General features: G+C 35.7%; 10 protein-coding genes across 13 annotated transcripts; 6 read left to right on the top strand and 4 right to left on the bottom strand.

Moving 5' to 3' along the window:
• Positions 1–364: 364 nt before the first annotated feature.
• LOC111502032 (putative nuclease HARBI1) lies at positions 365–1843 on the top strand. The gene is made up of 2 exons (XM_023155994.2): positions 365–830; positions 889–1843. Exons 1-2 carry the CDS (start codon positions 628–630, stop codon positions 1739–1741), a joined length of 1056 nt encoding a protein of 351 aa, XP_023011762.1. The 5' UTR covers positions 365–627; the 3' UTR covers positions 1742–1843.
• LOC141479844 (nuclear apoptosis-inducing factor 1-like) lies at positions 1766–4186 on the bottom strand. 2 transcript variants are annotated; one of them, XM_074173397.1, is made up of 6 exons: positions 3747–4186; positions 3295–3558; positions 3073–3144; positions 2873–2941; positions 2120–2215; positions 1766–2055 (listed from the first exon to the last, which is right to left on the bottom strand). In XM_074173397.1, the coding sequence occupies exons 1-6, from the start codon at positions 3885–3887 to the stop codon at positions 1768–1770; spliced, it is 930 nt and encodes a 309-aa protein (XP_074029498.1). In that variant the 5' UTR covers positions 3888–4186; the 3' UTR covers positions 1766–1767. The 2 variants fall into 2 exon arrangements, with proteins under 2 accessions (XP_074029498.1, XP_074029504.1); XM_074173403.1 differs by lacking the exon at positions 1766–2055 and having other exon boundaries at positions 2134–2792.
• A 494-nt stretch (positions 4187–4680) lies between these two features.
• Positions 4681–31584, bottom strand: LOC111513615 (constitutive coactivator of PPAR-gamma-like protein 1 homolog). 3 transcript variants are annotated; one of them, XM_074173415.1, is made up of 16 exons: positions 31376–31500; positions 31035–31138; positions 30712–30980; positions 29336–29622; positions 24849–24995; positions 24608–24778; positions 23956–24145; positions 23706–23833; positions 23545–23647; positions 23298–23489; positions 20436–20693; positions 18516–18904; positions 14769–15072; positions 12392–12708; positions 8072–8148; positions 4681–7969 (listed from the first exon to the last, which is right to left on the bottom strand). In XM_074173415.1, exons 3-16 carry the CDS (start codon positions 30920–30922, stop codon positions 7804–7806), a joined length of 2940 nt encoding a protein of 979 aa, XP_074029516.1. In that variant the 5' UTR covers positions 30923–30980; positions 31035–31138; positions 31376–31500; the 3' UTR covers positions 4681–7803. The 3 variants fall into 3 exon arrangements, with proteins under 3 accessions (XP_074029516.1, XP_074029521.1, XP_074029508.1); XM_074173420.1 differs by lacking the exon at positions 31035–31138 and having other exon boundaries at positions 31453–31584; XM_074173407.1 differs by lacking the exon at positions 31035–31138 and having other exon boundaries at positions 31376–31525.
• A 2120-nt stretch (positions 31585–33704) lies between these two features.
• Positions 33705–50653, top strand: LOC111513616 (deubiquitinase MYSM1). The gene is made up of 10 exons (XM_074173423.1): positions 33705–33912; positions 33968–34382; positions 34789–35166; positions 35280–35660; positions 41547–41703; positions 41766–41902; positions 42010–42165; positions 46533–46936; positions 50190–50400; positions 50485–50653. Exons 1-10 carry the CDS (start codon positions 33836–33838, stop codon positions 50584–50586), a joined length of 2418 nt encoding a protein of 805 aa, XP_074029524.1. The 5' UTR covers positions 33705–33835; the 3' UTR covers positions 50587–50653.
• Positions 50654–55234: 4581 nt separating this feature from the next.
• On the bottom strand, positions 55235–91387 carry LOC111513250 (uncharacterized). The gene is made up of 13 exons (XM_074174908.1): positions 91142–91387; positions 88111–88401; positions 85449–85713; positions 79392–79544; positions 76525–76699; positions 75935–76073; positions 72212–72385; positions 68299–68425; positions 66705–66865; positions 65258–65522; positions 58708–58860; positions 57617–57791; positions 55235–55439 (listed from the first exon to the last, which is right to left on the bottom strand). Exons 1-13 carry the CDS (start codon positions 91301–91303, stop codon positions 55271–55273), a joined length of 2409 nt encoding a protein of 802 aa, XP_074031009.1. The 5' UTR covers positions 91304–91387; the 3' UTR covers positions 55235–55270.
• Positions 91388–95486: 4099 nt separating this feature from the next.
• Positions 95487–109250, top strand: LOC111513248 (putative cystathionine gamma-lyase 2). The gene is made up of 7 exons (XM_023169421.2): positions 95487–95712; positions 101196–101415; positions 104682–104969; positions 105024–105288; positions 105343–105495; positions 107506–107680; positions 109021–109250. Exons 2-7 carry the CDS (start codon positions 101215–101217, stop codon positions 109163–109165), a joined length of 1227 nt encoding a protein of 408 aa, XP_023025189.2. The 5' UTR covers positions 95487–95712; positions 101196–101214; the 3' UTR covers positions 109166–109250.
• Positions 109251–109799: 549 nt separating this feature from the next.
• On the top strand, positions 109800–112729 carry LOC111513251 (uncharacterized). Its single transcript, XM_023169424.2, has 4 exons — positions 109800–110066; positions 110118–110382; positions 112255–112369; positions 112421–112729. Exons 1-4 carry the CDS (start codon positions 109940–109942, stop codon positions 112640–112642), a joined length of 729 nt encoding a protein of 242 aa, XP_023025192.2. The 5' UTR covers positions 109800–109939; the 3' UTR covers positions 112643–112729.
• A 9986-nt stretch (positions 112730–122715) lies between these two features.
• Positions 122716–142061, top strand: LOC111513249 (mitochondrial enolase superfamily member 1). Its single transcript, XM_074173447.1, has 7 exons — positions 122716–122926; positions 126469–126687; positions 133002–133275; positions 133376–133533; positions 135576–135882; positions 141326–141507; positions 141830–142061. The coding sequence occupies exons 1-7, from the start codon at positions 122831–122833 to the stop codon at positions 141953–141955; spliced, it is 1362 nt and encodes a 453-aa protein (XP_074029548.1). The 5' UTR covers positions 122716–122830; the 3' UTR covers positions 141956–142061.
• A 1795-nt stretch (positions 142062–143856) lies between these two features.
• On the bottom strand, positions 143857–154046 carry Ctf4 (Chromosome transmission fidelity 4). Its single transcript, XM_074173442.1, has 14 exons — positions 153855–154046; positions 153559–153802; positions 153088–153337; positions 151561–151845; positions 151253–151507; positions 150460–150742; positions 148664–149126; positions 146575–146832; positions 146271–146450; positions 146113–146217; positions 146012–146053; positions 145889–145954; positions 145676–145834; positions 143857–144002 (listed from the first exon to the last, which is right to left on the bottom strand). The coding sequence occupies exons 1-14, from the start codon at positions 153929–153931 to the stop codon at positions 143907–143909; spliced, it is 2763 nt and encodes a 920-aa protein (XP_074029543.1). The 5' UTR covers positions 153932–154046; the 3' UTR covers positions 143857–143906.
• A 987-nt stretch (positions 154047–155033) lies between these two features.
• On the top strand, positions 155034–226707 carry mbc (dedicator of cytokinesis protein myoblast city). The gene is given in 25 exon segments (XM_074173454.1): positions 155034–155214; positions 159550–159818; positions 162560–162832; positions 163544–163774; positions 164679–164920; positions 165010–165068; positions 165071–165126; positions 165214–165420; positions 166314–166761; positions 172115–172406; positions 172462–172785; positions 175833–176007; positions 186361–186474; positions 194356–194511; positions 194589–195015; positions 198078–198523; positions 199585–199836; positions 200161–200497; positions 203671–204063; positions 206630–206892; positions 207320–207414; positions 209693–209800; positions 216564–216813; positions 219311–219461; positions 225912–226707. Coding segments are annotated over 25 exon segments (5856 nt in total). The 5' UTR covers positions 155034–155165; the 3' UTR covers positions 226151–226707.
• The last annotated feature ends 737 nt before the right edge of the window (positions 226708–227444 follow it).

Genomic DNA, 227444 nt, shown 5'->3' on the forward strand with positions numbered 1-227444 from the left:
AAAATATATCAATCAATCTGAAATTTTGATGTTTGCTGATCTTAAAATATTCAGGACTATTGATTCCAAAGAGGACTGCGAGAAACTTCAAATTGATATTGAATCTTTCATAGATTGGTGTACTGATAACTGCACGGATGTCAATGCAACTAAATGCAAAAGTATGTCTTTCTCTCGATCAAGTAATCACTTCATCACTGAATACACAATTGAAGGTAAACCATTGGAATCTGTAAAATCTATACGTGATCTAGGTATTGTAGTCGATGCCAAAATGGATTTCCATCTCCATTATGAACATATCACTAGTAGAGCGATGAAAATGTTAGGCTTTATATGCAGATTAACAAAGGATTTCACAAATGTTACGGCCGATTTCATAAAGAAACATAAAGGTTACTTTAACTTTAAATGATACTTTAATAAATATTTTTGATTTCATAACCAAGTTAAAGTGTCCTTTAAGCCAAAAACGTCCTTCAAAGTTAAAGTGTCGATTTCTCTACTTCAACTCGCTAAAGTGTCATTTAACTACAACATAACCTCAATTTTAATAATTGTTATTTGTTGTGCTACTCGCTACGTTTGCTAGTTTTGTGTTCGTTTAGCCATAATAATCATAAAAATATGAATAATTTTGAAACGTCTAGCTCAAGTTCATCTGATGAAGAATTTATTTATACTAGAAGACCAAAAGTGTATAGGAAAAGAACAGACTGCTTCGAAAAATATGATGAGCTTGACTTTTACCAACGTTTTCGCTTAAAAAAACAAACTGTTTTGTATCTACTAGATGAAATAAAAGAACAAATTCAGTTACCTACTAATAAGTAAGTTGTAAAATTTGTATTATTAACAGAATTATAAAAAAATTTATTTATTTTTTAGAGGTGGGTGCATTACACCATTACAACAATTATTGTTGACTTTAAGATTCTACGCATCAGGAAATATGCAAATAATCGTATCAGATTTTATGGGAGTGTCTAGAAGTTCAGCTAGCAGGATTATCAAAAAGGTGTCTATTGCTATTGCCTCACTAGCCCGACAACACATTCGCATGTATGAAAATAAAAGGGAATTGGAAGAAGCAGTTGAAAAATTTTATGAAATAGCTTCATTTCCCAAGACCATTGGAGCAATTGATTGCACATTAGTTAAAATTGATTCTCCCGGTGGAAATGATGCAGAAATATTCAGATGTAGAAAATCTTATTTTGCATTAAATGTTCAGACAGTAAGCGATGCTAAATTGAAAATAAGAGATATTGTTGTGAGATGGCCAGGATCGGTGCATGACCAAACAATTTTTAATAATAGCAGTTTAAAGCAAAAATTTGAAAATGGTGTATTTGGTCAGTATATGCTAATTGGTGACAGTGGATATTCTCTAAAGCCATATCTTATGACTAAGTTACAACAAACTAGAACACCTGCTGAAAATTTATACAATGAGTCTATAATAAGGACTCGAAATGTAGTAGAGCGTCAATACGGTTTATGGAAAAGACGATTTCCCGTTTTGAGGTTTGGCATGAGACTAAAACTAGAAACCACAATGGCAGTAATAGTCGCAACTGCAGTTCTTCATAACATTGCCATTGATATGAATGATAACTTTACTGAAGAAGATGAAATAGAGGAAGACGATGAGGATGTATTACCCCCCATGGAAAATAATCCAAATATAGCAGAAAATATAAGGAATTTGATAATTAATGAACATTTTGCTAGATTGTAAATACTATTAATAATTAAAAATCAGTTTTATGAAACATTTAATTTATTTAATTGTTTTTCTTTTAATTTGATTTCTAAATCCAATAAAGTCATTTTTTTTAAATGTTCTTCTTCTTCTCTCTCCCTTCTCCTTGATCTCTCCTTCTCCTCTGCTTCTACCGTTTTTTCAAGAAGCTCCTTTTTCTTTTTATAATAATCTTCTTTTGCATTATATAACGGGTTTATTTTGGTTGGGTGTAGTTTTCCGTTGGCTTTTCTTTTTAAATTATTAGGTGCATAACTACTCCAATCGATTTTTTTCTTAATATGCGTTTGCTGGGAACAGACAAGAGTTATATAATAAAAATTACAACTGTACCACACACAATTCAAAACTCACTTTTTTACTAGACATGCTCCCTGAGGGTGTCACTGATGTAGGAGGTGATATCTGGTTCTCCTCCAATACAATTTCTTCAGTAAATTCAGGTACTATCTAAAAGCAAATGTACTATTACATTTTTTGAGGTCCTAACTTAAATATTAGCTTTAATCAGCATAACAAATTAAAAGGTTTGGGAAAAAAAGTTTTTGGCTTTCTACTTCTCCATCTTGATACAAAAAAAAATGTAGGTATCTTCGAAAGAAAGGAAGGAAGTAATCAATTTGAAAATAAGTAACTCTATACATAGATGTGTAGATCATGCGAAGAAACAATTTTCAGACACATACTGGAAGGAAGCCCTCCTGAAACAGCTACTTTCATATGAACATTGAATTACACGACAGAAAAAAATTCTTTCGAAACAATACTGAACAATGAATACTGAATTATACAGAAGATACTTTGTAATGTAATTCAATGTTTATATGAAAATAGCTGTTTCAGGAGGACTTCCTTCCAGTTATTATCTGAAAGATGTTTCTTTGCATGATGTACACATCCATGTATAGAGTTACTTATTTTCAAATTGATTACTTCTTTCCTTTCTTTGGAAGATTCCCACATAATTTTTGTATCAAGAAGAAGTAGTAGAAAGCCAAAAAGTTTCTTTCCCAAAAATTAATCACTCCTAAAAATATAAACCCTTCAATTCAAAATAAAAGGTCTTTCCGAACTATGGATTAGTAGTGAAAAAAATCTATAACTTACTGATTGCGTAGAAATCTCTGACATTTCATCTTTGGCTTCTCCTGCTGCAATTATTGTCATTTCTGAATCCTGTAACAATATATTCAGAATAATTAATATTATACAAGTATGTTCCCAAGACAAAAAATAACAAATTTATCTTGACAACTATTAACAGGTTGCTAATACATTATCATTTAAAAAACGGTTTATTTACTTACAACATATTGTTGAGGATATTCTTTTAGAAGTTCTTCCTTTAAAACTGAAGATGATGCATCCATTCCAAGATCCTATAATACCACATACAATTAATATTTAATTTTATTGCCCTAACCAATACAGATAAAATCATGAAAGAAATAATGTTTTTAACCATTAACCAAATTTTAGTTTGGTAACTGTTAAAACAAAATGATTTGGTTATAAAAAAATGTAATTACATTTATGAAATCGCTATCCAAGCTGTTATTCAAACCCACCACCGTTTTCATATTTATTATATTTAGGGTTGCTTCTGTTACAGGATCTAAATCAATTTTTATTGCGGGACCACCCCCTGTTCCCGTCATATATGATTTTTGTTTCGCCACATCCTTTCTAGCTTTTGTTTTCAGATTATCAAATTTTGCTTTAATCTGAGATATACTTCTCACTTGTATATTTCTGGAGTTGAAGCTGGAAAGTACTTTGCGCCATGCCTCTTCCTAAAATCATATTTAAATTTATTAATATTGAGGTATCTAACTACATAGATATATATAGTTTTAATTTATTATTTCAAGCTCACACCCTTCACCCTTGATGAAGTAAAATTAGGGTTATGATTACATTAACATGTATTCTACAATAAATAAAATACACACAAAAAATTGCTTGTACTTGTAATACATACCTTTTCTGCATTCGTTACTTTATTAGTAGTTTTGCATTCTAAAATATGCTTGAATTTTTCAATTTCTTGTATTAAATTCATTTCTTCCTCCCGAGAAAAATTTGACGAGCGAACTTTCTTATTATTATTTACCATTTCCATTTCAGTCCAAATCAATCGTCCTCACAAATACAAATAACAAAAACATCAAACACCACAACTCTTAACCTTACTTATTCAAACACTGAACTTAAATACTCGTCAAATATGACAAATCTTGTCAAAATCCATGAATTCCAGGTTGACCAACATCTTAAAAATTACTTAAAAGATACTTTATGGAAAGGGCACTTTAATATTAATTATGAAACCAAATGACGGCAACAGCTACTTTAAAGGGGACTTTAGTGTAAAGTCTCCTTTCGGTAAAGTGGACTTTAGATATTGATTATGAAATCGGCCGTTAACTCCATAAAGGCATTGTACTTTTCATTGGTAAGATCAATTTTGGAAGGACACGGAACAATCAAATGTTTGCAATCGACTTCCACAGGTGTAATTATGGTAAAAATTCTCCACTTTCTAGAATAGTTTCTAATGGCAATAAGGTTGATCTTGACTTACTTTATATTCCTAAATGTTCTCTAAGAAATAGATTGAAAAATATTCAACTGTAAATCACAGGAATAAGTGCTCAAATATTGAAATATTTCCATTTTTAGGTTATTAGTATAATTAAAGTTAGATTAGTATTAGTGTTTACTTCCTAAAATGTATTGAATTCGTGTATACAAATTGGGGTTACCTGTAGAAAAATAAATAAATAAATAAATGTCTGACGTTGCATTTTATGTTTTTATGTTGCTAAACAATGTAAAGCATACCCTGTATATTATTAATGATTACTGAATGATATGGAAAGAGAATAGGAAAAGGCATTTATAAAAACAACAAAAATGGTTCAATTGTATATTATATATCAAACAAACTCTTTCAACTGCACAGATAACTTTCTTTACCTTTCCAGCGTATTATCGGCTTACATATACAAAATTCAATTATTTATTTTGCCCATTATGAAAACGGCCTAACAGTTGAACGGTTGTTTTTTCCATCGAAAATTGGGATACAAGAAAAAGTGAACATGGATTCACAGTGATTTCAGAATAAACATCAAGACAACAGCGTATCAATAAGCAAGAAAATTTTCAGAATATCTTCATCAAATCAAGAAATGTTCAGAGGAGCAATATTGTCCCAAGTTTTCCAAAACCACGAAAACTATTTCTAAAATATACCTTTGAAATATTCAATTATGGATGCCCTTTCACCCACAGAGCCAATATACACATATTATATATCAGAAATTACAATGTTAAATACCTCAGTTACAGAGAATAATATTAAAAGAAAAACTTTTTATGCTACGCTTCCAAATATTTCTAAATATGTTTAAGCATTAGATTATACTATTATATATCGTAAATGTTATTTTTAAAGAACTCGAGGGTTCGCATCAAAAACGGTAAACGGAAATAAACCCCCGAAAAAATACATTCGCTTATAAACTAGCAAAAAAAGAAAAAGCCACCTTGAAAGCAAAGTATTTCAAGAAGAATTATTGCGAATGTACAAAATACCATGAACATGTGGAGCAATAATTTTACAACATAATCAATACAACAAATATTACAAATAACCTCTAGAATTCCATCCGGTTCTGGAGAAATTTCTAAGACAAATTCTATATTGGTGAGCTAAATTGAATGTATTCCGTAAACTACAAAGTGAACAAGCATAAACAGCTAATAAAAATGGTAAAAATGTTCCATTTCATTTTTAAATTGATAAACAATACATTGTGTTCACAAATTGCGAATCTGAGCGATTCGCAGAGTTGAGATTTTCAGTTTAGCGGCAAAAATTACCTTTGTGTTTCATCAGTTCAGTTATCCGAAAGCTATATTGTCTCCTATGAGCAACAGCGCAATTCTGAACTTGGGGAAATTCGTCCAAGAAATCTACTATTTTCTTCAACTCTTGGATTAGTGACGTTCATTTAAAATTCATTATTTTAAAGTTCACGGGAGCAGGTAAACTGCGCAAATCGCAGATACCTTATATTGGGCAAATTCATTACTAGCAATGTGATACAAGCTGTTGTATCTTGCAGGATCAATGTCCAGCATTTATGTCAAATTTCAATGTTGCCGAGTCTTAAAAGAAAACCCAAAAGCGTTTCTCGATTCACTCAAAGACGATGACAAACAGCTCTCCACCTGTCAATAACTTATCATTTAGTATTAGGAATTATAAAGATATAAATATGGCCCCGCGTTGGACGCCATAATACTAATCACTTATTTCTTCACAATCATGAGAAAATGCACAGAAGAATCGCTTTCCGTTCCCATCCAAGCTCGGCCCAGAGATTACAAAAAGACTCGTAAATTCGGTTTTATTGAAAAATTTTCAAATCTTACACCGAAAGGTCATCGAATATATATACTATACGAACCATCCTTAACCATCGGCACATCTTTCTAGCGCAATGCAGGTCGTTTCGAAACGGACAGAGTTTCGAGCACGGCCTGCTTTGGTCCAATCAACAGATCTAACGTATATATATATATATATATATAAATACCATAAATATAATCACAGTGGCGCTCAAAGCGCTTTCTCTCAGTCAATATACAATTATAACAGCTGTAACAAACATAGAAAAATATACATATGCTCTCAAACAATCAGTCAGCATCGCGGACTGTCTTAACACAGAAGCAGTGTCAACTCACTTAACCGAAGTCGAACCGATCGAGTTGACGAGCGAGAGTAGATTTAGGTATATTCAAATCACATAAAAATGTAGTTGGTGTCCCTAAAACCGGCTAGGAAATGGCGGTTTTTCAGAATCTCTATGAATAAGTTCATAAAGATCAGAACCTCATTCACACTTTAAAATGCTTTGCTGTTTTAAGAGAAACAAGGTTCATGATCTGTCAAATTCATTCATTTTGAGGTTATGTTAAAAATATTACCAACTTTCAAGTCCGAAATAGTTCAGATGTAGGTCTCACCCCAAAACATTCCGCATTCTACAAATAGCCAACAGTAAATATTCAAAGAGATGTTTCAAGTCCTGAAGATGTACAAGATGATCCTGGAAGTTAGTATTCTGGTAATGACTTGATACATTTTCATATGACATCCCGAGAAACCAAACAAGGTTTCGAAGGTTAGTTTCTTCAAAAAGAAAATTTCTTGAGATAATCGAGAGGATAATGACGATGAATTCACAATTCTAATTCCCACAGAGGTGTTATTTAGAATCTCAAAAAAAAATAAAAATATTAAGCAACATTGTTTACAATTTATATAATACTATAACATTTTTGACAAGGTTTCCAGGGTTAGTTTCTTCAAAAAGAAAATTTCTTGAGATAATTGACAAATAGATTTTCAAGGAATAGCAGTGCAGGTTAATTTTGCGAAACACCAAAAAAAATAAGAATTAAGTTATGGCTTAATCTCCAATTTATTATTGATTTGAGGTTATTTATAACCCCATCAAGCATTGAAATAAAGTCAGTTGTCATTCAAAAGTGGCACTGAATTGTGACGAACAAAATTCCACTTCAACTTAACAAACCGCAATAAATAACTGAATTCACAAAAAGTCGCTTACAGAAAAACACATAAAACTCCGATCACCCAGTACATCTCCAAGGTTGAACCAGAGTATGTTTGTTACCTCTCGTAATAAATCCTAGCTAATAATAGCTCGGGAATCCCCCGAAACGGCAACTCGATCGACCCCGTCGGAACCCTCCAGATAAAACGCTCTCACCGCATCGCCGACACTGCCCTCGAAGATTATCGTTGTCGAGCTAACGCGAATTAAAAAGAGTCCATACCTAGCGTTCAAGTCCGTGAAAATACTCGCAAAAAGTTTGTCGAACACCGCCTTACCCTTACGCATCGAAAACAAAAACAAAACAAAAAAAATAGGTGGTAAAACTCAAGAGTTGCACTTGTGTCCGGTAGATGGCGCAACGTTCGATCCAAAACGCCAAATCTAATTGGACGAGACGACGACGCTGGGAGGAGCAGTAGCAGCCTGAGCGTTACACGGAGCATCCCCTTGTCCTTTATGCTCGATACTTTTGGTACAGTCTTGTTTCATCCCTCCTGAGCTTGTGGTGCCGTCCTCTGATATGATCACGTCGTTGACCGGCACATCGCTGAAAGAGAAAAGGATTCTACAACTCGATGAAATAGAAATTTTGCAATATAATTTCCAAAGGCCCCAAGTTCAGTTAGAGCGAGATTGAAAAATAACCTACCCGCTATCGGTTCTCACTGTAAGAGAAACGCCGCCCTGCTGTCCCTTCTTTGATTTGTTATTCCGCTTTTTATTTGCCTGCAAAAAAGAATGAATATGAACTTTTGCATAAATAAACGTAAAGTGATCTGTTGACATAGTTACACAAATAATTCATAGATAAAATGGAGCAAAAGTACTGTTACGATTTGGCAAGCAACTATTCATTTCCTTATTTATACATTCAACTTCAGATAGATATAGCCACATACTGTTGAGAAATCTGATCACTATTAATTATTATTAATAATAATAATATAATAATAGTTATTTCATTTCATTGAAACTTCAAGATACAACGTTCACAAAAAAAGTGGCAAACGCAATAAAATTAAACACGCATTTGAAAAAACACCAGCCGCACACTTATTAGGTTTTTTCCAAAATTTTCTTAGTTTCAATTTCATGTGTTTTTGTACCTCCACATATCGATAAATATTTATTTTTCTGTGTAGTAGTATATACTGATCGATAGAGAATTCTGTAGTCTAAACATTGAAGCTGTTCATTTTTTCCAAATTTTCATATAATGCAGTTCAGCGATTTTCAGTCAATTTTCCTCTTCTAATTCATATTGAACCAAAGCACTGCCAGAACAGCCCGAAAAATTGACCATACATATGGCAATAATAGTCTGAATAAACGCACTGTTCGACGTTGGTTTTTGAAATTTCGTTCCGGATGTTTTGGCCTCGAAGATGAGCCTCGCCGAGATCGACCTACAGTAATCCAGGACGAGGATTTGAGAATCTTCAAACTCCTCTTCAAGTTTCCTTTCAACCCCATCAAACTTCTCATCGATTTTTTGTTCCAGTCCCTCTTTTGTTTCCAGAATATCTAGTAGTAATTCTCGATCTTCGTTTTGGCGTAATCGCTCTTCCTCTTTTTTGCGTTTATCTTCCTGTATTCTGCGTTCATCTTCCTCTCTTCTGCGATTTTCATTCTACGTCAGGCTCGAACATTTTCTTAAGCTATTACATCTCGTCTTAATTGACACTCCTTGCTTTCACCATAAAACAGTTTATCCCACTTCTGACACCAAATGTTACGTTTTTACCCGTGGGTTGACCAATAATTGACTACACTGAATAATCAAACTCAACTTTATTTCACTTTCAATACAACAAACACTTCAACTAAAACTGCAACTATTTTTTTTCTTTCTTGGTGTTATCAGCATCGACTACATTGGTCATTAGCCTCATGTCCTGGGTAGGCAATGTTAATAACTCCCAGAGCCACCCGTGGAGAGCATCATGGTTATTCACAATCCGTCAGTCATGTAACGTTGCAGAATCATCCCAACTTCAACTAGATAAATTCTCCCGAGAAAAATATCTGGTCGAGGTTGGGATCGAACTCACGACCTTCCAGTCGTGAGTCGGACGCACTACCGCTGCACCAATTCACCGCTAACTGCAACCACTATTTGAATGTCTATCGCCTTACTAAATCACTTCGCGTACCGCACTGTAACGTCCACTTGACTGTGTCGATATTCTCGTGGCTAGTCTCTAAATATCGTAATCGAATGCCGTAGAAATTTCGCCGAAGTTCCGTTGAAATCGGTAGCATTATTCTGGTTGCTTCTAGAGTGGCGGGGAATCATCGTACATTAGCGCGCTCTTAGCTACGTCACGTTTGGTTTATGGTTACCAGCGGCGGCTGGCGTTATTTTCTTTAGGGCATGATTTACCACAGTATAATGGCTAGTGACTGGCGTCCAAGTTCTGCCTCACCCATCATATTACCCAGATCTTTCCCAAAGGAATACCACTCCATGCACTTGGATAACTTTCTCACCGGTAGAACCTTCGTCAATCAGGACCAGGGAAAACGGCCTACGTCGACTTCGTCGAATCCCGAGCACATAAATTATATGCTGACGAAATTAAATGACGTGTGCAACGTTGGCAAAGGTGCACTTATTCAAATGGCGCTTAGTTCGTTAAATTGAATAAGTATTCTAAGAAATATTACAGTAGACTCAACAAAAAGGAAAAAACTTTTGAAACAACCTAATATTAAAAGGAAAAATAAATGAAGTACACGTAATGGAATCGGCCATTACTCGATGAAAATCCATAACTTAGTCTAGAAAAACTTCATTGCAAGATTTTCACGCTAAACAGTTTCACAAAAGCGCAACATGTACTCTGCTATACAATAGCTTTTCATTTATTCATTTACAGGCAAGCCAATTTAAAATATAAATTACAATGTTAAATTATAAGTCAAATAAAATCAAATAAGGTACAGAATTAGAAATTGCAACTAAGAATAGCTTAAAAGGAGTAAATTTAAAATTTAAAAGGGAATAATTTTAGAGTATAAAACGACAAAAAACAATAAGCGACAATAAAACATATAACACATATACTACCTTAAACTATACACTAAAACATTAAAGCACAGTATTCCGTAATTGAGTTTCAAAATGATGCAAAGAGATGTTCAACATCTCAAGATCAACGTTACTATTAGCTAATCGTAAGATTCTTGGAATACAGTTTTTGAATGTGTGGTTCAAATTATAAAATGGTACATAAAATGTTTGTTGCTGTTGAGTTGAGCGGTTTTGAACGTGTAGATAAATTTTTTCTAGTAGTTCAGCACAAATGAACACCCGATTTATATGCTATGTATCCGAGGAAGTTGTGTTGGACATTTTCGCTGTTCTAAATATAAGTTACACAATGAGGGGACCAGACAAAGGAACAATACTCCAGGTGTGGACGGACCAGTGAACAATAAAGAGCTTCAATAGCAGTTGGATCAATAAATTTGTGGATTAGCCGTTTGATAAACCCTAGCATTTTCATGGCTTTATGGATAGCCGTGGGTATATGTAGATTGAAGCTCGAAGAACAACCCCAAGGTCTTTCATTTGATCAACAGACTCCAAGACATGACTATTTAAAGTATAATCAAAAGTGGTAAATGGTACTTGGTATTGATAAAAGCGCATGACATGGCACTTTGTGGCATTCAAGTCCATGCTATTTAAGGGGCGCAAGTTTGATAGATTGTCAAGGTCACACTGAATCTTATGGGCATCCAATAAGGTTTTAATAATAAGTAAAAGTTTTCAATCATCTGCAAATGAAAGCACTATATTATAAACTACATAAATACATTTATCTACTGAAGTATTTGTATGCATCAATTTACACAGCTCATTGAAACTCAAAAAAGACTGCACCTGTTATGCAACTTTCAATTTTTGCTTCAACATTCACACAAACCAATTTGGAAGATTCGAGTTCTAGAGCTGAAGCAAGTCATATTAAAACAAAAGAAAAAACAATTGACGCCTTTTCCTTTTTGTCAAACTTAATAATATTGCTTAAATGTTATTTGGAGGGGTCCCCATGTTATCCTGGACAATTATAAATGAAATATGAGATATTTTGAGAAAAATTCAAAAAATTTTTCCCAAGTTGCATATTTTTCTAGACTAAATATTTCACGTGTGCACTAAAAGTCTTAGAACGGTCACATAAATTGATTCTATGAATTTTTTTAAAGCTTATCAAGTGTGTAATAATGATGAACAAAAAACTTATCGATCATAATACTAATTTTTCTTATTTCCTGATATATATATCGAAAAGCTATCAATAAACAAATCGCTTGGTAGATGAAAGAAATGTTTGATGTTTCCCAACTTTTAGAGTACCTGTAAATTATTTTTTGTTGTGATATATCAAAGCAAATTTTTCATTAAAAGTTTTACCGACAAGTTTTAATACATTATTTAGGCAAATCTTATTCAAATGTGATTTTTTATGGCAAATTCACTGTTTTCTCAATCTTTTATTCAATTTTCAAGTCTTTTGATTAATTTCTGAAGGCTTTATGATTTTAGAGAAGTGGCAACCTTCATAAATATCGAGCAAAAATTTCATATACTGTTCATTGAATACCACTTGATCTTTTATCAACTTTGACTTTCTATTTGTTATAAAAATAAACGAGAATTTTGTCACATCATTTGTTAATTTGTGAAGATTCCACCTTGATAGAAAACTATATTAACCAATCAAGCAACAGAAAAATAAAAAGTTTTCTAATGAGTAACATAGAAATTAAAAGGCACCTGATCAGTTTAAACTGGTCTTCCCAGGAAGAATCAATCATCGATTGAATTAGTTATTTTTAGCAAAAAACAACTGAAGACTCCCTATTCTACTTTAAACTTTTGAAGACATGAACAAAAACTGCAATCAACGTAACCGCAGCGCAGTAAAACAAGAGTCAATTACAAACCACAATCACTTACCTGATTTTTCTTGTTGTTATGAACGGGGAACGTAGGGGCTCCTCCAGGCCTTCGATTCTGACCCCTACCGCGACCGTAACCGCCCGCTCCGCGTCCTCTGTTGCTGGGCGGAAAACCTCCGCCAGGCATCATACTCTGCCTCATGCTGTTCTGGTAACCGTAGTTTGCACCCCAGGATCCTACGACAACTCCAGCCACTTGCAGTTGACCGCCTCTGGACGGAATCGGTCGTCCACGCAATGAGCCGCCGCGATTCGATGACATATTCATCGGGGGCAGGCAGTGGGGAGGCGGCAGGTTTTGACGGAACATGGGTGCTGGAATTGTATTCAAGCAAAATTAGAGTCTAGTTTTGATGAATCCGGCTCGAAAGACCGGTATCTTCAAAGAAAGGTAAAAAATCGACATTGGTTGACTGGTGTTTAAATCATATCAAGAAACTCAAGTTTATACTATATTAATATACAGTACAATGGTGAGAAAAGAGTTATTTGGGAAAGAAAGTTTTTGGCCTTCTACTTCTCCATCTTGATACAAAAAATGTGGGAATCTTCCAAAGGACATATCAAAAAGTGTATATCAGAACCGCTTTGGAGATTGGAAAAAACTTTGGCACAAGTGTATTATATCTGAGGGGAACCACTATGAAAGGAACGAAATAGAAATTGATAAATAAATATTTTTTGATAAAAATGAAAATTTTCCATATTTTTTTAACAGACCTGGTATAAACAAGAAATAAATTGAAATGTCACTGATACAAAAGAAAATAAAAAGACAAGATTATGTGGACATGACAGCTGCTTAAAAATAAGATAAGCCGACAAAAATATTTTGCTAGACTTACAAAAAAAAATGATTACAGAGAAAGATATGGACATAAAAACACGAAAATATGATGAACTCTACTCAGTCTCATACTGCATATTTAGTAACAACATTATAGCAAAACAATGAATGATTCGAAAAACTTTGTAAAAATATGAATTGACTAAATGTTTGTATGTAATCTGTGTTTCTTAAAAAACAGGCGATTAGATAATACTATTTCTTTTGCATCACAGATACGTTAATATACTTCCAAATCACACCACCGATACAAATAAAAATGTACAGAGGTACTTGTTGGAAGATCATATCTAATAAATCCAGTAACTATTGTTCATCGTTGAAATTGTTACATCACAGAAATCATGATAATTTTGAAAGAAAATGTTTAACTGTGAGGGGCCATCAAGTATTGCGTAAGCTTATTTATTATAATTATTTACCCCTCCAACCCCATTGTCAGCAAAAGCAAGCAAATATCTTACCCCCCTCCTACACTTACGTAAACATTGTTAGTCCTTGTCGAACTTACGTTAACTTACTTCTGTACATTGTGTAATTTCGTATTTCTACGAGATTTTTCAAAACTTTTGAACAATTTTGGTATAACTTGGATTTGTCTATTTGAAACGACATCTTGATTGTACAATTCAACTTTGGCGAAAGTGGATTAACGGTAACATAAAAATTAACGTGCTTTGCTTTGCTTATAATACTTCAAATCGTCAATCGTGTCAAAACGAAACAATAGATTGACGGAAGAAATTTAGATAAGTGACTTTAACATTATTTGTAGGAATCCCAAAAATGCGTTTCGTTTTCAAACATAGACAATGTGTGGGTTGCCATATCTGAAAAAAGTAAATAACTACTACGGACGTAATCACCATCTAGACACCCCGCTCCCTATGTCTAAAAAAAAATAGAAAAGCAAAGTCCCCTCGCCATCCTATAATGCTTATGTAATACTTGAACAGCCACTAATTACAATTTGTCCAGTTGTGAATAGTTTCCAAGTAGTTTGTTTTGCAGATCTAGAGAAGTCTTTAATCATTCAATTTGAAGTTCAACTTCTGTCATTTGCCTGTTAGTTAAAAGCATGTTTTCATAAGATATCTTAAATACAGAAATTAATCAATAAGTGTGCCACAAATTTTTCAACTGGGACAACAATATCATCATAATAATAAAGTGAGGCTTCAATCACTGTTTTTTTTTTCAGATAAGAGGATCTCGAGAAGAAAAACCAATTATCGTACTATTGAAGATGCCACCCTGTTGTGTCAAGGATATGTTGAGAAACTTGCTCAAAACAAACAATAAACAACATTATTTTGTAATTCCACATTTTTTTACAAAAACAAGTACTGTTCTAAATACCAAAACTTAAACCAAGTTGACGTCTTCAGGAGATGAAGTACAGTACTTATTTTAGATTGATTCTACTATTCTACCTAACCTGTTAGGAACTCTGTATAATGAAAAAACCTACTAGCCGAAATGTTTGATGATTTTTAGTTGTGAAAGCAAAGTTAATGCAAAAACTCACCTCCAGCGAAAGGCGGTAAAGGTACCTTGGCGAACTTCACGTCCAACCCTTCCAATATGGCCTTTCTCATCCTCTCCACTTTGACGACTCTCTCGATGTAATTCTCGCAAACCTCAAGAATGTTTTTGGCGTGGGAGGACCTCGTTAGAGTATAATGGAATAGTTTCCCATCAAAATACAACCAAGGGCAACACATGAGCCACGGTAACGGAGCTCCGCAGGCATCGTTGGCCAACAGAGCCATGTCCACGCCCTTCATGAAGAGAGCAGCCAATTGCACGCCTCGACTAGTTACAACATTCAACTGGAAAATAAAATATATATATTTCGTAAGTGATAAAAATAAAGTGAAAAAAAAATTACAAAATGGATATGATGAAAAAATAGACCAATTCAACTTAACAGAATATTGATATTGATCAAAACAGCCAAAGTTATTCCTATTCATAAAAAGGGTTTACATAAAGATATATATAACTATCGCCAAATATCATTACTGAGTATTCCATCTAAAGTTATTGAAAAAATAGTAGCAAATAGAATTATTGCGTTTCTCGAAAAATACAAGATTCTAACCGATCATCAACATGGTTTTAGAAAAGCTAGATCAGTTGAGACTGCTATTGCTAGAAAATTCGAGTTTATTTACAATAAAATTGATAAGCGGAAGTACGTAGTTTCAATATTATTTGACTTGGCTAAGGCGTTTGATTCAGTAAATAGTGACATAATGGTTAGTAAGTTATATAACATTGGCACTAGAGGGTTCCTTCTGGAATGGATAAAATCTTTTATGGAAGATAGAAAAATGGTAGTGACTGTAAATAATGCAGTATCTGGTATTCAAGATATTATCCTTGGGGTACCACAGGGGTCCATTTTAGGCCCACTGTTTTTCTCTATCTATATAAATGATCTTCCGAAGTATATAAAACAAGGTTTCATTATCCTATTCGCAGATGACACTACCATAACAGTTTCCGGAAATACTGTGGAGGAGCTAGAAAACAACATTAATTCAGTCATGGATGACATGATTTCTTGGTGTGATAGAAATCAACTAAAACTAAAAGAAAGTAAAACAGTACATTTAAGCTTCGCGTTAAGGAAAACAGTGAAACTCAACAGCATCCAACTCTCGGAAACAGTCAAACTCTTTGGTATGTTTATAGATAAAACCTTGTCTTGGGAGCCCCATATGATTATGTCTGCAAAAAATTGAATCAAGCGTTATTTGCAATACGACAGATCAAAGACGTGCTTAGTTTAGATGGTATCAGGACTGTTTACTATTCATTGGCGTACTCACATATGGCTCAAAATGTATTAATGTGGGGTTCTTCTGTAGCGGTAAAACGTGTTTTTATTGTTCAAAAAAAAATAAATAGAACTATCTTTAATATTGCACCCAGGGATAGCTGTAGACCTGCTTTCTGCAAGAACAAGATGCTAACGTTACCTTGTATCTATATATATAAAGCTCTGCTCCATGTGAAAAATAACGTACCCAATCTGAGAGATGAATCAATAGTTCATAACTATGCAACACGAAATAGACATTTATCAACTATCTCAAAACATCAAACATCGACATTCAAGGAATCACTTGCATGAAATGGCATAACATTATTTAATACGTTGCTTCAAGATATTAAAGATTTGCATATTATACCATTTAAAAAACAAATAAAGGAGCTATTAACTGATAAGGGATATTATAGCGTAGAAGAATTCTTAGAACGGGATACACTGTTATCATGATTATTGCTTTCACTGCATTTTTTTCATCCTAGTTAAAGATAAATTTACTTTATGTATATTTATGTCTGTGTATACATATATGTGTGTATGTGTGTTTGTGTTATTTTTTATATATGTATATGAAGAGAGCATTTATTAATATAGGAATCCTAATATACATAATACTGTTATAACAATCACATTTTGAAAATACAAGCAAAAGTATAATAAGAATAATAAAAATAAATAAAATCAGAGGAGTGTACAACTCCCGATAGACCAATGAACTGAAAAGCTGATATAAATGTGGAAGATATGTTAAACTCAAACATATTTTTCTTTCAGATATTTAGTTAGACGGTTTTTAAAAATTAAAATGGAGTCACTACATTTAATATCATTGGGAAGTTTATTGTAGTCCAAGAGACCCTTGTGGAAAAGGGTAACATATAAGTTCTCATTCCCTCGTGTAGGGTAATAATGGATTTCATTTTGATAAGTTATGAACTGGTTGAAATAGGTAGGAAATTTTCCAGTAATAATTTTAAAAATAAATATCATGGAAAAATAGGAAAGCCTGTCTTTTACAGATAGCCAATCAAAAACCTGAAGCATGGTCATTATCGGGGTGTATCTATTACATTTTAGGAGTATACGCATACATCTATTTTCTAGTTCTCGCAAAGAGGATATAGAGTTTGCATCAAAAAGGTTGATAAGTTATGAACTGGTTGAAATAGGTAGGAAATTTTCCAGTAATAATTTTGAAAATAAATATCATGGAAAAATAGGAAAGCCTGTCTTTTACAGATAGCCAATCAAAAACCTGAAGCATGGTCATTATCGGGGTGTATCTATTACATTTTAGGAGTATACGCATACATCTATTTTCTAGTTCTCGCAAAGAGGATATAGAGTTTGCATCAAAAAGGTTGAGAAATGTTGGACAGTAATCAAAATGAGGTCGAATTACCGTATTATATACTGTTGGTGATGTTTCAAATGTCAACGTGTTACTAATTTTTGTAAAGAAGAATATTTTTTTAATAATTTTGTTATGAATGTAATTAAAATGTTTTTTTTAAACTCAGAGTTTTGTCTATCATGAATCCGAGGTATTTGAATTCCTCAACCAATTCAATTGTTTCACTATATATTTGTATGTTTATGGATTTTTTGTCGATTAGATTATATTTATATTGAGTGGTTATGATCATTGATTTGGTTTTGTTTATATTGAGTTTCATTTTATTGATATTGAGGAATTCGGATATTATAATGAGCATATTATTAATTTGTTTGACAGCATTCGTTAAGCTGATATCGCTTGCTGTCAGCAAAGTGTCATCTGCAAAGAGGTTTATAAATTCACAGTCCTGAATATGATTGATGTCATTTAGATATAAAATAAACAGTAACGGACCTAATACACTACCTTGTGGAACACCAGTATGGATGGCTTTTTTTGTTGAAATGTAGTTGTTTACTTTAGTACACTGTGACTTCTCTTGTAAATAACTAGAGAACCAGTTAAAGAGAATATAGTTAAAGTACCTGTTTCAAGTGTCCGATCTATGTTATACTGTGGACCGTTATTATTGTTTTATATAATTTTCATATTTTTATTTATGACATGTCTTATATCATGTATATGATATAAGATATGTCATATTGAAAATAAGCCAGATGGTGAAACAAAGACAAGTCTGCTGTTTTCAATGAAAGTAACTTTTTCACCTATTCATTAGTTTCTCATGTTTATAATAAGCACACTAAAAACATTACTCTCACAAATTCACAACGGTAGAAATGTTTCCCTATACTCTGGCAGTAGAATTAATAAACTATATTACTACCACGAATAACCATAAACATATTCATCTAATATATTCCACACCATCATAATGATATAAACCATAGAACTACTTTATACCACTTAATGGGATCAATTTCAAATAATTGTAAATAGAAAAATATATACAAAGGTTCTGAAAAAACATCTCTCACCGTCAAGTCCTGCAAATACTGCGGATTCATGAGGTTAGGGTTGAAAGCGTGGCACAGGAACGCGTCGAGTTCGTGCCTCCTCATTATCGGCCTCTCCTGCGACATTATGTACCTCAGGACGCAAGCCATCACGAGCATGTGTTGAGGCACATAAGCCGTATTCAATATAAGAGGAGTATCGGAATTGAGGCAAGACAACAAGGCGCGCATCCTGCGTCTCTTGTCGTCGACGGACGGTCCGAACCAGAGGCGTTGCAAAGTCGGTACTGCCCAAGGTAGGGGTTCCGCTTTCACCTCTTCGGGGTACTGGTACGGGTTCGATCGACTGTAGATCCATTCCTTTACGACGATGTCGGGTTGAGGATCGTTTTCGGACAATCCCTCGGATTCTGAAAGTATTTAAAAAATTGGACCTCTGCTTTTCATTTTCTTTTAAGAACAGTAGATTCATTTCACGATGTATCACATCAACAGCATTTTTTCAGAATTGAAACAACAAGTACAATTCATGTATCGAATAATGAACTTGCAGTTCGGATATCAACAACATTTCTTGGTATATATGTAAACAAACACTTACATTGGTATAATCATTTTACAAATTTGGAAAAAAATTGAATCAAATATGTTACAGTATCAGTTATATAAGTTCCTTCCTCAATGAAAAATCACTATAAATTGTATATTCTAGGAATTTTGAATCTTCACTAAAATTTGGTATAATATTCTGCGGAAGCAGCAGTAATACCTCTGCAAGAGCAATTAATAACGATTTATCATTATAAAAATTGAACTTCGCCTTTTGTTTCCAACTATTTCATATTTTTGTCCATACTGTTCATTAACTATTGAACCTTATTAGTTGTAAACAATAAAGAGATTTATTATTATTATATATTCATTATCCAGAAAAGAATATTGAGAGTTACTGAATTTATACTTCTTTTGGCGCGTTAAAGAAAAATGATGAGTAAATTTTTACGATGCGTGCGCACGCCGTCACGAAAAACCGACACCCTGAAGTTAGCTTCTTCTTCTTCAATTTATATGGCCGTTACTTTCAGTCGAGCGCATTTGACCAGACTCCTCCTGTTCATAGTAAACAGAAGCTACGTCCGGGAGGTGCAACTGTTTTCATTCACAACTTACCAACAGAGTGAAAGTAAAGACTCTACATATGCTTGCGTGAGAACTGGCAACTGTATTCACGATATTTATTCAAGTGAACCTACAAAGCGTGTTTGTTATCAGTCTGAATAAAAAATATATAAATATATATTTTTTTCAAATAATATATCGTGGTGACTGATATTTATTGATTTAATGATGATTTACTGTGATGATAAGTGATAAAAGTGGTTTTTACATATTACTTTGAGTACATTTGTAGAATTTGAGGTTAGTTGACGGAATAAATTAATACATTAATAATAGATACAAATTATTATTATTAAAGCCCGGAAAAATGATTTCATTCCAAATATTATATTAAATGTTTAATCCTTAAAATAACGCGAAATGTTGAATATTTATATTTTTACTTATACTTTACAATTTTTATAATAATTGACCTGGATCACAAATACATTGGAAATAATTATAGTATAACAAGAAAAGTTGTTGTTTCGGTTTGTGTAAACTGTGTTTCTTTAGAAGTAGCACTTTGTTGTTGCTATTTCTATTGCATCACAGATACGTTTATATACTTCCGAATCACACCACAAAAACAACTGAAAATGAAATGTGGTACTTGTTGGAAGATTGTTCAAGACTAAAAGATATAAGAGTATATGCTAAATCATCATGCTATCAACTGTTTTTCCACACACGAAATGTATCGACAATAGACGTGAAAATATGATGGAAACAATGATGATACAATATTGGAGGCAACTGTGTAGTTTGAAACAAAATTCTTACCCTTCTTCTTGGAGTGGACATAACGCAAGTGATGTAAATTAAAGAGAACAGCATAAATCCTCTGCCTCAGAGTTCGGTAGATATCGTGAATCCGAGGAAACTCTCTGTTACCCTCGTCTTCCATCAAACATGGCAGGCGAACTTCTTGGGTACTCAACACGTGCAGGATGATAGGAGCCATCAACCCCTTCTGATGACGGAGAGAAGCGGTTCTCAAAACGTCGGGCGATACCACGGGAGTGACTGTATTTGCATGTACTGTAATTTAAATGATTTTCTACAACAGGTAAATTTGGTAGATTTACAGAAATATTCGAAAATTAGAATAATTACATAACTATGTATCATTTTGAGATATTTATATTCACTTAGGGATCATGACATTGCCGTTCCTCTCAAAGTGAAAAAAAAACAAAATTTCTCTTGAGACCGCAGTTTTTTCATGCACCTAAGCAAATCATGCCCCACGTTCATCGAGAAAAATATTTATTTTATTTATTTATATACACGGGCAAGCCCAATTCAGATATAAGTAGTACAGTGCTATGTAGTACTTGATGCAATCTGGATTAGAAGCAGTACTTGATGCAATACAGTGGATTAAGGGTAAGTTTATTATAACTGTAAACCAAATCCACACATATAATACTAGAGGCAGAATCATTTATATGTAAACAGGCAGAGTACCTCATATAGTGTAAAAAATTTATTTTTTAAAGGAATCACTCAGTACAATAGTTTACCACAATATGTTAAAGAGTCAAGAAGTATACCAGAATTCAAACAAAATTTGATTTTGTATTATAATTGAAAAAAAACTTCCACCATTATCCTATACTGTATTTAACTTTATAGGTATGTATATATGTATATATATATATATATATATATATATATATATATGTGTGTGTGTATATGTATATTTATACTCAAATTTATTATATATCTTTATACCTACATTTATTATAAGTTATATTTAGTGTAAAATAAGTATGTTAACTATTTTATTTTTTGTAAATTAGGATTGTCCTACTTAAATGAATAAATAAAAAAAAAGTAAATTATAAGAATAATACAATTCCGAAGTGAGATAACAAGTAGATTATTCAAGAAAAAATTAAAATGTATAACAATATGAACTAATATAATTCTTACAGGCAAGTAACACTAGACAATACAACAACACAAGCAGAGAGTATATGCGATCTATATCTATGAGAGTGTAGTATACCTTTTCAAAAATAAAAGTAGATTTTTGGAAGCTAGGCCAAGTCATAATTATCCTAAGCGCAATATGAATATATCTTTTCCGATTCACCAATTGACAGTGTCAGAGAGGCATCCATCCTATGCGTCTATAAGGTTTTTCAAAAAAATACCACAAAAACTTAAAACCAGTGTCAAAAAGCTTTTGATCAAGTTAAAACCTTATTCACTTCAGGAATATCTAGATAAGTTAACCCTCAATGTAAAAATTGTGTGACGTTTCATTTTATGTTTTCATTATGAAATGTAGAGCATTCTCTGAAATATATTAATATTATTATTATTTTAAAGCAGGAAACTGGTATATTAAAGATTTGAAGGTTATTTAAAGAGTTAGCCAAACTAGTTTGAGTAGAGTCTTGATGATGATAGCAAGACCAGCTGTCGAAAGCGCTTGCATATAATAAATAGGAGTAAAAAGCTTCAAATTAAAACATAAATGAATAAATATCAGAAAGTCTGAACTAGTAAAATTAAAAATAAGATTGCGGACGGCCGCGAATTGGGAGTCATTTTTCAGTCGCGCGCAAACTCAAAGCCGCCATATCCACACCCGCTATTCTGACCAGATCAATGGGGAATGTTCCTCAATTTGGGTTATTACAGCATATGCAAGTTAGAACAAAATAAAGTTGAGTTTAATTCATGAGTTTTTCAAATTCACTTCGAAAAGTATTCAAATTGATGTTTCAAATGTTGGGTTTTAATTTTTAAAGGGATTTGTTTCTAATTCACATATTGGCAACAGCGCCTATCAAGTTGAAATAATTTATACGTACCTAGATATTCTACTTCAAAAAGAAAAATTATCTTTATAAATCAACAATTGAGGCAAAATATAAATTATAGTTCAATATCACCTTCACAAACCACATAAACAACAGTTTTGTTATTTATTTATAGAGAGAAAGATAAGTTAGGTGCACAAAATGTCATATGTTACAGAATGTCTCGGAACTCGGAACATAAGTAAACAGAACAGCACGCCTCTGAAATATGTCATCTTTGTTTGTCTCATACAGGTAACAGATTCCTTGTCCTTTACTAGCTATAACCGATGTTGCCAAATGGTGAAATAGAAACGAATCCCTTTAAATGTTGAATGCATTATTAGATAGATAGATAGATCTTTATTTAAATAGGATATCCTAATAATATACAAATCAACTAGAATGGTAGAAATAAAAAAAAAGGTATGTGTTACATCTAGAAATGACTTAAATGTATGACAAACATAAGTTCAATAAAATATTTTTAAAGACAGTACTACAAAAACAGCAACATTATACATTCGAAAAATTTCAATGCAACATGTAGAAAGATAAATTACATAATTATTTGAAATATATAACGAACATTAGATGAATGGAATTATACAAATTACAGCTATAGGTAACAAAGACATAATACATATCATATTTGTTCATTTAAAACAAATTTCATTATTTGCATAAATTTTTAAAGAAAAAAGTTGAAATGATAAGTTTAAAATGCGTTGTTTTAGAGCTGTTTTATAAAAACTACTTGATTTTCGTCAGGAGGAACATTCCCCATTGTATTTACTGAACCACAGAAAAATTATCAATTGGAATATACCTGGGGCTTTCTTTCCTTTTTGAGCTTTGGGCAGTTTGGGAGTAGAAGGAATACTGTTGCTTGAATCACTGGTGCTAGCCAGATTGTTAACCTTATTTCCCGATGAAGGTCCGGCTGCGCTCTTGGCAGAAGATACTGACCCATTTGAAATTCCGTTTAACCTCGAAGAATCCGATGAAACAGGAGAATCGTCTGCAAAACAGAAAATTACAAGACACGAAGAGAAGACAGTTTCCTTTATTCGTACCATTGTGGTTACTCATATTGTTCAATAAATTCACGTCCAAACCTTCGAAGTCTGTAATAACTGAATGAGCTGTTGCCTCTTTGTAAATTTGCAAAGTTTCTCGCTGTAAAATGTAAAAAATAAATGAGTATTGTTGAAAAACGTGAAAATGCAATAAAAACCTCTTGCTCTGTCGTTTCTGAGGCGAAGCCTGAAGTATCCAGGTCATGCTCTTCGCTTCTAGTTGCATTATTAACGGAATTATTATTATGGGTGGTCGCAGGAGGATTCTTCTTTGGTTTCGATTTAACTAAAATAAGAAAATGTCAATGAATGATCTTCACATGTGACAAAACTGCAAATGATCACATTTAACATTGCTTAATGATCTATCTGCATTAGTTGAGGCAAAATAAATAGTATCTTACTCACCAGGCGGAGTACAATACTTCAAAAATCCATTCGCAGTTCCATTCAAGTAGTACTGAATGGACTGTCTGAATTTGTTAGCCCTTTTGTCTTCCAAAGAACCAAAAACGGTCAAGACCAAGCTATCCATATTGGAAGGCAGAGGCAGTGTACGAACATAATCAGCCAGTTTTTTTATATTGCTCTCCGTGCTCTGAAAATCATCACAAAAAAACTTGTTTAATCACTGACGAGTCGACGGTTTACAAAAAAGTGCGTTTCGACTGACTCAGAACGCTGGGAAATTGTCTTCAGTTGAAAAACTCAGACCCGAAAGATGATTATCATCATGACATGGACAGACTTTCATTTTTGCATCTAGTTACCTAAACCACATAAAAGCAGGAATTCATTCATCAAGATATTCACAACAAAGTCATTTTACATCAAAATGAAATTTCAATGATGGTTTTTCAGAAATTATTCGGCAAAGATGCCGATGGCATTGAGAGTAATTATCTATTAATACATTCAATGTGCTCAACGCAAAATTAGCATAGTTTGACAACTACCAAATGGACTGGAAACAACCAAATTCGTTTTTTGCCTAATAAAATTGACACAAAGTCTTGAAGAAAAAATAAAGTGTAACTACTGTTCAATTGGATAAACTCACATTGTCAGCTGTATTTTTGGACATCCCCAGCTTCTTATACAAATCTTGAAGCTCAATTTTGGGAAGTAAAAAATTTCCCAGTAGAGCTGCCATAATACAAACTTGTTCTTGAGTTAAATTCAAAGTCTTCGTGAGCTCACTGATCATGTACTCTTTGGTTTCTATGGAGCCCTAAAAAAATACTTTCAGTAAAATACAAGAAACATATTGCACTAGTACATCTTCAGTATGCGATTCGTACCTTATATGTTAGCTTGAGATTTTCTGAGGAAAAGTAACGTGGTGGATCAAAAACTGCATACTCAGCATCGTCAGCTAATAATCCATGGAACCCATATTCACGGCAGTACGCTATAACTTCTTGATGATGGTCATCCATTGTGCACATCTGCAAATATGATTTTCTCAAATATTCGACAAGAAAAAATAATTCTTATTCAAATTGAAAGAGGTATATTTTTAAGAGAGATTAATTTTTGAGAAAGGTTTTGGCTTTCTACTAATCCATCTTTGTTGATTGCTTTCTTCCTTTCTTTGGAAGATTCACACATTTTTTTGTATCAAGATGGAAAAGCAGAAAGCCAAAAAAGGTTTTTTCCAAAAAAGAAATGGATACTATTAGTATAAACAGCAGATCAAAATGTCCAATCAACTTTCATAAATGATAGATTAAGTTATTTATCAGTTTAGGATCAAATCAGGATCAAATATATACCAGTCCACTAATTTAGGCAAAAATAATTAAAGTAAAAAATATGCTAAAATTTAAATAATCTCTTTTTTACCATGTATCCGATTGTAGAAAGTGAAAATACAAAAAAGTCAAAAAAACTACTGTAATGGAGAAAATAATCTAAATTGGAATTTTTTCGGAAATTGGATAAATAATGTTGACCTCAAATGAATAATTACTCGATTCAATAACAAAATGCTAAGAATCTCAGCATGAATAATTTCGAGGTCAAATCATACCACAATTAATTCATGCTTGTCTTAAATTATTAAAACTTCTCACGAAAGTTTCAACAATTTTGAGCTGATACACTTAGAATGAACTCAATCAATTTACTTTATTGTCTAAGAGGAAAGACTCTTGTTGACAAAGCATGGTTTACATGTACAATACAATAGTATATGCCTATTAATTTGTCAGTGATTTATATAAAATGGTTAAAATTTGCAGATATAAACAATAGATAATACATATATCTTTAGTCTAGTTGTAAAAAGAACAAAACATAAAAATAATATATAAGTAAAAACATATAAAATTTTTTTCATCTCTCGATGAATTCACACATAAATATAGAATACAGATAATTTAATTTTATAGATAAAATGCAAAAAGGTACAGTTAGCCCAAGATACTGTCACTATAATACTCCTGCAGGCTGTAGTATCCTTTAGTTAAAAATATGCTTTTGACGGTTTTCCGAAAGATTCTCGGGCATGATATATTTTTTACTTGCCTCGGCGGATGATTGAAAAGTTTTTTACTCTCAAATATGAGAGAGTGTTTGGTTAATGTCGTTTTTGGTAGCGGTAGGGGTAAGTCGTCTTTTTGACGAGTATTATATGGTCTTACAATTGTCATATTGGATTTTTTCTTATGCATCAAGCATACTGTCTCAAGGATAAAAATACGGTATAGGGTCAGAATTCCATGTTTTATAAAAAGTGGTTTACAGTGATCCCTGGACTTAGCTTTTGATAAATATCTGAGAGCTCTTTTTTGTAAGACAAATACTGAGCTCATTAGCTGATAACAGCAAAAACCCCAGAACGAAATGCCATACATTAAGTGTGATTCAATGAGAGAAAAGTAAGTCATTCTGCCTGCTGAGTTCCATAGTGGTAACTCTGCTTGCATAGCAGCCCGAGGCTAGGTTTTTGTTTATGGTCTTTACATGGTCATCAAATCGTAATTTATCATCAATGTATATACCTAAGAATTTTATGCTGGTATTGTTATTTATGATTTGTTCATTCAAGGTCAGATTTTCATAATTGAACTTGAATGTCAGGATTTTGGTTTTATTTCCGTTGAAGCAAAGATAGTTTGAGTCACACCAGGTTTCAACTTTCTGTAAGTCTAGAAAGATACGCTCTTTCAGAATTTCTATATCACTTCCATGCCATAGTATGGTGGTATCGTCTGCAAACATGGTAAAGGTTCCATGTATATCAATCTTACTAAGGTCATTAATGTAAATAAGGAAAAGAATTGAATCAAGAACGGATCCTTGGGGAACTCACCAGTTTATTTTTGAGATATCAGAGGAACAATTCGGCAATTTGACAATCTGATTTCGGTTCGAAAGGTAGCTTGCAAACCAATCGACGGTCACTCCTCTGAATCCATAGCAATATAATTATTTGAGCAGTACTCTGTGATTAACACAGTCGAATGCTTTTGAAAAATCGCAGAATACTGCTCCAATAGCTCTTCCATCGTTTAGGCCAACATACAGTTCATTTAAAAAGTTGAAAATTGCATCACTTGTGCGTTTAGAAGTTTGAAAACCGAATTGTACTGTGGATAATATGTTATGTTGGTTAAAGAATGCCAATAATCTCTTTTTTACAATTTTTTCTATAACTTTTGAAATGGTAGATAGTAAAGCTATTGGTCTGAAATTTGAAGGAGTCTCCAGCTCTCCTCCTTTATGGATTGGCACTATAATGGCGGTTTTCAAACATGGCGGAAAAACACCACTAGCAAAGGATTTATCTATTTCTTCTGCTAGAGTATGTAATGCTTCGTCTGGTAGATTTTCTAATATTCTTACAGATATTTCGTCGATACCAGAAGAATTTTTGTTTTTGATTTCCTTAAAAGTGTTTTTGAGCTCATCAATATCTGTGTTGAATAAATAAAAGCTATCAGGAATGAACATGCCTTCTAAGTAGTCTAGTGGATCCATTTGCGCTTGTATATTTGAGGTTAATTTTTCAGCTATAGTGCAAAAGAAGTTATTGAGTATGTTTGTGTTTATTATTGGTTGTTTGGGGAGTTTTGCAGCTTTACCTCTTAAGTTATTTATAATGGACCAGTTTTCCCGAGTTTTATTTTTTGCCTTGTCAATTTTATTCCGATAGAACTTTTCTTTAGCAGATTCAATGATAGATCTGTAAATACGCTTATATTTGGTTATATATGATGAGAAGAGTTCATCGGACATGTATTTATTGATATATTGCAATGATCGCAATATATGATGAAGAAGCAGTCAAAGGGGCAGTTGAAACTTAAACTAAATTTTCAAAAACTGTTACATCCTCAAATCCATTTTGGGAAAAGATAGAGAGTGACACGGGAGGGTAAGCATATTGATGTTACGAAGGTTTCTAGAGTGGTACTGGTGACGTGGAGTAATTTTGGAGTAGAGGTAACCTCAATAACTTATGAACAAAGCATACAAGGTGATGTTTCCTTCTATTTAACATTTTCAGCCACCCAAGATTGTTTAAAAATTTTGTTAAATGATCTCTTCGTTTCAGCAAAAAATATTAATCGGACACAGGCATTCTGAACTTTTTGTATCCTGGAAGAAGTTTCTTGATCAAGACACAAGCCATAAACAATATCACCGTAGTTGAAAATTGATAAAATAAGTGTATCACATAGTTGAATTTTCAGATGTTTCGTCAAGTAGTGTCTGTGTGGGTATAGATGTTTTAGTAAACCATATGCTCTCGGAATCAAAGAGGTAATATGGCTAATGAATCTCAGATTGCAATCTAATGTCAACCCCAAGCATTTTATTTCATCACTATATTCCAATTTGTGATAATTGATAAAAATTGAGGAATTATCTACGGCCCTACTCCGGTCCCTCTTATTACCAAAAATTATGTCTGATGATTTATTTGGGTTGATGTTCAAACAGTGATTTCTTGTTAGTTTCAATAGGTCATCTATATATTATTCAAAAAGTGTTCAACGGATAAAAAGTTATCAATTTTCACAGAAAAAATTAGATTGATATCATCAGCATTGGTATGCATTTGAAAATTCTTCAGTATTTTGCAAAATTCAGAAGTGTAAATAATAAATAGGAGAGGTGCAAGTAAAGAGCCCTGAGGTGTCCCATGTATTACGTTCAGTTCTGAAGTGAGTTATTATTGAGTTATTACTGAGGAAAGATTTGAAAAAAGATTGACTTTTCTCATCGAATCCGTAATAACAAAGTTTTACACATAGTAAAGCATGGTTCATAGTATCAAATGGTTTCTTATAATCAAGTGAAACTAAAAGATCTTTATTTGCTCCGGTTACATACAATGTACATATATAAACTCCAAGGAGTGTGGAACATGTCAGTAATAAATAACAACTAAATAACAAATCAAAGCTTTACATACATAATCAATATTATCACACAAGTATTTTAAGACAAAAAAATATATAAAATCGGGCATATATAAATAAAATTCATATGACATTTCATTGTTAACATTGGAAGATTTCTTAGAGTGAATGGAAATTCATTGTAAATGTTTATAATGCTATATTTGACATTTCTCTGTATGTAAGTATTGTAGTATTTCTCATTTGTAAGATCTTGAAATAATTTAAACAATTATAGGTATTTTGATCAGCATTCTGAATAAACTAGTCATTCAGAATAAACTAGTCATTCAGAAAGCAAAAAATTTACCTAATCTATCTATGGGTCACCTACCAGACATTTCCTTGAAAAAAATAGATAAACCTTTCAAACTCACCACTGTGACTCCCAAATGTCTAAGAGCCATGCGAAGAGCAGAGTTGAGGCAGGTTGGGGCCGTCCACCAAATTTTGGGAGGCGGTGTAGCTTTTGTATTGATATGTTTCAGAACCATCCCGACTCGCTGACGAATGTTTGCTTGTTCCGCTATCCATTCGTTCATGCGACACTGCTCTATTGTACCGTTGAACACGACTGCCAATTCGATACTCCCATGTTCTATGGCAGTAGTCAGAAGGGAAAGAAACTGTACCATCCGATTCCACTGGCCACCGCATGCCCAGTCTAAAATTTCAAAATGAGTAGGGGACAAGAATAGGAGGAAATTTTAAAGGCTTGCCCTAGTTTTTGAAAATTATTCAGATGAAAGGCTTGCATTTATTTCAAAAATTATTCTATCTTTCAACAAAAAAGTGTAGAAATCTTTCAAAAAAAGGAAGGAAGTAATCAATTTCAAAATGAACTCTTTACAAAAATGTTGAAATATACAAAAAAACACTGTTTCCTATTCAGTTGGTACTCCGAACGTTCATTTTGGAATTGTATTTGTAATTGAAGACTATTCTATTAGATTAATTGAGTTGAGAATTCTAAAAGTTGTAATTTGGGAACTTACAAGGTCTAAAATCAAGTGCAAAGACTGGAGGCAGTTTCATGAATCAAATTCTTACTTTTTATTTATGTTATACTTCAAGTTGTTGCAATGTAAATAAATAGGAGCATTCATCCTCATACTCCACTATTTTTATGAATGCTGCAATTCATTTTCATTTTTTACTTTTTCAAAGTAAAAGATAAAGTTAATTTCGTGAAACAGCCATTAGACAAGGATATAAATGTACAAATGTTTTTATGTGAACATACACACTGAATTTTTTTAATCAAGATTGAAATTGAGACAGACAAGGACTAGCATGTATGAACCTTATATGCTTCACTGACTTTGTCGACGAGAATTGTTATTCTTCAGACAATAAAGAACTGTCGATTGATTGTTTATAACAATATAATTGAGGAAATTAAATGTTTTGTATGAAAGAAGTGCCCCAAGGGAATAAAGGTCAACAATTTTCATCATGCTGAAAATATCTAGGTAATTGAGGAAATTAAATATTTTGTATGAAAGAAGTGCCAAGGGAATCAAGGTCAGCAAATTTTCATCATAAATAGGCATTATTTTTATTTGTTTCTACTATGAAATACTTTTTTGAGAGACCACCTTTCCAAAAGTTGACAGGAATGCCAAGTTTAGATTTCAGATTTGTGATTGGCAGACAAGTCTAATAATTTTCTTTTTCAAAAACTAGCGCGAGCCATTGAAAATGAGTAGTACCCACCAATAATTCTATCCAGCGTGACAAAATTGAAACTTACCTGAGAAATATCCACCATACAACCTATCTAAACAATTTTCCGCATCTATAATTAGTTTCAACTTATTTCCTATGGGTCTAATTTTACGGTTGGCGTTGTGGGGCTGTTGTCTTTGAGTAACATTTCTGGCTATCTTCAAAAGATCAACAGAAACAGCTCCTCCTTCCAAAGTGGGGCTTTCCAAAAAAGTTTGCAAATCACTGATACCCATAATGAATTTTTTTTTTCTCAGCTTGAATGATCAATTAGTCCAGGTGAGTGTTCCCCATCTACAAAAAAACACAACTTTCGAAAAAGTAAGTTTCCCCCGCATGAATCAGTACAAGTTAATTATGAAACAGCCGCCATTGTTGAGATCAATCCTTTATTTGCCTATACTTTGGAATGTTCATTCAATCCGATCGTTTTGTATCATTTCCTTAGTAAACTGAAACGATATCGAAAGGAAAAACATTACCCAAATATGTCAAAAAATGTATTTCAAACTCAAATAAACATGAGTACTCTTGACGCCTTTCATTTCCATGTTTGCAAACTACCGGCGAATACAGTGCCTACGATTATTCTGTTACCCTATACCATTATAGTTAGAGGATATTACTCCATGAAATACCACAGATTTTTATTAGCTTAATAAAATTATAATATAATGGTTTTTACTCACTGAACACAATTAAAAAAACAGAAATTAGGAATTAAAGACATGAAAGAAAAAGATTTACACGACCGGAAACTACGTACATTTCAGATTTGAGGATTTGTGAACACGCCAATACTGCCAATAGTATGAACGAAAATCATTAGCCGGATGTCATTCTGTATTTTGAGATTTGCCCCACCCATGTGGACTTGACAAAGAGAAGGTATTCTGTGTTGAGTGATTGGCAACCCTATTTCAATGACAAGTGTCATAAATAGACAAAGATAGTAGATTTTTCTCAGAATGATCTCAGAGTAATAATAAGACATAGAGTTGCCATGCCTATACCAATACAATAAATACATTTATTTTGAAATGGGTATCGTACTATCCTTTTCTGTGTATTATTGTCGAGGGTGATGGCGGGTAATGAGGGGTTATGGGGAGTTTGTTTACATTTGAAGTACGTTGGACCATAAAACAGTGGCGGTTGGTTTAGTTGATTAACGGAAGGATATTATATATTTATAAAATAAAATCATTTCAGGTGAAAAGGTATTCTGTTTAAATAGTTCCTACAGAAAATCTGATTCATTATTAATGATTATGGAAATGAGGCCAGTTTTTCTACCACCTACTAGATTTTTATTTATGTATGGCTTTATAATAAAGCGCATGGTTTACTGGGTTGAAATTAAATTATTTCAAATGAAATAATTCACAACGATGATGAATATTAATTTCAAAAGTAATGAACTTTGCTTCATATAATCAGATGAAGAAATTTGTGATTTATTTTCAGATTTGATGAACAAGCGGTACGGTTTGTGAGGTCCGATATAAAGAATTTTCGATTAGAAATCATGAATATTTATAATCACGATTGAGGTTTGATATTATTGTGATTTCATTCAAACTTGGTATCTTGGGGTTTTTGCGTGGACCGACATTATGTTTTTTTTTTCAATAATTCATGCTGGAATTCTATAATTACAAAAAGTCATTAATGTAAATGAAAAAAAAAACTGTATTCAAAAATGAAAAATATGTTTTTCATATGTGTGCTATATATAGGTCATATTCATTCTGTGATCAACACATTTAAAATCTTTCTGCTCAATGTTCAGTTTGTATACTAAATAGTTATTCTTATCGGTCGGTCGGTCGGTAGCCAAGCGGTTCGGCGTGGGTGCTTTGTTCACTCACTCGAATTGACTGCTGTGTTGGTCGGTGGTTCAAGCCCTAGTCTGAACGATCGATCTTCAATTGCTATCGTCCAACCCGTGTTAGGAATCACACGTTGAAAGGTAAGACCTCGTTAATCCTTAGCTCGCACAAGTTTTGACTTTTGAGGGTTGTCGTTCGTAGGGGTGCGACAGCTGGTTAACGGAAAAACAGATTTCAAAAACAGATTGTACAATCGGTGTTAAATCTGTTATTGTTCACTTAACAACTAACTTACGTCACATAAAAAATATGATTTCCGTTTTTGTTTTTTTCTTTGCACGAGGCTTGCGCGTTGCATACAGACAATATTCAATAAGAAATGACGGTTGTCATTTTTTCAACCTCTTCCTGGTTGGGATATGTCAAATAATGAAATAATATAAACCTAGTTTCAAAAACGTTATTTATAAGAATAAGATCAAAACAATGATCATTAAAAACATCAAAAATATCCTCTTTCATGTTGTCGGTCTACAAAGATCTCTAGATACCAATTTTGAATGAAATCATGATTTCTAATCGAAAATTCTTCATATCGGACCTCACAAACCGTACCGCTTGTTTATCAAATCTGAAAATTAATCAGAAATTTCTTCACCTGATTTTTATGAAGCAAATTTCACTACTTCTGAAATTAACATTTATCATTGTTATGAATTAGTTCATATGAAATAATTTAATTTTAACCCAAAACCAGGCGTTTTATTATAAAGCCATAAAAATCTAGTAAGTGACCTCATTTGCATAATCATTAATAATAAACCAGATTTTCTGTAGGAAATATTCAAACAGAATACATTTTCACCTGAAATGATTTATTTTATAAATATATAATATCCCTCCGATTATTAACTTAACCAACCGCCACTGTTTTATGGTCCAACTTACTTCCCGTAAACAAACAAAGTTATGCTGCCTTCAATGTAAGGATGGAAAAGGCATCTCTATTGTCTTTTGTTACTCTGAGGTCGATACATTTGACGTTTGAAGTTTAGGGTATTTTTTCTAGCACGCTGAGGACATGTAGGATTATGAAGTGATCTAACCTAACCGGGTTTAAATCTATACGCTATATACGAACCCTGCACTGAATCACCCTGAAAAAAATTACTGTCCTTGAATAACTGTCAAAAACACAGAATTATTTTTTGTCCTGTACAAATTTTCAGTGAATGAACAATAATTTTGAAATAAGTATCAAATGATGAAAACATTCCAAATTGTTAATGATCAAAACCTGATTTTTTTAATAATATAATGAACGATGAAGATGAAATTGATATTTTAGGTGATTTCAAATTAGATACATTATTATCCAAAGGAGATTCTAACTTGTGAGATATGGAGTATTGTTGAGATTTTTGAGTTGTTCAATAATTTTTGTTATAGATATGATGGATCGTCATTAATTTCGCAAACCTCCGATTTATTAAATTGTGATTACACCATACATCCTCAATGGCTCTTGGATCGCCCTAGTGCCAACCCAGAAAATTGGTACCCAAATACTAGTAATGGTTTACCTGATAAGGAAGATGAAGCCTCAGGTCATTTTGTATCTACAGAAAATAGCATAACTGATGAAAGTGGCTGGACTGAAAAGGAAAAAAATCTTCTTAAGAGAGGAATTGAGATATTTGGGAAAAGTTATGAACGTTTGGCTCAGTTCATAGGATCGAAACACGGTTCCGAAGTGAAGTATTATCTAAAAAACTTTCACTCAGACAGTCATAACAGCCGAATATCTATTGAAGTACTGCGGGATAATGAGAACTCTGTGGATGGTATTTTTGATGATAATCAGGTAATTTGTATAGTTAATAGGAGGAAAGAACCTATTATTATCCTAATGAAAACTATTTTTTCCACAACATAACTATTGCACTGTATCCAGACATGAGTGTTGCCAACCAGGTTGAGCATCATCAGGAGAGCTTTACCATCTCCTGATGATGGTAATTTAGTTTATAAAACACTCATCGTGAGTCAGTGTTATAGTTCTAAAGAGAGACAGTTGAAATGAATATTTATTTTGTCATTTGGCTGAGTTTATTTCACTTTTGATTGCACCAGTCTTGAAATTATAATGCATATTTATTGAATTTTTCCAGTTAATAAATTTGCAGGATTATGATGGAATTGTCTGATACTTGATTTTTGAATCCTAAAGTTTCTGAAATATGTTTACTCACATTATCTGTCTTCATTAGATACCAACAAGCATTGAAGAAGTGATTGAAGCTGTTAGCACGGCAAAGCCTACCATTCAGACGTTTGCTAAAAAAACCCAAAACACTGCTAGTTTGAGCAGAATTATAACAGGCAGACAGTTTCCAAAATCGAATACTCCGTTCAAGATGTCAGATAAGGATAAACTTATACAGAGAAAGAAAAATGAATATGCAAACATAAAAGGGGCAAATGCAAAGATGAAAAATAAGATATCCATCAAAACTGGGGGAAAAAATGCAATCAAACAGAAAATGATTCAGGTTCTGAATGAGCAAAGTAATGAAAATGAAATAAAAACTGTTGAGATTACTACTGGTCAAGGACTTGCCTTACCTATTTATGAAGGCGAGGAAATTGTAAGTGGCTTCTGTACATTCAATTACATTATTTCAAATATATCAAAAACTTCAAAATTTCTGCTGATTTTTTTATAAAACCAAAATCGAAATGTCCGGAGTACTATTTTCAGGTGAAAATCAAAAGAGATGCAGAAGAATGTGATACCGACACAGAAATTGACGTTGAATTATCTGATGATGATGTTCCTTGCAGCAAACCAAAAATAGTAAAAATGGAAAGTGGACCTCAAGAAGTAGTATTCAAAAGTTTTCAAGAGCCAAAAAAAACTGAAACTAATGCAAACAGTACTAAAGATCCGAGCTTAGGATTATCACAACTGAGTAATACTTCCATGTCTTTAAATGAAGAGTTGCAAAAAGAATTAATGAGTATGGAAGAACCCAAGAGTGAAGTTTTACTTGACATTGAAACTGTTACCGATTTAGAAAAAGTTATTCATCATGATTATTTTGAAGGGAGTATCACCAAAACCCCAGAAAGATATTTGAAGGTAATGTCATCTCCTCTATTCTGAATAGAAACTGTAATGTCATTGCTGATCAAATAATATAGTTTTTAGAAATAGAAATGTGATGAATTCATTTCATTATTTATTTATTCAAATGGGAAGATCTGATACAACACATATTTATGTATAGAAGAAATAAATCTACAGTTGGTGCAATTGATCAACTCATTAAACATGCGCTGGAAATCTTGGGAAACAATGGCAGACTTTAGTTTGATTTGAGCAAATTGCAGTTTTATGGTATACGTGGCTCTGCATTGAATTGGGTTGGATTTTACTTGACTGATCGTAGTCAGATGGTCTGTGTGAATGGATTGAATCCCGAATGAAAAATGTATATCAAGAGGGGTACCTCAAGGCTCTGTTTTGGGTCCCTTCTATTTTTTGTTTTTATAAATGATCTTCCGAAATTTTGTTCAAAAGCTTCCATTACTGTCATTTTTGCGGACGATACTAACATCTTAATATCTGCAGGAACTCTGTCCGAAGTAATTGTCAAAGCTAATGAAGTAACTAATTAAATTTCTGAGTGGTGTTCTATAAATGGCCTGCTGCTAAATTCTGCTAAATCTCAAATGCTCAACTCTGTTACTAAAAATACAACAATTGATGAAAACTATTTGGTTAGATTAAATAATGAAACTTCACATCAAGTTAATTGTACTAAATTCTTAGGTGTTGATATTGATAATAAACTTACCTGGAAGTTTCATGTTGATAGTGTCAAACTGAAGCTCAGTAAACATATATATTTACTTTGCTGTTAAAACAAACAGTCTCTCTTGATGTTCTGAAGCTTTTATACCAAAATTTAATTCAGTCAGTAATTTCCTATGGTCTTGAAAAGTGGGGCTTGTCAGCTACAGCTGATGAAGTTTTTGTTATTCAGAAAAAGGTAATCAGAATTCTGGCTGGTGCATCTTCAAGTGGACACTGCAGGCCATTATTCATTCGTTATAGTTTATTAACAATGCCTAGTTTATATATCTACCAAACACTGATATATATAAAAAACAATATTTCAATTATTCCTAGAAATGAGCAAATCCATGAACATTTTACTAGAAATAACTCTCAACTACATCAACCTTATGGTGGATTGACAGTATCAAAGAATCACCCCATGTGCATTGGGGTTAAGCTATATAACCTCAATGCTTAGTGAGGTCATTAAATCTTCAAATATCAATGTCTTCAAAAGGCGACTCAAGAATTTTCTATTGCAAAAAGCATACTACTCTGTGGATAATTTCTCCTTGAATCCTAATTTGATTCTAATTTATTAATTTTTTTATGTATGTTTTATATTGACTTTTTTATGTTTGTTTGCCCTGTTGAATCAGCCAGTATTTTATGATATGTTTTTTTTGTCTAATGTGATTGTGAAGGAAAACTGATTCAATAAATGTTTGATTGATTGATATATACAAAATGTCCATAAAACATTCACAAGTACTTTACTAGGCATAACTTGAACCTCGTTCTTCCTAAACGTAGACTAAGAAATACAGAAAGAGGTCCACGCTATAAGGCCATCAAATCATACAATCATTTATCACTAACAATCAGAAAAGAAGGCAGATGGCATACATTCAAGAATCTAGTGTTCGATTTGTGTAACATTGAACCATATTCAATGCAAGCATTTTGATGGCAATTTCATGATTATTTTAGAAAACAGTAGAAGTTAGGATAGAAACTAGTATTAGTAAAATTTTCATAATTTTTACAGTTATAGACATGATATATGTGAAAGTATGTTTCACTGTATTTTAATATTTATATCTCATAGACAAATGAGTTTACGTCTTACACGTTTCTTTTTTTACATGCTCAGTTATACAAACACGTACCCCCCCACGAATCGATAAACCTATGACTCTTTTGTTATATTTTGCAGTTATATATTAATATCTTACTGACTTAAGTTTTCATATGTTTAATTCGAAAACTTCATTATATTTATCTCTTTATTTAACATAATGTGACAAATCTACAGTAGATGAATGTTCAATTTAAGTTTGAGGTTAAGGTTAAGTGGAAGAACAGTTTATGAGCTGATTTTATATTATCTTATAAACTTCGCCTTTTGCTTTCAGACAAATTCACATTATATACAGTGCATTTCTTTAATGCCCCCCCTTTAATTTTTTGAACAGGTCAACTCAAAAAATGGAAATTTGGTATAATGAAATTGATGCGTGAAATTGACAGATGAAACTTTCAAGATGGCGACTGGGCGAAATCTGGAAAAAAACAATTAAATGGAAAGGGGGAGGGTCATGTGACACATTATTTTGAAACTCCTGACGAATACTTTACAACCTTAGAATATGAAGTCAATACCTTCACCTACTACAAATGGCGGAAGACAAACACATTAATATTGATACTTCTAGAAATAATAACTGCATCACAATCAAAACAGAAAACAACACGATGATATCAAACCCAAAGGAAGTTGCTACGATGTTTAATAACCAATTTACAACCCAAACATGCAGTAAGAACTCAGGTAGTACAGGATTAGCAAAGAACAAAGTCACAATATTTTTAGAACCGACTAATCATACAGAAATATACAATATTTTGAATGACTTACAACCGAAATTTGCTAGTGGACTTGACTCCATTACACCATTAATTCTAAAAAAAGCTGGGAGATACATTTGTGATCCTCTAGTAGATGCAATAAATGAAAGTCTGGTATCTTCCCAGATAAGTTGAAAATAGCAAGACTAATACCGATCCACAAAAAAGGATTGGAAGCGGATATAAATAGCTATAGACCGATATCCATTCTACCTTCGCCCTCAAAGGTCTTTGAGAGAGTAATCTACAAGCAATTGCAAACATTCTTGAATCTAAATAAGATACTTGCTCTACAACAATACGGATTTAGACAAAGGATGTCAACTGAACTTGCAATTCATAATGTGATAACAGAAATTATGAATAATATTGAAGAAAAAAATATGGTAGGAAGCTTATACTTTGATCTATCAAAGACCTTTGACATGGTCAGTCACTCTAAAATCATATTTGTCTGGAAGATACCAAGTCGTAGACATTCAAAATGACCAACAAACTTGTTCTGATAGAAATCTAATTACTCAAAGAGTTCCACAGGGGTCTATCCTAGGACCAATATTGTTCTTGATATACGTGAATGGCCTTCCACAATCACTTGGTACAGGTCTAGTCTGTCAATTCGCAGATGATACGTCGGTAACAATGTCTGGGTCTGATTCAAGAGCTTCAGAACTTTCCAAAATAGACAGGAATCTATCTATGTCAAATTGGACCATAAATCTATTCCAGAAATGAGCGATTTCAAATTTTTGGGGGTCACAGTTGATAGTAGTATCAGATGGGATACACACGTGAATAAACTGAATTCAAGGCTCTGTTCTGTATCAGGAGTAATTCGAGCAACAAGGGACCAAGTCTCGTTGAACAGCATGAAGGTATATTGCTATGCACATGTTCAATCTATTATTTAATATGGCATTATATTTTGGGGCACTATTATGGCAAACAAAATATTCAGAACTCAAAAGTATATAATTCGCTCTATGTTTAAATCACCTTATAGGTCAACATGTAGACCATACTTCAAAGAACTAGCTATATTAACCGTTCCTTCCTTGTACTTTCTTCAATTAGTAACTTTTGCAAAAAAACACTACCACATCTTTACAAGGAACTGTGATCATTATTCTGATCTAATGGCAATAAATACTAGAGGAAGAACCGACCTCAGTATATCAAAACACACAACATCATTTTATGAGAAGGGACCCCACTACAAAGCCATTAAGGCATATCAGTCACTCCCAACTGAAATAAAAAATACTCAGTACCTGAGAAAATTCAGACTCCTAACGATAGAGTATCTGAAAGAAAAAAATTATTACAGTTTCAACTGCTGGTGATGGGTCTTGATGTAGTTGTCTCATGAACTTTCAAACTACAATAATTTTTAGTAGATGTATTTATGCGTACCTGTATTTACTTTATTTAGTCAATGAATTGTATTGTAATATTTGTCACTGTACATACATTTTAATGCATTGTTTTATAAGCCCTGACGTGCTATGATCTTAGTTGATTTTATGGCAATAAAGAATATTATTATTATTTTTATCTGCCATATGGCAATTCCAACAAGCCTATAAGATTTAAGTTATTTTTTATTTATAAAAAAGACATAAAATGTCAGTACGACAATGAACATCATTGTTCAGTTATAATATTCTCATTTACTTTTCGGTTTTACTAGTGGAAAGGTACCACGTCAATTATTTCTAAAATGGTCAATTCTCGTCCATTGAAACAAAAAATTGAAGCGATTTTCATTTACGGTGCGACGCGTAACTTTTACGAGACCGAAAGGAGTTTCAATGAACGGTTTCCGAATCGTCCTATCTGTAGAAAATATTTGAGGGAACTTGTATCCAAATTCACAACTACCAGTAGTATACATAACAAAAAGCCTCCAGGTCATCCTTTCATTCAGAAAGAACAGCAAGTGCAAATAATTGGTGGGATGGTAGTAAATCCTGAATAGTCCACTTATTCCGTCGCGAATGTTTGTGAGGTGTCTCCTTCTACTGTGTGGAGATTTGAAGAGGAATAGGTATCATCCATACAAAATTAAAATGGTACACCAATTAACTGAAGATGACCCTGATCGAAGAACAGAATTCTGTGAAATCATGACGGAAACCATTGCAAGGCATCCTACCTATCTCCACAATATTTGTTTTAGTAACGAATGTATATTTTTTTAAACGTCAATGTTCACAGACAAAATTGCTGGTATTGGAGTGACACCATCCCTCACGTTTTCCGGGAAACACATATCCAATATCCAGAAAAAAAAATACGTTTGGGCAGGAGTATTGGGAAACCATATTGTAGGACCTCTATTTATTAATCAAAATTTAACAGGAGAACTGTATTTGAATATGCTGGAAACTACTGTTGACCCTCTCATCACTGAAATCGTCGAAGCGAATCCTAATGAATTTAATATGGATATTGTATTCCAACAAGATGGAGCACCACCACATCACTGCAGATAAGTAAGAAACCATTTGGATACTACTTTTCCCGTTTGGATTGGCCGTCGAGGTCCTACAGAATGGCCAGCCTGCTCGCCAGATTTGACACCTTTGGTTTTTTTATAGGGCTATTTGAATCAAAAAGTGTACGAAACTGAACCTGCTTCAATATCAGATATACGACAGAGAATAATAAATATTTGTAGAGATATCGACATTACTGTGTTCGAAAATGTTCAGCGTGGAATATCGGATAGGCTGTTCATATGTCAAGAAGCTCAAGGCAACCATTTCGAGCATCTTCTCAACTGAGCTCAAGCTTATTACCTCATGTTATGTAGTTAAATGTCTATGTATTCCACCAAGTTCCGCCATTTTGTAGTAGTTGAAGATATTGACATTATATTCTAGGGTTGTAAAGCATTTGTCAGGAGTTTCAAATTTTTTTCCATATGGCGCCCAGTCGCCATCTTGAAAGTTTCATCTGTCAATTTCACTTCAAAATAAAGTATTCATGCATTAATTTCATTATTCCAAATTTCTATTTTTTGAGTTGACCCGTTCAAAAAATAAAGGGGGGGGGGCATTAAAGAAATGCCCTGTATGTATTTTTTTCATTCTATATATGTAAGCAATGACGTCGTTTGCCCTGTATGTATTTTTTTCATTCTATATATGTAAGCAATGACGTCGTTTATTATTATTATTATTATTAATTATATTTTTTAGCAGTTATTAGGTTTGACTCAGTTATGTATTCTATCGATTTTTTTTTTGGACAATGTTACTTTGTTCATTTCAGATTCGAAATCATATAATTAAAGGTTGGGCATCACAAAAACCAAATTACCTTTTCAAAACTATCAGTCGACAAGGCTTGAAAAATTGTGGTGATGTGAATAGCTTCGGGCGAGTACATAGTTTTTTAGAACAGATTGGAGCTATTAATTTTGGATGTAGTGAGTTTGCACATTTAATTGTGATTTGATGTCAGATTCTCGTACGGCTCTGTGTCTTTCAGGTCAGGTGATCTACTGCAGGCCTTTGATTGAAATGATACAAGAACAGGCTTCGAATAAAGAAAGAAAAAAGAAAAAGTTCATAAAACCTGCGAAAGATTTAGGAGCTAGGCCAAGACATAAGCCAAAGTTATTTAATGTAAGTTATCGTTTCGAAATTGAATATCACCATGAGGAAGATTCTTTGTATCAAATAATGTGAATTAATGAATTTTAGAACCAAAGGTAAGCAAATTAAATTTTTAGGATGGAGAAGGAGGTTATACTCTGTCACATGATGAACATGGACATGTTATCAAACATACTGTCGTAAATCAGGAACCGGCAATGAAAAATAAGCAGTATGTCAAAAAGCCAATAATACGTCTTATTTACTGCAGACCATTTACGGAAGAGAATCAGGTTAGTTTCACCATCTAAAGCAATTGGTCAATTTATCTAGTAAAAAATATTTGAGAAATCTTCACCATCCTTAAAATTTATTATGAAGTATTCTCCAATACAATCATTAGGGCAAAAAAAACCCGATACAGAAAATTCTAGTCAAACTGCGTGAAATGTTATAAATGAGTGTTCAAATAAAAATCGATCAAAAACCAACAATAAAGAAATTAAAGACGAAAACAATGTCATAAGGAATATATCGTGTCCACAAACATTTTTTTGTTGAAATGTAATGTTTCTCCTAAAATATAATAGCGTGACACACTCTGTTAAACTTTAAGGTAACTATTATATATAATTGAGTTCTTGATTTGATTACTTGTTGAGATAGTAACCTTCAAGTATTGTGGTGAGGCTGAGAAGTAAAGATACCTTTATTCTTGTGTAGGTAAAAGGCATACTGATTCAAGAACAAACAATGAAGTCACACTTAAAATTCCATGCATTATAAACAGTGCAAGTTTTCGTAACATTCTTTGTGTACTTCATCTTGGAAAACGTTTTCTCACACAAGTAAGTAGTACCAAAAACAGAAAACAACCCACGAGCAAATTTATGCAAATTATCAAATTGTTCCAGTGGAAGACTCTTATAAAATTCCAACGAAGATGAATTTTGATATTTGTTCTTAAGCATATCACTGCACCGTAAATCAATAATTTCCATTGGGACTTCCGGAGCCAGGGTTTCAATGTCAGAATCAAAATGATTTTGAAAAAGCTTAATTTCATGCACAATGGCACCAAAATCTGAAAAACGAGTATCAAAATTTATCTTCAAAGCACTCAAAGTTTCGATTACAAAATTGACGGAAGTTCAGTCTCTGTAGTGTGGCTGAATATTTCACATGTTTTAAAATGTGTGAAACATTTTTTACGTAATTGCGATTGAAATAGTATTATTTTCTGCCTGAAGGATTTAATATTGGTGTACAAATCAGGAAGAAGCTGATTTTCTCCTTGCAATCTCAAATTCAGTTCGAACATATGATTTGTCAAATCGACATAGAAGGCTAACTTCCACATCCATTCTCTATTTTCTAAATCGGAAAAAGGACCCTGCTTCTCATTTAAAAAAATTTTGATCTCTGCTCGAAGTTCAAAAAAGCGCTTAAGGACTTTACCGCAACTGAGCCAGCGTACGGCAGTATGATATGGTGAATCATTTTCTCCAATCTGTTGAATAAACTCGCGGAATTGTCGGTGATTCAGCCCAGTGGATCTGATGAAGTTAACAACTGATATGACTGGTTTTAGAACTTCAGACATATCCAAACATTTTCCGCACGACTGTTGATGAATGATACAATGTAAGACGAATGGTTTTGAACCACCATCATTTTCTACAGCCTTTGACACAAGTGCAACCACTCTTTTATTTTTACCATACATATTTTTGCCTCGCATCAGTTGTTATAGATTTCAAATTTCTCCATCGAATGTTCTTTTTATTATTGGCATTTTCAACTCCCTTAAAAATATCTGCCCCAGTTGTCGTGCCGTGAATACTATCAATATCAAGAAGTTCTTCATACACTTCATAGCTTTTATCTACTCCGCGAATAAAAATCAATACCTGAGCAGTATCTGACACATCCGTTGACTCATCCAATGCTAGAGAAAACCACTCATGATGTCCATTTTTGTCAGACAGTTGAGATGATATATTTTCTGCGATGTCTTGCACCCTCCGAGCCACGGTGTTTGCTGGCAAACTGACACTTTTAAATAAATTTACCTTTTCGGGGCATATTTCTTCGGCTACTGCAATCAAGCATTCTTTTATCATTTCTCCATTGGTGAATGGTTTGCCACGTTTTCCGATTTCAAGAGCCACACGAAAGCTGGCGCGAGTTGCAGACTCTTGTTCAGTATTCGCTTTGCTAAACAAAGATTGCTGCGATTTGAGTCTGCGTTTCAAAGCCTCTAATTTTTCCTTCCGCAAACTTCCTGTATATTTGGAGTGTCGATTCATAGTGTCGTTTAATGTTAAAGTCTTTGAGAACAGCTATGGTTTCGTTACAAATTAAACATAACGCCTTATTACTGGACTCAATCACAAAATACTGAAAGTTCCATTTTTCTTGGAACGTTCTGCATTCACTGTCGATTTTTCGCTTCTTTTCCATAATAACAAATCACACATAAAAACAATAAGTCAAATCAAAATACTTTTATTGACGGGTGTTACTTTATTTCACAATAGACAGTTTCGCTTCCTTCGCCTTTCCTACGCAGACTAACTCGCAGTTGCGCCCCTAACCTTTTTATATGCAATTATTACTGCCATCCCGAGGTGATCGGAATTCACTAGCTAGAACCAGAACTTTCTCGAACCAAGGCAGTAATTCCAAATATTTAATTACGCCTAATGCCACCTAGCGGGTAGCTGAATAAGATAGTACATAATACCACTACTCGCCACTAGATGTCGTTAAGTGTCACAATACACAATAATAATTGAAATGCAAAAAAAGCGTAAGTTTGCTTAGGTCACGCACTTTGCGACTATCCTAGTCTAGAAATATAGTTAAGGGCAGAAATTGGCCCTTGAAACAAACTGAAATATTCATTATGGCCAGAAGGCTTCAAAGTTTGGAGACCCCTGATCTAGACAGTCATATGCAAGTCAAGAAACATACCCAGAGCTAGATGCCGTTTTTCCATCAGATCAATTATGTTCTGTAAATATTGGAAGATTGCCGATTGTGTTTATTTATTTTTTTTGTAAATAGCCATGTTGATTATCACTGAAGATATTACACTCATGAAAAAACTGTATAACTTCATTACACATTGCGGTTTCAAATAATTTAGAGAAACTTGGGAGTAAGCTTATGGGTCTGTAATTTTCAATGCAATTTTTATCCCCATTTTTGTGTAATGATTGTATAACTGAAAGCTTAAGTTGCGAAGGAAAAATGCCAAAATTCAATATATTGTTAATTATGTGTGTTAAAATATCTTTAATTAATATTGTGCATTTCAAATTATTTGACATTGCAACCACGTCATTTGGATTGTAAAAAATAGTAACACGTACGGAATTTTCAAAAGTAGGTTAAAGAAAATTTTAATGAATCATTGTTTTTATAGCCTAGAAGAATTTGATAACTTCCTTTCTAGCAGTGTTAACTGAGTTCATAGTGTTTATTGTGCTTTATGATTTTTTTATTTATATCAAGACGTCTTGTATACTTGTTTCTATGTGTCATTGAGTAATATTAGGTTTACATCCTCACCAATGTAGAATGTCCATGTATATATGTATATATACTCTATTTTGTCAATGTAAATGATCTTTTGACCTGTAAACTAGTAATTTTTTTGTAGTAAGTGTGTGGGTTTTACATCTCATCAGACACGTCCAATCCATTGTATAATAGGAAAACGAATTTAATAGAATTTGATTTGAATTGATTTTAAATATTTAAGCTGTTGGATTCCATCCAGAAAAGAGATTGGAGACGCGAACATTACTTGCAACCTTGATAGTCTCGAACATCGAAGAAAAGTTGGAGATTTGTCTCTCTTCTATAGATACTTGAGGTGTTCAAGTGACTTGGCACATTTGATTCCACCAAGAGCGGTACATATCAGAAATACGCGACGTACTGTGGCTGCTCATCGTTTTGAGGTTCAACTCAGTACATCTCGAACTTCACTGTTTAAAAACTCTTTCATTTGGAGAACTACGTTTATGTGGAATAAACTTTCTGAGAACGTTTTTTCAAATGGATTTAAACTCCAGCGATTCAGATTGAATCGCTACTTTCGCACAGGCCCGCTCTTAGAGCGCCTTAAAGATCTTCTTGTAGTGCTTGTGTTTTGTTTTAAAAAAAGCCCCTCCTTCCTATTAAAAAAAAAGTTGTCAACGCCATCTCGGCGACGAGTGATGCAACCCTATCATCTCTCTCATCAAAAAGTACTGAAAATTATATTGTTTTACCTTGATATCTTGTTCCGTTCAAGAATTTTGAGAAGGGAGGCTATTTATGTCCGCACTAATTAAAAGTATGTGTGTCTGTGTGTTTTATCATGTATTTTATTGACAAAATGGTTTAGACTTTCGCGGCTGAGGTTTTCAGTGCCACTGTTTTTCGAGTTTGAAAGCCGTGGAAGAAATTCCAAAAATCCATGGTTTTCAAACTCGAAAAACAGTGACAATGTATTTTATTGATGACACATGCATATTCTTTCTTTGTCACAACTGTATATTTCAATCAATGAAGAATATTATTAACCAGGATTAAAGGAACATATCCAATAGTATCAGTCGATAATAAACAGTCTGACAAATTAGTAAATATCATGTTTTCTTTATAGCAACCATTCAGTGTGACCATAAACTTGTCAACATTATTGAAGATGGATTTCCACTCCCATACATCCCAGACCGAGGTGATGGGACTGGTGGCCGGCTTCTGGACGCCCCAGTCTGAAACCCTCACCATCTGTCACTACGAACCCTGCCGAAATATTGCTTCCTCTGCTACCCACTGCGACATGTGTCCCATCTCCCAAGCCAAAGCTGCCGATACGGTACATAGCATGGGAAACGACATTTTAGGATGGTTTCACTCTCATCCCACTTTCGCTCCGGAACCTTCAAATCAAGATTTGGAAACGCAAACGGTCTTGCAGCAGTGGATCGGTCGGGATAAACCGTGCGTTGGTGTTATAATGTCTCCGTTCAGTTCGAATGGAGCTCTGATAGCTTCGCCTGTCAGGTAAATTTTTGTTATGGTTCTTAGTATTACTATTAACTTTCGAAAATATATGGATACATCAATTAATAGTATAAACTTTATTAAAAGTAATTAATATGCATCCCAAAAATTTAAATTGATTTATATTTCCATTAGGAATAAAACCTGATGTGTGTCTATTAGCATAAAACTCATTTCGACAAGTGGAAGAATAATCGAAAATCAATGAGAAATGGGGAAACATTCAACAATTACTTCATAAAAGTTGGCCCTAATGTATCAGCTACCGTTCCCACTAAATATGATTCCCAATAAAATCATTACTTCCTTCGATGTATTTGAAACATTCCAATACTGAAGATAGAAAAAATCTTCAGCTTGTTAGAAATAAAACAGTTTCTTGGTTCGGCAATTTCTTTGTCAACATTTTTGATGAACTAAAAATCGGAAATTTCACCTTTGGTGGATAAATTGATAAATGTTTTCTATTGGCTCAGTTACATGATTAGTCAAAAATTGTTGAACCAATTTTCAGGTCAGAAAAAATATATTCCCATGAATTACATATCAATTTTATTTCTGTCTGTATTGTCTAAAATAATCTAAAAAGCAATACACTGTTTATCAGAATAGCTGGAAAAATGGAATTTGCCGTGTAACGTTCAGCAAGAACTTTGAAGATCTATATTTATTTATTTATTTATTTTCAAACAGGTAAAAACCTCATTACATGAAAATAGGTATTCTAATAAAAATGTAAATACAGACTAAATCATAAATAGAATTCTAATATGTATATGTGAATACAGTTACATTGTATCTACGAGTAGTTACTAGATAAAGCCGAATGGAAGGAAAAAACATAGTTATTCTAAACTTGAAAAGTATTTTTTCACACCACTATAAACTTGTTTGGGAGGGAGAACAAAGTTGATATCTGACATTAACAGGAAGTTGTTTGTTATTTTGATCATTGTAATGATAGGTGAACAGTTATTTGTTGAAACATATGGTACATCAAAGAATTGAATGAGTGTTGTTGTTCTTTTGGGAATTCTCTCTTTCAGTAAAGATTTGAGATTGAGATAGTTATAATTTTTTTTATATCTATATTCTATAACACATTAACACTATACTTACCTGTCTTCTATTTTCTAGACTGGGTATTTTAAATTCATTTCATAGTGCTACTGTTCTAATTGTATTATAATCTGGGTTTACTTTATATTTTTTGTAATATAAAAATCCCAGAAATCTGTTTTGAATTTTTTCTAATCTATTTTTATGAACAATATAGGAAGGATGCCATATTACAGCCCCTTATTCAAGTTTAGGTCTGACCAAACTATTATAAAGTGTAGTAATCACTTTAATATCATTGAAATGTGCACTTTGTCTCATTACAAATCCCATATTTCTTAGTGCCTGAGATGCTATGTAATCCAAATGGGGTTTGTACGAGAGTGTGGAGTTATAGTATATACCTAAATCTTTGACAGTCTCTACCCTGGATAATTCAAAACCATTCATTAAGTAATTGTATAGTGTCTTATTTAGTTTTCGGGTACAAGACAGGACAGAACATTTGGATATATTAAACTTCGTCGATAAACACTATTAATGTCCTCTTGTAGTTTGACACAATCTTGTAAGTTTTCGATCTGTCTATGAAAATTTAAGGTCATCTGTTCACCTAACAGATGGAGTTATAAAAGAGTGTGTTCTGCATGTGATTTTTTTACAGATCCAGTCTCAGCAACCACTAACTAGCGAGCTACATGTTTACTCGAATTTATAGTTTCTGAGGATGGTGGGGACGGTGGCGAGGCAGACAGTGGGAACGGTGGTGGGGAGTGTCCGTGAAAATGCTCACTCCTGAATGGTCCACAGTTTTTCTGGGTCATTCTAATTGGTCTCACTGTTACTAGGTTGCTCTGATTGGTCTACACTGTTACTAGGTAGCTCTGATTGGTTCAACATTGTTGAAAGGTATGCTACTGGTAGGATGTCGATCAGAGTTGTACTTTAGTACATTTCTGACATTTTTGAGTACTGTTGCAGAGTTAACACTGGAAGTCACAGCATTCTGGATATGACCTCTAACTTTATGCCTCCAACTGACAACTACGAACTGCCTTATAAAGTACTATTAAGAGCAGATAGTTGTTGGCTCACAAATGGATCAAAAACACCTTCCGGTTCTGGTGCAGGTGTTTTTAGTTGCAGACACAGGACAGATATATCTACCTGCCTTGGAACCTATGTGACTGTATTTCAGTCGGAAGTTTACGCTATTGAATTGTGTGCAGAGAGATTGGAAGATTCCAACCTCATACACAAGTCAATAAAAATATTCTAGGACAGTCATGCGGCGTTGGAAGCTCTTGGCTCCTACCGAGCAACGTCTAAATTGGTAGCAAGTTGCTCAGAAACGATGATTGTCTCTGGTCTGGATTCCTGGCCATACTGGCCTGGAAGGCAATGAGGCTGCTGACTCCCTTGCAAAGGAGGGTGCTGCAAGCAACTTCATCGAACCATAACATGTCATTGGCATCGCTTTGGGCTTTTCCAAACAAACATTGAACACCTGGATGGCAAGAAGATTTATGGACTTCTGACAGAATCTTCCAGTATTGGCTCACTCCAAGGCGTTTATTCACCTTTCGAAGCTTGATACCAAACAGTTGTTGGACTACAGTAGGGATGAACTACGATGTCTGACAGGCCTTCTTACAGAGACTCGGACTGTCGGAAGACAATGTGTGTTGTCTCTGTTTGGAAAATGATGAAACTGCAGAGCATATACTTTGTGCCTGCCCCGCTGGGGACCGATTCAGGTTTTTAGAGTTCGGCAGGGCCGTACTCTTACCATCTGACCTGAAAGACCACTCACCATACAAAGTAATCAGCTTCGTTGAGAAGCTAGATTTATTTGGTCGGGTGTGAATAGGTGTGAGCCACAATCAACCCTTGCGGGTTGCGGTGCACCTCACTTTTGACCTAACCTAACTGGATACTACGTTCTGTGGTGGAACGTGGCCTACTAGCCTCGATTTTGTTCTTTTCAATTGTCAATCCGGCCTTGAAAGCTTAAGTTCTCGTTGTATGTAACCTGGATAGTTGTTAAGATAAATGCACATATCCTGATATTTGTGTACTAGTTGGGTTGTTTGTGTTTCAGTTAATTGTGTTTTGCTGAATTGTTTGTGGTGAAATCCTCTAGATTTTGTATAAGATATCAATTTGTCAATTTCCACTATATTTTTTGTTTAAGATGTATGATCGTCGGTAAGAAGCAGAATTTCGAAGATCAATTTGTGCCTTACAAGTTCGAAATTGACATTGACTCAAACGACTTTGTTGTTGAGAATTGCTTGAATGACCTAAGGACGATACTAGAATTCAATTCTGAGTGTAATCAAGAAAGGAAGGTCGATTTTGCAGAACCCTACTTTCAGGATGGATCAATGTCTTTATTAGATAAGGTATTTTTTGAAATCTAAATTGTTGATGATAATTTTGAGAAAGTTACTAATTGAATGCTGTTTTCATTGTGTAATTTTTTTCAGTTTATTACTAGTGTCCGCATGCGAACTGCTAGGTGTGCTTTGAGCAAAGCAACTTGCAATATCCTGATCGAAGGAGTGAAGCAACTCTGCTTGAAAAACTAATGAAATAGACGAATTGAAACAATATATGTGGAGTGTTTCAAAAAATAAATTATTTTTGTATTTTTTATCTTTTTATCTTATTCCTTCCACGAAATAGCGATTTAAAATTTGCATAAACAGGTATAGAACACAAAAAAGTCGAGTTACTGAATCGAATGAGTACAAAACATTTTATAATTGTATGATGAATTGGCGTTAATGAAATGTAGTTGAAAAAAAGTGTCACCACACTTCAAACCTGAGAGAAAATATACAGTGTGACCCATTTTTAATGGAAACACCCCCCTAAAATTTGAAGTTGTAAATCGATTTTAATAATTTTTTTTTAAATGTCAAGTACTAAAAGGTCTACCTTGGGACAAAATTTGAAATGTTTATTAAAGTTTCAGGGCATACTACGATATTTTTTCTTAGTCGAAAATCGGGATTTTTTTATTACCGATTTTATTATTGAAAAAATCACTACGCCACTGGATTCAGAGTGCCTCTAAATAGGTGTGACCAAAATTTCATGAAAAAATATTCATTATTAACAAAGTTATGACAACTCAAAAATTCGTAAACTCGCACAGCTAACAGTCACAACATATCATTTTTTTTAACGATTTCAACAATAAAGTACCGCCAGATGAAAAAAAAACAAATAGCGTAAATATTTTTAATGAAAATAACGGAATTACATTGACACAATTCAACTAACAATGAAGCAAAAAATTTTAATAAACGTAACTAATAACTAATTATTGAAATGTTTCGATTCAGTGCAACAATTAATTCTAACTCATATTCTAGTAGCCTCTTCTAATCCACCACGTATTTCGATACATGTGTCGTAGCGCTTACGAATGTTTCTGATTACGTTCCTTAGTTCTTGAGGGCTAATATCTGCACATACCTTTCGAATTCTTGCACAAAGTTCATTTCTATCTCTTGAGCGGTTTTTGTAAACCTTTTGTGTGAGAAGTCCCCAGAGAAAAAAGTCTAAAACTGTGAGGTCTGGAGATCTGGGTGGCCACTCTATAAACGGACTACCACGGCCTATCCATCGGTTTGGAAAATGTTCGTTAAGCCATTGCCTCACAGCTGCATAATGAACTGAACACCCATCTAACTGGACAATTAAATTTGATCGTTCATTGATTGGCAGCTCGTGAATAGCATCCCAAAACTCTGTGTTTAAAAATTCTAGAAACCTCTGCGCATTAATGTTTTCCGCAAAAAAGAAAGGACCAATAATTCGTTCGTTCAATTACCCATACCAGACGTTGATTTTTTGGGAATACTTAATTTTACAGTTTATTACCCAGTTAGGATTATCCGCTGCCCAATAGCGACAATTCTGTGATGACACTACTCCATTTGTAGTGAAAGTGGCTTCGTCGGTATATAAAATATCTTTTAGGAAATTTCTATTGTTTAAATATTCCCCTTGGGCCCATAAACAATATTCCAGGCGTCTTGCTTCGTCACCTTCTTGAAGTGTGTATAAAAATTTTGGCTTGAAAGGTTTAATATTCTTCGCCTTGAGACATCTCCGAATAGTTTCTCGTGGAATATTCAAATCTAAAGTGGCATTTCTTATACTGGCATTAGGATTATTTCCGAAATAATCTAAAATGATTTGATCATTCCTGTCATTCCTGTTTCGTCTTTGTACAGGATTACTTTTTAACATCAACTAAGATTTAAATTGAAATATTAGGTCTTAGTTTTAGTTAATTTGCGTGAAAACTTGAATGTAATTCCGTTATTTTCATTAAAAATAACGCTATTTGTTTTTTTAATCTGCCGGCACTTTATTGTTAAAATCGTAAAAAAAATATTCTCGTGGCTATATCTGTTGATATAGGGTGTTTTTGGTAACTGTTAGCTGTGTGAGTTTTCGAATTTTTTAGTTGTCATAACTTTGTTAATAATGAATATTTTTTCATAAAATTTTGGTCGCACCTGTTTAGAGGCAATCTGAATCCAGTGACGTAGTGATTTTTTCAATGAAAAAATCCCTAATAAAAAATCCTGATTTTCGACTAAGAAAAAATACCGTAGTATGCCCTGAAACTTTAATAAACATTTCAAATTTTGTCCCAAGGTAGACCTTTTAGTACTTGACATTTCAAAAAAAAATTATTAAAATCGGTTTACAACTTCAAATTTTAGGGGAGCGTTTCCGTTAAAAATGGGTCACACTGTATGTTTGAAATATGTTTTTCCCGTTAACCAGCTATCGCACCCCTACGAACGACAACTCTCGGAAGTCGAAACTTATGCGAGTTAAGGACTAACTAGGTCTTATCTTTTAACGTGTGATTCCTAACACGAGTTGGACGATAGCAAGTGAAAATCGAGCGTTCAGCCTGCGGTTTGAACCACCGACTCACATCGGTCGATTGACTGAACAAAGCACCCACGTCGAACCGCCCGGCTACCGATGAAGGAATAAAATATCAAAATCACTAGAACCGAAATATTTGGAAGAACTAGTTTTATAATGATATTTGAATTTCAAAAAATCTACATTTATTTTTGTTGATGGAAAGCCTTGTAAGACAACAAATGCCAATTTAGTGTTAAGACACAACAAAATTGAAACGTCCACTAGTGTTCATCCTCCATCCTGTCCTTTCCAGGAAGGTAAAAAGGTCACTAGGAAACATCTCCTTTATATTGGCAGGTGTAGGCCAAGACTCGCCGAACACACACTCTCTTTGCCAACCTCGAGGTGTCTCACGGTGGCCTCCACGAAGGTTTTAGAAAGTGCAGCGATATCACTGTCGTTGCGCGGCTTCTTCAACCTTCTTGAGGTTCCCTCCGTGGTGGTGCACAAGTGAGGGAGCTTTCCTGCAGGGGCAGCCGGTTCCTTGCCTTTATTCAAGGCATAGCTCTTGGCGCCCGCCGCAGGTAGTGCCCTTGCTGTTGGAGGTGATCTGCAATGTCCAGCCTCATTCCAAGCGGTAGATTGGAGTGGACATTTCTGTTCATCCCCAGCCACCGCCTTAGATTGAGGTGAGCACTTCTGTCCAGCCTCGAGATTGGTTTTTGTTGTTCCTTTTTTGTGTTATTTCATTCATGTGTGTTCCCATGAGTAGCAAGGGAAGAGTTGGTCACCTCTGGAAGAGCCCCGCATTACCAGAGGTAAGCTGATTACAATGGGGTTTCGCCCAGTTCCCCAAGGGGATCGTTCGTGACCGCATATCACCCTGCGGCCATTCAGCTGTCGGCACGATTCCTTACACCTTATCTTGGGTAGGCTGGTTCACGGTGGCATGTTTCGCAAAGGCTTTTGGGGAGTTTTAGTTCCCCTCACCCTACTCATTTCTGCCACTGACCAGGAGTCCGGCGACCCCGTCCGTAAGACCACATTGGCTTCCCGGACAGGGCCCCCAGTCCCCTGTCCGTTCCCCTATCCGCCACCTGAGGACGCGCCCGATAGGTAACCCAACCCACGGAAAAATTGCAGTTTTTAATTAGTATTTGGGAAACTGCTTCAAATACAAATTTGAATCAATTGGGGAGCTTACAAAATAAAGCCGTGAAATGCCCTTTTCATCTACCTTTCCTAGAACCAACTAAAAATCTATATAAACCAAAGCGTTTACTCGACATCAATTCTGTTTATAAATCAAAAGTATGCACAATTCTGCAGCCTATTAAAATAAATAAAAAACATTCAACTACGAAATTTATAGAACATAGAAATGTACATTATCATCAAACAAGATATATATATATATATATATATATATATATATATATAGCTCAATAATCTGATAACGAAAAGTCTCAATTATATATTTCCCAAAGAAATTATTGTCTTCAAAGAATTACCAATTGATATTCAACAATACAAACATTTTTGCAAGGTATTAATTTACATTATCATATTTGTTTGTTTTTGTTATCAATTAGATTAATTCTCAAAGGCGTTTATGTATCTAAGAATTGAAATTTCATGAAATAGCTCGCTTTGCAATCATTTTCTTTTTTTTTTTTTTCATCGCTATCTCTTTATTCATAATTTGGTACTCGCTCATTCATTTATTTTCTTGTTACAAAATTTAAGTAAGGAAATTGGAAGAGACAAATCGTGATTCAGAGGCTAACGTAAATAATTGGTTTACATTTTGTTGTTTTCTATAAAAAAATACCTGTTTTGTGCTGATACAAAAAGTTTCCACAACAGTTACAGCATATCTACTAAATATTTTCGTGTATGTTCGTGACACTGTCTCATTTTATTTTCAACCAAAATGTATCCAAATCGACAGACTTGAATTAAAGGAGAAACATTTCCATCATATAATTCCCGCTGATTTCCACTGGTTACCAAACTTGTCTCATAAAAAACTACATTCATAAAGTATTAATTACCCACCTTAGCCCAGTACTATGTGATAGTTCTTGCACTGAAAAATTATGTTTTTTTTTCAAATATAAATTCATACTAGGTTGATATGCTTTGATGTTCATCTCAGACCACTTTCCCCAAAAAATTTGCACGAATTTATTGTTTGCAAATAATAAATAAAAGATCATCAAGAGGGGAGGAAAGGGGGTCACAAAATATTTTTACTACTAAGTCGCACCATGAAAAAGATTGAAAAACGCTGGTCTCACGTTGGGCGCCTAAAATAAAATGTGTTAACCCAACCCCATTTGCACTCTTTAATTGTTATTTTTAAATACATCACTTGCAAGAGCTTTCGTTACTTGACTTAAGGAAATCCAGCGCTTGTTCCAAATCAACAATCAAATCGCAAATGCTCTCCAATCCTACAGATAATTTAATCAGATTTTCCGTTATATTAAGTTCTGTTTTCCTATTTTTCGGCGTTGTCTTGTTTGACATAATATATCTGAAATCAAAGGAATAATTAAAAAGGTGCAAACAATTCTGTTAATTCTCAAAATAAACTACTCAAAATGAATATAGAGACATGTCCTTAAAATGCAATAAGTAAAAAAATATGTATTATTTTGTCAAACATTTATATTTATAAAATAGTTTATAGGTGCCTTTATTAAATTCAACTTACATTGTTTTCAGAATGCTGTTTGGTAATACGATTAAAAAGAAATACAAATAAGTGTCAAAAACAAATAAAATTTAAGAAAAATGTACATTAATAGTGAGTACGTCCACCCCTGGCTCTAAGAAGTTCGGCACAAAGACGAGGCATGCTTTCCACCAAATTTCTAATTATTTCTTGTGGTAACTGCTCGTAAATCGTCAAAAGATCATCTGCAACTTTGTTCAGATTTTGGAAGGGTTGATGATCCTTCAAACGTCTTTCCAGTTCATCCCAGAGCTGCTCAATAGGATTTCAATCCGGACTATTAGCTGGCCATCTCATGACATTAATATTGTGCTCCTGTAGGAAATTTCTCACGACCCTGGCTACGTGTGGCCTGGCATTATCTTGTTGTAAAATGAACCCAGCACCCATATTTTGGGCAAATGGGACGACATGAGGTTCCAATATCTCGTCTGTGACGGAGAGCCGTCACAAGGTCCGTGTGTCCTGTCAAAGTTATACCAGCCCATACCATTATCGATCCACCTCCAAATGGAACAATTTCTTGCACACAGTCATCCAAATAGCGTTCGCCGGGACGTCTCCATACCCGAACACGTCTGTCATTGTTGAATACCATGAATTTTTTTTCATCTGTAAACATTACATTGGCCCACTGCTCTAAATTCCAATTACGATGCTCTTGACAAAAGTTTCTACGATTTCTAGGGACTCAAGCAGGTCGCCTTGCATGGAGTTGTACTTCGTGAAGTCGGTTTCGTATGGTTTGGTTCGAAATTCGCGTTCCCATAGCTTCTATAAGGCGATTTTGCAGTGTTCTAGCAGAATCGGTGCGACCCCTAATCGCCCAAAGTCGTAACAAACGATCTTCTCTGCTGGTTGTTGCCCTTTGTCGATTGGGATAAGGGGCTCTTTTTACTATGCCGTAAATTTGGTAGCGATTCCAAACTCTGGAAATCGCAGAATGACTCACATTAAGCATTTGGGCTACACGACGCCTTGAATACCCTACTTCGATCAATGCCACTACTCTAGCAACTTGAAATTCGTTGAGGTACACCCTACGGTATCCTCCTTCTACCCAATACATCAACACTCATTGTATAAATTTTAAAATTCAATACCTATCACGAACTAAAGTAAAATGAAAATTAATACATAATTTTTCATATTAATGATTTTGTAGCTGAAAGTACAAAAAGAAGTGAAAAAAGTAAACAACACCCGAATGGAACATGATAAGAATTACTATGGAGAACACACCAGAAGTTTTTATCATGAAATGATACATATTTTTTTACTTATTGGATTTTAAGGATGTGTCTCTATATTCATTTTGAGTAGTTTATGTGGAATCGACTGTTTATTGGTAAATGAGCACGTTATGCTTGCTGAATATATGTCTTTCAGAAAAATTACATAATTTCTAAGCACATAAGCAATATTGATATTTCATGTTTAAATAATGATTTATACCTACACATGTTCATAACTATGAATGATAGCTTGTAGTTTTTTTAACATTGATTAAGTGAGTAGGAGTTACGTCAGTTCAGCGAGACAGTGTCGTCATCCAAGCCTACCAGTCACGTGGCGCGTTGTCCTCAACCAGACGTCCACCTCAATCCTGCCACAGACATGACGTCACAACCAAGTTGAATCAACCGAGAAACTTGGATTAATCATACGTGAGATTAAAAAAGCTATTTGAATATACCGAGAAACAGACATATTGATGTAATGACCTTCCTGTATACTTTTGACAATGCCGAGCGGAATGCTATGTGTGCAGGAAAAGGAGGAGTTACTAAAAATTATGGCAAGGAGTCTCGAGCTATCATAACTCTATTTTCATGTCGTCGAAGCATTCAGTAACATTTTCAAACGTAATGAATGTCAATGCAGTATCCGTTTCAATATTATATAATTCATCAAACTTCTTGTTGTAACAGCAGAACATATATTTTAATTTTGAAAATGACCTTGACGAAACTTACGGAATTTCTATGGTACTTTCAATTCCCCCTGCAACTTCAGTGATTATGAAACGTTTCAGTTTTTTCGTAAACGTCAGTGCCTCTTCTAATCCTCCTTTCAGATATAAGGAAACTATTCCACTATGACCACTTGTTTGTTTCTTGAATAATTCATGTTGAGGGTGACTTCGCAGGCCTAAAAATGTTATTTAAAATTCAGTTGGATTGTTTAAGTTGAAAACACTTCAGTGTAGTGCCATCTTTTATTTGTATTTATGTGTAAAAGCCACATGATTTTTATTTATTTTATTTCAATTGTTGCAATAAACTTGAAAGCGATGATAACATTTTTGAATAGAGAATGAAGAGACCTTTCCAAATATATATTACAAACCTATACTTCCCATTTAAAAATTGGGGGTTGTACCTGTCATTCGAAGGGGGTTGAAGGTAGGGGTGGCATTATACGTTGAAGAATGTCAAATTATAATTTACATTGGACGTGTTTCAGGATTTTTTTAAATATGCACACTAACCGAAATAATGAATTTATTCCATTTGGCTTTTACATACTGTATAAAGCAGGAGATAATAATAAATTACAAAATCATCGAAAGTATTTGAAAAAATATTGAAAATGAGAATTCATGAATATCTTGAAAAAAAATTATTTCTGAAATGCAATTTGGGTTCCGCAATAATATATCTACTGAGCACGGATTAATTATGTCACCTCACAAGTAGAATTTATGTACTTAGAAGAAAAGTTCCCAATTATTTGTTTTTTAAGACTTAGCTAAAGCTTTTGATTCAGTGAGTCAGAAGTTGTTATTGTTTAAATTGGAAAAAATTGGTTCATTCTGAAAATGTAAGAAATTATTTTAATAATAATTTGTTGACCCTCAATTTTGAGAAATCATACCATTTTCCTTTTACTTCTTATGAAAATCATCTACATAATCTTAGCCTATCAAAGTAACAAAAAAATAAACCAAATCAAATATTTAAGCATCATTTTAGACAGACATTTGAAATGAAACTATCAAATCAAAAATCTGATTACTGCTTACTTATGATGCTTCAAATTATTTTTTACAGTGTCCAATTCTTACCTGGATGTATCACTTTTTCGACGGCTGGGTGTTTTTCCAAATAATTTGCTATAGTTAAAGAATGTTCATGATGGGCCATCATACGTAAACCCAACGTTTTCATTCCTCTCAGAACTTGATAACAATCGAATGGTGACGGTACAGGTCCTAAGACTAAAAACAGAATGCAACAATAATAATATTGTAACAATTTAACGAATTTAATGTCTTAAACAAATTTATTTCCGACAATATTTCACTATCACCAAACTAATTTATTTAAAACACTTAGCAACTAACGGTTAATTTATTTCCACTATTTGAATTCCTTGTTTAACCGCTCAATTCACTTACTGAACTAAACTGCCCTCTTGGGACGCGAAGCTGGCTTTATACAGGGTGTCCCTGGACTTCCTCTTTTCCTCTCGGGAATGTATAGATGGGGTCAAAATATCACCAGTACTTCATATAACTTTTTTTCCTAAAAGTCTTCGTAACCAAGTTACGGGCCCTCGAAGTTACAAAATGAAAAATGTTTTTCTTTGATAACTTTTCAAGTGAATATTCAAAATCATCCAAATTTTGGTAATTGACTAAACAAATGAATTCCGTCGATGAGCTTTCATGCAGGAGTCGGTTGTTTTGCTACAAAGTCAGGAACGGACTACCCCCGATGGTCCACACCCCAAAACTTTGAAATGACAGATATTTTTCAATATTTTTCAACAAAATAAGGTTACTTGGACAATTTTATGAATCGTGTGGAAAGTCGATCGGAGCAACGAGTCTTGATAAAAATGTAGTTCTACTCGACGACATCAAACCCGCTCGTCCACCATTATTTGAAATGAATAATTATCAAAGCAGAAATAATAATGATAACGTTAATTCAACAACATATATAACAGGAATAATACAAAGTATGCTAAAATGAAGTCGTAAACAAAAAGTACAGTACCTATATGAAAGTTTAAGTCACAATTGTGATAGCAGATATTTTTTCAAAAGAAATATCAAGTTCTGTAGATTCGTGGTGTTTTTAAACTAACAAGCTACTCTACTATGAAATATCGAATTCATTCCATATTTTGTATGTACATAATACGTGTGGAATAATCACGTTTCGTGTTGATCAGTTATCTGAATCTCATGAAACTCAACATTCGAATGTTTCAAATTCTTCTTCACAGCTGAACTGTTGAGGAGTTTCACTGATAATTATAATTTTATGGGAGAAATTCTTCAACACGAATCTAAATTTAGCTGAAAAAACGCACATCGGAAAAAATATTTACTATACTAATAAAAAGCAAACGAATGAACTACAAAAACGGCTGCACATGATCAGGTGAAAAATATCCAGGGAATAATTATGTTTCATTTCTTTCACAGATGTTGACAAAAAAACCTTTTAGAAAGTTTTGATAAAAAATGAGAAACTGGAATGCGATTTTGTTTTGTTGAGTGGTGCGTTGTCATATGACTATCATTGTATTGTCAATATTCTATAGGATATTTTGAATTTTTTTGATATGGCCGAACAGTTTACATTCAATGAATATGCAGATATGCATGTATTTTATGGACGAGCATTTTGTAATGCTGCAGAAGCTCGTCGTCAAGAGAAACATTCGAGCGTGTCGATCGCAGCTTGAGGGAGACAGGTATGTAATAATTGATAATTAATTTGAGCACGTTGTTTTATTTCGATATTATTGTAGGTACAGTTTTGCCAAAACGAGGTGGGGAGGGCGCTCCTAGGACTGTACGTACCGTTGTATTGGAGGAAAATATTTTGGAAGCCGTCGCTGATGATCCTTCAATGAGCATCAGAAATCTATCAGAACAGTTCCATACATCCAAGTCCACTATTCATTGAATAATTAGGGAACAACTGCTCCACCCATTTCACATCCAGAAGGTACATGCCATGACACCTCAAGATTTTCCAGCACGACTGGAATATGCCAATTGGTTCATGGATAGGCAAAGAGAGGATATGACTTTTATTAATCGAGTTTTATTCACTGATGAAGCAGGTTTCAGTAGAGATGGAGTTATCAACTCTCATAATCTCCATATATGGACCGAAGAAAATCCCCATGGGATATTGCAAACCAAACACCAACGGAAATTCAACGTGAATGTTTGGGCTGGTATCATAGGAAACCATCTTATAGGACCATTCGTTCTACAGGACCGATTGAATGGAGAACGTTATTTGGAGTTCATTCAGAACGATTTGAATGGACTTTTGGAACATGTTCCATTGCAAACCCGAAGAGATATGTGGTTTATGCATGATGGCGCTCCTCCTCATTTTAGTTTGATTGTGCGTGACCATCTGAACCATATTTTCCACAATAGATGGATTGGTAGAGGTGGGCCATATTCATGGCCATCGCGGTCTCCGGATTTAAATCCATTGGATTTCTTTCTGTGGGGGCATCTAAAAAGCCTTGTTTACGCTACACCTATTCACACAGGAGATGCATTGTTGAATAGAATAACATTACATTGTGAAACCATACGAAACAACCCTGGAATGCTATTTCAAGTACAGAGAGGGTGTCTTCGCAGAAAATTTATAGAGAGAGAAGGTGGTCATATCGAGCAGTTTCTGTAGCGGATTTTTCATTTCTGTTTGCTCTTGAGGCTCTTGAGTTTCGTTAGTTAAACGTGTTTGCATTATAAAAATTCGTTATGAACATTTTACCTATCATTTCCATTTTCCTTAAAAACTAATATTTTCGAATAATGGTAGACATCTCAGGATAAATGTTGTTGAATTAACGTTATCATTATTATTTCTGCTTTGATAATTATTCATTTCAAATAATGGTGGACGAGCGGGTTTGATGTCGTCGAGTGAAACTACATTTTTATCAAGACTCGTTGCTCCGATCGACTTTCCACACGAGTACTTTTATTCACAAAATTGTCCAAGTAACCTTAATTTGTTGAAAAATATTGAAAAATATCTGTCATTTCAAAGTTTTGGGGTGTGGACCATCGGGGGTAGTCCGTTCCTGACTTTGTAGCAAAACAACTGACTCCTGCATGAAAGCTCATCGAAGGAATTCATTTGTTTAGTCAATTACCAAAATTTGGATGATTTTGAATATTCACTTGAAAAGTTATCAAAGAAAAACTTTTTTCATTTTGTAACTTCGAGGGCCCGTTACTTGGTAACGAAGGATTTTAGGAAAAAAAGTTATATGAAGTACTGGTGATATTTTGACTCCATCTATACATTCCCGAGAGGAAAAGAGGAAGTCCAGGGACACCCTGTATATCGGTATCGTTTTAGAATTTATAGTTGTTTCGGTATACAACTGGATTTTAATCGACGGTTGCCGACTGCATTTCTTTTGCGGTGATGTCATGTATTTGTTCGCTAACCGACATATCGGTCAGGGTCGGCTTCAGATTCGTTACATTATGATATAATGTTAGCACCGTTCTATTATTACACGGAAAAACATCCCTCTGGATAGCCACTCAAAGCGGTTTTCTTGTAGGGCTGTCTATAATGTTATTAGATTTTGTTTATCTACACGAACATTACACAAATTACTTAATCATCATAGCAAGATGTACCGAGAAGGAAGACAATCCAAACCAACCATAGTAAAATGCACTAATAGGGCCATTATATAGGGATTAGAACTTTAAAATATTCAAGGAAAAGAGATATAACTGTTAGGGAAAGTTGAATTTTTTTATAATAATAATAATTTATTTTCCCAAGAAACATACAATGTTTATAGCAGGGAAAAAAACAAATAATTCAAAAAACTGACTATAACGTAACTAGGTACGAACAGAGCACACAAAAAAAAAAGATGAATCAGAACTGAAACTTGAAAAAAATATCAATATACACACATATGCACATATATACCTACATACATATATGCTTGAATATGATTATCAACATGAACATAAATGCGATCATCAGATAATATATCTATACAAACAATTAATATTTTTTCAAATTGATCCGGGAATTTTGTTAATTACATTTTTTTAAAGCATTCGGTAGCATTGTAAATTTTATACCTTTATAATAAATCGAATTTTGCCCAATATTTGTTTTCATTTTCATTAATTTCAGATTGCCTGAATATCTTGTCAAATGGTTGTGTTGGTCACCATTTATTTTGAAAGTCAAATTTGAATGTTTGAGTTTATATTTGGCCAAATGAATGGAGGTACTATGTTGCTGTATCGCTGCTGTTCCAATGTTATGACAGAATCAGAATCAACGAACTTAGGCATGCGCAGCGTTATAGAACAGTGCTTTCAAAAAAATTGTTCTACAACGCCATCTAGTGGCGAGTAACAGAAAAATTGATAGCCTAAAAACCTTTTCTATGAAAACTTACTTATACATGTTAAGTTTCATCACGATCGGTTGAGCGATGTAGAAGTTTATCACTTACCAACCAACCAACAAACATCCATTTTTATATAGTAGATAAAAAAGGTCCAAGTATTGATCCTTGCGGTACCCCACATATTATTATTTTTAACTAATTATGTCGCCAATACAGACATATTTCTATTCATTACAGAATTTTGAAACCAAATATAAACTGAACCTCTGATACCTATATTATGCATTATTTTCAGAAGAATTTTATGGTCCACAGTATTAAATGCTTTCTTCAGGTCTAATGAAAGAACTCCACATTTTTAATGAATATTAGGTTTTTAATTCTTATTCGAATTTTGCGTTGAAATACGGTATGTAGGGTCATCATCAACGAGAAGCAAAATATCGATAATCTTCCCTTTTCATAGGAACACAGTAGGCTGGGTTCACGAGTGAGGCTGTCACTCGGGCTAAGTATTGCGAAAAGTGCGGCCCATGAGGATCTATGCCTGAACCAAAAATTAAATATCTGCTTTCAAAAATGACTAAATACAGGAGTGTATTCATCTGAAGCACAGTAGAATAATACAACCAGTAGGCTCTCTTACCACGTGATCCGCCCGAGTTGCCGGGGACCTTCAACCGCTCTTAGGATGAGATTCTCATCCAACGCATTCAGTGCTGTAGTATCGAAGGATTCGACGGTCCACGGGCATCGGGTTAGTTATAATAAACGGTCGGAAATTGATATTGTGTTTAGTTTATTCGTTGTTGTTATTATTGTTTTCAGTTTTTGTAGTTGGTTATTCTTGTTTGTTTTATTATTAAGTGATTAGAAAATGGGAGATGTAAAAAATTATTTATTAAAGAAGTCAGGAAATGTTTGCTGCTTCAGTGATTGCAAAAACAAGGCCTACAATTTTAGTGAGAAATTTTATAGATTCCCGAAAGATCCCAATTTATTTTACAGTCATCATTACAATCATTATATCATTGGTTTCGAAGATACTTGTAACAAAAAAAAAGAAGCCGGCAAAAGTATCAACCACTTTAATGGGAAGAGGTATATTTTCAAATTGGAAGCAACCATTAGCTTACTGTTTTTATAATACTACCTGTCCTGGTAAAAATTTAACGGAAGTAATGTTTGTGGCAATTACAAAATTAAAAGAGATTGGTCTTAATGTTACTGTTCTTATCTCAGATATGGGATCTAATAACATCCATTTGAAAAATATCTTAAATATTTCTCCCGATAATCCAGTTTTTTATGTAAATGACTAACAATTTTTTTTATGTTTGATATACCTCATCTTATTAAAGCTTTGAGAAATATGCTTATGAAATATAATTTTATATTATGAGATAAAACTATTACATGGGATTACATAATTGAATTTTATACTGAAGAAAAAAGTATACAATTCGTGGGGCTCCAAAACTAACAGATTCTCATGTCTTCCCCACTTACTTCGAGAAAATTAAAGTTAAATTTGCAACCCCCTTAGTCAGTGCCACCGTTTCGACAGCCTTAAAAATTTACACCACAGAGTTTTCTATAATATCCTTAAATTTCGTTTTTATATGAGCGCACGCCTATGATAAACGAACGAAATTGGCTCCGCACTTCGTATCGAGGCCATCGAGAAACTTGTGAATTCATTATTGTAAATCATGACCGAAAGAAAATAACGCCGGCCGCCACTGGTAACCATAAACCAAACGTGACATAGCTAAGAGCGCGCGAATGTACGATGAAGCAGCACCACTCTAGAAGCAGCGAGAATAATGCTATCGACTTCGACGGAACTTCGGCAAAATTTCTACGGCATTCGATTACGATATTTAAAGGCTAGCCACGAGGATATCGAGACAGTCAAGTGGACGTTACAGTGCGGTACGCGAAGTGATCTAGTAAGACGATAGACGTTCAAATAATATAATAGTTGTAGTGTTTGTTGTATTCAAAGTGAAATAAAGTTATGTAGGATCATTCAGCGTCGTCAATTATTGGTCAACCCACGGGGGAAAACGTAACGTTATGAATGAAAGTAGTGGGAGTGGACTTACTGGTTAATTTTTAATGTGTCTGAAGTATATCTCACTGTAGGAATCAAACTTTCACCGAAACCATTTTAAAATTATTCTTAGTATTGGAAAATGATAATTTGACCATACTATATCACACCTTACCAGTAAGCACTGTGAACATTTTTTTCATCAACGTTTCATTGTTCACAGTCAAGCATCCCAGAAGTGAGTCTGAATGACCGTTGATGTATCTTGTTCCTGAATCCAAAACCATGTCGGCGCCAAGTTCAAGTGGCCTCTGCATGAAGGGAGTGGCATACGTGTTATCCACTCCCAACAGAATTTTACTCTCCTTTGCTATTTGCGCAGCTAGTCGTATATCATAAATGTTCAGCGTCGGGTCGCTAGGAGTCTCCATCCAGATCAACTAAAAAAACTTGAAATTGGCTGATACTTGATGAAAATCTATGATAACGTTCGGAAGAATCAATTTTTTGTGAGATGTTCACTAAATGGTTCGCAAAACCACAACATGTTTTTTACTATACAATGAACAAATCCTCAAAAATTTTGGCAAATAATTGAAAACATCAGTAGATGAATAACACCGATTCTGGCCCACTTCAAGGTTGTACGTCGCTGGTAATAATTCAAAACTATAATATAACAACGTAGCATCAAAACACTAGTCAACAACAACAACGTGGACGAATCAGAACAACCTAGTAACACTGCGGACGAATCAGAACGACCCAGCAAAAGTGCGGACCATCGTCCTCACCATCAGCTCCGCCATCATCCCCACCATCACTATCTGAATTTATAAATACGAGTGAACATGTAGCTCACCGGTTAGTACTAAGACTTTGAGACATAACCTTCATCCGTCAACGTATATGCCACTGATGGTGTCTACCGCAGAAGTAGGTGAAACGTACGTATGATCAGAACAAACAAAAAGGTAAAACTGGACTGAAACTGACAAAAATAGATTATTGACACCAGTCAACAAAATTAACCTAGATCCGCACTCGAATATCTTCAAACGAAAGGTTTTCTCTATTCGTATTTACCAGTTGTAGTTGTTGGTGCGAATAAAAAACAAAGTAAACTTGAATGAGGTACATCAAGAATATATAGAGTAATTCAAGCGCTCCTATCCTTGAATTTAAATGAAACAAAGTGTCTGAGATATCCTCAAAATTTTTTATTTATGATTTGGGAAAACAACAAGATGCCCGTTATCATTTGTCAAAGTTTGGAAGTCCTTTGGAAGACCCTATAGTTTTCGAAAAATTCCCCGATATATGAAAATTTCAGTTGCGTTAAACCCGGCTAATCAAAAATATAGGTTGACCCCATGAAATACCTGACAAATATTTAGCGAGAATATTTTGTCAGAAAGCTACAGTACAATGAACATATTCAAATCTTATGTAGCCACAGGTTCGAATAGTACCAATTGTATGTTATTCAATAATGTATTATAGTAGAGCTTCGAAATCAGCAGAGTATTCCTTCAGAAGTAAGGCATTCTACAATAAGAACGCTAACAGAAAAGTGAAATTACTATCGCAGCAATCAATATTTAAAAAATAAGTTTTATTACCTTCGTTTTGTCCTGCAGTGCTTCACAAATATTTTCTACTTTCGAGAAGTCGGCAAAAGTTGTACGAACACAAAAATCTGTTGCAATCTTATTGAACACTTCGTACTTCTCCCCGGATATATCTTTACTACACACTATGTGGTCATTTTTATTCCAAATACCTGAAAGAAACATATGTAGAATGTCCAATCCAACCATGTTATCATCGAACGATATAAATTAACTCTCCTCTGTACAATCCAATTACTTTTTGACATCGTCCTATTAAGCCGGCCACACACTTACAGTTGTAACTCACAGTTATTACTAAACACCTATAACTATCCGATGAAACTGTGCACGTGTGTGCTTGAGTTATACTCAACTGGTCAGTCAAACTGGAAAAAATAAGTCCGGCCACACACGTACAGTATCAACTCACAGTTATAACTATATATAACTGTCCAATAAAATCGTGCATGTGTGTGCTTCAGTTATACTCAACTGGACAGCTCAACTGAAAAAAATAAAGCCGGCCACACACGTACAGTATTAACTTATAGTTATAACTGTCCCGATAAAAATGTGTGTGTGAGTACTTCAGTTATATTCAACTGAACTGGGAAAAATAAGACCGACCACACACGTACAGTTTTAACTCACAGTTATAATTAAACACCTATAACTCTCCAATAAAACTGTGTTTGTGTGTGCTCTACTCATCCTCGATTGGTCAGCTGAACTGGAAAAAAATAAGGCCGGCCACACACGTACAGTTTCAACTCACAGTTATAATTGAACACCTACAACTGTTCGTTAAAACTGTAAACTGAAATGCACACAAACCGACACTTCAATATTTCAGTTTTACTTCTCGAACGGGATGAACGATTCAGCTTCTCTCACTTTATCTGTCCTAATTTTACAAACAAATAAAAAACAAAAAAGCGTCAACAGTTTTGTTCACGCGTCATAATGGGAATGAAAAGTGAACAACACATAAACGCGCTCGCTTTTGAAACAAACTGAACACTGTTCAATTAAACCTCACACGCACCATCAAAACAGAAATCTTCCTGAAAAATAGGGGTTCATATTCAAGGAAATTACCTTGACCTAGAGATATAACCCCCAAGGTCATGTCCATGGCCAATTCTCATCAAATATTTCACTTCACAGAATAAAATTATTCGAGAAGTTACTCTGTAATGACTTTCAGAGTCAAGGTAACAATCATGAAATTGGTGAAGGCCATACCCAGACCTAAAATGTTCAGTAGATGAACAACGCCGATTCTGGCCCACTTCAAGGTCGTGCGTTGTTGGTAAGTGTTTCAGAGAGAGACTTTAGTGAGTGGAAGAGAGAAACTTGTGACGTAATCCTTTCAAATCCGTGATGGAAAATCTGGATTTCTCTTGAGAGAGATGACTTTGATCTTGATTCGGCCATCCAGGTAACGATCAAGGAAAATCCTCAAAATTTTGCCTAGAACGTTTTTTTCTAAAATGCATCCTTAAAAGTGATTTCGCTGTTTCCATACTTTTGGGGCACCTAGTATGGATTCTAAATAAAGATATTGATTTGATACTTTAATCTATAGGAATAAAGTTCTTACCTATTACTCCTAATAGTGCGCTGATACCAGATGAGAAGCATAATCCATATTTTCCTTTATGTAGCTTTGAAATCACACGCTCTAGCATAAAACGATTAGGATTTTGAACTCTACTGTAAGCGTATTTCTGAAAAAAAATACAAATTTGAAATTTTCTCACTAAAACTAAAAGTTCTAGTTGGTTTTATGACTTTTAATTGCTTAGTACTGAAAGATCAAACTACTCAGACAATCCCTGAAATAAAGGTTTCCTCCAAGCAACATACGACATATCACTAGAATTAGTGGCTTATTATGACTAGATGCAAGGCTGAGACACGCAAGATGCGGGGAAGAAAAACCAGAGGCTGCCAACTATATGAAGGGGTCAGTGTCAAGGCAATGGGGTCTTATCAAAGAGATCAAGCTAGACAATGAGCTCTAACAACCACGGAGCATCACAATAGATCTGAACAATGTAATCTATCTAATCTATCAGGAATTGGCCGCGGTGGTAGTGCGCCCGACTCACGATCGGAAGGCCGTGGGTTCGATTCCCGCCTCGACCAGATATTTTTCTCGAGATGATTTATCTGGTTGAAGCTGGGATGATTCTGCAACCGTGTTAGGAATCACACGTTAAAAGGTGAGAACTCGTTAGTCCTTAGCTCGCACAAGTTTCTCAACTTCTGAGAGTTGTCGTTCGTATGAGGGCGACAGCTGATTAACTGAAATACAGATTTTAAACGGATTTTTTAATGACTCAGATGTACTTCAAGGCAGTGTATTTGTTTAGGGGAGATTACATTTTGGAAAAGAAAGTTTTTGGCTTCCTACCTGTCCATCTTCATACAAAATAAATGTGGTTATCTCCCCGTGGGTTGGGCTACCTATCGGGCGCGTCTCCAGGTGGCGGATAGGGAAAGGGCCAGGGGACTGGAGGCCCTATCCGGGAAGCCAATGTGGCCTTACGGACGGGGTAGCCGTCTGGTTTGTGGCAGAAATAAGTAGGGTGAGGGGAACTCCCCAAAGGCCTTTGGAAAACATACCCCCGTGGACCAGCTTACCCAAGCTAAGGTGTGAAGAATCGTGCCGACAGCTGAATGACCGCAGAGTGATATGCGGTTACGAACGATCCCCTTGGGGAACTGGGCGAAATCTCATTGTAATCAGCCTACCTCTGGTAATTCGTGGCTCTGCCAGAGGCGAACAGCTCTTCCCTTGCTACTCGTGGGAACACACATGAACAAACACAAAAACAGAAACAACAAAAACTAAACGAGGCTGGACAGAAGTGCTCACCTCAATTTATTGCGGTGGCTGGGGATGAACAGAAATGTCCACCCCAATCTACCGCTTGGAATGGGACTGGACGTAGCAGATCACCTCGTGATGTAATACAAAGGCCAAGGCGTAAGCGCATTTGCGACGCCGATGCCAAAAGGAGAAAGAGAACGAAGGAGGTAGGAGTGGCAGCAACTATAAGTGCACCCTCCTCCTCCTCCTCCACTCCACCTCCAACAGCAAGGGCACTTCCTGCGGCAGGCACCATCTCGAATAAAGGCAAGAAACCGGCTGCCCCTACAGGAAAGATCCCTCACTTGTGCACCTCCACGGAGGGAACCCCAAGAAGGTTGAAGAAGCCGCGCAATGACAGTAATGTCGCTGCACCTTCGCGGAGGCCATCATGAGACACCTCAAGGTTGCCAAAGACAGTGTGTGCCCGGCGAGTCTTGACCTACACCCGCCAATATAAAGGAGATGTCTCCTAATGACCTGTCCACCTTCCTGGAAAGGACAGAACGAACGATGATCTAGGAGGACAACTGCTCAGGAGGATGTACAATGGGTCACATGTGAAGACATTTCAGCAGGCCATGAAAATTCTTCAAGTTTCTAAACGGCATGTAAATAAGCTTTAAAGAACACAACTTTTTCCTAATTTAACCTAAGCTGTATCTCCAACAGGTACTGTTGTATCTCCAACAGGTACTGTTGGAGATACACTTTACCCAGCAATGTCGCTGGGTAAAGTGTGGATACCTGATTCGACATTGGCAATGATATGAAAGTAATTGTTTCGAAAGGGCTTTTTCTTCCAGTTTGTGTCTGGAAGTTACTTCTTTGTATGGCGTTTATTTTGAAATTAATTTCTTTCTTCGTTTTTTGTGATTTAACCACATTCTGACGTACATCCTCCTGAGCAGTTGTCCTCCTAGATCATCGTTCGTTCTGTCCTTTCCAGGAAGGTGGACAGGTCATTGGGAGACATCTCCTTTATATATAGCTACCTGCGTGACATCTGGGTCCAGGAAATTATACGAATACATATATATATATATATATATATATACATATATGTCTTGATATAGATTCAGAAGTTAGTTGTTAATGATGGGCCAAAAGCCCGAAACACGTGTCTATGGTTTGCCACTATTTTGAGTGCTATGTCCAATTAACAACTTCTGAACACACACACATATATATATATATATGTATATATATATATATATATATATATATATATATATATATATATATATATATATATATATATATATATATATATATATATATATATATATATTGTTTACAAAAAGAAGCTTCGAACGGAGTGTACAGCATTCAGTGCTCGGACTGCAACAAATTCTATATCGGCTAAATCAAGAAAAAACTGATCTGAAGGTACGACGAGCACAAAAAAACATACATAAATCCAATAACAAATAAATCAAACCTCGTAACCCACGCCAAAGAAAACAAATATAACTTTCCCCCATCAGAAAATCTTAAACTCATAAAACAAGTCAATAAGGGAAAGGTATGGACATGTAGGAAAACTTAAACATCCATAAATTCAAAAGTAATAATTCACTTATCGAGGAACAAATACAAATCAAAACACAACAAGCCCTAACATTCAATATACTACACAATACAATACACATTCCTAAAAACAATGAAACTAGAGAAACTCCAACATAAAGGATATTACCTGATGTAACCCAAATACAGGCAAATTCAAAGAGACATCCGGATGATAGGAGAGGACAAATACCTGAACAAACAAGAAGATAAAACGTTCAGTTTGAGCAGAGCTTTGACGAAGGAGAGCACAGCCTGCTATTGAAATCGCTCGCATATAATAATTTAAAGTTCTCTAAAAAATTTACGGTTTGGTTAACAGGGACCGAGTTGTATAGGGTACCCCACCCTGAATACTACATGGGCTGAAAAGTCTCGGGTCTAACACAAAGATGGCGCTAGTCTTATTGCATTCACCACTTCTTCAGTTGGTACTAACCTTCAAAAAAACCTGTTGAAATTTGGCGTCGATATGTGACAATGGATGAAACATGGATCCATCACTTCACTCCGGAATCAATACGATCGTCAACTGAGTAGAGAACTGGTGAACCTCGTCCAAAGCGCCCGAAAGCAAAACAATCGGCTGGAAAGGATATGGTCTCGGTATTTTGAGATGTGCGTGGTGTTATATTATGTGGCGTTATTGGATCGTTTCAAGGCCGAAATTGCAAAGAAACGGCCGCATATGGCAAGGAAACAAATTTTGTTTCTTCAAGACAACGCATCGTGTCAAAAGGCAATCAAAACAATGGCAAAATTACATGAATTGAACTCAAATTCCTCCCACATCCACCGTATTTGCCAGAATTGTCTCCCAGCGACTACTGGCTGTTCGCACACCGGTAAGAAATTTCGCTAGAATGAAGAGGTTATTGCTGAAACTGAGGCCATTCCAATCACTGGAATGATTGTGTGGATCTTGATGGAGATTACTTTGATGAATTAAGCCAATTTTGAATTAAAAAAAACGCGTTTTCTTTCTTAGGCCCGGGAGTTTTCAGCCCATGTGTTATGTGTGCCTACTCATAGAAAAGATAAACCTAACGAAAATTGTAATATTTCATACCCACGGTTTCGTTGGATCCTCCAATTCGAAGATTGTTGATGGCACTATTTGTGAAATGACCGATTTCGATTTCCAGTTGGATGCCCCTTGTGCAAAATGAGAACATATCGTTTGGAATCCTTCGGTGAATGGTAAGTAACCTTCTTTTTCCCCCATAATGTAACAAAATATATCTTATTTTTGCAAAAAAAAAGTTTTTTACTTATCGAAACTTTCTGTCACGACGTGACACATGACGACGTGTTATTGATAGTTGAAATTTTACAGAGTGATTGAAATCCATTTCGACATTTTTTATTGATTTTCTTTAAAAAATGCTCGCACAAGCTATTCGAGAAAGCTCTCCGAAAACATAAAAAACAATTTTTCAAAACTCAAGATAACTCTCGGTGATAGTGTGCACATCACCTGCTTGTGCTTTGGGATCAATGTGTTTTCAAACCATTCCTCGAAAATATTAGCTTCCATGTTCTTATGATAGTTAACATTGCAGTCCTCAATTTTTTCCACATAATTTCAAAGAATTCAGATCCCATCCTTTACTTCCTCCGCAATGCACAATGATTTGTCGCGATCCTTTGTTTGCATATGTATGAAAGTATGTGTTAGTAATCTGTTTATGTTTTTATGCTTACCGGAGCCGCCAGACTGAGTGTCGCTTTTATAAGTCCTTGATCTCGAACATTCTCAAAAATACTCGAGTCGGCGCCTTTGATAATTAAAAATCCAAAATAAAAATAGAAATACAAAAAAATGCGGTGTAAACAATCTCGACTTTGTTTTGAAGTTAGAACCGAAAGTCGTGGAGTAGCCAAACGCCGCTATCGGCAAGGCAGCGGTAGCTTTGTCTCGAGCGGCGCCCCGTTTGTGTCGGCTTATACTGTGGTGAGTGACGACCAAGTTCGACGACGCTTTAAAACAACCGACCAGAGAGAGGTGTTTTAAATTTGATAAAATGGTTAAGGCTTTCACGGCCAAAGTTTTCAATGTTACTATTTTTCGGGTTTGAAGGCCATGGATTTTTTAAATTTGGAAACCCGAAAAATAGTGACATTGGTTTGGATTTGTTTCTAATTTCGTGTGAAACCCCTACAGGGTATCGCGGCTGCTGTAAAGATTCCTGAAAGAGTGTCATTCTACAGCTGCCGGACTGAGTCATGGCCGGTGAGAAGCCCCTCCATCAAGATGTGCAGTAGATGTGTTGAAATCTGTTATCAGTCGTATGTTAGATTACTCGAGCCGTAAACGTGAAATTGCAAACAAAAGTTTGTATTGTATTCCTTTTTTCCTAATACTTTCTTTGTCATACTCCGACCCAGTTTGGAATCTAGAATTACTCCCAGATATTTAATCTCCCCCGACACTTGTATTTCTTCACCTCGAAGTTTTAGAGGTCCGAGACCCTCCGTTTTAGTCCTCTTGATGAATGCTACTATGGTCGATTTGGATGGGCTTATGTTAAGCCTTTCTTCTTCGGTCCATCTTGTTATAATATTCAGGGTCTGCTACATGCATCCCTTCACGACATTATTGTATTTACCCTGGACTAAGATGACTAAATCGTCTGCATATCCCAGTGCTTTATACCCATTGTGGTCCAAGAGACATAATAGCTCGTCCATTACAAGGTTCCATAACAGAGGGGATAGAACCCCTCTGAGAATAGCCCCTTGCTACCCATGCCACGACTGTTTCCCCCATAATGGTTGCATATCTTCCCCTAAGCATGCAGTCTATCCATCTACAGCTTGTCTTGTCGATCCCTCTTCTCCTTGACGCCTGGATGATTGATTCTAACGACGTATTAGTGTTTTATATATATTATTTATATATAAATTATTTCTTATTCTAGTATTATACTGATCGATTTTATTATTAAAAAGTACAAATTTGTTAAAATATGAAGGTAAAATATTAAGATGTGCAGTAGATGTGTAGAAATCAGTCTGTTTGATTATTCGAGCCGTACTACGTAAGATTGCAATCAAACGTTTCTATTCCTTTTGTCCTAATATTTTCTTTCTAATATACCGACCCAAACTTTAGGCAGATACTATTTCTCCCACCGGTAGCTGTACGTTGAGGAATTCACACAAGGTCACCATTGCGTGTTTTACAGTTATGCTCAGATACGTTTTCTATTCACTATTGTCTGGCAATCATTATGCATTCGAAAATAAAAATAGAAGGTGATGAAAGGATTTTGATCTGCATGAAGATAGCCCATATATTATAGATAACCCGTATTATTAGTTTCTGGGCTTTGAATCAGATATCATTCACAGAATTTCCATGTAATTTAATGTTGGGTATTTTCAGAAGTATATAGTTTTTTTGGATGCACTCTTTCTTCCAGATTGCAAAAAAACAGTATTTTCCGAATTTGTTAGGTTAGGTTAGGTTAGGTCCAACTCGCAAGGGTTAATTGTGGCTCACACCTATTCACACTCGACCAAATAAACCCAGCTTCTCAACGAAGCCGATTAGTTTGTATGGTGAGTGGTCTTTCGAGTCAGATGGTAAAAGTACGGCTCTGTTGAACTCTAACTTGGTCATTTTCTAAACAGAGGCGACACACACTGTCTTCCGGCAGTCAGAGTCTCTGCATATGATGATTCAAATGACAGTGACCTGTAAGAAGGCCTGTTAGACATCATAGTTCATTCCTACTGTAGTTAACAACTGCTTCGAAGGGTGAATAAACGCCTTGGAGTGAGCCAATTCTGGATGATTCTGCCAGAAGTCCATAAATCTTCTTGCCATCCAGGTGGTCGATCTTTGTTAGGCAAAGCCTGAAGCGATGCTAATGACATGCTCTTGTCCGATGAAGCTGTTTGCAGCACTCTCCTTTGCACCCTCCTCTGCAGCCTCATTGCCTTCCAGGCCAGATGGTCAGGAATCCAGAACAGAAACAATTTGTTAAGTATTTCTATCAAGGAGAGTCTCTCCAGAAAAATGTGGAGAGGGGGTAGATCTAAAAGGATCTCTATGGCCGCTGACGGTATGGCACCACTGATGGCCAGACAAGCCTGTCTCTGTAAGCCATAGAGCTTCGCCTGGCCAGTTTTCGATAGAGCCTTCGGCCACCAGGCAATTGCACCATAAGTGATCATTGATCTGACAATCATCACATCCAACAATCCAATGGATTTGTTTTGGACCTAAACCCCAAGTTTTATCACAAATCCTTCGACAAGTCCATAGGGACAGTCTGGCTTTGTGTAAAACCTTTTTCCCAAGTGAACGGTTTTTATCAAGGACAGTGCCAAGATATTTCACCTCCGTTCCAAATGGAATGACCTCACCATTGAGGGAAAGTGGCGTTAGATCGTCCAATTTTCTCCTCCTGATGAAGGAGATTATCACAGTTTTGCTGGGTTTGACAGACATCTGCTCCCTCAGGTACAAACTGTGAACAACGCCCATCGTGCTTTGGAGAATATATCAAGCTATCTTTTCCGGACTTGTTGAGACAATTACAATTCTTGCCAAAACCTAATCCCTTAAAAAAATACTACTTTCTCAATTTGATCTGTAATATCGGTTTCTTGTCACTCATAAATGTATACACCTCAACTAAATGTACACACCTCAACTAGAGCAGTTTCTCTCTATGCGTGATTCTCTATCCAAGGTAATTAAAAAAAACTCGTCAAGAAAATTTTTCCCATTCATTTATTTTTCTGAAAATTCCATTCATGAATAAAATATGTGTCGCTATCAAATTTTTCCTAAAGCTTGTTCAAAATCCGCTATTATGTCCTGTACATCTTCCAAACCGACAGATAATCTTACTAAGGTATCTGTATATCCCAATTTTTTTTTCATATCATCAGGCACAGTCTTGTGACTGGAATGGCACCTGAAAAAACAAACATAATGAGTCGAGAACAGTTTTTGAAGGTACGAATGTCGTGGTGTACTGAGACGACGGTCACCTTGAACATCTCGGCACATCAACAACCGACACATGTCATGCAATTTTTCCGGAAATCTTTTTCAAAGTGTACTACTTTTACTAGTTAAGCTCTGTCATTTGATACCCACATCGAGCCTGTTGTGGAAAAATATGTAATCCGCCATTTTGTAGCTGCGGCCATCTTGAATTTACAATGATATAGAATTTATTGAATTGTAGTGTCATCAATACTAAATGTGTGTACCAAATTTCAGACTAATCTGTAACAGGAAGGGGTTCAAACTTCAAGTACTGAATTTGACCCAAATAAATAAACAAACGAACAGGGCAAGCTAAATAAAACCGTTTAAAAATACAAAAATTGTACATTTTAATTTTTTAAAATAATACTTACGGTAATTGAACCAAACTCTCATAGCCACCTAAACTTACGGCGTGTGTGAGTGTCTTAATACTTGCTAGGAATTTTTGGGATTCAGCAAGGCCCCCTTTCAAATAAAAAGCTATCATGCCACTATGCCCACTGCACTGACTCTTGAACAATTCGTGCTGAGGATGACAAGGCATTCCTGAAATAATCAAAATTAATAGTTCATGTCTCTACTATTTCGATTCACCTGCCCTAAAAGTGTTGGGATTGAACCCTTTAAGTAAAGCTCCACATCTTGGACTGAGTTGATCAAGATGTACCCTGATTATAATAATAATTCCTTTATTTTCAGAGACACCCTACATGTATAAAATACGTCAAACATAGTGCATACATTTAATGAACAACAAATTTCTATAACAAATGGCTTCACATAAACGCAGTTTATGTGGAATTTTGGCGTCGATATGTAACAATGGATGAAACATGGATCCATCACTTCACCCCGAAATCAAAACGATCGTCATCTGAGTGGAGAGCAACTGGTGAACCTCGTCCAAAGTGCCAGAATCGGCTGGAAAGGTTATGGCTTCGGTATTTTGGGATGTGCGTGGTGTAATATCCATCGATCATCTTGAGAAGGGAAATACCATCAACAGTGAATATTATATAGCGTTATTGGAGTATTTGAAAGCTGAAGTTGCAAAGAAACGACCGCATATAGCAAAGACAACGTAGCGTGTAACAAGTCCATCAAAACAATGGCAAAACTACATGAATCGAACTTCGAACTGCTCCCAAATCCACCGTATTCGCCAGATTTGGCTCCCGGCGATTACTAAGGGCTGTTCACATACCCCAAAAACACATAAAAAACATGACTATCTAACTGCGAAATTTCACGAGTTGGATATACCTACATGCGTTATGAATTTGGAGGGCTATGACAATACGACATGGATGGTTTCCACATTTGACAACAACGAAGGTGTCACATCCTGTATGCATCACATTCGCAACCGAACCAATTACAATTGCAGTCTCCGAAACGTAGATATTTTATACAAATGGCTTTGTGATATGTTACCAAAATAAAAATGTATAATAAATTTATATTCAAAATTATTTCTATTTTTCACCTAACCTCACCAATAATACACCCTTAACAAAAACGATAATTACGACGAAACTATTACGAATAAACGCACGCAAAACAACTAATTTTGAAATTTCATTGTCGAATGCCCCCACGTTAACCCCTCGACACTTTTGGGTGTCATCACCTCTTTCTCTTGATGATGCTAACTTGGTTAACAAAGATACGACTTAGTGTTCTTTGACATATTGGAACGCACTTAAAACGTAAGAGCCTCTTATTCATCTTATTTCCATACAATTTTTATCGAGTCCTAACCGTTCACGCCGGATTTTGAAACCGGCAACGCTACATCTCCCCATGAACAACGATTATTTTATAGCCGGCCACACCTGCTTGCTCTAGCAACGTATAACTTCGATACCATCTCCATCTCTCTTTGTGTCGATTACGTCACACGTGTCTCTCTCAATCTTACACACACACACACACCTCTTATGAAACATCAATTATTCCCCAAATCTAAGGATATTTTCCTATCTTCAACATGATAATGACGTTACAATTTCCCTAACATTCTACGGATATCAAAAAATGCGGTCAAGTATAATGTATGATTCAATTTCGTTCCCGAAAAACAACCGTTATAAATATCAACAATTCGCAATTACTTTCAATATTCCACCTTGGTGCCGAGGCTGAGGACAAAGCCTACAATTCCGACGTCTTGGGTTCGATTTTCATACCGATAAACTTTTTTCAATCAGGACCACGTGACTGGTACGTGACAAGGGGGCCCGAGGGGTGGGGCGGAGTCTCAAGGGTGCCCGAGAGGTGAGACAGTACTAAAAGGGCCGAGCGGCAAAGGGGTCCCACTGATTACGTCACACGTTTCTTACCCCCACTCTCGTTTGTCACGAAAATTGCAAAAAGTTTAGCTCCAAAAGAAAATACATGTGATTTTGGGCCAGAACATACATTGTTCATCTACTATGGGTTATGTTGGCTTTGAAAACCACTGTGGTTTGGGGCTTATTCGCATACAACTAAGACCTTAGGAAACCCCACAACAGAAAGTCTGACGGTGTCAAATCGCATGATCTCGGTGGCCAGTTCCTCCACGTGAGATGACCATGCCCTCAAGTCGCTCGTGCAGAATATCCAATGTGGCATGTTGCTACATCGACTACAGTGCTCACCGTTGACAGTGAAGGCCTGGCCAACGTCGTTCTCAAAGAAATATGGACCGATGACGCCGCCAGCCCAAAATCCACACCAAACGGTGTGTTTTCGGGATGCATTGGACACTCTTTGATTTCATGTGTATTGGTATCGTCCCAAATTCGATAATTATGTTTGTTCGATGAAAATTAGGGGCAGTTGCCAACTGCTCCAGAGCCCACGTCGGTGTGCTCGCTGTGTGATCGTTTACCTTTAGTTCCTTAGTCAGTTGAATTTTGTACCAGTCACGACGCAGAACTCGATAAATTGTGTTCTGCGAAAGGCCAATTTTTTCGGAGCGGCACCAAGTCTACTGCCTCGGATTCTCCTGCACACTCTCACAGACAGCGGAGATGTTTTTGACAGATCTTGCGATCTGTCGACGTTCGGGTGTCGGTCGATATACAACATAGGACATGCATTCTTGCGATGTATTCCCTTCGGGCGAACTTCCATTCCATGACCCGATGGTCATTAGACAATGACCGAAATGAATCGATTTGAGTTTTCGCGAAATATTTCGAGGCATGCTGACTCTACGAAAATATTTTAATTGAAGATTTCAAACACGTACCTGGGTGTATGACTGATTCTATTTTGGGGTGGCCCATCAAATATTTGGCGATTTCCAAGGAACTTTTCTGATGCCGCCTCATCCGATATGGTAAAGTTTTTATTCCTCTGATTACTTGAGAGCAGTCAAAAGGCGATGCTACATGGCCGAAATCTGTATCAATGAAGGTGAATATTATGTTCAATATTAGATGATTTTCTGGTTTAAACTGTGGAAACACTGATAATGCTAGTTTCAGTTCGAATGAATGTCCACCCATAGGTATATTACAGAAAAAATAAAAACCAAATCTTAAAGTCAGTTTCGAACTCCAATAAATTCATTTAATTGAATATATGAACAAATATAAGGTATATTCATAAATAGATTGATACATAATTGAACATCAACAAAGGAACACATTTAAGTTGAAGAAAATATGTTTCTTCCGTTAATCAGCTGTCGCACCCCTACGAACGACAACCCTCAGAAGTCAAAACTTGTGCAAGCTAATGACTGACGAGGTCTTACTTTTTCACGTATGATTCCTAACATGTTAAAGTACTACTTTTGGTGTTTCACAATGAGCATAATTGATAATTCAATTTGATACTGTAGACTTTCGAAAGAGTGTACGAGTAGATGTCGACATTGTTATTATTGAAAAAAAAATTCAAGCTTGTGGATCATAGGCAGAAATTACACAGCCCAATATCAAATATCAGCCCAATATCAAACAAAATCCAGGTCTGGCAAGTCTTGGACCATGTTTCTATGTCAGACCACCACTGGTTGACCTATACGGTAAGCCAGGATCTCAGTGACCCGAAGAGAACGGATATAGCTCTCTACAATCGACTCTTAAAAGGAGCTCTGCGGGAAACAGAGGTCCTGACTCCTGGCAATAATGAAGAACTGGAAAGGGACACGGTATCTATCCAAAAACAAAATAGACATTGCCTACAAGGAATCCTGTCCGATGAAGATGGTTCAACCAATACATGGTGGTGCCCTGAACTGGAACACCTCGGGAAGACAGCGAGAACGACTTTTAACAAGGCAAGACTCGAAGAGAACTGGGGTATATATCAAGCCAACCTCAGAGAATTCAAAAAAGGCTGCAGACAGAAACAAAGAGAAGCCTGGAGAGCCTACTGTGAGGCAGTCGAAGACTTCCCACTAGCTTCTAGGCTACAGAAGGCACTCTCAAATGACCACCATAATAGTATCGACATCCTGACGAGGAAAAATATTCTGTCTTTCCTGGAAAGACGAACTGGACGGAAGTACCCACAACACCCTCACAATACGACTGGCAATCTGCTAGTGCAGTAATTGACGAGGACAAGATAAGATGTGCCATATCGGGTTTTTCCCCTTCAAGTCACCAGGACCTGACGGTATAAGACCAGCCCTACTTCAATGGGGACTGGATATTCTTATGCCGCACCTGGTTGGAATATTCAGAGCCTCTCTACATCTGAGGTATATTCCCAGTAAGTAGAGTGAAGTACGAGTATTATTTACACCCAAACCAGGTAGGATGGACTACACCTTACCAAAAGCATTCCGACCAATTAGTCTCACATCGTTCTTCTTAAAAACTATGGAGAGGCTATGTGAGCGGTACATAAGAGATGAAATACTAGTTCACAACCCACTTCATCCAAATCAGCATGCATATACTCCGGGAATGTCTACTCGGCCCTTCACCATGTGATTGGCAGAATCGAGAGATCATTGGACAACAAAGAATCCACCATGTGTATTTTCATAGATATCGAGGGAGCGTTTGATAAAACAACCTTTCCAACATTCACCCAGCAACTACACTCCAGGAATGTACCCCTGGTAGTAGGAGAATGGATACTCAAGATGCTCTCTAGTGGAGCAATAAGTATCAATGTAGAAGACATAACAGCGAGAGGACTGGTCATGAGGGGATGTCCACAGGGAGGAGTCTTATCACCCCTTCTCTGGAACATAGTTCTGGATACCCTGATCAATAAATCACCTCAACAATAATGGATTCTACACAATTGCACATGCAGATGACATAGTTATCTTGCAGACAGGCAAATTTGTGAACACACTGTGCGATTGAGCGCAAGTTGGGCTCAAATTAATAGAAATATGGTGTAAGGAACACTCACTGTCGATCAATCCCAAGAAGACTGAGATGGTCCTTTTCAACAGAAAAAGAAGTTTATCGCGCTCAAAACCTCCCGAAATCTTCAGAAGTAAACTACACTTCTCTGAAGAGGAGAAATACCTTGGTACTATCCACGACAGGAACTCTTACCTACGGAGTAGAGCAAAAAGAGCATATGTGGCTTATGAGCAATGTCGGAGGACAGTGGGAAGCGCATGGGGTGTTTCACCACGTGTGATCACCTGAATCTACACTGCAATAATAAGATCTATGTTAACGTACGGAGCCATTGCATGGGGACCGAAAGTTAGCAACGGCCGTCCAAAAATTATATAAAACATTTTTCAAACAAGAAAAGAAAAGTTTCATTTCTCTTTTCTTCATTATGATTTCCTACCACGTAGTAACAGCTACATCCATCAATTTATTGCGTTTTCATGCACGAAAACAGATGGTGACAGGTGCAGATTAATGCAGAAGGCTGTCATTTTGGACTCATTACGTCTGCTTAGAGCACATGATTCTAGGACCCAATGATCACTTAGATTAGATTGTCGGGGAGCTAACCCATGGCCTGATTCACTGCGACCTTTTCAAATCTATTGTGATTCTCTATGGTTGTTAGAGCTCATTGTCTAGCTTGATCTCTTTGATGAGACTCCATAGCCTTGACACCGACCCCTTCATATAGCTGGCAGCCTCTGGTTTCTCTTCCCCGCATCTTGCGTGTCTCAGCCTCTATCGCTTCGCATTCACAGAGCACATGCAGTGCGGTTTCTTTCTTTTCTTGACAGAACCTGCATTGGGTTTCTTCTGTCAGACCCATGTTGCTCATATGTTTCCTGAGTCGGCTATGCCCCGTTAGTAGACCCACCACCACCCTTACAACCCGTTATGTCTTAGCAGGTCTTCCTTGAATCTGGGCGATGGTTTCTTTATGAACTCTTTCGCCTGCCTCATTCCTGGGAGCTCATTCCACCAATCTATCAATTCGGATTGCATCCATGAATTTATGGATGTCTTCATACATACTTTCGCTACCCCGCAGAAGGGTTTTGGGCCGATCATAGCTTTGGATGCGCCTTCACGGACTAGAACATCGGCCTCCTCATTGCCCTTGTGACCCTCATATCCGGGTACTCAAGCTAGAGTGACCCTGTTTCGGGTACTTAGCTCTTTAAGCTTCCCACCAGTCTTGAGAAGACTTGAAATGAGCTGAGCGCTTCAATTGCCGCCTGGCTGTCGGAAAAAATGGCAAGGGTTTAATTTGTGACCTTCTCCCTTTCATTTTCCCTATACAGTGTTCGATGGCCGCTACTTCTGCCAGGGACATAGTTGCGTTATGTCCGAGGCTGAGTGCGATCATCGTCTTTGTTCTGCCTCCGTATATACCGGCTCCCACTCCTTCTTGGGTCTTTGAGCTATCTGTATACCAAGTTTCTTACCCTTTTACCGTTGAGCCGTTTTGCCAGTCCTCTCTTTTTGGTATGATGATTTTCAAATCTTTTTGAAAGTTGTACTGCGGAACTGTGTTATCCACGGGCATTCCTAGTATTGGATCTGCCTTCAGTTCATTATACAGTTTCAAGTATTCTGCACCGTGTAACTGGCTGATTAGGGTTCGCCCCTGCATTAGCCTGTGTGTCACCAGTCGAGCTTCTCTTTGTATGTAGATGTGCAATGGTGGAAGTCCGAGTAGGACCTCAAGTGCTGCAGTTGGGGGGTCGTTCTCATGGCTCCCGCTACACTTAGATACGACAATGATCACTTACCCCATGGTGTAGGAAAGATGATGCAGGCGCGCCTATCCGCAGGCTTGGTTAGGCCCCTTCCCCGAATTTCCTTTACCTTCGCTAAAATATTATGATACTAATAACAATAAAAATAATAATACGTAATGATGACCTAATTTCGAAATCTTCTGGGTGGTCGTTACACGGATAGGTAATAAGTAAGGATGAAAAGTTCGTAGGCTCACATAGCAATTTTTTTTGTCAAAATTTGATTTTATTGTTCATTACAGTTGCCTTCTAAGGCGACTATATCGACGATATCGTTTTTACAGTACGATTTGTCTTTACCCTCAGAATATGCCTCAATTTCGACGCTTATCACTTCATCGGCGATAAAATTCTCATCAACGAGCATTTTCTCGAGGTGTGAGAACAGGAACAAGTCAATTATTTTCATTGATTTGTGACACGGTGTATTGTCTTGATGAAACAGCACTTTCTTTTCCTTCAATTGGGGCCGTTTTTTCGCGATTTCGTCCTTAAAATGTTCGAATTACGCTATGTCGATAGTTTTTCCCTTTTCAAGATAGTCGATGGATATTATACCATGCACATCCCAACATCATAACCATTCCAGCCGACAGTTGCTTCTTTGCACGCTTTGGAGGTGGTTCACCACGTGCAGTTCACTCAGATGATGATCGTTTTCTTCTGGTGTGAAATGATTGAGTCATGTTTCATCCATTGTCACATATGGACGCCTAAATTCCGGTTTTTAACGGCGGAACAGCTTAAAACACTGCTCAGAATTACGAATTAGATGTTGTTTTTGGTTGATTGTGAGCTCGTGAGCTCTGACCAGAGCTTTTGCTTACCCAAATATTCATGCACGATATGTCCAAAACGTTCCTTTAATATCTTTAGAGCCTCAACTATTTCGATCAACTTCACTTTGCGGGTATCCATGATTATTTATCCTTTAATTCATCCGCAATGCACAATTAGTCGCGATCCTTTGTTTGCAGGCATGTTAGGCGTATACATTCTCGAATCATCAGTCCACCCTTTCGTAACTGTGTCATGAGTGTCATACCAAGTGTCGTCCAAATAGAAAATTTGCCGTTGTTCTTGTCTGTGTTTAGTTATTTGTTCTAAGTATTTGTTACGCAATTCCACTATTCTTCTGCTTTCCATAACTGCTTGACGTTTTTTCATTATTTTAAATCTAAATCCTAATTTCTTTATCCAATTCTGAAGCGTTTTGTCACAGCAGCCCACGTTATGTCCGGAAGTATTCAATTTCTTCCTTATGACTTCACTTGTAGGAATCTCATTGCTTTTGTAACATTTGTATATTTCTTTTTTCAATGATTATATTAGATGCACATCTGAAGGTTTTGGTAATCATGTATCACATCGCATCTTACGTTAATAAGTTTTGTTTTTGACTATTTTACGAACAGTTGAGAAAGGGATTTCGGTCAAATCTAATGTTGTTTGTAATAGTTTGTTACCCTCGAAACCAAACTTGAGATATAGATTCTAATATACATTGAAACATAATCTGTGTTTCAATATTTAAATGCATCTGAATTATATTCAATAGTATCTCTTTTTCGCATTGTTCACAATCGTTATTGGAATCACTACACTGGAAAAAGTCTGCATTGTAAACACACTCGTTATTACTATTAGTACTTGTCCAAGGACGCTACATTTTAAGCAGAAAACAAAAATTTTAAGTGATCATAACTGCACCAATATCCAATTTCAACACTCAAATCGCGATCAGTTCCTGAACTGAACACGACGGCGATAACCATCCCCGCATTCCCCGATTTCTATTCGTCACCGTAACATGACTTCAAATTTAATTTTATGACTCTTCAGCCAATCATAAAACTCGTTCAGTAAAAAATATCCAATACGAACCGCCAAGTCGACAGTCCACGTGGACTAGTTCGCCACCGGCTCATTTCTATGTATTGGTTTTTTGGCCTTTGAGAGTGCCGCCAACTTCACGTGTGCACAATATCGTTTACTTCGACTATACGACAGCTGTAAAATGTGTACACGTGTCTTTTGAAGGTTAGGGTTAACTATAAATCATATAGATTCAATACTAGTCGCGCTATCTGTGTGTTAGCCTACGAACTTTTCAGTCTATCTACTACTTAAGGAACACATACTAACATTCTTGGACATACTTGAGTTTCCTATATATATCATCGTTTGTTGTGCATACACATCCCATTATAACGTCACTATGGCCATTCATGTACTTAGTTAATGAATGGACTACGATGTCAACTCCATAATCAATCGGTGTCTGCAAGTAAGGCGTAAGGAATGTGCTGTCTACGGCCACCATGATATTGTGACTCCTGGCTGCTTCGACTGTTCGACACATATCGATTACTTTCAGTTTCGGATTCGTGGGATTCTCGGTCCAGATCAACTTGAATAATCACGGTAAAAAAAATATATTAATATCATTGAAATCAAGGTGTCATTCAACATGGCAAAAGTTAAAAAAAATAATTGGTAAAAGAGTTCCAGAGCAAAGTTACGTCCTACGTCTCAATGGGGAATGTTCCTCAATTTGGGTTATTACAGCAAATGCAAGTTTGAACAAAATAAAGTTGAGTTCAATTCATGAGTTTTTTAAATTCACTTCGAAAAGTATTCAAATTGATGTTTCAAATGTTGGGTTTTGATTTTAAATGGATTTGTTTCTAATTCACATATCGGCAACAACGCCTAGAACTTTACCTGCCATTCCTAAAAATATTTTACCTTGCATATGATATATGAAGTTGAAATAATTTATACGTACCTAGATATTCTACTTTAAAAAAAGAAAATTATCTTTATAAATCAACAATTAAGGCAAACTATAAATTATAAAATATTACTGGAGTTTTTCCCAACACCAAATCGTTATTTTTACACCAAGACACGTGTTTCGATCACCAAGTGATCATCTTCATGAGGAAGATAAAACTAGAACTACTCAAAACTAAAGCTATTTGTGCTATTCAGGTACATCATACAGGTAGGTAATCAGTAATACCACCCATACAAGTGTACCACCCTAAATTAATTTCACAATTGGCCTTTCTATTATTTTACAATATGTCCTTATGTATGTTTAAATGTTACAGCTATATATAGAACAATTTTCAGCTATATAAAATTAGTTTCACAATATTGCCTATCTAAATATATTTACAATGTGTCTTTTTGTAGTAATCAGTAAACCCAACAATATTATTTCAACAAGCTATATAGTATGCTATTTGATATTGGTCCGTTATCGTTATTCATAATATTATTGTTTACTTATTTCTACATTCTCATAGGCATCTAGTTGCCTGTTGTTGTTAACTTGTCTAACTAATCTTAAAGAATTGAAGTCTATGGAATGGTTTTGTTGCAAAATATGATGGGCGACTGCTGATTTTTCAGGTCTTCCATATTTTAAGTGTACTATGTATTCCTTATATCTCACTTTAATAGATTTTTTTGTCTGTCCATAATATTTTGCATCGCAGTCCTTACATTCAATTTCGTAAATTCCAGACTTTTCCGAATTCTCGACTCTGTCTTTTGGACTTCCCAAAAGGCTCTGCAGTGTATGACTTGTTTTGAAAACCACCTTCATACCTAGTTCCTTGAAAATCTTTCCAAAGTTCTTCGTATATTGGTGGTATGGAACTGAGATGTATTTATCTTGGTTTTTGTCCTTTCTGAAAGTCGAGATTTCGTTCATTCTTAACCTAAACTTCTTTTTCCGAATTATGTCATCTACAATACCCCTCGGGAAACCGTTAGTGGCTGCTATTTCCTGTATTGTACGTTTTTCTTTTGTGGACCTATCATGTGTTAGAGGGAAAATCAAAAGACGATGCACCAAAAAATTCAACCCAGCACGTTTGTGCTGTCCACAGTGATGTGAACTGTGAGGAATATACCTGTACGTGCTTGTTTCTTTTCTAAATATATCGTATTCTAACCCTCCATCTTTGCTCCTCATTACCAAAACGTCAAGAAATGGTAGTTGTCCCTTATTTTCTAATTCATACGTGAATTTTATTGATGGACATCTATTATTTAAAAAGGAAACAAAGTCCTCGATATTCGATTTTTTGGTATCGAATACCGCGAAAATATCATCCACATACCTTAGCCAAATCCTAGGAAAATACTTTGACTTTTCTTTAGTTTCCATTTCGAATCTGCTCATGAACAGGTCTGCCAGGTAGGGGGACAAGGGATTTCCCATGGCCGTTCCTTCCTGTTGTTCATAAAAGCAACCTTCTACCTGGAAACGATTTTGTTTCATACACAAATTGGTAAGAGAAACGAATTCATCGATTTCGTTATTATTGAAATTATTTTTCTCTAGTAATTCCCTTAGGTATTGCAAGGTCTGTGGAATTGGGACGCTAGGAAATAATGAACTAACATCAAAAGAAACCAAAATCTCACCTTCTTGCAGAACAATATTTTTTGTATGTTGTATGAACCCTAAAGAGTTTTTTATACTGAAACCTGGTTCCGCAATAGACAAGGTTTCAAATTCTTTAGTGAGCCACTTCGCTATTTGGTAGGTAGGAGCTCCAATAGCTGACACGATGGGGCGCATTGATTTTCCCAGTTTATGGATTTTTGGGAGGCAATATAGTTTCGACACCGTTGGGTTGGAAACTTGTGACTTCCGTTTCAGTTGAGGGGTAAGTAAGTATACAACATACTGTAATTTCATTTATTTATTTTTCTAGAGTTTAATCGTTAATTTTAATTATTTCTTCCCAATTTATCTAAAGAGAGATTGAAAATCCAGATAACTCACTTTAGTTCGGGGCGTGATGGCCTCTTCAACGTTCTTCATATCGCAAAAGTCCACGAACGAAGTTTTTATTCCCAATGGTGGCAGCATTTCGTAGAACAAACGAGAAGTGCCCCCATATACATCATCAGTGCATACGATATGATCCCCACATTTTAGCAAACCCGCAGCAACGGCCGTTATAGCTCCCAGACCAGATGAAAAACACAGACTATACTTGGTTTTGTTCAGGACGCTTAAAATTTTTTCCAATGCGGTTCTAGTCGGATTGTGAATTCTTGCTTTTTGATGTACCTGTTAACAAATCCATAATACACTGTTAAACATCAAAACACCGTACCTATTTCAATTTATTCTTTGATTTTTTTGAGATGAAGCTTCATTAATTATTAATATTATAATATTAATGTTATAAATTGAAAGGGTATATTTTTAGGAGACATTAATTTTTGGGAAAGAAAGTTTTCGGCCTACACATCTTAATTGGTTGGTTACCTCGTTCACAGGCAGATGGGGCGATGACAAACCTGTTGTTTGTTGTCCGCTTCAGCCTAGTTCGAGGAATGATACTCTGAAGGAATTCGATTTTCAATTATCGGAAATCATCGACTTTTTGTTGATGATAGACACTACCTTGCACTGACGAGTGGCCTAACAGAGGCAGTTGTATCGCCAACTGCATATGCAGGAATAACTTCAGTGAAGAATCTTGCACTGACACCTGTCGGATATAATCAAACCCCCTTTCATGGTATTAGCCAGGGGGAGTAGTTGTATTCCATTAACCTTTAGTGTAGGGAGTTGATACTGACCTGAACAAATTGTTCCTTTAGATGATTAGATTTATAGCCAGCCTATATGTGAAATAGAATTATTTATTGAAATTGATTGCTGCCTTCCTTTTTTTTAAGATTCACACATTTTTTGTATCAAGATGGAGAAGTAAAAGGCCAAAAACTTTTCCAAAAATTAAGCATTCCTAAAATATACCCTTTCAATTTAAACAAGATTCCTATGGCTGGGAATTAATCAAATGAGCGAATGAATGTTATTTACGTACTGTCATCGATGATGGGTGGATTCAACCAATTCCGTGATGAAAAGTCGTAATTATAAACGAATTGAGTGTTCTTTCTTATAATGTTACACGTATTTGTGACTAAAGAGCCAATAAGGCAGGTGTCTTACGGCAAAACATCCGTTGTCTGGCAATGAGGATGACAGTGTTCCATGTAAGTGGAATTTTACTTCTTTCATTATTTATATTGTGTAGAAATCCTGTGAATGATATCTGATTCGATCCCATTACGATTGTTCAGAACACAAACGGAATAGAGAAAAGTGTTTTTCGTATAATTTAACGTTCATATGAAAGTATTCGTTTCGAAAGTAGGTACTTCCGGTTTATGTCTGAAAGGTACTTTGTAAAGCATTAATTTTTGAAATTGATTGCTTCCTTCCTTTCTTCGGAAGATTCCCACATTTTTTATATAAAGATGGGGGAATGGAAGGCCAAAAACTTTCTCTAATATTTATAATAAATCAATAATTTACCGACCCGAAGGAACATAAATCTTCTTCAACAGAAATTGATATATTCCTGAATACAAAATATATTGGTTGTAAACCATAGCTCAAACACAACGTATTCATGATTCAACACTATACAGCGTTGTTTCGACCCTCAATGGTATCATCAGTGGTGCTAACAAGTTTGAGTAAATGCGTTGTAGGCGTGGGTTCGAATCCCACTTCTGACACCAAATTTTACGTTTTTCCCCGTGGGTTGACCAATAATTGACTACACTGAACAATAATAAAACTCAACTTTATCTCACTTCAAATACAAACAACACTTCAACTAAAACTTCAAGTATTGTTCGAATGTCTATCGCCTTACTAGATCGCTCCGCTTACCGCACTGTAACTTCCACGTGACTGTCTCGATGGGCGAGTGGATGGCGCTTATATTTGGCAATCGAAGGCGCTGCAAAATTCCTCGAAATTCCATCGAAGCCGGTAGTATTATTCTCGCCACATCTTGTACGGCAGCGAACATCGAACATTCGCGCGCTCTTAGCTACGTCACAATTGATTTATGACTACCAGTGGCGGCCGGTGATATTTTCTTTAGGGCATCATTTACAACAATATTCGAATCTGAAGGAAAGTATAGTCAGTAGGCCTTCGATTCTGAAATTCAAATCATGTATATCTGTACGGTTAGTTATTTTATTGTGTGAATAAGGAGGAATTTGTTTTGTTATTATTTCATTATTTCTGTATATTTTTCTTAAAAAGTGTTGTTAAATTAGGCCGTAGAGAGTTTTTAGATACTGTGAATTAATCTCAGACATGTGTTTTTTGAAGTTTCTGCATCTTTTTCCTATGAAGTGTTGTTAAATTGGGGCCGTAGAGAGTCATCATAATTTAAGGCTGATAAAACTAATGTTTCACATAATGATTTTTTAACTTGAATGGTTCGCAAATATCAATTATTGTATATCATTTTCTGATTGCAGTACGCCCGTTGTAATTATATATTTATATGTTTCTCAAATCTCAAGTCAGCGTCCATAATTACTCCTAAGTTGCTTGCTTCCTTTACCATTTCCAACTGCCTATTATTCACTGTAATATTGATAGAGTTCTCCACTATTTGACACTGACATCTACTTCCAAACAACATGAATTTTGACTTGTCAGGATTGATAAGTAGCCAGCTTTTGCAAAGGCCTCAAGATCGTTATTAATAATCTCTCCGAGTGCAAGGTTAGGTTAGCAAACGTTAACTATTTTGTCTTCGTTTTCAACTCGTCAGAGAAGATGCTATATAAGAGTATGCGTGTTTTATTTTTCCGATCAATTTAGACGTCTGAGGGTACAAAAAGTCGCACCCAGCTTGAAGTTGGTAGGATTGTTCAAAACACCATCAAAAACATAAATCTAAAAAATCCACATCGATCCGATACCCTTGTTATTCATAAATTGCTTTTGTGCTGCATTTTAGAGAAATAGACTAATTCCTACTTACCGTAAGACCTTTCATTTTCTCCTGCTTACACATATTGGAAGTTGTTATTGGAACCACAGTATCTTTACACGGAATTTCGTTTCCACTCGGAGTTGAAGTGTGATGAATACATATCGTTTCGAAACCTCGAGTAAATGGTAGATAACCTTCCTTTTCACCCATACTTTGAAAACAGTTCTGTTGACGATTGAGAGTTTACAAAATTATCGAAAAAAATGTCAAATTGACATTCAATCCGCTATCTTGTTTGAATCATGTGTTACAGGGACCTACAATGGTATGCCATTATTTCAAATCACTCATTCGTTTATTTATAAGATTATTATTGCTTCGTAAAAATCAGAAATATATCGAGTCGATTTTTTTGAGAAGGCAAAGTTCAAAGCTAGTTTTCAAACTTGTCACTTCTACCTCCTCGTTGAGATGTAATTCAAAACAGAACAACCGTTTCATCAGTAGATCTAAGTTTGAATATTTGTTATACTCAGAGCTGGAGTGGGGATAGGAAGCAGTTCAAGTATTACGTAAACACCATATGACAGCGGGGGTTGCTTTGCTTATTTTTGATGACATGGAGCCCGGGGGGGTCTAGGAGGTAGTTACGTCAGCAGTAGTTATTTACTTTTTTACACATATGGCAACCCGCACATTGTCTATGTTTGAAAACGAAACGCATTTTTGCGAGTAGGGGAATCACCGGGCGCTATTCACTTGTCTGATTTTCTTCTGTCAGTCTATTGTTTCGATTCGATTGACGATTTGAGGTATTGTAAGCAAAGCAAAGCACGTTATTGTTTATAGTATCGTTATTTCACTTACGCCAAAGTTGAATTGTTTAATTAAGATGCCGTTTCAAATAGACAAATTCGAATTATACCAAAAATTGTTCGAAAGTTTTGAAAATTTTCATACAAATACGAAAGTCCAAAATGTACAGAAGTTAGTTAACAAAGTGTGGTGTAATGGGGAATGTTCCTAAATTCGGGTTATTACAGCAAATGCAAGTTTGAACAAAATAAAGTCAAGTTTAATTCATGAGTTTTTCAAATTCACTTCGAAAAGTATTCAAATTGATGTTTCAAATGTTGGGTTTTGATTTTTAAAGAGGTTTCTTTCTAATTCACATATTAGCAACAGCGCATATATCAAGTTGAAATAATATATACGTACCTAGATATTCTATTTTAAAAAAGGAAAATTATCTTCATAAATCAACAATTAAGGCAAAATATAAATTACAGTTCAACACCACCTCCACAAGCCACATAAACAACAGTTGTTTTGTTATTTATTTATATAGAGGAAGATAGGTTAGGTGCACAAAATGTCATATATCACAGAATGTCTCGGAACTCGGAACATAAATAAACAGAACGCCTCTGAAGTATGTCATCTTTTGTCTCATACAGGTAACAGATTCATTGTCCTTTATTAGCTATAACCGATGTTGCCAAATGGTGGCGGCTTTTCAAATGAACCCAACTCGGTTTTGGTATTCCAGTTTTGGAGAGAGGTAATTACCCTTTTACCCTTCATGGATCCACCACTGGTACAATATTACATTACCTATTATAGTATATTTCTTTGAGCATCAGAGTAATAAATCATTTACAGCTATTCCATAGGCGTACATAACTGAGTCTATTAAAACATTCAATGTTGTTGTATAATTTTATATAACAAATCTCAAAAGACTTCATATAGTTGTACGGTGAGTAACAAAAATATGGAACACTCGCAATTATAATTGATAGATACATTATTTTTCAACGACACCCAAAATTGTGTTTGCTTTTGAATTTCGACTAAAATTTTCAAAACTTTCTACGAAAAGCACTTTTTAATGTAACACATACCTGCACAGCTTACCTGGTTAAGTCTGGCATACCTGAGATATTTTCAATTTCCGCTGGGAAAAAGGAAGACGTCATGATTACATAGATTAACGAAGAAAATAATATATAGCAATGTGGGCTTTGGCGGCTGGCGTCAATATTTTCGTTGGTTTCCGGGTTTTGCCGTGGTCTTCTTTGGTTACAATCTTCGAAGTTCTAACTGCAAAGAACCAAAGAAGACCACGGCAAAAACCTGGAAACCAACCGAAACAAAGAATATACTTTTGGAAAGATGTGGCACGTCAAAAACATTACAAATTCACATCAAGAATTTTCAAAAAGCTGGTCTATCAGAATAAAGTCGCCTTCTGCAAAAAGAAAGCAACTGATTATCACCCACATTGGAACGGCGATTTTTTTGGATAACATTTTGAGCAAATGTTGGACCTCAATCCAACTAACTTTGTGATTGTGTTAAATAATGCAAGTTATCATCAGAAAAATTGGAAGAATACCAATTAATGTATTGGGAAAAGCTGATATCATTAAGTGACTTCGACTATTGATGAAAGTACAGGTAAAAAAGAACTATTGTTGCAACTGTGTTGGAACAACACGGCATTCAAAATGAAAGATGTCAAAATACTATTTGAGGAGTTTAAGAACACTCCAAACCAGTATTCATTGAACAATTGATCCTTATGATAATCTCTCTGTTAATCCTTGAAACAGTAAGTCTGATTTACAAAAATATATCTGGTCATGTTGATACAAAAGAGCCGCACTATAATACACGTCTAGACTTGATCAGACTTCCCCTGCCCACAACATTGGTAAAGGATTCATTGGTATACAATGGAATAAAGGTGTACAATAAAATTCTTATGCACCTGAACAGTTATTCTTTGACTATTCTCAGGAAAAAATCAAGCGACATTTGAATTGATAAGGTCTATTATGATTTGGATGAATTTTACAATGACCACTTATTTTATTAAATATGGGATTTACTTATACATAGAATCTCGCTAACAGGGGAACTGTATTTAAATATGCTGGAAACTACTGTTGACCCTCTCATCACTGAAATCGTCGAGACGAATCCAAATGAATTCGATATGGATTTTATATTCCAACAAGATGGAGCACCAAGCACCACCACATCACTCCAGACAAGTGAGAAACTATTTGGATACTACTTTTCCCGGTCGTTGGATTGGCCGTCGAGGTCCTACAGAATGGCCAGCCCGCTCGCCAGATTTTACACTTTTGAACTTTTTTTATGGGGCTATTTGAATCAAAAGTTATACGAAACTGAACCCGCTTGAAAATTGGATATACGGCAGAGAATGATAAATATTTGTAGGGATATTGACGTTACTGTGTTCCAAAATATTTGGCGGGAAATATCGGATAGGCTATTCATATGTCAAGTAGTTCAAGGCAATCATTTCGTGCATCTTCTGAACTGACCTCAAGCTTGTTACCTCATATTATGTAGTTAAATGTCAATGTAGTCATGCAATCATAATAGTTGAAGATATTGACGTTATATTCTAGGGTTGTGAAGCATTTGTCAGGAGCTTCAAAAAGATGTGTTTTAAGACCCCCGTTTCCATTTAATTTTGTTCCCTGATGACGCCCAGTAGCCATCTTGAAAGTTCTTCTGTCAATTTCACATCAAAATAAAGTATTCATGCATTAATTTCATTATCCCAAATTTCAATTTTTTGAGTTGACCCGTTCAAAAAATAAAAGGGCGGGCATTAAAGAAATACACTGTATTAGTTTCAAAAATTATTTTTGATTGAATACCTAAACGCACGCCACTGCAGGTGGTTTGGGATGTTTACCTGGCAAAATATTATGAATTCGCCTATACCAGCTTTTGCAAATCACCCTGTTTCCGTTTTGTATTTGAAATGAGCATTTATCACACTTGACTATTAGAAAATTATTGTCATTATTATTATTATTATTAAATTGCTTCTTGGGTATTTTTCCTGTATTGTATTTTGCATTTTATGTATTGTATCAGCCGACAGAATTTTTGGAAATACGTTTGTGAGGAAACACAAAAACAATTATTATTGCCTACTGAAATTTTTGTTACAATTGTTAATACTGTCGTTATTATTTCTGTCGTTTCTTTAGTATAGGTACACAATCCTAGTTATTTTGCCGGTTTCGGTGGGAGACCAAAAAAAGCATGACTAGGTATATTATTATTTGTCTCACCTGAACAAGGGAGTAGGTAATGAAATTTTATTCTACTGGCTTGTACACTTATAGTAAAGTACCTATTAAAAACTGAATAAAGTAGATATATTTGAAGTGCATATACAGAAATTATAACATGTTTAATTCAAACGCTAACGACTTCAATTAATCTTCAATTTTCATACTCTGAATAAATGGAACTAAGAACTAAATGCGTCACAGGAAAACCACCAAAAAATTGATGTTTGTTACATAATAAGATTCCTCTTTCCCCTACAGTGCCGCCTGTGATTTTGCATGCGAATTTGTCTCGTCAGAAAACCGGCACTACTTCGACTTGTTTCATAATTTTATGGGCTGTTTCAATCATTTATAGCTCATTCTTTGTGATGAATTGTTGAGTTTGTGGGTGCATTTAGAAGTCGGCGAGTCTAGTGCTTAATAGTAGTGGACTGCAATTTATTGGCGGCGGCCTACCTTTCTTCCAAGTTTTATTTTTTAAGTGAACTAATTGAGGTGAGTCTCGGTGAATAATTGGAAATTCCACCGTAATAATTTCTTATTCAAGGATAACTCGTAGGCCTAATGATAAATACAATAGATCCTGCCCAAAACTGTTTATGTCTTCTAGTTCTATAAATTAATGAAAATTGTATTTCATAACTACCAAATTTTGCATAATTTATATATTCAAATTAGTCATTGTGCTAACCCGTGGCTGAAATAGTGGCTAGATTTCCCGTCCCGTATTCTGAACTCCTACAGTCGGCGACATCTAGATTTAATAATTCGAACGTCAAACTCAGGGAAAGTTTTAATTATTGCCATAAAGACCGTAAATACAAATATTAATTGATACATTTGTCTATCATGAAATCCGTTTACACAGAATAAACTGTCAGCTCTTCATAATAACTAGTGTTTCCAAAAAATATTGGTTAGTGAAGCAATATACCTACCTATTCAAAAAAGTATATCCATGCACAGAACGGGCAGACCAATATCAAAAAGAGACGGTAATTCATTTTGTTGTCATATAAATTCGTAAGAGTGTGAACACAAGATGCTCCCAACCTTAGAATAAGAGTTCAAGGTCATTTATTCTTGTACGGTTGATCGTATCTTTTCCTCTCCTTATACCAACTAATTTATGCCACATGACAATATAAATGACCTTTTGATATGAAAATGTATCACCTTTCATATTGAGGTCACTTCTCCTAAAATGATTTTTTTTCTTCTATTTTCTATCCATTTTTTTGTTAAATATGTATTTTTATACAAAACGCAAATTGGAAATAGGACTACCCAAATTCTGATCAGGTGTTGCAAAGTTCCTAATTGATCCCGTGCAAAGGTGACTTAATAAAATGAGTATTTAAAAAAAGAAATTCATGTCTGAAAGTATAATATATTAGTTAAAAATAATAATAATATTAACTTAATCCTTATCGAATATCTATATGCCTTTAGTTTTTATCATTATCAATTTTTGTGACTCTATTATTCTAGTATTCTCTGAAAAAGTGTATTATAACTTTGAAATTTCAATTCGTAAGCCCCTCAGTACATGAGCATTTGAACAACTCCTTATGACAATTGCTTATCCACCCCTCAAATTTCTAAATACCAAAGTTTTGCAATTCACGTTATAACGGCAAAAAGTCTTTTAGATTTATTCATTTCATGATAGATGGAAGTTCAATAACCGTCCATAACACTTGAAAGAATGTTCAAATAAACAGATAAACAGAACATATAAACAGATATACAGAAACGGAAAAACAGATTTTTTTAAACAGATGTCTCATCCGAATCTAATACTGAGAAATATTCTCGCATTTGAAATTTAGTGAATTAGCTCATGGTTGCACCAGAGAGAAAGATAACTTATCTTCAGGGACTTTCTTCAATATTTTGTAATTACTGATAATGTATTACCAATATATTGTGAAATATTTGTTGTTTGCCAGTCTTTAAAATCTGAGATTGATTTTTTACGACCTTGAATCGTATGTTCCATAAATAAAATCTTTATCACTAGAAAGCGTATAAAATATGTCGGCATGAACAACACACGCTTATTGTGGAACACTCTGTATTCTACCTACTCTAAACACCAGCAAAGATAATGGCATAGGCGTATCCTGAGGATAGAATGAATTCACATGAATAAATCTACAGGAGTTATTCATAACAACGCTTTCTATAAGAAGACAAATAAGTTCTCATACCCTATTCCTCTATTTTCTGAATATGTATCATTACATCATTTACCTTCCTTATACTAACTCTCAAAAGCTAGTGGGACGCTGAAAAACAACTAAGAAAAGAAGAAAATGAGAAAAAGGCAAAAAATCTAGCGTGGAAGAGACTAAAGGGACAATAATCTTTCCAGGCAATTTTGTCGAAGCTGGATAATGACCTGGAAGCCAAACCCGAAAGTCAAGAAGAATACCGCAGATAAATTCATCTACCTACACCTATTCATAGAAATATGCCATAAAGAAATTTGAACATTTTTTGCGGGTTTCGGACGTATTTGACAAAAATTGGAATTCACAGATCTCAAATTATTATTTTCATTTGAAAAAATGAAAACACTTCCTAAAGCCACTTGTTATGCTCGTTCAGAAGAATATAAAAGTTTTGGGCTATAATGTTTCTCATTTATTTAGGGGCACACTCACAACTTAATTTATTTAATTTCGGCCTCGATAAATATTTTTTACGTTTCAAACGTGCTAAACACAATATTATAAATATAAAATCATTCACCCCTCGTGATTTCCTTTATCTTTCCACGTAGCTGTCTGAAGCCAAACGCGTTAGTAGTTCATGTTTCACGTTCGTACTCGTTTAGATAAGAGTCTACCTAAATGATGCCTCGTCATGAGGTATGTGTATCCATGCCGGAAGGATGTATGACTCAGAATCCTTATCGCGGTAAAGCACGTCTTATTCGTGATGGATCTTCTCTGTCTAGCTAACTATTGGACCTCTTATGAACCATGAAGTAACCAAAAAACTCGAACCTGTGTCTACAGAGGAGATGAACGTCTACCGAATGACTCCAACTGTTCTTCCTGTAACAAAGAAGCAAAAGAAAGAGCTACTCAGTTCTCCAGCTTTTGAGCCAAGTTTAAAGAAGAGATCATCGAATCAAGAGCAGAAGTTCCTCAGTTCTCCAACTCTTGAACAAACCTAGAAGGCTAGGCAACTGATCGCCTCCTCAATAACAGCTTTTTTTATGCATTTTTCTTGCACCTTATTCTTGAGCAACAGGAGCAGAATCTGCATCAGGAGGGAAAACAATCTCCCCTTGAGCAGTTTCTGCAAATAACCTGAGTCTACAGGCCTCTGTGTAAAAAAAGGATCAAACGAAAGAGCTTATCGGTTCTCCAACATTTGAGCTGAGTTCACAGAGGACCCCGACTGAGAGTTGGAGTTTCTAAGTTTTCTAACCTTTGAACAAATCTAATAGGTTATACAGTCAGGAAGCAACTTACTGTCTGCTCAAAAAGAGCATATTTTATGAGTTTGTCTTGCACCATATTCTTGAGGGACAGAACCAAAATCTGCATCAGGAGGGAAAACAATCTCCCCTTAGCAGTTCCGGCAAATAATCTGACTCTACAGTTCTCCCGGCAAAAAACAAAAGATGAAAAGAAAGAACTTCTCAGGTCTCCAACTTTCGAGCTGAGTTTACAAAGTACCCCAACTGAGAGTTTCTAAGTTTTCCAACTCTTGAACAAATCTAGGAGGTCTCACTAGATTTTTGAAAATGTACTTTGTCTATCATCTCAAAACCGAATTCCAATCAAACGTATTCTGAGGACCCTCGCAACCCCATTCATTGGAAATTCCTCTCCAGAAGGCGCAATGATCTCGCAATAGTTATTTTTCAATTGGTTTCAAGTAGGGAGTCTCCCCATATCCTAATTATACCGGGTGTCCCAGAGCTTTTAGGCCAGCAGATATCTCAGTTACCTGCAGAACAAAAATTAAAACAAAAATATGTATCATAGGAGAACATAAGCACTTTCATGCAGCATAGCAAAATCCACCCCCTGGTAAACAACCCCCAAGAAACCATCCCTAACTTTTGTTTTTCAAATGGCACGCCCATGTTTGTTTTGGTTCAACTTACAGTCTTTTTCATTTCTCGGTCAATGATGTATCATGGTAGGTAGAATGACATGCAGAATCATAGAAAATAAAAACACAAATGAAATATTAATGTTTAAGGTCATCTGTATTTTGATACATGATACTACAGAAAATGTTCAAAATGTTGGCCAGCACTTGCCACACATGCTTCAAGTCGCCGAATCAGCGCGCGAGTACAGGAAGCCCTAATCATTTCCGGAGTAACGGTATGACAAGCCTCTAAAATTTTTTGGGTTAAATCGTCAATATTCATTGGTTGTGTTTCGAAGGCAACTCGTTTCAGATATCCCCACAGGAAAAAGTCCAGTGGCGTGAGATCTGGAGAACGTGCAGGCCATCGCACAGGTCCACTATTTCCAATCCAACGGTCTCGAAAAGTATCATTGAGGAATGTAGTAACTACATTATGGTTATGTGCAGGAGCACCATCTTGTTGCCACCACATTTGTTGTCGTTCTTCAAGTGGAATATCTTCCAGGAGGGCAGGTAAACAATTTTCCAAGAAATGTAAATATCGGTGGCCCGTCAAAGTGTCTTGGAAAAAATGGGGCCCGATGAGTCGTCCATTATGTAAACCACACCACACGTTCACACCCCACATTGTTTGGAAATTGGTTTCTCTAATCCAGTGAGGGTTGTCCTGTGACCAATAGTGCATGTTATGTCGATTAACAGTACCATTATTATGGAAGCGGGATTCGTCACTCCACAAGATTTGATTGAGGATGTTTGGATTGTCATGGACTAAAAGTTGAATGTGAGCAATGAATGCCGTTCGTCTTTCGAAATCGGTAGGTCTGAGTCCTTGGTGTAAATGAATTTTGAAGGGATGATACTTGTACTGTTTGAAAATTCTTTGCACAGATGACTTACTGATCCCAATCTCTACCGCCAATGCACGAACCGAAATATGAGGATGTGCTTTGGCGTAGGCCAACACATTTATGCAATTTTCCTCAGTTCGCACGGGAGTAGGATGTACTTGATCTGTTTTTCCTGGAAATGATCCCGTTCGCATGGTATTTTCTACATACGAAAACGTATTACGACCTGGTTGTCGACGATCAGGAAAGCGCTGCCCATACAGCCTCTCCGCAGCACGTTTATTCTTTCGGCATTCACCAAAAATTAAAAGCATATCAACGTATTCGTTGGGAGTGAAGGTAAAAGGCATTTTGATATACAACAACAATATCACGACTGATGGCAATGTGTCATCCAGATATCAGAGGAATGAAAGGAAGCACAAAAAGTTCTAACATTTTATCGCCTCTTTTTCTGCGTAGCGTCCACTTTTTCTGGTGTCTACAATGCAGAACAATTCGATCAGTCCAGTTAATGGTACCCACTAACGTATTCAATTTTCTCGAACAATTATGATATATCGTTGGTTGAGAAATAACAAGAGCTGTCAGTTGAACGACAAACAACATGGGGTTGCCATTTGAAAAACAAAAGTTAGGGGTGGTTTCGCAGGGGTTGCTCGCGAGGGGGTGGATTTTGCTCCGCTACATGAAATTGCTGGTGGTCTTCTATGATATACATATTTTTTTTCAATTTTTTTCTGCAGGTGACTGAGATATCTGCTGGCCTAAAAGCTCTGGGACACTGGTAAATAGGTTTTCGATTTTTCAGCCACATGGAGTTTATTTGTTTGTTCCTTTGACCCGAAAAAATGGTTTAACCTCTTCAGCGATGAAAAATAATATTACGCGTATCTTTTGAAGTCATCTGTAGCGGATATAATAAATTAATATTGAACGTGTACTTTTTGATTCAAAAGAGTCCGTTTATTATATATGTAGACCTCACATTTGGCATTTTTATAGATAATCACCCAGTAACAAAATGTCAAAAGAAAAGGAACATATTGGAAATGGCGTTTCCAACAGAAGTTCTCAAAATGACGGGTACCTTCCATACCCCAAAGGATTCGCAACCGCTTCTATTCATCATGGACAAGAAGCAGAGCTCTGGAATTCAATGGCCGTTGTTGCGCCCATAGTTATGTCCACAACTTTTAAGCAATACGGCCCAGCTGATACTAAGGTATCTACTTAAGCATGTACTCATGCTCAATACATCGATAAAGTATAGTAGGTATACAGGGTGTCCCTGGACTTCCTCTTTTCCTCTCGGGAACGTATAGATGGGGTCAAAATATCACCAGTACTTCATATAATTTTTTTTCCTAAAATCCTTCGTTACCAAGTAACGGGCCCTCGAAGTTACAAAATGAAAAATGTTTTTCTTTGATAACTTTTCAAGTGAATATTCAAAATCATCCAAATTTTGGTAATTGACTAAACAAATGAATTCCTTCGATGAGCTTTCATGCAGGAGTCAGTTGTTTTGCTACAAAGTCAGGAACGGACTACCCCCGATGGTCCACACCCCAAAACTTTGAAATGACAGATATTTTTCAACAAATTAAGGTTACTTGGACAATTTTATGAATAAAAGTACTCGTGTGGAAAGTCGATCGGAGCAACGAGTCTTGATAAAAATGTAGTTTCACTCGACGACATCAAACCCGCTCGTCCACCATTATTTGAAATGAATAATTATCAAAGCAGAAATAATAATGATAACGTTAATTCAACAACATTCATCCTGAGATGTCTACCGTTATTCGAAAATATTAGTTTTTAAGGAAAATGGAAATGATAGGTAAAATGTTCATAACGAATTTTTATAATGCAAACACGTTTAACTAACGAAACTCAAGAGCCTCAAGAGCAAACAGAAATGAAAAATCCGCTACAGAAACTGCTCGATATGACCACCTTCTCTCTCTATACATTTTCTTAGTCTGCGAAGACACCCTCTCTGTACTTGAAATAGCATTCCAGGGTCGTTTCGTATGGCTTCACAATGTAATGTTATTCTATTCAACAATGCATCTCTTGTGTGAATAGGTGTAGCGTAAACAAGGCTTTTTAGATGCCCCCACAGAAAGAAATCCAATGGATTTAAATCCGGAGACTCCGATGGCCATGAATATGGCCCACCTGTACCAATCCATCTATTGTGGAAAATATGGTTCAGATGGTCACGCACAATCAAACTAAAATGAGGAGGAGCGCCATCATGCATAAACCACATATCTCTTCGAGTTTGCAATGGAACATGTTCCAAAAGTCCATTCAAATCGTTCTGAATGAACTCCTAATAACGTTCTCCATTCAATCGGTCCTGTAGAACGAATGGTCCTATAATATGGTTTCCTATGATACCAGCCCAAACATTCACGTTGAATTTCCGTTGGTGTTTGGTTTGCAATATCCCATGGGGATTTTCTTCGGCCCATATATGGAGATCATGAGAGTTGATAACTCCATCTCTACTGAAACCTGCTTCATCAGTGAATAAAACTCGATTAATAAAAGTCATATCCTCTCTTTGCCTATCCATGAACCAATTGGCATATTCCAGTCGTGCTGGAAAATCTTGAGGTGTCATGGCATGTACCTTCTGGATGTGAAATGGGTGGAGCAGTTGTTCCCTAATTATTCTATGAATAGTGGACTTGGATGTATGGAACTGTTCTGATAGATTTCTGATGCTCATTGAAGGATCATCAGCGACGGCTTCCAAAATATTTTCCTCCAATACAACGGTACGTACAGTCCTAGGAGCGCCCTCACCACCTCGTTTTGGCAAAACTGTACCTACAATAATATCGAAATAAAACAACGTGCTCAAATTAATTATCAATTATTACATACCTGTCTCCCTCAAGCTGCGATCGACACGCTCGAATGTTTCTCTTGACGGTACCGTTCGATTGGGAAAATGCTCGGAATACAGACGACGAGTTTCTGCAGCATTACAAAATGCTCGTCCATAAAATACATGCATATCTGCATATTCATTGAATGTAAACTGTTCGGCCATATCAAAAAAATTCAAAATATCCTATAGAATATTGACAATACAATGATAGTCATATGACAACGCAACACTCAACAAAACAAAATCGCATTCCAGTTTCTCATTTTTTATCAAAACTTTCTAAAAGGTTTTTTGTCAACATCTGTGAAAGAAATGGAACATAATTATTCCCTGGATATTTTTCACCTGATCATGTGCAGCCGTTTTTGTAGTTCATTCGTTTGCTTTTTATTAGTATAGTAAATATTTTTTCCGATGTGTGTTTTTTCAGCTAAATTTAGATTCGTGTTAAAGAATTTCTCCCATAAAATTATAATTATCAGTGAAACTCCTCAACAGTTTAGCTGTGAAGAAGAATTTGAAACATTCGAATGTTGAGTTTCATGAGATTCAGATAACTGATCAACACGAAACGTGATTATTCCACACGTATTATGTACATACAAAATATGGAATGAATTCGATATTTCATAGTAGAGTAGCTTGTTAGTTTGAAAACACAACAAATCTACAGAACTTGATATTTCTTTTGAAAAAATATCTGCTATCACAATTGTGACTTAAACTTCCATATAGGTACTGTACTTTTTGTTTACGACTTCATTTTAGCATACTTTGTATTATTCCTGTTATAAATGTTGTTGAATTAACGTTATCATTATTATTTCTGCTTTGATAATTATTCATTTCAAATAATGGTGGACGAGCGGGTTTGATGTCGTCGAGTAGAACTACATTTTTATCAAGACTCGTTGCTCCGATCGACTTTCCACACGAGTACTTTTATTCATAAAATTGTCCAAGTAACCTTATTTTGTTGAAAAATATTGAAAAATATCTGTCATTTCAAAGTTTTGGGGTGTGGACCATCGGGGGTAGTCCGTTCCTGACTTTGTAGCAAAACAACTGACTCCTGCATGAAAGCTCATCGACGGAATTCATTTGTTTAGTCAATTACCAAAATTTGGATGATTTTGAATATTCACTTGAAAAGTTATCAAAGAAAAACATTTTTCATTTTGTAACTTCGAGGGCCCGTAACTTGGTTACGAAGAATTTTAGGAAAAAAAGTTATATGAAGTACTGGTGATATTTTGACCCCATCTATACATTCCCGAGAGGAAAAGAGGAAGTCCAGGGACACCCTGTATACGAGGTCTAATCATTTTTATGTTGGAGGTTTTATGTGGTATTTAATTAGTAAATTCATCAGACCCGGACATTAGTCTTTTATTTAGCTGTTCGGATTAACTTTGTAAACACTATACAACCTTCACACTTGCACTTTTGTGATAAATAGAAGCAACTATAACAAAAAACTTAGCTTGGTGGTTACTACAGGAAGCACGTTTTTTCGGGAAAGTTCTGTCGCTTCATCTAATTTCTAAAAACATTCACATATTCCAAGTCGTATATTTCAGAAATATGAATACGGTCGATCCGGGAATCCCACCAGGGAAGTTTTAGAAGACGTTCTTGCCAAACTAGATAATGCCACTTACGGACTCGCATTTGCCTCTGGTTTAGGCGCGATCACTGCTGTCTTCGGCATGCTGAAAAGTGGCGATAACATCATCGTAGGGGATGATGTTTACGGAGGAACCAACAGACTCTTCAACAGGGTGGTTGCAAACTATAATATCGATGTGACAATGGTGGACTTAGTGGACATTCGCAATCTGGAAAAAGCAATCAAACCTACTACCAAGGTAAACTATTAATCTACATTTCAGTCAACGTAGAACTTTAAACACTTTTTTTAGCTAATTTGGATCGAAACACCGACAAATCCTACCCTGAAAGTCATTGATATAAAGGCTGCTTCGGTGATTGCTAAAAGGAACAACATTGTTCTCGCCGTAGACAACACTTTTCTTACTCCCTATCTTCAAAGACCGCTGGATCTTGGAGCTGATTTAGTAGTGTACTCTCTCACAAAATATATGAATGGACACTCCGATGTTATCATGGGATCAATATCTACTTCAAATCAGGACCTCTATGAAAAGCTCAAGTTCCTTCAAAATGGTATGAAATTTCAATCGATTTATTGTTATCTACGTTAACATTTTTTTCAAATAGCTATGGGGATTGTCCCTTCACCGTTTGATTGTTCTCAAGTCAATAGAAGTCTCAAGACATTGGCTCTAAGAATGCAGCAACATCAACGAGCTGGAATGGAAATAGCAGTTTATTTGAAAAACCATCCTCAAGTAGAGAAAGTTATTCACCCAGGTAATTATGTAAAATATTGGCCGAGTTCTCCGTAGAGTATTAAGCTTATCCTAGGCCTTAAGCTCGCTCAATTCGAAAATTCCATATGCATCATAACAAAAATTAGCCTTGAGCCCGTTTAAATATAAACCTTCCACTTTGGCGGCTTATTATGGCCGTATTCTCCGTAGAGTATTGAACCTGGCTCAAGAGCTTAAGCTAGCCTAATTTGTAAAATTCATATGAATCGTAACAAAAATCAGCCTTAAGCTCGTTTAAAATTACGCCTTCGACTTAATTCAAACCAAGCTTTTATTACCCTAACCTAGCTTTCTGTCTGCGGTGGGTACTGATAAGTACCATTGTAACTCACAAATGTACCTACACGATAGCCATCTCAATTTAGGTCAGGTTGAAGCCTAGCTCCTTTATCCTTTCGACTGATGATTGTCAGAGTGATAAATGGGTCATAACTGATGGTGGGATGGCGACATGAATGTCCTCAGACATCAGCGCTGCCCTTCACTGTGTACCCCTACCTGGCTGGGGTGAGATGGATTAAAAAATTGTTCATCTGTTAACTGGGGACATGTAGGCCTCATTCAACAGAGTGTCGGGGCCTTCTTATCGGGAGGGGTCGTCTACAGCATAATCCATAGCTTCCCTGACTAACGGATTATCATGAGTTTCTGCGCAATCAAAAACTCACTGATTCTTCGACTGAATGTATTGCCGAATGGAAGGTAGCTGCAAATCTCTGCGGATGGCTTAATTCCGCACGAAACACGGAGTATTCACAATCATCCTTGTTTTGCAATCTCTCGATCCTTGTTTCAACGGATATAATGTGTGAGTTCCAGGTGAGCCTACGGTCTTTCCGAAGGCCGAGGTACTTTACCCGCGCTTGCCAGTTGATCTCCCTTCCAGATACCCTTACTTTCCTAGCCGGAGAAGATATCGTTCTTCCCGTGGTTATCGCCTGAGTTTTATCTGGATTCACTCGAATCTTCCACTTGGGGTCGTCCAATGCACGTTGCATATAGACGACCCCGAGCTCCCGACCCATGGAAGATGAGAGGAGAGCCGTGTCATCGGCGTAGAACAAAAATGTACCTACAAATAAAAGATATTTATACATCCACAACACAATCAACCTTCCATCTCCTTTTTTTCTCATTAGCTAATTTTCAGTAAGCTCATTTCTACCTCTCTCTAATTTTGTTGGACATTGCTTCCCAGTAAAGCGCATTTGTCCAGGATCCTCCTATCAAAGATCACAGGAGCTTCGTCGGTGGGTGGGCAGCGGTCTTGCTCGAAGCAGTGCTGCCACCCCTTTTTCGTCGAACTTTTTTACGATGAAAACAATTCAACTTTTTTATTGTCGCCTTCTGCTTGAAAGAACTTTTGATTTTTTCCACATATATTTTTTGAGTCGTCTCCTATTCGGGAGACCTTCGGGTTTTTAAATTCACATACATGGCCCCTTTACGTGGTTATCCGAACCACCCCGGCCTGGATACCGGCGTGAATATAACATTAACAATATTAACTTTACCATATTGATGACTGCACAATAGACAATCACAACATAAATAGGAGCCCCTTTGTGGGCGGACGTTATCGGCACGTCCGTCCACTACCAAGGCCACCACGAAACTTCCAGTAAGCCCATTTTATTTTGTTTTTTCATGATGAGGTCATTTCCTGCTTCCTTATGCTATAATTGAGTATCCAAAATATGGAAGATCTTTTCGGCATCTGAGATCCCTTCTACTTAAATTACACAATTTTAACCAGTTATCTTTGACTCATAAAATTCTTCTTCTCGCTGTTCATTGTGGTTGGTGTGCATGATTTACTTCAAGAATTTCAGCTTCCTGAGGCATGCATTTTGGGCTTTACAAAGCTTGACCCAAGCAATTATGCATAACATCAATATTTAAGCTGAGCTTAATACGGGGAATACGGACTTTTGTTATCTGATACTTCTTTGTTTATGCCTCAAGTTGCTAAAGTTATTTATTATTTTAGGGTTGGAATGCCACCCCCAGCATCTCCTGCACAAACAGCAGACAAGCGGACAGAGTGGTGTATTCTCGTTTTATTTGAAAGGAGGATTGGAGCAATCCAAGAAGTTTTTGTCTTCACTAAAAATATTCACCCTTGCCGAAAGTTTGGGTGGATATGAAAGTTTAGCAGAATTGCCGTAAGTTGGGATATAAGATTTAGACACTCTACTGACTGTGACACTCTATATTCTTTGGTTTTGTTTATTCACAATAATCAATACCTATTTCAGAAAATTTTTTAAATTTAGATTTGCTGTTTCCAAGTTCATTTTAGTGTGGATTTCTTGACCTAACGTTTTGTCTACAACTGTGGCTGTAGCTGTTGCTCTTTCTGTATCGAAACAACAAAAAGAAGCATGAAAATATGCTCGACAGAGCTATGGCTGCTATGGCCAAAGAGACAAATCAACAGTTGCAGAACAAGCTCTCTTAGAAAGCATACATAACAATGCCTTTGACCGCACACAGTCAATCTTAACTTTATTTCATTGCTAATACAACCAAACACTTTATAACTAAAACTTCAAACCAATATTTAAACGTCTAATATCGCCTTATTTGAATTCACTCCGCACCGCACTGTCGCTTGACTTCTCGATGAGGATATGATCAGTGTTTATATATGGTAGCGCCAGTCGAGTTGAGAGCGATCTTCGCTACGTCACAATTGATTTACGACGACCAGTGGTGGCCGGTGTTATTTTTTTCTGGGGATGATTTACAACAATGAAAGTAATTTTAACCGTGGTGAAGGGAGCTTGAATATTAATGAAAAATTGATAACAACACTTCCGAACACACATATTCTTCCAATAATTCAAGAAAAGTTGGGCAGACCGTGTACGTTGCTGTTGTTTAGTGATAGACATTGAATTAAGTCTTTAGCAAGAAAATTGTTTGATTATGGATGTTGCTCAACTTCGACCAACCTCAACTTTGAAATTTTAAATAGGGACCTGGAATAGAACTAGAAGAAATACTTTATGTATCACAGCTAATTCGATTCTTTATTTATACAAATAATAAGTTGTGAATATTTTTTGAAAATCAGCTTTGACATATGAAGGGGCGTATTGCTTTCATTTGTTTGATCATAAGTGTAATAAAAAAATATATAGCATTCATTGACAGCATATATGACAGTTCATAAAAATGTTCATTAAATCCCAGAACTTGAGAAAAAAATATCCATTTTCGCAGATATTCTCAAGAAAGCCACGTTAAAATTTGGTATTTGTATAAATGGTTTTCTAACAACACAATAAAATCAATGTTCAATAATCAGGCATACTCTGGGTGGAGAAACAAATAAATGAAAACAACTATGAACTTATTGTGATGCCCTGAAAAAATTACAAAAACTTCGTAATACAACTGCTTCAGAACTGTTGTCTGATTATTTCGTCATTGTATACAATTCCAATACCATACCTACTCTGTTAAAACACACTACTATTACTCAAAATATTTTTTTCAGTTCTGTTATGACACACGCTTCAGTTCCACCAGAACAAAGAAAGGTACTGGGAATATCTGATAATCTGATAAGACTATCCGTAGGTCTTGAGGACGTTGAAGATTTGATCGCTGATTTGGAACAGGCTTTTCGAAGTATAAAATAATTTTGAACCAAATATATACAATCAATATACAGTTGTACTATACAAAGCTGAAAATATATACAATAAATGAAGTATTTTTTGTAAAGTTATTTCATTTCATTTACTCACTTTTTCTCATTGAATCCCCTATAACAACGGGAGACGTTCAGGACAGTGGCTGGACACCGATGAGCCATCCAGGAACTTCTCAAAGACAAAAACCCACCAAAAAAGACTATGGTTACTGTATAGTTGTCAGCGGCTGGTGTGATTCACTATAACCTTCTGAAACCGGGCTAAACCATCACATCAGTTATCACGGAGAAATAATTTAGCATATATACACCTTCTTTAGAGTTAGTTTACAGCCAGCAGGGGCAGGCCCGGCGACAGGGGAACTACATGAATTGAAAGTTCAAAAATTCAAAGTTTGGAGTGACTCAATAATATAATATCCTGTAAAACACTTTATTAGCACTTTTTAATCAAACTCTGAAACACACAACGAGCTGAATTAAAATATTTGAAATGATGAATCAGTTGGTTAACTATTTTCAATTATGACATCCAAGTTTATTTTACCGATACCGGTATAATAAGCAGTCCCAATTGAAGCACAGAATTATTCTGTGGTTAGAGTAGAGAAGAAGAACACGTGTTGTCAGTTGTCTGTCAAAGTCGTTAATTTTGCTTTTTGTTGATTTTAAAAAAGTGCGAAGTACTGGTAGCTGATGTTTGCTTTAAAAAATAATTTCTGTATCTGGAACTATAGAATAACTTCTTAGAAGTATCAACATGGACAAACTTATGGAAATTATGAAACCAATCGCCAACGATCTACCGAAAAATAACATTTCCGCTGAACAGTGGCAAGAATGCTCAGTTTTACTCAAACAACGTACTCAGTTCTACAGGGAAGAGAGTATGATCTAGAAATCTTGTTTGTATTTCATTTAACTTGTTGATTTTTCAGATGCCCGATTAGAATTGGTTTTCAAAAAGCTCAAGATTTTGAATAATGAGTTGAAATTATTGGTTGATATATCGGATTCTGTATCCAAAATAAGTGATATTATGCAAAACACGAACATTAAATCTGTGAGTACAAATTCTGTGGCACTATCTCACACAGAAAGGCTAAGGAAGCACAGTAACTACGTATCTAAGCTGAAGATCTGTATCAAAATGTATATGAACCTCAACGAAAGACTGTCTAAAGAAATAAAATTCACCAAATGGTAATATTTTTTTTCTAACTGAAAGAAAATATTGCCTTAGATTTGAGTTGTGATGTACACATGGGGCAACGAATTATTACACATTTTTCATCGGTTTGTGCATAGGAAATCAGTGATGAACAATTACTTTCATTTTTAAAATTAATTTAAAAGTAATTGAACTCTATGATTTTGGCAGCACCTCAATTATTATTCTTGGATACATCATATTTTACATTACAATTTTGATATCTGGCTAAGTACCTAAACATTAGAACTTTGGACAAAATCATTTAATTTATAATTACAATATAAATTTTACTTACTGTGAACTGTCTGCAGTTTCTTTAACTAAACTGTTGAAACTTCAAAATGAAAACATTAAAATGTTCAATTACAATGGCCCTCTGTATAAACAAAATAAACTACAACTGTTTTGTGACCGTTTTTCACTTGTAGACGAAAAGGATGATCTACAATAGTATGAGTTTTATTGGGTATTTTCTTGATGATGCATGTGTATTCTTTTGATGTCCCAAATGTAGTAGGGTTATTTCAAATATTCAGTGGCAATAATTCACTATCAGGTCTCAATTCTTTTTTTGTAACTCACATTTTTTTCTGAGGTCAGTTTTGTTTAAATATTGTTATATTAGAAATAGTCAACCGAAATCAACATCTTATCAGTGACAGTTGGCATTCCATTACAATTCTATAACATTATTCATTACACTAGAATCAGCGGCAGCTTAGAAATTGACAGCATAGCTGTGGCTGATTTATACACCAAATTTCTACTTTAGGAAAATTGTCGGAATGTAAATCAATGGGAGCATTTTTTTTACCACACAACAGCAAATTTGAATATTTCAACACCTGCTTTAGACAACCTAAACCTTCTAGTAAACTTGGCAGTCTTGGCAACATCCTTATCTCGAATAAAACTGTTTTCTAGCATTATTTAACATATCAGGCGTGACCGACCTAAACGCAAGTGTTATTTGTTCTTTTGAGTCATTAAAATCTAAAGGTTCAGTTTTATACACATTGCTCTTAACATATCCTCATAAAAATAAATGTAATGATGAAAGATCAGGTGATGGCGCTGGCTATTCAATCAATCCTCGTCTTCCTATCCACCGAATGGGAAATGTAGTATCGAAGTATTGCCAGACATTAACTGGTAATGTGGTGGTGCTCCATCCTGCTGAAACCATATCATATTCACTGGAACTTGAGGGTTTTCTGGATTAGGATATAAATTTGCTAAACATGGAATGACAATCCCTGCCCAAACATTAACCTTTTGAGGTTAGTGCGTGTATTCTTCTCTCATCTAGTGAGGATTTTCCGCTGACCAGTAGCGGCAATTTTACCAATTAGCATGACCATTATGTGGCAAACTACATTCGTCAGAAGACATAACGTCTTCTAATTGGACGTCTTCTAATGTCCATCATCTCTCTTCTATAGATACTTTCACAGGAGGGGTTCAAGTGACTTAGTACTGATGTTTTGAATGAGAAAAGATGTGGCTCTTGATTCGTGGGCTTCATTGGTTACCTTTTTTCCATTTTCATTGATAAAAGATAATGCTTCAGAGCCAAAAACACCATTCCGTAGTTTGTAACTTTCTCCTATTGAGGCAGCAGCACCGGCTTTCGCAGATTTACTGTTTTTCCATGGAACAAGTGTCATACTTCAGTGGTTTACATCACGTAATAACATTTCGGGGTGAAATTTTCAGTTTCCCCTTTATTACACTTTAGCAGATTCTCTATTGATTTAGCTTCGTTTATTTTTCAAATTGTGGAAGGTTATATACCAAAAAAAAACAGTAATAAGTAGACTATTAGAATCTTTCGTGTTTACAACACTTGAATATATTTTTAGGGAACTTGATCAGTCCAAACACAAATTATTGGGAATTTTGAATATGAGTAGTGAGGAAGTTCAACAGTTGGAAGAAAAGGCGAAGAAGTATGAAAATGAACTCACAAAGTTTGAAGTAAGTTTTCTTCATGTCACTTTTCACATTTATGTATACATGTTTTTACAGAAAAAGTACCCGTGGCTAAAAGATCCAGATTTCAATTTGCCCAACATAGCTAAAGAAATGGAAATGTTGAGGAATCTAAAAGAAACTAAAGAGAAACTTGTGAAGGAGCTCAGTGTCTACCAAGATCTGAAGCCGGATATCAAAGAAGCAGCTCAACAACTTGCCGATCTCAAAGAAGAGAACAAAAATTTCAGTTTGAAGTTTCTAGATGCTAAGTGTTGATCGATGAAGTGATATACTTTTGTCAGAGTACTATTTTAAAATTTTGATATCATTCCTTAGTTGAATAGATTTACTTTTGAATTTGGACTGTATGATTTTCTAGGGATAGCTGTTATGCAATGTGTTTACAAATAGAAAATTGGTCGTTTGTTACAAAATTTTGTCGTTTATAAAAAGTAATGAAACGTCTGAAATACGAAACACCAACATAAAATAAGGAGTAAAATACCTCGGCTAAGGGTGGAAACGTGCAGCCTGAATTACTATTAGCAATAACAAAATAATAATAATAATAAATGTCAGTTATTGGTGAATACCAAAGGACCATCTACCGAAGTCCTTCAGCCAGTGTTCAATTTTTAAATACTTGCAGTGATTTATACATATTCTTACATAATATATACATAATAGATACATAATACATTATATTTCTAACCAAAAAAATAATAAATTATGACAGTGATTTGATGTTTTCCCAAATAGTTTTTTCCGGGTATTTGATAATGCCTGTAGGGTCTCCAGGTTAGTTTCATTTTTGGCAAAGTGGTTTCCTAAGTCTGATAGTCTCTACTTTATAGGTTTCACTTTTGTAGTTCTATAAAGCAGTGCGTTTGAGGGATTGTGTAGTACGTTCTGAGGGTGGCGCATTTTGGTAATACTCCTTAGTGTAGATGTTTCAGCTGTTTAGAGTTTTTAATGCAGGATTACAATAACTTGAATAAATTGCATATGCGAGAAGTGGACGACAGATCATTTTATATATTTCAGCTGCAGTTTTAGTGTTGATTCCTTTTTTTTTTCAAATGTCAGACTCCGAAAGTGTTTCCCCTATTGATGTATTTCTTTTTTAATCATTTATGTATGACTGTTCAAGTTGATTTTGTGGTCAATGTTAACTCCCAAGTATTTTACTGATTGCCTGCTTCTTACTATTTCATTGTTGATGTTTATTGTTGGTAGCGTCTCTGAAAGGTTGTGATGAAAAATGGTGAATTGTGATTTTTCCGGGTTTGGTCTCAGTCTCCATTTATTGAACCAGAGTGTTGTCCTGTCGACGAGATTTTGCAGTTCCTCTATTGTGGGTGCTAGCGTGAAGTTGTGTGAAACTAAGGCAGTGTCATCTGCATGCTGTGAGATGTAAAGGTTTTCATTAAATTCGTACTTGTCTTCCAAGTTGTAATTGTATGTATCATGGCAGTATATATTATAGAGAATTGGAGGTAGCATTAACATTATCACTGTAAAGTCAAAATATTGCTTTAGCATATTTAATTTCATGCAGCATGAATTGATTCAACATCATTTCAAGAGTAGGTCAACTTCTTGAAGTTGATTTTTTGACAATTTGTGCATTCTTCTTCGCTCATTTCAATATGATCTTGTGTATTCAAACAACATTTTATTGTGAGATTTTCACTACACAGTTTTGCAAAAATGCAACACGTGTTTCACTATACAATATCTTCTTCAGGAGTGTCTATACTAACTAATATCTGCATATTCATTACTTTATACAGGGTGTTTCAAATTCGATCCTCACCATTGGGATCTCGGAAACTATGAGAGATACGAAGATGGTTAAATTGGGGCAAAGTTGCGCATTTACCTGACTAACAATATGCAGTTGAGAAAGTTCTGAAATTCCGAGTATAACCGGATATATACGGAAAAAAAATCGGAAAATGGTTTTTATTTTTTTCTGGCTTTATTTTTCGAAGGATTCGAAAATAAATTGCACTTCCACATTGCCACTTTTTCCCTGCTACATAATGGTGTTTTCAGATTTGCTATCCGACGTTTCGTCTTCCGGTTACCATCATCAACTTTATTTTTTCTTAGAGGCGCTACATTGGATTCTTTCTGTTTTGAATAGAACCAGATTTTTACCTTTTCAATGATGTATCATAAGTTATTATTCTTTTTTTTGAAAAGTTGGAGATATTGAAAAAAAATAATTCTTATAATAGGATTTGACTTTGGTGTTTCTAAATTTGACTTTCAATTTGTTACACTCAATGACATTTTGTTATTGTACAAGTCATTGAATTTTTGGCGAAAAATAGCTTTCATGAATGAAGAAAAAAGAGATATGATACAAATTTGTTACAAATACGATAGAAACCATTTTAGGACATCGTTAATGTATTTAAACTTGTATCCCGAAAGACGACAATCACATCAAACTATGTTCAAGTTATTGAATCAAAATCTCATCGAGTTGGTTTGTTTGAAAAGCCGATGAAAAAATACGGAGACAGAATCAACAATCAAAATTTGATAAATGAGGTGTGTATGAGGTAAATAAGACATTGTGTTTTTTTCAATGAAAATAGAACTTTGAACAAATAACAATAATTAAATAAAATATAAAGACAAAAGTAAATCACAGCAAATGCTCAAAATGCTGGCCTTGTTCGTGATTACACAACATTGAGCTAGTGTTGATTTTTTCCTGTAAATTGATGTATCTTTACATTCAATTCTCTAATCATTATCCTCCAATCTTGATGAAACGCTAATACAAAAAGTAGGTGACATAGTGATTTAGGCATTACATTCGACATGAAATTGATGTTTTACCCCAATGCAGGCCCGTACAAGGAGGCGGCAAATCGAGCGACTCATCACATAATATGCAAAGCCATAGTCCTTTTAAATAGCCATAGCTTGAGAAACGTAATCGCATGGAAAAAATCCGACCGGTGCGGCGCGCAATCTTAGCTTTAACATTGCCATCTATTGGCATCCGTTAAGACTTGTATATGGTCTATATCTATTTACAAAGATACAAGTATCCATAGTCGTACTTGTACACAATTGCATGGTGGATAAACAATGGTGGATGACACATTAACCCCCATATCAATAACACATCTCGACCTAGGTTTGGTATACACTCCTCATTGGAATTTTCCATTTGACACAAACTTTTGTACTGCTGTCTTGTTTGGTCGCCTTATCATTTTTATCGGATTGAGAACTTCAAAATGGTTTAAAAAAATTCATCAGCATTCAAAAGAGAAATAACTTTTGGTACTTACAGTTAAGCAAAGAGTGTAAACTTTCAAAGCCGGAAATAACCGTGTCCAAGTTATTTCCCGGGTTTTTTGACCGCGTTGTAAATTACTCGAGCACACCGCTGTAGTGGACGAAACGCCAGGGATCAAAACCTGCAGACCACCGTCGAAATCTCAACCAAACAACTTAATCTTCAATCACCTGAGAAATGGAGATTCGTCTTCGACCACTACTTTCTTCACAATTTTTATCAGGTGGTATCAATTGTCCCGAACTTTTATGAGAGTTTGGGTAATCAATTTCTGTGAAAGGAACTGAAAATGTACACAGCCATCTGTCACACAAATTATCACAATCTTTTAAAAATCAAAACTTGCTAATAAAATTCATTTTGATGTTCACTATAAAAGGTTTACAAGACTGACACGTGTTTCGCTATACAGTAGCTTTCTCGAGTAAGATTTGAATAACTTTATCATCGTTAATGCAATATTGGTAGTTTATCATTACATTCTTTCTACAAAAAGTAATAACTTTTCATTTGTCAAATGGCAAGTAATTTTGTTCACACCATTTATGCAATAGGTTTAGTTGATTCCGTCATACAATGGTTACACATTCAACCGTTGTACAATCTTCCTCTTCATAAACTAATGAGCTTTAGTTCTTGATTCGAATTACTTTTGAAATGTTATCTTAATCAACACAAACTGTTTGTGTACCATAATGGCACCACAATGTTCAAATTTGGGTCCATTTATCTGTTTTTATCAATGGTCTTTGTAAATCATTAAATTGCAATAGATTATTGTTTGCAGACGATTTGAAGCTTTATACAATGCATTTCTTTAATGTTCCCCCCCTCTTATTTTTTGAACGGGTCAACTCGAAAAAAAATTGAAATTTGGGATAATGAAATTAATGCATGAATACTTTATTTTGAAGTGAAATTGACAGATTAAACTTTCAAGATGGCGACTGGGTGCCATCTGGGAAAAAAATAAATGGAATGGGGGGTCTTGTGACACATCATTTTAAAGCTCCTGACGAATACTTCACAACCCTAGAATATGAAGTCAATACCTTCACCTACTACAAAATGGCGGAACATTTAATAATTTCCTGAAGACGAACACATTAATATCGATATTTCTAGAAATATTCCTTTTTCTCTGTCATAAATATTGCAATTCCAACAACCTGATAGGTTTGTTAAGTTATTTTTTGTTTATAAAAACGACAAAAAATGTCAATACGACAATGAACATCATTGTTCAGTTAGAATATTCTCGTTTAGTTTTCGGTTTTACTAGTAGAAAGGTACCACATCAAGCATCCCTAAAATGGTCGTCCATTGGAAGAAAAAATTGAAGCGATTTTTTACGCTGCGATGCGTTACTTTCACGAGACCGAAAGGATTTTCAATGAACGGTTTCCGAATCGTCCTATCTGTAGAAAATATTTGAGGGAACTTGTATCCAAATTCACAACTACCGGTAGTGTACATAACAAAAATCCACTAGGTCATTCGTCCATTCCGGAAGAACAGCAAGTTCAAATAATTGGTGAGATGGTAGTAAATTCCGAATAGTCTACTTATTCTTTCGCGAATGTTTGTGAGGTGTCTCCTTCTACTGTATGGAGACCTGTGAAGCGGAATAGGTATCATCCACACAAAATTAAAATGGTACACCAATTAACTGAAGATGACCCTGATCGAAGCACAAAATTCTGTGAAATCATGACGGAAATCATTGCAATATTTGTTTTAGTGACGAATGTACATTTTTTCAAACGGCAATCTTCACAGACAAAATTGCCGTTATTGGAGTAACACCAACCCTCACGTTTTCCGGGAAACACATACCCAATATCCAGAAAAAATTAACGTTTGGGCAGGAATATCCGGAAACCGTCGTATTGTAGGACCTTTATTTATTGATTAAAATTTAACAGAACTGTAGTTGAATATGATGGAAACTACTGTTGACCCTCTCATCACTGAAATCGTCAAAGCGAATCCTAATGAATTCGATATGGATATTCTATTCCAACAAGATGGAGCACCACCATATTACTCCAGACAAGTAAGAGACTATTTGGATACTACTTTTCCCGGTCGTTGGATTGGTCGTCGAGGTCCTACAGAATAGCCAGCCCGGTCGCCAGATTTGACACCTTTGGATTTTTTAAAGGCTATTAGATATCTCGAAGAGTTTCGCGAAGTTGTTCAAAACTCAGATGTGCCTGTAATTTTTAGCCTCGGACGTGTATGCAAGACAAACTCTAGCTATTTTCCATTCTCCTTGAAATAGCTCAATGATATACTCGTAATAATTGTTCATTTACATAGGCAACCTGATACACACATGACATCGTCATACTGACAAAAATAAATTTGTGAAATAATAATCCTACATAAACATTTGAAGATAATGAACATCTTGGTCTAATATTACATTAGGAGTCGATGCCGTTGACCCCCAAAAGAGTGGACTGAAACCAAAAACTTTTGTTTAGCAAACAAAATACGACATATTGTCAACATAACTCTGATTTCAAATGTAAATAAATTATGTTGAAGCTATTTTCAACGGACTATTCTGGTTGTCTCAAATCAGATGCTACACTATCTGGGTTCTCGGTTTTATTTCTCTGGCGGTGGACGTGACTTCGTTTCTATTGGTTGAATTAAATGACCTGATACGAGTACAATCAGTGCAGGTAGGCAGATTTTATTAATGTTTATTCCCTCTTTATATCGGTAGAAATTATTTCTGAATTACCATCTTGGATAGTAATTTGGGTCTCTTCAAACTCGATAATATAGGTATAGTTCAAGTAAACGATATAGTGCAACCTACTTTCCAGCAGTACCCCTTCAATAATATAGTTAGGGAGCTGACTAATGTTGTTATATTTCGTTTGAATAGATGAGTGGGATAGAAGGGGCTCAAATAACAGAGAAATGATTGAAAATTGAAAGCTTCAAAAACACTTCACTAACTTTCTTCGAGAATCTCTGATAATTCATCTTCCATATTCTCTTCTTTAACTAGTTCTATTACCTTCTTATCAAATTTTGGAACATTATTTTTACGCTTGATGCTTTGTTTCAATTTTCCCCAAATCAACTCGATGGGATTGAAAACACAGTATGGTGTGTCCATATTTTTCAGCAATACTCTCAAGGGCATATACTTTTTCAAATGTTTTTGTCTGTAAAACTTCAAGTGGTTGGTTTTTGCTATAGTAATCTAGAAAATACAAATTGTTATCCATTAAAAAACTTTGTATTTCATCTTTCATCGAATTTTTATTCGGTACTTTGATGAGCTGTCGGGAATGATAGGAAGCGTTGTCAAGAACTATTACACTATTCGCATCCAAATTTGGGATCAATGTGTTTTCAAACCATTCCTCAAAAATATTAGCATCCATGTTCTTATGACTGTCAATATTGCAGTCCTCAAGTTTTTTTCCATATCATTTCTAAGAATTCGGAACCCATCCTTTACTTCCTCCGCAATGCACAATGATTAGTCGCGATACTTTGTTTGCAGGCATGTCAGCCGTACACATTCTCGAACCATCAGTCCACCCTTTTGTAACTGTGTCGTGAGAGTCATACGAAGTTTCGTCCAAATAGAAAATTTACCGTTGTTCTTGTCTATTTTTAGTTATTTGTTCTAAGTATTTGTTACGCAATTCCAATATTCTTCTGCTTTCCGTAACTGCTTGACGTTTATTATTTTAAATCTAAATCCTAGTTTTTTTATCCAATTCTGAAGAGTTTTGTCGCAGCAGCTCACGTTATGGCCGGAAGTATTCAATTTCTTCCTTATGATTTCAGTTGTAGGAATCTCATGGCTTTTGTAACAGTCATATATTGTTTTTTTCAATGATTTCATTAGATGAACATCTAATGGTTTTGGTAATCCCGTATCACATCGCGTATTGCGTTCATAATGTTTTACTTACCTACAGTTGAGTAAGGAATTTCGGTCAAATCTGATGTTGCTTGTAATAGTTTGTTTCCCTCTAAACCAAACTTGAGATGTAGATTCTTATATACATTGAAACATACTCTCTGTATTTCAATATTCAAATGAATCTTATTAACTAGCATTGTTCACCATCGCTACTGGAATCACTACACAGGAAAAAGTCTGCGTTGTTATCACACTCATTATTACTATTAGTACTTGTCAAAGGATGCCACATTTCAAACAGATAACAAAAATTTTAAGTAATTATAACTGCACCAATATCGAATTTCAACACTGAAATCGCAAACAGTTCCTGACCTGAACATTGACGACACAACGGCGATACTCATCCCCACATTCTATTCGTCACCGTAACATGACTTCAATGAGCCAATCATAACACTCGGTTAGTAAAAATTATCCAATACGAACCGCCAATTCTTCAGTCCACGTGGACTAGTTGGCAGCGGCATTATTTCTCTGTATTGTTTTTTTTTGGCCTTTGAGATGCCGATAGCTTTAACTATTCACAATACAGGTTACTTCGACTATACCTTCTCTGATTGCTTATTCTGCTATTACAGATTAATAAGTATGCCCCAAGCGACAATTTCTCTTGTGTTCTAAGAGCCGGGTACTTACACTTCTCATCATGGGTTCCAGTGTAGACCGATCCACAGTTGGTCTACTGGTCTACTTACAGTGTTGCTTTAAGCCCTCTAGGATCTCTAGCTGACTTCTAACGGTTTCAGTTGTTCAGAATATCAATTTCACATTGTGTTTCGATTGGGGAGACGTCTGGGTAGTATGGTGGTTGAGGCAGAACTTCGATGCTCAATTCGTTTGATTTTTGGACAGTGATTTGTGAAACGTGCAGACAGACGTTGTCGTGGAGCAGGATCGGACCTCTTCCGTTGACCAATGCCGGCTGCTGCTGACGCAATTTTATGTACATTTCGTCGATTTCCTTACAATAGAACCTTGCTGTGATGGTTTGGCACGGTTGCAGAAAGTGGTGGGTTATCGCTTTTGGGAAGTGCCTGGGTGGCTCATCAGTGTCCAGCAACTATCCTGAACGTCTCTTGTTGTATAGGATCCACTTATTATTAAACTAAACTTTCGATAGGAGATTTTGTAATGTTCCGAGGATCATCTTCTGCTTGTTTCTTGTTTCATCAAAACTTTTATAATCACTTTCAAAAGTGGTGATAGTTTTACGTTATATGCTCACTGTCAACTATATGTCGACCGCAAACTGAACACTGAGTCATACGAAGAGAGGCGAGAGAAATGTTTGTCCGAAATACGGCTAGTGCTGTGTGTTAGAGTGAGGAGAAAGGAAGCCAGACATACTGGCGCCGTTATCAAGCGGTTTATCCTCCCATAAAAAAATCACTTCAGAAACCTCAAACACACGGGTTTGAATGTTATGTTAAGACTGTTGAGAAAAATTGAAGAAATTATCACTAAGAGTGTAGCAAATGTCTTACGAAACACTCCATAAATAAGAGTTTGCAGCGCTTGGGAACATAACAAAATTATGATGAGATATGAATAGATGTACGTTAGGTTAGGTTAGGTCTAAAGTGAGAGGATCTATTCGACCCTCCACCGCAACCCGCAAGGGTTTATTGTGGCTCACACCTATTCACACTCGGCCAAATAAACCCAGCTTCTTAACGAAGCCGATTAGTTTGTATGGTGCGTGGTCTTTGAGGTCAGATGGTAAGAGTACGGCTCTGCCGAACTCTAAGAACCTGATTCGGTCCCCAGCGGGGCAGGCACAAAGTATATACTCTGCTGTTTCATCATTTTCCAAACAGAGGCGACACACACTGTCTTCCGCCAGTCCAAGTCTCTGCATATGATGATTCAAATGACAGTGACCTGTAAGAAGGCCTGTTAGACATCGTAGTTCATCCCTACTGTAGTCCAACAACTGTTTGGTATCAAGCTTCGAAAAATAAACGCCTTGGAGTGAGCCAATCCTGGAAGATTCTGCTAGAAGTCTATAAATCTTCTTACCACCCAGGTGTTCAAAGTTTGTTTGGCAAAGCCTAAAGCGATGTCAATGACATGTTCTGGTCCGATGAAGCTGATGCAGCACCCTCTTTTGCAAGAGAGTCAGCAGCTTCAGTGCCTTCCAGGCCAGTATGGCCAGGAATCCAGACTAGAGATGATCTGTTGAGTCGTCCTATCGAGGAGAGTCGTTTTTGTCAATTTGCTACCAATTCAGACGTTGCTCGGTAGGCGCCAAGAGCTACCAACGCCAATTGACTTGTGTATGAGGTTGGATTTATCCAATCTCTCCGCACATAATTCAATACCGTAAATTTTCTAGGCAGGTAGATATCTCTGTTCTGGGACTGCGACTAAAATCACCAGAACCGGAAGGTGTTTTTGATCAATCTGTGAACCAACAACTATCTGCTCTTAATATTTCCATCTCCTGGAATATCCAGTCCTCTCAACTCGGGAACAGTAGTTTATAAGGCAGTTCGTAAATGACAGTTGAAGGCATAAAGTCAGAGGTCATTTCCAGAATGCTGTGACTTCCAGTACTAACAGTACTGAACTAACAGTATGTTGTACTCTACATTAAATTGATTTGTGCAACTGGCAATGTGCAAAAGTCTGTATGAATAGGTGTAAGAAGGGAGATGAATGGCACTTGAAGTAGAAAAATGGAAATGCTAAAACAGATTCACATAATGTGTAAAGTTGATTAAGTCTCAACAAGGAAAGAGGCCACAATAGGCCTAATATTTCTGATAGTTGACTTCCGTTCTGAAAATAAACTGTTTTGTAATGTTTGAAAAATAGTTGGATTCAAGTAAAATGACACAACATTTTAATTCAGCTAAACTCAAAGGGAATCGAGTGCATTTCAATAGAGTGCATATGCTAGTTAGGATTCCGCGTTGACGACCACGAAATCTGTTTTGATAAGGAACGTTTCCAATATTTACGTAACTCCTAGATATTTCTCACATGATTGCTGTGGATTCTCAAACAATATCGTCGCGGATCTCATAACGCGTGCCCTTGAAATTTAAAAAACATCGATAAGTAAAGTAAATTTAATGAGTTGTGATATATAATATATACCGCTAATTGCAAGGAAAATAATCATTTTGTTTTTGGAAAGACAGTAGTCAAGATCGGCATTGAAGAAGGCAAAATGAGTCACACCGCAGAGAAATTGAAAATCGTGTCTTTGGCTGTCAAGGATATGAGATTTCCCACATCCTTACAAGCAGATGGATCCGATGCTATGGTGAGTTGATTCTTACGCAAGACTTGTGAAAAATTCAAATAGATAATCATCTTGACAACAGTAGTGTAATGAAGTATAATTTGTCAGTTTTATTTGACTAGCGTCCCAATAACTATATATCTGATGATGCCGTGTTATATTGGTCATTGGAAAAATATTAAGAAAATTGATTCGTTTTAGAGGAAGACCCATCTAACCTAGTGCACTAATTTTGTTCTTGCTAAAAACGGGAAAAGGTTATTGATGATTAAAATTCGCTGATTTAAGTGGAGAGCCACGTATATATACCCTCATATTACTAGCTCAAAACTCCTTCGAAATTCAGCCTTTATAATCGGTGGAAGAAGCTTCTTAGCCAAAACATTCCGACAGATAATATTTATCCAAACTATAAGTGAGAAATCCTATCTTCATACAAGTAATTTTTTTGAATTCTATAACTTTAAAAGTAGTCCGACTCTGCCACAATACCATCACTCCTAGAACTTAGTGTTTCTTAACAGTTTTATAGGGGTACCATAGTAGCTAAAATACGTCAAAATGCTTGCTATTGATACCATTCAATAGAACGACGCCATTTTAAAATGATAGCAATTCGGAATACTGACATTAGGTGAGTTGAAAATATGATACCTATACCGCACTTATAGTGATATTTACAACTGTAAAATACATAGATATTACAAGATTATATTATTTAAAACTAAATCAGTTAATAATAATGTATTAATAATAATATATAAAATAATAAATTTCTTCAAATTTATAGGCTATTTATTTGTCAATAAAATTTATTTCGCAGTAAAAATATAAATCTTTGAAGCACAAACAATGTCTTTACCGGTTTTATAAGTACAAAACTGAAATTATTAAAATGGCTTCAAACTTTCTATGTTAGTTTTTAGTTGGTGACACTTTGTTATTGTATCGTTTTAGGCTAGATTATATTTTATAACGCTTACTTGGAACTACTAAAAATTCATATAAAATTGTATTTCCATTATTTTATAAGTATCTTTACAAAATACTTTTTAAGAGTGTCAGAAAAATGTTAAAGTAACTGTTTTGTAATGTTTGTGAAAGGCCTTACAAAATATTAATAGAGACTAATGTGAGTAAGTGAATATCGCATTGATGACAATATTTGTTTAATTTGGATATTTATTGGAGAAGTACTACCAAGATTATTCTAAATAACGGAACGTAAAAAGTCATTTGTCTTCCCATTTTGACTTGAATTACATTGAAACTTGCTCCAGTAGTAAAGGTGCATCCACTATTCCATCATAGTATAATATACTATGATATACATAGTATAACATACTATGATTCCATTAATAATTTTGTGCAAGAAAATGAAACATTTCTAAAGAGGGTAGCCCCAACCTTTGTAATGAGTTGTTATGACCTATATCTGGATGGAGAAGTTGCATCAATTCTGAATAGCAAAAACCGTCGCTGTACTTTCCCCAAAGTATCAATGCAGATAGTGTATAAAGTGACATATTGCAATCTGGATCGAACAACTGAAAAATGTAGTAGTGAAAGAACTTTATTGATTGACAGTTTCGTAATACAAAACCAAGTGTTTTACGAGCCGAAGCCGCGACATTATCATGTGCCTTTGTTGATTTAATAGTGTTACGTTTTTACCTGTGGTTTCACCAATAATTAAATACACTGAATAATCAAATTTAATTTCATTTCGATAGAAATACAACAAACACTTTAACTAAAAATTCAACTATTATTTTAATGTCTATCGCCTGACTAGATCACTTTGCGTATCGCACTGTTACGTCCACTTCACTGTGTACTCGACTGTGTGAATACGCTTGCAGCCAGCGTTTAAATATCGCAATGGAACAGCGTATAATTTCGCCGAAGTTCTATGGACATCGTGTTTCTTCCTCTTTCTCGAGCGGCAGGTAACATTGGATAGTCCCACGCCCTCAGCTACGTCACGTTTGGTTTATGGTTACCGGTGGCGGCCGGCGTTATTTCTTTTCTGGCATAATTTACAACAATACTATCTGTAATGTACCATTATCATATTTAGGGTATTCCAACAAGGACTTCCGAACTCTGACAATTGATAACGGCCATCTGAAGCTACATCTGTCAAATTAGTTGCCATTTTTCCAGTCTCTTCGTGTAGTGAAACTGTGGTACTGATTTTCTAACATTTATATTGATGCAAAATGCCGTATAGCAAAAATAATATTGTTAATCGTGAAGCAACGTCTGAGCTCTTGCCAGCTGAAGGGTCGATTTTGAAGTGTTGATGGTCGATCAGTTCGCAAGGGTTTATACATCCCTCGCTGAACCGATGCGTAACAGATGGGTCTGAACACAGTCTGTTTTGCTAAATCACCATGGTCGGATATAACATTCAACAAACACGGGCAAATAATAAAATTGTTCTATCAAAATGGGTGTTCTGTTTGGGAAACGTACCGAGCGCTTTGTCCATTTCACGGTCACCACCTTACGCCGACAAAACGCAAGATATGCCAAAAACACAGCCACTGTCTGTGAGAGTGTGCAGGAGAATCCGAGGCAGTCGATTTCGCGTCGCTCGCAAGAACTCGGCTTTTTGCACACCACAACTTGGAGAATTTTGCGTCGTACAAAATTCAACTGACCCAGGAAATGAAGGTAAACCACCAAAGACGTGTGTTCGCTGAATGGGATCTGAAGCAGTTGGAAACTGACCCTAATTTTCTTCAAAAAATCATCTTCAGCGATGAGGCCCAGCTGAACAGGTACGTGAACAAACAGAATTGTCGAATTTGGGACGATAACAATCCAAATAAGATCCAAGAGCGCCCAATGCATCCCGAAAAAGTCACTATTTGGTGTGGGTTTTGGGGTGGCGTCGTCATCGGTCCATATTTCTTTGAGAACGACGTTGGCCAGACCATCACTGTCAACGGCAAGCACTATATGTCGATGATTATCAACGTCTATTGGCCTGCATTGGATGATTTGGACACCAACGACATGTGGTTTCAACAGGACGGCACTGTGCCATGCCACATTGGATATTCTGCACGAGCGATTAGAGGGACCGGGTCAGGTGATATGAACTGGCCACCGTGATCGTGTGATTTGACCCCGTTAGACTTTTTCTTGTGGGATTTTCTAGAGTCGCAGCGGTCCTCAAAGCCAACATAACCCATGCCATCGGTCAAATTCAGTCTGATTTATGTACCAGAGTCATGGAAAATTGGACTATTCGTATGCGCTCCACCGAGAGAAGCCGTGACGGACATTTGAACAATGTTATTTTCCACGCATAATTGCACCAATAAATTTTTCAAACGAATACAGAATTTCGATGATAACCCATACACACTTTGTTTTATTTAAATTTAAAGATAGCGCTTGATGAAAGGCCCTATATTTACATATACATTATGTGAATAAAGAAAACAATTATCTTTACAGTTTATCAATTCAGTGAAACATGAAAAATATTTTGGAAGATGAGAAGTTCATTTCTACCATTCTCACTCAAAAACTTATCTCAACATTTTCAGCACACTGACCCCGATTACTCCTGCGCGTACGTCACTATAAAACTTCAGTCAGGACTGGAAGGTCACGGTTTGACATTCACCTGCGGAAGAGGTACGGAAGTTGTCGTAGCAGCTATCGAATCTTTGAGTCCCTTGGTCATTGGCCAAGTCGTGACTGACATCTACAAGGAATTTGGAACCTTCTGGAGATCTCTAACGAGCGAGAGCCAAATCCGATGGGTAAGTGAACTTATTTAATAATGTTTGATAACAGGAATGGGTAGATCCCTGTCAAAAAAACTACACTCACCTGGCTAATACTACTACGGATATTGAACTACATACAACATGCCGATCTTCTCAATTTTGGTTGCCTTCTTTATGAACCAGGTTTTCTGATGTTCTTGAAGTCTATGTTATGACCGGTTTCAAGGTGGTGTTTGTATATAGGGCTGAGATTGTTTGTTTCTTGCGATTGTGGGAGTTTGTGTTCTTCTAATCTGGCTGATATTCGTTTATTTGTTTGTCCTACGTACTCTCCGCTGCAATATTTATTTGTTCAACGGCAAAGCCAATTTTAAGCCATATTTAAGAAAGTGTGAGGAACAACAAAGTATTTTTGAATGCTTGTTTTATGAAAACGAAAGATTCCAGCTCAACTTTCAGAAAAAATAATGATTTAATTAAAATCATTAAAAAAATAGCAAAGAGAAAACTTTAGTGGCGTATATAGGGAGGTGTCCAAGTGTTATAGAAAAAATAAACAATATTTTGAATACCCCACTGGGTAAAACAGGAATAACATTTTACAACAAAATCAAATAACATAAAATGGAAAGGAAAATTCTAAAGTTTGCACGAATTTTATTGTCTTTGTAAATATAATTTCATAATCACTGTGAATTATATTTATCAGATAGGTAGGTACCTACTCACAGATGTTTTCAATCAAAGTTTCATGTAATTTTTGCGATAAAACAATCAGAAGTGGTTACTTCTAAATATGATGTTTATTCGACAAGGTTATTAGAAAGAAATACAATCTTGAAATTATCAGAGACTCTTACGTTAATGTGAACTGATTATTAAATGTCTAAAAAATAATCGGATGATTTTTATCAATGAAAGATAAAGTTTCTTAAAGTTCGAGATTCATGAAAATAGTTCGTGCAAACTCGCAGTGTTAGCTTTCTTTTTAGCAACCCTTAGAAGTCTTCGTGAAAGAGGGGACCCAACATTATAATCTGATATGCAGCACACTCGCTTAGACCACATATGTCAGTAAAATGCGGTCATCTTGAACACTTCAGTGCCAATACTTGATGAAAATCCATATGAAATACAACACGCGTTTTACCATGCAATGGATTCTTCAGGAGTGTTCTAAATACTGGATATAGAAGATGCAAATATTATTAATGATCCTTTTATTGACTCAGTACCTGGCAATTAGAACTACATTGAAAGCTTCTACTCAAACTCCAGTCCGTATTTGACGAAACAACTAATTAATTATCAAGCAGAAGCCCCATACTGAAAGGCCTGACAAGCATGACTCCAACAACAACAAAAATTAGGGGATTCAAGTCACTCATACATTAAACGTCAGATGGAGAGTCAAGAACAGTTGCGAATGATATTTCCAAGGCCTTTGACCGTGTATGGCATGAGGGTTTGCTGGCCAAACTTCGATGCTATGGTTTGACGGATCATTTCTGTGTATGGCTCTTCAATTCCCCGAAAGAACGTTCCCTGCAAATTTCCGTCGATGGATATCTCTCAAATACTTTCACTATCAACGCTGGTGTTCCTTAGGAATCCATATTGCCTCCAACCCCCTTTTTATTGTATATCAACGACTTATTGGACAAAACCAAGAATCCAATATATTGCTTTGCTGACGACAGCACACTTGTCTCATCATTACATTTGGATTCCAGGACATCAGCTACGGAGGCACATCTTCACCGGCAGCAGAAGGTTGCATATCTTAATGAGGATCTAGAAGTGCTTTAGAATTGGGGTGGAAGTAACCAGTTGCAATTCAATGCCACAAAAATCCAGACATCGGTTTTCTCCAAGAAGGTAAATGTCTCCGAACCGGATATAATAACGTCACGTCAGACAATTCCGCTTTCTGTTTCGATAAGTTTGTTGCGGGTTAAAATAGACACCAATATTGGTACAATCATGTCGCTGGAATTGCAAAGGCTGCTGCTCAAAAGCTTGAAACACTGTTCCGAACCAGAAAACTGTACACAGCTCAGCAAGTTTTGATGCTTTATAAAGCTCAGATCAGACCTTCTTCGGAGTGTTGTTCTCATGTATGGAGCTCTGCACCCAAACATACCCTGAAGTTGCTGGATCCCATCCAGAAAAGAGCCATCCGCCTGATTGGAGACGCGAACATCACGTGCAACCTTGATAGCCTGGAACATCGAAGAAAGGTTGGAGATGTGTCTCTCTTCCATAGATACTTTCACAGTGAAGAGTTCTACATTGTGACAAATGTTACAGCTGTAGAGTGATTCAATATGATCTTTGATTGATCAAAGTAAAAAAGGGTAGGGAGAACAAACAAAACACTTTTTAAGGAGAATTTTTCCGAAAGAAAAGTCACATAAATTTTGAAATTGCTATTCAGCTAAACTACCCAGTGAGCCAAATATGACTATGAAGTACTTCAAAAAGCGAAAAAGTTGAAAAACAATTATTTTTACCGACCACCTTCCACAATATGAAAGATATGGAAATTTTAATGGAGAACTGCATACACGTGTAGAACGAACAAACTTTTAAGTTTAACCCGATAAATTACACGAATTGAAAGTATGTTTCACAAAGAAGAATGTTCTATTCATCAGCAATTTGTCGTATTTAATAATTTTGACTATCAAAAAAGGATCTAAGACATTATACGATACTTATCTCAAAGTTTCGAAGGTTATGCGGCGCTTGGGAGAAGCAATACGAAAAAAACGTTCGGTATTGTGGAAAAACAATTAATGGATTTTGCATCATGATAATGCACCTGCGCGTGATTATGTCTGATGGGGACCAGTTTGAAAGAGACAAAATAGAAATTAATGGATAAATAATTTTTTTGAGAAAAATGAAAATTCATCTTATCATTTGAACAGCCAGCGTATTCATGTTTTGATGACGACGTTTGAATAAACGTACATGTTCAAACTAGTTCTTGTTCGGAAACATTACGAGTTTGGGAATTTTTGAATTTTTCTGGCAACTTATTTGATGCATTTCATATTTCTTTCGTCGAACACAATTCGTGGCATCTAGTAATTAGAATAAAATAAATAATTATCTTTTCAAAAAATTCCAGTATCGTTATCATATTGATATATTTATACCACTTGAATATACGTTTCTAATGATAATGATAAATCATTGGAACAATTATTTGTTTAACACTTGATTTATATCTCAAACTCATTGATCAGTTTTTCAACAGGTAAAAAAAGGTCTGCAAGTGAGAGATAGCGACTTCCGTAGTTCAATAGTGACTGCGGTTTTAAAGTTAGAAGTAGGAAAGTAAATAAGAATAATAATAAAGTAGAAAATTATTCGGCAGTAATTTCCCATATTAGAATACTACTTGCTCACTCTTCAGGAATCCTTTCTAAAACGTTCAATCTCTAAATATTGAAGCTGTTACTTCAAATCTGTTTTCCCGTTAACCAGCTGTCGCTCCCCTACGAACGCTCCCCGTTCAACGTGCGCTTTCTAGCACAGGTTGAACGATAATAAGTGAAAGACGATCGTCTCTGGAATACCAACCAACAACCAGAGATCCCACAACATACCTTGAAGAGAAGGCCAAAGCACTCGTCAACAACTTCAACATTCCCGCTAACAAGAAGAAATCTCTCATTCCAAGAGAAAAATCTTGACGTACACCTCGTGTGTATGCTTTTCCGAAAATCATCATCAGCCACTGCATGTCGAGCACCTGCCATTTCCTTTTCCAGGGCAAATTTCACATACAAGTGAATGACACTCCCATGGTTCCCCACTCTCTCCAGTCTTTACAAACTTTTACATGGAAGACTTTTGAAACCAGAGCCACTGACATGTCTGACCTCAAATCTATGTGTTGGCGTAGATGATGGCTTTGTTATATGGCCTCACGGATTTGAAAGTCTCTATACATTCGTAAACCACGTCAACTCTTTACATTCCGACCTAAAATTCACAATGGAACTGGAAAATAACAACTCAATTCCATTCCTGGACGTTCTCATCACAAAATCCAATGATTCTCAATTACATTCCGTTTTGAATACACGGGTATATCAGGCTCACTGATAGCCACAAAAGATCCAAGGAAACAGACGAACTCAAATCCGCCCTTCGCCAAAGCAACTATCCCAAATCCAAAGAACCATTCACCTTCAGCAAACCCCACATAACAAACAGCCCAATGAACAGACTGACCACCCAAAAGCTTTTATATTCATGGAGTTACGCACAAAGTGAGTCGAATTATGAAGAGATATACTATAAGAGCAGTATTCACATCCAACAATCGAATTTCCACTTTTCTACGGAAACTTAAGGAAACAATACCCAATGAGGCACAAGGAATATACGCAATACCATATTCCACCTGCTCCAGAAATTACATCGGCCAGATCAACAGAAAAATCTCCAACAGAGCCTACGAACATGAACTTGCTGTTCGTAAGTCAGATCCAGCCTCATCCCTTTTCAAACACCATCGTCAAACAGGCCACATAATGAGCTTCGCAAACACCAAAACTATTGCCACCGAAAAACTCTCCAGACCAGGATAATCTGTATCTGTAGAGTAGGGGGGGTGAGTGTAAGCCCACAGCATTTAGGCCACATGTGACCCATTGAACATCCACTCGAGGAGTTGTCCTCCTAGGTCATCGTCCATCCTGTCCTTTCCAGGAAAGTGGACAGGTCACTTAGAGACATATCCTTTATATCGGCAGGTGTAGGCCAAGACTCGCAAGACTGGCAAGATTGTATCCTTTAATTCCATCCCATCTCTTTAGGGATTGGGCTTGGGTGTAACATTTGGCTAGTTCCGTAATTGTCGAAGTCATCAGGCCGTAGGTGCCACTGAGTCCTAAGATTCTTAGTCCAGCCGCTTCCTTGGCTAAAGAGTCGGCAATGCGATTACCTTTACTCCTGTCGTGCCCTTTAACCCACCTCAGAATAATGTTATTATCTACCGAGGCTTTGGATAAATCTCGGTAGCACTCTAGTACTAGGCTGTTCAAGGCTAATAGGGCTTATCTGCTGTAAGTGCAGATTGTTATGTTTTTGCCAGAAATTCCTTTCCTGACCATTTCTTTTGTGCGATTGAAATACCAGCCAGTTCTGTTTGGACCACGCTGGTATTTTTCCCATTCCCCACTTAATCCTTAGGCTTAGTGATCTGGAATACACTCCACATCCTGAGCCTTCTTTGGCTTTTGAGCCATCTGTATATATGCGTATTGCATTTGTAGCATCTGACTCTGTGTTCTGTTTCATTTGTATTTTGTAGGGTTCATTAAACACAAACCTGGGTTCAATTGTATCACTGATTGCCTGCAGCAGAGGTTGCGCAGTAAGCGCTTCTCGTCATAGGCTCAGCCTCAATTGACCCATTCCTACTTCTAGGTTTACACCAGCCGTGCGCAATCGTAACATGACCATTAACGCAACCTCCTTAACATACAGGTCCAGAGGGGCCAGAATAATACCCGAAGCTATTGAAATTTAAAAACGTCCCAACTGTCTCAAAGAGAGGATCACAAATATTACATCATCAAGGAGATCATTACTATCACGCGAAACATCTCACGCTTCTGCACCTAGCTTTTGCAAGTCACACACCCGTTCTCACTACCATTTGAATGCTCATTGTTCTAAAATCATATTGCAGTCCAAGATCAAATTTACTGTTGCCTAAATTAGAAACAGAAGATGAGGAAGATCTAATATCGTCATCATCATCATCATCATAATTCTTATCGATACCAATAACTGTCTGCAAACATATCATATTTTTTTATTATGAATATTTTTTTATTATGAATATTTTTTACAAGAATCATTGAATATTCCACACTCTTTTATTTTAATTTCTTCAATCGCAGAACCAAAAGGAATATTATTATTGTGATCAAGACCTCACTTCTCGTTTTATGTTTGTTTCTCCATTCATTCGACGAATGAATGAACATCAGGTTCGAATTCGACACCTCCTATTACCAAGTTTCGTTTAATTAAGTTAAGTATTTCAAAAGTTATTTGAAAAAAACGAAAATAAAAATAAAACTTCAACATCCTGTATCTTGGAAACGAAGCGTTTCCGGACATTTATTCATTTGGACAATTCATATTAGAATATTGTGAGGAATCACCTCCTGAAGTTTGTCAAAGTACTTTAGAATCACCCTGCATAGGGTCAGTCATGTGGAGTGAGTGAATTGGAATATGCTTGGTATTTTTTAAGAAAACAACCCACAATCCTTAAATTCTTCCCCAAATGAGTTGCATTTATACTCACTTTTCAGATCGGGCCTGAAAAAGGAGTAACTCACCTTGCCACTGCTGCCATCATAAACGCTCTGTGGGACCTGTGGGGTAAATTGGTGAAGAAACCAGTATGGCAACTATTGGCAGATTTGGAACCAGAGCAGCTGATATCCTGCATTGACTTCAGGTACCTGTCTAATGTCATCACGAAAGAGGAGGCTTTGGAATTATTGAGGAAAGGAAGAGAAGGAAAAGAGGAGAGAGTGAACAAACTGTTGGAAAAGGGGTACCCATGCTACACTACCCAAGCCGGTAAAATTAAACTGTTGTTTCTTGTTATAAAAAAAGTTGACTGCGAAGATCACTTTGGAAACTTTTTTAATGAAAATGTTCTAGTGTGGTATAATTTTAGGATGGTTGGGATATTCAAACGAAAAAATCGCCCAACTTGCCAAGAAGTACATGGATGCGGGCTTCACAGCTTTCAAAGTTAAAGTAGGAAAGAACCTCTATGATGATATCAAGAGGTTGGAGTTCATCAGAACAATTATTGGATGGGATCGAACTTTGGTGAGTATTTCGAATATTCCTTGTTTTTATTCTGGCAGTAAAATCAAGTACTTCATGGAGTTCAAGGGTTGTAATTCGGGAGTCCTCTGTGGAATTTGGAAATAATTAGATTATAGATCTATTGAGTTGTGTTATACATCTGTTGTGTGGAGTCCATACTATCAGGTTCATATAAATCAACTAGAAGCCCTACATAGGCTCTTCTTAAAATATATGTCTTCGAAACTTGAAGGCACTTATCCTACTGTAGGAATACCCTATTATGAATTACTTGAAATTTACAATTTTTGTAATTTCGAGGTAAGGTGTAAATATTATTCATTCCTTTTTTATTCAAAGTAATGAACAATATCATTACCTGCTCTCAATTGTTACATATGTTGAATTTTTAAATTCCAAGGCGGTCATCTAGGAATAGTGTCACCTTTTACCTCAACAATCGGCGAACAAATACAAATATGACTCCCGATTCCATTCAATGTCACTAAGGGAACCATCGTAGAAAGTAGTGTCACGTTAATACGGGTTCTGACGTGATTGACTTCCTTTCCTTAGCTATTCGTGGGACCCTTCATGGCCATGAAGTAACCAAAGAATCTGCAGAGAACGACGACTAAACGACCCCAACATCGGATCATGATCAGTTTTCCTCAAGAGCAGGATATCTTATAAATCTGCCTTGCACAACATTCTTGAGGAGCAGAGAATAAACAAACTTCCCCTGAGCAGCTAACACTTATATGCTCAATGATTTACCCAAACCAAAGACTAGAAAGCTGAAACTGGAATCTCTTCAGTATGCCATTATAGCTGTCATAGAGGATATTCCATAAGATGGCTGCACGTTCAGGGTTGGATGGCTACAAGTTACCCGAGAAGATCAAAAGAGCGTCTTCTGGCCGGTGGATAAAGCCAGAAAATCGTCTTCTGGCTGGTGGATGCAGTCACGGGAAGAGACCTATTTCCCAAGCAATAAATTTGTGCTGCTTATATATCTGACGATGTTTTCCAAAGCCTGACTGCTGATCAGGTGCTCACTAGATCGAAGAAAATGTACAATGGTGTGTCAACCTTGGAGTGGATTATTCTGCCCCAGGAAATTCAAGCCCTGGTAACAGAGTACAAGCTCTGTTCTATCAAAACTATTTTTCGGGTTTATTGACCATGGTCTACAGGTTTGTGCCTAAGTCTACAACGGCGGTAGTAATGATAATGTCTATCGGTGGTATCATGCATAAAACCTGCAGACCAATTCCATCAAACCCAGAATATAGCATTGACAAAGTATGATTGTGTTTTGCCTTTTATGCACAATATATTTTGAATGACCGAATACTTGAGTAGATGAGCAAAGCGGGTTCTGGCACAAAATCCCATGTATTTTCTTATGGAGCTAAACTTTTTGCAATTTTCGTTACATCCGAGCGGAACCTTGTGGAACACCCAACTCGAGGTAGGTGTGTTTTGGAGAGTGGGAGAGAGAAACGTGCGACGTAATCGATGCAGAGAAGGATGGAACGTCATTGTCATGAAGAAGATAGGGAAATTTCCATCTCTATGCATCGATTACGTCACACGGTCAAGTATATAGGATCAATTTCATTCCCGACAAAACAACCGCTATAAATATCAACAATTCGCAATTACTACCAATATTCCACGTTGGTGTCGAGGCTAAGGACAACGTTGACCACGCCGACGACCTGAGTTCGATTCTCATACCGCCAAACTTTTTTTAATTAGGACCACGTGACTGAAACGTGACAAGGGGGCCCGAGGGGTGAGGCGGAGTCCCAAGGGGGTCTACGCTCTTTGATCTACGATACTCATTCCATCCTTCTCTGCATCGATTACGTCACAAGTTTCTTTCTCCCACTCCGAAACACACCTACCTCGAGTTGGATGTTCCACAAGGTTCCGCTCGGATGTCACGAAAATTGCAAAAAGTTTAGCTCCATAAGAAAATACATGGGGTTTTGTGCCAGAACTCGCCTTGCTTATCTACTCTTAATTTCACCACAAATATATATTTCTTCATTTAGATGGTCGACGCCAACCAAGTATGGGAGGTACAAGAAGCCATCGACTGGATGAACCAGTTGGCGCAATTCAAACCCCTCTGGATAGAAGAACCCACTTCTCCTGATGACGTATTAGGGCACGCCGAAATCGGTAAAGCTCTGAAACCACTAGGAATCAGTATAGCTTCTGGGGAGATGTGCTGCAACAGGGTGTTGTTCAAGCAGTTCTTACAGGCCGATGCCATTCAGTACTGTCAAATTGACTCTGCTAGGATAGGGGGCGTAAACGAAATTCTGTCAGTCTACCTGATGGCCAAAAAATTAGGAGGTGGGTATATTTAGATGTTAATGAAAAGAAAACTATTCTGTTACAACCTTCTACTTGAATATAGGATAAAGAAAATAGCTTTTGTCAAATTTCTATAATTTTGATATGTTCTCAGATAAGGTAACATTTTTGTTATTTCAGGTACCTATCGCAGGTACCAAAAAGACATTGACTGTATCAATGTATATTTAAAATTTTTTTGTCTAAATGCGTCAGTTTATTTGAAAATGGTTCGACAAACCGAAACTGGTCGTAACAAATAAAAATCTTCATAGAAATTAGACAAAAGTTATTCTCTTTATCTTATATTCAATAATAATTTCTACAAAATGAATTGGTCATCAATCGAACAAGTTTGAACCTTCTACTCATTCTAAAATACTTTATTTGTTGCGTGTAAGGATTGAAATTTTTTTTATAGGTCTGGGATTTAGACATTTCTCTAATGCTTCTACCATATCAAATAGCTTCGCAACATTCTCCTAGAAAATATACCTAAAATAAATGTCACCAAAACTTGTAATTTTTAACAAATCAATCAACTATGAAGAATATCCAATAAAAAAATTTAGGTGTCACAATGAATGCAATCTCAGATGGTAGGTAGGTAGGTCTAAAGTGAGTGGGTCTATTCGACCCTCCACCGCAACCCATAAGGGTTTATTGTGGCTCACACCTATTCACACTCGGCCGAATAAACCCAGCTTCTTAACGAAGCCGATTAGTTTGTATGGTGAGTGGTCTTTCAGGTTAGATGGCGAGAGTATGGATCTGCCGAACTCAAAGAACCTAATTCGGTCCCCAGCGGGGCAAGCACAAAGTATATGCTCTGCAGTTTCATCATTTTCCAGACAGAGGCGACACACACTGTCTTCCGACAGTCCAAGTCTCTGCATGTGATGTTTCAAATGACAGTGACCTGTAAGAAGGCCTGTTAGACATCGTAGTTCATCCCTACTGTAGTAGCTTCGGAGGGTGAATAAATGCCTTGTAGTGAGCCAATCCTAGAAGATTCTGCCAGAAGTTGTTTGGCAAAGCCTAAAGCGATGCCAATGACAGGTTCGGGTCCAATGAAGCCGCTTGCAGCACCCTCCTATGCAAGAGAGTCAGCAGCTTCAATGTCTTCCAGGCCAGTATGGCCAGGAATCCTGACCAGAGACAATCTGTTAAGTCTTCCTATAGAGGAGAGTTTTTTTGGCAGTTTGCTACCAATTTAGACGTTGCTCGGTAGGGGCCAAGAGCTTCCAACGCCGCTTGACTGTCCGAGAATATTTTTATTGACTTGTGAGTGAGGTTGGATTTATCCAATCTCTCCGCACACAACTCAATAGCGTAAATTTCCGCTTGAAATATAGTGGCATAAGTTCCTAGGCAGGTAGATAACTCTGTCCTGGGTCTGCGACTGAAAACACCTACACCAGAACCGGAAGGTGTTTTTGATCCATCTGTGAACCAACAACTACCTGCTCTTAATATTTCCTTCTCCCGGAGACTCCAGTCCTCTCTACTCGGGGATAGTACTTTATAAGGCAGTTCATAGTTGACAGTTGGAGGCATAAAGTCAGAGGTCATTTCCAGAATGCTGTGACTTCCAATGTCAACCAACAGTCTGTTACACTCTGCATTGAATTGATTTGTGCAATTGGCAATGTGCACAAGTTTGTATGCAGTCCATTTAGCCTCGCTTTCCAGAAAAATGTGGAGAGAAGGTAGATCTAGAAGGATCTCCATGGCCCTGACGGTGTGGTACTGATGGCCCCACTGATAGCCAGACAAGCCTGTCTCTGTAAGCCAGAGAGCTTCGCTTGGGCCGTTTTCTGTAAATTCTTCGGCCACCAAGCAATTGCATCATAAGTGATCATTGGTTTGACAATCACCACATAAATCCAATGGATTCATTTGGAACCTAAATCCCAAGTTTTATCACAAATCCTTCGACATGTCCATAGAGACAGGCTTTGTGTAAAACTTTCTCCAAGTGAGCGTTCCAGGTGAGTCTTTTATCAAAAACAATGCCAAGATATTTCACCTCCGTTCCAAATAGAATGACCACACCATTGAGGGAAAGTGGCGTTAGATCGTCCAATTTCCTTCTCTTGGTGAAGAAGATTAACACAGTTTTGCTGGGGTTGACAGACATCTGCTCTCTCAGGCACCAACTGTGAACAACGTCCAACGCACTTTGGAGGATATTACAAGCTACCCTTCCTGACGTGGACCTTGCCAGGATGACAAGGTCATCTGCATAAGCTTGCAGATCAACTTTTCTTCTGTCGAGGGCATCAAGCAGACCATCCACCAGGAGCGACCACAGAAGGGGAGATAGTACCCCACCTTAAGGGCAGCCCCTGGTGACCCTGAACCTGATAGCCTCACCTTGAAGAGTCGTAGTTGCAGTTCTGTTTACTAGCATGGCATAGATCCAGCCAGTTATGGTCGATTCTATACCCTTTCTAGCCAGAGACAATCCTATAGATTTAGGTAGTGCATTGTCAAATGCTCCTTCAATATCAAGAAATACAGATCTCAGATGGTAATCAGAGAACATATTATGCCCATGTGCAGACATTGATTTCATATGGTTGTCATTTCAAACTAATACTGTATTAGTTTGAAAATGTCCTTATATGATGAAACTACAGTAACGATAGTTGCAAGTACCAAGTGGTATAAAAACAGGAAATTTTATTTCTCATTTTTCAATCTGATGAGCCCCAATCCGAGCAATAAGCACTCAAAACATTAGCTGCTTACTAAGATAACACTTGTCTCTATACGTGCTGTTATATCATGAATATTTTTAAAATTCGTTTCAATTTGATCTAGTTTTTAAATATTGATCGTATGAAAGATCGTTTGGTATATTTTAATTTAAAACTTTTATTGATTGAAAAAAATCAATAACTACTTTCACTCGTTATAAAATACTCGAATAAGAATTTACATTTTGGAAAAAAATATATTTGCCGTGTCTCCTTTGATAAGGGCATTGCAATCAAACTATCATTAATACATTTGTTTGAAGGTGATTGACAATGTTTCGTGATGAATTTCACTAGTTCGGACTTCCATTGTCTATTATATAAAATGATTTGAAATCCCTGAAACAAGTAAAAAAGAATAATTAAAAAAGAATAGTTGAAAATAACAATTATATTAAGCAACAATAAACCTGAAATGAAATGATAGTAAAATAACCTACAAGTAAAAATATAATAATTGAATAAATAAAAATTAAAGGAATGCAAAAAGAAAATAATAAAAATAAAAAAGTGTAGAGATTCCAAGTCACGTTAGTTCACGACGTTTCGATTGTTGGTATCTACAATCGTCTTCGGGTGATGACTGGACTGATTCCTCCGAGAGATGACTATTTTATAGGTCGTTGAAATACTTTCACTTTCTCTACTTTCCATTTTCCGCTTCACTGATTCCGTGAGAGATGACCGATTTGGCGGGAGTTGGTCATTTCTCGTTTGATGATGGGTTTCCATATGTTTCGTATATCTACGCTGGCCTGGCTGAATACGTTGTTGGACAACATATATGCGGCTTCCTTAAATTTTCTCCTGAACCAATGTTCCTCTCTGTGCAAGATCTCAGCTTGGGACCACTCGATGTTGTGTTGATGGGTCCAAACATGGTCTGCTATTCCTGATTTGCTGGTTTCTCCTCGCTGTGTGTGCTTCTTGTGCTCGGCAATGCGAATATTCAATGGCCTCTTAGTTTCACCAATATAGGATTTTCCGCACTCACAGGGTATCCGGTAAATGCAATTCTTGGAATCGCAGTCTGCGTTTGGGGGCCTGGTTTTTGTGAGGCTGCTACGGATAGTGTTACCGGATCTAAAACAGGTTCTAATGTTGTACTTGGAACCAATTCTTCTTATCCTCTCCGATAATCCTCTGATGTAGGGAAGTGCAAGCACTGGTTGTGACGGCTTCTCTTCCTTGCGGGGCTCCTGCTGTCTTTTGGCCAAAGTCTTTTCTACCATCGCTTTGGAGTATCCATTCCGCTGAAGATCACTTTTGATGATGTCTAGTTCCTTCTCGAGACCTTCCTTTGTATTACAAAGCCCAAAAGCACGGTCTAATAGAGTCTTGATGATTCCTCTTTTTGTCGATTGATGGTGGTTGGATTCGTGGTTCAGATACTGTCCCGTATGAGTGGGTTTTCGGTATACAGATGTTTCCCACTTAGTGTCGGTCCTCTTCACCAAAACGTCTAAGAATGGCAATTCATTGTGGATTTCCTTCTCCATTGTGAAAGTGATGGAAGGTCTCACGCTGTTGATGTGTTTCAGAAAGGCGTCTAGTTCAGTATTCCCATGGTTCCATATTATGAAGGTGTCGTCAACATATCTCAACCAGACTCGAGGTTTCTTGTGGGCTTCTTCAATGGCCAGAGTTTCAAACCACTCCATATATATGTTGGCTATGACTGGTGAAAGTGGCGATCCCATTGGCAGTCCCTCATCTTGTGTAAAGAATTCGTCCTTCAGTTGGAAATAACAGTTTCGTACACAGCATCCTAGTAATTCCATAATTACTTCTATAGGTAGATTCGTTCTCTCTTTCAGGTTCCCGTCTTCGGATAGCTTTCTCTGTATGATTTGGAGTGCTTCTTCGACCGGAACGTTGGTGTAAAGGCTTTCCACGTCGAAACTAATTAGTTGATCTTCCTGTGTGACTTCAATTGACCCTAGTAGTTCGACAAAATGTCTTGAATTCTTCACAAAAGACGATGTTTTCCCTTGTAATGGTTGTATTAAGGGAAGTAAAAATCTAGACAAGTTTTGAGTAGCTGAATCTCTGGAGCTGATGATCGGTCTAAGCGGAACGTCCTTCTTGTGGATTTTGGGTAGACCATACAAGTGAGGGGGCTTACTGTGGTGCGGTGTTAGGCATGATCTTTCCTTGTCCGAAATTGGTGTTTTTTCAAAATCTGGTACAACTTCCTTTCGATTGATGCAGTTGGGTCCCGTACGATCTTTGTGTATCGTCCCTTCTGCAGAACCTCTTCGATCTTCTGTTCGTAGAGAACGGTATCCATTACCACAGTAGCGTTTCCTTTATCTGCAGGTAGGATCTTAATGGTGTTGTCTCTACGTAGGCCGTTCAGAGCTCTACGTTCTTCCTTGCTGATGTTAGATGTTGGAACTGGTTCTCGATCCAACTGTTCTCTAATTTTCCATCTGAACTCTTCTGCCTCGGTCTGGTCAATGAGGGAACTGGTGGATTCCACTGCAGTAATTATCTCCAAAGTGGGCACAGATGTTGGCGTAATGGCAAAATTCAGGCCTTTCCTCAACAAGGATTCCTCTATTCCCGTGAGCGGGAATTCAGGGATTTCAAATCATTTTATATAATAGACAATGGAAGTCCGAACTAGTGAAATTTATCATTAATACATCTTTTACGAAATGTTGAGGTTTTTTTTTTAGTGAAAGTATGTCCCCACGCTGGAGGTGTTGGACTTTGCGAAATGGTACAGCATTTGCAGATGTGGGATTATGTCGCCCTTTCTGGAACATCTGAGGGAAAATGGGTGGAATATGTTGATCAACAACATGAACATTTCGTCTACCCAACCATCATCGAAAATGCACACTACATGGCGCCTAGGGTATGTATCTTTGAATACAGTGTTCACCACTGAATAATAATCAATAAATTTCAAAGTAAACTCCCTACGAAGATGTGTTCTATCCCACAAACTAATAGTCCGACAGCTGTGAAATTTGTACACGTCTTTCGAACGTCAGCGTTAACTAAAAATCATATGAATTTATTACTACGAACTGCGCCATCTGTGTTAGCATACGTACTTTTGAGCCCAACTAATATGTTCATCGAAACTTTTAACCATAAACTTTCATAGCAAACTTTTTTTGTCTAGGTAAAGAATTCATATTACAACATTAATCATCATATTAATTATTTTACAGGCTCCTGGATATAATACTGAGATGAAGAAGAAAGCATTGGAAGATTATGTCTATCCCCATGGAAAAGCATGGGAAGCCATGTTCGCAAAAGGAATGTTCAGTGACCCAAGAAAAAATAAAAAATGAAGGGAGAAATTTTTAGCTAAATGAAGTGACTTCTGTTTTTAGAAGCCAATTTGTAATGGCATTTTACTTCTTCTTAATATTATTGTTAATACAGCTCTGAACCTCTTATGTGAATTTTAATGAATATTTGTGGATTTCTCATGAGCTAAACGAGTAGCAAATAGCGGTCCTAAAATTTTGAGACAATAGAGGAAAAATGGTATAAAAATATTGTTCACAAATAAAGAATTATCAATAATTTCAAATAATTATTTTTGGAAATCAATTGTTTCAGGATAAACATCACTAAAAGATATCCCCGTAGAAAGTTTATGAAACATTAAAATTGAAAAAAGGTATGAATATATTGAAAAATATTGCAATTTGCACATTAGAATGGGATGAGATAAATCTGCTCACGCATCACAATGAAAGTACTTAAAACATTCATATTGTTATTTGATTTCAATGCCAGCCATAGGAACTTCCTTTGAATTGAAAGGGGGGACATTTTTCAGGAGATGGTTTTTGGGAAAAAATCTTTTTGCCTTCCTACTTATCCATCTTGATTCAAAAAATATGGGAAATGTCCACCGCAGCAGTAGACGAAACGTCAGAAATAAAAACCTGCACACCACGGCCAGAAAACCCCTTAAATGGGAAAAAATAATAGGCTTGTTTACGGACTGCAGGTGTTTCTATGTCTTTTTTATATGCGCGCAACAGGCAAAAAATTAAAAAATTAAAAAAAAAACATCCACTGGGTGGTACTCATCACTTTCTCCTTAAGCGGAACAAATCGGGCCGGTCCAGGAGATAGGTTGAGACTTCATCAGTTCCCGTATCAGCTGCCTTATGTTGGATCAATGATAAATAGAACTCGTTCTTCATAGTTCAAAAAAAAAATTATCCAATCCTTTTATCACCTCAAAGACTGCCACAAGCTCCTATTTCTCGGGAGAATTGGGAATAAAAGTCGGAACGGTATCATAAGTGCCTAAAAAGTCATTGAAAGTGTTACGGTTTGATCGAGAAAGGAAGCGGTATAAAATGGAATATAATTTTCGAAAACTCACCTCACGTGCAAAACCCAACGCAACCACGAGACGTCGAGTACAAATATACCGTAGACTAACCTCCATTATCAAAGCACATCCGGCCATCTCCTGAAATTCGCCGATTTGCAGTGGAATACTGAAGAATCCGTCAATAACGATAAGTAATAGGCACTATTCATCCAAACTTTTCAAAATCTACACACTCACTGTCCCGTCGACTGGTGGAGGATCGAATAGACCCACGCCCCTTGACCCAACCTATCCCGTCGACCGAAATATATGAAATGGTTTTTCCCATGCAACTTTTTTTTACATAAAATCCCCAGACACGGGCCACAATTGAAATAGTTCAAGTCATCTAAAGGCCAGGCTCAACTCCCTACACTGTAGAATAATGGACTGACACCTAACAGAGAACAACTACTCCCCTGGCTAGTACCACGAAGGGCGTTGGATTATATCCGACAGGTGTCAGTGCAGGATTCTTCACTAAAGTTAATCCTGCATATGCTGAAGGCGATACAACTGCCAAAATACCCACAGACTATATGTATAATGAACAGAACAGAAGAAATGAATTTATATGTGTGAGGATATTAAATACACATACACTTTCGCTTCGCTACCCTGATATTTTAAAACCTTCTAAAATTCCATTAAAAACAGTTACAATGTACGATATGGCATTTCAGTTATGTGAGGGATTCAACAAGAAAGTTCTGGAACATTCAAAAAAAGTCTAGAAATTAGAATATTGTGGGTAATTACATTTGAAAGTCAATATTTTGAAATCTACCTCAGCTTTGCCATAGTGAAAGAAATTATTGTGAACGTTTAAAAAAAAACGGGGGAAATAATGAAACGTTGTTTCTTTAAATAAAACATTGGACCTTTAATAAAATTCACTCTTAAAACTAGGAACTTTTTTTGAACCTGAAACTATCCAGTTTCCTTTGTTTCTCCTTTTGTTTGTCAGTCTCAGAATCGGAATTTTTTCGTTTCTCGCCAGTCTGAAAGAAATTAAATTGAGAAAAATTAAATTATTTATGTTTTTACGATTGCCATTTTTGATTCTCTACAAGCATTTATTAGGTTGTTTCAAAAGTTTTTCCCGTTTTAATATCATGTGTTGTTATGTGTCAATACTTGAAATGATATGTTATATAAAACAATATAATAAGGGGATGCATTATTATCTAACAACAAGCAGTACTTTTTTTGGGAAAGAAAGTTTTTGGCTTTCTACTACTCCATCTGATACAAAAAACTGCATGAGAGAATCTTCCAAAGAAAGGAAGGATTAATCAATTTGAAAATAAGTAACTCTATACATGGATGTGTAGATCATGCAAAGAAGTAACTTTCAGACACAAACTGAAAGAAAGTCCTCCTGAAACAGCTACTTTCATATAAACATTGAATTACACGAAAGAAAAAATTCTTTCGAAACAAATACTTCTATATGAACACTGAATTATACAGAAGATACTTTTCTCTATTCAGTTTGTATATCGAACATTCGTGGAGGAATAAGAATCAGATATCATTCACATGAGTTCTACTTTGAATGAATGATATCTGATTCTTATTCCTCCACGAATGTTCGATATACAAACTGAATAGAGAAAAGTATCTTCTGTATAATTCAGTGTTCATATAGAAGTATTTGTTTCGAAAGAATTTTTTCTTTCGTGTAATTCAATGTTTATATGAAAGTAGCTGTTTCAGGAGGACTTTCTTTCAGTTTGTGTCTGAAAGTTACTTCTTTGCATGATCTACACATCCATGTATAGAGTTACTTATTTTCAAATTGATTAATCCTTCCTTTCTTTGGAAGATTCTCTCATCCATTTTTTTGTATCAGATGGAGTAGTAGAAAGCCAAAAACTTTCTTTCCCAAAAAATTAATCACTCCTAAAAATATAACCCTTTCAAATCAAGCAGTACTTATTACAACTCGCAACAAGAAAAATAAAATAAGAAATAACAGAAAAACTAATTGCTAACCGATAAATTCTCAACATGTCTACGGACTGAAGATCTAAATTTTGTGAGAGACATATTCCAATCAATATCTTGCAAGCAATTTATGTCGTTTGCTAGACGGAGCATGATTAAGAGAGGGCATGTGGAAGTAACAGTCACGAAGGGGGTCTTGAACGCAACCAGGCCAAACCACCACAGCAGTCCTATTGTGAGGAAATCAACGAAATATACCGAAAATTACGTCAGCAGCAGCCGGCACTGGTCAACTGAAGAGATCCTGTTCCACGACAATGCCCGTCCACACGTTTCAAAAATCACGGTCCAAAAATTAAACAAATTGGGCGTCTAAGTTGTGCCTCACCCACCATACTCCCCAGATCTCTCTCCAACCGACTACCATCTTTTCAAGCACGTTGATAACTTTTTCACCGATAGAACCTTCACCAATCAGGACTAGGCAAAAACGGCCTTCATCGACTCCATCGAATCCTGAGTACCCAATTTTTATGCTGACGGAATTAATGGACTTGTGTTACGTTGGCAAAAGTGCACTGATTCAAATGACGCATATTTCAATTAAACTGAATAGATATTCACCGAGAGATTACAGTTTTCATGAGTAGACTCATAAAACCAGGCAAAACTTTTGAACCAATGTAATAATATTCATTTATAGTGAAACGCAAATCCAACTCACCTCTCCATTTTTAACTTTATTCTCTTTGGTTTCCTTTTCATAGGATAATCCAGCATATTTATCAGTTAAACTGAGTGGATTAGGGTCTTTGGCAACTTTGGATTTTTTCAAACTCTTCAAAAATGGATTCGGTTTCACTTCATCACGAAACAAAGATTCCTGAAAAACATTTTTATTATCAAAAAAAACAAAAGAAGGTGTTAGAAAAGTTACTTGTGTATTCACAGAAGACTCGTTAAGAGTAGTATTATTTGTTGCAGGACCTGGCGTTGATATTTCCTGAAACCATTGAAAATAATGAATTTATGAAGCCGGAAAAAACTATTTTCGACTTACTGTTTCCTGGGAAGTTTGCGATACATCTGGGGTATTTGATACCTAGAATTATATGTTTTTAATATGAATTATTGTCTCAATATTCAGAAACTGTTTCAAACCTGCTTCAGCCTATCCAGTTTATTTTTGGGGGTATTTTTTGAAACACTCAAACTTAGTTTTCTATAAACCGGTTTCATTTTTGGCTCTTCTTCCATTGGAATTTCCTAGAAGCTAAAGTGTAAATGAAATGGAACACAGTGAATACATTATGACTTACTTTCACTCCCAAATCTTCGGTATCGTCTGCGATTTTTGTTGCCAAATCCATTAGTTTTTCAACTAGACGTCTTCTATCCAGTTTAGAGGCGTATTTTAAACTCAGCGCTATCAGTTGTGGATTAGACAAAACATCCATAAACTCCAACGCTCTTTCATCTAAATTATTTCGACAAGCTAACTGAAAAAAAGAAAAATAACATGTGCTTTATCAAACTCAGCAGGTGACTAGTTGATCAACTATGTAAAAGAAAAACTTCAAGGTCGAAGAATGTTCAGGCGATAAATAAATTAGGTCAACTTACTGCGAATGTTTTCATAGCCGTTTCCTTAAACTTCTTATCAACATCTGAAACCTGCAATGTAGACCACGTGAACAAATTCATTTCCATTTGTGTTTTTTCAGTCATAGACTCTGCGAAAGGTGGTTCTAATGGTATCTCGCACATAGTCGGTCTTGGCGTGAAGCTAGGATAGATGGAACCTTTGCATTTTATACCTCCTACGGCCTGATATGATTCAAAAACTGCCGTTACGAAGAAACCGTCAGCCAGACCTTTTCTCTGGAAAATTATTGAGGTAAATAATTATAATTTAAAAAGTATAGCGCTGAATCGATGATAAAAGGAGATAGAAGAATCGTCATTTTTAAATACAAAAGTCGAATTTGTATTGACAACTTGGACAATTCCATGTGATTCATCTGTTGAGAAAAATGGAGTACTACAGAATAAGAGGTGTAGCACTGAAACTGATCCAATCCTATATGTCCAACTGTTCTCAAGTTGTTTGTATTGAAGATCAGAGCAGTACTTCCCAATGAATAGAAAAAAAAGTTCCTCAGGGATCAATCTTAGGGCCTATTCTCTTTATGATTTACATAAATGATTTACGAAATAATTTATGCCTTGATTTATCATGTGGAGATGTTGAATTCTGTAATTTTTTAGGTTAGATTAGTGTCTCTTGTACTGAGTAACCTTTCGATAAAAGCATTTTGTAGTAGTTGAAGATATTGACTTCATATTCTAGGGTTGTGAAACATTTGTCAGGAGCTTCAAAAAGATGTGTCACAAGATCCCCCTTTCCATTTAATTTTTTTTCTCAGATGGCGCCCAGTCGCCATCTTGAAAGTTTCATCTGTCAATTTCACTTCAAAATGAAGTATTTATGCATTAATTTCATTATCCCAAATTTCAATTTTTTGGGTTGACCCGTTCAAAAAATAAAAGGGGGGGACGTCAAAGAAAAGCTCTGTATAATCATGTAAGAATGTAAAAAGGTAATATGTAAAAATGAAAATGTAAAAATGGTAAATGTAAAAAAAAATGCAAACACCTAAAAAGTATAAAAACTGCAACAAATGTTAGACTGGAAAGAATGATGGAAAGAATAATGCAAATATTTGACAAATAAATGGTATAAATGAGTTTACTGATGAAGGAACACTGACTAAAGCCTTACCTGGGCGTGGGTGTTCTTTCATTGTGTATGATTATTGAATAATAATTATTGAATAATTATAAGTATAATATCAAAAAAGAAAAAGTGGAGTAGTGACATCAGACATTGAATAGTGTATTTGACTCGTATACACATTTTGCAGCATTTAAGGAACAATTAAGTTATGTATGCGGTTGAAGGAGAATAAGAAAAAATACAAGGAAATATAAGGAATATGAACATGAACCCATTCTCTCTGGGTAAGTAAAGTATAAGGCAATTAACCGCATTTCATGTGATCGAGGGATCAATTAATCAGTACAAGCTGAAGAATTTCACATTTTCACTATGTTTCAAAGATGAATTTGGTATTTTTCCTGTTCCCACAAAAATACTATGATGAATTATCCAATTTGGTACTGAATAGCCTTGGGGCAAGTGTCTTAAGGCGAAACATCGGTGTATACCAGTGAGGGTGACAGTGTTCCATCTAAGTGCAATTTATTACCATTCATTCAAAGTAGAACTCGTGTGAATGATATCTGATTTTTATTCCACAACGAATGTTTGAAATACAAACTGAGTAGAGAAAAGTATCTTCTGTATAATTCAGTGTTCATATAGAAGTATTTGTTTCGAAAGAATTTTTTTTTCTTTCGTGTAATTCAATGTTTGTATGAAAGTAGCTGTTTCAGAAGGACTTTCTTTCAGTTTGTGTCTGAAAGTAACTTCTTTGCATGATCTACACATCCATGTATAGAGTTACTTATTTTCAAATTGATTACTTCCTTCCTTTCTTTGGAAGATTCCCTCATCCCTTTTTTTTTGTATCAAGATGGAGTAGTAGAAAGCCAAAAACTTTCTTTCCCAAAAATACTATGATCTTGTTTGTGTCCAATTATACTAAAATACATCAAATCTGTTTTAGGTAACACCAAAGATAACACTCACATGTTTGGAAGTATCGCAAAACGGAATCCACAAATTGCTAGTATGCGGGTAGAGAGACAGCATGCCCAAGGAATCCATCATGGCGGGAGTACCGACATCAGAAAAACCCAGCCACAGCAACGTCGACTCTGGGCCTAGTGCAGAGCCGAGATCTTTGCAATCCACTGAAGTGCCTTCGAACCTGACAAGCCTGATATTGATACACTGGTCCCCATTCCTCACTCCCGAATTGTGATACGCTATCATGAGAGAGTTTGCGAAAGCAGACATTGATACTATCGGACCAGGGACCGATATCACGGCTCTTTGCGTACCGTAAACCAAGGAAATTCTGACGAGGTAATTTGCCATGGCGAAACAGATGAGATTCTCAGAAGCTGCCACTAGAATTATTTCTTCCGTATCTTCTACCTTCAGATTCCATTCTTTGGAGCTCGCAGCTAAGGGTATCACATTGATCTGACTGAAAATAATATCAAATGACTGTGATGACATGAAATATGATTAGAAGACTTTGGTATTGAAATAACAGCTTATTGTGAGAGTGATATTTCATCAAGCATTGGCCAGTTCTTTCACATATTCAGATTCAAATTTTATTGAGTCCTTCTTCCTGTTAACATCAACAGATTAGATGAGTCTTATAAAAGAAAAAAATACACGTTATAAAAACACAGACACAGAAATATATACAATGAATAAATAAATAAATAAACATAAATATATATATATATATATATATATATATATATATATATATATATATATATATATATATATATATATATATATATATATATATATATATATATATTTTTGATTGATGCAACCAATTTTCCTTTATTTTGAGTATTTCAATATTAAATTCTACAAAAAGGATTTGAAGCTTTATATCTTCTATTAATTATCTACGAGCGCTTTCGACAGTTGGTAGTACTGTCATCATCTGGCACTCAATTTAATATTGAAATATATATATATATATATATATATATATATATATATATATATATATACAAAAAAAATGAACATGGAAACAAATTAAAAACTGATTATTGAATAGAACTGGCCAATACTTGATGAAAATCAAAACTCATTAATACAGTTTGTGGTATGATTTTCACTTATAAAGAGTTTTACAAAACAATAAAAACAATACAATACAATAGCTTTCTCAAGCGTTAATAATAATAATAAATTAATAGGCGTATACTATTGTATTATACATGTAAACCATGTTTGTCAACAAGAGTTTTCCCTTTAGGGCAATTTGAGGTGGTTAGGTTTATACTCCATTGTAAAATCATATCAAATTGAAATAATGACCACTAACCAAAATTTGGTAGATGGTCCTTATAATTATCAACCTACTAGAAAATGAATATACAAATTTCAAACTCATATAAAGAACTAAAAGTTATTTTGATTAATATAAATTTACTGTTAGTTTTTTTATAATCTACTTTGTATAAAGACTTAGGAATTCCAAATAATTTCGATATGCAGATCAATAGTTTTCATTTAAATGTCCATTGTTCACTTTCTTCAATTTAATTTAATACTTCATTCAAATCAATCGCTTTTAATATTTTCAAAGAATGTATTACAAAATTTAGAGTTACTCTGTCGATTCGATTTTCTCAACATTCCTATTTTGCAGTGTCAGCAAACATTTTAGTTTTTCCAAGTACAAAATCAGCTAGTGAATCAATATGAGATCCTCAATGATAAAGTTTTGTGTGATTATCACTCCCATCAATGCAATGATTTTTGTTTTAAAATATGAAATGACTCACCTAGAATTTCCAACAACAAGGGCTGCTTTACTCAGAGATGCCATCGTGTATTCCTGATAATTTTGCATCATCATGCTGTTATGAAAGGTGGAATCGTGAAACTCGACTTCAATCGACTTTGAGCTAGATTCATCTCCATTATTTCCGTAACACCTGATGATGCCTACGTGATTCCAGCAAAGATAACGAGGATCCAAGTGGTCCGGAGTGGATGATGGCATAAAGGGCGGCTGCAGTGGAATTTCGGGAGTACATGGTCTCGGCGATGGTGCATGAGACGACTCTGTTACAAAAAATTAGTATGCTCACGCTCACTTGGAAAAAGTTTTACACAAAGTCAGATTGTCCCTATGGACATACCGAAGGATTTATGTTAATACTTGGGGTTTAGGTCCCAAACAAATCCATTGGATTTATATGATGATTGTCAGACCAATGATCCTTCTAGATCTACCTCCTCTCCGCATTTTTCTGGAGAGGCTAGATGGACTACATATAGACTAGTTGACATTGCCAATTGCAAAAACCAATTTAATGCAGAGTGCAACAGACTGTTGGTTGACATTGGAAGTCACAGTATTCTGGAATTGACCTCTGACTTTATGCCTCCCACTGTCAACTACGAACTGCCTTATAAAGTACTGTTCCTGAGTAGAGAGGACGGATCCTCTGGGAGAAGGAAATATTAAGAGCAGTGTCGAATAGACCCACTCATTTTGGACCTAACTTAACCCAACCTAATGCTGGTATTATTCATCATATGTTACTACAACAGTAAAAATATGTCACTCACCAGTTTCCAGTTTCTTCAATTCATCATCTGAATCTCCCATGTATTGCTTCTTGAGTTTTTCAACAGAAACAACATTTTCATTATCTTCGTCGTCATCTTCTTCAAACTGGATACCAGTAAAATCAACATCATTGTCTGCGAAAGCATCATCTTCAGCTGGTGCCGAACCAGCTTCATTTTGTGCAATACATTTTATTGACTTTGTTATGATGCCCAACTGGCCTTCTACGTCTGTGTAAATTATTTCTCCGTTTCCTTGCAAAAGGTAAATATTGAAGCAACACTTGACAAGTCAAATTTGATATTACCTTTCGGATTCCACATCAATCCACAAACTGCAACTGACTTTTCATGTTTGCTCACAATTGATACATCCTGAGAAGCTGTGTCCCAAATCACAAAATCGCCCTCGCTTGATGTAGCTAAAATATATTTTCCGCATGGAGAATACTGCACAATCGAATATGGTGCAGACACTTCTCCGCAAGACAATGTAGCATCAACTGACCAATCTTCAACATTCAGAATAATGACGGTATTATTATTGGGGTATGCTAGTTTCTTTCCTTTCCTCGATTCAAAGTCAATTCGACCTACAATACAGAAATTACAATAAATGGCAACTTTTGTTATCCAGATTCAAACAATATTGCAAAATTGTTTTCTTGTAAGTATCAAAACTGTTATTTTAGGTGCCGTCATCTGCAACTTTGTTCATTTAAAACATCTAATTTGATGCTTCATAAATAAATTATTGTGGACAAAACTCTAAGTTTCTTTAGCTGTTATCATTTCAACCTTTGCTTTATAGATAGATAGACATATACTTTATTGTTCATAAAAATACAATATTATTGACAAAGCTTGTTAAAACATTTGGTATGTATAGCACTTCAAAGAATAAAAACACAAATACCCAGAATCACAATTCGAGCAAAACTAAGTTCACATATCTAATAGATAAAATAAAACAACAACAAATGAAATGTAACAAGGTTTGTTAACAAAATAGTTTGTATAGTCCCTTTAAAAAAGATGTAGAGAACAAAGCCATAGTAGTTCAACTTTTGCAAAAAACGTTCATGATTTACACAATCAAAAGCTTTGGAGAAATCGCAGAATACTGCAGCTACGACCTCACCATTGTTGAGATGTGTGTAGACATGTTCAAGAAAGAAAAAGATTGCATCATTTGTGCCTTTTGCCTTATGAAAACTAAATTGACAGTTGGTTAATATATTGTATTCATAAAGAAGAACTAATACCCTTTTTTTCACCAGTTTTTCTATGATTATTGAGAGCATGAAGTTAGGTCTGAAGTTATTTGGATCTTCTGCATTACCGCCTTTGAAAATAGGATTTACAAGAGCTGTTTTTAGACACGGAGGGAAATTTCCAAGCAAAAAGGATTTATTTATAGCCATCACTAGTGTATTCAAAGCGGAATTGGGAAGGTTATTTGAAATTTTTACTGAAATTTCGTCAATGCCCGTTGCACTTTTGTTTCTTAATTAGAATTGTTATTATCCTTGTTTACCATTAATGTATTTTTTTTTTAAATAAGAATAACGATTTTCATTTCCCTAAGAAACATACATTTTTATAGTAGGAAGAAAAACAGTAATTCAAAACAGTAACATAACTAAGTACGAACAGAGCTACCAAAAAAGTATACCTAATAAATCAGAACTGAAAAAAATAGATGATTGAATATACTTTTGATAGTCTTAAAAGTAACTGAATTGGATTCTTAGAAATATTTGAAATTTCTATTGACACTGGACAATGGAAAACTATTCAATAAAAAATAACTATGAACTTGCAGGTATACATACATAGTAACTTGGCATTTGAGAAACTATTCACTTTTGGGAAACAATTAATTTCTTTCAGCAAGTTAGTAGTGTCGATATCCCAAACTCTTAGCTTGGAATCTCCAGATGCGGCAGCAATCATTTTTGACTTCGAATTCAATGCCACGCTCAAACAAGGTCCCGAAAGTCCTTCAAACTTTTTGTATTCTTTATCAGTTCTGCCCAGATCTATCAACTTGACTTCCATATCCTCACCAGCCAGTGCTATCAGCTGAAAAGATGGCATTATTAAATAACCTCAACTCTGTAGAACTATTTATAAAAACTAATAATACGTCGTTTTGTGAACCTTTCATAGTGAAAATCAAAATAAATGTTAATAATAAGTTTTGATTTGTATTTTCATCAAGTATCGGTCAGTTCCATCCAATTTATGATGAAATAAAATATTATTATTGAATACTTAGTTAGCAAAATACAAATTTTTGTCACCTGGGTGTCCTTTTCCACGGCAATATGATTGATCGGAGCGACAAATCTATCGAGTACCCCATCTCGATCGCCTTCGGGTAGTGCCAGAATCTGAATATCATTGCTACCCGTAGCAACATATAACTTGTCGTCTTTTTGGCGAATACATAAGGCCCATTCGCCGACACAATTGTGGATAGGATCTTCCCCTTCGTCGCACGACCATATTCTGATGTCCCCATCTGCTCCGCATGTTATGAATTTGCTAAAATATGAAATCACTTGAGTGACTGACTTTTTGAATATTTGAAATTTACCTTCCGTCTTCTGAATAGCAAACGTCCGTGTGTCCTTCATCATGTGCGTATCTGAGGGGTTCATGTTCCATTGACATTACTGTCGTATCAAAAAATTGTAAAAACAAATATTTTTTAAGATTACTTTTATTTACAAAAATAATTTACGAATGTGAGGTTGACAATTAAAAACCCGGGAAATTCAATGGGAATGACATGTTTTCCTCTTCTTCTAGTAATTCAATTTGGTCCAAAATTCAAACTTTCAGACATCAAACACAAAAAGTTTATACATTGAAAGGATTGCCAATTTTTCCCAACACTATCAAAACGATTCGAACTATATGCGTCTTTTTTCATTAAATGTGATTCGAACTTTCAATATCTAGAAATACTAACATACCTGAAATTTACGACTAGGGATTTCATTCAGATAAAAAAATTATAATCCAAAATATTGGTACATGCCAGTGAAAAAAAAATTAATAGATAATAAAGTCCAATTCATGAAAAATATTTGTTAATGAAATAGAAATGAAGTCTAATAACATTCAACAAGAAGTCAATCACATTGAGTAATCATTCAAAGTGTGTTTCATATATAACCCTTGAATGAAAAATGCGGTGAAAACGAAAAGCAGTTTTGAAAATGAAATTTTCAAATTATTGAAAATTATTTATAAGTATCGCTTTGTGGGTGACGTGATACGATGATAATAAAAGAAAAACAATATCTAATTTTTATAGATTCTGATTCATCTGAAAAAATATTTTTTAAGAGTCGATTTATTATAATAAATTCCAAGTATATAGTGAAAGAAATGTTCCCGAATTTTATTTTCAGCAAAATTTAATGTGATAAATATATCAGTATTTCACAAATTTTTTTGAATAAATGGATATAAAAAAAGATGTTCATCTTTCAGTTAAGAGACATGAACGAGCCATCAATACAAATATATTAATTTTTAACAGAGATATAGTTTTGATTAGAAAAGAGCCGATGATAGTGAACAATGAAAATGGAAAAATGCCATAAGAATGCATATATTATCTAATGGAAAACAAAGCCAGCACCGCTGATGACGCCATTTCAAAAAATGATGAAAAACATCCTACAACTCGGTCCATTTAGGGTACTCCGTGACTATAATTTCATCAATGACTGTTCTACTGTTCTGTGTTTACCCCGTGACCGTATCTTTTAACTTGGCCTTGAAGTGATGTTAATTATAAAATATGTATGACAAAATGGTTACCAATGTTATTGTTTGTGGTTGATCTATTTTTGTGTGAACTAGGTTTTTCATAGTGAATGTAAATAATATTAAAATGAATAGTAGTTGGAGAGCAGTTAATGACGAAAACAGTTATGGAGTAGGTAAGCGACCTAGTTGAAATGAATTATTTTAAAGTACTTATCTATACTTTTTCTCGAAAATATGTATTTTCTGAAAAACTTATTTACAGTTATCACAAAAATCTAATTCAATTTGTCATATCTAGTGATAGTCTAACAAATATTCGACCCCTCCTATTTTGAATTCGCACTTCCTTCAGGAAAATTAAAAGCCCCAATATGATTCATAAACATTATCTATGCCCTGGTTCAATTCTACCACTTGTAATAATTTGTCTGATTGATTACAGATCACGTCTGCTAAATTGAAATTAACGAAGGTTAACCAATGTTTATTTTAGGGCATGAATGAAGTAACAAGTAGTACTCACATTTTTAAAAGTTGACCTCATGACGTCACACATGACATCACACAATGTATTATTTTGAGTTAAATTGAGCATACTTCCCTCATTATGTCTCATATTTTCTCATTAAAATAATCAGTGCAAAAATTTAATTTACATTCTGGGCTGGACTGCAATGTTTGATGGTTTATTGAAGAATTTAGGTTTTAACTGATGATGGATATGTTGAAAATCTAGTTTTGCATTTTATTTTTCAGAAATATTTTTATAAATGTTGGATTTATATAGAGTATAGACGGTGTTTGAAATAATAATAATTAATAATTCCTATTTACTTGCTCTTGGTTGATGGGAGTGAATTGTGAGAGACAACTCCCAAACAACTTCCCTCTGTCTATTTTGCCGGTAACGGTACATTTATGACTACCGGGACTGCCTTCATTTAGGTTTAGTTCATTTGTAATTTCTTTAATTTTCTTGTTCTGTGTTGCCTTTGTGATTCATCTTTCTATTTCCCTCTTTTTTTTTGCTTCTGCTCAATCGATGGAATAGTGGGAGTTTAATATTGGTAGAATTTAAAAAACTCTCAATGGTGTTATCACCAATTCATTTATGTTTGTCAAAAACTATTGACGCGAGAAATGAAATTGATCCAACTAACACTCGTTGATAAATAGCGTAGGAATCGAGATTCATCGAACGTGTTTTGCTTAGATCTTCAATTTATGAACCATAATGTAACAAATAGACTTCCACCTAATATCAATTCATTCCCGATTGTAAACAACTTTGAAAATTGAAGTGTCAACTTGACATCGTCAAGTAGGGTCACTTGAGAGGTACTCACCCCCTCTGTGAATAGAATGCTGAAATGTATTGGATCTCTTTATTGTTCCTTCATCAAGAGTGCCAAGGGTCAAAAGTTTTTGACGAAGTATTTAACTTGGAGAAGGGTTACAAGTGAACGCACTAGGGATATTCTATGCATCTTGTATACTCACTCTCTCTGTGAATAGAATGCTGACATAATGATGATAATTTCTGTCACGTGTATATTTTTTTCCTGAACGGTACACCGGGAACACCGGTGTCTCGTTAATACCGTAAAAGTTCCGTATATGGTAACAAAAAGGTTTGTTCTGTTTCTAAACAGACCGAAATAGTCTGACTCGGACGCCTCAGACACTTGGTTAAACCAGAACGCATTTTGAGGAGACTACTGTGCCACCTCACCTATCGTATATATGAAGAGATGAAGACGAGAAAATACTGTTGATCATGCCCGTATGTAACGTATCTTTTTAGTCAGTTCAAATGTTATCTAACGTCAATCATCAATTATTTAAATCAAATAAATGAAAAACATCCTAGAAAATAGCCCAAACAAATTTCCACGTAAATGTTCATGAGCAACGGAAACAGTAATCAGCAGTTCAGCCTCGAGAGCAAGAACGATTCGGGACGTTACAAGACCGTTTAGAATCATTTCGCAGTCGAAACCAGAACAGAGGATTCATCAATCCGAACTTATCCTCAATGAACCAGAACGCTCTATATCAACCGCGCATGATCCTGACGTCCTAAAACCTGAATTTCGTAGAACCAGAACAAACCTGTAGAACCAGAACAAACCTAAAGCACTCTTGAAGTCGACAGTAAGTGCGTAAGGAGCTCAGGAACCTCTTTATCCATCACGCGACTACGGTAGACTAACCTCTTGAAGACACTATCCTGGCAGACCATGGTAAACACCCTAGTTTCCGACTTAGCCCACTTGACCTGGGAAAAGAACACTCCAAGTACTTTGATGATAAGCGGAGGTCTTTACTGCTGAAAACCTGATCCCAAACACAACGCATTTTCTCATATATGCGGGTTGATCGGGAGCCAGTCCTATTCATTTGGCCGCTCACTCTGACCGCCGGTATCAGCTTCATCTGACAGTTTTGATGACCAGATCTGTCGGAGTTTTTGCTGATACTTTCCACAAATGATTAGTCGACAATGATTAGTCGCGATCCTTGGTTTGCAGGCATGTTAGGCGTACACATTCTCGAACCACCAGTCCATCCTTTCGTAACTGTGTCGTGAGTGTCATGCCTAAGTTTCGTTCAAATAGAAAATTTGTTTTCTATAAATCTTTGATGTTTGTTTATTATTTTAAATCTAAATCCTAGTTGTTTTATTCAATTCTGAAGAATTTTGTCACAGCAGCTCACGTTATGGCCGGAAGTATTCAATTTCTTCCTTATGATTTCAGTTGTAGGAATCTCATTGCTTTTGTAACAGTCGTATATTGTTTTTTCAATGATTTTGTTAGATGAACATCTAAAGGTTTTGGTAATCCTGTATCACATCGCGTCTTGCGGTCATAAGGTTTGTTTTTGACTATTTTACGTACAGTTGAGAAAGGAATTTCGGTCAAATCTGATGTTGCTTGTAATAGTTTGTTTCCCTCAAAACTAAACTTGAGATGTAGATTTTTATATACATTGAAACATACTCTCTGTGTTTCAATATTCAAATGCATCCGAATCTTATTCACTGGTATCTCTTTTTCGCATTGTTTACCATCGATATTGGAATCACTACACTGGAAAAAGCCTGCGTTGTTATCACACTCGTTATTATTATTATTACTAGTCGAAGGACGCCATATTTCAAACATATAACAAAAATTTTAAGTAATTATAACTGCACCAATATCGAATTTCAACACTCAAATCACGATCAGTTCCTGAACTGAACATTGATGAAACGACGACGATAACCATCCCCGCATTCCCCAATTTCTATTCGTCACCGTAACATAACTTCAGCCAATTATAATTAGTAAAAATTATCCAATACGAACCGCCAATTCTATAGTCCACGTGGACTAGTTCGCAACCAGTTCATTTCTATGTATTGGTTTTTTGGCCTTTGAGAGTGCCGCCAACTTTAAGTGTGCACATTATCGTTTATTTCGACTATAATTGATTAATATAAAAACGTAAGAAACATTCGAATACTAGAAACCGTGAAATGAAAGAAGTACCTAACATCTTGAGAATAACAGTTCGATTTTGTAAGAGCTTTTGACACAGTTACAGAATAGAGTATCATAGTTTACTGTGTAACCTTAGAAAACCTTATATAGATAAAATAAAACAGTAGATATGTGAATTCAAATGATGCCTTTCAAGTGATTCAAAAATAATTCAATATGGTGTTCCACAAGAAACTGTTATAGGTTCATTTTTGTTCAATATAATGAATGATTTATTGAAATTATATACTTGAGGAAAAATTCACTTATTCATAGATTAAACGACGATTATCTAAATGCCTTGAGAACAAAGGGCCACAAACAATTTCAAAATTATTAAAAAATGGTTTGATTCATATTCATTAACTTACAAAATTTACTAGAACGAAATACATATTAGAAAAGTAACCTTCAGAGTTTTGGCCCGTCGCAAATAACTGATGAAATGAAAATATTAGAAGGAAATGTTGTAAAATACTTAGGAATTGAAATTGATCAAAATGAAACAAATATCAAAATGTTGAAAAGGTGGAAAAGTTGAGAATTCTACTACCTAAATTCAAAATTTTGAAACAATTTGCTGCATTCTTCATTAATTCAAACCCTGTTCAGTTTTGCCAATTTAGATTGGGGTGATGTGAGAAAAAATTATATATGGAATTTGAAAACAGATGTCAGTTATATAAAGAACAATTTAGCAGTTATTTGCTCTAGCTGCGAAAATTGAACTTCGTCTTTTACTATAACTTTATATATGTAGTTATAACTTAATATTGTTATTTTTTTCTGTGGTTGTAGTAATAAAGACGATTATGATTATTATTATTATTATTAATTAAAAGGATACACTATTTCAAAATGTTATTTCTGTGACCAGAAATGTATAGTAAAAAGTGATTTCACTAGATGAAAACCTAATTAATTGAAAGATACTTCAGTACTCCATCATGCCTTTTTTGATCTTCTTTCTTGCATTTGCAGCAATTTATAATTTCAACCACCCAGAAGACTTCAAATTGAAATTGACTGTCGGAGATGCCGTCCACATTTTGGAGGAGGAAACCAACTGGTATTATGGCTACATCATCAACAACAGAAATATTACGGGTATATTTCCCAAAAGCTATGTGCACGTGAAACAGTGCGAAAGAGTTGACGCTACCGGACCCATCTTAAAAGATCCCCCCATTACCAGAGAAATCACGTCGGTGCTCAGGGAATGGGGGGAACATTGGAAACAATTATATAAGGTGAGAGGTGTTGATGATTTTTACAATGTTTTGTCAAACATGTAGTTTATGATAAAAGGTACAACTGGAACCTATGGCGTAGAATAAATCCAAAACAAGCTATTTTCTTAATCACCAGAAATGCAGTATTCTTCTCTTCATAGCAAGTAACTTCTCATATGAGGCAAGGATTTGGAATGAGAGACAAAGGTTTAGTATTTTTACCAGAACTTGGTCATATCTTATGCACCTCTCTGAAAATATTCATTATTCTGACTCCCACCCCACAGTATGTATTTGTGGAGTTGCTTCCGGATTTTGTCTGCAGGTGGCGCAGTGGTACTTCCTACTGAATCAACTGCAGATAGAGCTTATGTCTAGTTGGAAATAATTTTGTTTGTTCGGGATACTCAAGACGGTTCACTCAGTCTGAAATGACCTGCTCGGTACTGACGAGGGGCAAGTACCCCGAAACCGGTCTATCGGTGGTTGTCCCGACCAAATAAAATTAATTTCTACTTTACATATACAGAAAGTTACTTGCAAAGATGCCTGATGGTTTTACTTCAGCTTTCTGTGCGGCTTTAGCAGGGTTTGTTGTTGTTTTTCCATCGGGCAACTGTCTCACTTACCTACAAAGTCGTATTTCATATGAGAGGCAAGGGGTAAGGTGTTTTTCACCTGAACTTGGGCATGTCATATATTGTTAGGGACGACCCTGCCTGATGATAATAATTGGGAAGATGATTTGATGCACTTGACTTTCTCTCACAGTGGAGCATAACATTTTCAGAATTGGATTATTTTACTGAGATGTCATCTGTAATTTCATAAGAAGTCTTAGATCGTTCTGCAGCAAATTCTAAACATTTGCTTCTAGCTCAGCCTTAATATTCTCTCAACTCATCTTTGCCTGCACTTCATTCCAGTGCCATCTCTTGATCCTATTCTAAAACCTCCAGTTTTAGGTACTGCTCGAAACAGCATTTCTTCTGAATATGCAATTAAACCTAATCATCTCTTACACCACATTGATTATTGTTGATTACTGCCACGTATTTGTAGTGTTTTTTATATTTGTCGTTATTCGACAATTTGAATAAAAGGTTGTACCTGCTATTTCATCACTGTTATAATTTATTACGCCTACAATTTTATTTATTACTTGAGGAAAAATTCACCTATTCATAGATTAAACGACAATTATCTAAATGCCTTGAGAACAAAGGGCCACAAACAATTTCAAAATTATTAAAAAATGATTTGATTCATATTTATTAACTTACAAAATTTACTAGAACGAAATACATATTAGAAAAGTAACCTTCAGAGTTTTGGCCCATCGCAAATAACTGATGAAATGAAAATATTAGAAGGAAACGTTAAAAAATACTTAGGAATTGAAATTGATCCAAATGAAACAAATATCAAAATGTTGAAAAGGTGGAAAAGTTGAGAATTCTACTACCTAAATTCAAAATTTTGAAACAATTTTGCTGTATTCTTCATTAATTCAAACCCTCCTCGACAATTTGAATAAAAGGTTGTACCTGCTATTTCATCACTGTTATAATTTATTACGCCTACAATTTTATTTATTACTTTTGTAAAGTGCAAGAGTGAGAATGGATTCTGTCCAATCTTGTATCCTATTCACAAACTTGTATTTTTCATAACCTATTACATAATATTTCTGACAGTTAACTCATTTATTTTTATAATTGAAACTCATCCTTCATGTTTCCTTTTGACAGTTGGCAGAATGTTGGAAAAGAATTATTGAGTAAATTCTTTGTTTCCTTATTGATTTCAAATTTCTTCCGACTTTCAACCTTATATTTTTTTCATATTGAAAATGTCGTTATGAATGTTGAAAGAATGTTGTTGATGTGGCATTATGTGAGTGAGTGTGAGTTTTGGTCGGTATATATGTTTACCTTATTTTCAATGTTAATTTAGCTTTTCATAAATTCTGAGACGACTGACTCATTGTATTTTCTCCTAATGTTGACTAAGTTATAGGCATAGACGTGAGTCATGAATCTAATGTCCTGTGGTTTTGCTAGTAGGTCGGAAGATAATATATATTCCTAGTTTTCATCCAAATTCAATATAAAATACAAAAAGAAAATTGCCATTTGTGAAGGACACCTGTTCCTTTTGCTGCTGTTGAGGTTCTGGATGTGATTGATATTGACAATCAGTTGTTCACAAAAACCGTCTGCCTTTACTTTTTTTAAATAACTGAAATCTTATTTTTTGGGTATCGACTTCCTTTTGTCGAGGTGTTCTGTGGGTAGGCAATGTTGATAATTCCCCGAGCCACCTAGGAAGCATCGTGATAATTCGCAGTACATCAGTCACGTAACGTTGCAGAATCATCTAAACTTCAACTAGATGAATTCTCTCCAGAAAAATATCTGGTCGAGGTGAACTGAAATCTTTATTTTGTCAAATTTAAATATGGACTGCCTTAAAATAAAACTGAAAAATATAGTCCAATTCCTTCGAATCCATCGTCAAACACTTTGTTCAATTTGCTAACCTTTTAGATTGTAGTGCAACTATAAAATGAAAATTATAAAGAATGCAATTAGTAATAAATAGAAATATCTTTATTTCTGAAGGTTTAGCTTTAAACTCTATTCGATGGTTCTCCAGCTCTTCATTTCAGTTTTATGTCTTTAATGCTACACAAAGTGCTTTTAATTATTGCATTGTCCACAAATTTGTCCAACCACTCTAATTGTTTGTTGTTTCAGAATCATAATGATAATTTCGAACCAATCAAGAACAAAATATATGATCTACTAACTCACCGAAGCAAAATATTGAGCGGGACGTTACCCGTGGATGAATTGAAACGGGTTACCAAACAGTCTGCCGAAGAAATCGACATAGGAAATAAAATACTGGGTTTGGATTTGGTGGTCAGGAACCAGAACGGAAATTTAATCAATCCGGAAGAAACGAGTACTCTTCAGCTGTTTTACCATCACAAAAATGCCACAGAACGGATGAAAAACAAGTTCAAGGTAGGTGAAAAGGTGTGAAAAAAGCGTGGGTGATTTGTGCCATATTTTTTGTATATCAAGTGCTCGTCGCTTTTCTTACAATAACAATAGTATTTTTCGTTGGTTAATGTTTTAAGCTTATTTAGAAAAAAAAAATGTTCACCTTTCAATTCGATGTTCTTTAAAAGCGTGTTTTTTAGTTTTCCAAACTATATTTATTTTTAATAAGTTTGTCAATATGTATGTCAATATTTCTATGTAAATTTGACTTTGAAAAATTGCCAAATTTAATAATTACAAAGGAATTTAAAGGTATTCTTGAGATGTGGTGGCATATAATCTGAAATTTAGAAAAACTCCCATTTAATTTGTGTTCAAGCCATTTTATAATTGTGAAAAAGTCATCCAAGTTCAATCTTTCTCTTGAAGATGATCATTTGGTGATTGAAACACGTGTCGAGGTGTTAAAAATACCAGTTTAGTGTCAGGATAGAATTTCAGTATAATTCATCCAATTTGATTTTGTACTTTGAAAATTTCGAAGGGTTTAAACCTCCCCTATAGGCTTTGGACAACCGCCTGTAATAGTTTTATTTGCTTAAAAGGAAATTATTCGAGAGCCTGAGAGTAAAGCAGCGTATTTTACTTGTTTAACAAATTTTGGTGTTATTATTGGAACATTTCATGAATCCATAAGATTGATGGATACTAATTATCTTTGTTTCTTTCTAGGAGGAGGTCAAAGACATCCAACCAAAAACCGCAATACAGCAGTTTTCCAATATATTTTTAGTAGCAGTTAGAAACTTTACATTTAAAATGACAGATGATGCTGAGTTACTTATGACTTTATACGATGCTAAGGAGTTCAAAGCTTTCACAGAAAACTATGTCGTTCGGTGGACAAAAGAAGGACTGATGAGTGACTTGGATCAAATGCATAATTTGAGGGTTATGTTCACCGTGAGTATGATAAACTTTACTGTTGTAGTTCTACACTGTCATCCCCAAAGTATGCACCATATGGAAAACTTCTTTATTAAGGGTTTTTCGACAAAAAGTTATTCTTGATAAAAGTTTGTGCATCCCCTAAAACTAAACATGCACCCACAAAATACAGTAAAACATAAGTAATATATGAGGAGCCTTCAAATATTTGATTTTGAAACAAGAGTAAAGTAACGTACTCTAAAAACACTTTATTGTGTGATTTTCACTAGACAGTTTTACAAAAACGCAACACGTGTTTCGCCACAATAAAGTGTTTTTAGAATACATTAGTTATGGATTTTCATCAAGTATCGGCCGATTCCATCATATATCTTCATCACGACAATGCGAGCTCTCACATATCGGCTCAAACAACTGCATTTTTGAGAACCCAAAACACCGATTTGATGAGTAATCCGCCGTATAGTCCTGACTTGAAACCGAATGACTTCTTTTTATTCCCGCACTGAGCGGTCAACGTTTTTTAACACATGAAGAAGCAGTTGCTGCATTCAGAATGCATGTTTTGGAGATACTTCAATCAGAGTGGCAGAAGTGCTTCGACAATTGGTTCAAACGCATGCAAAAGTGTATAGATCTTCATGAGGAATATTTTGAAAAACAATAAAGTGATTTTCGATGAATCATATTTGTTTTTGTTCTCTAATCCTGAAATATAAAAGGCAACCCTTGTAGTGTAGATATGGATTCCATATTATTCACACATAATAATATGTGATATTCACATATAATAATATGTGAATATATCACATATAATAATATGTGAATAATATCACATATCATAATTTTTTTCAATTTCAAAATCAAGTAAAACTAATTTGTATATATATATCAATGAAATATACTGGTTTGACAGGATTTGGGCAAAAAAGACTTGGACAGAGAAAAAATATATTTGGTGTGTCAAGTGATACGAGTAGGTGCAATGGACATCAAAGAGTTGGACCACAGGAGGAGTTCTATAAGTCCCCCAACGAAAAAAAATTACAGTGATAATATGAGGAGACCTTGTGGGGTGGCCGCTTTCGATATAACGGATTATATGAATGGCAAATCAGATACTGATTTGGAGAGGGAATTTGCCATACCATTTGTTAGGTTAGATATATCGTTTCGTTATTTTAATAGCAAAATAATATGTATCTCTGTTGAAAAAATGCTTTGATTTATAATTGTTTATGTTCCAGTTGCGAAAAAGATAATCTAGAGCAGACCTTGAGAAAGATAATAACAAAAGAAAATTTGAAAACAAGAATCATTCTCTGTTTGTTAATTTCAAGTTGTTACGAGGAGATTTGAAACAAGTAAGTGGTGAAATATTTTAATGGCTCATTTTTAACTGGCTCATCGCGAATTCGTTTTTTTTTTATAGATAAGTATGAATTTTGTAGGTACGAGAAGAAAACCCACATTTAGTTTTGGGTAACGTGTCCATCGCAAGAAAAATGGGTTTTCCAGAAGTTATTTTACCAGGTGATGTCAGAAATGATCTTTACTTAACGTTGCTCGGTGGTGAATTTACCAAAGGGAGCAAAACTAGTGATAAGAATGTTGAGGCCATCGTGAAAGTGTGTAATGAAAAGGGGCAAGCCATTCCTGTAAGTAGAGTTGAATTGTGTATTATCATTTGATTGGTCTGAAAATGGTTGTCTCGAAATTTTTATTAAAAAATTCGATCCCAGATAATATCAATCTGTTGTCCATTCAAATTCAGTTGTATTTTTGTATAATTGAAATTTCAATGGATGTCATAAGGGGACATCTTAAGTATACCAAGTAGATGAGAGCAAAGGCGCCATCTATGAGATCGATGGGGAACTCGATTCTCGAATATCAAAGACGTCTACCGCCACTTTCTTGAGTGCTATGTCTGATTATCGTATGTCTATATCAAGACATACGATAACCTTCGTATTTGTATCATTTCCTGGACCCGGATGTCACGCAGATAGGTATAGCTGCCTCAGTAGTGATTCGATAACCTTGCCATCGGAAAACGAACCACATGTTTCTAGAAATGATATGAAATCGAGAAAGGTTAATGCAGTTAAGCTGCTGGAAAATAATTCCATGAAAATCAAAAGATAAATATAGATAAGTACTATTCTGATCATTCCCACATTGATTTCAACTCAAGAGCCTCCAGCAAACAGCCTTTTCAGGTCACTTCGTAACGCACTTTCAACTAGACTTCCTAATCTGCCTGTTGGTAATGTTTATATATCGTAATGGAAGTCACTGATAGCTGATAGGGAAGCCCCTCGAAGCGACATGACATTTAGAACGATCGAGAAGCGCAAGTCGAGTTGAGTGCGACCTTGGCCAAGTCACAGTCGGTTGACGAAGACCAGTGGTGGCCGAAGTAACTTTTTTTTTCAGGGGAGAATTTACAACTGTATTATTATTAGTTGTGCAGCATATTTATTTGATTGCATCTCAATATTGAAAGATATAACAGTTTTGTTCTTAATGGAAACGTTTTTTTTTCTAGGGCGTTATAAGCATTGGTGGCGGTGCTCCATTAGTGGACGAATACAGATCTGTAATTTATTATCATGAAGACAAGCCACAGTGGCACGAGACTTTCAAAGTAGCGATACCAATAGAGGAGTTCAAAACTAGTCATTTGAAGTTTATGTTCAAGCATAGATCGTCTAACGAAGCGAAAGACAAAAGCGAAAAGCCTTTCGGGATGTGTTTCGTAAAATTGATGCAGGAAGACGGTACAACACTACCAGACTCCAAACATAACCTAATAGTGTACAAAATAGATCACAAGAAATTTGACGAGACTAGCTTAGATTATTTCTCGTTGCCTTCTACAACCAAGGATATCAAGGAGAACAAGGAAAAACCTCAGGTTCCTGGCTTGAGTGCGTCGAACAAAGATTCTTTCAGCATATCCAGCAATATTTGTTCTACGAAGCTGACCCAGAATGGTTAGTTGATTTATTTAGCATTTTCATGATCGTTTAAACATATTGAAAACACTCTATATTGCCAGATCTTCACAAAAACAGCTCATTAAACTTCAACACATGTTTTACTCTGCATAATGAAGTAAACTAAATCCAGTGCTCCCGAAACAGATAAATGAATAGAATTGAAATAATGTTTCCAAATAAGTAACTAAATTACTGAATGGGCTTGTTTCATGATTTTTGTTTTACAGTTCATTTGATAGTAATTTCAAATTGAAAAATAGTGCACTGTTTCAGCTTTCTGAATACCGTTGTTACCCCGTAATTAATTATTAAAAATCGGATTTTCGAGGCCCGTGACGTCACGGGCCTAGTCCCGCTTCTTCTTCGATTGGCCAATAGGAACAGTACAAATAATCAACATTGCCAAATCATAAAATGTACGGAGTGTATAAACAGTTTCGGATTCATTCGTGATTCAAAATAAAATCACAGTCACTTTCGACAACTAAATCTAAGAAACAAGTTCATGAAATGCATTGGAAAAGAAAATGAATTAAACATAGGATCCAAATAACACAAAACATTATTTTGAAAATATTTCCAGCAGTAGACATTTTCATGTTGATATCACAGAAATTTAAGTAAGTGTATATGAACCCGTTAACTTTTGAATAAATGAAAAAATTCTCAACATAAAATAAAATGTACACGAAAACTATGGTTGGAAATGACCTAACCTACCTTTTATAAAAGGAAACGTTCTTTAATTAGAAAATTGTGACAAACAAATCGGACTGTAACAGTTGTAGTCACACCAAGTTGACAACAATAACAACAAAAATGGCGTCTGTCTAATTGGATCACTATATTTTAGTTCTGTGATTGGATATTATAAACCAATACACTCGGCAACACCGCTGTAGACACGATGAATTTTATTGGTTTTATTCTCGAATTGTTTTTTTTTTCTGCAAATATAAAGAGATCTTGGGACCGATTAAGCTTGATAAGTACAATATACCCCTAAATCAATCAGTCTATAAGCAAACCAGTATCGTTTTCAATAGCATGAAATAAGCCCATTCGATGATTATTTATGCCATAACTGTTTTGCTTTATGAAAAATCTCTTTAGAAATGAAGATCAATAAACTCTTCCAACTAATTACCATCTTCATCTTCAGAACACAAATTCACAAAATAACTATTGAATTTTAACCACGTGTTAAGCAATGATTCTGAATTTTTAAACCTATTGATATACCAGTCATTCTGAAGGATATTTTATAGTTCTCTTCCAGATGTATGAAATACCCCTCCACCAAATTGAATTACTCTTTCCTTCAAAAACTTCATTGTGCTCTTTTGTTCCATCAGGAAATGTTCTTCCTATATGACCAATATAAAAGTTGGAATAGGAATCACAAGTCAGCTTATTTTTTCTATATGTAACACTGACATTTTGAATTTATTGTCCTAAATAATTTTGGAAAAATTATAATTTGGTCTGTAAACTATGTTCAAGTATTTCTTATTCTATCATGCTTCACCTGTCTTTTTGAACGTATATAAACATAGTTCATGATTGAAGAATGTGAACTTTCACGGCAGGAGATGACTGTATGAAGGCTATTTTCCGGGTTTTCTGGCCGTGGTCTGCAGGTTTTCATGCCTGACGTTTCGTCTACTGCTGCGGTAGACATTTTTAAAGGCGATGTGGTATTGCGCTCGTTACTACATCGCCTTTGAAAATGTCTACCACAGCAGTAGACGAAGGTTAGGTCCAAAGTGAGTGGGTCTATTCGACCCTCCACCGCAACCCGCAAGGGTTTATTGTGGCTCACACCTATTCACACTCGACCAAATAAACCCAGTTTCTTAAACGAAGCCGTATGGTGAGTGGTCTTTCAGGTCAGATGGTAAGAGTTCTAAACTCTGAAAACCTGATTTGGTCCCCAGCGGAGCAGGCACAAAGTATGTGCTTTGCTGTTTCATCATTTTCCAAATAGAGACGACACACACTGTCTTCCGACAGTCCGAGTCTCGACATATGATGATTCAAATGACGGTGACCTGTGAGACGATCTGTTAGATTCCATAGTTCATCCCTACTGTAGTCCAACAACTATTTGGTATCAAGCTTCGAAGGGTGAATAAACGGCTTGGAGCAAGCCGTTTATTCAAGCAGTACTTTTAATTAAATCCTACTTACTTCAACGTGAACAGTTTGTATCCTATAACGGCTATGATTCTTTTTATTACAATCCTCCATCTGGAGTACTTCAGGGGTCGAATCTCGGACCACTTCTGTTCTTATTATTTCTTAATGACCTCAGTAATTATATCGATTGTAATAAGGTATTTTCTGCAGATGATTTGAAAATACAGGGTGTAACTAAATAAGTGTAACACATTCAAGGAGGTGATTCCTCATCGAAAAAAAGATAGGATCTTTCATATAAAGAAATTTCATTGGAGCATCCCTTGTTAAGATACAGGTACATAAAATTTGTATAACAATTTTTTTCACAAGCACTAAAAAAAGTTACAATATTGAAATTAACCTGACGTTTTGTACTACCAAAAATACACTTAGCCAATAATTTATTTGGTTTACCCCATGGTTGTAAGGGGTGGAAAACACAACCCCTAAAATTTATTTCCAATGTAACTTTTTGTCTTATTATTTGTTTACCATTTGAAATTTTTTTTTCGATAGCCTGTTTCATTCTAAATAAAAAATGTCTCTTGGGTTTTTTGCCCAAAATAAACCAGTTCGAAGCAAAAAATTATTTTACGAACAACTACAGAGATACATCGTCATAAATGCGAAAATACGAAACTAATCTATCTAGTAGGTCGCTATTAGCGATAGTGACAATTAAATTGGTATGACGCTGTCAGTTTGTGAATTTTCGAAATTGAATTAATACTAATTGTGTGTTGTTGTTCTGTTCTTAATTTGTTACTTTAATAATTCACTTATTATACACAAATGATATGCATTACGTTTACGGTCTGTCGCAGGGGAATGGGTTAGAAGCTTCTAAAAGATATGCTGAAATGTATCCTCAACGGCAGCATCCTTCACATAGAATATTTGCTCGACTTCATCAACGATTACGAGAATATGGTTCATTTGACAAAAGAATGCAGTATTGTGGTCGCCATCGAGAAGTACGAACACCACAGCTTGAGGAAGCAGTACTTAATTTGATTGAAGAACAACCTACTACCAGTAGGTACTAGAAAGATTGCTTTCCAGCTAAATGTTGATCATATGATGGTATTTCGAATTTTAAAGGAACAACTCTTATACCCGTACCATCTGCAAGGAGTACAGACACTGTTACTATAAGACTTTCCGAACCGTCTTGAATTTTGCAATTGGATGCTGGAAACGATTAGAAGAAAATGTGACTTTCTGAAGACGATAGAATTCACACACGAATGTAATTTTTCTCGGGACAAGATTATCAATTTTCATAATTACCACATATGGGCTGATGAAAACCCTCACGCTATTGTCGAAACTAACCATCAAGAACAGGTTTCTCTTAACGTGTGGCTCGGAGTTATTGGGGATGATTTAATTGGGCCTCATTTTTTACCTCCTCGATTAAATGGTGAGGCATACGTTCAATTTTTAAGAGAAGTGCATCCAGTACTGCTGGTGGAAGTTCCTTTGGGTGTCAGAAGGGATATGTTTCTCATGCATGATGGGGCTCCCGCCCATTTTAGTCAAGTAGCACGTCAGCATTTAACTGAAACATATGCAAATCAGTGGATAGGTCGAGGAGGACCACGGAAATGGCCCGCTCGATCCCCGGATCTCAATCCTCTCGATTTCTCTATTTGGGGTCATTTACAGCATTTGGTTTATCGTACTCCTGTTCGCGATGTAGCCCCTTCAAGGGGCTGTATCTTAACAAGGGATGCTCCAATGAAGTTTCTTTATATGAAAGATCCTATCTTTTTTTCGATGAGGAATCACATCCTTAAATGTTTTACACTTATTCAGTTACACCCTGTATATTTACCTGTCGAAACTATCGAAGACTGTAATACATTGCAACAACAGTTAGAAAATATACAGACTTGGTGTGAAGTTAACAAACTATATCTCAATGCATCCAAATGTAAAGTAGTGTCAGTCATCGAGTACAATTATCGAGTAGATACCATTTCACTGTCACGAAATAACTCAATTAAATATCTTGGTGTATATTTTGATCAAAATTTTTCTTTCTCCAACCACATTAGATCGAAAGTAAGTGAAGCATTGAGAGTTTTTGGCTTTATAGTTAGCAATTGTAGATCTTTTACTCTTTATGTAGCCTACGTAAAGTCAAAATTAGAATATGGCTCTGTTCTATGGTCTCCATTCTACAATTGCTATAATACATTAATTGAAAAAGTTCAACGTCGTTTCCTAAAGTTCATTTACTTCAACTCTTATGGTATTTATCCTAATAGAGATATTCCATATGAATCTCTTACCATAACATTCAATATTGAAAGTCTTGAATTACGCAGAAAACTTGCTGGAATAATTTTTCTGTATAAATTACTGCACAACAATGTGGATGCTATGGAGGTGTTATCTTTTATAAATTTCTGTGTGCCTCATTTCAGAACTAGAAATACAAAAACTTTTTACAGCCGACAGGCCAGAACCAATTTGTATCTCAAATCACCTATCTTTTTAGCATTTGCAATAATTTCAATTTAATTTCACATTTGTGTGATATCAATTTTGATTCCCTAGAATATATTGTTAACACTGCATCTCAGTATTTCATGGAGAATTTTTAATTTTAATTATCTGGTATAGTTTTTTTTTTTATTTATTTTATTATATTATAATTTTGTTATTCATTTTCTCTCTTTGTAATTATAAAGATCTATATTACTTTTTAACATACTTAGTTAACCCTGTAAATGGTTTTTAACTGTTGGGTATTAAAGGCTATTATTATTGTTATATTTTGAATAATTAATGTTTAAGTAGGTAATATAGTTTTCAATGTTTTGATTGGTTTCCGGGTTTTGTCGCGGTCACAATCTCCAAACGATTCAACTGCAACTAACGGCATTCATCTTCATTGGCGTGGTCGAATTACTCTTCTTGACGTATCAACTGAAACTCCCACTGAAGATGACTGACGCAGTTGCAGTTGAAACGTTTGGCGATTCCAATATAGTTTTCAATTTTAAGACAAATAATTATTATTACGAGTATATATTATAATACTGAGGTTTTGCAAACTGTTTATGCAAAAGTCCCACATTTACAGATTAATACATCTGTCATGGACTTTCGTTAGATATCAGCCGAATTAACCGAAAAATCAACGTTTTTTTTTCAGTTAAGCTTCTGGGGTTGCTGAATTGGGCTTCCCACAAAGAGACGTTGATCGATTCTTTGACAGGTCTACGTTGGGTTGATGGAGAAGAAGTCGTAAAATTTTTACAGGATATTCTGGACGCTTTATTTAATATTTTAATGGATAACCCAAAGACTGACACCTATGATACTCTAGTTTTCGAATGTTTACTAGAAATTATTGGTCTAGTTAGTAACGATTGGAAGTATCAGCATTTCGAACCTGTCCTAGATTTGTATATCAAGGAGAGTTTCAGTGCCACATTAGCTTACAGGTAAAATTCATAACGTTCAGTAAAGAGCGGATCGGTCGACAGTGTTTTGTTTCAGGAAACTGATATCAGTATTAAAAACGGTTGTTAGCAATGCCACGGATTCAAGGTCGAGTTCAAAAGATCTGATTTTCAAGACTATGAAATGTTTTCAGTATTTCATGAGGTTCGTAGCTAGAAGTCGAATTTTGTACATGGAACTCTACCCCGAAAATGATCCGGAAGACGACTTCAACGCGAACATTAGAAGTCTTTTGAAAGATATCAATTCCATGATGTCCTCCGATATCGAGGGACTGATCAGGGAGCAAGGAGCCTGTTTGAAGTATTTCCCAAGTTGTATTCCTGATATTTTGTTAGTTTTTAATCACGTTGAACTGAGGTGAGTGGTTTAATTTTTTGGGTAATTACACCATATAAGGTTTGTGAAAAAATGTAATTATGCAAAGGTTGCCTGTTTTCACAATGAATCAAGACATTGAGAAACATGAAATATTAAAACAACAAATTAAAAGTTGCTACCAACATATTGCAAATTCAGTAGTTATGGTCAAATCACAGTTCAAATAACACTCGCGAATAGCATAGAAATTAAAAAAGTACACCTTAACAATCGTCTCACGAAGACTTTGTTATTGAAATTATATGTAATACTATTAGGTTGTTTTCCAAGTTTTGTCTGTTTTTATGAGTTGCTTTAAACTGTAATCTCCTAGTGAAAACTTATATTCAATTTAATATAAATAAGCTCCATTTGGATCAGTGCAATTTGCCAAACTAACACAAGTCAGTTATTTCCGCCAGCATAAAAATTGTGTCTTCGTTATTTGATGAAGTCGACGAAGGCTGTTTTTGCCTGGTCTTGTCAGAGCTTCCCCGCTCGATTCATTTAATTTTCGGACGGTTATTTGTGAAACGTGCGGAAAGTCGTTGTGGAGCAGGATGAGACCTAATTTTCGGTACTTTTCATCGATTTTCTCAGAATAGGACTCTGCTGTGCTGGTTTGGCACGGTTGCAGAAAGTTGTAATGAATTACACCAGCCGCTGACCACCATACAATAACCATGGTCTTTTTTGGTGGGATTTTGTTTTTGGGAAGTGCCTGGGTGGCTAATTTATATCTATGCACTGTCCTGAACGTCTCCAGTTGTCTTATAGGATCCACTTTCCATCGAACGTGACAATTTGATCCAAAAGAAAAGGGTCGTTTTGGTTGCGCAAAAGCAAAGAAGAACATACTTCGAAACGTGATGAGTTCAGTCGATGTTTCAATTTTTTATCACCTTACTTATAACGGGGAATAGGGACTCAACAATTCAGATTTACAAAAAGTCGGCTGAACTGGGTCTGAATACCTACGTTGATTTTTTGTCTGATGCTCTGTCTAAGAGTTTGCAAGTTGACTCTAAGTATACTGATTTCTCCAAAGCTTTTGACGAAGTTAATCATGATTATTGAACCATTAACTCTGTTAATATGGTGTTGACGGGCAAATATTGAAGTAGCTCAAGAGCTATCTTACGGAAAGAACGCAAATTGTTACATCGCAGTTACATCGGGTGTTCCACAAGGTTCACATTTGGGACCACTGTTGTTTAACATTTTTATCAACGATCTAATCAGCTGTTTCCATAAAAGTGAAGCTTTGATATTTGCCGATGATTTAAAATGTTTTAAAATGATTTATTTACATTGTGTCTACAAAACGATATAGTTTGCCTATCTAACTGGTGTTCGCAAAATGTTATGTGTTTGAATGCATCCAAATGCCAAATTCTTCGCTTTCATCGAACACATCACCAATCACTTTCGAATGAGTATTAATAATCGGACCTTACATTCTGATATTGAAACCAAAGATCTAGGTGTGATCCCAGACTTCACATTTAGCTATAAATCACACATTTCCGCTGTAATTAAAAAATCTATGAAGATGATTGGCTTTATAAGGAGAACCACCTGTGATTTCACCAACATCACTGCTATTAAATTTCTTAATTTTTCCCTGGTTAGATCTTATATCGATTATTGTTCCACAGTTTGGTCCCCTCATTACGTTACATAGAAAGTGAAACTCGAGGCTGTTCAGTACAATTTCCTCCGATATATTGCCTTCAAGATGCGTGTATACTATGACTATGCTGCATTGGAATGCATTTTGAACATACTTCGTTTTGAGGCTAGCAGAATACATAGAGATTTAATACTTCTATTCAAAATTATCAACGGACTGAGCATCAGCCCCGAGTTTCTCTCCAAAATATCTTTACATGTCCCCAGTCGTTCGACTAAACAGGTGTAAACGTTTTACGTTTCTTTTCACAGATTCAATTATTCATACAACAGCTTTATTTCCAGAACTCTTCGATTGGCTAACTCTTTAAATAACCTTCTAATCTTTAATATCAGTTTCCCGCTTTGAAAACCATTCTTCACCTAGCCATCTAATACTCTCTGCTTGTGTTGTTGTATTGTGTCAATATATCAATGTATAAAGTCCAAAATTCTCTATCAATCAACGTATAACACGACACAGTAGAATAAATATTTATTGAGATATGGAGCTACAAAAACCCATGACATTAAAATGGACAAAACTTTTGAAATAATGTGATATAAGTTCCAGTATTGTCATGGATAATATGAATACTTCAATAACTTGAAATCATTTCATTACAAATTGTCAATGACAGATGATCCAAAAAAAAGGAAAAAATAGTTTGAACAAACTGTTTTATTGTTTTTCAAATGATTAATGCGAAATATGGAGTTTGTACCTCAAAAACACAGTTTTAGAAAACTGTGTTTTTGAGGTACAAAAACAAAAAAGTTTATGTGCAATAAATCACTAGAATACAAGGAATTAGTTAGAATAATAATTCATTTACCCAAGAAACATAAATGTCTATAGTCAAGATTCAAAAACAATAATTCAAAAGTATAACATAACTAAGTAGATACAAAGGCAAAAAAAGATAAACCGTAACTGAAAAATTGTTATGTTGAAGAATGATGCAACGTAAGTTGCAAAAATCGTCCTCCAACAGAAACCTTCAAAAGTTTTTTTTAATTTTTAAACATACTTGTTCTTTCAATCACTGTCAACTAACCAACCTGGCGATTTCTATGCTGCCGCTGAACAAAAGGTGACTAATGGTTGTTTGTGAAAACATGAAAAGCAAACCATATATTAAAGATGTATTGAAAAATGATAGTTTGAAATTATTAGTGATTGATTATTATTTTTGTGGTAATGTCAGCTATGCTAGCTCAAAGATACCGATACTTATGAGATAATTTCGATACTATTCTCAAAGAAAGATTTTTTATTTAATGGTGGCCATTCAATTATTTATTATAACATTATTTTATGTAAAATGTGTGTAATGCTGTTAGGAAGTCTTTCATTTTTACAAACTTTTTTGCAGCAATGTTTTATTTGACATGATCACCAAAATGCCATTGGGCCGACTGACAAAACAGAAGATGATGACAATAAATGAGATAATTCATAGCAAAATATTTTTGTATCCTGAATGTAGAGTGATATTGCTCCCGCTCATAACTGAACAAGTAAAAACGTTATTTTTAACCAAGGAGGAGGTAAGTATTTATTAGATAATTATTTGCTTATATGCTTTCAACTGTACCTTTCCATATTTTTGCGAAACATTTCATTTCAGTGTACATAATAATTATAGCCCCATTAACATTGTATTGCTTTTTCGTTGCACAAAATCGCACAGTCTGCAGTCGTCCTGTACATATCACATGTCATTCACGAGCATTTTGTGAAATGTACATATACTTCATGATTGTTCTGCATTATGTTTGTAAATTTTCTGTTTTCAAATCTTATAAAGATCATTGTGATTCGTCTTAAGTCAGTGTATTGTTACTAACTTCATTAACTCCATTTGTACTCGTTTTGGTATTGTGATTACTTTTCAGAAAAGTTTGTGTTATAAGATTTCATTCCCAGTGATCAGGTAATTTTTTGTTTCACTCAATTCTAGCACAATGTGTTTCATTTCGAGAACAAATTTTCGTAACATTTGAATTCAGTAGACAGATAATATTATAAAGCCACACTAAATTAATTTTATCAATCACATTAATTTCAGACCTGCTAAATATTTAGGCTCGAGCAATTTTCATGTCAATCTTTGTTTGTGTTTGAGGTGTTTTGCAAATGTATCGGACAATTTCCTTCAATTTGAAAATTTAAGGTTTTGGCAAGAAATAATTTAATAAGTATTGTCAAAAATATATACTCTGTGCAAAGTCATGAGTCACATTCTAAGCTTCGATCAAAAACGTAAATTAGACAGATAGATAGATATATTTATTTGATCATGTTATGTATAAAATACATTTATGACAAGTCAGAAAAACAAATAGGTGCAAGGTACAAAGTTTTCTATAAAATGAAATGAACAGTAAAATTTGTAACAAGTTTACAGGGTACATTACAACATAATCAAATTAAGTGTGGAGGTTCGGCAAGCATCTTTCTTGCTTCAAAAGTGTGTCTACGCACATATTCTAAATATTCTGAAGTGGAATAAAAACAGTTTTTTTAAAATATTTTTTTATAACTTTTTTAAAACAAAACATATTCATATTTTTAATATTGGCAGGAAATGCATTATACAATTTAAAATCATAGGAGCTTTTTTGTGATTTTATCAGTCTGAAACGTTGAGGTCTAATAAAATGACTGTTACGTCTATCGTGATTATGTAAACTGAATTTCTTGGGAAACAAGGGGGCCGTTTTGTGAATATCTAATAGGCTTAAGTAAACATACAAGGAAGACACCAACATAATTTCATGAGTGATGAATGATTCACGGCAAGAATCCCTAAAACCGATTCCAGCAAGAATTCTCAGAGCTTTTTTCTGTAATATAAAAATGCATTGGGCATCACTAGAATTTCCCCAAAGTAGAATACCGTAAGAAATGTGAGACTGTATTAGCAAGCAAAGTACTATTTTCAACGTAGTGAAATTTGTTATTGGTTTCAGCTGTTTAAGTAAAAATAAGGCACTCGATAGCTTAGTTTTCAAACTTGAAATGTGGCTTGACCAATTTAGCCTATTGTCCACAGTAAAACCCAATAATTTGACACATTGGATTTTAGCTAGTGGCAGTGCCATAGAAATAATCATGTTTTGTGATTTTTCCTTATTTATCATGAGTTTGTTTACACTGAACCAGTGCTCCGCTTTTTATTGTTTTTGCATAGACTTATCAACAAGAGCTGTATAATTCATAAAAGAGTATATCAAGGCTGTATCGTCAGCAAATAGTACACTGTGACATAGCTTCATATAGTTGTAAAAATCATTGATGTAAATAACGAACAAAAGCGGGCCCAAAACCGATCCCTGCGGTACACCTAAGTCAATCGACCTCAGCTCAAAAAATGTATTGTTATAAAAAAACTCTCTGGAAACGATTATACAGGTACAAATTTAACAAAAAAAAATAAAGTCTAGAAATGAACAAGAAATATTCATTTATGTGCCTATTAACTTTGTGAATTTTACCACTGCCATAGAACATAACTTTTCTTCTTCTCTATAGAATTGTTCTTCAGAATAGCACTGGGTGCTATCAACTTCAAGGTAATTTTTGAAGTTGTTCTTTTTCTAAGCTTTAGCAAACCTGGATTGTCACAAAATAGCATCCACTGATGAGATTTCTGAAAAGAAATCCTACATAGAGGTAAACAAATTCAGTTCATTTTTACAAATATTCAACTCTTGGTCATTATAAGAAAGGGCTATGAATCAGTGTGATAGTCTGCTCTAATTTTACAAATGAATAATCAATATTTTAAAATAGTGAATGACAAATTTATATTTTTAAATCAAACCTGCAAATAGATTTGCTTTTCTGATTGATTCGGCAGTTGGTCATTAATCTACTCATGAATTGGGGAAAATTGCAAAATACTTCAAACTATTTAAAACCGCTAAGTGAATAATTGACATAAACACTAGTTCCAATTGTTTATTAGTGTACACGACGTGTTTCATTTAACAATGAATAATGCAACATGAAAATTTCGAAACAGGTCAAAGTGTACTTTATAATGTATTGAAAAGTTATCCTAAAATATTTCTGAAAATTGCAATAAATAATGTTTGTTTGTTGTCCCACCGAGCAATTCAAATCATGTTTATAAAAACTATGAAGCTCCTTTTATATTAACTGGCCTAATGTCAACATGTTATTAATTTTTTTCACATACAGTCAATAGGCATACTTGAAGACTGGCTATAAATCAAATCATCTAAAAGAACAATTCGTTCTGGCCATTCTCAACTCAGCTACTCCCCTAGCTAATACCACGAAGGGCGTTGGATTATATCCGACAGGTGTCAGTGCAGGATTCTTCACTGAAGTTATTCCTGCATATGCTGTTGACGGTACAACTGCTGCAATAGATTTTCAATTATTAGAATACACTTGCAGACCGATTTCGGGCTGTTTGGCCACTCGACAATGCAAGATAGTGTCTATCATCAACATAATATCAATGATTTCCGATAAATGAAAATCGAATTCCTTCAGAGTATCGTTTCTCGAACTAGGCTGAAGCTGACAACAAACAACAACAAACAACAGGTTTGTCATCGCCCCATCTGCCTGTGAAAGAGGTAACCAACTGCATATCCGAAATTTGCCACTGACTATGTGAAAAGTTTTCTTTCCTTATACGAGGAATTGGGAACTTTTATTTCTGCAAAATTTATGGAATTCAGTGATTCATAACAAATAACTACTGAATATAAGTGGAGTTTCTTTAAAAACTTCTAAAAAAAATTTCTTTTCACCTGTCATGTGCTTCCATATTTATTGAATCTTGAAAATTATTGTGTTTGGGTATATATGTAATTTGTTTATTTCAAGTACTTTATTTTGCAATTATTGTTTAAACTATGCTCATACAAGATTCACAAATAATAGTTGTGATGTTTGATATGCTTTTCCAAATGGATTTAATCTCCAACAATTCAAATCCAATGTGAATCGCTACTTTGGCATAGGCTCCGCTCTGAGACTGCCTCAAAGATTTTTCTGTAGTGCTTGTCTTTGTTCTATCTATAATCTATTTCGAAATTTTCATGTTCCCATATAGTTAATGACATATTTATGAAGAATTTGACTTATCTAATAGTGCAATATAAAGGAACACAGACATTTAAGTTTATTTCGTAGTGAGCCAAGGGAAATGTAAATTCACAAACTGACCATAAAGAATGGAATATTTAGGCCTATTGATTTTAAACAAACATTCCATCATTCGTTACTAAATTGCTTCTTCTCTATACTTCTATTTGTGGGATACTAAATCACTTACCGCTGACCTGTAATAACTTTGTAGGTGTGAATTGGAGTGAATTTTGTTTAGGTAGACGACGCTTTGAAAACAGAAAATTACACAAGATTTTTTTCTCTATCTCACCACCAGAGACACCTTGGCCACCGAATGTTTCGGCAGACTAAATATTTAGGTACTTCCTATTATACATACCATCTTTTTCCTCAATTATTTGAAATCCTATCGAAAAACCAGATCCGGTTCACTTTCAAGTGAGTATTTATTTTGGTAGTAGGATTTCAAAGCGTTCTTTGGTCACTAAGCATGGAAGAATGTTTTTTGCACGAAACCGCTGAAATTGAAACTTGGACTGAACTGACTAAATATATATAACCTGTATCGAGCGACTCAAAAATGTGATAACCTCTTTGTAGTTTTAACATAGTCAAAATGATGATTTTTATTTAGAAAATTGAACCGTCTTAACAAATGGATGTGAGTTCATTGGTAGTTCTGAGAAATCATAGAATACATTGGACAAAATGAATCATTCGAGACAGATATTTGATGAAAAATCTATATCAAAAGTTAGTAATGAAATTTATTTTGATTTTTTTCACTGTGAAAGGTTAACAAAACCTAGACATGTATTAGTAAGTTTTTATAGTCGGTCTAAAACATCAAATTCTAATTCATAATTTTTTACATTAGACATAACTATTAGCAAGTGTTTGGATGAGAGAATCCTTTGAATAATGGAATTTTTATGTGTATATCATATCATATTTTTGGGTCAGAACATACCTATTTTTCTTTCTCACAAGAATTCTTTGGTTTTCTTATACTCTTATTGAACTAATGAATCAATTTAAAAGTTAATTTAAATCACTTCAAAGTAAAGTCTATATAAATGTCGAAAATTTTTATGATTCATTGGTTATGGCTTGAAGTATACAGAGTAGGCGAATGAGGTCAGACTTCTCATAGTTGACGTTTAGAAAAGAAACCACCCACAACCGTCGAATTTTACTTTATTTTTAATTGCAATCTTTGCGGTGGGGTGAGATCGAACACTTAAATCTTAAATGGGATTAGAAGTCAAGTTAAACCTTGTTTGAAAGATCATTTCCAAATTTGGAGCAGTAGATATTGAGAAAAAAATTTTTCAAGATAATGGGTTGTTCATGTTTTTAGTGCCTCGAAAAAAATTATACTTTCCACGGTTCTGCCTGAGCCACGGCGCTGACGGTAGTTATGTATGGCGGTTTGAAGTATCCAGGGTTATGATTCATTATTTGTTTATTTATTTACGGGCAAACCCATTCAAAGTATAAGTTACAATGTTGAATTATTGTTGTAAATTATGCCCTAAAGAAAATAACGCCGGCCGCCACTGGTAGCCATAAACCAATTGTGACGTAGCTAAGAGCGCGCGAATATACGAATATACGCTGCCGCTCTAGATGTACCGAGAATAATGCTACCGACCTCGGTGGAATTCCGTCGAATTTTCTACCGCTTTCGATTACGATATATAAACGCTAGCAACGAAAATCGATCTAGTAAGGCGATAGATATTCGAATAATAGTTGAAATTTTAGTTGAAGTGTTCGTTGTATTTAAAGTGAAATAAAGTTAAGTTTGATCATTGTTCAGTGGAGTCAATTATTGGTAAACCCACGGGGGAAAACGTAACATTATAATTAAAATAAAATAAGGTACTGAAATATAAATTGCATCTAAGAATAGCTTGATGCCGCAAAAAAGGGGGGGTTAATTTAGAGTATAAAACGACAAAAGACAATGAACATAAATAAAATAAATACCACATATACTTCTTCAAACTATACATTAAAGCACAGGATTCCGTAATTGAGTTTTAAAATGATTCAAGGAGATGTTGAACATCTCAAGATCAATGTTACTATTGGCTAACCGTAAGATTCTTGCAGCTATTGAATATGTGGTTTAAATGATAAAATGGTACATAAAAAGTTTGTTGCTGTCGAGTTGGGCGGTTTTTTCTAGGAGTTCAGTACAATACATTTGCCGTTGATAATATTGAAAACTAGTGTCGAGTCTCTCTCCTGTTTCCTCCTAGCAACTCGTATTCACAACGAACACTCGATTTATATGCTATGTATCTGAGGAAGTTGTGTTGAACATTTTCGATGTTCTTGATATAAGTTACACAATGAGGAGACCAGAAGAGAACAATACTCTAGATGTGGACGGAACAGTGAACAATAAAGGGCCTCACTAGTAGTTTGGTCAGTGAATTCGTGGGTTAGCCGTTTGATAAACCCTAGCATTTTCATGGCTTCATGGCTTCCACTTGACTGTCCCGATGGGCGAGTGGATGGCGCTTATATTTGGCAATCGAAGGTACTGGAAAATTACTCGGAATTCCATCGAAGTCTGTAGAATAGCCGCGAAATGTCGGTCGAACTGAACGCGCTTCGCTACGTCACAATTGGTTTATGGCTACCAGTGGCGGCCGGCGTTATTTTCTTTAGGGTATGATTCACAACAATATTTATTGAGATACGGTGCTACAAAAACACATGACATTAAAATTGACAAGACTTTTAAAAAAAAACCAACAGATGATCTTTTGGTTATGAGTAATCAAACATATTTCCTGTCTTCATTGTTGAGAATGTATATCATCATGTTGAGAAACTAAAAGGGGAACGCTCTTCTTGACCTACTGATATATTTACTGTATACAGCTTTGAAAAGAGCATGTCTAAGTGAAAATTATATTTTTGACTTACAAGAATAGCCTTTGTCGAATAGATTGCTTTCAAACTTTTTGAGAAATGCTTAAAAATAGTTTATCCGAAGCTTTTGGACTCACTAGCATGATTTCCGTAAATTTGACTCACATTTTGTTTCTTTGTTATACATTGGATGAGCACTTGAATAACCCGAATGAATTGATTAAATGCGAGCATGTTTTAAGTTTCTTTACTTTTATTTCAAATCAGCCAATAAAGGAGTCTTTGTATCAGTTGAGCTTATAACAGATTTCAATCTTGGTGCTAAGGGATTGAAACTTAGAACCTAGTATAAGGTTTGACTTGTTTTGGGAGTACTGCATCGCACAGAGTTTAACGATCATGCCAAGGACAGAAATTTATGTTAAAATTCAATCATACATAGTGATTTATGTCTAGAGAATAATTAAAAGATAATTTTTCATCACAGAATTGTATGAACTGAAATATCAATATGTAATATACACCAGTTGATATAACATTGCCACTTATAGGTACTCATAACTATTTTTTCTAAAACTGACTGAAGTCCGCGATAATTGAATATTCAGAGATCTTTCTGCTTGTTGACTTCAATTTCGAACCTTCATTTGTCATGGTTCGGGTTGGCAGCACTGTAATTTTTTGCATCTGCGAGTCATGATAGTACGTTAATAGGGATGGTTTTGTTTATACATTTCTCGGGCTACACAAGCAAGAGACTCGTGATGAGATAACATGAGTCAAAATTTTGTTCATCATATTCAATTTCTGAATTTGTATTTATCAAACACTGATGAGTCAACTTCGCATTCAAGAGCTCATGAATATTAGAATTGTCAATTTGATTTCTCTTTTTCCTGTTTCAAGGGCATGAAAAAGATTTCAAACATTGATTCATCAAGATATAATTCTGAACTCGTTTCATCGCCACTGGAACATGGCAAAGGGCACATCATACATCACATTTTCAAAACTGAATATGGAAATAACTATTCGTATACCATGAGAACGTTATGCCATGATTTCCGACAAAAATGGTACCTAAAACACCCACTGTAGTCAGTTGGTACTTCATTGTCAAAGTTGATAACCAGTAGCAAGGCATTGTGCAGTGGTTGCATATAAGGTATGTTCAAAGAATAAGGTGAATTTTCATTTTTCTCATTGTCTCCTCAGAAGTAGTCCCCCTCAGATATAATACGCTTTTGCTAGGTTTTTTTTCAGTTCTGATATGCACTTTATGGTATATCCTTGAGCTCTGTCAGTGATTCTGTTTTCATCTCTTTGATCCTCGCAAAACACCTTCCTTTCATGGGTTTCTTCAATCTTATGAACCGAAAAAAGTCACAGGGGGGCAAATCTGGTGAATACGGTGGCTGAGGCATGATTACAGCAATAACGAGTTAGCATTATCGTGATGCAAAAGCCATGAATTGTTTTTCCACAAAACTGGACGTTTTCTTCGTATTGCTTCTCGTAAGTGACGCCTACCTTATTGACCGTACGACCAATTGTCAAGAACTGCTGATGCTTGTTTGAAAGTGATTGACAATGTTTCATGATGAATTTCATTAGTTCAGACTTCCATCGTCTGATATTATATAAAATGATTTGAAATTCCTGGAAGAACTAAGAAGGAGAATAGCTGAAAATAACAATTAAATTGAGCAAAAAAACCTGAAATGAAATAACAGTGAAATAAAATACAAGTGAAAATAGAACAACTGAACAGAAAATAAATATTAAGAGATTCTAAGCCAAGTTACTTCACGACGTCTCAATTGTAAGTATCTACAATCATCTTCGGGTGATGACTGGACTAATTCCTTCGACAGTGACTATTTATAAGTCATTCGAGTACTTTCACTTATCTCCTCTTTCCTTTTTCCGCTTCACCGGTTTAGTGGGAGATGACCGTTTGGCGGGAGTTGTCCATTTTTCGCTTGATTATGGGTTTCCATATGTTGCGCATCTCTACGCTAGCTTGACTGAATACATTGTTGGATAACATGTATACAGCTTCTTTGAATTTCCTCCTAAACCAGTGTTCCTCCCTGTGTATGATCTCAGCTTGGAACCACTCGATGTTATGTTGATGGGTCCAGACATGCTCTGCTATTCCTGATTTGCTGGTTTCCCCTCGCTGTGTGTGTTTCTTGTGCTCGGCAATGCGAACATTCAATGGCCTCTTAGTTTCACCGATATAGGATTTTCCGGAAGGGAAGTGCAAACACTGGTTGTGACGGCTTCTCTTCCTTGCGAGTCTCCTGCTGTCTTTTAGCCAAGGTCTGTTCCACCATTGCTTTTGGAGTAGCCATTCCGTTGAAGATCATTTCTGATGATGTCTAGTTCCTTCTCGAGAAGTCGATTGGTGGTGGTTGGATTCGTGGTTCGGATACTGTCCCGTGTGAGTGGGTTTTCGGTATACAGATGTTTTCCACTTGCTGTCGGTCCTCTTCACCAATACGTCTAAGAATGGCAATTCGTTGTGGAATTCCTTCTCCATTGTGAAAGTGATGGAAGGTCTTATGTTGTTGATGTGTTTCAGGGAGGCGTCCAGTTCATATTCCCATGGTTCCATATTATGAAGGGGTCGTCAACGTATCTCAACCAGACACGTGGTTTCTTGTGGGCTTCTTCAATGGCCACAGTTTCAAACCATTACATATATATGTGGGCTATGACTGGGGAAAGTGGCGATCCCATTGGCAGTCCCTCATCATCAGGGATTTCAAATAATCTTATATAATATCAGACAATGGAAGTCCGAACTAATGAAATTCAACTGCTGATGCATTACACCACGGTAATCGAAGAAAACAGTTATCAAAACCTTGAGATTTGATGGAACTTGGCGTGTTTTTTTTTTGTTTTGGCTCTCCTGGGTTCTTCCATTGGGACGATTGAACTTTGTTTTCGATGTCATAACCATGTACCCATGATATGTCATCAGTTATGTCTCTTTGAAGCAAATCTGGATCACCGTTGACGGCGATGCTTATGCGACGGTTTTTTTGGCAAAATTCAGTAATTTTGGAACGAACTGCCACACTTTTTATTGTCCATAATTTCCGACAAAATTGCGTGGCATGAGCTAATCGATAAACCGACATCCTTAGCAACTTTCTCAACATTTTCATCGGTTGTTGATGTGCTGGGGGGTCCAGGGGCGTCCAGTTCACATCTTCTCGACCTTCTGTGAATATCGTGTATCACTTGTAATCATTTCCTGTGTCACTTGTAAACATTTTTATGTCAACATTTCGAGTGTTTCTGAACACTCAATTTCAACTGTTCCACAAAATTGTGAACATTTGTTCGAGACGAGTGTACCAACTTAAAAAATAAAAAATGGCTGGGTACATAGCCCGCGAATTTTGAACTCCATCTTATTTTTTGAACAGACCTCGTATGCAAGAAAACAATAAAAAGTAATTTGAAATCATTGTCTTTCTGATCAAACTGTCTTGTAAAAAAAACTGAATCAGTAACTGAAACACCAATTGGTAATATTATGATTTTTGTCTCAAAATTGAGGTTGGAACTTTCCAAAAAGTTTTTGTGTAATATCCCCTTATTCCGATTGGGTATTTATTGCCAGAGCGTATTGTTATGCAACAGAAAAAGCATGCTTTTGTGATATCCATGTGAATGTTCTTTATCGAAGGTGGTGGATTTGTAACTCATGTGCTAACCAAGCGTAAACGACCTAGAAGTTAAACAATAGTTTATTACCTTATATTTTATGTTGCAGTAATTTACAGTTTGTAGTTTAATATTTTTTTTGTAATTTTCATTAACATTATTCTGGTAGTTGTTTTGAGATCTTTGGTAGTTTAGAGGTGCGATGGGTATTATAGGGACTTGTGAGGCAAGATGGAAGGAGACAGAATAATAGATCGGTGGCCAAGGTTGCTCAACTTCTGGGGACGACAGAACGGTTTGTCAATCAACACGTGGGATATCCGGAAGAGGTGAACACAACTAACTATAAAAGTATATTAGTAATACCTGCACGAGGATTTATTTGAGTGAGAACTGGATAGTTAAATGCATCTGAAAGATTCTGACATGTTGAAAATCATTCACTTATTAATTAATTGGTTAATTATGTTGCGACTCTTGTCGAAACGTTTCATTATGCTGGTCTATAATATTTTCACGATAACTTTGCACCGACATCATGAAATCGCCGACTATTTTGCCAGGCTGTCGAAAGAACTGTGATCAAGTTACTTCTGCGTAGAGCTGCCTCTCAGTTGGTCATTTCTCACTATATAAGGCCGTATATGGGGTCAGTGCAACTTATCATGAAAATTTTATAATGAATAAAATGGGAGTAACTAAGATCTATGCGAGCCACTCCACTTAACAATATTGTGCCTATTGCTTTGTTTTCATTACCTAATAAAAAATTGATTGAGCATGCATTACTCACATGATACTTTATTCGAGCTTCTTCATGACAATGGAAATTCAAAACGTTGTAAAACAAATAAGATTGGTTAAAAAACTCTCAAATAATAATAATTCGAAAATATTATTGAGATTATCTGGATTTTCCCTATCACCTCCATTATTAATGACTTTTGGGACATCCTGTGTGTGAAATGAAAACCGATCTTTTTTCGGACCTACTTCCAGAACAGGCACTACTCTTAAACACCAGAACTGCAACACTCTTCTACTTTTTTTTTTCATCACGAAGAAGCCTTCTGAATTCTGCTCATCTGTATCTGTAGAGTAGGGAGGGTGAGTGTAAACCCATATCACTTAGGCCACATGTGACCCATTGTACTTCCTCCCGAGGAGTTGTCCTCCTAGGTCATCGTCCATCCTGTCCTTTCCAGGAAGGTGGATAGGTCACTGCATAGAGGTGTGTCCACTAGCCCCATATTATATAGATGTTTCCTTAGTTGACAGTGGCCAGTCAGAAATCCTATTGTTAAGCATAGATTTTTCCTGGTCATCGCTGGATATTTCTTCGGCGCCAGCTTTCCAGGGTCGCCCAGGGTGATCCTGACAAGACTGCATCCTTTGATTCCATCCCGTCTCTTTAGGGATTGAGCATGGGTGTAACGTTTGGCAAGTTCCGCAATTATCGAAGTCATCAGGCCGTAGGTGTCACTTGGTCCTTAAATTCTTAGTCCAGCCGCTTCCTTGGCTAAAATGTCGGCAATACGATTATCTTTACTCCTGTCGTGCCCTTTAACCCACCTCAGGATAATGTTATTGTCTACCGAGGCTTTGGCTAAATCTTGGTAGCACTCTAGTACTAGCCCTGAAGTAACACGTCTGTTCAAGGCTAATATGGCTTTTCTACTGTCAGTGCAGATTGTTATGGGTTCAATTTCATCACTGGCTGCCTGCAGCATAGGTTGCAAAGTAAGCGCTTCTCGCCATAGGCTGAGCCTCAATTGACTCATTCCTACTTCGAGGTTTACACCAGCCGAGCGCAATCGTAACATGACCATTAACGCAACCTCCTTAACGTACAGGTCCAGAGGGGTCAAACCCGTGATTAATTTCATTGCCGCGGTTGGTGTTGTTCTCATGGCTCCTGTGATGTTTAAACAAGCCATTCGCTGTATTTGATATAATTTTTGGATGGCCGTTGCTTGTAGAACTTTCGGTCCCCATGCAATGGTTCCGTACGTTACCATAGGTCTTATTATTGCAGTGGAGATCCAGGTGACCACACGGGGTGAAAGACCCCATGTGTGTCCCACTGTCTTCCGACATTGTTCATAAGCCACATATGCTCTTTTTGCTCTACTCTGTAGCTGAGAGTTCCATGTTAACTTCCTGTAGAGGGTAGTACTAAGGTATTTCACCTCTTTAGAGAAGTTTAATTCTGCTCATGTAAGCAGAATTGTGAACAGCAAATTCATCTCTGGAATTCTTTTTTTTTGGGCTCTTGAAGCCAAGTCTGGGTTCTTCACCTTCTCGAAGTAAACAACTAAAGAGAAGAAATGAATTGTTGCCTGAGTAAATAAGTGATCAATTGAGGGTATTGCCTGCAAGTTTTTTTCCGAATTATAAAGTGGCTTGCATAATTCTGCTCGTGGTCTTATGTCAAAAAAAGATTAATGATCAGATAATACATAATGATATCCGGTTATTCGCTTCAAACAAGTGTGCAATGAATTTATTCAAAACCTTGGGCAATGTAATGGAATATTTATATTGCGCTATTCACTAATACAGATCATTCATAAACTTACACATGACAACTTTTCTTGTATATACCCTTAAAGACTTGCTTTTTTTACATTTTTGCGACAGTTACATATTTCTATTAGTCAGTCACATTGCTCAACTTCGATTTGTTTTTATAACCCTCTCAGTTCTACCAGCTTATAGTTGAGTCAATGAATGCCATTCCCAATGCAAGTGCTCGTACTTTCAGAAGTACATAATAATTATATGTGCACAGTTAATATACATTTTTATAGCATTTTCAAGATTATCAAATACAGGGCCGTAGCGAAAAGAAATACCGGGGGGGGGAGGGAATCCAAATTTTCCCAACTTTCGAAAAAGTGAAAGCCGAGGGATTAGTTACTATTATAATATATAAATTTTCTTACTTAGCTATCCATAGATTGGCTGAGTGCCTATGCCCGTTAGGGTATGCACAAACAAAAATAAATTTTGGTAATTATAAAAATAATAATGGGAATTATTCTACTTTGGACCAAGGTCCTTGGTTTTCCACCATATCCACCATGTATAGGAATATTCAATACAAATGAAAGGAAACAACACTTAAATAATATTGTGCTTGTTGTTTTCTACTATTATTATTTTTTCTATTTTCACGGCCCAAAATTTCCCAACTTTTTCCCAAGTCGAAAAAGCAGGGGGAAGGCTTCCCCCGTCTCCCCATGGCGACGGCCCTGATGAAATATTATTTTTTGACCATTCAATGTATTGTTCCAAAGTACCACATTCTATAAGGTAGTAAACCATGTGACAATATGACTTCATGTGGCAACTCTTGTGCATCTAAAATAAAAAACAATTCAACAATCCGTGCTAGGAATCGCACGTTAAAAAATGTAAGACCTCGTTTATCCTTAGGTCGCACAAGTTTCGACTTATGAGGGTTGTCGAACGTAGGGGGCGACAACTAGTTAACGGAAAACAGATCAGATCATAAACTTTTTGAATTGACTAGCAAGGAATTGAAAGTGTTAAAAATAAATTTGCCGAATAGTCATCACTGCAAAGACAGATATTACAAAGATTAACGGCATTTTTCGTTCAGTTTTTAATAAATATTTCATGTTGTGTTTTCAGAGACAGGAGTAAAATGTTGGATCTAATGATAATGTAAAAAATATGTTTTGGGAAAGAAAGTTTTTGGCTATCTACTACTCTATCTTGATACAAAAAAAAAAGGATGAGGGAGTCTTCCAAAGAAAGGAAGGAAGTAACTCTATACATGGATGTGTAGATCATGCAAAGAAGTAACTTTCAGACACAAACTGAAAGAAAGTCCTCCTGAAACAGCTACTTTCATATAAACATTGAATTATACGAAAGAAAAAATTCTTTCGAAACAAATACTTCTATATGAACACTGACTTATACAGAAGATACTTCTCTCTACTCAGTTTGTATTTCAAACATTCGTTGTGGAATAAAAATCAGATATCATTCACATGAGTTCCACTTTAAATGAATGGTAACAAATTGCACTTACATAGAACACTGCCATCCTCACTGGTATACACCGATGTTTCGCCTTAAGACACTTGCCCTAAGGCTCTTCAGTACCAAATTGGATAACATTATAGAAAATACACACACTTCATTCATGAATTACGATTTTTTAATGTCACGGAATAAGCTTGATCTGCTTATGTCATCGATGACATCGTAATGACATTCATTCACCTATTTGCTTTAATCCCAGCCAAGAGGAATCTTATTTGAATTGAAGGGGTTATATTTTTTAGGAGTGATTAATTTTTGGGAAAGAAAGTATATATATATATATATATATATATATATATATATATATATATATATATATATATATATATATATATATATATATATATATATATATATACTTTCTGTATATATATATATATATATATATACTTTCTGTATATATATATATATATATATATATATATATATATATACTTTCTGTATATATATATATATATATATATATATATATATATATATATATATATATATATATATATATATATATATATATATATATATATATATATATATATATACAGAAAGTATATATATATATATATATATATATATACAGAAAGTATATATATATATATATATATATATATATATATATATATATATATATATATATATATATACAGAAAGTATATATATATATATATATATATATATATATATATATATATATATATATATATATATAGAATAGTAGTTTTTCGGGGATTCGGTCTGATTAGAATAAATATTTACTCTTTTTAGCTGCCCAAGCTTTCGCTAATGTTTATTAGCTTTATCGAGGGCTGTGCTATGTGAGAATATTCAATTTGGAAATTTCAATTTTGAAATGACAATGGTTGTCATTTTGATGTTGAAGACTTCTTTCAAAATTGAAATTTCCAAATTGAATATTCTCACATAGCACAGCCCTCGATAAAGCTAATAAACATTAGCGAAAGCTTGGGCAGCTAAAAAGAGTAAATATTTATTCTAATCAGACCGAATCCCCGAAAAACTACTACTACTATATATATATACTACTATATATATATATATATATATATATATATATATATATATATATATATATATATATATATATATATATATATACTTTCTTTCCCAAAAATTAATCACTCCTAAAAAATATAACCCCTTCAATTCAAATAAGATTCCTCTTGGCTGGGACTAAATCAAATAGGTGAATGAATGTCATTACGATGTCATCGATGACATAAGCAGATCAAGCTTATTCCGTGACATTAAAAAATCGTAATTCATGAATGAAGTGTGTGTATTTTCTATAATGTTATCCAATTTGGTACTGAAGAGCCTTAGGGCAAGTGTCTTAAGGCGAAACATCGGTGTATACCAGTGAGGATGGCAGTGTTCTATGTAAGTGCAATTTGTTACCATTCATTTAAAGTAGAACTCATGTGAATGATATCTGATTTTTATTCCACAACGAATGTTTGAAATACAAACTGAGTAGAGAAAAGTATCTTCTGTATAAGTCAGTGTTCATATAGAAGTATTTGTTTCGAAAGAATTTTTTCTTTCGTATAATTCAATGTTTATATGAAAGTAGCTGTTTCAGAAGGACTTTCTTTCAGTTTGTGTCTGAAAGTTACTTCTTTGCATGATCTACACATCCATGTATATATAGAGTTACTTCCTTCCTTCCTTTGGAAGACTCCCTCATCCTTCTTTTTTTGTATCAAGATGGAGTAGTAGAAAGCCAAAAACTTTCTTTCCCAAAAATTAATCACTCCTAAAAAATATAACCCCTTCAATTCAAATAAAAAATATATAATATCGTTTGATTGTCTAAGATTGGTAATAGAAATATACCCTGTAAAGTTTCAAGATATATTTGCTTCTCCATTTCTAAAAATCAGCTCACTTTAATAACTCCCTCATTTAACATATTGTTAGAACTTTCAATAGTTATTGCGATGATATCAAAATATTGAGGTTTCTTTTCTTGAAGTTGAAAAAAATATGTAAAATGTATGTTTATTAAATTTCAGTTATCATTACATTATTTTTCAAGTGTGTAAAATGCGGATACTTTTCGAATTCATTTTATTCTATGCAGATAATTTCAACGTATCGAATCAAAAAATAAATCTCTCATTCCCAACCTATTCAGTGGGGTTTTGAGTCCCTGACAAACCGTCTATTTAGAGTATTATTTAGGAATGACTCCTGAGGTACTGGGCACCCCGTGGTAACATACGGTGTGTAAAAGCCAAATGGAATAAATTCATTATTTCGTTTACTATACATATTAAAAAAAATCTCGGAACACATCAAGTGTAAATTATGATTTCACATTCATCAACGTAAAAATGTCGCCCCTACCTTCAATCCCCTTCGAATGACAGGTACAACCCTCATTTTTTAAATGGGGAGTATAGGTTTGTGATATATCGTTTGAAAGGTCTCTTCAACAATTAAAATGAATTAAAATCAAGTGGTTACCGAAATACGATCAAATATACTCAACAACCAAAATGTAATGCAAAACGTAATGAAATGTTAGCACAAGTGCTACCCAGTAGCTAACTGAGTTGAACTTCGCCTTTTTTTATGTCAGCAACTAGCTCTCTAATTTATTTGAATATTTGTATGTAACTATAGCTGGGTTACAATAAAGAGGATTATTATCATTATTATTATGTAGAATTAGAGAAAGAACTATGGATGTTAACGAAGTAGATGTTCAAAATGTTCACCGCGATCGTCTTGGCAACATCCTAATCTCAAATAAAACTGTCTTCTAACATTATTTAACATATCAGGCGTGACCGACCTAATCGTAAGCGTTATTTGTTCTTTAAAGTCATTTAAATCTGAAGGTTTAGTTTTGTACACATCTTTACATATCCCCATAAAAAAAATCTAATGATGAAAAATCAGGTGAATACGCTGGCCATTCAATTGATTCTCGCCTCCCTATCCACCGATTGGGAAATGTTATATCGAGGTATTGCCAGACATTAACTTGGTAATGTAGTGGTGCTCCATCCTGCTGAAACCATTTCGTATTCACTGGAACTTGAGGGTTTCCTGGATCAGAATATAAATTTGCTAAACTTGGAATGACATCAATTTGAAGTAGTCCCAAATGATTATCGCCATTCAAGTTGCCCTCAATGAAAAGGGGACCAATGATATCGTTTTCTACAATCCCTGCCCAAACATTAACCTTTTAAGGGTATTGCGTGTGTTTTTCTCTCATCTAGTGAGGATTTTCCATTGACCAGTAGCGGCAATTTTGCCGATTGGCATGACCGTTAAGAGACAAAGTACCCTCATCAGAAAACATAACATGATCTAATTGGATCTTCCCCACATGACCAAGCTCGCAAAGCTGCTCTATTTTACTTATCGTTCCTTGGGATATGGACGGTAAATTAGGAAATTTCTCATGAAATAGGCGAGCTAGTTCCTGTTGTGTTCGGGTTTTATCTCCGTAACCAATCATTTGTAAAACTGTTATTTCATGCATTTCCGTTAATCTAACCATTTGTCAGACTTGAAGTTAACGAACTTCAAACTTAAATTGAAATACTGACAACTAATGTTGTAACATACAATACAAGCTGACAAGGCGTTTTAAAAAACGTTGCCACAGTTTTTCAAAAGATATAATTTAAAAAGAACATTGCTATGGTTTTTGCTTACTTTCTTATTATCAATACCTCAACATGAAATAAGTTTTGAGTATATTTCCAAAAGTTTGATTATATTTTATTGAATTTCGGAAACCACATGATTTTAATTCATTTTATCTTAATTGTTGCGATAAACTTGAAAGCGATAACATTTTTGAATAAAGAATGAAGATACCTTTCAAACGATATGTCATAAGCCTCTACTTTCCATTTAAAAAATGGGGGGTTTGACGGAGGTTGAAGGTAGGGGTAGCATTTTTCCGTTGAAGTATGTCAAATTATAATTAAATTTGCTGTGACTCGGGATTATGTTAGAATATGTACCGTAACCGAAATAATGAATGTATTCCATTTGGCTTTTACACACTGTATAATGAAATGTGTAGAACTGAGAAGGTTACATTTGTATGAGAACAGCTCGGGTGGTTTAAGTATTGCTATTCCGATATCCAGGTGGAGTTGTGCATAAAAAACATGAGCGATATAATGGAACTGCTCTTCCGCAGAGATATAGGATCCACTTTTAAAGATCTAACTGTAATCATCCAGTCAGCGCTCCGAACGATTATCCAGAGCCATATAAAAATGGAGAAAGACAACCCCCACGCGGTAAGTGAGTGGTTACTTTGATCTTTGAAATTTAAACAAACCTCCAACATCCTTAACATCTACTTCTTCTGTTTCAGAGTAATCTCGTTGCTGTAATGTTAGACATATTTCGACAGATGACAAGCGACCACTATTCCGACTACATAAAGAAGTTCCCCACCAACTTTGACATCTTGGACTTCTTGATGGAAATCCTCGTGGTTTTCAAGGAACTAGTCAGTAATTCCGTGTTTCCCAAAGACTGGTGCGACATGATCATGTTACAGAACAGCATCATTCTCAAATCGCTGAGGTTTTTTTCTCACACGATAAGAGATTGTTTTTTCCAAAAATTCGAACACGACTCTTGGAATAACTTTTTCCATTGCGCGATAGCTTTCATGACACAGGAGGCGTTGCAGTTGGAGAATTTTTCTTTCAACAAGCGGATGAGGATAGTCGACCAATATAAGGATATGAGGGTGGAAATGGGTTTTGAGATTAAAGCCATGTGGTTCAATTTAGGTAAGTTTATCAGTTTTTTTTCAAGGGCGGATCCCAAGCTCTACAGGAAAATCCTTAAGGCGCTCTAAGAGCGGTGTCTGTGCAAAAGTAGCCATTCGTGTTGGATTTGAATCGCTGGAGATTAAATTTATTTAGAAAAGCGTTCTCAGGAAGTTTATTCCACATAAACGCAGTTCTCCAAATGGAAGAGTTCTTGGACAGTGAAGTTCGAGGTGTACTGAGTTGAATCTCAAAAAGATGAGCAGCCAGTCCGTCGCGTATTTTTGATATGTACCGCTCTTGGTGAAATGAAGTGTGCCAAATCACTTGAACACCTCCAGTGAAAGTATATGTATAAAAGATAGATAAATCTCCATTTCTTCGATTTCCAGACTATTAAAATTGTAAGTTATATTCGTGTCTCCAATCAAGCAGAAGGCTCTTTTCTGGATGGAATCTAGCAGCTTCGGGGTATGCTTAGCGCCGGAGATCCATACATGGTAACAGTACTCCAAAGGTCTGATCTGAGCCTTATAAAGCATCAAAAGTGACTGGTTCGGAACATTGTTCCAAGCTGTTGTGAAGCACTAGGAGACATCTCCTTTATATTGGCAGATGAAAACCAAGACTCGCCGAACACACCTTGAGGTGTCTCACGGTGGCCTCCGCGAAGGTTTTAGAAGGTGCAGCGATATTACTGTCGTTGCGCGGCTTCTTCAACCTTCTTGGGGTTTCATCCGTAGAGGTGCACAAGTGAGGGAACTTTCCTGCAGGGGCAACCGGTTCCTTGCCTTTATTCAAGGCGGAGATCTTGGCGCCCGCCGCAGGAAGTGCCCTTGCTGTTGGAGGTGGTGTGGGGGAGGAGGAGGGTGCACTTATAGTTGCTGCCACTCCTGCCTCTTTCGCTCTTTTTCTCCTTTTGGTCTCGGCACCGCAAATGCGCTTACGCCTTGGCATTTGTATTATATCACGAGGTGATCTGCCATGTTCAGCCTCATTCCGAGTGGTAGATTGGGGTGGACATTTCTGTTCATCTCCGGCCACCGCTATAAATTGAGGTGAGCATTTCTGTCCAACCTCGGGATTGGTTTTTGTTTTTTCTGTGTCTGTTTTTGTATTCCTTTCATTCATGTGTGTTCTCACGAGTAGCAGGGAAAGAGTTGGTCACTCTGGCAGAGCCCCGCATTATCAGAGCCCGGTTACTCAAGGGGATCGTTCATAACCGCATATCACCCTGCGGTCATTCAGCTGTCGGCACGATTTCTCACACCTTAGCTTGGGTAGGCTGGTCCACGGTGGCATGTTTCGCAAAGGCTTTTGGGGAGGTTTGGTTCTTCTCACCCTACTTATTTCTGCCACTAACCAGGTGTCCGGCGACCCCGTCCGTAAGGCCACATTGGCTTCCCGGACAGGGCTCCCCTATCCGCCACCTAGGGACGCGCCCGATAGGTAGCCCAACCCACGGGTGTTTCAAAGACATATTGGTTTCCATTTTAACGCCCAACAAACTTATCCAAGCAGAAAGCTGAATTGTCTGTCCTGGCATTATCATACCCTGTTCGGAGACATTTATCTTTTTGGAGAAAACCGATGCCTGAGTTTTCGTAACATTGAATTGAACCTGGTTGGTTTCACTCCAATTCGAAATGACCTCTAGATCATCATTAATATATGCAACCTCCTGCTGTCGGTGAAGATGTGCACCCACAGCCGATGTCCTAGAATCCAAATGGAATAAAGAGACAAGTGTTCTGTCGTCAGCAAAGCAATATGTTCGATTCTTGTTGTTGAGACAATATGGAGGGATCCATATAGGAGACAATATGGAACCCCGGGGAACCCCAGCGTTGATGGTAAAAGTATTCGAGAGATGTCCATCGACGGCCACTTGCAGGAAAGCCATACACAGAAATGATGCGACAAGCCATAGCATCGAAGTTTGGGTCATGCCACACACGGTCAAAGGCCTTAGAAATACCAAGGGCAACAGCTCTTAACTCTCTATATTTCTCGATTGCGTTATTCGACATATGGGTGACATACGATAGAAGGTCGCCTGTTGATCTTTGTTTTCGAAAGCAATATTGATGATCGCTCAAGATATTTAAACTTTCCAAATATTTGAGGATATGGTGGTTTATGGCTTTCTTCGTGATTTATGATATCACCGATAGCAATGCGACTTGGTCTCTAGTTACTTGTATAGAGTTTATATTTTTCTTGCTTTTCCAATTGGATTTAACTTGAACTATTCGAAAACCGGAACCCATACACACCGAACGCGTTTGTGATTCAACACTTGATTCAACCCGCCATAGGGCTCCTCAGTGGTGCTAGTCTGAACCACAAATGCATTGCTGGACTCAACTGTCCTTGAAAGACAAACCTAAGTGAGTAAGGTCGATGATATCTCTCCGTCGATGTCGAAGTTTGGCTTTGCAACTAACCGCCTTGCGGAGCCTCATTCGTCTTTGATATTTGAGAATTTTGTTCTCTGTCGATCCAATACATGGCGTCTTCATACGGGAAAATTTCGTTACGTCACAGTCATCGCCGCATCAGGAGAGGTAAGGGCACACCGATGAATACGCATTACTCAGCCACATGCCGTGGAGTGCACATCTCGCTCTCCTACCCTTGAACGGTTGCTGCTGTGACGTCACACCACTAACTTGGTGGGCTCACACCGATGGAACATTCATTACTTGGGGGATAATTGAAGTATGCAGACGTATGTTTGTGCATAGACACGCACATGATAAACTCTGTACCGTGCATTCACACACACCAACCAAATGTAATTACGTCATTATGTCACACACAAAATCTCATACGAAAAAAATTCTGAATAATCCATGCACCAGACACTTCAAAGTCACATCGCCTTGATTTTACTAAACAAAAAAAGCAATTAATACATCATAGTGGTGGGGGGGAGGCCCAGAAACGGCTGTAATCTACTACACGTGTTGGGTCTAAAATTCGATACAAAACTCACTTTCGCCAATCACATTAACGCAATAAAAGTTTTTCCCATGTACTTTCAGGGAAATGAAGTATTTGAGCTTAGTTATATTTTTCAGGTCAAAATAAGGTCCAATTCGTGCCTTCTCTCGTCGGGCTCATACTCGAGATGACTTTAATTCCAGAGCCAGTCCTACGCAAAGCTACCATTCAAATATTCTTCGATATGATGCAGTGCGAATTCTACTCGTCACGCTACGAGATTGAAAGTTACGGGGACACTAAACGAGACTCGTCTCACATCAAGGCGAATTTCTCGGAATTCGAGAACGAGATGATTGTAAAGCTGGACGCTCTGTTCGAAGGCGGCAAAGGGGACCAGGAATATAAGAATTTGTTCCATGATATCATGATTGACCTGTGTTCCAAGCACACTACAATGAACGAAGAGGGGGTTAAGTTCGTTAAGATAGTTTCGAGGTTGATGGAAAGTTTGCTGGAGTATAGGAATATTATCACGGATGAGAATAAAGACAATACCATGAGCTGTACTGTGAATTTGTTGGTAAGTGATGATAGGATTCCCAGACTGGTGGATATTGTTACGTTTTTTCCCCGTGGGTTTATCAATAATTGACTACACTGAACAATAATCAAACTTAACTTTATTTCACTTTGAATACAACAAACACTTCAACTATTATTTGAATGTCTAAAGCCTTATTAGATCACTTCGCATACCGCACTGTATCGTCCACTTCACTGTATACTTGACTGTCTGAATACGCTTGCAGCCAGCGTTTAAATATCGCAATCGCACATCGTAGAATGTTCGCCGAAGTTCCATCGACATTGGTAGCATATTTCTCGCTGCTTCTCGAGCTGCAGGGAACATTGGACATTCCCGCGCTCTTAGATATGTCACGTTTGGTTTATGGTTACCAGTGGCGGCCGCCGTTACTTTCTTTCGGGGATGATCTACAACAATATAATCAGATCAATAAAGCGTATAATATCAAGTATCAAATATTTTCGAATATCTCATATTCTTCTGATTTTCATCCAATAATCTACCATGAATATTATTGGAGTTCTATCTCAACACCAAACCCTTATTTTTAACACTTTGACACGTGTTTCAATAACCAAATCATCATCTTCAAGAGGAAGATTAAACTGTTGGGATAGGACTCCAGTAGTATTCATTACTACACCGAACAATGCATCACAAATAAATAATTACCATGACAAAATGGTTGAGCTTTCGCGGCCGAGGTTTTCAGTGTCATTATTTTTCGGGTTTGAAGGCCAGCGATTTTTTGAATTTTTAGGACGGATAAGATTTTGGATAGTGGGATATTCGTGAAAAGGATACTTCGTCGAAGATGATAAGGATGTCCTTTTGTTGCATATAGAAGGATTTCAAGTGATAGGAATTTTGGTCACATGATGAGGACTGTTCGGCTAGTGCTAATTTTAATATTGATCACAAGAAGTAAACATTGCCACAACTTCCAAAAAACACTATATTGCTTGTTGTACAATGATTCAATTCAATTTTCCATAGTAACTTTGAATATTTACAACCCTTAGCCTCGGTACTTATTTCACAGTATTTGTTTTTAGGACTTTTACTCGGAGATTAATAAAAAAGAAATGTACATAAGATATCTCAATAAGTTATGTGATCTGCATTTGGAATGTGATAATTTTACCGAAGCCGCTTACACCTTGGAACTGCATACCAAACTACTGAATTGGTCGGATGAGATATTGAATTCCTTGCTGAAAGGGGATAAATATGATACGGCTAGGACACATAGACAGCTGAAGGAAGCTTTATACTACACGATTATTGAAAATTATAGTAAAGGAAAGGTAAGTTTTTACTGATAATCACACAAGATAGTTTAATGCAATAACCAGAGGTTGTGCACAAATATTATACAATATCAATCAATTCAGAGTTCAACCAGTCAGTATAAAGAATTTGACTATTTTTGAAAAGATTCTTGAAGAGTGGTTATTCAAAATAGGTTTTTGATTGCTTTTTTATATATTTGTTGTGCCGCCATTTATGTTTCATTGTATTTTCTGTATTTTTACATGTTAATTTTCTTCAAGCAATTGACTTGTACTTTCACAATTTGATTGGGTAACGAAGTGGAAAGTTATGACAAATTTCTTCTATGAAACTTACAGATGTGGGAGTGTGCAATAAAGAAATGCCAGGAGTTGGCCGAGCAGTACGAACAAGAAACATTCGACTACGAGCGTTTGAGCGATCTACACAATCGGATGGCTATTTTCTACGATGATATAATGAAAAAAGCACGGGCCAAACCGGAATATTTTCGAGTGGGCTACTTCGGTAAAGGTTTTCCGAAATTTCTGAGCAATAAAGTTTTTGTATATCGCGGAAAAGAATACGAACGGTTGGCCGATTTCAATGCCAGAATTCTCAACGAATTTCCGAAAGCTGAGCTATTGAACAAACTCACGCCTCCTGGTGAAGATATTATGGAATCTGATGAACAATGTATCCTTTTATATATGTCTCATACTGTATTTTGTGTTTAAGTTACAGAATGAACAATTTAATATAAGTAATAACAGTATACTTACTTAGGAGAAAGAGGTTATTTTTACAAATCATTTGAAATGTATTTCCATAATTGTAGGGACAATATTAAACTGAATCAAAAGGAACTAGTTCCTTTTGATTCAGTTCCTTTGTATTTTAATTTATTGTTGCGTTTTTATCCGTGAGTTTACCAATAATTGACCACACTGATCAATAATCAAACTCAATTTCATTTCACTGTTTACAACCAAACACTTTAACTAAAATTTCAACTATTATTCAATGTCTATCGCCTAATTAGATCATTCTGTACCGTACTATCCACTGAACTTAAATTGCGCAATCTCGGTTTGGGTCGCACTTATATACAGCAAGTGAACTATCCCAAAACCGGTAGAAAATTCCTCACAGAGGTCCATCGAAGCCGGTAGACCGGTCGCGAGGGCTCATTGAGTTGGGCGCGGTCTTGGTCACGTCACAATTGATTTATGACGACCAGCGGCTGCCGTTGTTATTTTTTTTAGGTGATGATTTACAACATTATACTACTTGAATCAAATATAAACGATACTTTTTTTTTTGGTAATTCATTTTCATTTCAACCGCAAAAAAAGAATATGGTTTATTTTTCTACATAATCTCCTGGTTTGGAAACACTCTTTTCCCAGCGAATAGGCAGCTTTCCAATTCCTTCCACGTAGAAAGATGCAGGTCGTGTCTGCAGCCAATTGCATACGTAGGCTTCAACCTCAGCATCACTATCGAATCTTTGGCCTCCCAAAGCTTCCTTGAGAGAGCCAAACACATGAAAGTCACAGGGTGACAGGTCTGGACTGTAAGGAGGGTGTTCCAATGTTTCCCAACCCAGTTGCTCCAATTTTTCCCTAGTCAAGGCTGCTGTATGGGGTTGAGCATTGTCATGGAGAAGAACCATTTCCTGATCGATAGGTCTCGTCTTTTGCGGCGTTATGCAAGTCGGACCTCACTCAAAACGTCGCAGTAGTAAGCCACATTAATTGTCAATCGCCCGTGCAAAAAATCAAGATACAGCAATCCATGCTGGTCAAAAAAAACGGTAGCCAAAACTTTGCCCGTCGACAAATGTGACTTGGCTTTCACTGGTCCAAGTTCTTCTTGTTTTCTCCGCTTCATACTCACTTGTTTAGACTCTGGGGTGTAGTGGTGCCCACATGTTTCATCACAGGTGATAATGTGAGTGATAAATAGGTCTCCTTGTTCCTGAAATCATGCAAGAACACGCCCACACACCTGAAGATGATGCAATTTCTAGTCAGCTGTGAGAAGGCGAGGAACCCACCTGGAGCGCACGTTACGGTACCCTAGCTCCTCTGTAAGTGCGCCCATAACTTATCCCGACCTCACTTGCGATTTCAGAAGTGGTACGACGTCTGTCATCTTCACTGCTGATGTTGTTCTCTGTAATGCTGGTGCGAGGTCTGCGGTCATGGCTCTCATTTTCAACACGATCACGACTCTCCACGAACTGTTTATGCCATGAAAACACTCTGTCTCGCGACAGTGTCTCTTACCCGAACTGGGCAGTCAATCTCTTCAAGTTTTCGGCCGGTTTTATGCCTTCTGCGGCGAGAAACTTGATTACAACATGTTGCGCAATTGACGGATGTATCTCTTGCTCCGACATCGTCACGGTGGAGACTGAGAGGGTCAAGGAAGCGATCCCACGTGCTTCCCCTACTCCTGACAAACCTACCCAACAACAAACAAAGCGGGAACGTTCTCCTTCCACTATTGTGCCTGAAGGTCGAAAGGTCTCGTTTATATTAGATTCACAAACGTAATTTCAAAATTTCAACACAAAATAATGTGACTATCCATTTATCAAATTTGTAGGCAGGATGTTTTCTGTCGTTTTTCTTGAAGAAACACAAGGTCCATTAGGGTTTATCATACCACTGGTAAAGCGAAACCGACGTCGGATGCCAATAACTTTCCTGTGCGAATCTGGCGATATTTTCAGTAATCAGAACTAATAACAAGGAACAAAAGACCTCCATATATCGTGGCACTGGAGAGAGAGTTGCCTTTTTTTGTGCTATGATAATGTTTTCCACTCATAGCTTTCCAATTGGCGGGAAATTTTCCTGTGAAAGTTCCTGCTAATAAATAACAGTGATCCATAAAAAAGTAAAAAATGGGCTGTTTGGAATGGGACCATTGTCACTCTTTAAAATTCTCATGAAACACTTTGCTTATTTCAAACTTTCCGAAACTTTAGTGTCAAGTAAGGATCTCAACAATTTCAGACAGTTTTCATTTATTCTACGGACGTTTTCCAGGTGTGTTGAGTGACACTGGATTCTTCAGGCCTTCGAAATCGGATATATGATGCGTGTTCTTTAAAACGAGTTTTAATGATTCGCTCAGTCTGACCAATATATGTTTTGTCACAGTCTTCACAGCTCATTTCATATATTCCGGACTTAAGTTTCTTAGTTGAAGTGAGCATGAAGTATTGAAGGCTACTTTCATGTTCAGCTTTTTGAAAATATGATCCAATCCGTTAGTACGAAACCAGATTAGAACATGGACCAATAAGAAGCACACAGAGTACTGGACAAAAGTACCTAGCAACAAACATAGTAGAACCTTCATTAGGGAACCGTCCGAGAAAAGAACCGAAGAACTACCTACTTCAATATAGTAGGGATCGGCTCAGAATAATTACAAGGTTACTAACCGGTCATTGTCCGGTCATGGGGTTGTACAACGGAGACCTCAGCTGCAGATTATGCAACGAAGGGATAGAAACAGGTCTACACATCTTATGCGAATGTGAGGCACTGAATCACAGGAGTTCCCTGTACAAAATAGTACAGGGAACGAGACTGATGAAATGGGTGTCAGAGAAGAAGGAGAATAAACGCAATAAGCCCAAGAGGCTGCAGTGTGTTCTGGAGACTTGGACTAAAGGGCACTCAAAAAAAAACAGCATTTTTGTATTATCAAAAAGTTGTTATTCATTTTTAGTTAAAGACATGTTAACTGACTTCCTTATACATAGCAGATATTCCAATTGATAGTTTAATATTGAATATTTAAATACATTCAGTTCGGTACATTTCATTAAAATCCTTAATTTCATATAGATATACAAATAAATATGGTTAATCCGGTGATGGACGAAAAGAAACAGAGATTCTCCGGAAAACCGATATCAGACCAAATAGTCAACTTCTACAGGGTAAACAATATACAGAAGTTCACTTTTTCGAGGCCGTTCATAAGGAAAGATCCTTTCATAGAGTCCAATAATGATTTCGCTCATTTGTGGTTGGAAAGAACGGAGTTGATTACGACGTATCCGCTACCAGGAATCTTAAGGTGGTTTCCCGTAGAACATACGAATGTTCACGAAATTTCTCCTCTCTGGAACGCCATCGAAACTATGGAGAAGACGAACAAAACTCTGTTGAATTATATATCTGTTTTCAACAAAGACAAAAATATGCAAATCAATCCGCTTAGTTTGACATTGAACGGTAAGTTTGTGACTATTGAGTATAAAGAGGACAGACGCAAGAAAATTTCACAAATTTTGTTTCTTATTTTTATTTCGGCTTCTCAAGTGAGCGTTTAAGAGTATGCAACGACAATAACTTATTGAAGAAGGGTATGGCAGTTTTAGAACAGCCCTCATAAGTGGTGTTATTTTGTGTTGATAAAATGTTAATGATCCAGCGATTATTTGTTCTCTAACTCTTGAACATCTTCGATGTGTGTCACGAAGAAATTTGACAAAGAAAATCGAGTTGTTTGTTTTTGTAGACATGGCTGTCCTTCGACCGAGTGGGGGGCTGACCTCCCCTCGGTCTAAGGACAACCATCTTCTAGACCGCTTTTGCTGACACAAATTACTCCCGTTCTTTATTTCATTTTCAACCTATCTAAATGATATTTCGAATGCTCATTTTTATGTCTGGGGTAGACATTTTCTAGATAACATATTTCATAAACTGTCATTGGACAGATTCAATCAATTAAGACAGCCATGTTCTAGACTGGATCTAACAAATGAGTTGAAGAGAGTGCTGATTCCTTTCATATCCTTTCACCTAGTTTGTTTCGCCAAAGAAATATAAACCCTTTCAGATAAGGCATTCTGTTTCGAAATCTAAATGATATTAACCATATTTCTGGATCACACTGTATACATCTTTTTGCAGATGATACATTGGTTTATTGTAAACATTAAAATTTGGATTAGGTTATTGTTGAAATGAATAGGTCTTTAAGCATTGAAACATATTAATTTAATAATAAACTTGAACTAAATGTCAGTAAAATAAATAGTATGATTTTGACATCATCTTATAAGTATGATCAAATTGTTTGGGCAAATGCTTTTATAAAAATTAATATTGTTAACATTGAAATTGTGACTGAAATGAAATATTTGGGCTTTATAATTGATAAAAATTTAAAACTAAATAGTCATGCTGATTTTAATTGTAAAAAAATGTCTAAAAAACTTTTATTTTTCTCTCGTATATGTAAAGAAGTGTCTATGTATGCTAGGTTGACTCTTTTTTAAAAAGTCTAATACAACCTCATTTTAATTATTGTACAACATTACTTTTTCTACTTAGTAAAAATAAAATAGGCCAATTGCAAAAGCTTCAAAATAGAGGTATATGATTAATATTGGGATATAGTAGTTACACAGCAATTAAATTGTTGTTGCAATGCTTTGGAAACTCACAAGATATGGTTTTAGGGACAACAATCATATTTGAATTAGTTCATACCTTACTGATAAAAACCATTTGTGAGAACGTCATCTAACTCGGATGTTGGAGAGATAAATTATGGAGTACCTCAAGGCTCTGTGTTAGGTCCTATACTGTCTGTTATACATTAATGATTTGACCAACATATCGATTACAGGAAGCTTTATCTTATTAGCTGACGAAACCATATTAGTGTGGCATGACAAGGACAAAAACAGATTGCATAACAAAATGTGCCAAGACATGAAAAAAGTGAAGAATTGGTTTGACTCGAATCTTTTATCATTGAATACCAGCAAAACAAATATATTACCATTCAAGTGTAATATATCTGATATCCCCCTAGACAATAACACAATAAAAAATAACTCCACTTTGAAATTTTTGGGAAATTATTTAGATGAAAATTTACAATTCTCTCAGTATATTGCACACACCAACAAAAAATTGGCATCAGGATGTTTCGCACTGAGAAACATCTCAAAGGAACTGGGGTTTGCTGCAGCGAAAGTAGTGTACTATGCCTTAATAGACTCTCATCTAAGGTATGGTATACCTTAGATGAGAGTATGAGGTATGGTACACCCCAAAAGTGTATACACTTTTGGGGTGTTTCCAGCAAAAAACTTATGCAGTTGGTTTTTGTCTTGCAGAAAAGGGCAATTAGGTACTTATGAAAAGCGAAATGGTGGGATTCATGTAAACCCCCTTTTTCGAGAACATAGAATCCTTTATATTTAAGTTGCATAAAGGATTACAATACGAGAATATATAAAAATTTTTACAATAATGAAACTAACACTTAATTTGGAATGAATAGTATGTTTCATAAAGGCTTTAACGAATTCAATAAAAGAATTCTTTATAAAAGAATCTGATTCAATAAACCAATTGAAGTCACCATCGAAGAAGTATATTAGTGACAGCTCATTATGATATTTGTTTTTTTTTGTTGTTCAATGTGATCTAACCTAACAATCTGTAGATATGTATCTATATTTTGTTTTCCTTCAATTGTACTTTCAAATAATAATAATATAAGTTTATTCAGATATCCGATACAAATATGAAAATCATCAAATAAAACGAATAAACGAGAATACAAAATCACGAAGCGTTGTAAGATATTTATAAATTTAGAATTATGTTTGTATATTAGGCTTGCCTACTAACTAAATAAATGAATAATATACTGGATAGTCTTTACACAAAAACTCAATGGCAAACTAATCCTTGAAGAAATGTGGAACTTTTTATGGATCGTTTGCATTTAATGTACAAGGAATATTTCAACGTGATGCTATAATTCACATTTCAGGAATTTTGGACCCTGCCGTGATGGGCGGTATACAAAATTATGAGGATGTATTCTTCACGTCCGCCTACGAAACCTATCACGCCGAAGATAGTATACTAATAGAGAAACTGAAAGACTTGATTGCCGATCAAATACCCCTTCTGGAGCTTTGCGTTCAAATCCACAAGATAAAAGCACCTGATAATTTGCAACCACTCCAGAAACGCTTGGAAGAATGTTTTGCTGATATGAAGGCAAAGGTTGAAGAAAAATATGGGAAAAAGGTAAGCGTGAGTGTGAACTTTATATTTATTCAGAGGGAAATGTTTTCTTGTGGAATACGGAATTCAGACCAGTCTCTCGGTCTAATATCTTGGTAGTACCAAGAGAATAAATAATAGACATTAAAAACTAGTCTGTTCGCATTTTTTGTGAGGTTAGGTTTGTCCATGTAATTCTATTATTATTATTGGTTTACAGTAAATAACTTTGAAACGAAATTTATTTATTCATTCATTGAAGTAATGTAACAAAACCTCCTTTTTCATTGAAAATATTCGAACACGGAGGTTATCAAAGAAGATAATTAATTCATAATTGGGTGCGATACCCAGAGTCACTTTCCATATGAAAAACAACCTCTCAAGGAGTATGCTTTGAATGTTTATTGGTAAGATATGATAGCCTTTATTTTGAATGTTTTTGTTGCAGAACTGTGATATTAAATTAGAAAATGATGTACAAATGAGGCGACACTACAGTATAACGAGCGATAGCAGGCTATCTGACATCACAATAACTGCTGAGTAAGTTTTCTTTTTTCGGTTTTAAAAAATATGTTGCATGGTTATGAGCGGGATATTATTGATTTCGATTTATCACCATCAAGAAAGGATGGTTGTTGTTTATTCCAATGATGCGGTGAGGCACAAATTGATATTGCTTCTAGGTGAATAAATCTTTAAATATACTCTTAAATCCATGAAATTTATTTATGTATACATACTTTATATATAATACATATTGTTTAAATATTGTCAAGATTTGGGATAACTCTTCTGGGAAACATTGCATTCTTTATTTTTTTCAACAAGAACAGAAGGTTTTTAGAGTGTGTTTGTGTAAATATTAACTCAGAAACTGATTTTGAAAAATGGACTGTTAGAAAATATTTGAAGTGGGGTGATATCAGTTAGTCACAAAAATAGGATTTTTAATGAACGTTTTCTGAATCTTCCTATCTGTAGAAAATATTTGAGGGGAACTTGTATCCAAATTCACAACTATCGGAAGAACAGCAAGTGCAAATAATTGGTGAGATGGTAGTAAATCCTGAAGAGTCTTCTTATTTCATCGCGAATGTTTGTGAGGTGTCTCCTTCTACTGTGTGGAGACTTTTGAAGAGGAAGAGGAACAAAATTTAAATGGTACACCAATTAACTGAAGATGACCCTGATCGAAGAACAAAATTCTGCGAAATCATATCTCCACGATATTTGTTTCAGTGATGAATGTACATTTTTTTAGACGGCAATGTTCACAGACAAAATTGCCGTTTTTGGAATGACACCAACTCTCACGTTTTCCGGGAAACACATACCCAATATCCAGAAAAAAATAACGTTTGGGCAGGAATATTGGAAAACCATATTGTAGGACCTCTATTTGTTGATCAAAATTTAACAGGGGAACTGTATTTGAATATGCTGGAAACTACTGTTGATCCTCTCATCACTGAAATCGTCGAAGCGAATGCTAATAAATTCCTTATGGATATTGTATTCCAACAAGTTGGAGCACCACTGTATTGCTCCAGACACGTAAGAAACTATTTGGATACTACTTTTCCAAGTCGTTGGACTGGCCGTCGAGGTCCTACAGAATGGCCAGCTTGCTCGCCAGATTTGACACCTTTGGACTTTTTTATGGGGCTATTTGAAGCAAAAGGTATACGAAACCGAACCTGCTTCTATATTGGATATACGGCAGAGAATAATAAATATTTGTAGAGATACTGACGTTACTGTGTTCGAAAATGTTCGGCTGGATAGGCTGTTCATATATCAAGAAGTTCAAGGCAACCATTTCGAGCATCTTCTGAACTGACCTCAAGCTTATTACCTCATATTATGTAGTTGAATGTCAATGTATTCAGGCAATTATTAAAAGTTCCGCCATTTTGTAGTTGTTGAAGATATTATCATTATATTCTAGGGTTGTGAAGCATTTGTCAGGAGCTTCAAAAAGATGTGTCACAAACCCTCCCCTTTCCATTTAATTTTTTTTCCCAGATGGCACCCAGTCGCCATCTTGTAAGTTTCATCTGTCAATTTCACTTCAAAATAAAGTATTCATGCATTAATTTCATTATCCCAAATTTCAATTTTTTTATTTGACCCGTTCAAAAAATAAAAGGGGGGGAAGGACATTAAAGAAATGCAATGTATAGTAAATAAGCTTAAAAGAGAGCCATTATATCCTTCACATAATCCAATAAAAACTTTGATTAAACATACACCCTACCTCAAGAAGTGACACTCTTGAATAATAATAGCCATATCGTTTATCAAAATTGTGCAGTTGTTTATCGGTAAACCAAGATTCCTAAAAGCTGTTATTTGAATTTTTGTGTTATAATTTTATGTTACTGTGGTGAAAATATATAATATAATTTCAGACTGTGGCTTTCAAATGTTCACTTATTTAATATATATTTTTTTACTCCGCCCTCATCTGACATTCCATTAATAATATTTGTCGGTATTGAAGGAAAACACAAAATTTTAGTAAGTAGCATCGATTCAATGCTTCGAGGTTAAATAATTAAATAAAAGTACTGATAGCATTCCACATTTGTTTTTCAACTCTAAAAATCGTTCTTCTATTTTCAAAATAAATATTTGACGTCACAACCTTGCAGTAACTTACAAAATGTTTCACATTTAGATTATGAAACTGTAATTGAACTGAACAGTAAGAGAACTTCTTTGCATGTTTTTTTTTTGTTTACACCAGCTATTTTGTTTTGTTTCGCTCACTTAGTTTATGTGCTAACCGCAATTATATTTTGTAATTTGTACGTAGTAACGTTGGTGGTCGTGGAGGAGTGTCCAGTTTAACGAGGGCCCAGGTAGCATCTTTGAGAAACTTTACGGCAAGTTTTAATTTTGCCACCTCACCTGTGGCCAGCAGGTTCGTATTTGAAGAGCACGCTTTGCAGCAGTAGTTGTAGTGTGAAAGGAGAAATGGTTTGACTTCTTTGAGAAAGTACGAATTATTTATGAAAGCTGGATTATAGTGCGAGTAGGTTAGTTTTTATATTTTGTGCAGTCTAGACAGAAAAAAATGGTATAGTAAACCAATAAAGGAATTAAGTCCAGTATAATTTCAGTGATTTCAGTGTAGGATTGAATTGAATGATTTTCACACTAATTCAGTAAATTATTTTTTTACATTAGTTTTGTTATCATCAAGATAAAATCGTCCATTTGATTCACAAGTTTCATAAAATGCATTTATTTTCTCAATTTGGTCAAACTAGAGTAGACACTAATGGAATTACTTTTGGCTTTGTTTTTTAGTAACCCGCTTCTTTAGTCACTCTTTAATTGAGTGCTTATCTAATAAAGTGAATAAATATTCTTTTGGTTTTCAGAAGGGGTCAGTCTTCCACTATTAGCAGAAATATGTTTTCCTAAATAAAAAATTCCACTCCTGCTTCTAATTTTAGTATAACTTTCTAGTAGCTTAATGTATCTAAAGGACTAAAACTTGGATTTTTTGCTTGACAGGGTAACTATTAATACATTTCTGATTGATTTGCATGTGTATTGAAAGTACTCGTAGCATGGTACTTTGCATCTAATGTCGTTTAATCTTCCCTGCTTCGTCAACATCATTAAACTCTTCATGATGTGATATATGTCAATAGCGAATTACAAATCTGTCGTATAAAATTCAACTTTTTCGACAAAACCGCGCCATTTCATGTACACACCAAGAACAAAAATGCAGAAAAGAAATTTTCGCGTCAATAATTTTGAATAAAGTTTTGTTTATTACTGGTTTTTAAATACCTTTTTATTAGCTATAAACCCAAAAATTAATACACTAATACGCTGTTTATACAAGTTATATAACAATATACCAACATAATTACCTGTATAGTAAGAAAAGGCAAGTTAGCCTGTCATGAAACAAAATAAAAATGATTGCAAAATTAAATCCCAATGCGGTTGCATCAAACTAATGATGAGTGATTTTTTTTCTGGTATCATTTTGGCAAAACTGTTTTTGACGCGATTCACTCGTGAATCGTGTCACTGTCAAACTTGTTCAGTTTGGTCTACAATTTAATCATGAATCGACTTACGAATGAACAACGCTTGCAAATTATTGAATTTTATTATCAAAATTCATGCTCGGGGAGGAAAGTGCATCGTGCACTTCTTCCAATTTATGGGCAGTTTCGTCGGCCTACTGAGGGAGGTAGTCGAAAGGTTGTGACTGAATTTCGAACCCAGTTTACATAATTGGACATAAAACCACCAACACGCATAAGTAGAGTAAGGACCGAAGAAAATATTGCGGCTGTATCCGCCAGTGTTCGTGATGATCGTAAAATGTCGATTCGCCGCCGTTCGCAGCAATTGGGCCTCTGTTAATCCACTACGTGGAAAATTTTGCGAAAGGATTTGGGTGTAAAACCTTATAAGATACAGCTGGTGCAATAATTGAAGCCACACGACCTCCCACTACGTCTGGAGTGAAGACCAGCCACAAGCATTGCAAGAGCTACCGATGCATCCCGAAAAAGTCACTGTTAAGTGTGGATTATGGGTTGATGGCATCATCGGGCCGTACTTCTTCAAAGACGACAATGGTCGGAACATTACTGTGAATGGCGGGCGCTACCGTGTGATGATTGACGACTTTTTGTTGCCCAAAATGGAAGAATTGGACATGCCTCACATGTGGTTTCAACAAGACGGTGCCACATGCCACACGGCACGCGAAACAATGGCCCAATTAAGAGCAGCTTTCGGTGAACAGTTTATCTCACATTTGGGGCCCGTCAATTGACCGCCTAGATTGTGTGATTTAACGCCTTTGGATTATTTCTTGTGGGGTCATGTTAAGGCTTAGGTCTACAGGGATAAATCAGCAACGACTGAGGCTCTGAAAGCCAATATTGAAGCATTTATACGTGAAATACCGGTCGATATGTTAGAGAGAGTGTGCCAAAATTGGATTTTGCGCATGGGCCATCTAAAGCGGAGCCGCGGACAACATTTGCATGAAATCATCTTCAAATAAAGATTCCAATAAAGATTTCATCAATTTTTTCAATTTTTTGTGTTGTTTTGAAAATCAAATCCTATACCTCTTAAAAAAACACCCGTTATAATCTAATATATCTATTGAAGGTGAAGATAGGAGGGACACATTTAATTTTTTCTGGCAGAGTGTTGAAACATTCATATCACCAAATATCATCATTTCAGTTTTAGACTAATTCAGAAGGAGATATAATAATCAAAATGTATAACTTCACAAATAGTTTTCAACTCATATGGGTATAAATAATATAAAGTTGGATGTCATCAGCTTATTTACGAATGTTACAGAATTCTAGATTTTTGAAAAAACTGGAGTATAAATAGAAAATAACAATGGCCCGAGAATGCTACTTTGTGGAACACCTTTCGGACATATTTGGATGAGGAAGCAAAGCGAACCATTTATTTTGCCAACTTCCACTCAGTGATGCGTTTTGGGATAATTTTCTGGGAAGGAAGTAGCCTGGCAGAAAGTTTTTTAACTTAAAAAAAGCCATCAAGATTTGGCTATGTCTGAACCACAAAGAATCTTGTAGAGATACATTCAAAAAATTGAATATAATGACCATGTCAGGATATATGAGTCCTTAATGTTTCTATTTAAAAATATATTGATTCAGTCAATTGTACTTGACACTCTTTTGATCACTATGAGATTCTCTTAGATGTAAGTTCACTATGATTGTGCTTCCTCAAAATAATGCTATATTCTATTCTATGTCTCGACTTTGAAAGTCAATTCCATTTATGAGAGTTTGCTTCTAACGATTTTTTAGATAACTTATTACTTATTATCAATTTAACTACCGATTCGTCCAGTCCAAAAAATCGAAGCTGAGTACACAATAAATATTCACTGAGGATATAAAAACGTTTTGCTCTTGTCTAACTAAATGAGTACTGTGTTCTGCTTTTGATTCCAAGGTCTAAAAACCACAACCACAAACCATCTTACACGGACATTATTATACATAATTGCTCCATACACCCTTACCAGCATAAAGTTGCTGCATTCAATAGTATCCTTCACAGACTATTAAATATTCCACTGTCTGATAGTAATTTCCAGAGAGAGCTCAGGCTGATTAAACAAATCGCGGTCAACAACGGTCATAAGGTAGATATTATAGACTCCATTCTTTCTAAAATACTACAAAAGCAAGCCATGGACCAGATCTAATCAAATTCAAGATGTGATAACGTTAGTTATAGGATATTGTCATATTTGGGTGAACCAACCAATATTTCCTGTTTTTGAAGAAAGAATGGGTAAACGTAGCTTACAAAACGAATAATAGTCTAAGTAAATTTATTAAAAACAATTAAGTCAAAACTTCGGTGTCGGATAGATCAGGAGTATCTAAGCTGACTTGTGGCTCTTGCCCAAAACTGTATATGGACCAAACAGGGAGAACATTTTCCCAAAAAATCAAAGAGCATAGACGTAGTTTTGTGAATAGAAAAACTAATTCCACATTTGCAAACCACCTTTAAACATAAGGACATGAGTTGAATCATGAATACATAAGGTTTGTTCTGGTTCTAACATCCGAAACTGTTGAGCAGGTGTATTATCGTGATGCAAAAACCATGAATTGTTTTTCCACAATAACGGCCGTTTTCTTCGTATTGCTTCTCGTACGACCATGTGGCAAAAACTTCTGATGCACTACGCCACGGTAATCGATGAAAACAGTGAACAAAACCTCGACATTTGGTCGAACTTGGCGTGCTTTTTTAGTCTTGGTTCTCCAAGACTCTTTTATTGGGACAATGCACAACATTTCCGAAAATATTACATGTTATCAGCTAACCCGATATGCTGACATCATCAGCAGCTTCTCTAATAGTGATTCGACGATTCTCCGTAACAATTTTCTTCACTTTCTCAACATTTTCATCGGTTCTTGATGTGCTGGGGCTTTCAGGGCGAGCGTCGTCATTCACATCTTCTCGTGTACCAAGGGCGTCGCCAACGGGGGGCAGTGCCCCCCCCCCCCCTAGAGATCAAATGTAGCTAGCCGCAAAGCCACCAAAATGCGAGCAATTGACTTCCTCACCGCGATTTCAATATTAACTATAATGATCTTGAATCGCCAGCCACCGATTCTCTGAAAAACCTACTTTTGTCATTTAACTTAACTATGCATGTTAAATCCAATACCCGTATCTCACAATTTTCGTCTACTCTCATTGACTATATTTGTAGCAACTTTGATGAGCAGAAAATGTTCAGTCAGCTCTTCAGGTTTATCTGACCATGAGGCAGTTTGCTGCTCAGTGCCGTTCTGGTTGTCAAAGAAGCAAAACAAATGTAAATATGGAAGACCCTTTAACAGGACAAATTATAAAAAGTTCTATCAGAATTGTCTTCAGACTGACTGGGAAATTATTCTATCACATAATGATCCTTTCCCTTTATTTCACAACATCTTAATGGATGTATTTGAGGCATCATTCCCTATACAAAAAATCAAAATTAAACAAATATGTGGTCGAGGCGCGTTATATTCGGAAATTCACAAACAATCTTTATTATTTAAACTACTTTAATAATTACAGTAGAATTTATAGATTGACAATCAAGCGAGCAAAAGAAATATTTTACAATGATAGACTCCTCAGAGAGTCTCACAATAAGATGAAAGAGTCCTGGTCAATTATAAATGACTTAAGAAACTCAAAAACAACGAAAATGTAACATTACTCTAAGTCCTGATACTATAAATGACTTTTACTGCTCTATTGCAGAAAATATGAGTAAAAATATTGCTAGCCCTTATGATCCATTAGTACATCTAGAAAATTTGGGCGTGGATGAGAACCTGTCTCTGTATGACACCAACATTAATGAATTATTTGAAATCGTGATGGATATTAAAAACAAAAATACTGCAGGCTACGATGACATTTCGATCAAAGCAAAACAAAACCTTCCTCCTAGTGTCCTAAATGTACTGGTTTCACTGATAAATTTATCCTTTCAAACAGACATATTCCCCTTTTTTCTAAAAACCTCTGTGGTCATTCCTCTGCATAAGGGCGGAGATTCTGATGATCCCTCTAATCTCCGTCCTATATTTCTCATACCAACCATCGCAAAAATAATTGAAAAACTAGTTGAAAAACGACCACTTGGATTCACAAATAAGCATAACATCATCAGTGAAAATCAATTCGGCTCCAGAATAATAAAAACACGCACGATGCTATTTTCTCATTTCCGAATAAAGTTTATTCTGAGATAAATGTCGGTGAAAAGACTGCCGCAGTATTTTGTGACCTGTCAAAGGCATTCGACTGCGTTGATCACAAAATAGTGCTGAGAAAGCTCCAACGTTATGGATGCAGAGGAGTAACTCACAAATGGTTCGATTCCTACTTAATGGCACGGAAGCATAAAGAATGAAATCAAATTTTGGCAGCAATTGTGGCACGATAGGCTTAATCTAACAAATCTTACAGTTGTAAAAGAAACAAATTCCTTCTTTCCTGAAACGGAAAAAGGATTTAAAAATTTTGAATGCTTTACCATGCACGACCTGTACAGTAGAGCGATCCTTTAGCAGCCTCAGAAGACTGAAAACATGACTAAGTAGCCAATCGAAAAGTCAATATCTCTTAATAACGTACAACTAAAAAGATATGATATGTAATCAATTAGAACCAAGTTCTAATTGAGACACCTTAGATTGTGGAATTCACCTTGAAAATAACAAAAATAATTCCCTGTACCTCTATACAGAAGTACCATTTCAAGATTTCCATCCATACATACAGGGTAATTCAAATTCGACCCCCCTCTTTGGGATCTGCTAAACTACAGGAGATTCGTCGAAGCTTAAATTGGGACAAAGTTGCGTTTTTTGTGTTTGACAGAAGCCATGGTCTAGCCATGATAAGTGTACACAGAGCTATAATAAATAACCTAAATAATTTCAATGATATAGTAGCCCCGCAGGTTATGTTATAATTAAATATTATTTTTGTTAAAATAAATAATTATTACTGTGTTTAAAAGTTTGATTTAGTTATTGTGCTGTCGAGGGCTTGTGAAGTTTTATACATTGATATCAGAACCGTTCTTATTACAATCGACATCGAGGCAAAGAATTCCAAAATGTAACGCTTCATGATTTTGACTGTACCAGGCGTTCATATTTTTTATCCTCCGTAATATTGCCCCCCCCTTAGTCATAAGCCAGCATAAAAAAATTAAAAAATGGCTAAATACATATCCCGCGAAATTTGAACACTCACCTTATTTGTTGAACATAACTCGTATGTAGACAAATACATCGCACCACATACATCGCAGTCGGCCATTTGGAGTCAAAATGTGGATGTAATAAAAACAAAGAATTATGAAAATTTTGGTACAGTAAATTATGACTTGTTTGCATGGTTTTTCAAATAGTTTAGTTTGTAGATAGCTTGCTACTAGGTATAACGAATAATCAAATATGTATTATAAGAGATAAAGTTCTGAAACCAAAAAATGAGTCTTGATAAAGAATATAGATTATCATAGAAAGACAGTTAGTAGTGTACAAATTTCTGTGTAGAGACAATCACCCCACCAATCTTTTTGTAACTTATCAATTTCTATATTACAGCAAATCCTTCCATCACAGTCATTCGAAAAGCATGAGCCACTCTCCCTCAAAGAGTCAGTTAGGAACGCCTTCGTTGGGCTCCAGAAAATCCCAAAAGACCCCTAAGGAGAAGCGACGATCTAGCAAAGCTGATAGTATACTTTCTCCCTCCGTAGAAAAATGTTCTGCGCAATGGTACACTTCTGAAAACGATTCGAATGCTAATTCCGTTACGAACGGATCCGTAACTGTGGTAGAGTTGACCCAAGAGGTAAGATTATATTTCAAAATAGCGTTGTAAACATGACCATTTCAATGTGATGAATGGGAATCCATTCCATTGTGTCTTACCTGTGAATATTTCGTAATTTTTTCCATTTTGAATCCAGATTGTATTAAATGAATATAAACCTTTATAATGCAAAGATTAATACCAGTGATAGTCAGGCTAATTCTAGTACCTTAGATATCAAAACTATGATAATAATGATATTTATTTTCAACAGATGTGCAGTAACAACGAAAACTTAACAGAGTCGTTTTCGAATATAAAAAGTAAGATTTTTAAAAAAAGCTCGGGCACGTCGATTTCTTATTAAAGGGGAACACCTTTCAGACTAATCAGATTTTTTTGTAGTACGCACCCCCTCGGAGGGGTGCGTACTAGTTGTACGAATGTTTTTCAAAATTGTCATAAAGTTTTGAAGGTTTTGCTAGATTTGAGTGAATACAAGTCTCCAAAGCGATTCTGATGAGGATTTTGAGACTAACTAAACTACCCGAAACTTCTAGAAGTTAATGTTTGAAGTAAAAACTAAATGGATAGAAGTGTTTTCCCGGAGTTCAATATTCAGAATTTATAGTACATAATTGTTTTGGATGGATATTTTTCCTATCACATCTCAGTGAAATTATATGCATGAGCCACACTTTTTTGTAAAGAGCATTTATTAATGTACGAGGGTGTTCTGAAAAGTTTCCGACCTCAACATGAAAATAGCAACACTCGTAGATGAAAGCTAGTGAATTTCGTTGTTCATCTGTTGACAGTTAATCACCAAAGTTTCAGCCATTTTGGACGCGCGGTTGTTATGTAACAGCCGTTTGAGTGAGTTGATGATGTGAATGTTTTTATGAAACCATAAATCGAGTATCTAGCTGTCATTAAACACTTGTTTTTGAAGGGCAATATGCCTAAACAAATCAAAGATGAGTAGGATTCTGTGTATGGGGACTCTGCACCATTATATACCACAGTGAAATTTTAGCAGCTGAATTTAAACGTCGAGTACTATCTGTAGAGTAGGGAGGGTGAATGTAGACCCACAACACTTGAGCCACATGTGACCCATTGTACATCCTTCCGAGGAGTTGTCCTCCTAGGTCATCGTCCATCCTGTCATTTCCAGGAAGGTGGACAGGTCGCTGGGAGACATCTCCTTTATATTGGCAGGTGTAGGCCAAGACTCGCCGAACGCACACTCACTTTGGCAGCCTTGAGGTGTCTCACGGTGGCCTCCGCGAAGGTTTTGGAAGGTGCAGCGATATTACTGTCGTTGCGCGGCTTCTTCAACCTTCTTGGGGTTCCCTCCGTGGAGGTACACAAATGAGGGAGCTTTCCTGCAGGGGCAGCCTTGCCTTTATTTAAGGCGTAGCTCTTGGCGCCCGCCGCAGGAAGTGCCCTTGCTGTTGGAGGTGAAGTGGGGGAGGAGGAAGGTGCACTTATAGTTGCTGCCACTCCTGCCTCCTTCTGGTCTCGGCGCCGCAAATGTGCTTAGCCTTAGGCTTTGTATTACGTCACGAGGTGATCTGCTATGCCCAGCCTCATTCCAAGCGTAGATTGGGGTGGACATTTCTGTTTATCCCCAGCCACCGTCTTAGGTTGAGGTGAGCTCTTTTGTCCAACCTCAGGATTGGTTTTTGTTGTCTCCGTTTTTGTGTTTGTTTCATTAATGTGTGTTCCCACGAGTAGCAAGGGAAGAGTTGGTCACCTCTGGCAGAGCCCCGCATTACCAGAGGTTAGCTGGTTACAATGAGGTTTCGCCGTTCCCCAAGGAGATCGTTCGTAAACGCATATCACCCTGCGGCCATTCAGTTGTCGGCACGATTCCTTACACCTTAGCTTGGGTAGGCTGGTCCACGATGACATGTTTTGCAAAGGCTTTTGGGGAGTTTTAGTTCCCCTCGAGTACTATTTGTACGGTTTGCAGAAATGGGAGCATTGCTGGGAGAAATGTGCTGTTGAAAGTTGAAAGGAGACATAATATATTGAAGAATAAAAAAAAAAATAAAAAGTGTTATGTTTCAGGCCGGAGACTTTTTAGACCACCCTCGAACTATGTTTTGTTTTATTTTCTTCAAAATTTTCCCACTTCCTTAGTTATTTCATTGCATTAATTACATGATAGTAATCTAATGCTTTAATCACATTTCATAAACGTAGGCATAAATTAAGCATTTTCATTGGTGTGGCAAAGACTTCTAGAAGGCTATTATAAAACGAGAAGTTCTCGAAGTGAGAACATTTACACGTATAGGTAAGAAGTGACAGCCCCCCCCATTTACCCCAGAGTATGTGGAATCGATATAAAGAAACACACAAATATTTTTTACCATTTGGTCTTAAGTCTGAAGAAGTGATTATCTTTATTGCAACGTTCCTGAAACATTTTAAATGGTCAGTGCTCACTGTATAAATTGCCGCATAGCGAATTTGAGGTTGGATTGTTTATTTTTGCAACGCTGGTTGACGATGAAATTTGTTTAAGCTCCATCCCAAAAGACCTCTCCGATCCGAAGTGGAAAAAGAAAAACGGTTGAGTCGGCCATCTAGCGGGCAGTTTTCCAGGCCCAATAGTATATCTGTTTCCATAAGAGGAGCCGGAAGTTCAGGCACTAGTAGTAATAGAGATTCTATAGGTAAATCCCCAGATTATTAGGCTACCTTCAGTTGCACATTATTTATTGCATGTCTCGGCATCAAGTATTGCATGTTTTGAAATTGAAACAAGTAGTTTGTTGTAGATAATGAGGTATTTTGAACCCAGTCCAATCAAATGTGAAATGGTGGCTAGCATCTTTTTTTAGAGATTGATCTGTTGCTCCAATGAGTATATTAAAAAAAAAAAATTGAAAGCTCAATTTAAAAATTTGTATCCCCATGTTGGTTTTCATAACTACCAGTATATGTTGCAAACAAATTTAAATATTAAATCTGCATGACAGGGATAACATTTTAGCGAAATAAATAATAAATTCCGAATTGGTAACAAAATAAGACAAGTAAGGACATTTTGTTCTGAAAATTTATACGGTAATTCTTATTGAAATTAGATGAATAAGTTTACATGGGTCGTCATACCCAAAATATTAACAGCAAATCACTATATAGTATAAAACAAAGTCGCTTCCCACTGTCTTCCCTATGTATGCTTAGATCTTTAAAATTATTCAATAGATTTTGATGCGGGTTTTTTGAATATATAGAGTGATTCAAGAAGAAGGTTTATATGTATATAACATGCATGATATAGCAGAGAAACACTGATAATTTTAGAGGTTTCTTATGTTTCTAACTTTTGGCACTTACATTGCAAACATTACCTGAACCCTACAAGATTGATCAAATACTACTCTTAGTGATAAACCACAATAACAAATTTTTATCCTTTACTTTTTTACGAAGCGATTTTAAGTAATATATTATTAATCCTTATTCAGTTAAGTACCTTAAATTAATATAGATCAATATGGCCCTTTACAGCATGTAATTTAAATGAATATTTTTGAAGATATCAGATTTAAAATGCAGGGACATGCGTGTGCCTATAAATAGCGCGTCGAAGGCCACACTATAGCACACTATGATCAGCAGAGGTCGCACGCGTTTATGTATATATTTAGTATCAGCATTGCACCCGTGCAGAGCCGGAGCAAGTCGCTAGTGAATAATATAACGTAACCTCAAATGAACATCTGATATCGAAGGTTTTTTCAAGTAGTCAAAGTCAGTTTGAACACAAAACTTCAATGGAGCCCTTCGAAATCGAAAAAGTTTTTTGCTGTTTATTTTTGCAAAAACTTTTTATTTTTGATGTTCTCTAGTGTCAACAAATATTTCCTTTTTTTTATCAGAAAGATCAAAAGTTTAATATGACATCTACCTATGGGTAGGTACTAATGGAAGAAATCGACTTGTGAATCCAAGTTACTTTGAAGAATGAAATGATTATGAATTATCGTCTGTTGTGTATGGTAAATTCAAGTTGACTTTCTGGTTATCACTCATATCAGGTTCGTTCCAACTTTGAGTCACAAACAGATTTCCAACTGTTTGTAAATCGTTTTCAACGCGCATGTCTGGTAAATATTGGTTTCTGATTAATTTGAAATTTCTGATTGGAACAGCTGATAGTTCAACTGAAGTTTGGCATGGAATTTCAACATAACCTTTAAAAATAATTTGGGAAAGAAAATTTTTGGCTTTCTACTACTCCATCTTAATACAAAAAAGGGGATGAGGGAATCTTCCAAAGAAAGGAAGTAATCAATTTGAAAATAAGTAACTCTATACATGGATGTGTAGATCATGCAAAGAAGTAACTTTCAGACACAAACTGAAAGAATGTCCTCCTAAAACAGCTACTTTCATATAAACATTGAATTACAAGAAAGAAAAAAAAATTCTTTCGAAACAAATACTTCTATATGAACACTGAATTATACAGAAGATACTTTTCTCGACTCAGTTTGTATTTCAAACATTCCACAACGAATGTCACTCCTAAAAATATAACCCCTTCAATTCTTTAAAAATAAATCTAATCAAGTGTATTTCTGGAGAGTAAAAGAAGGTTGCAGTATTTCATATCTCTATTCTATTTACTTATCAACATGGAACTGGGAGGTCACCGCAATTATTAATTTGTGTAATTAAAGATATTATAGGTTCACTTAAAGAATTCCCTATTTTTCCTGCGCCAGCAAATGCATAATTTATTTTATAACAATTTTTGCAGGTTATGTTGTTTGTAAGTTGCATGAACATAAAACAGAAACAGTAATACGGAATACGCATGCGTCAGATTGATGGTTAGAAGATAATCCTCAAACCATTCTGATAGATTTCGAACAGGTTTGAATCTTGGATGGAACAGAAAACTGATAGTTTACTAATGGTTGGAAACTCACGTTGGAACGCAATCACATTACTGCGCAGAATCCTGACTGTCAGAAACTGTTTCTGACGCTGGTTGGAACGAACCTATCATTTTAAGCAATACTTTTCTTGTCATACTTCTTTATAGTTTGTTCAGTTATTTAGTAGATATCAGCTATCATGTTTGTGCTCGTGAAAACAGAAAATATCAGCTACTTGCGATCGCCTCGGCTGCGCACGGTTGCAATGCTGATACTAAATTAACATATAAACGAGTGCGATTGCTGTTAATCATAAAGTGCTATAGGGCGAAACGTGGCCTTCAACACGCTATTTATAGGCACTTGCCGCCAGCCCCCTGCTGGTACCGCCACAACCGCTATGTTTCTACATTTTAAATCTGTAATATCTTTGAAAACATTTTGTGACCGTTTTAAGGTATAGAATGCTGTTGTACATTATTTTAATCCTTCTCGTAGGGTTCAGCCAGCGTTTGCAATGTAAACGCAAAAAATGTGCTCTACTATATTATGCATGTTATATACATATAAACCTTCCTCTTGAATCACTCTATCTATTAAAGAAACCCGCATCAAAATCCGTTGCGTAGTTTTGAAGAAGAAGAGGAAACATCATTTTATAGTTGTCAAAATAACATAATATATAAAGCTCAGCCATTATGACGGAAGTACTATTATGAATAATCATACTTTAAGTGTGCCTGGAAGGGAGTTGCCACCTTAACGACCTGCTCCATAGTCAGGGTTCGTTTATACCTGTATTGTAGACATAAATAGAAACATTTTCAGATTTTATAATTAAACGAAGGCCTGGGGTGTCGCGGGCTCTTGGACTATGCAGTGGCCACTGCTGACCAATCACGTGCAGGTTGTTCCGACAGTTCGATCTTCTCAGACGGTCTAGGCATTCTCACCATACTTGTGTTTTGTAAAGTTGGTGCCCAAATTTTTGTTTTTCCCTTCTATTCGATATTGCTTTTGTTGCCTCGTGAACTAGCTTAGTTGTGAAAGCCTGAGGAAGAGAGAAATTGGTTGTTCTCGAAACGTATTCTGTGCTCTACAGCCACGGCTGTGTTTTTTGGAATGTCCCAAGTCTAGTATTCTTCTGCGAGCCAGTCCTTGTGCTGATCAAATGCTTTGTTGCGCTAACAGATACTCTGTCATATGAACATGTATTGTGATAAATTCCTGGGTTCCATTTGGAGTATCTTTTGTCCTTCATTGACTGAAAATATTGCTGTATTTACATGGTGGCTCACCTTATTTCATATTCCTGTGGCAAAGTTTATATATGAACACAACCAAGCGTCCGATCATCACGAGTATTGCCGAGCACAAAAGAGAATACAGAGTGGGACACAGAAAAACCATTCTATGGTAGAGACGCACTGAACCTTGAGAGTACAGAGTAAGTTTCAAGACCACCCAACTTCTTTTCCACTTATCGAACTTTCACATCTAGTTAGTTGGTGAGACAATTGAGACCTACAAACATGACAGCAATTTCTACCAGAAGGAAAAAACAATGAACATAAACAAAATTTGAACACCAGCTTCATGAAATACCTGTACATTGAGAATGCCTGGATTGTCTAAGCAGATTGGAATAACCAAATAACCCGCACAATATAATCTGTGTTCATAAACGTGATAATAGATTTCCAACCTTGGAAGCTACAACACAGACCTCTGTTTTCGACACAAGTAAATCTGTTTGATATCATATTTTATTCTAAAAATGATATATTTTTCGAAAGTAGTTGGTTTTCAACATTTGTCATCAAGACTCTTATTTACCGTAAGACAATTTTAAATATATTAATTTGATTTATTAGCACTTCTGCTTTACTGATAATCCTATACTATTTTATTTAACAAATATATGGTTAAATGCCTCAGAAAAAAGTTTTCATGATTTTCAAAAAAAAGATATTCTTCAAAGTTGAGAATTCAATAATTGAGTTGGTAAGCATAAATGTTTTGAACTGATAATTGATAAAATATTTGAATTTCAAAAGTTCTGTTAATATTAAAAATTTATTCAAATGAAAGGATATCTACATTTCAAGTAGAATATAAAATATAAATTATGTGTCCTATTAAAGAAACTGTGAGACACACCTTTTGAATTGTACATTTTCAGACACAAGTACTTTAAATAATTCAATTCTCTGATGGAATCTAATATAAATTAGCTTTTTTTTAAGATACAATCTGACATAAAAATAATAAAGTTATATTAAAAAAAAAATAGATCTTAATTATATGTGATATACAACGGGAATTTTAGTTTTTTGAAAGAAATGTTTAATTTATTTGTTTAAATTATTGTTGAGCTTTCAAAATAGTTCCTATTAGATAGTAGGCACTTATGCAAATGCTTTTTCAGTGATACACTTCCGGGCGTTTTTTCGGATTGTTTCATGCAAACGGCGTTGATCGTTTAAGCTTGTGGTGAAAATTCATGATGCACTATGCCATTGAAATTGAAGAACACAAACCTTCAAGTTTGCCGCACTTGTTGAGCCAGATTGCCTCCACTGGGACGATTGACCCTTAGATTGGGTGTCATATCCATTAAGTCATGTTTCATCACGTCGCACTGATTCTGCAATTTAGTTACTCCTGAGCATATAGGGTTGACAGAAGACTCAATATACAAATCTCAATGATAAACGAGGCGATTTATTGCAAAGCCAAGTTTTGACATCCACTGCTGAATGAGATTCGTCCTGTCTTTCACTGCAAGGCAACAAGATGAAACCAAAGCCCAAAGACAAAACATTCCCAATCCAACACCAGACATCGCTGTCCTTTAGGGACAGTGGAGTCCAGCAGTGCATTCGTGGTACACCCTAGAACTAGTGAAGGACCCTAAATGCTGTCTAGAGTTGGATTATGACCGATTCGTCTTTGGGCTCTGATTTCATCTAATTGCCTTGAAGTAAACAGAGGACGCATCTCGTTTGGCAGTTGATGTCAAAGCTTGCCTTTGTAACGAACTGCTTTGAGGAGCCCTGTTTATTATTGACATTCATGGATTGCGTCTAATGTCGATCTCATAGATGGCGTTTTAGTGATTGGGGTCTATTGTCTCTTTTAGGCCTGTCCTTGGGTCAGTGGAACCCAGTAGAATATTCATGATTCAGACTAGCACCACTGATGATATGGCGAGTCAAAATATTGCTGTTTTACGTTGATTCACGAATGTTTTGTCTTTGAGCTTTAGTTTCATCTAATTGTCTTGGCTTTGCCACGGGCTGCCTTCGTGAAACTCTTTTATTATTGATATTCGTGAAATTGAGTCTTCTGTCAATGGTATAGGGGAAATGTCATCGCCTCTCTACTTATTGTACTAACGATTGCCTACCAGTATGAAAAAAATTGGTAAAATTTCGGATAGGCTGCATCCGCCTATTTTTTAAAAGATTTTATGTGTAGATTATGAATCTAGAAGAAAAAATCGGTGCTCTCATTTATTTCTAGAGTTACAGTCCTCCAAGTTCCGAAACTTTCAGCCTTCTTTTTGCACGATTCAAATTATAGAATCACCAATATTTATTCATCATATCACCTTCAAAACTTATTTCACCTTCTTTGGAACTTTTCAGTTTAATAATCGACTTTTTTCTAATAAAAAACTCGATTAAACAATGTTTTCATACTTTGTGCATGCCCCGCTGGGGACCAAATCAGGTTTTTAGAGTTCGGCAGACGTACTCTTACCAACTGACCTGAAAGAATACTCACCATACAAACTAATCGGCTTCGTTTAGAAGCTGGGTTAATTTGGTCGCGTGTGAATAGAAGTGAGCCACAATAAACCCTTGCGGGTTGCGGTGGAGGGTCGAATAGACCCACTGATTTTGGACCTAACTAACCCAACCCTACATTTATACTAGTGACGTTTCGGAAAAAAGCTGTTCCGTCAATGAATAAAGTTTTTTATTAGAAAAAAGTTGGTTTTCAAACTGAAAATTGTTTGAGGGGAGGTGAAATGAGCTTTGAAGAATAAACTTTCTGAAACTATTTTATAAGACTGGGCCACTTGTATGCAAATAATAAATTTAGAAATTTTGTGGTAGCAAAGATTTGCCTGTATACACGCTTCAACCTATTACTGCTTCAGTAACCTGTGTAACGGCTCCATTCTTATGTTGGCATTTGAAACTCATCCGAATGAACTTGCAGGCACGACTGATTCAAGCATCAGCGAAGAGGATGCAGGACCACCACCTCTCCCTTTGAAGCACCGCGATAACATCATACCTACCAATGACAACTATAGTTTTCTATTTTCTCAGCGGAACTCCACTTTGAGGACTTCCTTACAAGTCAAGACGATAGAAATTGCCGACGTAGACGTCGAGGAAAAGAACTTGCCGCCCTTACCACCCCCTAAGCCTCCCAAGAAACCAAAATCAAACTAGATAAGTTTTTCGAATGTACATATTCATTTATCAGAGTTAACAATTGACTGGTTGCAGAATTTGTTTTAGAAAGAGCATGAACATATTAAAAGTGGCTCTTTTCTAAAATCAATTCTGATCTCCCGTGGTTGGTCAAAGATATATATTTATAATCCTGTTATATTTTTATATTTGTGAAAGAATTCATGGATGCTTTTCGAGAATCGAAAGTCTTTCACAATATTTATTGTTACCATAAGTGCCATTAAGTCCCAGTACTCAAGTTATATATGATACAATGCAAGAGATGTATCAAAGTTTTTTTATACTAAATATTTAGTATTTGATGGACCAGTCGTCAAATCTGTCATATCCAACATTGCTGAACAGAAGTTATGTACATATTTAGAAAATTCTCTTGATAAGAATCAAGAATAGACAAAAGGAAGTTGTATAGTTTTGGTTTTTTGTTGTATCTCAACGACTGGTATTATTTGTATAATTTTGTATTTAAAATATGAACGAGCAATGTTTGAACCAAAGAAATCAGTATAATCACAAATAAATATTTTATTGAATATGAAAAGTTTTTGTTTAATAATAGCATTTTTTTTTTTAAAATAGGCAGCTTATTCGATACATATTATTGCATTTGCACGCAAAACTAATTGAAATTCTGGGGGCCCAAAGTGGGGCACTACAACACTGTGTTGAACACAATTGTAACGAAACTTGGTCTCCACAAGAAATGGAATCTCCGCATTTCCACTTCAAAGGTGCAAAACTTTTGTTTTGGGTTTGAAAACGAATTAAATCTAAAGAAATGATCTTCAAACTTTCAAGCCTATCTCGGATATACCTACACAATAGGTTGAATGGACTATCAGAAAACAACTACTCCCCTGGCTGATACCACGAAAGGCGTTGGATTATATCAGACAGACGCCAGTGCAGGAATCTTCACAGAAAATTTCCTGCATATACAATTGGCAATACAACTGAAAGAATCGACCTTCAATTTTGGAACGGGCACACTTGCTTATTAGCCACTCGTCAGTGCAAGATAGTGGCCATCATTGACCTAAAGTCAATGATATTCCATAATTGAAAATCAAAATTCTTTCAGAGTATTTCATTCCTCTTCCTAAGTTGAAGCGAACGAAATGTCACTCCATCTAGTGGACAAGGTAGTAACCAACTGCATATCCGAAATTTGCCCGATTCCTCTGAATAAGGAAGAAAAACTTTCTTATTAGTCAGTGGGTTAGCTTGAAGACGGGCAGTAAACAAATCTAACGAAATTAACTTTAAACGT

Source organism: Leptinotarsa decemlineata, unplaced genomic scaffold, assembly GCF_025532065.1.
Source record: "Leptinotarsa decemlineata unplaced genomic scaffold, Ldec_3_MD MMD2_P_RNA_scaffold_12, whole genome shotgun sequence".
NCBI lineage: Eukaryota > Metazoa > Arthropoda > Insecta > Coleoptera > Chrysomelidae > Leptinotarsa > Leptinotarsa decemlineata.

What these genes read in the sequence shown, in the direction of transcription:
- LOC111502032 (XM_023155994.2), top strand. Translation starts at nt 628, where the DNA reads ATGAATAATTTTGAAACGTCTAGCTCAAGTTCATCTGATGAAGAATTT. An exon ending in ATTCAGTTACCTACTAATAA is followed by an intron (nt 831 to 888) that starts GTAAGTTGTAAA and finishes TTTATTTTTTAG; the next exon opens with AGGTGGGTGCATTACACCAT.
- LOC141479844 (XM_074173397.1), bottom strand. Translation starts at nt 3,887, where the DNA reads ATGGAAATGGTAAATAATAATAAGAAAGTTCGCTCGTCAAATTTTTCT. An exon ending in AAGTAACGAATGCAGAAAAG is followed by an intron (nt 3,559 to 3,746) that starts GTATGTATTACA and finishes ATATGATTTTAG; the next exon opens with GAAGAGGCATGGCGCAAAGT. An exon ending in TGGATAGCGATTTCATAAAT is followed by an intron (nt 3,145 to 3,294) that starts GTAATTACATTT and finishes GTGGTATTATAG; the next exon opens with GATCTTGGAATGGATGCATC.
- LOC111513615 (XM_074173420.1), bottom strand. Translation starts at nt 30,922, where the DNA reads ATGGGTATCAGTGATTTGCAAACTTTTTTGGAAAGCCCCACTTTGGAA. An exon ending in TTTACCGCCTTTCGCTGGAG is followed by an intron (nt 12,709 to 14,768) that starts GTGAGTTTTTGC and finishes ATACAATTCCAG; the next exon opens with CACCCATGTTCCGTCAAAAC. An exon ending in ACAGTGAGAACCGATAGCGG is followed by an intron (nt 7,970 to 8,071) that starts GTAGGTTATTTT and finishes TTTCTCTTTCAG; the next exon opens with CGATGTGCCGGTCAACGACG.
- LOC111513616 (XM_074173423.1), top strand. Translation starts at nt 33,836, where the DNA reads ATGAACGATGAAGATGAAATTGATATTTTAGGTGATTTCAAATTAGAT. An exon ending in TCCAAAGGAGATTCTAACTT is followed by an intron (nt 33,913 to 33,967) that starts GTGAGATATGGA and finishes TTTTTGTTATAG; the next exon opens with ATATGATGGATCGTCATTAA. An exon ending in GTATTTTTGATGATAATCAG is followed by an intron (nt 34,383 to 34,788) that starts GTAATTTGTATA and finishes TGTCTTCATTAG; the next exon opens with ATACCAACAAGCATTGAAGA.
- LOC111513250 (XM_074174908.1), bottom strand. Translation starts at nt 91,303, where the DNA reads ATGGGTGAAAAGGAAGGTTATCTACCATTTACTCGAGGTTTCGAAACG. An exon ending in AGAAAATGAAAGGTCTTACG is followed by an intron (nt 88,402 to 91,141) that starts GTAAGTAGGAAT and finishes ATTTGTTAACAG; the next exon opens with GTACATCAAAAAGCAAGAAT. An exon ending in AGGATCCAACGAAACCGTGG is followed by an intron (nt 68,426 to 72,211) that starts GTATGAAATATT and finishes ATTTTTTTTCAG; the next exon opens with AAATACGCTTACAGTAGAGT.
- LOC111513248 (XM_023169421.2), top strand. Translation starts at nt 101,215, where the DNA reads ATGTCAAAAGAAAAGGAACATATTGGAAATGGCGTTTCCAACAGAAGT. An exon ending in GCTCAAGTTCCTTCAAAATG is followed by an intron (nt 105,289 to 105,342) that starts GTATGAAATTTC and finishes TTTTTCAAATAG; the next exon opens with CTATGGGGATTGTCCCTTCA. An exon ending in AGAGAAAGTTATTCACCCAG is followed by an intron (nt 105,496 to 107,505) that starts GTAATTATGTAA and finishes TTATTATTTTAG; the next exon opens with GGTTGGAATGCCACCCCCAG.
- LOC111513251 (XM_023169424.2), top strand. Translation starts at nt 109,940, where the DNA reads ATGGACAAACTTATGGAAATTATGAAACCAATCGCCAACGATCTACCG. An exon ending in GAAATAAAATTCACCAAATG is followed by an intron (nt 110,383 to 112,254) that starts GTAATATTTTTT and finishes ATATATTTTTAG; the next exon opens with GGAACTTGATCAGTCCAAAC. An exon ending in ATGAACTCACAAAGTTTGAA is followed by an intron (nt 112,370 to 112,420) that starts GTAAGTTTTCTT and finishes ATGTTTTTACAG; the next exon opens with AAAAAGTACCCGTGGCTAAA.
- LOC111513249 (XM_074173447.1), top strand. Translation starts at nt 122,831, where the DNA reads ATGAGTCACACCGCAGAGAAATTGAAAATCGTGTCTTTGGCTGTCAAG. An exon ending in TTGGATGGGATCGAACTTTG is followed by an intron (nt 133,534 to 135,575) that starts GTGAGTATTTCG and finishes TTCTTCATTTAG; the next exon opens with ATGGTCGACGCCAACCAAGT. An exon ending in CACACTACATGGCGCCTAGG is followed by an intron (nt 141,508 to 141,829) that starts GTATGTATCTTT and finishes ATTATTTTACAG; the next exon opens with GCTCCTGGATATAATACTGA.
- Ctf4 (XM_074173442.1), bottom strand. Translation starts at nt 153,931, where the DNA reads ATGTCAATGGAACATGAACCCCTCAGATACGCACATGATGAAGGACAC. An exon ending in ATTGATGTGGAATCCGAAAG is followed by an intron (nt 151,508 to 151,560) that starts GTAATATCAAAT and finishes ACCTTTTGCAAG; the next exon opens with GAAACGGAGAAATAATTTAC. An exon ending in AACTGGATAGGCTGAAGCAG is followed by an intron (nt 146,054 to 146,112) that starts GTTTGAAACAGT and finishes ATATAATTCTAG; the next exon opens with GTATCAAATACCCCAGATGT.